The 258,346-nt window shown below is 46.8% G+C and overlaps 2 protein-coding genes across 6 annotated transcripts; one reads left to right on the top strand and one right to left on the bottom strand.

Moving 5' to 3' along the window:
- Window positions 1-20,016: 20,016 nt before the first annotated feature.
- Window positions 20,017-158,636, top strand: MAPK4 (mitogen-activated protein kinase 4). 5 transcript variants are annotated; one of them, XM_084781038.1, is made up of 6 exons: window positions 20,017-20,248; window positions 112,847-114,229; window positions 147,432-147,576; window positions 151,033-151,194; window positions 153,286-153,487; window positions 156,086-158,636. In XM_084781038.1, exons 2-6 carry the CDS (start codon window positions 113,684-113,686, stop codon window positions 156,777-156,779), a joined length of 1,749 nt encoding a protein of 582 aa, XP_084637164.1. In that variant the 5' UTR covers window positions 20,017-20,248; window positions 112,847-113,683; the 3' UTR covers window positions 156,780-158,636. The 5 variants fall into 5 exon arrangements, with proteins under 5 accessions (XP_084637164.1, XP_084637162.1, XP_084637166.1 ...); XM_084781036.1 differs by lacking the exon at window positions 20,017-20,248 and adding an exon at window positions 20,414-20,542; XM_084781040.1 differs by lacking the exon at window positions 20,017-20,248 and adding an exon at window positions 20,655-20,801.
- A 37,248-nt stretch (window positions 158,637-195,884) lies between these two features.
- Window positions 195,885-211,517, bottom strand: MRO (maestro; the record flags this gene model as incomplete). Its single annotated transcript, XM_084780280.1, is given in 8 exon segments — window positions 195,885-196,337; window positions 196,603-196,710; window positions 197,324-197,479; window positions 200,626-200,808; window positions 202,135-202,281; window positions 204,358-204,457; window positions 211,035-211,220; window positions 211,222-211,517. Coding segments are annotated over 8 exon segments (1,230 nt in total). The 3' UTR covers window positions 195,885-196,283.
- Between the last annotated feature and the right edge of the window lie 46,829 nt (window positions 211,518-258,346).

The following is a 258,346-nucleotide window of genomic DNA, read 5'->3' on the forward strand; positions in this document are numbered from 1 at the left end:
CGCAGGCCAGATTCATAATAGTAGCCCAGCATCTGGGTCCCATTCACTCTTTCTCAGGAGCACACTAGACCCAGTATCCTCGGCTTTAGGAGCTCTGGCACCATGGTTTGTACCCAGAACACCTGGAAGAGCCACCTTCTCCAGCAGCCACCTCAGGTCCAACGCCCCCTCCCTCGGACATCTTCTCTGTGAAGTGCTAAACATTAAGGTGCTGAATGGAGCAGCCCTGAGCCCTGGACAAATCTTCCCTTCTTGGGGGAATCCTTGCTGCCTCCATCAACCTTAGAGTTTCATGCACTTTGAGAAGCCACTGCAACAACCAATATTTTCAGAGTGTCTAAACTGTGTCAAGAGAGAGTCCCTCTTAATGCTCCCATTTGCCCTTTCTTTTTCCTTTATATAAAAGCCACTTACTCTTTCTTTGGACCTAATTGCAGAAAATTTCAGGAACCAAGTAATGGATTTCCATTCTAAATATTGAACTGGAGGAGAGCCATTTGCTGAAATAATAGAATACCAGAATTCTTTGCTCGAAGATGTCTTCCATAGCTTTGTGTCAAGGAAAGAAAATGGGACCAAGGATCCATTTTTATAGGGTCTTCCCCATGAAGTAACAATAGGAACAACCACTGATGTCCCTTAGGAAACCAGAAAATGTTCCAGAATGACTCAAATAACCTAAGCTGAAATGTAACCGCCTGGAGGTGTGAGGGAGGAGGGAGAGTTGGTCCAGGACATGGGCTATGAGTGCGATGATGAAACACCTCTCCCCTCCTCGTCTGTGTCTGTAGTGCAGGTCTCCATGGTTGCCATAGACACAACACGAGCCATCACCTGGACACTACTGTTCCTAACTGTCCTATCCTGGTGCAACACATGTGCTCTGAGTAGGTGGGAGTTAATTGCTCACCCTTGTGTGCCTTATACATCCCCAGGAGAAGTAACTGCTGACATCTCCTCCTGTCAGTTGTGTAAAGCAGCATCAGTGACATGACACCTCGCGCTGTCTAAATTAAGTCCACATATTTTTATTTTGCCTTTGCACAGGGGGAAACCAGGGACAAGGAAAGAGAATAACCCAAATATACAAACAAAAGAAAACAATATACTTATGACTAGATATCAGATTTGCTTCCAATATTCTTTGTTGCTTATTTCTGTGTAGACTGAAGTTTTGGAAATTAAAAAGACTTGCCTTTTTTTCCTTCAATTTTATGAACCTCCAGTGCCCACTCCAAAGCTATTGTTGTTTTCCTGTTATTTGTTTGTTTGTGGGTTTTTTTTGAGACAGGGCTTCTTTGTTTAGCCTTGGCTCACCTAGAACTAGCTCTGTAGACCAGTCTGGCCTTGAACTCGTAGAGATCTGCCTGCCTCTGCCTCTCGAGTGCAGGGATTAATGCCATGTACCACCACCTCTGACAAAGAATTGGGGTTTTGTTGGTGGCATTTTTGATTTTTTTGGTTTATTTTTGTTTTGAGATAGGGTTTCTTTGTGTAGCCCTGAAACTGGGGTTTTGTTTCTCTAATTCAGAATTTCACTCTCTTGCTGGCCAGGAACTCACCCTGTATCCCAGCCTGACCTCAAACTCATGACAGTCCTCTGGCCTCAGCCTCCTGAGTGCTGGGACACAGATGCATCCCAGCATGCCTGGCTTCTGTCGCCATTATTCTATTTCTTTTTCTTCATAACAAATGTCATTTAAAAATATCATAATCATAAGAGTAATAAAGGCTAATTTTAAAACAAAGAAAAATGCAAGATTTAGGAGACTCCCTTACATATTTTACATTTCTTTCTTAACTTTCCCTTCACATATAAATAATATATATTATATGTCACAAATTTATAATCATATTTTATAGCCTGTTTGTGTTTACTTGACCTCATTATAAATATTACTCCTTGTCACTAAGAAATTCAAGTGCCATGTATCTTGGCAGGAGCAAGATTCCATCATGAAGATTTTTCCATAACTTATTCAACAATATTGTCATTGTTTGATATTTTTATTGCTGCCACCATTGTTGAATTATGGATAAGGTGGCAGTTATCATATACAGACCTAACTTTTTGTCAGTATCTCTAATTATTTCTGCTCAGTAGATTCCCTGGGTGTCTAATACCTGGGAGCAGAATCTGAGCAACATGCTAACACACTGGACTGCATGAGCAACATGCTAACACACTGGACTGCATGAGCAACATGCTAACACACTGGACGGCATGAGCAACATGCTAACACACTGGACTGCATAAGCAACATGCTAACACACTGGACTGCGTGAGCAACGTGCTAACACACTGGATAGCATGAGCAACATGCTAACACACTGGACTGCATAAGCAACATGCTAACACACTGGATGGCATGAGCAACATGCTAACACACTGGATAGCATGAGCAACATGCTAACACACTGGACTGCATGAGAAACATGCTAACACACTGGATGGCATGAGCAACATGCTAACACACTGGACTGCGTGAGCAACATGCTAACACACTGGACTGCGTGAGCAACATGCTAACACACTGGACTGCGTGAGCAACATGCTAACACACTGGACTGCGTGAGCAACATGCTAACACACTGGATGGCATGAGCAACATGCTAATACAATGGACTGCATGGCACGTGTTTTCTCAAGACTTCTTGAAAGAACAGTTGATGTTGGAGGATTCTCTGCTCTTCTGTCCCATACAATCTACCTTTTGCCCCCTTGGCCTCTCTAAAACAGCTCTTATGCTGGACAATAGTTAGAACTGGAGAGCATCTTAGCTGACTAAGTGAGACTCAGAAGGACTTGCCTCCTGTAGAATTTAGGGGTTAAAGGAGAAGAATGCAGAAGGGAGCTAATAGGGAAAAGAGAGGGGCTGGGGGGGGGGAGAGAGGGTAATAGGATATACATGAGCAAAGCAGATGATGTACATGCATGAAGATGTCACACTGAAACCCATTATTTTACTCTTTAGCATATACCAATAAAGAGAAAAATAAAACAAAATGGCTCTCAAATAAACCTCTTAGTTGAAAAATGGCATGGAATTTTTCTAATCTCATCGTACTTAACTCCTTCAAGTTAAAAATCAAAGAAATTATTATTGTGTCTGTGCATTTGATGTGCATGTGTGTGAGTGAATTTAGGTGTGTGTATATATGTATGTGTGCATGTGTGAGTGTGCGTAAGTATATGTGTATGTGAGTTGTGTGTAAGTGTATGTGTGTCTGTGAGTGTGTGTATTGGAGTGTGTATAGTGTGTTTATGTATGTGTGTGTGACTGTGTGTGGGTGTATGTGTGTGTGTGTATGTGAGTAGGTGGAGGTGTGGGTGTGGGTGTACACACCACAGTGCACATGTAGAGGTCAGAGGGAGTCTGTGGTTCTTTCTTTCCCTTGTGGATTCTGGGGATCAACTCGGGTCACCTGGCTTTCACCTGCTAAGCCATCTTGCTGGGTTATACTTGACTCCTTGATAACATTTTCTCTCTTCCTCAAAACTTTAATTCCTGGACTTTTGCATTTTTGTCTTTCATATCTCACTTCCTGGACCTTGGCCACATCTTTCTAGACACAGGGATGATGTGGGCTGCCAGTGACAGGAAACCCTCCTAGCAGAGATGAATGAATCAGGATGGCTTTTTCTTATATTTGAGAAGATGACACACAGCTACTGGAATTGGCTTAGCGGCTCACTGAAGCAAGACCAGTATCTCTGAGATTCTCATGTCCCTATTTATTCTGGTCCAAGGTCACAATGTAGCTGGTGTGGCCCAGGCATCATAGCTACATCCGAGAAAGGATACAGCAGCTTTCTCCTCTTTGTATCCGTTTTCTGTAGGAGAGGAGTTCTCTGGCAGAATCCTTACTGTTTCACTAGATGGAGGTGAGTGACACATCTGCCTTTACGTCAATAATGCTTCATCCTCTAGAGGCCTGGAAGATGTGAACCTCCTCAGATCAAGAGATTCAACCTTCTACCAGAGGAGTCAGTGTTACATTAGTGGGGAGAAAGAGTATTGGAGGGAGAACAGCTCTGCCCTGATTGCAACTTGTGACTATAGATTCGTTCCTTTGCCCTCTTCCCCTTTGCCCTGCTCCCTGAAAAGAGGACTCACAAACGTAGGTTCCATCCTGCCACACTGTGATGACAGTTCAAAGCCTGAATCTCCAGCCTTGGTCTTGCTATTGTTGTCTTAACCTTACCTGGAAAGATGCTATGTGAAATAGCCTTACCCAGAAAGATGCCGTGTAAGACAGAGCCCTTGATGTCTGCTTCCTGGTCAGCACCAAGCATCTCTGACACTCCTTGGGGGGCACTGAGGAACACAGTGAGTGGATCTTGGTGTCTTGGCTTTGGGTGCCCCAAGGCAATCCCAGGCAAAGTTCTGCCTGTTCCTACTTTCTCAGGGAGGTCAGTGCCAGGAAGCCGGAGCTGGCAGAAAGGGACCAGGGCCCAGGAGGAAGGAAAGCAAGGAAGCAAGCACATTAAGGGTCCTGCCTCTACTTGGCATCATCTTCATTGCTATTTCAATCTCTCTTCTTACTAGACCTTTCTCTGAGTGGCCACGGAAGCATTTTGCTTCTCAGGATAGCCCATTCTTGGGAGAACATGGTGGAAAAAAAATATGTCTGAGGGCCCCCGGAACTCAAAATTTCACTGAGTGTGCCTCCAATGCCTGTGTGTCACACTTCAGGGGAGCAGGTAGTTAAAGATGATGAAGTGCTATTGAGACATCTGAGGTGGCTAGCCAGAACCAGGCAAGGCCACAGGAACTGAGGGAGGCACAAGATGTTGCCTGATGAAGCAGGAGATCACTACATTGTACAAAAAAGGAAAGCTGACGCCACAGCGAACTTCCCCACCTCATGTTGTAGAGGCAGTTAGCAGCAGAGTGCCATCCTAGACTGAACCCAGTGCTCCGCTCACACTCAGCTGTCACTGCCTGCAGACTCTGCCTATCTTCTACCTCAGGACCCAAGAAACCACCCTCAAACCCTCATCCCTCGTCAGTGGAATTTCCTAAGTGGCTTTCGAAGGAACTCTGTCACAGAATTCTGGAACATTCTCACTGGATGATGAAAAAGTCAAAGAGAGAGACTGTGATGCATCTGTTGGCCAGTTTCTCCCGCACCTGAAGGCAGCTCTCTGGAAGGAGCCATACCTGCCAAGAACTGAAGAAGGCTGGTTTCAGTTTCACCAGGAGCTCTTTTCATTTAATAAGACGAGAAGATGTTGCTAAACCAGCACGGATGGAGCAAAGCCTTCAGGGGTGCTTTTTAGCTGCGTATGTTCTTTTTCAACACTGCAAATTGCCTCGCAGCTCTTCTGTGATCGACAGTAAAACCAGCCACGGCTCTAATAATCACAAGCAGATTTCCTCCTAGAAACGCATACACTAGCCCTATTGTCACTGTACACAGAGTTACCTTGCTTAGATTCTTCCTAAAACAAACAAACAAACAAACAAAAAACCGTTTCCTGATCCCGGCTTCTCCGTGGACATGGCACGTGAGGGGCATATACTTCCTTGGTGAATGTGAGCAACCAACAAGCAGGCGGCCAGACAAAAGGCACACCAGAGTACTGTGCACAAACAAGCCATGGCGGGGCCGGCGTGCACACTCACACTCCCGTATCCCGATCTTTGCTTTCCTACAAGGATAGCAAACACACTTCCTGTCCTGAAAGAGCCGGCATGGGAACTCCAGTTTGTGAGGATACTCTCCTCAAAGACACAGCTCTTCCTGAAAGGTTTTAGGTTGTTCTGCTCATGAGTTGAGGGAAACATGTGTTCTGATATTTGACAGTTGGCTGATTCACCCTCATGAAATAACCAGAATTCACTATGTTTTCACTGGAGGCCTGTATGTGTCTCTGTGTGTTTATTTAATATTAAAAACACATTTGTATTTCATCTACTCAGCTACAGTTTCTTTTTTCCCGTGAAAATTTCTTATTCAAGCTGGATTAATCCTAAGAAATGCCATCACTAGTAAATTCCTCATGCCTAGATGGAGGCCGGCTTGGCTGTGTGCTGGGATCAGGGAAACTTGAGTTCATTCCCGACTTTACAGTCATTTTAAAAATGACTGTCTCTACCAAGCCAGAATCAATTTCCTTTTAATTTCTCAAGCACAACTTATTTCAGCACACTTAGGAAAAAAAAATCTTAAACGCCTCTCAAGGCTTTTTTTTTTTTAATGCATGTAAACAACAACAACAACAACAAAACACATGGGCGGACAGCCACAGCCACACATTTCTCGTGTGGCTGTGAGAACATGCTGTTGAGATGGTGATCCCATAACACATTATTGAGCATTTACAGAGATGTTAAGAAATGTTTATCAAATCCATATCGATGTTTTAAAAGTCTGAGACTAATGAAAATGCTGACTTCCGGGTGGAGAGAGGAAGAGCTGGAAGATGACAAACACAGAGCTCGCTCGTCAGGCATTGGCAGTGAGTGACTGGATCCCAGGAGAAGTTGTAAGGAGCTCGTCAGGCATTGGCACTGAGCGACCAGATCCCAGCACTAAAGGTGCAGTAGCCCAAACTCAAGCCCAGTCCGCAGGACACAGGAAGACCCCGCCTCAGAAAAAGAAAAAACAATCAGTCAACCAAGCAATCATTACAAAATACACAGCCTTTGCCTAGTTGGTTGTAACCACCAGGGTATAAATAACAAACCATCAGTCTGAACAACTGATTCATAGGGAGGGGTACTAGAGTGTTTCTGTACCTCTGGACACTGTGGGCAACAGTGGCTTTAGGATAGTGTTTGTTTCGGCATCTATAACAGTAATGCATGCTTAATGGGGGGTTTTTGGAATCTAAGTATGAAGTAAGTGGACTACATGCCCTTATAGCTATAGGCTGTTCAGCAAACCATGGATGTTTTATAAGCATGAGCCTGCAGGCATACTTTTAAGATCTATTTTGGGCTCAGAAGATAAGAGCACTGACTGCTCTTCCAGGGGTCCTGAGTTCAAGGCCCAGCAACCATATAGTGGCTCACAATCATCTATAGTGTGATCTGATGCCCTCTTCTGGCCTACAGGTGTATATGCAGGCAGAGCACTGTATATATAATAATAAATAAATAAATCTTTAAAATCTATTTTTATTTGGTTTCTTATACCTCTTTCTCCCTTCTCCACCCCATCCCTTCCAATACCCCAACATCAGGTAGGAGAGAAAGAAGGGGACATAGTTTTCCTAGCCCCCACACAAAGCAGTTCTCAGCTGACAAAGATCACACGCTCTCTCATGAGGCAGTTATCAGTTGCAGACAAATTGGAGCAACCCGCATACCCCACACCTGGGATTAAAACAAAAACATGTTTACATACCATAAGGCGAAACTTTTATAACATGAACCTGTGGAGAAAAAAACAAATTAAGACCCTTTATTAGGGGAGAAACTCAAATACATTCTGATAACATGGAATTGTTTGTGCGAGAGGAACAGAATAGTTTAATAGGTCAAGAGAGGAATAAAACTGACCTCCTGGAGACAAGAGGTGAGGCAAGAGAGAAAAGCCAGATCTCAGGAAGTTTGAGTTTCTGCGCAGCTAAAATAGGGAGGTAGTAAATTCCTCAACACTTTGCGATTATGACCGTAATTAAGAAAATCGTGTAACATTGCCGCCGTGTGCGTGCATGCAAGCACTTGAGGCAGGCCTCCCATATATTGAATAGTAAAACATCATTCAGTGATGATCTTATTACAATGAGCTGTGATAGTTCTATTTTATTTCCTTATTTCAGGAATGTTATTTCTCTCACTGAGTTTGCAAGTGAATTATGATCTGGGGTTTGAAAAACAGGACTGGGCGAGGTTCAGACTAGGGCTATGTACTTAAGCGTTTTGGTGAGGTCCTACTGAAAGACAAAAACAACACTTGGGTGGCCCCTACTAGTTAAAAAAAAAACAAACTTTGGCAATCTCGCAGGTTCAGAGGTTTGCCTTTCCATAGGAGCCACGTGAGCGCCAAGGCTGGACCCAAAGTACTAGGTATTGCCACCTGGGGGAACGGACCTCCGGACCTCTGTGGTGCGAGGGAGCGTTTACTGCAACCTATCAACTATCAGGATCCACAGAGATGGGAAAGGACAAGATATGATGTCACCGAGTGACACTGCTGGCAAGGAATCCTGGAACATGCTACTTTGCTACTACAGGCCCCTGCTCTGTGTTATGGTTCGATTAACCACAGGTCCCCGTCCCCACCCAGAACCCCAGGCTCATGTGTGTGAATATTTAGTCCCCAGCTGGTGGCATTGTTTTGTTTGGGTAGAGCTGTCAGGTGTAAGGCGAAGGGGGCAAGTCAGAGGGTTAAGGCTACCCCAGAGCTGACTGAAGCTTCTGCTTCCTCGTCTGTTAAGACACGAGCGCGAAGCCTCCTGCTTTCTCTCTGCTATGGACTCAGCAGCTTCAGATGCAGGCCTTCCGCCGTGATGGCCTATACCGTTTCGAACCACAGCCGAAATAAATACTTCAAAATGGCTTGCATAAATACTTCCACGTGGGTTGCTGGGACAACTAGGCAAGTAAACTAACCCAGAGTAAACAGTGCCAGTCATCTGTGTAAAGACGAGATGAACCCCACAGGACTGTGAGCTCTGATAAAACAGTTCGTGAGAAGAGAGCCCATAATTTGAGCGAACAGGAAGAGGTACATGAGAGGGTTTGGAAGGAGGAAAAGGAAAGGGGGAAAGGACACAATTATATCATAACCTCAAAAATAAGAGAGTTTTTTAAAAACTAGGAAAACAAAACCAGAGGCACAACTGACAACATGCACCTGTCGTCCCCAGCTGCTCAGGAGCCTGAGGATGAGAACCACTCAGACCTCAGGAATTCGAGCCAGCCCGGGTAATATAGTGAGACCCTGTCCCCAAGTGAACGAACCCAGCGGCCCTAAAGTCTTAGCAGGTAACCATGCTCAATTTTCTTTGATAATTTTCAGAATGTGTATCTATACCGCTCTGTTTTCATTGATGATCTTGTAAACTTTCTCTCTTCTTGAATCAGTTTTTCACAGATTTTATTCTTTTCAAATAATCTACTTTTGGATTTACTCCTTTTGGTATTTCTACCCATAGTCTTTTATGAGTCCTAGTAGCACATACATTCATGTATTTAGGTTGTCTTTTTAATTTTGAAAACTGTTGCATTTATTAGCAATAGCTATAATACTACAAACTCTGTTAGTATAGTGACAACGTCTTCACTTGACTGAGTGTTTAAGGATTTGAGGCGAGCCATGCTCAGTGTGCAGGCAAAGAGATCCACTGTGTTTGTAGACAGTCCAGCAGCACTGAACAGGGCTGTCAGCCTAGAGCCAGGAACATGGTCCAGTGTTTCTGATCGGAAACCAACTCTTAATAGCCATCCACAAATACATTTCTGCCTTTAAAAAATGTGATCTTTCATAGATTTATATGAAATACTAAGTATCAAAGTTTCTAAAAGAATAAAATTAAGTTCAATTATCTGAAACTCCAGTGACTGATCCACCTGTAGGTGTATCGCCTTCACTGCTCTAAGCACACCCACATTCCAGACCACTGACTGCAGACAGGGACAGCAGTGACCTGTGCCGGATAGGCATCACAAGCTTGGAACAAGCCGGGACCCGCTGCCTTCCTTCTGTGTGTCTCAGGAAGATCGACAAGTTTTCAACGTCTTCAAAAATTATAACCAGGCATTGTTTTCATCACAAATTAGGAAACTGTGAGAAACTTGGGTACAATTAAGTTGTAGCTTTCTCTCTGTATGTTTCTTTTTGGTCTCATTCTTTTTCTTTTCTTTTCTTTTTTTTTTTTTTTTTTTTTTTTTTTTTAGCACAGGGTTTCTCTGTGTAGCCTTGGCTGTCCTGGACTCACTTGTAGACCAGGCTGGCCTTGAACTCACAGCAATCCACCTGCCTCTGCCTCCCAAGCACTAGGATTACAGGTGTGTGCTACCACGCCCGACAGTGTTACAAGGTCATTCTCTTGTTTTTGTTTTTTTTTTTTCCAGGTTCAGTGTTTGTGGCTGTTCATATTTTATGGTAGAAGTGGGCTTTTGGATTTAGAATTAACTGCATAGTTGGAGAGTACAGTGGGGGGGGGGCAGCTTTTACATCTCATTTCTGCCAACAGTTTGAAGTAAACACTATACATTAAATATACAATTTAATTTCTTCCTTTCTTATTCGCACCCATTTTGTTTCTTTCTCTCACCTTACTGATCTAAGTAAGACTTTGAACACTATAATGAGTGAGAACGCATGAAGTATATATCCTTGTCTCACTGCAAATTTTAGAGAAATGCTTTCAGTTTTTCCCCATTCAATATAACGTTGGCTATAGGTTTGTTACATATCACCTTTACCGTGTTCAGGCGTGATCCCTCTATTCTTAGTTTCTTCATGGCTTCTTATCATGAAGAATGTTAATGTACCAAGTGAGACGATCACACGATATGTGGCCTTACGTTTACTTATGTGCTGACTTACATTTATTGGTTGGCTTATCTTGAGCCAACCTTGCATTACTCGAATGAAACCCCCTTGGTCACCACGCACAATCTTCTTAATGTGTCCTTGAATTGGGTTTGCAAAACACATATTGAGAATTTTTGCTCTTATGCTCATGGGGAGGCTGGCCTACAGTTTCCTTTCTTTTTTCTGTCCTTGTCTGGCTATAGTACTGGGGAGCTGCTGACTTCATGGCTGCACTGCTTCCTTTTCTATTTTGTGGGATGGTTTCAGAGGCAGCTTTTATTTATAGGTTTTATAAAAGTTTCCAGTGAATCCTTCTGGATCTGGATTTTTTTTTAAATTGGTACTTTAATCTCATTGATTGCTTTGGATATGTTGAAGCTGCCAATACTGTCTTGGTTTGATTTCATTAAGTCATATGTATCTAGAAATTTATCTATTTCTTCTAGTTTTTTCCCCCCAGGCTTTTTGGAATATACGTTTTCAGCATATTACCTATTTATTCTCTGGGTTCAATTGGAATCTATAGTAACTTCTTTTTGATTGCTCATATAGTAAATTTGGATCTTTCCTTTTTTTATTTAGTTAGTTTTACTAGAATTAACAATCTTATTAATTTTTTTAAAGAACCAACTGTTTATTTGATTGATTTTATGCATTGTTCTATTAGTCTCCGTTTCGTTAATTACTTCCCTGACATTCATTATTTCTTGACATCTGCTTCTTCTGAGTTTGGACTGTTCTTGTTTTTCTCAGGCTTTGATTATTTATTTCAGGTCTTTCTTTTTAAGTAAGTACTCATTGCTATAAAGTTTCCTTTTAAATCTACCACATTAGCTATCAGAATAGCCAAGCCAGCTTGGTTTTGGTTTTCATTCACTTTCAGTTTGTTTTCCATCCTTTGGTGTTCAGTCTGTAGATGTCTTTACTAACAAGATATATTTATTTCTTGGAGACAGCAGAGAGTTGGATGTAGGTGTGTTGTTAGTTTATTTTTAAAAATTCAGTTAGCTAAGCCTGTTGTTTTTTTTTTTTTAATTGGTGCAATGAGGTCATTTAGCTTTAAGGTTGTAATTGAAAGACAGTTACTAATTTCTACCATTTTGTTGGTTGTTCATCTGGTTGATTGGGTTATTGTTTGTTCTTTACTCACTCCTTATCGCCATTAGGGGGTTTCAGGCTGATTGTGCTAGGGCAGTGGTTCTCAACCTATCGGCTGCCACTTTCACCAGGGTCATATATCAGATATCCTGCCTATCAGATATTTACATTGCAAATTCATAACAGTATCAAAACTACAGTTACAAAGTAGCAGTAAAATAATTTTATGGTTGGGAGGGGGGGTCATCACAAAATGGGGAAGTGTATTAAAGGGTCACAGTGCTAGAAAAGTTGGTGGTGGTGGCACATGCATTTAATCCCAGCACTTGGGAGGCAGAGGCAGGCAGATTGCTGTGAGTTCGAGGCCAGCCTGGTCTACAAAAGTCCAGGACAGTCAAGACTACATAAAGAAACCCTGTCTCGAAAAACCAAAAAAAAAAAAAAAAAACCCAAAAAAGAAAAAAGAAAAAGAAAAGTTGGGAACCATGTGCTAGGGGGTTGGATTCCCCTCTACTCCTCCTTCCTTGTTCAGCCATTGCTTGTAGGCTTTGATCTTTTTCAAACCTACCTTATTTGGGGCTCTTTAATGCCTCTCTCTCCCTTCCAGCCCACCTACTCTAGATAGGAGAGAGAGAAGGTTAGTAGGGGCAGGAGATGTAGACCTTTTTAAGACTCAGTTCCTTGGGCCTATTCCACTCTTCATGGTCAGGATTCCAGAAGACCCACTAAACAGCAAAATTCAGCAAAAGTGACCAAAGCCACAGCAGCTGGAACCTGAAACCTCGAAGTGTTCCCTGGAACTTTTCTCTAGGGGTGTATCAAAGGAAAGCGATGAACAGCCAAGCAACGGAAAAGCGATTGATCTTTGTTACTTGGACTATTAATACTCTCACAGAGTCTGTATAGCATGTCTTGCAACTGGCAAAGACCACGCCCTCCTCCCTTCCCCCCACGAGGCAGTTCCTTTCTACAGGACAAACTTCAGGCGCCCTCTCACAAGTCTGTTTTCCTCGCCACACTTGAGGTGGAAACAGAACCCTGTTTCTGTCCACTGCAATTGCTCTGATGAAAGTCTTCCCTATACTCTCATGAGTGGGACTGTCCTCTTCCTCCTCTGTGTATGGAATGTTCCTTTGAATATCTACTAGCTCAGTAGTTTGACCTGCTTCAGTTTGTTTTTGTTCTGAAGTGTCTTTATTTCTCCAGCAACATTAAAAGATAGTTTTGCTGGATGTAGCAGTCTTGGCTGGCAGTTACTGTCAAGGCCTGAGATATGTCACTCCGCACTTTCTGGCTTTAAGGGGGTCTAATGAGAGTTCTGATAGTATTCTGATATCTACCTTTGTAGATGATTCAGTGTGTTCTCTTAAAACATTTTGGTTTTTGAGACAGCATAGTGCTATGTATCCCTGGATGGCTTGGGGCTCGATCTGTAGAGTCCAAGTTCATGGCTGGCCTTGGATTCCCAGAGATCTGGAAGCCTCTTCCTCCCAAGTGCTAGGATTAAAGGCGTACTCTACTCCACCTGGCTCCTCTCTTAAAACTTTTAATATTAGTTTTTTGCTTTAATAATATATTTATATGTTTTTTAATATATTATTTGTTTTTTGTTGTTTGGGGGGATTATTTTTGTTGTTGTTGTTTGTTTTGTTTTGTTTTTTCAAGACGTGGATTCTCTGTGTAGCCCTGGCTGTCTTGGACTTGCTTTGTAGACCAGGATGGTCTCAAACTCATAGAGATCCATCTGCCTCTGCCTCCTGAGTGCTGGGATTAAAGGCATGCATCACCACTGCCCAGCTGGTTTTGTTTTTTTGAGACAGAGCTTCTCTGTGTAGCCCTGTCTGTCCTGGAACTCACTCTATAGACCAGGCTGGCCTTGAACTCCACTGCCTGGCTGCTTTATATGTATCTTTTTACAACTTTGCATCTTATGTAACAGAGAGGTTCTTCTCTGGTCATGCCTATTTGGGAGTGGCTTGGGGTTCTAAATATTTCTTGCTTTTGAACATCTGTCTCTAGGTTTATATTTTTAATGTGTATCTCAGCTCCTTTTTGTATCCCATGAGTCTTAGGTTTCCTCTCTTGGCTGCATCCCAGAGGTCCTGATTGTTAAGATCATGTTCACTTATGTGCCCCTCATCCTCCGCCATTGGTACCTGAAGTGCAACATTCCATCAAGCTTTCCTTCTGTCTCTGATATTCTTTCTCCTACTTTGACAAGTCCATTAGTGATGCTGTCTTGTGGTTTTATTTGATTCATTGATGTTTTCATTTCTAACATCTCTTCATTTTTATAAAGTCTCAATGTCCTTGCAGAATTTTTCTTTCATGTTGCTGACTTTCTCATTCACTTTCACTGACTTTTCTTCTGTGTGTCTGACTTTTCTATGCAGTTCTGGATTGAACTCATTAACTGGTTCTATCCTTTCTCACATCATTGATCACCTTTTACCATTAAAAAAAATGTTAAATGTTTTTAAAGATTGCCTTTTTAATTTATAAAAATTATTACAGACTGTATTAGATGCCATCTTAGTTACTTTTTTATTGCTGTGACAAAGCACCATGACCAAGGGAATTTAGGAGAAAGAGTTTAATTTGGCTTACTGTCTCAGAGGGTTACAGTCTATGGTGGCAGAACGAAGGTGTGGCAGCAGAAACAGCTGAGAACTCACGACTTGACTGAAAGTAGAGGCAGAGGGAAAACTGGGAATGACAGGAGTCTTTGGAAACCCAAGGCCCCACCTCCAGTGACACACCTCTTCCCACAAGACCACACCTCCTACTCCTTCCACAAGCTGTGAGCCTATGGGGGTGATGCGATTCCAAACCACCACAGGTACCACTAGGACATCCATCGGCTCCCTTGTTTTCCTTTGACCTCATCCCCTTCCCTTGTGGCCTCTTCCTCCAGAATCTTTTCCTCTTTCATCTCCCATGTGTCCTTTTGCCATGCACACTCTTCCTCATCACTTAAAATGACTTCCTCTTGATCTTCCAGTTATTTTTGTATCTGTGGGTTATGTTACCTTGCATCTTGGGGAGTTGCCTTGCCTTTTCACATTTCTTCCATTTTATGAGACCTGCACATCAGTTGCATCAAATATTTCTTCTGGTTTGTTTGTGGTGGTGGTGGGGTTCCTGTTGGCAACCTGTTCTTGAAAGCTGAACTTCTGCTACCATTCCATGAAGGGAAAGCAAATTGCTATGTTAACATTAACACAAAACCATATATTACGTAGAGATGTTCAGAAAAAAATTAATTACAGCCCACTAATGTATTACCACTTACTAGACAACTGGAAATTGTAAAACTACTGTAGAAAATATACTATGAAGTTCACAATTAATTAGGGTGTAAAAATAGTAAATAGTGAAAGAAAGAAGGGAAATAAAAAGAATAGAAAAGAATGTTAGGAAAGATGAGAAGAAGGCCAGAAAAAAGACTGGGGCCAGGAGGACAATAAAGACTCCCCATTGATGAAAGAGTACAAACAATCATAAAAATACAAATTAGAATAATATAAATAAAAATATAAGATTGCTTTTAAAAATTAAGGTAAATAGTAGCCCTAAATGTTTAGAAAACATGGCAATAAAACAAAATAAAAATTATTGCCCCCAAATGGAAAGAAAATGTATAAGCAAATTAATGGAGAATAACAATTGAAAATATAAAAAACTTAAAATCAAGAGAAAAAAGTAGAAATCCTGCTAAATGTAGAGTAATAATGTAGAGTTTAAATGTTTTTAAACCTGGGGAGCTGGAGATGAGGTAACCTACCCTGTGACCTCAGGCCAACAACTATCAAACTAGAAAACATCCATTGCCCTCACCAAGGGCGGGGCCATTTCTCCTTATCCGTTTGTCAATCTGAGCCAGCCTCCTGCCACCAGCACTCTGGCCCATTAGGTCTGGCTCTCTTGCCCAGTTGCCTTTATGGGCCTTCCCTCAATAATGGCTACAGCACAGACTTTCTGGTTTGTGGATGCTCCCTGACCTCAGGCCCCAGGAATCTCAGTTTTAAACAAAAGATAGTCTGTCCAGATGGTGCCTGCTTCTGCCATACTAGGCACACAGCACAGCAGAATGTGCTTTCTCTCCATCTCTGATCTGCCCACCAGACAACTACCGTCTCAGCAAAGCCCACAACTGTCCCTGAGGCTTCCTAAGGGCTGTGGGTTTGTCCTGAGGGTGAGACAGACCATTTCTATCCGGCTTACCTTTTGGAAGCATTTTCCATCTCTCTTCTTCCGTGAGATGCCTGTGCTCAGCTTCCTGCTCTGTTTTGCATCTCTGTTTGCGCTCTCCTCTGATAAAGTTCTTGGTGAGTCTCTGAAGCTCCTCTTCCTTGATTTCTCTCTTTGAGATAAAGTTTCTTTTTTGGAACTTCCTCTTTCTTTGGCTAGCACAGAGGCAGCCTATAGTTTTCTGTCTTACCCAGAAGTGCTTAAGTTGTTGTAAGACAGAGAGTCTCACTATGTATCCCAGGCTAACCTCAGACTCCTAATCCTCCTATCTCAGGCTCCCAAGTGTTGGGATTACAGCAATATGTGACCATGGCTCATGCTCTGGCAGGACTTTTTTTTTTTATGCTATATGTATATATTGTGTGTATGTGTGTTCATGTGTGTACATGCTAGTGTATGTACATGAAGGCCAACTTGCAGCAATTGATTTTCTCCTTCTATTATGTGCATTCTAGGGACTAAATTCAGGCCATCAGGCTTGGCCTCAGGTCCCTTTACGCATTGAATCATCCAACTGTTTCTCTCGTGGCATTTACAAACAAAAACAAAACTAGGGTCTCACATTTTAGTTGCATCATTATAGCATATACAAGACCTGTATCTATGTCTTTTTAGTATTCATAGCTATTAATTATTTTTTTCATGTCCTACTGCTTAATTTAGTCTCTAAAAACAATGTTAATAGTAGCGACAACATCTTTTTCCTATTCTTGAGTTTCCTGGAAATGATTTTAGCACTTTTTATTTTGTATGCTGTCTCCTGGGTTAAGTAGCTGGTATTTACTGGTCCCTGAAAAGCCGGTAAGAATGAATCAAACCAGAAGGATGCTGAGAGAAAACAAAGATATTTTTAAGAAGAAAGAGACTGTGAACTACACTTAAAGCTTGAGAAGGGCGTATTAGCTTTAAAAACAGAGGCCATTGGCTCTCCCTTACCCAGATAACAGGAGTGGATTAAAAAGAGAATGGAGGAGAAGTGGAATCCGTAAGAGGAAGAAAACTTTGTTTTTGCCAGATTTTATTGTGAAGGACTGATGAGAGATGAGGAAAGTCAAAGGGTATTTTTTGTTTTGCTTTGGATTTGGTACTTATTTATTTTTGTTTTTAGACAGGGTCTTGTGCAGCCTCTCTTGGCCTCCAACTGTAGCCAATGGCCATGAACTTTTGACCTTCCTGTCTGTACCTCTCTGCTTCTGATATTGTGGTGTCATAGGCCTGTGATAGATACCACGCTTAGCTCTAGATTTACTTTTGAAAGGTCAGTGACATTAAACCATTACAATTCTTCATTACACTTATTTATTGGGGATAGAGAGGCGTGTGCGAAGGTCAGACGACAACTTCCTGGGGTTGCTTCTCTCCTACTGTGTAGGTTGTGGGGACCAAATGCGATGCCTCTACCTGCTGAGCCACCCTGCTGGGCCCTGCACCCATTTTGAACGTTGCTGTGTAATCCTGTAGTGAGGGAGACAGAGGAGTTTCTGTAGAAAGACGTTCTTGAGTGAATGAGATGAGATTGTGTCCACGTGTGGTATTTGATGCAGATGTGGCAGGGGTAGTTGTTGGCGAATTAACAAATTATTGGAGATTGAATCCAGGGATGCCTCTACCCTAAGCTTGCTCTCTACCCCCAATTCACAACCCGAGCCCAAAGCAAGGACAGTTTGTTTATAGTAATAGGAGGAGGCAGAGTAAAGCAGATGGACATTTGTAAATGGGCCACTGTGGCCATTCTCTCTTGCTTTGTGTGAACATTTTCTAGGTAATTCTGATGAACGTGAAGGCTTCAAACCATCCGGTCCACTGTTAGAACCATAAAACCCAAAGAGCCTGCTGCCTCCTGTCCCCAGGTGTGCACCTGCGTCTTGGATTTCATTCCCGCCATAGAACAAAGGCATGTCTAGAACAGCCTGAAATGGCAGCGGAGCGGGCATGGCCTCTGATTTATAGACCTGAGGCCTGACTGAGGCTGTAAGGATCCCTCAGGTTGGCCTCATTTTGCCATGGATGAGCTTGAACAGTGTGTGTGTGTGTGTGTGTGTGTGTGTGTGTGTGTGTGTGTGTCTGCTTCATAAGTGGCATTGACTTCAGATACAGCAGGGCTAAAAACAGAGAGGAGAGACAGATTAAAAGTGGGTAGAAGAGAAGGGGGAAAGAACAGGAAGAAACAGGAAGAGGGGCAGGAGAAAAGAGAGAGGGAGGGAGAGAGAAATAGGGAAGGAGGGAAGGAAAGGTGTGGGGCGTGCTTTGCAAAGGGCAGAGGCTTGCTTTTCATGCTCTTGCTGAGGGCTCCACCACCTACAAGCAAGGTTTAATAGGTTTCTCAACCCTGATCAGTCAGCATCCCTGGGATAGAGGCCACATGCAAAGGCGCTGTCCCTCAGGGATGCTGACCTCTCCCTGGAGCAGAGGGCATAGAGTAGAGGCAACTGTTATGTAGTCTGGAGGCTTGGGTTTCCTCACCACCTAAGCCTGAGTCAAGAGTTAATGTGTGGAGATAAATCTGGCAGGTAGGGTGTTTTCCTGTTCCCATATCCTCCAGGGCTTACAGAGAGGTTGGCATCCCAGCCAGCCACTGAGGTAGTCTGCGTGTTCAGACATAGGCAGTGGGACACAGGACAGAATGACCGGGTGAACTCCCTGACTCACTGGTCCTGAGTTACTCTTGGTGATTAACACCTGCCTTCTCCAGTTAATTCTTCAAGCGTCTTCCCTCGGGAATCCTAAGAGCGATGGCATCCACAAGAGAAAGACTCCCACATAACAGACCTGATGGAAGGGGGCTAGGCAGACACCCCAGTTCTCATCTGGTCCTCTGGCATGGTGCAGCAGTGCTCTCTGATATTCAAATGCCTATTCAGAGTCTCTCATCCCACAGTTTGGAGGAGGGCCATTTGCTGTGCATGAGCCATTCACTCACGCTTGTCACATGGAGAAAATTACATTACCCCAGTTGCCAAATGGAAGAGATAAACTGCTCACATGGATAACCACATGGCTGCCAAGAGCAGTTTCCAGACCCCAGACTCTGAGCTAAAACACAGAGGGGAGACTCAGAGACTCCCTGTTGTCCTGGGTCATGGCCCTCATCTGATGCTGGTGGATTTACTTTGTGGAATATTTGCCCTTCTAGCTCCTTTGCATAAAACGAGCATCTTGAGGCTTCTTTTTCTTCCATCCCAGAAGAGATGTAAAAAGGATGTATCAACACAGAAACACTTCGTATTTATGCATACTCGCTGAATTGATAATACTTATTTGTAATGAAAATTAAGTAAGCAGAATATTAAAATGTTCTCTAGGGAAGGCACACTGAAATGCCTGACTACATATGGACGCCATCCTCATCCTCACCTTCTCTGCTAGGTTAATGCAAATCAGATAACTCCTTCTCTAACCTAACTACATAGTTAGTCCCAAACCTCTTGGCTACCTACATACATATGATTAATGACAATTATATCTGCACAGTAATTACAGCTACCATCTGTGTCCTTTATAGGAGTACCACTGAGCTAAGCACTTGCAACAGCTTCCAGTGCAATCCCAGTTTCTAAGTTTTATGGTTTTTACCCACTATACCCTTAGCGAAGTTATACAACCCAAACATCATTTCAACTGTTACCGAGAACCCCAAACTGTACCGCTCTCCAGCCCAGGATGAGACAGAAATAAACATGCAGCAGTGAAGTGTACAAGTGCAGCCCCCTCCCTGAGTGCTTTGGTTGGGAGGAGGGAGGGCTCACGGGGATCCAAAGCCACTGGTGACCTCATTATAAAATATTTAGTTCATCACACTCCCCTCCCCTCTGCTTAGGAAAGCAGCTTTCCATTTTAAAGGGAGGCGAGCATTCAGTGAGGAATCTACCTGCTGAAAGATACCTCAAATACCAGTCACCACCAAAGTTTGGAGTCTGAGGCTTCTCAGGTTTTTCTCTGGCTACCAAAGTCTTGCTTCCCCTCCGTCAGTTTTACTTGGACCAGGACGGATGCACAGTCTAAGGAACCAGCTGCATACCCAACGCCCGCTAGTGACCTGAAATCCCACATGTCCCCTCGACCCTGGGTCGGGGGGGGGGGGGCGGGTGGCTACAGCCCACGAGGGTTTCCTCCAGCCTGGAGTGGTCCAGTTTTAGCCAGCTCTTTCTCCCCGCCCTCAGCCTCAACGGTTAGAGAGGGCTGATCCCGAGAAAAGACTAAGCTCCGGCTAGGGCTCAGGGAGAGCTTCACTTTCCTCCATCCCTTACTCCGGGACAGGCCATTGAGGGGACCCCCCAACCCTTGCAGGAGTGAGGACCAGCTGCTGGAGAGACAGGAACCCTGAGGAGCAGGTGCCGGGCAGGAAGGCCAGGCTACCCAGGGACCGGCTCTACGCAGGAGGTGCAGAAGCCAGGCTGCTCAGGTGAAGCTGCCTCTTGGTCTGGGTCTCGGCTAGGCGGCCCAGGGTGCTGTTGCCCGGGTCCCCGCTGTCTTCGCTGTTCCCTCGCCGCAGCAGGTGGGGGCCCGCGGGCCATGGCAGGGGCGGGGCTGGGGGCGGAGCCGCAGTGAGGGCAGTACGGGTGGGGGCCCGGCCCGAGCCCAAGCTGGACTGTCGGGGAGCCGGCAGGAGCTCGCCCGCGCCTGGGCTGGAGCAACCCGGCCGAGAGCGCCGGCGCCGTGGCCGCAGACAAAGGGCCGCCGCGCTCCATCTGTCTCGGTGAGTGGTTCCCTGCTCGCCAGCTTTCTTCTCCGCTGCCACCGCCTCCCGGAGTTCCGTCAGCTCCTGAGAGCTGGGAACAGCAGGGACCGGGACTTCCCAGCTCACTCTGCACCCTAGCCTCACCTGACCCGTGATTTCCCGCCCCCTAGGGCCAAGCAGACACCCAACTCGCGACTTTCCAAGCGCCGGCCACCGTCTCCGGCGGGACCCACCCCGGCCGCCCTCCGTGACCTCTTCCTCAGCGCACCGCGCGCGGGTGCTGTGCCTGGGTCGCCAGTTTGGGTGGGAAGGTTGCGGCTGGGCTCCCCGGGTGGTTGTGTGCTAGGGAAGAGGACCCAGGGGCTGGCCGCCAAGAGGGGACCCCACCCCTTGGGGACAGCGCGCGTTCCGGGTGGTGGAGGGGCTGTTCGTGAGTTGTGATTCAGATTTGAGGATCTGGTTTAGTTCCCTGTTAGTCTCTTCTCCCCAGTTTATTTGTCTGTTCAGGGGTTAGCCTCGCATTTTGCCCCGGCCGCACCCGAAAGAGGCGCCCCCTCTGCGGGCCAGTGGCCCCGGGAGGGAGAGGACCTGGCTGCTTCCCCTGGCTGGGCTGCACTGAGCCCGCAACTGCTGGGGAGGGCAGGCAGTGCGGGCAGCGAATGGGGGCTGACATCACCGCTCAGTCCCGGCCGGCTCCTTCTGCCTCGGGCCGGCTTGATCTCCATCAGAAAAGGATCGGAAGCCCGGCGGGCTTTTGCTTTTGTTCTCCTTGCTACTCTCGATGCCTTGTGAAACCAGGCTGGGTGGTTGCCCAAAGAGAAGGTTGTGGTGAGAGTTGCAGGCGCTGCCCTGAAGTGACAATCATTGGAACACACGGTTTACAGCCCCTTGATTCGGATAGCTCATCAATACCTGGAGCGGAGGTGGGTATAGCCTCCCAAAAGAGCGCGATTCCTGCCTCTTGCCTCGGCCACTCTGTCACGCGCCTCGCCTGCACTCTCGAAAGCGCTACCTCGAGACGTGCATTTCCATTCATGGGTCTGTGCCTCGGTTTTGATTAATGTCATCTCTGCCAGGTTCTCCAAGAACGAGTGTTGGCTGCTGTTCGAGTTTTGTAGCCCTTTACTGGAGGCCTACTGTGTGCTAGGTAGCTGTTTTAAGAATAGCTTACTTTCATAGATGCTTGTTGATCACCTACTATGTGCAAAAGGAAATGTGCCCTGATGTTTTCAGTTTGACAGGTACTTGTTGAGTATTCTGCGATGTTTGATGAAGCTGTGCTATGACCTTGTTATTATAATCATTATTTAGGGGGAGCCTAATATGTAAAGGGCACTTTTTTGTTTTTGTTTTTGGCTGAATGGGTGCCCAGTGTAAGTATGGGGTTGTGACGTGGGGCGGGGTGGCAGTATAGATAGGGACAAGGGGAGAGTATAATAGGTCTTCAACTTCTGCAGAAAACTGCATTTTAACTTTATAGATTGTGGTGTGATGTGAAAAGCGCTTGTCTCTACATACCGGGCAACTTATGATTGAATGCTTGAGAGTTGGTCTGCCTGGGACAAGGCAGAATAAGGACGAGAAGGAACTTTGCCAATTGTAACAGAATGAAACAAAGTTTTATGTGACAAAACCCTAGTGCTAAAAAGGGGGAATCTATGATGAAGGCAGAAAGGCATACAGGTGGATTGCCAACTCAAGAACGAAGGAGCCTGTAAGTCGTGAGGAGGGAAGAAAGATGGGGCCAGCTACATTTAATTCAGCCAAGGATAGCTCACTCTGGTACCAAGGCCATTGAGAGGACCTGTTAAGAGATTTGAAGAATTGCTTCTGGTTTTTTATTCAGACTGGCCAGAAATTAGAGATTCTTAGTATAATGGCAGATATTTAAACCTTCTTACAACCAGGGAAATATAATGTAAGATACAGCCCTTGTACTGCAGGATCTGACAGAGTTCATGAGACATGCTTGTAAATGGCAGTTTGGGTAGCAAAAAACGGAAATCCAGCAACAGGCTTAAAAAAACAAAAACAAAATAAAGAACCATAGAATGGTGGCTTTTCTTCTATCAGAAATGGTGACTTTCCCTTTGCTCTGTACGTTTATTTCTCTGCCTTGACTTCCAGCAATTTCTGGTAACTACTAAAGTCCAGCTTCTTGATACGATGAACTTTTTCTTCTTAAACTTATTTCTGATTTCCATTTTACATTCTTTTAAAACCACATGGTATTATTTTTGTTAGGAGCTGGAACGCCCCCTCCCCTTTCTGATATTTTTCTGGAAGCCAGACATGTTAGAAAGTCTTCACAGAACATAGCTCCAAATGAATGTGCACATGGCTTGTGTCCACTAACCAGGAAAGAGAAAGAAAAGCAAAGGAGAGCAGCAGCAGCAGCAGGGATTTCTAGAGTAGACATAAGGTGGGCATTGCAAGAGGAAGTAGGATTCCAGCTGAGGGAAATGGCAGTTAGCAGAAGTGTCAGGAAAACAGGCCAGCTTTTAGAGCCCTTGGAAGGGACTAGATCTTCACCTGAAGGGCTTTCCTCTCATTCACCAGAAAAGTGCTGCACGAGACACCTCAGACTGTCACCTCAGGTGTCAGTTTGAAGTTCCAGGAGATCTTGTAGTTCCCCCTGAGCTGGCCAGCTCCGTAGCCTCTCTCCCCTTTATTTCAAGCATTCCTGAAGTGTTTTCACCTGAGCTGAGCTTGCCTGTAATCTTCCTCTGGGCCAGGAATGTGACTTCTTTTTCTCCCTGGATCTGTCCTTGTTTGCATGTTACTGCAGACAGACTTTGAAGCAGGTAACATGCACTCAAGCGTCAGCTGCTGCCCGTTGCTTCACCCTGTCCCTCTCTCTTTAGGTCCTCTTGTCCTCGCCACAATTTTCAGCTGCTCTAGCACAGGCCTTGCAGTGTATGAAAACTGGTCTCAGGGGAAAGCAATCTGTCACCCCATCAGTTTGCCCTGAATGTGATGTAGGTCACTGTTCTGTCTTCAAGGGTCTTTGTTCTTCTAAGCTTCATTAGGGAATAAAAAGCCGCCTCTGTGGTGCTGGGGCACCAGGGGTTGCTGGGCAGGCAAGGTGCCTTTCCTGGCACTCCTGAAATGATAACACTTAGTCCAGGGTCCTTGCAGCTCCGTGATCCATACACATCTGGAGGCTTCAACCTTGGTTGTTTTTGCCCAGGGTTCCACTATGTAGCCTACGCTCACTGACCTTGAACTTCAGAATTTCTTTTCTGAGTTTCCTGGGGGTTGGGATTACAAATTTCTCCACCATGCCCAGCTCCGACCGTTGCCTTAAAGCAGAGGTTCTCAACCTGTGGGTTGAGGCTCCTTTGGGGACAATTACATACCAGCTAGCCCATATATCAGATATTTACTGGATTCGTAACAATAGCAAAATTATAGTTATGATATAGCAATGAAATAATTTTGTGGTTGGGGGTAACCACAACATGAGGAGCTATGTTAAAGGGTCGCAGCGTTAGGAAGGCTGAGAACCACTGTTTTACTGCTTTTTTATCATGGGGTGGTAGCTGGTGTGAGCCACCTGTCAACTTGGCCATCACATGCCCTCCACCAGGGTGTATGGATTTGTTATTTTGCAGCGGGAATCTGCTTCTCTCTCCAGGCATGCCTATTACCCCAAGACAGATTCCTAACCACAGCCCTTGGCCTTTGTGATTCCTTGTTATAGGGTTAGGGGCAGACTTCCTTGCCAATATTCCTTGCCCAGTCTTTGGTTATGTTGGTGGATTTCTACCCATTGGATGCTGGTAACCCCGTATGGCCACCCTTTCCAAATGGTGACAACCCGAAGCATCTCCTGATATTCAACAAATGTCCCTGGGAGGAAAGTTCCTCTTGTCTGAGGACTGGCTATTATGTATCATGTCGTCAAGTAAACTATCTGGGAAAGGCTTTTATTTAATGTCACTTGATTCTTTTCAGTGAAGATGACTTAGTAAATGTATGATCAACTTTGTAGGACATCCCATGCAAATAATTTCAGATCAGAATTAACATTCTCTGCCAGTGCACATACTCAAAATTCGGTCATCATATGTGTTAACGCTCATTTTTTGAGGCAGTTGTTCCCCTCTTAGAGTCTTCCCTCAGTATAGAGATAACTCATCTACCACAAGTGTGGGTAGCAGAGCCATTTTCGGCAGCAGGTATCCCCCACAGGGGCACCGGGAACCTGCTGCTGGGGCAGTAGCTGATGGTCAACAGCCAGGCAGGAAGGTGGTGATGGAGAGTTGAGTTCTGCAGCGATTTGCTTATGTAATTTGTAATTTGGAGATGTCCTATTTGAGAAAAAGGTAAAATGACCAGGCCTTGGATGTGTCCTCTGACAATCAAGTAGGGGGGCTGTGAATTTCAGCTTCAGTTTGCTTCCTGGTGAAACCGCCTCTGGGCGGTGTTTAAGAAACAGTGGGAGACTGCATAAGTAGGGTCCTAAAAACACTTATTTGTGCAAGACCTGTTGGTTAGAGGAACTTCTTAGAAACGTAGAGGAGCTTCACAGGGTGTTGTTGCCTTACATCACAGAGAGATGATCAAAGAGTCCTGAGTGATCCGTACTTCTCACATCTGCCCTAAAACCAAGACTGTGGCCCTTGTCTGGCATCTGCCTGTCAGCATCAGTATCAGCAGCTGGCTGGATGCATGGGAAGAGGGCAAGGTTGGTTCACGGTCAGCTGAGTCTGAGCTGCTGGGAAGGAAGTTACTTCTGCGCCTCTGAGCAGTGTCCAACTTGCTCCTTCTGAAAGTGAATGAAGCATGCCTTTGGGCCACGGGATGAATGGTCACTGAACAGTTTCAGTGAGAGTTCATTGATTCAGATTTCTCTTTTGGAATTCCCAAGGGTACAGCGAGACTTTTTCATGCATTAAAACAGACCAAGTGGGAAATATTTGTCCTCTTATTTTTTGGACGGGTTGAGGTGGGCTGGTACACACCAGTCTAAGCACTTGAAAGCTAAATAATAAAACTTGAAAAACCATATTTTAGGTTTTTAGTTAATTCGTCAGTAAGTTAGTTAATCTTTTGCCTTAGTTTAGAGCATTCTAATTTCATGATATCAATATCCCTGGCTCTGTGGGAGGTTAGCCAGTCAATGTATCAATGTCTAGATTAACAAAAAAATAGAAAGACTATACAGGAAGATTTATTATTATAAAGGGCCCTTTAAAAATACTATTCTTTTTACCTTTAAACTGACAATTTATATGAACACACATTTATTTATTTACATATTTAGGTTTTTTGAGACAGGGTTTCTCTGTGTAGCCTTGGCTGTCATAGAATTCACTCTGTAGACCAGGCTGGCCTCAAACTCAGAGTGCTACCTGCCTCTGCCTCCCAAGTTCTGGGATTAAAGGCATGTGCTACCACGTTTGGCTATATGAACTTTTTAAAGAGTTGAGATTTATTGAGTTTTTAAAAAAAAAAAAAAACACACCCACAGAAAATAGAACTGAAGAAGATTTAAAGGTCCCCTGATCAGCTGTCCTTGCCCATCATATAAATGGGGAAACCAAGGTAGTGAGTCGTTAGCTGGCTTGCCAGGGTTATAGAGAGGTCCCTGAGAGCTAGGGCTGGCAGCCAGGAGTTTACCCTGTCTTTCTGACGCTGAGTGCTGCTGGGATACACCCATGTCTTCATGGTTGCCAGAGCTTGTTGGTGGAAAAGGCAGGAGGCAGGAGAAGGTTTAATTACTTGCCTCATTTCCAGGGCATGGCATTCTGAGAAAGCAACTCATAGATTCGAACTAATTACACTGGTGCCAGTGGTGTGTGTACACATGCCTAGTTCTGAAAACAACCATGGGAAAACTACAACAGCTGGATTGAGGGGTTGGAATTATAGAGCTTATTTTAGCTTACTTTAAGATAGCCTTACAGTGAGTAATGAGAATGATCCTATTTATGTTTCTATTTAGGAAAGTAATACATATTCATGTAAGTATCAAGAATAAACAAATCTACCTGTGTGTCTCTTTGACCCCACTCATAGTTTGCTTTTTTATTTTTTAGTGGTTTCCTTGGCTCATTTTAAAATATAATTGAGACCACGTTATATGTTTAAATTTAATTTTAATCCCCTTTCAGTTTATACTAGAACAAATGATATCTATGATTCAAACCCTTGGTAAATATAATTTTTTTCTTTTTTCTTTTTTTTGGTAAATATAATTTCTAATGGATAGGTAGCTCAGTGTTTGCAACATTTATGCCAACACTTTTCTATTAGTAGATGTTAAATTTCCCTCCATGTTTTCCCATGGAGTCACTGTGCCTATGCTCTTTCGATGACTTGGGTTATTGCTTTTTGTTTGTTTTCTGTGACATATTCCCAGACATAGAAGTTACTTAGCCAAGGGTGTGAGCACCTTGTAGTAAATGCCTTTATGAAAGTGGCCTGCTACAACAGCCAAGGAAAAAATAGGCAGTAAAAACCTTGAACCCCTACCCGGACTAGCCGATGGACATTCTCCACTGTTGAGTGGAGAAGGAGATCTAACTTTCACACAAACTCTGGTGCCCCATATTTGAACATGTCCCTTGGACGGAGATGCCTGGTGGCACTCAGAGGAAAGATAAGAGGTCACCAAGGAGAGACTTGATACCGTATGAGCATATTCAGGGGGAGGAGGTCCCCCTCAGACACAGACTTAGGGGAGGGGAGGGGAGTAGGGGGGAAGCGGGAGGAAGGGAGGAATGGGAGGATACATGGGATGGGCTAACAACTGAGATGTAATATGTATAAATTAATAAAAATGTATAAAAAAAAAAAAAAAAAAGAAAGAAAGTGGCCTGCTAGCTTTTACTCTTGTTGGTAGCGTGCTGTCAGTGATGGAATTTCCTCACACCATTGAGAGTGCACAGCTATCAATGTTTCTGTATTTGATTGATGATATTAATGAATTTAATTTTGTTGATTATGTTTGCATTTTTAGTTACCAAATAGCTAAACATTTTTCCCCTACAGGATTGTTTCCTGTTTGTATTTTCTTTTGATGAGTTACTTTCCTATATGGGTTTTGTGATTAAACAACAATTACCCCCATGTATAAGGCCATTTCTCTAAAGAAGAAAACAGTATACCTCCGAATTTTATGAAAAATTGTATCCAATCTTAATGGTCCATGATGCCGGAATCTCAAGTGTCATGTTTAGTCACAGAAGTGGAACTGCTTATAAATTAGTGAAGCAAGCTTAAGAGGGAGATGCACTTTGTGAAGACCAGCATTCAAAGCTTAAGGAGAGCTTGGTGAGGGTGGATGTACAAAGCTCGTAGGGCCTTGGGTGCGGGGGAGGGGGCTTTGTAAAGACAGTGAACCTTTGATGGCCTTCACAGGTGTTAATTCTTCATCCCTACAATAGCCATTGAGTGGAAAGTAGCTGACAGAAAGATAAATGCCCACACTCACACACACTTTCAGTCAAGGTCCTTTACCTACCACTGTGCCACTGCGGGTGTGTGGCCTGCCTTGGTTGTTAGGCTGGGGACTCTTAGCAACTTTCTCCAAACTTGATTGCTTATTTGTGGGAGAATTTTTGTTGTACAAGGTCAATCCTATATTTACTATGCCTTCTCTCATATTGCCTCCTGTGTTTTCTACCTTCATCCCCACTTTCCATTTAAAAAAAGAAATCCTTCAGGCTCCATTCTGAGTAGTTCTGTCTTCCAAGTCCCAGAGTGTTTCTTCAGCTGTGTCTAATCTAGATTGAATCCGTCTCTCGGTTTCCAATTTTAGTCTTAATCACTGATTTTTTTTTCATAGAATTCTAGTTCTTTTTTAACATTATTGTCTTACTTTATGTTGTTTCCACTTCTCTTGTAACTTTTGTTTTGTTTTGTTTTGTTTTGTTTTTGAGACAAAGTCTTGCTGTAAGCCCAGGCCGACGTCCAACTTATCACTGATCTTCCCACGTCTACCTTCCAAGTGCAAGGATTTCGGCTACGCATCACTACACCTGGCTCCTTGGCTGAGTCCAGCTTTTGTATCTGTGCGCTAGGCATAGATACTTTGCATTCTATGGCTGGGAATTTTCCCTTTGCAGTGCAGTGTTCTTCCTGTTTACTGCATGTTCTAGTTTCCTTGTTGGTCCATGTTTATGTTATCATGTTTCCTTGTTTGCTTGGTTATCTTTGTGTGCTGAATGTTACTTTGAAAAGATATTTGTGTAGCTGAATGTAGTGCCACCAGCATGTGATCTCAGCATGTGATCTGAGGCAGGAAGATTATAAATTTGAGGTCAGCCTGGGCTACTTAGTAAGACCTTGACTTAAAAAAAAAAGTATATGTAAATACTATATTTTATACCTTCAAATATAAATATATCTACATTTTAATATCTGAAATCAAGATTTTTTTTTACAGTTAACAGACTGTTAGATTGGCAGCATTTTTAAATTTTTCTCTGATACATTAAATAATAATGCATCATATAATTATCGATATTTAGCATTTTATGACACAATTTGAAGCTTTGGCTGCGGTTGCTAAAGATGACAAGTGTTCTAAAAGGGATTTTAATTGGTTTGTGAGGCTTTCCTTTGGGGTTGTGGAAATGCTGTCTGTTAGGAAGCTTGAGACTCTCTTAGTCACCCAGAAGACGTGAAGCTATACTAGTTTCTTTTTTGCTTTTACTTATTCCCATTATTTTGCTCTTTGGACCCCTCCTTTGATAATGCAGAGGCCCTGGCCTCTTGATCCCATGAGGGCTGTCAATGTGCTACTCAGTTTTGGCTTCCTCTTTGTAATTGGCAAGTGCCCTGCCACCCTTGCCAGAACGGTCCTGATGCTAGGCACATATGCCTCAGTTTTCTTCTTCCCTACAGTCTTACACTTGCAACCCTCCCTGTTTTCTTAGCTCTCTGCAGCTTCCAGGAAGTTTTGTTTTGTTTCCTATTTCTGTGTTTGTTTGAAAACTTAGTGTTAATTAATTGTGGTTTGTGTCTGTGTGCGCCCATGTGGGTGTGGTCAGAGGACAACTTGCCAGAGTCAGTTCTTTCCTTCTGAGAAGTAGGCTCTGGGGATCGAACTTAGGTTTGTTCGGCTTGGCGGCAAGCACCATTGCCAATGGGCTATCTTGCTGGTCTCTTGTACTCTGATGCTCACTGGGAAAGTTAGTTCACTATCACCAGCAGGAGGTAGGACCAAGTCTGATTCAGACTAGAGACGGACCACAAGGCAGCACCAATCCCCCGGCTCTTTTTGTCTGAGTCTAATTAGAGACCATTTCTTTACCAAATGCCATCCCAGTGGCTGCTGGAAATGCTGAGGTTGGGGTGAGTAAATTTTCGCTAATTGGACACATGTAAATACAGCTCTATTACCTTGTGTGGATAAAAGGAATTGCCCAGACCTCCTGTAATACAGTGACCCGGCCGAGAGAGAAGACACAAGAGTGTGAAGCCCACCAGGGATCCTCCTTCTCGTACATATTGCCAGGACCCAGGAAGTGCTGTCCCAGCGCTAACGCCAAGCAGTAAAAAAGTAGACTGTACATTAGCTGTACAGTAGCCTTTTCATTCAGCATGCTGCCCAGTTTTCTCTATGGAAAATAGAACCTCTCACCTGTGGCCAATGCTTCCCTTACGAAGACTGAACAGTCATATCCAGGCCCAAGACTCAGGATAGACTTTTCAATGAGTCTTGGTCCTAGTTTTTTAAAAAATTACATTTATAACAATTAGTGAAAAAAGAGCTATGGATCTGAAGGGAGGGGAATACGGGGAGGATTTGGAGGGAGGAAAGGGAAGGGAGAAATGTTTCAATTACAACATCAACAAAAATTCTTGGGTTTAAAAAAACAAAAAACAAAAACAACCTCCCCAAGCTAATAAAGGATTGACTTAAAAATCGCATCTATTTACTCGTTGTGTGTGTGTGTGTGTGTGTGTGTGTGTGTGTGTGTGTGTATGCGTGGACATGCTAGTACATGTGGCAGGCTCAGGGGCTAGCTTGTTAGAGTTGCTTCTTTCACCAGGAATCCTTCCACCCTGGGGTGGAGCTCGGGTCCCCAGGCTTGGTGGTTAGCCTTATTCAGTGAGCCATCTTGATGGCCTGATTCTACCTTCCTTCCTTCCTTCCTTCCTTCCTTCCTTTCTTTTTCGTTTCTTCTTTTTTCTTTTTTCAAGACAGAGTTTCTATGTGTAGCGCTGGCTGTCCTGAACTTGCTTGGTAGACCAGGCTGCCCTTGAACTCACAGAGATCTGCCTGTTTCTGCCTCCCTGAGTGCTGGGATTACAGGTGTGCGCTACTGAGCCTGGCTTCTTTTCTCTTTTCTTTTGGCTTCTTTTTTAAACCTCTGGTTTCTTAAAGGAAGCTTTAGGATGCTTTCCTGGTTTTCAGAAGCCATTCACTCAATTTTGATGTGAAGATCAGCAGCCAGATGCAGTTCCTCCATCCTCTCCCAACCATATCCCATATTTTTCAGACCATAAGATGCACCCCCCACCCCCCCCACCCCCACCCCACCATGGGATTAGAGTACGTCTTATGGTCTAATTGCTGTTTTTACTGTTTTTCTTGTTTTACTGCTCTAAAAACTGGGTGCATCTTATGGTCAGATGCGTTTTATAGTCTGAAAATTACGGTAGGCATTTCTGCAGTATCGTTTATGAAACCAGAGCAGTTCATGTTGAGAATAATGTATTGGTTGGGCAAAGGGGCAAAGAAGTGCTGGAAAGTTCTGTCAGCCACCTCTCCAGAGCCTCTGTTGGTTCTTTAGAGGGAGCAAGGAGGCTCTAATTTTTCTTTTGAGTCCCTTCCCTCTGGAACCTAAACTTGATGTATTCAGTTTTGGGGTTTTGTTTTGTTGTTTTGTTTTTTCTATTCTCCCCAGGAACTTCAAAGCTCCAGCTACTTCAGTTGTAGCCATGAGGTAAATGAAAGGCTGTGAGCATCAGAGTCAGCCCAGTAGGAGAGCCCTCTCTAGGGTGCATTTTATGTACTGGCTGGTCTTATGTCAGCTTGACACACAAACAAGTTATCTGAAAAGAGGAAGCCTCAATTGAGAAAATGTTCCCATAAGCTCCAGTTGTAAGGCATTTTCCTAATTAGTGGGAGGACCCAGCCCATTGTGGGTGGTGCCAGCCCCGGGCTGGTGGTCCTGGGTTCTATAAGAAAGCAGGCTGAGCAAGCTATGGGGAGCAAGCCAGTAAGCAGCATCCTCCGTGATCTCTGCATCAGCTCCTGCCTCCAGGTTCCTGCCCTGCTTGAGTTCCTGTCCTGACTTCCTCCAATGATGGACAGCAACATGGAAGTGTGAGCCGAATAAACCCTTTCCTCCCTAGCTTGCTTTTTGGTCATGGTGCTTTGTTACAGCAATAGAAACCCTGACTAAGACAGTGTGTCACCATCAATTTTTTGAAACCACTCCACACCATGGCTTATTTGGCATATTCCATGGTAATTGATTCAGTTGATATTTTATTTTATTTTATTCTTTTAAAAAAAGATTTATTTATTTATTATTGTGTATACAGTGTTCTGCTTGGATGTACACATACATACCAGAAGAGGGCACCAGATCACATTATAGATGGTTGTGAGCCACCATGTGGTTGCTGGGAATTGAACTCAGGACCTTTGGAAGAGCAGGCAGTGCTCTTAACCTCTGAGCTATCTCTCCAGCCCAATCAGCTGATATTTTAATTTTATAATATTTCACACTAGGAAAGAATACATTTAATGGTCTGTCGTCTTTCTAGAAACAGAAATCTACCAATTAATTAGGCTTTAACAACTGCCCATAGAACAGATCTGTCACTCGTTCTGCTGTATGTCTAGTCTGTGACTAATCCCATTGGAAGAAATAATAATCACGTAATTAACTGTGAAGACTCACATTTTCTGTTCTCTGGGAAAATGAATCTTTCTGTGATTATTTTTGGAGGCAGAATTACTAGGAACTCCTACCAGCTATGAGAATTTATGAACCATGTCCTAGAGTTTTGTATAGATATATAAAATCATATATGTATATATGGTATGAAAGCAGGAAGCCTGGCATCTAGGGGAGATATGGAGAAAGAAAGTAGGGAAGTGTGGGGATTATGCCCAACACACAGTATATGCTTGCAGAAAGATGTCCCTACTGTGTATAATGAATAAATATAATGAAGAAAGCTGAAAAAAGTACAATATATTTGAAGAATTCATGAACCATCAGCCCTCAGCCTGAAATGAATAGAATGATTTCTCTTTTTTTTCAGCATGATTTACTTTAAGCACAAGCTCCAAGCTCCAGCTTCTTTTATTTATCAGTAACCTGGGCCTCTGAACTGTTTGTTTGTTTATTTTTGTTTGTTTTAAAAGAAGGTAAGGTTATCTGAGATTCATTGGTGTGACTGCATTTTTTTATCTTTTCCCATACTCCACTTATTGGGAATTTTTTTCCCAAGCCACTTTGAGACTATCTTGTTTGCTAATAAGAAGTAATGTGCTACAGTTTCAATAGGTGTATGTGGAAGGCCCAGGGAGCTCCGACAGCACAAGCTTAGTGGACTTCTGTGCTTGCCAGAGACCAGGGCCTTGGTTCCAGGGGAGTGCTGGGCTTTTCCTGAGTGCCCAGCACTTTCTAGAGGACCCACAGCTATTACAGTGCTCTCAACAGAATGGAAGGGACGGCTCTTTAGAACCTGAGATGATCTTATTTGTTAGGAAGCTGAAGAAGATGATTGCAGCGAGTCATTTAGAGAGAAGAGTTGAGAAATATAGCCACTGTGGCCCACTTTGAGCCTCTAGATCGGAGGAAGGAGAATGAAAAATTTCAAAGGAATTATTACATATTTCAGTACCTGCAGCCAAGGATTTGGAAGGCTTTGATGGCCTATTTTTTTTTTCTGCTGTGCAATAAAGTTTGTGAAATATGCACCATTCAAATGGCAAATCGGAAGACAGAGTGGGGCCGCAGAGTGAGGCAGGAGCTTTTAACACTGCAGATGAAAGTAGCTGTGGGCATGTTGTGTCCTGACTGTATTGCTGTTTTTCCTCTATTTCCCCCTGCACCGCCCCCCACCTTTAATTTTGATCTGAAGATTGAAGGCAAAAGAAACATAAAAGACTTAGGACTTTGTTAATTTTGTCGGTCTCTTGATGGAAGCAGACACGTGCCCGATTCAAACTGGAAACACTAATTTATTTTAGTGCTTTTAGTAAAGAGCTCAGAGTACTCTTTCAAAAGCCCTGAAACCTGCTTTGCTTATGAGCAGCCTCTGAACGCGAACTTCAGACATCTCTGTGGGACAGCAGTCTGTAACATGACCCTTGGGCTTCTCTGCCCAGTTTATTCACAAGCTGGTATCTGACCCCAGACCCCACACTCAGAGTCTGTCACCCTTGAAGTGTGTTTGCACCTGTCTCACCTACGTTCAGAGCTTTGCCCCACACCTCTGTCCAGGCGTTGCTTCCTCGCTGATGACTAACCTTCTTGTTTTTCCCTCCACCTTTCCAGGTGATGAGAAATAATAGTAGCCTTATTATTTAATTATCACCCCTAGAAGTAATGTCAGATTTCAGTAATCTAAAGCTACATCGCCTTACGCTTAGATTATTTGAAAGAAGATATTTCCTCTCTAGTAATGGATATGTAGAAAAAAAAAATTGTTGTAGACTCAAGGGCAAGTCCAGGAACCTGTACTTATGCAGAATAGATATGCAGGGGTTTTTTTGGGGGGAGGGGTAGGTGACATTGTTGTGATGAAGTAAGACTGAGTTGAGGGAAAGAACTTTTTTTGTTTTTTATTTTATACTTTTTTATATTTTATTTACTCATTTATTTTTGGCAGTGCTGAAGATAAAACCCTGTCGAGGTAATGTGACTAGATAAGTCATCTACTGCTGAGTTATATCCCGTTTTCATACTATTTAATTTTTAAATTTATCAGTATGTTTATTCAATGGGAAAGTAATGGAAAAACTTAAAATGTTGAAGAAAAGAAAAACTACAGGAATATAAGCTCCCATCCTAAGTTCCGTCTCTAGACCTCCTCATTGGAAACCGAGGTTTTTATAAATTAGTTCAAAATCTACAGGAACACGTGCTTAGCGCGAGGCATGTATACCCACCGTGTGTAATTTGGTGTCATTTCTGTGATGGGGCATTTTACAACACCTGACTGTCTTCTTGGAGCCTCCAAGAGTCACCATCCTGTGTGCTGGGCCAGCTTTATCATGATTCCTCCTTCCCAGATGTAAGAAGATGGGTGGCTTGTCTTAGATGTCACTGTCACTGCCTGGGAGTCCAGGCCAGGACCAGAGTCCAGGTTTGCTTTTTGGTTCAATGTCCTTTTGTCCCCTATAGAAGCAACTTTATTCAGGACATATTTAAAACAAAACAAAAAAACAAACAACGCTCCATGCTGCCTCTCTGGTTTCTTGCTGTTGTGTCCAAGTCTTTCTGCATTGAACCCTGGTTGGAAGTTACAGTTGTCCTCACTAATGTGTCATCAGCTTAGGTCCTGGCTCTTCCTTCGTAGGCTTACAATGCCTGGTGAATTATATGCACAAGTTACTAATTGTGTCTTTGTTTCGTGGAATTGGAACTCAAGGTACTCCTTCCAGAGTTACAAATGGAGTTGTTTCTACAAGGCTAATGTCACTGAGCACAAGAACATGCAAGCACATGATCTGTGAGCTGGAAGGAGGCTTTTTGAGGGAGTCGGCTTGCTTGTTTCATAAATTAGTAACTGAAGATCGTGAAGTTGGTCCAAGACTCCACCAGGGAGTAGAGGTGCTGTGGTATGCAGGCAGAATCCGGGTCTCTTGACCTCCAGCCCAGGAGGCGTCCTCTCCTGCTCTAAGAGCCATGGAGGACAATAGTCATGGTCCTCAGGGTTCAGAAAAATCAATGCTGGCAAGAAACGGGTCACAGTAAATGAAAACTCCAACTGGGAAGAGGAAATCTCAAAAAGGAGAGGCTGGTTTTTTTCAAGGATTTTTTTGTTGTTGCTTTGAGAGCCTCAATCCGTAGCCCAGACTGGCTTGGAACTCATTATGTAGACCAGGTTGGCCTTGATTGAACTCACAGTGATACCCCTGCCTCAGTCTCCCAAGGTCTCACCCATGCACCTGGCTCCAATATTTTTATATGTCATATATTTTAATCATATTCACCCTTCCTCATTGCCCTGCCCTATCCAATCCTATTCCATCTGGACCCCTTCTTCTGTTTACCAAGTTTCTATTTATTTTTTAATGTCTCCCCCTCCCCTTTTTATAACCAAGTGAGTTTAATTAAGGTTGCTTGTATACACATGGGTGAGGGTTTGTTTGTTTGTTTGTTCTTTAAACTGGATGGTGGGCAACCCAACAGTGGCTACACCCCTTAGGAAAACTTACTCCCTTCCTTCAGCAGGTGTTAACTGCCAGTAGCTCCTCAGGACAGACAGGACCCATAAACACCACCACTTCCATGCTGAAATGCTGACAGGCTGGATCTTACACAGGTAACCACAGCTGCTGTGAGGTCAAGAATACAACCATGTCATGTCCACGAGCCTGTGCCTCACAGCAACCCAGGCTGTTACATTCTGTCTCTCCCTTCTTTGAAGTGTCTACTGAGCTCTGGGGAGGGGTGTGATAAAGATATCCTCTTTAGATCTGAGCAGTCAGTAGCCAGTCCCAGCACCTTGACTAGTTATGAGTCTCTTTATTAGCTACTGCCTGCTGCTGGAAGAAGAAGAAGAAGAAGAAGAAGAAGAAGAAGAAGAAGAAGAAGAAGAAGAAGAAGAAGAAGAAGAAGAAGAAGGAGAAGGAGAAAAAGAAGAAGAAGAAGGAGAAAAAGAAGAAGAAGGAGAAAAAGAAAAAGAAGAAGAAGAAGAAGGAGAAGAAGAAAAAGAAGAAGAAGGAGAAGAAGAAAAAGAAGAAGAAGGAGAAGAAGAAAAAGAAGAAGGAGAAGGAGAAGAAGGAGAAGAAGGAGAAGAAGGAGAAGGAGAAGACACTTTTCTGATTAAGGTGGAGAGCACCACAAATCTGTCTGTATAAACATTTATATATAGGAGGCAGTTTGACAACATATCCATTTAGCAAAACAACAGTAGTGGGTGCTCTCCCCTTGCCCCCAGTGTCTTTGACTTCCCCAGCCACAAGTTTCATGCCAGTTACAGTACTGGGCATGAATTCCCTTCTGTGGATTGTCAGTTAAGAAATCACTGGTTGCTGCCAGAACAGCCATGCCACTACTGCACCAGTGGGCACCTCTTCTCTGGCAGGTGAGTATTGTAGCTCACAGGGTCCATCGATGGTAGGACTAGATCTGACACTATGAAAGCTAGCTAGCAAGAAAGAGGTTTCCAAATCAAGTCGAGTCAAGTCGAACTTGATTTATTTGTGTTCTGGGTCCCCCTCCAGTGGTTTAGGTGGTCTGGGATCTGGTCTGGGCATCAGGATGTCCTCACGGTTCCTTGGGTGATTCTTCCATACAGGCAAGACTGCAGCCCTGCAGAGCAGGCTTGCCTCGTGTGTAGGAGGCACTCAAAAGTGACACGACATAACATGAAACCAAGAAGGATTTATATGAAATATCCGTGATGAGAAGTTGTACATTCATTCCTGCCTCTTTGGCTATTTCCACGGGCCTGGTTGTGTTAAACTGTGGTATAGACCAGGTATAAAACCTAATAAATTCAGCTTGTAGACATAGCCTTCATAGACATAGCCGTTCACTGAAATTTAACCCAAATGGTCAGGCAAGATCTTCCTAGTCACCATCCCGTTGTCTCTGCTGTGGTGGGTGTGTCACATCTGTCTATTACACTCCCCGTGTATCTAATACCATTCTTCAGAGACATGTGGCCAGAGACTGGCATCTGTGAGGAAGAAGCATGTTAGCCTTGAGTGAACTCTGTCCAGGACAGCAAGTGTCTGCCTAGAGCCTTCCCACTTCTCAGAGCTCAGAGATCCCTGGGGCTCCAGCACCTGTGTTACCTAGTTTCCTTTGCTCCCTGGTGTTTAGTTCAGAGGGAAGGGAAGGAGTCTATGCAAATCTGACCCCTGCAGGGACAAGCAGAATGTGTTCTGCAGCAGTAGGGGCCCAGCTAGCTCCGAACAGAGGCCTCTTGCAAAGTGTGATGTCAACTCTTCTCCTGGTTTCTAAAGGCCAGAGGCAGCAACTCTCTAACCCAAGTGTACTATCTAGTCCTATGTCAACTTGACACAAGCTAGAGTCAACACAGAGGAAGGAGTCTCAATTGAGACAATGCATCCATTCGATCCAGCTGTAAGGCATTTTCTTAACTGGTGACTGATGGGCGAAGGCCCAGTCCATTGTGGGTGGTGCCATACCTGAGCTGGTATTCTATAACAAAGCAGGCTGAGCAAGCCATGGAGAAGAAGCCAGTAAACAGCATCCCTCCATGGCCTCTCCATCAGCTCGTGTCGCCAGGTTCCTGCCCTGTTGGAGTTCCTGTCCTGACTTCCTTTGGTGATGAACCACAGTGTGGAAGCGTAAGCCAAATAAACCCTTTCCTCCCCAACTTGCTTTTTAGTTATGGTGTTTCCTTGCAGCAATAGAAACCCTGACTAAGACATGGAGCCTGCATCAGCATCATCTGGAGGGTTTATTAAATTGCAGTGCTGGGGGATCCCCAGAGCTTCTGATTCAACAGGTATGGGTGGGACCACACCGTATGCACCCCTAATGCCTTCCCAGGAGATGCCCATGCACTGTTCAGGGTCTGCCCCTGCTATAGGGGGTTGGAAGGAAGTGTTGGCACTGGTCTGGTTTGGGGAGTGGTCAAAAGATGGCAAGACAAGGAATTTGGAAATAACATCTCAGCCAAGAAAATTGGTCATTGATTGTTTTGCCTTTTTTTTTTTTTTTTTTTTTTTTGTACTGCCTGCTAGCTGTTGTACAAGCCATGCTGTCATCCTGCTATTGTCTGAAGCAGCTTGTTTGGCGGGGCATGTGTGTGGATGACTGGGAGGAAAAATCTGCATCAGCAGAGGTGGTTAGCAGAAGCCCGACCTCATGAGGAGGAGCTTGGGCCGATCTGATGTCGAGGGGGGTTGTTTTATGTCGAAGCCGGCGAGGAAATGCAAAACTGGCCAGAAAGAGCATGCACCTGTCAGATACGCTGGAAACAGCCACAGGAATCCCCGGGAGAGTGATGAGGCCGCTGGGGGACGTGGCCTTTACATCATCTCGTCCTTGCATCACCTTCTGCCTCTGTGTAGTATTTCAGAATTTCCAAGATGGCCACCGATTGGCTCCTCTTATACAGACACTGGTGTCTAGGGAACGTGAAGGGATTCTGTTAAGGAAGCTTTGGAGCAGTTGAGTGACAAAAATGCAGCTGTGCGAGGAGGGGTATTTAGGAGGAACTAGGCTATCTTACCTCCTCAGCCTAACTGAGGTGTTAGACAGGACCCTCTTAACCCATCATGTGTTGGTAGAGAACGCTGAGTTTCCCCGGCTTAGCACTACCTAGGGTCACGTTCCCCCGTTCTCTGATCGTGAGACCCACGGAAAGCCCTAAGTCCCTCACTGGTGGCCACATTTTCTTACCTCCCAGCACATCCCTTTTTTAGTTTTGATTTTAGCCAGGGCATCTCCCCCCACCACCACCCCCCACGGCCCTCCAGGACTTGTATAGTACCACAACAACGGGTGCAGTGCAGGGGAAGTAAAGTCCAAGTTGCAACATCACAGTTGCAAACCACATGTGCGCAAAGGAACCTGAGACGTGGGCTGCACCGAGCTAAGAGCTGATGGAGACAGGTGCACAGGAGCTGGGCTGCAGGCGAGTTCTCATGTGTCCCATCCCAGAAGAAAGCAGCAGCGATGGATTTCACTGTGGTGCTCCTAGCTTCGGTCTGCTAATGAAAATTTGATTTGTGGTTTCCTCCCAGGCCTCTTCATCACACAGTAATTGATACATCTCTAACAAGTGGCTCTCGAGAAAAATCAATTCTGACAGGTGTCATCAGCACCTGGATTGTTTAACAAGGATCTGTCAGGCGCCACCTCCTTTGTGGCACCCTTTGCTCCCTCCCTCACACCATGGAGTGCCCCGAGGCTGAGTGGGTGGTCCTGTGGAAGTTCTAGGAGGGCATTGTGGTGGCAGGAGTCAAGTGGCATAGGCTGCCAGCGTCAGCAACAGCCATCAAGATTTTTAAGTCACCATCGTCGTTAAGGCAGCTTTCCTGCTTCAGGTCTACAAAGTTGCTGTGGTTTGCAGGAGAGCAGGGACTTGTCCCAGGCTGGGAAGGCTGGAAGAGTGGAAGGTAACGGCCATGACACCTGGGGAAGAGACTATGCCATGGGTAAGGCCCTGATGTTTTGATAATGACCCCCTGGGAACATGTTGCTAAAACTATTTGGTCAAGTGCCTTAGGAAGAAGACAGACTTCATTCCTCTTTGGCTGGCAAAGGCTGAGTGCCTCTTGATTCCATTTGTTGCTTGGCTCCACGTGAAGGTCAGCGTCCAGTGTGCTGTCACAGGAATCTGTCTTGGGCCATTTGGTTCTCTCTCCTTCACTGCTTCGCACTGTTTACTGTCAGCCCAGCTCTGTGAGACAGCGCTAGACTGCCCGCTGCCCTCTTCTTCTTCTTCAGTAATGTCCATTGCAGAAACCTTGTCTTCTTGGGTGCTTTGAAGGAGGCTCTGGTGCAACCTCCTTCAAGCTCCTCCCCTGCTTCCCACAATAGCAGTCCGGTACCTGGATATCTAGATATCTCTCAGCTGGAAGACGATTCGCTATCTGAATGCGGCAGCTTTCTCATCCTCACCCAGTGCTGCTCCAACTCCAATTCACCCAGGGGGACTGAATGAAGCAATTGCCTCACGTCACTCTGTGAGCAGCCCTGGAGCTGTAGTTTCCATGCCCAGGCCTTCTCAAATCCCAGAATGCACAAATATTTTTACTTTTAAAATGAGGATTATATGTCAGATGGCTGTTGTGGTGTAACAAGTGACCTTATCCCTTAAATGCCTCAAACAGCTAGTGCTTGTTTCCTTATAGCGCCTGTTGATTAGGAATCTGACAGCAGCCTGGGTGGGTGATTCTGGCCAGGGTCTCTCATGGGGGTGTGGCTATGTGTTGGCTGTGGCAGCAGACTTCTGAAGGCTGTCTTGGGCTTCCAAGGTCACCCAAATGGGTGTTGGAGGGGGGGCCCTCTGTGTACGGCTCTCTCCATAGGGCCTTGCTCGGGCAAGGGAGAGCAAATGAGAAGTCGTGGTGTCTTTCATGGCTCACGATGGATGTTGCCGCCCCTTCTTTTTATTCTTCAGAACTGAGTCTGAGTCTACTTACATTCAAGGGGGATGGGAGTTTGTGGAACCTTCCGAAGGAAGTGCTGGGGCTGGGGAGGTGGCTCAGCACTTGCCACCAAACCCAACCCTGTGAGCTTAATCCCCAGGGTTCACGTGGTGAATGGAGAAATTAAACTCCTGCGTGTTGTCTTCTGGCAACTACATGTCCACCATGGCAGTACACACACACACACACACACACACACACACACACACACACACACACACACCACACACACACCACACACACACACACACACACACACATATACACACATATACACACACGCATGTACGCACTCGTACACACACAGATATAAAAAACCTTTAATGTATTTTAAAAAATTTTAACTATTCATTTTTACTTTGTGTGCATGTGTGTTTGATTGCATGTATGTATGTGTACCATGTGTGTGCCTGGTGCCTGCAGAGGCCAGAAGAAAGTATCAGATTTCCTGGGACAGGAGTTGTAGACAGTCATGAGCTGCCGTGTGGGCCCTCTTCAAGCAGTGACAGATGCTCTCATAAAGTGTGGCCGCCCCTAGGTCTGCCCAAATGAGCCAACAGAATAGGTGAGTCTATGCTGGACTAAGGGCTCCCTTCTCATGCGGGGGGCCCCCACAGGCTGCTCGAGGAATCCCCTTGTGCCTGTGGGTTAGAGGTAGGAGAGGGCCAGGACCCACGATTGCATAACAGGGTCAGTCTGGCGACAGTTGCCGACTAGAGAGTTTCATATTGTCTCGGAGTTCCGGCCTGTAGGAGTGTCCCATGCTATTCCATGCTTTCGCAGATGTCACGGGTCAATGGCACCCTTTGCGTGCACCGTGTAACCACCGCCGTCCTTTTGAGGGCATTGTCTGTGGACTGCATTCCTACTCCCTGTGGAATTAGGAAGAATGAGCAGCTTAAAGAGGAGTCGGTTTAAACGTTTGAGTGGTTTATGATCTGTTCTTTCTGTTGGGCCGCAGGTTTCCTTACCTGCAAAATGAAGGGGATGGATGTGTTTAGTGAGCTTCTAGCCTTTGGGGATCACCTGGGAAACATACGAAGAAAACACCCACCCACCCCAGTAATTGTAATCCATCCAGGGAATGGTGTGGGTGGGTACCCTGCCTCCCCAGGTTGAATCCTAGGCTGGCATGTCATGTGACCATGGGGTAGTGATCATGATGATGCTATATGTTTTGATGCGTGGTGGCTCCAGGCTGTGAGCTCTTTGGTTGTAGAAGATGTTCTATGCCTGACCTTACTGAGAAGCCCTAATCTTTCTGCTGTGGTCATCACAGTGACTAAAAAGATGCTGGGCTATCTTGTAAGCAATGGCTTCCCTGCTTCCAAAACAGCTCAGCCTGTAACTCTCTCAAGAGATGAATTCCTATACTGGACAGTGAATAACCCAGGCTGGTAGTTCTTAGCATGTGCTGCCACACATAGGAGTTGTTGTTGTTGTTGTTGTTGTTGTTGTTGTTGTTATTAATGTGCATTTCCCCTTCTTCCTGCAATGAGTCTGAACCTATAATCTGACCCCTGTAGTAGGTCCTGATGCAGAGAGAGTTTGAGAAGCCTGGACAAGTGGACTTCTCAAGTTTCTACCTACCCCAAGCTTTCTCTGCGTAGTGGTGAATTTGGGAACATAAATGTCTGTCTTATAAACCTCATGGTGTATTGAGGAAGGCATGGCTTCATGCTCATCCCACTGTTTCCAATTTCTGCCTCAGGACTGATGCTGGGAGCTCAGCTGAGAGAGATTCCAGGAGAAACACTAACCAGCTTGTCGCTTCTAAGCTTCTTGAACTGCTTACTCCTCTACAGCACTGCTTGCTTTGGCCCAGGGAATCTGTCCAAACTCTTGTGCCTTTCTTCATTTTTAAATAATAGCATGCACCTGCAGTATTGCTCTAGGGACATGACAGAGAGATTGAAGTATTTCCCACCCAGTTCATGTGCCTCCGGGAGCTTCAGGATATGAAGCTAGTTTAGGAAACACGTCTCTGTCACATGGCTCATAATTTTTGTTTGTTTGTTTTTCAGTTTTTTTTTTTTTTGAATCAGGGTTTCTCTGAGTAGCCCTGGCTGTCCTGGACTCACTTTGTGGACCAGGCTGGCCTTGAGCTCACCTGCCTCTGCCTCCCAAGTGCTGGGATTAAAGGCGTGCGCCACCACACCCAGCTCACATGGCTCACGATTAAAAAACAAAGCAAAACAAAAACAAGACCCACTCTTTTTTATAACCTGGGCAATGCAGAGCTCTTGATCTGGAGGGGGTAAAAACTTGAGTGTTAGATCTAGGTACAGGCTATTGACTACCTGCGATGAGTGTGCCCAACTTTTGCTGTTCATCTTGTGCCCTTGCGGTGTGCATGGCAAACCCAGATGGCAACAAGCCTTAGTGGAGGAGTCCTCTGTGTTCCCTCTGCTTCCAATCCCAGGAGCCCTTGCTTGCGCTAGGCAGTGGGAGGCATCGACTCATATTTATCTTTGATGTTCACTGATGTGCGATTAATCTAAGCACTAACATGGACAGCAAAAGGATAGGATGGTAATGACGGGTGTGGAGCTTAAAGACTGACCTGCCCGTGAGATACTAAAGAGTAGACGTAAAGCACAAGCACGGGCCACGCGAGCTACAAACATCAATCGCTTCATCCCATACTCTTCCCTCCCTGTGGTACCCACAGCCTTGTACCATGGAAAAGGATGCTCCTCTCTCTCTCTCCTATAAAAAGTCTGTCTTGCTTTCCATTTCCAGTCTTGTGTTTGAGTGGTCAGAGAGAGGGATAGGGGATGAGGGAGGAAGAAGAATAAGAAGAGGAGGAGAGGAGGCGATACTACGTTTCTAACTCCTAATTATGCATTATATCCACCCAGTGTGCTTAGATTCCTGGTCACATAGGAGCCATTAGAAAATAACTCGGATGCTTGGCACCAGCCCCAAAGGTTCTGATCTGCCTGGCCAGGGATGTATTTCACAGGTCCAGCTAGGCCACTATTTTAAAAAGCTCCCTGTTGCTTTTGGTTGCAGTTCGGGCTGTGGGCGACTGGCTTTGAGTTTGCATCAGTTCTGTTCCCCTCGCCTTTGGTACTGTGGCCCCTATTTCCTGCATGCAGATTGCTCTAAAACTGACCCTCAGGGAAATGCTCTACCTTCCAGGAAGTACTCTGCTGGGATGAGGAGGGAGTCTAGCCCCTTCTCGTGCTGTTTCTCGTCCTCTCTGCGTGATAACAGGGTGAGTTGTGTGTTGGTACACCTGCTCCGTGCTCCCGGGCAAGTCAAATGCTGCCTGGAAGTTGCCCACGGTGTGCAGAAATCTAACACTCCTCTCGCCTGCGTTCCCCTTCTCAGACGCTACCCTGGGAACCGTTTGGCAGCCGTGTCCATTTACGCACAGGCTATGGCTTCTCAACAAGGGGCCCAGTGAATGAGTGGGACCATCTCAGAAGTCACCGGTACCATGAATGGAAAACATAGGTGAGGGCCCCTGCCCTGCAGCGACAGGAAACCCATATCCATCCATTCATAAAGAGCTTGCAAAGTCATCTATAGTGTTCATGTTCCAAGAGCTTCCTGAGTCAAAGGCCTGGCTTTAAAAAAAAAAAAAAAAGGTTAGAACCCATTTTCTGAGCCACGTTCTGATCAATATTGGTTTGTCTAAGCTGCCAGGTTGGATTTGATCAGCTTAGCTTAAGGACCATCTACAGGAATTATGAATTTCCGTATTTGAGGCAAGTCCTCTCTAGTTAGCAGCCCTGTAAGAAATATAAGAGGCAGGATTACTAGAAAATTTAAACAGAAGTCATGTGCCCTTCTGTCTGAGGAGAGGGGAAAGTGCCTGAAAATTTTTGGTGTGGAGGAGGGTGAGAGCCGTTTCTATGCCTCATGCACCTGGCTGTGAGTTTCTTCTGGGTGGATAAGTTATTTGAACTTCAGGGGCCTTCTCTGCGAAGCTGGGGCAATAATTGTACACCTGTCCTGCGGATGAAGTGGGATGGCTCGCGTAAGGCACGAGTTGAACATGGTGAGCTTGTTGGTGGGCCTCAGGTTTTGGATACTTTCATTTCCTTCCTCCTTACGTTATCTATGTAAAAGAGGAAAGGGAAGTTTCCTCAAAAAACGTTCGCTCTCCAGGCAAGGACCTCCATCTATTCCCAAGGACACAAAACTCACTTTGTAGTTAGTCTTTACTTAGGATTTCGGGGATTCCGATTTGCATACCACTGCCATCTGGTGGCAATACCCTCAAATTGCAGGGTGTTTCCGAGGACACATCTTTTTAAAAATTTCTGTATGGCAAAAAAATGAAATGACAGCTGGTAGAAGTAGAGCATTATCTTTTTCAAAGTGCGCTTATATCTTCTGTCACATCCGCCACAGTGAGAAGCCTGTAGATAGAGTAAGTGCAAATGAGAAAGAGTCAGAAGAGATCGCTGTGGTGTGAACGTGCCCTAAAAAAATCCTGTGTTTTCCTTCGTAATGGAAGTCGTTGAGGGCTCCGCCTTCAGCAATGTGATCCAAGCCCTTATAAAGGAGTCCTGAAGGGGCTAAGAAGACGGGTGTCACAACGTCCCAGCCTCCAGAACTAGAGGCCTACATTTGTTCGGGATCCGTTTAGTTCTCAGCGCTGGGGTCAGACCCAGGCCCTTGAGCATGCGCAGCATGCGCAGCAGGCGCTCTGCCGCCTGTGAGGTCTATGCTGCAGCCCTTGCGGGATAGAGCACCACATCAGTGCGCTCTTGCTGTCTTTCCATCACTGTACAGCTATGTAAGAGGGAAACTTAAGGGTGGAGAGGAAAGGTTTATTTTGGTCCATCAGTCTCCCTAAGAGATCTTTCTATAGTGAAGTTATTTGACTTATAGTCTGCTCTTTCCTGCAGTTTCTATTTCAATTTTCTAGTGTTCTTTTCTTCTTCAGTTTTGGGCATTCAGTTGTGATCAACTGATAATGTTGTTTTGGTTCCAATGGCAGGACAGTCGGCACATCAAGGTGGAAGTAAACAGATCAAGACTGCTCCTCTCAATGGCCCGGTGCCAAGGAGAAAGGAAAGGGCAGGGGTTGGGCTCCTGCTGTCTTCTTTGAGCTTAGACATCCCAGCAGGCCCCACTTCTTATGGGGTGTCATACTGGAAACCCGGCCTTTGACTCGTGGACCTATGCAGGGCATCTGAGAGCTAAGTACTAGCAAGTGCCTTGTCCGCAATTTGGAAGGGAGAGGCAGAGCTGGAGTGTGGGCTGCCAGGTGTCTCCCATCAGGTGAAACTCAGACACAGGGGGGTAGAAGGTTATCAATGAGGCAGGAGGTGGGGTGGGGGGAGCACATAGCCTACGTAGCTTCCCAGAGCTATAGCCAGGAGATTCCAACCATGTAACGCGCAGAAGGGATTGGAATTCTCTGTCTAGATAGCCCATTCACATCAGCCTTCCTAAGTGAAATGTAGATTGCTGTATCAGTTATTTACTCCCGCGTGTCTTAAAATAACAAGGATTTATTATTTCTCGTACTTTTGTGGTTTGGGCTACGTGTGGCTGGGTGGTTCTTCTCCCTGTGCTATCACATGAGGTTACACGTGGCTGCTCTTTGCCCCTGGCTGGTCTGGATAGTGTCTTGCTCTCGTCACAGCACGCAGGCTCATTTTCGTGACCATTCTATGTCTATCTTGAGTTTTTTCACAGCAAAGTGGTCTCCAGGTGGCCGGGCACTCTACACAGAGGCTGGTTTCTGGGGGAGAAAGCAGAAGTCATTCATTCTCTTAAGATACCCTGCCTTCCGAGGCTCATAATAAGCATCATTTTTACTGCCCTGGTTTATAGGGAGGGCAAATAAACCCCTCCTCTTGGTGGGAGGGGCAGCATACTCACACAATGACCAGAGGCCTCCATGACAGCCCCGTTAGAAGTCTGCCTACTATAGTCACAGCCCTGTGCCGCCTGCTCATTAAGACAAACATGCTCACTATGTTCGCTAGCATGTGCTGTCTACAGACACAGAGCAGATTAAATCCACCAAGTATGCACGATGCATTAAGACAGCAGGAACGGCAGGCTCAATTCAAGGCTAAAATAGTGTAAGAATGCCCCTGGAACGCAGCTCTGGCTGTTGATAGTCTACTTGGGTCTGTTTAGGGACTGCTCTTGGCTTCAGAAATTGTGGTTTTTAAGATTAAAGCTTTCTTACTTACTTAATCCAAAATCAGTTCTCTCTGTTTATTTGATTTTGTTTTTGTTTTTTTGAGACAGGGTTTCTCTGTGTAGCCTTGGTGTCCTGGAACTCGCTCTGTAGACCAGGCTGGCCTTGACCTTATAAAGATCCACCTGTCTCTGCTTCCCAAGTACTGAGATTAAAGGCATGTGCTGCCACTGCCCGGCTCCAAACTCAGTTCAAATAGGTATTTGTGGGTAGAAAAAAAATTGGAAAAATGACACACAAAAAATAGCCTGTCAGATGAAAAAACAAAGCCCACAAAAACATCAACTCTAAATGCACAACAAAGATGTGTGTAGAGGGCTGAGAAGATGTCTCACTTGATAAAGTGCTTGCTTAGCAAGCAATCCCCAGGACCCATGGGCACACATTTACAATTTCAGAGCTGGGAGGAGAGACAGACAGACCCCTGGGCCTCACAATCCAGCCAGAGCAGCCTAGTGGGTGAGTTCCATGCCAGCGAGAGACCTAGGGTTAAGAACAAGCAAACACAGAACACCAAAAAGGTGGACACACACACACACACACACACACACACACACACACACACACACACACGTGTGTTCAGAGACTTTGGTCATACATACTTCCCCCATTGCCGAGGCTCCCTCATGGATCTCCCACTCAGTTTCCATCCATCCTTTCAACCACAGTCTTACTCCATGAGAAAGCTTTGTTAGCTCCTGTTTGCCTGGAGAGGACTGTGTGGATGAGTTCAGATTGCAATTAGTGGAGAATTCACAGCTGGAGCCTCTTGTTCTGTGTGGCTGTCTGCTTACCTGAAGAATCACGTCGCCAGTGTATTTATAGAGCAGCCTGTTCTTTCAAAAAAACAAAAAAACAAAACTTCCAGATGTATTACTATTCTTTTCTCACCACACCTGACTCAGATGCATTATTTCATTTAATTTTCATCATGGAATTTAATGTTCCATACAATAGGGTTCAGGAAGATTGCTCTCATGCAGACAGCTGAACTTCAGGGAGGCTAAGAACTTGATCAGGGAGCAGAAAGGCCAGAACTTGGTCCTCTCTCACTGTGCTGTCCTCTTCCAAACTTACTTCATTTCATTTCACTTAGCAAGTTTCGTCGGTCCCAATGGTGAGGGTGAAGTGTGCAACTGCAGTGAGGAAAAAGCAATTCTTGGGGTGAGACTCATACTTAGCTCAGTTGCATGAGGTTGAGATGCAAAGGTAATTTTAACTTGTTTCCATTAGTGGCATAAAACCTTGCTGTTTGTTGCCAGTTGAGGGAGCATAATGAGATATGTCCTTACCCAATCTTGACAGGGACGTCTCCCTTGGGGGAGGATTTAAACCCTTGAAGGGTAGACCTGCCTCAGTTACTTTTCTATTACTGTGATGAAACATAGTTACCAAGGCAACTTGTAGAAGAAAGAGTTTGCTTGGGCTTACAGTTTCAGAGGGTGAGTCCATGACCATCATGGCAGGGAGCATGGCAGCAGGCAGCCATGGTATTGGAACTGTAACAACCCTTACATCTGATCCACAGGCACAAAGCAGAGAAAAAAAGCTAACTGGGAATGGCGTCGGCTTTTGAAGCCTCAAAGCCCACCCCCCCCACACACACACCTCCTCCAACCAGGCCACACCTCCTAATCCTTCCCAAACAGTTCCACCAACTGGAGACCAAGTATCCAAACATATGAACCTATGGGGGCCATTCTCTTTCAAACCACAGTCACTTAGGAGAAGAATCAGGACAGCACTTCGTCAGTGGCAGAAGCACTTCCACTTCCACATCAGAGCTGGGCAAGAATAGATGGTTCTAGGCCCCGTTCATTAGTAGCCTTGTGGACCTGTGAGTCCAGCACAGAACATCTCACATGAGTTAATGAGGAAACTGTCTCAAGAGCAACTAATGGGCCTTCCTGCTGGGATGAAATTAGAACTAAAAGGTAAACACAGATACACAGAGTAGAATAACAATGTTATAGCATACGCGAAAAGCTGAGCGTGGATTAATGATTCTTTTACCAACAGAGCTCATCAAGGCTCTGCTGTGAACTGTGCAGAGATTGCGGGACAATGTGTTCTGCTTGCCGGGGACTCATTCATGGCCCTTTGGATTCAAGTTACAGGACTGTCCAGAGCACAGCACTTAGCATATTATTGGCAGTCAGGGTAGGCAAGTGCCAGCACTTGACAAGCCACTAATGGTGCTGGGCAATAGCTGCACAGTGTGCATTTTGTGCCTGGGTGAGCCTGTGCTTCTGGACACTAGAGGTTGAAATCAAAGCTCTTTCTTGATTAAACTTCTCCTCTAAAATGTGATAATGCTTATTCAAATTCATATTAGTACAGTTGTGGGCCTGACTTCTGAGAGCCTTGCTTTTGAAGGCTGGGGGGAGGGCAGAGGAGACCATTATAATATTGCCCACTGTTTTGGTGGCAGCAAGCTATTCTTTTGTGCATGATTATTTCTTCTCACAGCAAACCTATTTATTTAGTGGAGAGTATTCTAGGAACTGAAGACATTGTCAGACTTAGCAATGAGACTAGAATCCCACAACAGATAAAGAATAGCATTGAGACTGGGACCTATGTCCCCTGCCTTTTTATTTTATACTTTTCCCTTACCCCTCCCTGTGTAAACCCTTCCAGCAGCAGTGTTTCACAGTCACCATGCTGACTTAAGAGGCCTCTTTTAGCATCTAATAAAATTTGAGCCCCAGTAACATTGCTGAGGATGTAGCCTGTGGCAGAGCAGAGCTGGGTTACTTTGGGACATTCCATGTTGTTGGTTTATTTGTCCTGCGTAGCCAGGGGGCAGCTGCATGGATCAGACCTCGTGTTTGTTTAGTGTATTTCTGGTTTACAAAGCATTGTGTGCACAGTTGTCTGCCAGCGGCATTTGTTTGATATGGCTGAAGATGAAGCACAGGTGGACGTTACCACCACCCGTTCACCCTTTTTCCCCCCTCTTTCAGAGGAAGAAAGAGCTTCAGGAAGATGAAGCTAACTATTCTGGTCACACACTGGTAGCGGAGGCACATGGTTCAAGGCTAGTGCTTATGATCTGTGGTCCTCCGTGGGCTCCTCACTCCTGACCACAAGGGGCTTTTCACCCAAGTGAAAGGATGGCAGGGCCAGCAGGGCTTATAATAAGCAACTCTTAGTCCTCTGTAAACGGACAAGTGTGGGCTCTGACTGCTGCAACTACTGCAAATACAGCCACCTTGTGTGTAGCGGGCACGATTTTAATGACCAGAAAGGACAAGAAGGCCTGAGAAGTTAATTGAGCAGCTCATTTTCAAGTGGGGCAAAGATATAGAAGGCAGTTAAGAGGAGTGGAGAATGGAGAATCCAGGAATATCCCATTCCATATCCAGAGGAGAGACAGAAGCAGCGAGTTTTGAAGGATTGCCGCCTCTGCCTGCCATGACTGTGAAGAGAGCTTGGAGGCACTCTAGATGTCCACGGATAGAGGAGATAAAATAAATAAATAAATAAAGCCCAGAGCAGGGTTCAAGGCTATGCCGGCTGACTTGTTGGGGACTTGTGTTTGCTTCCTACATGGCAATAAGTACTTGAGGGATATAACAGTTGAGACAAACAGAAACGGATGGTGTGGCGAGCCAGAGAAGAAAAACCAGTGTGCGGATGAGGGCGAGAGTACCCACTGTCTTTGAGGCAGGGTGAGGGCATTCCCACTCTCGTGTTCTTTGATCGCTCTCAGTAAGAGAATCCGAGATGCTGGCCCTCAGAACAGGAGACGGAGCTAACGCCTGTCATTAGCCAACTGCTCAGAAGCACTCTTGGGGCCTTTTTCTGTCAGGCTGTGTGACTGAAGGCGTACTAGGTTTCTTCCACCGTTACAGCCTTTCATGTCTGCGCAGTGCTGTCGGGGGTGTATTAATAGAATACAGTGAGGGTGTCAGTGGAAAGAAGGAAGAAGGCCACGGCATCTCTTATATGTTGCTCACAGATTTCAAGGGCCGTGACTTAGAATTATTGTGCCTGAGAACTGGAGGCAAGAGGGTGATGTAGTGACATGGAGCCCAGCAGTTCAGCCAGCTCTCTTTCCTGCCACTTTCTCAAAAGGTGCTACTTCAGACATGTTACGACGGTTGCAGAGCAAAACTTAGAAGATTTGCATACCGCTTTTAAACTTTTGACCCACTTAGAGCCCCTGCTATGTACCTGACACTGGTGTGAGCCCTTTCTAACTACCACATCCATCCAGTGTGCCGTATAGGATGAAAAGGAGATATGGGGAGGTTATGGGACTTGCCTAAGGTCAGACAGCTAGAGGTGACACGTGGGGTTAGAACTCAGGTGACCTCTTCCCACAGACTGTGTGTACACTCAACCACCAGCTTTGTGGTGAGACTTTTTTCTTCCCTCTCATTTTACACTGTCAGTATTAGCCTCTTGGGATTTTTCTGCTCCAGAATCCTTCATGGCATGATACCTCAAATGTTTTCAACAAGCCGTTGCTTCTTCCCTTTGTCACCATGCAGGCTGGCGATCCTTAATTCTCCCCGCTATCTCTCTTCTGGCATGGATGCCACCCCGGCTGGCTCCATGCCAGCTTCAACGCCTTGGTGAAAAACAGAGATTTACGTTCAGCATCTTCTGATGAAAAAATAGCTTCTGTGCTCATTACTTGTATACATGCGACCGGATCCTGCTTGGTCTTTCTGAACCTCCATTTGTGGTGCGAAGCTAGTTCTGACCTCCCTGGGTCATTGTAAAGATAAGCGAAGGGTCAGGCTGCGCTTGAGCGCCACCAAAGGTTGGCACTTGCTGCCATTTGTATAAACAGAGCCAGCTTCATACATTTCGTCCCCAATGGATTAAGACACCCATTGAACCTTTTTCAGCCCTGGCAGGCTAATTTGAAGAAACTGACTGAGAGAGAGAGAGAGAGAGAGAGAGAGAGAGAGAGAGAGAGAGAGAGAGAGAGAGAGGCTCTAAGATTTCTCTGAAAATGCAAAGGATCTTTTTTAAAAAGAATTGCAAAACACTATGGGGAGAGAAAAAAAAAAGAACAAAATCAGAGTGCCCACGCAATCTACATCAAGATTTACCAGAGATCTACAGAAATACAGATAGTGTGATGCCAGTACCAAGACACAAATAGATCGATGAGATAGTGTGGGGAGTCTAGAAATAGCCCCTCACATATCTAATTGATTTTCAATGAAGATGTGAAGTCAGTTTAGTAGGAAGGGAATTTTTATCAGAATGTGGTGGGGGAAATAGATGTATATCTGTAAATAAAACAAACCTCGATTCCTGCCTTACTCTGAGTATCAAAGGCAACTTGACAAGCATCACTGATGTGGCATAAAAGCTAAACCAAAAACTTCCCTTAGATAGTAATGCTATCTTTAAGATTCTGAATTAGTAAGAAACTGAGGGCATAAAGCACCAGCAAGAGAAAGAGTGATAAGCGGGGATTTGTCAACACCCGATATATCCACTCATGAGAGATGCTACAAAGAAAATAAATAGAAGAAAAAGAAAAAGAAAATAAGTAGGGGGCCTAGAAAGATGGCTTAGCAGTTAGGAGCATTCTGAGTGGCTTCATGTCACTCTTGCTATTTACTGAAGGCATGGCTGATTGTGGCTGAGTGTCTTTCCTTAGCTGTGAATTGCTTCAAAGAAGCACTCCTTCGGGGAGACACCTCTTGTTTATTCAGGAGGCCCGTGTGCAGCTCTGGAAGGAACGAATGGAACTTGCCTAAACAGAAGTAGCATTTCAGAAAGGAAAACAACATCTCCCCATCAAATAGGACTGACTGCCCGGCACCTTTCTAGACCTTACTACGTGTTCTTCAGCTTACCTCTCATACCTCCTTGAGCTTGGGTGTGTCTGTCACCCCCAGGAGGCTGACCTTGAGGTCCAGTGAGGTTAATGACTTGTTCAGGGTTGTATTGCCAGTCGGGGTGGAGCTGGATTCAAATCCAGGTAGATTTGGTACTGGAATATATGTCTTAATGCTATGCTGCACTATACAATGCCTGGCTTGTGCTTATCTTCTGCCCGGCTCTTTGGTTTAATTGACCAGGGATCTGGCCTGTCTCTGATTAACCCTCTCATTTTGCCAAGCTCGATCCTAGCTCATCTTCCCAGGGAGCATCACGGCCAAGGTTCTTTATACATTTCTTACTGGGACCCTAGTTCATGAAGGTGTACAGGTGAGCTCTCCCAAGCTCTGTTCCGCCCCCCCCCCCCCATTCTGGGTCCAGCCCTCACAATTCTTCCCATAGACCCAAGACCAGAGAGCTCAAAGGACACCCATGAGCCACCAGGCATGTGTTGCTCTTCTAAAAGTCTACAATGCAAGTGTCGTAGTTAGCCTGGGAGACACTGCTCAGCAGCAGTTTGTGCCTGAAACATCACCTGGATAGCACTAGGAGATGCACTGCAAGCCTGTTTAGATCCTTTGTCTAACCCAGTGGTTCTCGCCTTCCTAATGCTGCGACTCTTTAAAGCAGCTACTTTACATTCCCCCCCCCCACCCCCCCCCACCCCGCACGCCTTTCTCTTTCTCAGGCTGACACTGAATGCTAGTGTGTCCCGCTTTCACTGAAGCTCCCCCCGACCCCTGCCTCGCTGCTCCCCCCCCCCCCCCGCCCCCCATTTCAGGATCCAGTCTGGTGTTCAGCATCTCTCACTGGGCTCGGGATCATTGCAATTGTGACAGCTTCTTTTCCCTTGGTTTCTAGGGAAACTGAGAGGTCCTAACTCTTGGCCAGATGGCCTCAGTTCTTGCAATTAGACTGTGATTAGTGGGGTTGTGAGACCTCCAGCCAGGTGGCTTCTTGTCGTGTCATACATCAGGAGGACATGATATCCACGGGACTGGTAATGTTGACCCCGATCCCTTGATCAGTCCTATGCCACCCCCAACTCTCCATCACTGACTAGTCTTACTGTTCCGTGTGTCCCTAAGCCCAGCACACCCCAAACTTCCTAGTGCTGAGACTAGTGTTGAGGTGAATCTGTTTTGAACAGAATTAATAATCACCCTGTCCACGACGAAGACGATTCAGCCTCACGTGGTACTCCTGCTTTGTTCTCTGACACTATTAGCTAATTAATCCTGAGTGGAAATTATACAGCATCCTGCTAATTCTCACTTCACTGATCTGTAAGGAGAACGGTTTTCAAAAGAGCCTGTCGGTCGGTCTTTACCTGCCTCCTAAACTGAGATTTGTAGAGCTAAACATGGCAATATATGCTTACCCTACTGAGTCCGTGTCTCTGATTGTGTTTCTAATGCACTTATCTACAGAACCCCAGCACGAGTGACTTCACCCAGACAAATTCTTACCTTGTGTTTTCAGCTTGCCTGTGGAGCGCTATCCTAAGTCATTTAAAGAGATGTTTGTGAAAGTAGCCTTGGATTTTAATCCCTTTATTGTATTAAAGCCTCTGACTGGAGCACTCTCCTCTAAGGGGTGCAAAGCCGATTATGGTATATAATTAAGTAATATCTGTATTTTCAAAACATGGAGTCTCCTCAGGGGTTGGCCTCCAGTAGAACAGAGTTGGTTTAGGGTGAGAGTACCCTGAGTTCTGAAGGAGAAGACACTGTGCTTGCTATAGTTTGTGTATTATTTCTATTTCCCAGCTATGGGTTGAGATTTGCTGTGTCCCATGGAGGTTAACATACTGCGCTTACAGCGGCCATTTCTGGTTGTCTGTGCAATGGAATCTCAGCTTACTCAGCTGCCTTTCCCCCTCCCCAGCCAGGCATCTTAGGGGAGACTGGTCCCACCCCAACACGAGCCCAGTGAGTTATGAACGTCAGCCCATGACGACTGGAAGAAGGCACACATGACCTCAAAGAGGCTGCGCGAGCCTAGCTTGGGGCTTGTGGGAAGGCCTTCATCCTAAGAAGACGCTATGAAGACAAAGCGGTTCCTCTGCCCGGGATACCGTCACGCCTGCTTGTATGGTTCTGTGCGTGCACGGGCATGCTAATTTATTAACCTACAGGCTAGATTTCATCCAAGTCCTGCTCGAACTTATCTCCTTCTTCTCATCTAAGCCGTAACCGTGGAGCATCACAGAACACCCTGGCAGGCTGATGTGGCTGGCAAGAGTCAGCCCGGCCCTCGTGCCTGGCTCTGTTCGCGTGGGTCGGATGGGACTGAATGTCAGTGCCTCCTCAGGGCTCAGCCTTCTCCACTTCAGCTTCCCGTTCCCTGCTGCGTCCTCTGTTCCACAGAGTCAAAGCTGCACCAGCGACCCAGAGCCAGCGAGGCACAGCGCTAAGAACCAGCCATCTCTCCTCTATTCCTCCTGCCACCCCATAACGGGGACGCTGTGCTAGGTGGCTTTGGGCCACTTTCTTGTCTGTATTCTACCTTCCTCCTACTTCTCCTCTTTAGAGACCTCTCACCCATATATTCTTGTGGTTCCTGTAGGAACCAGGCCTGTTCCCAAACGATTACACTGTCGGTCACTTCTATGGCAGACCCATCTGGTCAGTCGTGACTTCTCTCTGCCTCAGTCTGCACTTGCAGCGTGATTATAATAGATTCTTTTGGTGGCAGGTTGTGGGGAAACTAGTATGTCTATGCCAAGTGCAGAACACTGCCTGCCGTCCTTTAATGCCAGTGACTAGTAAATGTTCATCCATTTTCTCTTCCTGCTACAGCCTTCTATTATCTGTGACCAATGTCACAGACCTTGTATTGATGTTCCCTTCTACTCTGTAGGATCCTTCCACCAAGAGCTTATTTTAGTTCAGTGTCATGGGCTTTCTAACTAGATTAATTTGCCTCCTGAGTCCTCAGCTTAGTGCACTGGTTACTTTTTTTTTTTTTAAACAGCAGTGACAACATAGCTGACAGAAGCAACTGTAGAAGAGGGAAGATATATCTCGGCTCACTGTTTCAGGGGGTTCATCCATCTTGACTGGGAAACCACCATGGAACAGCTTAGTCCATTGCAGTGGGAGCAGGAGGCTGAAGCATCAGCCCCATCTCATTCTGGAAGGCTGAGAAGCAGAGGGGAAAATTCTGGAGCACCTGGCTTCTCTCCTTTTCTTCCATCCAACCCCCAGCTCGTGGGAAGCTGTCTCCTCTGTTCAGACTGGGCCTTCCTCCTCCAGCTAATCCTCTCAGCTAGACCCCAAGTGTGCTCCAGTGTCCTAGGTGATGCCTGATCCAGCCAAATCGACAAAAGATTAATCGTTAGCCTTGAGAAGGGCCAATTAGAAGGGATTTGAGGCCGACCTGCCCAGCAGTAAGGAGTAGACTGCCAGCAATGAAGAAAATCATGAAAGCAGTAAAAGTCAGGTAGAAGAACTCAGGAATTCTGGGATCATCCCATTAGAGACAAAATTTCCCCATACCTTGATGACTCAAATAATGCCATTGTCTCCACACCCAGATGGCAGTTGATGTTTTTAAGGGTGGCCCTGAGCTGAGCTGGTGATGAGAGGATTTCTAGCTTGCTTTGTTTAATGAGGCAAGGAAGCATGTGGCCTGCCTTAGAATTCCCAACAAAGCAGTGAATGTTAACATCTTGATGCTGGAAGTAATTAATCACAGTCCTGTTGTTGTTAAAGCAATTTATTTAACATACCCGCTGTTCCCAGATCCAACTGGATAAATGAGGCATTGCCACACATGGTTGGGACTATTAATTGTAAGACACGCACAAATCTATGAGCTCAAACCTTACTCTATTAGACTTAACTGCTTCTGAGCTTTCTCTTGCTAAGTCCCCGGGAGTCCCTGACAAGTGAGGACACACAGAAACTGTTGGATGACAGATCTGAAGCAGAGACCTACACTGATTGCTAAAGCAGCCCTGCGAGACGCTCAATTTTAAACTTCTTTTTCTCTTGCCCCAGAAGCTGTATCCGTGATTGTTTTGCTAAGTTTGGAGTAGACATATTTTTCTACAGGGGGTTGGGGGGAGTGGGGGGGAGGCCTGTGGAATATTTTGCTTTGGGCTGGACAGACCATCGCGGGTGATTACCTTGGCTGGTCAGGAGTGGATTGACCTTGAAGATACTGACCTGGGACAGAAGCCCCGCCCTGCCGCTGCCTGGCAGTGATTTCCTCTTCATCCTCCCTTGAGGTCATCTATGTACTGATTCATAGGTTGGATAAGAGGTAAGGGATCTGAAGGTCTGTAAAGCAAATGCTAAGCAAGGGAACAGGTCCTTAAGTTACCAGCCATCTCTCTGTTATGGATAGGGAGAGAGGGGCAGGAGGATGCTGACCTTAAATGGACATGACCGCTGTAACATTCCACTTTCTGACTCCTCGCTCTGGACTACACACTGTGTGCACAGACAGACTTACTCAGATGCCATCAGCTCCATCCACAAAGTGGGGAGGAAACTGAGGCTCAGAGATGATGGATGCCTAAACAGAGAGGGAGCTGAGATGGAGTTAGCCTTGGTCTTCATGTGGAAAGCCATGAGAGGGGTCCCAGGAGTATGTGGCCCTGCTCTGAAGAAAAAAAAAATGCCAAGGACTCTGCCATGGAGCAGGTCACCTGCTGTGGCCTTGGCTATACTGCTTTCCTGGAGGCGGCCCTTCGCCCTAGGAGCTAGAGTAAAGCTGGCAGAAGGTTTCTCCATTGCACCTGATCATGTGGCCAGTGGGTTCTGAGTGAGAGCTGCTTCTCCTCCCTGAGCGCTTGGCCTTTGGTCTCTTTGGGAACAGCTTAGGCTTTTGTTGATCTCATTAGGATTGGAGCTTGTTTCTCCTAGGCCATAGCAGCCGAAGACAGAACAAAGAGAGAGTGTAAGCGTCTATCCTAACAGGGCCTGAACTCTAGGAGGCCTCTGTCCTTTGTGTCCCTCTTTCCTAGAACTAAAGGAGCCAGGGTCTATGACCTCAGCCATCTATCCTAACTCCTTCTGGGTTTTCCTGTACTTACACAAGTAGCAGTTAGAGGGGAAGGTAACAGACAGGGGCCACGAGCTCCAAGGAGAAAAAGTTGGCAAACTTTCTTGAAGGACTCGGCGGCAAGAACTCGGCATGGCTCTGGAAGGCCAGGAACAGGCACAGAGGCATACGGGCCATGCATAGCCATGTTCACCATGGTTCTGCCGGCAGAGTCTACGCAGTCTTTCCCTGGCCACTGGGCCCAAGCACGTGAAGGGAGGTGACGCATGGGGGCAGAATCTGAGAGTCTGATTTGCTGTCCCTGCTGTGATCCTGGAGGCTCATGTGATCCTGGACAGCCACCCCAGCCTGTCACCCTAAGTGACCATATGAACCAAGTCCCTGCCAATGCCTGCTGTACATGTTGTGTGCAAAGAACACTGCCTGGCATGTTTGGCCATGGAGGCTCTGGGATTGTTTCTCCCTGTAGCACCATCCCTCCCTGATGAACATGGCTCAGGCACGCATGTGTGTGTGTGTGTGTTTGTTTTTTGAGACAGGGTTTCTCTGTGTAGCCTGGGCCATCCTGGACTTGCTATGTAGACAAGGCTGGCCTCAAACTCACAAAGATCCACCTGCCTCTGCCTCCCCGAGTGCTGGGATTAAGGGTGTGCGCCACCACGCCCAGCTAAACATGGTTGTCACCATGGTGTCATCATCCTTTGTGTTTGGGCTCTCCAAGGTTGATAAGCTTCTTCAGCTCTGCTGGGAGGGCTCTACCAACATGCTTTCCCTCCAGCAAGGGTAGGATAAGCTTGTAGCTTGGATAGTAAATGTAATCTGATCCTTGCGTTCAGAGGTAGAACGCCTTGATAGCTGATTGGATCGTGAGGCTCTGGCCTCGCAGGTAAGTTAGTCCACTGATGAACTCATTGATCGACCAACAGTGGTGTAGAAGACCACCGTTAGGGTGTGGGCCCTGGCCTGTAGAAGCGGGTCACTGGCAGAAAGCCTTTGGATGCTTAGCTCTTTCCCTGACCCCTTCTCCATCCTCTGCTTCCTGGCTTCCACGAGGTGGGCAGCTTCCTCCGCCATGTGCCCCAGCCACCATGACATTTTTTGCCTCACTTCAGGCTCAAAGCAATGGCGTCAACCAACCTTGGACTAAACTCATGAGCAAAAAATTAGTTGTTCTTCTCAAGCACTGCTGCAGAGATGCAAAGCTGACACACTGCATAGCCGTATCTCTGATTTTTTTTTAAAAAATAACATTTTCAATAGGCAAAAGATCTTACAAAGGGTCAAGGTGCTGAACTGAGCAAGACTCCGTTTTCTGATGCTCCTAACTCTTACCTTCTGCGTATCCTGCCTTGGGTCTGGGCCTGTGAGTTGGCCTTTCCTTTCTCTGTTTGTTTGCTTGGTTTTTGAGGTAGGGTCTTGTGTAGTCGAGGCTGGTCTTAAACTTGTTATGTAGCTGCAAATGACCATAAACTCCTGATGTTCCCACCTCTACCTTCCATGTACGCAAAACCCAGGCACGCACCGCCCAGCCATCTTGCTTGGGTTGGTTTTCCATTCATCTCTTGAACCCTTTCGCTGTTTGGTTGCTGTTGTTGATTGTATGCGCCATTTTGATACTTGTAGAAGGAATCTCTTGTGTGTTGTATGGATGCAACAGCTGTCAAAAACAAAACAAAACAAAACAACAACAACAAAAAAACCTATGGCCTATGGCCGAGGCAAGAAATAGGAGGTTCATCCAGCAGGCAGAAAGGATTCTGGGAAACAGCCAGGTGCAGGAGATGTGAGGAGAACGGCAAAATGTGAGAACAGGCACATGGTACCTGAGCCCAGGTAACCAGTCATGTGTCAGAATGTGAATTAGCATAAATGGGCTATTTTAAGCTGTGAGCTAGTCAGAGAAGAGCCTATCTGTATGGCCTAGGTATTTGTAAAATATTTGAGTTATTATTCCGGGAGCTTGGAGAAGGGAGGAATCCCCCCCATCCAGTATCTCGTGGAGTGAGAATGAAGGGTCTTGACTGTGAAACAGTGCTGCTCTTAGCAGTGGGACAGCGGATGGAACTGCCAGAAGGATGTGCAGTTCCATGTGGCATCATGTTGGAACTGCCAGGCCCTTGCAATGCTCTGAGTCGCACACCTGTGTGTCCCTGGCAGTCATCTCCAAGACTTGCTATCGTCCCAGCTCAGCCATGTTCTTGTCTTTCTTTCTTTGAAATCAGGAAACATAATCCTTTCTGGAACTGTCTTGAGGAAACTATATTATTTTCTTTCTGGCCTGGAGAGTCGCTGGCTAAGCTGTGGCAGGCCTCTTCCATGGGGATGCAGGTGATTTAGCAATCTCAGGCTGCATCAGCCTAATCCTGTTGGGCTTATTGTTAGTAATAACAATATGTGCAATAAAACAGCACACAATGCGTTCTTATAATTCCTCAAGACACTGCCCAGCGTGCTATTCTATATTCCTTATTTAAAGTCCCATTTAATTACTTTCTGGTGAAGTATCAAGGAATTTTTTTTCTTTCAATAAAATAATATTTTCCCCTAATCAAAAAGGAGAATTACATAAGTGATTATATTTCCCCTTTGCTATGCTTGCTGGGAAACAAGATTTATTTGGTATTTGAAAATAATAACCATCGGCACTCAGGATCACAGTGGGTTACCTTGGCTCTCTCTCCTCCCCTCCCCTTCACCTCATGGGTTCAGATTTTTTTTTTCATTTTTACTTCAAGATTTAAATTGTACAACATTATATTGAGACTATCAGAAGTCCTCCTTGGAAGTTGACTCTAAGTATAGCTAGACTTGTCCCCAAGGCAGCGAGTCCATGAGTGGCATGGGGTGAACATTTGGAGTTCTGCTTCCCTCAGTCTGGCTGGAAGTTCTTGAACACCCTCTGAGAGTGTGAGCCACCGGTGTTTGGAGTGCTTTGAAAATACAGACCCACTTCCTTTCCACAGAGGCCATTTGATGTAGTCTCCCCTAAACTCACCCTCCGCACACATGTCCCAGAGACCTCAGAAGGCGACTTCCCGGCTCATTAATTTAAACAGATTATAACAACAGCATGTACCTAGTACTGAACATTTTATCTTAGGTGCCACACTAGCATTTTGTGTGTTTTATCATGTTTAGTCTTCTCCCCTCCAAGATGTCTTATAGTAAGGGGAAAACTGAGTCTCAGGTAGGTAAAGTTCATATAGGTAAACTCCTACAATGAGTAAGAGGTAGAGACAAGGGTCCAGCAGATGGCAGTGGCTGAGAACTGCCCTCTGTGCTGTGCAGCATTGCTTCTTGCCAATGATGGTGATGCTCAGGACAGTGATGTCAGGTACCGTTTGAAGCGCCTAGTGTGTGTTCATGCAGTTCAGCACCCTGAGGTTGCCAAGGGTAACATAGCTCCCCTGGTTTACACATTTGAAGGGACCCCTATTACAAAGGCAAATTATTAAGAGAGAAGCAAATATTTATTAACGTGTATACTTCCTATGCATGTGAGAGACAGGCAGGTGTACATGAGCACTTCTCAAAGAGGTACCTACGCAGTCTGGCTTACTCAGCATCTTCGGCAAAAGCCAGGAGACTTTTAGGAGAGTGACAATCCAAAGGAAAGAGCTGTGAGACTCTGGGCAAAGGCAGGTGACTGACAGGTGGATCCTAGCTAGGAAAGCTTGTTCGTGTGGATTCTCAGGGTGTGTCACCTTCAAGATGAGAAGGGTCCAAAGTTGTCTTTGGTGATTAACCTTTGAACTCTCTAGTACAAGTAGTGTGTGTGTGTGTGTGTGTGCATGCGTGCATTTGTGTATGCACTTTGTACATCTATGTCCTGCTTCTAGGTGAGTTCAGGAGGACAGAGAACTCTCCTGCATCTGATTCTTTTCATTTACAGCTTCTTTATTCTTCTTGGTTTGGGAAGGTATATTTTTGTCTCCCACATAAGTTGTGTTTCCAACTATATTTTACAAATGGGGAAACTGAGGCAAAGAGTGATTTCTTTTTTTAAGTGACTTGTCCTGGATCACATAGCTGGTAAGTGGTGAAGTCAGGGTATGTCTTTAAACACCACTAGGGTCACTGTGTTCTTTTTCATCATGTAGATGTGTTGTGTATAGTGAACAGAAAATTGAGATTTGGGATCATGAAGGCTGGATTCTGGTTGAGATCAGCCTCAGCAGTTGAGAGGAATTAGTCAGGCTACTCGTCTTCTGTACCATTCAAGAACGTGGCTAGAAAAACATGGTTAGAGCTGGGCATGGTGGCACACGCTTATAATCCCAGCACTCAGGGAGGCAGACGCAGGAAGATCTCTGTGAGTTCAAGGCCAGCATGGTCTACAAAGCAAGTCTAGGACAGGACAGCCAAGGCTACACAGAGAAACCCTATCTCAAAAAACAAAACAAAACAAAAACAAAAAAGAAAGAAAGAAAAGCATGGTTAGAAGAATGTCATCACACTGTTTTGTTTTGTTTTTTTAACTGAGAGTTTTAGAATAGATATTTATTTGTTTTTCGAGACAGAGTTTCTCTGTGTAGCCTTGGCTATTCTGGACTCACTTTGTAGACCAGGCTTGCCTTGAACTCACAGCCATCCGCCTGCCTCTGCCTCCCGAGTGCTGGGATTAAAGGCCTGTGCCACCACACCCAGCGAGTATTTATTTGATACGCAGGCGTGCAAGACCTGAAATGTGAGAGAGGACCTGGCAGTGACACAGAGGCACACATGCAGGAAGAGCCACCACCATCTAAAACGGAAGGAACAACAGGACAAAGTGTGGGAAAGGGGGCCTTGTCAGAGATATGGTCACTGGTTGGTTGAGAAGGGCCACTCAGACAGATTCAGTCATTAGGGGTGGCTCTGTCCAGAGGCTGACACCAGGAAAGGAGCTCAAAGAAGCTGATTCTGGGGATGAGGGGTGGGGAAATGGCGATCCAGAACCAAGTCCAGAGCCACGGTGGAGAGCATTAGAGGGGCCACGCTGTCAGAAGAGCCCGCCTCCTACCTTGCAGTCTCTCATGGTGTCCTCTGGCAGAACCAACAAGGAACCAGTTGTCTGCTGAGCTGTGGTTTGTGGTGGCAGATTTCTAGTGGAGCATCCACAGACAGAGAATGGAAGGGACGGCTCAGAGCTGAGAGTCAAATGCAGCCTCTTTCTACTGCCGTTTCTTTCTCTGTAAAGGGATGACGTTAGACACACGGTGGGCTGCGTGGTACTCTGTGCCCCTTTCCTGGGCTTGAGTCACAAACACTCTCAACGCCAGCCACCCACCCTCCTCCTCCTCCTCCTCCTGTTTGGTAGGGAGCATTTTGAGGGATAGCTGCCTCTTCCCCAAGCTCATTTAGTGCTGGGGATAACTCGTGGTGAATTATACTCATTATGGGCTTGAATTATATCATGATCTAATTTGGATAACATATATGTCATTGGATGTCCCATGACCACAGATGGGCAGCCAGCCCCAGTTCCAGGGCTATAAGGAAACAGCATATGATGAGGGATGGCCTGGCTATGAACCAACTAACACTGTTATACAGGTGAGATGAACCCAACAGGCAGGGAACAGTGGCCTGTGTGAGGAACTGCCTCAGACTGGAGAGGGCCAGGTGGAGGTGTGTTCAGGTCACTTCAGAGGGAGGTTGCTTTGTAGTAGTCTCCAATGCGCAGATGTGGAGACACAGATTCTCCCCCTGGGAGCAGGCCTGCGTACATCTTTACCAAATAAGGGAGTCGCACAGATCTTTTACTGGCAGGATGCCACTTAGTTCCTTATCCAGGCCTGGGCCAAAGTGACCTTGCACAAGTTACCTCAGAGAGAGCTGCTGTGCTCTCTCTCTCCTCTCTCTCTCTCTCTCTGGCTGCTGCAACATTGTCCCCTGGATTCTAGGAAGCTCCGGGGAGTCATTTAATGACACAGCACTGATCTCAAAAGTCTATAGAGAAAGATAAAATGGCCCAGAGGAAATGGTAGCATTGCCCTGGAGGGCACCTGCCCACGTCATCAAGACAGGGGGACATGAGGTCAAACAGCTGGGAAGATTCTGATGCTAGATTCCTTGAAGATGGTCACACTGTCAACATCCCTTGCCATGATAAGAATACTGGTTTCTATCACAGAAAGGGCTCAGAGCCATCAAGCACTCTCCCTTCATCCTAAATTGAAGACTCAGTTATGTAAATCTATAACATAAGTCCATGGTTCGTGAGTGCGCAGCTTGATGGCCTTTGTGACTGTAAATACTACATGCCACATTAGTCTGTAGGGTCTGTCCTAGTGTAGAAAACGCCATGACCCTTGCTAAGTTCTCTTTCCCTTCCCGTTCTGACTATGGATTTTGTAGTTATTATTATGCATGCTGGGATTCTGCTAATGGACGGCGGTTGGATAAATGACATTATCCCAAAAGATTATTGTCTGGACTTCATTTCAGAGCAACCGCTAATTACGTTGTTCAGTATAATTTATATTTAACTGATAATAAGGACCAAAAGAGTTAAAATTTAAATGTGTGTCATATTTGAATATATTGTGATAGAAATAAAAAAAATTGTAGAAAAAAACATTTTAAATGAATGTTTCAAATATTTTTCTAAAATGTTCCAAACATGTTAAATTAAAAGTAAAAAAAAAACTATAATTAAAACATCACATTTTAAATTAAAATTCTTTAAATAAAGCTAAAATTACTTAATTAATTGAATGCACCATTGGTTCCTAAACCTTTTAATTTAAATTTTGTTTGAGAATTTCATACACACTTTCTGTCTTTATACGGTTTCTTCCCTTCTTTGTCTCCCCCACCCAACTCCTCTGTCTATTAAACCTTTTATAAAAATAAAAGTGTTTAGAATTTTAGAGTCCATCTGATTGCCATTGCTGAGAATCAGTTTCGCAGTCCCTCATCACCTCAGATGTCTGAGACACGTAGAGAGCTCACAGTTTTGCGGGTTGTGATTGTGTAGTGATGCGAACAGCTGAACAGTTGCCCACTTCTGTTGCAATTCTGTGAATCCAGCATGATGTCATTGGTGTTGGTGGAACTGAGAGTCACAGGAGGGACAGAAGGCAGAAGATAAGCATGCCACCTTTCTGGGAAGCCGGATTCTTTATTCTGACGGGATCTGTTGCCATGATGCTATCTAAGAGGAAGGACCCGATAGCCAGTCCCCAGCAGCAGCCTGCGCCTTGCCCTTGCCCACAGAAACTGTGCCTGTTCTTAATGTTAATAATCTTTCACGCTGGACACGGTGGCCTTTTATGTTGAGCAAGAGACACAGAGACATGTTTGCCTGGGGCCTTGAACCAGGTTGGTCACCCATGGACATTCAGGTTACTACTGTGTGTGCTTTGTCAGGCTTGGCATCGTCTCTGAGTGACAGGGGTGCTCGTGTGTGTGTGTGTGTGTGTGTGTGTGTGTGTGTGTGTGTGTGTGTGTGTGTGTGTGTGTGTGTTGAGTGTGGTCCTCTGAACACATATATCCTCATCCATCTAAGTTAGGAGGGGGCGGTGTCCAGGGCTTAGTTGCTTGCACAGTATTGTGGTGTTCTCCTTTAAAGATAAGCAAGAATGCCCTGCCCCCACCACCACACACATACTGATAAATGAGTAAATGTTTTTAAAGAACAGAAAAAGGGGTTTGGGATGGTCTTGAAGGCACTCACTGCAAAAAAAGAGAGTCTGAGATGCCAGGGCCGTGTGATGCCTGGCTGAGGCAGCATAGTGTGGAGTCACATGGCCTGGATTTCAGTCTTTTATCTGTCACCAACCTTGGGTGGCACTTCAGGCTCAGGCACTTGGGCTTTGTCTCTAAAATGTTCTATCATCATCTGCCTTATACTGTTCCTCCTTACTCACCTCTCGGATTAAGGCTCAAGTGAGGCGATACATGATTTTATATCTAGGAGGGCTTAACGTCCCAGGAAGGACGTGTTTAATGGACGGCGCTGGTTCCCGTGGCCTCATCACCCCTCCATCCTGGAGCCTCAACTTTCAGGCCTTCTAACGTGAATAACCACCAGTGGGTTTTCCTCTGTGTGCTGGGATGTTTGAAGGTTTCCTCATGAGCCGTGCAAGGGTTAGGCCAGATGGGAGGTTCTGTCATTTCAAAGGCATTGCTGAAAGAGTTTGTTTTTAATCGCAAAGAGAATTCTTAGGTTTTTATGTGTGTGTTTAAGTTAAGAAGGAAAGTGACTGTATCCCCATGCTGCGCTCACCAGGAAGGTGCAGACTTGAAGCGCTTGGGATAGTTAAAGAGGACACGGGAAAACCTATAGCCCTGCGTTTTGCTGAGCATGACTTTCTATGGATAAACGTTGGCTTTAGGCCTTTCCTTGTTTATTCCAGTTTGTTAAACCTTTGACAGGCTCCAGCCTAGTGTACTGCTGTTCCTCACAGGAAAGTCACACCGCTGTCCTTTACGGAGTCCACAGAGCTGTAGGGCCAACCCTTATGAGCCTGGAGCCAGGAAGGCTTTTGAAGCCTAAGTGGCTGCTCTCACAGGCCAATCCCATGTTGGCAGGAGGAGGAGGAGGAGGAGGAGGAGGAGGAAGGTGACAGTCTTCTGGCCTCCCATCCATCTTATGACCTAAAAGACATTCCTGTTATGTCTTTGCTCTGGCTTGTTAGCCACCCTCATCTTATTTCTGTTCCTCTCTCTGCCTGGTCTCCTTTACAGATTCTTAAAGCCTTAGGCCCACATCAAACTTCTCCCCCTCCCGGTCTCCTCCCTCCGAGCCATCCTGGAGAGTCATCTCCTCTCCGTCTCAAACACATCCCATACCAGGAAGCCCTGTTGGCCCCTCCTTTGGAGGGGAGCTCCAACTTTTTTTTTTGAAAACTTTCATCTTTTGCACCTAAACTTCCTTTTTTTTTATGAGAGCATTGTACAGGTATGCGTACACCACACAGCCTTCTTCTCCCCTCTACAGCAAGCCCCCAGTAGTTGGATCTCTCTCCCATAGGCCACTCAGCAAATGGTGACAGCTGACCTATCTCTGCCTCCATGCATGCTTACTTTGTTGGATGTTTCCTTTATTTTTGGTGTCTCCTGGTGACTCTCACCTGCCTGGGCATTGGGGACTGCAGGGGAGGCAGGGAGAACCATCAGGCCGTAAGGCTTAGCTTTGGGATGGCATGGTTAAAAATAACCCGCAACAGAGATCTAGCATGACCCGTGGATAACGCTTGCTTAGGGAGCCAGGACAGAACTGCTAGTGGTCGCATTATCCTAATGTGTTGTAGCCCTGATCTTTTCTCCATCGACCATTCCTGTAGTGCTGACAAAACTAGTGACATGCATTTTCATTTGTTTCTATTAAAATTTTCTTAACTTTGAAGATGTTCGTGTTTGTAAATGATGGCTATGCTGTGCTGAGGTAATGTCTGGACCCACTTCTGTCTTTGGAAGAGTGAACTGCATGAGCAAGCAGTGGCTCCTTTGGTAAGAACAGATCCTCTGGACAGGCTGGCCTAGGTATTTGACGGGACACGTTGAGGCCGCCTTAAACCCAAAGGGAATATGCAAAGACTGTCCTGAAGAATACTTTTTGCTGGCCACTATGGTACATACTCAACTCCTCCAAAATTCGGTCACCTGGCCTGGGTACTCATCCTATAGCGTGTCTCTCTATGACCCAAGCTTATGAAGGTCATCATGTCACTTACACAGGAAAGTGAATGGAAACGGAGGAACGGCAAACGTCTCATTTTAATTAGACCACCTCCCTTGTAAAACAAAAGCGCAACTTGAATGATCTCTTGTGAAGACTCAAAATTCTGTAAACCTGAATTAACATGGCCCAGCCAAAGACTCCTAGTACACAGGGCCCAATGTTATGTATTAGCTATTCTGCAATTATGAGACCCTTTATGATGGGAAAAAAATGATCAGCCATGGTTTGTTTTGCTATGAGTCACTATGATGTTTACCCAGCACTCAGAATTCAGTTTAAAAATCCTTGAATCCTTGACTTATCCAGCAAGATGAGCAGATCTCAGCAATCACTGCTGCCACCTGCCCTTTTCTCCCCGTCTGTCAGTCAGTAACCCTTCCTGTCCCAAGGTGGCAAGCACACACACTCTCTTCAGAAGCCGCCTCACGCTAGATCTCTGTTGTGGGTTATTTTTAACCATGTCATCCCTTTAGCAAAGCTGAGCCTCGTTGCCTGGTGACTCTCCTTGTCCCCCTACAGTCTACTCCGTAGCCTCAAGAGGGGAGTAAGCATAATCTCAGGCTGGCCTGTTGGCATGAGCAGGGATACTGGGCTATGTTGTGAGCCAGACATGACAACAAAATAGGATGTTAGCCTCCCGAGGAAATGCAGTCCGTGCGACTTCGTTATTTGTGTTGGCAGCAGTAGGCATGCGCTTCACTGTGGTGAGGCCCAGTCACTTGCTTATTAATATTTATTTGTTCCAGAGATTATTTACTTCTCCTCAGGAATGCAGGGGTTCCAGCCAGCTTTTCTTCTCTGGCATGGCTGCCCCATGGAAGACATACATGACCCCTTCTCCATGAATGATCATCAAGTTGGATGTGTTATAGCAGAAAAATAAAATGGGACCCAAGAGGACATGTGGATTTCTGTGTAAGGCAGCAGCAGAGCCAGGGCTAGAACTTGGGCCTTTGGCTCCAAACCCTGTTCTTTCCAGCAGAAGGACCCGGCAGACTTCGGAGGCATTTTATTATCTGAGGAACTTGTTTCCTAAGAGGTAGATCCTTAGGCCTCTGCATTAGAAATTCGGATGCAAATCCGTGTGGCTGCAGTGTGTGGCCGTGGTCCAGCCTGAGCTTACTTCAGGTCGTGGTCCAGCCTGAGCTGACTTGGCCTCGCTGATGTTTACCTGCCTTTCACTAGGGGAGGGAAGTGGTGCTGTGTAACTACTTATGAGGGATGTCACATGCTTTATTTGTTTACAAAATTATACCACATGAGCTAGACATAGTGACAAATACCTGTAACGATACCACATGGAGGTAGAGGCAGGAAAATCAGGACTTCCGGGCCAGCCTGAGCTACATAGAAAGTTCAAGGCCAGTGTAGGGCACAGAAGACCCAGTCGCATAACAATAAAAACACATGAAACCCCATTACAAAAACATTAAAATGACCTTAAAGAAAGAAAAAACAGCCAAGCTACTTTTCAACTTTCACTTCTTGCTTTGGGAAATTATCCATGTATTTAGGTAGGTGTCATAGAATAATTACTTATTCTCATTCATTTGAGCCAAGACGTCTCCTTACTACCTGACTTGCTCAGAAATAGGATCCTTGAAAATGGTTGAAGAAGAGAAGTAAGTACCCTTTCGTTTTATGAAGCATCTATTGCATCAGCAAGCACTGTACTTGGCGCCGCTCAGACTTTACATCTCATCAGCGTTGTCATCTCCATCTCCCAGATGAGGCGACTGAGGCTTGGAAAGGCTACATAACATCTACAAACTAGAAAGCTAGCATTCCCAGCTGGGGTGGGATGACCTACGGTGAGATGGATACCTTTAGATCATCAGACACTGTTTCCCCCAAAGACTTATTGGGCTTTTACTACGTTTTCAATAGGTCTCAAGAACAGAGCCCTTGGAGTAGTGGACCCAAGGATACAGTTATTTAGTTAATCTAGGAAACAATTATGTGCATAACAAGCCTGCCCTCCAGGAGCCACCAAGACTTTGGGTATGTTCTAGCTTAGTCTCTGTTGCTGTGGTAAGCACTGACTGCCTTAGGGGTTTTATTGCTTCAAAGAGACACCGTGACTGACCACGGCAACTCTTATAAAGGAAAGCGTTTAATTGGGGGCTGGCTTACAGTTTCAGAGGTTTATCCGTTATTATCATGGCGGGGAGCATAGTGGCATGCAGGCAGACATGGTGCTGGAGAAGGAGCTGAGAGTTCTACATCTGGGTTGGCAGGCAGCAGAAAGAGAGGGAGAGAGACACTGGGCCTGGCTTGAGCTTATGCATCCTCAAAGCCCACCCCCCAGTGACACACTTCCTCCAAGAGGCAACACCTACTCCAACAAAGCCACACTTCCTGATAGTGTCACTCCCTAGTGATAAGCATTCAAATCTATGAGCCTATGAGGCTCATTCTTACTTAAGCCACCATACTGACCAAAACCAACTTGGGGAGAAAGGGATTTATTTGGCTTATAAGTTACAATCCATTGTTGAGGGAAACCAAGTCAGGAACTTAAGACAGGAATCTGGAGGCAAGAACTGAACCCCATAGGTCGTGCGGGGCTGCCACCCACTGACTTGCTCATTGTACTGGCTGGTTTTGCATCGACTTGACACACGTTAGAGTCATCAGAGAGGAAACAGTCTTGATTGAGGGAATGCCTCCATGAGCATTTTTCTCAATTAGTGAATAAAGGGAGAGTGCCCAGCCCACTGTGAATGGTGCCACCCTTGGGCTGGTGGTCTGGGGTCCAAAAAGAGTCAAGTCAGTAAGCAGTACCCCTCCATGGCCTCTGCGTCAACTCCCGTTTGCAGGCTCTCATTGGAGATGTCTCATTGTAGCAACAAAAGCCTAACTAAGACACTCACTCTAGCTTATGCTCAGCTAGCTTCTTTCCTCCTCCTTCTCCTCCTCTTCCTCCTTCTCCTCCTTCTCCTCCTCCTTTTCCTCCTCCTCCTCCTCCTTCTCCTCCTCCCCCCCTTCTTTTTAATGTTTACAGTGTTCTGCCGCATATATGTCTGCAGGCCAGAAAAGGGCACCCGATCTCATTATAGATGGTTATGAACCATCATGTGGTTGCTGGGAATTGAACTCAGGACCTTTGGAAGGACGGCCAGTGCTCTTAACCTCTGAGCCGTCTCTCCAGCCCTCAGCCAGCTTTCTTATCCAACCCAAGATTACCTGCCCAGGTGGACTAGGCCTTCCTATATTAATTAGCAGTTAAGACAATGCTTTGCAGATATGTCATGCGCCAATCTGATGGTGAAAATTCCTTATTTGAGATTCCCTCTTCCCTGGCATGTGTTAGGTTGACAATAAAGCTAACCAGAATGGGTGTTTACTGTATTTTTGTCAGAGGTGGGGGGAAGCTCACAGGGTGAGAGAAGTCCCCGGGAGACTCCAGCTCAGATAGGGACTGTGACCCTGACCCGGGATGTGTCCCAGCTGGGACTCAGGGTTTAAAGCATAAGGGTCCTGGGACCACGCAGTCTCACACTCTGTCCAGCAGTGCAGAGTGTCTACAGACTAAGGTGCGTCCCAGCTGGCCTTGTCCCTAATTGTCTTCATCCCTGTCTTCACTAAGGGCAGCATTTCCATCACCAGGTCCACTTCTGTCCACACAGCCGTGTGCCTGACACCTACACCTGAGCCACCATCGTCACCACCCGAGACACCTTAGCGGCCTCCTGACTGCTATTTGTTTTCACTCTTGCCTCCCTCAAGGCCATTCATCAGCTTTCAAGTATTATTCAAAGGGAATTTATAAACCTGCAAATCAGGTCACTGACCTCCTGCTTGGGCCAATGCCTGGCTCCCTAGGGTGCTTGGAATGGAGTTAGAACTTTTCCTGGTGACACACACGGCCCTACTTGGCCTGTCTGTCCCATCTTGTCCCTTGTGCAGGCTCCATCTCCGCCATCCTATTTCCTGAGTATTCCAAACACTGTCCTGCCTCAGGGCCTTTGCTCTTGCTGGTTTTCTTAGCTTTCCCGCCCTCATGTTAATGAACGGATAATTCTTACCTTTCAGGTTTTAGTCAAGTTGCATCTTTTCAAGTAAGCCTAAAGTAATCTCTTGGCCAAGGTAAGGTGACACATCACCCACCTCTGTCTTGTTACCTTCATGGCCCTCAGTGCAGCCTGGCTTATCTCCAGTCACTTAGCAAGTTCCACCAAAGCAGGGAGCTATTTATTCCCTGCCTCACTGCTCTGGTTCACAGTGATAAGGGCCGCGTAGGCACATACAGCTTTTTGTCATTATAATGAAATGCTGGAGACAGAAGGTTTATAAGAGTAAGTGGCGTGGCACACAGAACCTGGTGAGGCCTCTACTCTCCACACTGGACCAAACTGCCAGTGCCTCGAGCACGAGGTACAAACTCAAACGCTGTCCAGTCCACAGCTGCATGGACTCGGCTTTGGGTTAATGGATGAATACATGAGCACTGGCTTCTAGGACTGCTTGTATAAATGGGAGCTGAGTACAAAGGCACCTGTGAAATTAAGACTTCCTGGAGATTTATATGGTAAATTACACCTTGCAGGTAGTTTAAGCTTCTAGGAGAGTGTGCTATTTAAAGAAAATCAATACCTGAGAAAGTTGGAGCATCCTCCATGCCAACACTGGAATTCTCACATGATGGAGCCAGCTCCGTGATCACAGATTTTTTTTTTTAATTTTGCAGAATAGCATGTACTGAAGGGTCCTGGTTTTTTTTTGTAAAAAAAAAAAAAAAAGAAAAAACTGTTATTGTGTGTGTAGAAGCTTTACGATTATTCTGCATTTTTTTAAAAATAATTAAATTTTAAATTAATATTTTTAAGTCTTTGGCGTATATGGAGGTGGGGAAAAGATGTTAGGCATCTTCCACTCTCATTGGTCATCTCATTCATCTAGTCCTTGTCTTGTACTGAGCCAGATGCTCGCTATTTCAGCACAGCTGACCAGCCACCGAGCTCTCAGGATCCACCCTTAGGCCCAGTGCCAGGGATACAAATATTCATAGCTATGGCCACCTTTCCACATGGGCACTGAGGATTCGAACTCAGTTCCTCATGCTTGCTGAGCCACTACTCTTGCCCACTAAGCCATCTTCCTGGCCCTATTTTATTATCTGAAAGCAAAGTCTTACTTAGTTTCTGAAAAAGGTTTTAAAATATTGTTTTAGATTAAAAAAAAAAACTATGTTTATGGGTGCTTTGCTTGCATGTATGTCTGTGTGCCATGTGTGTGCCTAGTGTTTTCAGAGCCCAGAGAGAGTGTTGGGTCCCACAGAACTGGAATTAGAGATAGTTGTGAGCTGCCATGTCAGTGCTTGGTATTCAACCAGGGTCATCTGGAAGAACAGCCAGTGCTTTTAACCACAAAGCACCAATTTTCTCTCCAGCCCCTATTTTCTGAAAATTTTAATGACAAATTTGTAATCTAAGACCAGCAGCAACTGGGGTAGGGAAGATAGATAATGCTTAGTTAACTTAGTAAAGTGGCTGCTCTGCAAGTGTAAGGGCCTGAGTTCAAATCTCCAGCGCCCACGTGAAGCCAGGGGTGGCCGCCCTCTGTAGCCCCAGGGTAGAAACCTGGGGCTCATTGGCTATCCACCCAGCCCAGTTGATAAGCTCCAGGGTTTCAAAAGATAAGATGGAGAGCAATAGAAAACAGCTACCATCAACCTCTGGTCTCCAGATGTGTGCACGGAAACACAGGCACAGGCCCACACATTTGTGCAACCACACAAGCATGTATATACACCACACACACAAAACAAACAAAAACCAATTATGACAGCTCTTTTAAAAAAGGAAAAAAAAAAGATAGGAAAAGACAAACCCAGGGGCAAATCCTTTTGTGCGATTTAGGGACGATCATCAGTTTTGTCTTTGTCTAAATCCAGATGTGTACTCCAAGGCCTGTGGCTGGTATAGATGCACTGGGAGTTAGGAGGTTGGTGGGGGCAGCGCTGCATGTGTAAGTTCGTGCTTTGGGGGCTGAGCTCATCCAGGAATGCAGGTGCCTTTGCTGGAGGGCCTGCCAGGCTGCCACCTGGGAGCTGTGGCTGCCTTGAGTCTTCGGAGAACTTGTGTTCAGAAAAGGACCCTTGACAGCACCCAGTGGCTTGCTCTGAGTCAGCTGTCAGCTTCCTCACACCCAGAGCGCAGCTAGAGAAGAAGCTGTTTCCTCTCTCAGCCCGGGGCACTGAGTTTCATGCTAACTCACTCTCCTGGGTACCCAAAGGTTGAAAAACAAGTAGAGATGAACTCATATCTTGGCTGATGTGTGTGTGTGCCCCAGCAGGCCGGTATGGAGAGACTCCAGGAGGCCAGCATGGAGAGACTGGAACCCTGGAGCTGCCTGGGGATTCGGTTCCTCTGTGTTTTTCCTAAGCCAGCTCAGCACAGGAGAGGAGAGGAGGCAAGTCACAAGGTCTTTCACAGAAAATGCCACAACAGGAGAAGCTGGTCTCCATAACGCCCAGAGACCGAGTTCAGTGACCAGAATCCCAGGGTGCGAATGGTCAGCAGGTGCTGAGCGTGAACCACAACAGGCCTTGCCCCATCTTTGCTTCTCACTTATGTTCGTTCCATCCTCCTCAGACCCTGGCCCTCAGCATCATTCTCCAAGCGCTCCTTCCACTTCCCCTCCTTACAGACTCACGGGAACCAAGAGCAAGCAAGACCCAGGAGGTCCTTAGAGCACGTGAAGGCCGAGGCACAGACCACCGCAGAGGCAGGGAGCAGAGCCGCAGCCTGACCATCATGGAGCTTCCCGTTGAAACCGAGAGGACAGAGATGCTCTTGTGAGCAAGGCCATGATGCAGAGATGCATCAGGCAGAAATGCAAGTGGACAGGACCCACCCAAGCCCCTGGAAGGAGAGCTTGCAAGTGAGGGGCCGTCAGCTTGGGCTTCATTAGTGCCCGGTGTATTATAAGACAGTATTCAGAAGAGAAAAAGACCCTCAGTGTTTGTGTGTGTGTGTGTATGGGTGTGTGTGTGTATACTCATGTGTACATGTACATGCATTTGTATATTGAAATCTGCCGTAAAGATTCAGCTTACGTGATTATGGTGGTTAGTGTGTTTAAAGCCCGCACACGGAGCCAAGAGCTACAGACCCAGAAAGTGCTGCTAGCCGGGAAGAGCTTGAGCTGATTCTGCAGCTGAAGTCTGAGGGTGTCCAGCAGAGTCTCTCCTGATTACTGGAAAGTCATTCTGTAGTTCAACAGGTCTTTCAGCTGACTAGATGAGGCCCACCGTATTATAGAATATGGGAGGCAGTCTGCTTTATTCTTTTTTTTTTTTTCATTTTTTTTTTTTTTTTTTTTTTTTTTTTTTGGTTTTTCGAGACAGGGTTTCTCTGTGTAGCCTTGGCCATCCTGGACTGACTTTGTAGACCAGGCTGGCCTCGAACTCACAGCGATCCGCCTGCCTCTGCCTCCCGAGTGCTGGGATTAAAGGCGTGCGCCACCACGCCCGGCTTCATTTTTATTTTTTAAATAATCTATTCATATTACATCCTGATTGTTATCCCCCTCACTCGTATCTTCTCTTCCCCCGCCCCTTTCATCCTATTCCCCTCCCCTAGGCCTGTGACAGAAGGGGACCTCCTCCTCCACCATGTGATCACAGCCTATCAGGTCTCATCCGGATATCCTGCTTCCCCTTCCTCTGAGTGCCACCAGGCCTCCCCACCAAGTGGAAGTAGTCAAATAAAGGGCACCAGAGTTCGTCCCCACTCACCACGCAACTGTGGAGAATGTGCTGTCCATTGGCTAGATCTGAACAAGGGTTCTAGGTTTACCGCATTCCCTGTCCTTGGTTGGTACAGCAGTTTGTACAGGACTCCATGGGTCCAGGCCCGCCAGCCCTGATGGTCTTTTTGTATGGTTTCTGGACCCTCTGGGTCCTTCTGTCTCCCCCTTCTCCCATACCACTCTCGCCTGGCATCCCAATAGCGGGTCCCAGCATCTGTCCCAACCCCCTGCTGAGTGAAGATTCTCCAAAGACATCCATGGTGGGCTAGTGTCCAGTCATAAGTGAGTATATACCATGTGTGTCTTTCTGGGTCTGGATTAACTCACTCAAGATGATTATTTCTAGTTCTACCCGTGTGCCTGCAAATTTCAAGATTTCCTTGTTTTTAATAGCTGAGTAGTATTCGGTAGCTTTATTCTTAAACCACCAATTTCCTTGTTCAAAATTACACCCATAGAAGCATCCAGACTAACCAAGCCATTCGACACATAAGATGCTCTCACACTGCACACAGCCACCTCTGGGTGCAGAAGGAAGGGCTGAGTGTGATGAAACAAATAAGTAGAAGAAAGTTCATGCTTCCGAGAAGAATGGTGCACTGGATGGATGGAGGTGCCCTCCTGGCACCTGGTGTACTTGTGTTGGGCCACGGGATGGAGTGGGGAGTCTCATTGAGGCTACAGGAACCTACTTTTCCTTCATTGTGTCCTTGCCCTTCCCTTTCCTCCGTTCTATCTTTAAGCTTATCCCTTAAGGGGAGGCAGGCACCCATCATGGCTCCGGCTTCACCCTAAGTCTGCAGACTAAACCACCCCACCACTGTGCATCCAGACCCCCACGGGTTCTGAAGGCTGGACCTGTGGGCTCTTTGCTAACATGGCACAAGGACGTTCATCTTGTAGGTGTAAGTTACCAAGAGGAGCCTGCTGCACAGGAAAACCAGCTTCCTGGCCAGCCACAGGCTCCCATCAATCTGCAAGACAAATGCTTGTTTTCATTGGACTCCTAACTAAAGGAGCTGCAGTTACCCTTGCAGCTCTGTGTCCTTCCCTGCCCCCTCCTCCTCCTCCTCCTCCTCCTCCTCCACAGGGCCTCTGTTCCAGCTCCTGCCCTTTCCTCAGCTGCCTTCTGTGAGACTCCTTTCTGAAGGCAAGGTCGAAAAAGAAGCTAACCAACTATCCGAGGAAGTTTCAGTGACCAGCAGTGGCCTAGTGACACCACAGACACTTTCTGACTGCTCACTGATTTCGGAGTTGGTCTCGGCTCTGGAAGTCTCAGCCACTTCTCCCACTTCGTGCCAGCACACAACACAGCACATTTGAAAGCAGAGCCTAACTCTGCCACGGGGTTATCCCCAAGCCAAGCTGTCTGGTTGCAGTGGTCCTGTACCTGCGATTAACATCTTACAGCATTCAGTATCGGTAACAAGTATGGGCACATCCCCATCCCACGTTAGATGCAGAGAGGCCTGGGACTCGGTATTAACTCATAATCGGCGCCAGGATGTGCAACAGCCCTCATGCATGGGCTGTCCTGCGTGGGGGTGGACACAATTGCCGTGTTGCCCTAGGTCTTCCGTGTGGATGTTATTTACAGGTCACAGTGGAGAGCCAGTCACTTAGGGTCCGCTCCTAATTTATACAGGCTGTAGGGGAGAATCTCTGGGGAACGGATAAGTCTGCCAGCCACACAGCCTTTCCCCTGCTGCCTTCAGTCTGGCATGAGCCCACAGGACCTGGAGGGTGTATAGAAGTTGGTGTTAGACTAGGAGTAACTGGGGATCTTGCCTTAAGGCAGAGGAAGCAGAGATTTAGACACCAGGGAACAAGCACCCACCAGCACCCGTCCCCGTCTGTTCCCTGTGTGACTTCTGGTGTACTCTCTGAGGTGAGATTCCCAGACAGTAGGTGCTGGAGCAGAAGGAGGCTTGGTTCCCGTTGTAGCTCTCCCCCAGATGCCCAGTTGCAGCTAGCTCAGCTAATTGGCAAGAAAGGGAAAGGGGAAAAAAAAATAGTACAAATCTGTGAATTAATAAAACAGTCTTCAAGCAACCGCCAAACTGTGTACAAACCATGAAGTAATTAGAAGTGTGAGGAATTTCACCACGCTGTCTGCTTCCAGGCTCGGCATCTGATCGCTTTAGGAGGCCAAGGGCTGACGGGCCATGGGGAGTAGAAATTCTTTCCTTTGCATTTTGATCTCACCTCCCTGGGAGCCTGGGTTCTCTTGAAATCTTTGCAGGGTCCTGGCAGTTCCCAAGGAGCTGCTAAACTCAAACATGATGGTCTGCAGGCTTGTGAGCTCAGGCAACAGGCGGTCCTATAATCTTACAGTAAGGAAGGCTGGGCGATTTCACAAAGTGCTTCGGCAACTTGTGGTCTTCTTTAGTTTTATTCTCAGCAAAAAAAAAAATTTTTTTTGAAAATGCTTGTCCCAGGAAGAAACTGAAGTTCAGAGAGGGAGATGCCATAACCCAGCTCCAGGGTGTAGTCAGTAGCAGGGCTCGAACCAAGGTCTCCTGCCAACCTCTTCCTGTGCCCATGCCCTTCCTTTGCACCTGGCTGTACATCTCAACAGCCCCAGACAGTTTTCTATCACCGTTTTCCTGCCTAACAACCAATTTCAGATCTGTTTGGCCATGATGTCAAATGTAGATAAGTAGTTCAAACACAGTTGTTTGTTTAATAAGCTGAGGCTCGGGTACCTCCAGTTATTTGTTGATTTTTCCATCTCATTTTATATCCCGATTGGTCTGGAAAGAAGAGATGTGGGAAACAGTATGGACTCGGAGATATAATCCTATCATCTACCTGGAGGGGGGGATGGGAACACTGGGAGCTTAGAGTTTCATTGTTTGCGCTTTCTCAAGGGCTCAGTACTCAAGTTCGCTGACACACTAGAGGCCTGAAGTGCAGCATACCGAGGGCTGGAGATGCGAAGAGCTGAGCCCAGAGAGAATCACGTAACGAGCTTGACGTGTGTGTCTAATTCCCAGCCGGCAGCGAAAAGCTCCTGGGAGGATGGAGTTTACACAGTGTGCAGGCAGTCTGCGCAAACAACAGTGAGATTAAGTGACACACGTTGGCTGGCTCTATAGCCAGACCAGAAATGTCCGTGTTCATCCAGGATGGAAAGTTTTTAACAAAGTAGTTTCTGCTTGCACAGACTTGCCCTCCATCCTCGAGTCTAGCCAATGGGAAAGCAGCCCACACCGTAGAGGGAAACTGGGGAATCAGAGCAACTCGCTTTCTGTTCACTGGGGCACAGTTGCTCAGAAGTCATTGGAAATTTCAAAACAACGGCAGGGGTGCATCACATGGTGTGTGGTCTTTACTGAGTGACACGGGTGACGTCCTCTGAACCTAGCCCAGATTGGAGCATGGGGGAAAGGCAGGGTATGGTTTGTGGGCCAAATGGTCCTGAATGAACCACGAGCTGCCCAGCTGGATGCAGACAGCGGAGACCTTTGACTCAGTTACAGGGAGGTTTGTGTGTCAAGGAGATCAGAGCTTCCTCTGGCCTTCACTCCAGCAGCAGTCTCAATTCTTGTGTTCCCCCAAAGAGGAGAATTTATATGAGAGACAGCAGTGGAGTAACTAGCCAGAAGTTTGATTAGAGCAAGCAAGAAAACAAGAACACACTTTTTAGTAAAAGAGCAGACTGAGTCAAGCAGCAATGGCCCTGATCCTGACAGACATGGGGCTCGTATTTCTCTTCTGTTTTCCCCTCCCATGTTTTCTTCGGCTTGGGCATTTCCAGGAAAGGAGAGTGCTTTTCTCAGAAGCCCATTTTACCCAGAATGCAGTGTTATAAGTAGGGGTGTAAGCTAATGCATAGGAACTTAAGTACCGCTAAAGTTGAAAACTCACTAGGGGAAAAGGTGACAATGCTTTGTGGGTGTTGCTTTGGCTGGTCCATCTTCAGAGAGCACCACCATCTTTATGTCCTACTTTGGGGGTCCAAGGCTGGTCATCTATAACAACAGTTGCCACCTAGTGTTCTTTATGTCTTGTCTTGAGGGGCCCATTGGCCAGTCCTTTGTAGACCTAACCTAGACTACCTGCCGAAGAAATTGCGTGTACAGAGCCTGTCTCAAAGTGAAAGCTAAAAGTATTACAGGCAGCAGTCCTAGCTGAGGCTTCAGCAGCCAGTCACTCAATCATTTTAGTGAAGTAAGGATACACACAGGCAGGGAGCAGCCCCCAGTGTGCCACAGGCAACCGTTCAGACTTCTCTGGTTTGCTGGAAGATGGAGTAGGGCAAGCTCACTCCTCAGGGCCTTCAGCCTGCCTTGATCCTGGATTGCTGGGTTTTCTGTGGATACTGAGTTATGGTGGAATAAAGCTGCTTCCTGCTGCTGCCCCTGCTGCTGCCGCTGCTGCTGCCGCTGCTGCTGCTGCTGCTATTCCTCCTCCTCTGTCTCTTCTTCTTCTTCTCCTCCTCCTCTTTCTTCTCCTCCTCCTCGTCCTCCTCCTTCTTCTATACCAACCTCTCCTACTCATCTTGGTGGTTCAGGGGCAGCAGAATGTGGGTGCGACCTCCAGCTCCCCTGCCCACAGCTGCTTGTCTGCTGTGCCCTCTCTTCACTCCATTACCCAGTGCCACCTGTTTCCTGCTCCTCTGAGGTCTCTGCATTGGTCGTTCCTATCTGGCAGCCTCACCATCTGCCTTTGTGGCCTCCACGCCATTCTGTGTCCTCTCCTTTGTCCCTTCTGGACCAGCATTTGCAGAGGCTGCATGGTTCCCGGCTCCACGCCTGCCAGTTCACCTGCCACTGAGTTTGATTTGTGTGTGTGCGTGCCTCAGTCTGTCCACAGTTACTTACAGGCAGGTCCAGAGTAGAGAGTCCCTTTTGCTGGCCTGACATGCATGTTCCTCAGCTGAAGGCAGACAAGCTGACACTCACCCTCACCTTGACTCTCACTGGAAACAAATGTCCTCGTGGTCTATTTAATGCTGTCTTTTGTGCTATTTTGTGTTGATTTTATAGTTTGAAACGGCCCTGAAACACAGTGCTGACATGAAGAGTCTACTGTTTCTAAATGCAGGAAGGCCACCATGCGCCTTGACGAGAACGATGTGGTGTCACATACTTCAAGGAAATTCCCCAAACTCCAAAAGGCAATCCATATATCTAGAAATGAGTTCAAGCTGGACTATAGGACTTCCGACAGGTAGATAAACGCCAGCATTTCTGGGGATCTTGTGAAACCAGTTCCATCTGCCAAACGGAGTCATTTACCCTAACCTCTGGCAGAAGGGACAAATGGCTACCTGTGGTTGCAGAAGCCATGCTGGCTTCCAGGCTGCAGTATCACACGGACTGTGACACTTCCTGTTCTGATAGCCCCACTCTGTTCTTCTCCTCTCCTGCTTCCCTGGCCCTGGTCACACTCAGTCCACTTCTTTCTCTCTGCTCTTCTCTCACATCTACAATAAGAACCTTAACCATATCCTGTTGGCAGTTTCTTCTACTGCCCCCCCCATCATGTACACACACATACCTTCAACCCGACAAGACACTGTGATGTTGTCATTGAGAAGCAGTGTGGGTACAGTCAGAAAAAGGAAGGGGAGGCTTATGAAAGTGTTCTTGGCTTTGGTGGGATCAACAGTGTGCCTCCGGGGAGAACAGTGGGTAAGCATTCCCTAATGCACTCCTCACTGTGGCTTTATAGAACACGTTGCCACAGCTAACCAGGGCCACTTGTATAAATGATTAGAAATAACATAGTTAAGTGTTTACCAAGTGCTGCACACAGACAAACCCTTCTGGTGCCCTAGGCTTCTCACTGGCTTCTGGGCTTCCCCTGTGATACTGATTTGGGGGGGGGGGGCGTGCTTGTGTGTTTTATTTGCAGAATGTGCACCCAGACTCTGTCTCCTGATACCCCTTGAATTATTATTATTTAACTCCCCAGCTGGACAGTAAGTCCCGTTTAAGCAGAGAACTGTTGACCTACACAGTGTCCTTTGTAGGGAGGTGAACAAGGAAGACATGCAGAACCCAAGTGTGGAGAAAGTGTTTGAATAAAATGTGCTTTCTCATGGATTCCTAGCCTGGTATGACATAGTACCATAGGGCTCTCATCAGTAAACACCTCTGCGTACCATAAGTTGGACAGTGATGCATTCGTGTGTGTGTGTGTGTGTGTGTGTGTGTGTGTGTGTGTGTGTGTGTATGTTAGTCTCTGCATCCTAGAAAGTCTTTACTACTGGGCTCACAGTCCATGGTGTCTTACCAAACCCTTTATGCTCCTAAGAAGAAAGAGCAAGATTCCAGCTGTCCTGCTGCAGAGCCCATGGTTCAAGATGTCCTAGATGGACTCAGCATCTCGTACTGGACATTCCTGGGAGGCAGTAGGCTGGCTGCATGGGACACTGGTAGGGAAGGGACACCTGGGCTTCTTTCTCTTCAGTTGGAAGAAGGCAACATTCTTCTTGCTACTGTTGCTGATTTCCAAATGATTAGACTAGGATTTTTTTGTGTTTGTTAGAATATGCATTCTAAGCTGAGCAATGGTGTTGCACTCCTTTAATCCTGGCACTCTGGAGGCAAAAGCAGGTGGGTCACTGAGTTCAAGACCAGCCTGGTCTATAAAGCTAGTTCTAGGACAGCCGGGGCTACATAGAGAAACCCTGTCTTGGGGGGAAATAAACCAAAAAACTGCATTCTGGGGCTCAATTAAAATGTCACCCTTGCCTGTCTAGGCACATTTCCCAATGTTGTTGTTCCCTGAGTCATTTCCACAGCTCCTTGCTTTTGAGACTTTTCTCAACCTTGACTCTTGTGTTCTTTTGTGTTCTGTCCTATTCTGTCTCCCGCTGTGGGTATCTGTGAGTTACAGCAAACATCTGTGGCCTTTAAGGACATTAAGGACAGACTTAGAGTCTCGTCTGGTGATCTTCTATATGCCACTGTGTCTAGTACAATTTCCAGTGTCTCATATACTTTTATGATTATTACTATGATGATGGTGGTGATGATGGAGTAATCTAATAAAGGCCCTAGCAAAGGCTACACGTCTACCTCTGGGCCCCTGGATAAAAAGGACATGGGTGTGCCAGTGTCACCCTGCGCTCCCAAATATCTCTACCATGCTTATGAAAGAGTTTGGTTTATAATATGAGAGGGAACAGAAGGGAACAGATCCTTCTAGAATCTAGAGGTTCCTTAGAGGCACTGGAAAATCCTTTTCCCTGGGACTCCCTGGGAGAAAGTACTATCGATCTGTCTTGACCTGTTGCTTAGGAACAGTGTCCTTCTGAGAGTGGACAGTCATTCGTGCCCAGGCATCCTGGCCTTAACTGAAATACCCTGGTCCTTGAACCGTATGGCAGAAGGTCTGGTTAGGTCCTAAGTCCAGCTTCAAAAGATACAGTGTCGGCTCGAGTGTCTTCTAGGAGGCAGTGACGTACTTGACAACACTGAGGGCTTGATTCTTGTCAGAGACCTCCTGCTCAGTAGCTTCCAAGTCTAGGCCACTTAGACAGGCAACTGTCTACTAATCTCATGGGAGCACTGTGGCTTTACAGCTCAGGCACCTTAAGTAGCTTCACACTGGGGATAAAATTAAATTCCTTAAATCTTTCCCTAAGTCTTTAAGGTTACGAACTCTGTCTGATCCTCTGCTATGGTCTTTCAGAATGATTAAGGTCAGGGATGTGGGTGTGTGTTGAAGCTTATCTCTGATCACCGTGGAGGAATGCGAGCCAAGAACTCTTTCAGACAGCCAACTTTGTCACCTAAGGCATAAAAGAAACAGTCAACCTTGTTTAGCGATCTGCCTTGTGTGGGGCTTGTTTATAAGTGGGTGAGGCATTAGGAATAACTCCAGGGAGCGAGCCAGGAAGCAAGGTAACAACACCAATAGGCGGGATGGTGAAGTTCCAGGCTCATTTTTTTTTTTTCCAGGTCATTGCTGTTCTTAGACAGATGTGCCATTTCTATGTTTTAGGTGCTCTATTTCTCTTTCCAATTATGGTGACAAATGCCAGCGCCTCCCTTACTGTCAGCTTGTGGCAGAGACAAGTGAGGTGTTTGGAATAGTGCTTGGCTTCGCTCCTGAGGAGGGTGGGGTACAAACACCCGGTAGAGTGAAGTGCCGTTTGCCTGGGGGGGAGGGCAGGTGTGTGTGTGTGTGTGTGTGTGTGTGTGTGTTATTTTCCACCTAGTTCTGTTTTGGGTTTTGCTCTTCAGGAAAACTGAGAGGTGTGTGCTCTCAGATTGGGTCAAGGACAGGTGAAGTTCATTCGAGGAGCCAGAAACCTAACTTGGTCCCTTGTGGTGACTTGGACAAGGGAGCTGAACACTGGACAGGGTAGTTGGACACAGGTAGGCTTAGACGTCTCTGAAATTCCTTACATTTTCTGTCAGTCCTTGACTAATGGCATGGGCCACACCATGCCTTCTATTTGACTGATATCTCTTATTGGCATACCAACCCTAGAGTAGGGGTCACCTGTTACCAATAGTTAATTCCCCCAGAGGCAGATGAGGTACTTCTATGTGTCTGGAAGGAATTCTCTGATTGAAGACAGCCAGGCTCCACTCCTAATTAGTGAGCCAGGGACCACCCAGGGACCATGAATTGCTAGGGATGAAAATGTATTGGTTTAATATCCAAATAACGCTATTCCCGTTATGCCCGTGTACTTCAGCGTTCCTGCTGTAAATTCTTAGGGCGGGAGACCGTGGTTCATTCTGCCACTTCCTTTCTGTGTGATGAGCCCAGGGTAGATTTTTCGTGTTCAGGAACCCTCCGTAGTTCTCAGCCTCCATTGTTAGAATCCCCTGGGGAGCTTTTCTCTCTTAGGATGCCCTCTCAGCTCTCCAGGCCAATTAGATGAGCCTCTGGGGGGCTGGGACCCAGATTCCCCAGGTGACCCCAAAGAGCAGCCCTACTAAGCACGGGCTGTGTGAGGGCTGGAAACCTGACTTATTAATCTCTGGTTCTCTAGAGCTCTATGCAGTGTGTGGCACAAGAGGGCTCTCGGTAGCTGTGAGCCCTTCCTGTCAGCATTGCCTCACAGGTGTAAACAGGAAGACCAGCGCAGAGCCTGCACCTTCCCAGTTCCTCAGCTGGCTATTTGCAACCCTATCCTTCTAGGAATATGAGTCAGATACAGGACTTCTCCTTGTTCTCGACCTACTCCACCCATCTGCGACACTCAAGTCCTTCACTATGCCCGGGGATTTATCTTTTTCCATACTGAATACCTCTCACGTCTATCAGAGCTCTTTTTTCCATACCCATCAGTACCATCCAAGGCCAGACGCCATCTTCAGTCCCCGAGACCAACTCCTGAACGAGACCAGCAGTGAATACTCCCAGAGCAACCGAGCCATTCTCCATTCTGTGGTCAAGACCATCTCTCGAAATTCAAATGTGATCCAATGCTCAAAATACACCCGTGAGTTTTGTTGCTCTTAAGGAACCTTTTCCCTGATCCAAAGGATTGTGTGGGCTGCTGTGTTCTAGTATACCAGGTGCCTTGGTCTGGTCCATGAAGTCCTGGGGTGCACTGTACAGTGACCCTGAGGTTGGGCCCATGGACCCTTGTGACCTATAAGGCCCAATGGTCCTGCTACAATGGCCTCGTGGACTGATCTACTTTCTCAACCTTCATCCGCCTTATCCCATCTTTGCCCACCATTACCTTTCTTATAGTACTGAATTCTGTCTCCCTCCCTCCCAGGAGGCTTTGTACGCCCATTTCTCCCACCTAGAACATTGTTTCCATCTTTCTATCCCTCCTTGCCTAATTAATTGCTAGTAACCTTTCATTTCCCATCTCGGGGGACCTCTAAGTTGGTGTAGCCCTCCCAGACTCCAGCCAAAAACCGTGCTCCCATCTCTGTGAGTCGGCAGCTCTCCTCCCATTGGTGGTGTTGCAGGCAGGCCCTATTGCCCACCTCACTGGAGTCCACATAAGCAGAGGCTATGGCTGACTTCCCTCATGCTCACCCTAGTGCAAGACAGAGAGATCGGGGCCACCAAGAAAGTGCACCGTGGCCATCTGGACGATCCCATTGTTCTCGCCGTACTGCTCCAAACTGTACTGGTCCAGCTGCTGTGTGACAAGGTAGTCCCTCCTCTCTCTCTTCCTCTCCTTCCTGAGACCCGTGTGGCTCCCAGCAGCACAGTTACGTAAAACAGCCCACATGGCTTGTCTGCTTAGCTCTATTTTTAGCAGCCTCCCAAAGATCTATTAATAGCTACTGCCACCAGTTACTTTTCTCTGGGAATCTTTTAATGTTTCTTTATCTCCTAAAACTTTCCCAACGTCGAGTTAGGGTTTTAAAGTAAGCCCTCTGTCCTCCCACTTTGGCCTACTCAGGTGTTTTGTTTAACTTTCTCAACATAGTTTTTGTTTGGTTTAATTTTTATTTATTTTCTTGTATAGGTGCATGGTATGTATGTGCACATGTGTGCGCATGGTGTGTGCCCATGCATTGCATGTACATGCATGGTGTGTGAAAGTACATGCTATTGTGCACATCTAAATGTTAGAGAACAGTCCTGTGAATTCGGTTCTTTCCTTCCACTTTTCTGTGGGTGCCAGGAATTGAACTCAGGTCTCCAGGCTTGCAGGGCAAGCGCCTTGAGCTATCTAACTTCTGCAGTTTTTGTCTTCCCGTTTTCTAATTTCACATCACAGTCTCATGTCACTCAGGTGCTCCACTCACATATTTGTGATTGTGGTCCCCACGATCTTGGGCCGGGGTGTGAAAGGCATCGGGGTGAGTGTCCTGGCTCCTGCAGTGGCTGCTAGGTTATTTCTACTGCACCCTTCTCTACGCTCAAACCCACTGGAAATAAAACGCTGCTTCTCATCTCAACACTTAGTCTTTGAACCTTCCCCAAACAGCAGAAAGAAATTGGACTAGACCTCAATTGTTTGGTTTTGTGACTTTCTAAGACTCTTTTTTTTGGGGGGGGGGTGTCTTTGAGCCTCACTTTACTGATCATATGTTAAAAAAATGCTTGGACTAGATTGAGAATTGCTCAGTAATGATATTAGGAACAATAATGGCAATTACCATATTAGCTGACATTTATTAAACACATCACATGGCCAAGCACTAAGTATCTCATGTATATTTTATCAGTTCATTTTAAAATTATTTATTCCCCTCCTTAGGCAAACAAAGCAGAGGTTTATGGCCTGTTTTATAGATCTTGGAACTCAGGCACAATGAGATTAAACTACAGATCTGGGAAGTTACAGAGACAGGATTTGAAGCCAGCAATACTGGCTCTAAGCCATCACTCATATATATATAATATATATATGTATAATATATATTATATATATATATATGATTCTCTATCTCTTGATCCACTCAGTGCTATGTTTTCTATTTTTCTTTAACACACACACACACACAGCCAAACCAAAGCAATAAAAAGAATAAAAAAAGAAGTGTGCACATACACACACACACAAAATACAAAAATTGGAATCATAATAAACAAGCAAGTGACCAACAAGACAAAAATGCCAAAACAAAGCAGAAATGAGACAGAGAGTCTACAAAAACATCACTGAGTTGCTTTGTGTTGGTCGACTGCTCCTGGGAATAGGGCCCGGGTATAGTGTGGTTAGTATACCCAGTAAGACTCTATTGGAGAAGGCTGGGTTTTCTCTTGCCAGTAAGTAGCACTTGAAGATGGCTTCTTGGTTAGTGAGAACCTGTTTCCATTTCCCCATCTTAGTGCTGGGACCCCATCAGGCTTGAACCTGTGCAGGCCTTGTGCATACAGTCTCTGTGAGTCCACATGTGCATCAGTCCAGTTGTGTCTTGAAGACACTGTTTCCCTGGAAGTAGTCATCTCTCTACTCTGGCTCTTACTATCTTTCCACCTGATTCTTTTTTTTTTTTTTAAGATTTATTTATTTATTTATTTATTTATTTATTTATTTATTATGTATACAGTGCTCTGCCTGCATGTACATGTGCAGCCAGAGGAGGGCATCAGATCACATTATACATGGTTGTGGGCCACCATGTGGTTGCTGGGAATTGAACTCAAGACCTCTGGAAAAGCAGTCAGTGCTCTTAACCGCTGAGCCATCTCTCCAGCCCCTGCTCCTGATTCTTGAGGAGGAGAGCAGTGATGAAGACATCCCATTTCAGACCGAGTACTCCAAAGTCTCACTCTACGCATTGTCCAGTTGTGAGTCTCTTTGTTAATTGCCATGTACCGCAACAGACTTTTCAGATGATGGCTGAGCAAGCACTGATCTATAGATTTATCAGTATGTCATTACAAGTCATTTTGTTGCTATGTTCCTTTAGCAGGATAACAGTAGTGGGTTTTCCACTAGGGTCCACGACCTACCTAGTCTCAAGACTTAACCCTGGCCACTTTTAGCAATGTCAGGTAAAGGTTCTGTTTTATGGAGTGAACCTTAAACCCAATCCAAAAGTGATTGGTTAACCCCATAACATTTGTGTCACTATTGTACAAATTATCTTACACAGTTGTAGGTGGTAGAGCTGATACCTGGATGATATTTATCCTTTGGTAACATGCAAAGTACTTTCCAGTACCATGCATGCATGCTAGTTGGTAGGGGTGAAGTCTTTAGTTAGGCCACCAGCTCAACAACTCCTAGTTCTATAACATATGTAAGTGTTGTTGTCAGCAATAGGACCTTACCGTCAGTATGTTGAGAGCAACCCATAGCCTTGGCGATAGCCTCTGATATTTGGGAGTTTCCAGAGGGCCCCATTGGCCAACGATTCAACAAAATGTAACCCATTCCTGGCACTGGAGGTTTTAGTTGATGGCATAATATGTCTGGTTGGGGCACTGTCTCCCCTATTATTTTCATGGCTCCATTTAGATTCCTTTCATGAATGTTCAGATTTTAGAAAGCTTCTACGGTAGTAGGTTTCCATGATTTGTTTTTCAAATGCCTGTTAGTATTAGTTGCCTCACATTCCTCCTCTACCAGTCTCTTCCATCCTCTTCCCTTTTTAATCCTCCTATTCTGTTTCCCCACTGTCTGTCCACAATGTGCTCTATTTCCTCTTCTGTGGGAGATTCCCTCTCCTGCCCATCCCCTCATGAGATACCTAGCCTTTGTGGTTATTCAGCTTATAGAACACATATTGAAGGCTTAAAAGATAGCGTGCACATATAAGAGAAAAAATACAGTATTTTTTAGTTCTAGGTTACCTCACTCAGCATGATTTTTTTTTCTAGCTGAATCTTGAGGTAGATTGACTCCCAGCTCCCTGAGGAACCACCACACTAGTTTTCATATGGCTATACAAGTTTGCATGACCACCAGCAATGAATAAGTGTTCCCCTTTCTCTGCATCCTCGCCAGCATGTGCTGTCATTTGTTTTACTGATCTTGGCCATTCTGACTGGTATAAGATGAAATCTCAAAGTTAATTTGCATTTCCCTGATGGCTAAGGATATTGATCATTTCTTTAAATGTTTCTCGGTCATTTGTTGTTTCATCTTTTGAGAATTCTCAGCTGAGTTCTGTATTCCACTTTTTAATTGTGTAACTTGTTTTCTTGATGTTCAGGTTTTTTAGTTCTTTATATATTCTGGATACTAATCCTCTATCAGATGTAGAATTGGTTGATTTCTTTCCACTCTGTAGGCATCATTTCAGAATGATGATGTTCTTTGCTATACAAAAGCTTTTCAGTTTCACTAGGTCACAATTATTAATTGTTGTTTTTAGTACATATGCTGTTGATGTCTTGTTCAGAAAGTCTATTTTGTGTCAATGTGTTCAAGGCTATTCCCACTTCCCTTCTATGAGGTTCAGGGTACCTGATCTTAAGTTGATGTCCTTGATCCATTTGGAGTTGAGTTTTGTGAAAGGTGATTATTAATATGAATTTATATCTTCATTTTTCTACATGTAGATATCTAGTTTGACCAGTACCATTTTCGAAGATGCACTCTTTCCTCCAGTGTGTATTTTTTGACTCATTGTCAAAACCCAGGTGCCCATAGGTGTGTGGACTTACATCTGGGTCTTTAATTTGAGTCTATTTATCAGCATGTCTGCTTTTTGCCAATACCATAGTGTGTCTATCCTTATAGCTTTGTAATACATCTAGAAATTGGGGGTGATGCTACCTCTGGCAGTTTTTTATTAATCAGTGTTGTTTTATCTATTCTGAATTTTGTGTGTTTCCATATGAGGTTGAAATTACCTTTTCAATTTCTGTAAATAATTGTGTTAGGATTTTGGTTGGGAATGCATAGAGTCATAGATTGCTGTTGGTAGGATGATCATTTTCAGTTTATTAATCCTACCAACCCATGAGCGTAGATGATCTTTCCATCTTCTGATATCTTCTTCAATTTCTTTCATTAAAATCTTAGAATATTTATTATCCAAGTCTTTCACTCGTTTGCTTAGAGTTAACGTAAGATGTGTGTGTGTGCATGTGTGTATGTGTATGCATGTGTGTGTGCTTGCATGTGTTGAGGGTATTGTGAAAAGTATTTTCCCCTGATTTCTTTCTTAGTCTGTTTGTCACTTTTTGTGAATGTTAATTTTGTATTCTGTTACTTCACTGAAAATATCTGTTGAAAAAATTTATGTCTTGAGGGATTTCTTTTCTGCTCCTATATATTGGGAGTGCTATATGCTTCTTTTGCCTAGTCATGGATTTGGTCTTATCATAGTGTCCCATATCTCCTGAATATTTTGTTCCTGGACTGTTTCAGTTAAGATGTTACCATGTCTTCAACACCTGAGGTTCTCTCTTCCATGCCTTATAATCTATTGGTGAAGCTTACCTCTAAGGTTCGTCTTTGATACTCTAAATACTGTATTTCCAGCTTTATTTTAGTTTGGGTTTTCTTTAGTGGTTTTATGTCTTTGTTAAGTTCTACTTTCATGTCTTTGATGGTTTTCATTAGTCCGTGAAACTCTGTTTTCACAGATTTCATTTAGGGATTTATTCATATCTTCTTTAAGGTCCTTGAACATATTCATAGTTGCTATTTCAGAATCTTGTCTTTTGCTTTTGCTATCTTGCATTCCTCAGGGCCTACAGCAATACACTGGCTGGCTTCCCAAGGAGGCACAGCATCTTGAGTGTTCACGTTTGTGCTTTCGTGTTGAGATCTAGGCATCTGGAGCTGGGGTGCTGGAGGTGTTTCTTGGTGTTGCTACCTAGTCTTATCTATGTTGAGCGAGTGTTCCATTCTTTGGTTTCTGTTACCTTCTCCTGGTACTAGGGTATGGTAGCTCTGGGGCCCCTAATACTGAGTGCTTCTTTGGGTCAGTGGGTGACAGAAAGGAATGGAGTTGAGCTAGGAGAAAAGGTTGATAAGGGCCCCCGGAAAGTGGTAGGATGCCTGGGGTCTGTACCAATATGCAGAGTCCCCTAGGGATGGAGGTGGAGTAGGAGGGTGGGCTCCCACAAACAGGCTGAAGAGACCACGATAGAGGACAGGAAGGAGTCGCAGTGGTCCCCGGATGCTGTAGAGAGAGTGCTGACACACAGGGATGGAGATGTGCTAGAAGAGCCAAACCCTCGCTCTTAAGTGGAGGACAGAGAGCCAGCTCTGCTAGTTAACTGTGTGGCCTGCCGGGCTGCTCCTATGTGCCCGTTTCCTACATCCCACATCAAAATGAAGAGCCTGCTATGACCACTATAGCAAAATGTCATAGCCTGGGCAACCGAGGACAAATATATTTATTTCCTCACAGGTCTGAGCCAGCAATGGTAGTTGTTTCCACAGCCCTGAGCTTGACTTACATATAGCTGTCTTTCTGGGTCCCCCATGGCCATCCCTTTACTCTGCTGCTTGTCAGTGATAGTATCTCCTCTTGAAGGACACTTAGCCTGCTGGATTAGGATCTGCCCTAACGACCCCACTTTGTCTTCATTACTTCTTTAGCTCTCTTGGCTCCAAATGTAGTCACAGTAAGGTTCTGGGGGCTTTAGGCTGAGACTTGGGAGACATGGTTAGGTCCTGATAAAGGGTTTTTATACAGTTTTAGGAGCATCTTGTGTCCCCTCCCTCTGCCAGCTCTAACTTTATACCTATCCTTCTTATATTCTTGGGCAGTGGGGGGCGGGCATGCAGGCCCTGCTGGCAACACGTGAGTGACATAGGGTGGAATCTGTCTGCTTGGCAGCTATTTCTAGAGTGGGGGGAAAAAAAAGGCCTTCCTTATTTTAGGTCGCTCATGGCATGGTTTACAGTCCTCAAGTTAACATTGGATGCCTTGAAGTCTTAGAAAAATATTATGATACGTTGCAGCCCTTCAGACTTGCATGGCATATTTACCTAAGGATGTTAGCTTGGTTTTCCAAAGTGGATTTGCCCTCCCAATAGGACTCTTCCCCCTTACAGCTGGCTAACGGAGACATCAGCACTTTTTGTAACAAATAGCAACAAACCGGTGCCTCAGGGAAGCCGAGTGCTGCTACATGCCTACCCCATAGGTTTCTGGGTTCACTGCCAGGCTTTGCTTTCCTTTCTGGGAGGCCATCCCACAGTCACAGCGTGTTAGAAGTGAACCATGCAGAAGGAGCCAGAAGACTGGGAGAAGGGAGCACCGCTGACTTAGGATTCTTTAATGAACTACCTGGAGAGCTGTGACTGTGACAAGACACTGGGGGGGGGGCGGGTAGGGGGAGGAGGGGAGCCTTTCAGAGAAAGCCAGGGCTGGAAGGAAGAGCAGAGCAGCAGCAAGCAGTGCGCTGGCTGTGTAGAGTACAGGCAGCAGCCATTGCCTGGGTGCCTGCACACACCCAGCACCACACACAGTCCCTGACACATGACCTTAACCTTTACACCACCCCGGAAGTCAGCTTCCACTTTCTCCCAAACCGAAGCTGAGGCTCTGAGATGCGGAACAGCCTGCCCAGGTACAACAGCAGGAGACCCTCTGTCCATCTGTAGACCTCACAGGGGAGGAAGGTGCCCAGGGCACAATCTGGGAGTGCTGTGAAGTAACCAGATAGACCAGAGAGGGAACAGCTGCCTCCTCCTCCTTCCAGAAGGAGTGCCCGGGTGCCCAGACCTGAAATGACCCTCGCAGCTTCAGAAACCTGAGGAATGAAGAAGGCAGCTCAGCCCGGCCTGTGGGTAAAAGTGAGCAGCCTTGAGGAAAGGGAAGTAATTCCCCCAGGGCTGATGCCAAGCTTCATGACTGCCAATGGGAGTGAACCAGAGAAACAGAAACCTTTAAACCTGAGCCAGACAAACTGAATTCCTAGACAGGAATCTGTCATCTCCCTTTCCCGCACACAGTCTGTACTCTGAGGAGACTCTGCTCCGTGGCTGTCCCTTGAGTGGCTTTGTGAGCACAGTGTTTTGTCAAGGGAAGAATGAGGGAAAATGAGAAACGCTGAACTCTGAATGTTCAACTAGCTTTGATTTAGTATGGTTTTGAGGCAGGCTCTCACTGTGTAGCCCAGGCTAGCTTCCGACCCAAAATGCACTGGGATATACCACTGTATACAGCATTTCCTAAATTTCTTATTTGACAGTACACACACACACACACACACACACACACACACACACACACACACACACACATGAACACGCACACAGTCACCCTGAAGGGGGTTTAGTGAGAAGTCCTGTCACGACACCTAAAATCACAAACCACACTCCACTCACACCTGAAGGCCTGAAGACATCTTGTGCCAAACGTTACCAGCATGGCCCCTTTCTCTCTCTCTCTCCTTTCCCTTTTCTCTTTTGTTCGTCTTTTCTTCTCTCTCCCTTTTTCACTCTCCCCTATCGCTCCCCCCTGCACACACTCTCACGCCCCGTCTCCCTCTTGATTTTACTCTCCAGATCTGAAATCTGAACACACCAAGTAGGCTGGCATCTCACGGGGAGGTGGCAGTTCTAATCTCTTGTCACTAATCTCCAGTGGGATCTGGACTGGTCTTTCTTGGGCCCATCTTCCATCTGTGAAGAGAGTCCTAAAGATCTGTAGTTTGCATCCGCTGTTCAAAAATGCCTTGTTCCACAGATTAGAGTTGAACTTTAAGAATTATATCACTTCTTTTAAAAGTGATTTCTCAAACAGCACTCATATGATCTCAATTTTTAATTGGATCCTTTGATGTGCTTATTTGATTTTTAGCTATCCTCAGCATTAATGCTGCCATCTCTTTTAGCTTAAAAATAACTTGAGATTCTCAATGTGAATTTTTTTAAATTGCTATGACACTTGTCATAACCTAATCTTTATGGATAAGGATTTTCTCAGTAATGTATAAAAATAATCTAGATCATTATTACATAAGAATGAAGTTCATTGTTTTTGTTGATTGACTTTATAATTAAATGGTTAAAGGTGAGTTTATGCTAGTTACATAGTCCAGGATCTGTTGCACTGTAAGTGTTTATTTCCAATAAGATTTTGTTATTTTAAATTGTTCAGCTGTGACATCTGAGGACCCTCCAGACACAACACAATGTCAAAATTCATTTACTATATGCAAAACAAAATATGTTTGGCTCTGCAATTGTATCAGTACGTACTGAAGACCATTAGTGGTTTTAGTAAAAGGCAAGGGACTTATAATTATAATAACCAAATAGTAACCAGTGTAGAAGAAGTGCAAGGAGAATCCTAATTAGTGAATTTGCTAATTGTTTTCTTCACTGTATGGCTGCTGTTGCCTGTCAGCAGAAACATATTATTGAATATTTGGGAAGAGAAAATTTACATGAAGACTGAGACGCAACCTACATACTAAGCACCAACACTGAGGAATTCTACCCCAGGGAATTTTAAGAAATAGGGCTTGGGTGACTGCTCAATTGATCGTTCTAAATTAAACTACAAAGTACTGGCTTTAAATCTGGCTTAGGAAAAACTTGGCTGGTATATGGGTTCTGCTGGCTTCCTGTGTCTTCTTTTATAAAATGTCTGCACCGATATACTAAGTGAAATAAAATACCAGTTGCCTAAAGCCAAGGCTTACCAAGGCAGACAGCAAGTTTCTTCAGGGGCAGCTTCACCCCCAAATATAAATCTGGGGCAGCACCCTAGACAGGCGTGCCTATTGTTTAATTACCTTTGTTTACAAGGAGTTCAACGACTGGCCTGTGGTCTGGCCGAGCTGGGAACATGGTAGTTGGGCTCAGACTCAACAGTGGTTCAAGCCTGGATGGCCCCTGTGGTTAATACCAGGCAGGAGACTATGGGGGTCATTGGTAACCGGCTTCAAGCTTGACCCTTCACAGTAAGACAAAAGGCCTGCACTACCCTCGGTAGCTGTCTTTGCATTCTTGAGACAAGAAAGGAGAGAGAGAGAGAGAGAGAGAGAGAGAGAGAGAGAGAGAGAGAGAGAGTGAGTGTCTGCGTATTTGCGTGCATGTGTATGTATTTCTGGGATGGAACCCAGGGCCTTAGACATACTAAGCCAAAGCTCCACCCACTGAGCCACACCCCCAGCTCGACTTTTTTTTTTTTTTTTTTTTTTTTGCAAATTCAGAGGTAGATTTATTTTTAAATCTTCATGGAGAAAACAAAGTGAACAGAAACACAGAATACAGATTGTATTGTTAGTTTTTCTTTACAATTTATTCATTTGATCTACAACTTTTATCAAGTTACTTACTCCTTTTTTAAAAAAGTTTCTTAATTTGAAGTAAATAGTTTATTTAGTGAGGTGTTTGTAAGTCATTTTTCTGCATTTATGGATACAAAACTATTTATCTAGATTATCTAAATACCCACAGCCCCTAAATCCATATTGGGAAGTTCTCAAGTTCTACAATGTTTAACAGCTAAAATCAGAATCACAGAAGAAATCTACAATTTCCTACTTGATAGTGTCTAATGTTGTGACTGTTAGCTGAAGTAGTTTTGTAATAAACTTAATTTTAATATTCAAATGCTTTAGACAGTACCTGGGATATAACAAGTATAGCTAAAACATTGTGTTTTTTATCCATCAGAAGTTCCATATCTACAAATCAAACAGGAATATTACATGTTTATCCTCATACTTAAAAATACTTCAGAATAGTGCTACTGCAAGACTCAGCTCTACCACACCTGGGCATATACCTGAAAGATCCCAGCTCGACTTTTATGTTATTTATGTCTTGGGAGAAGGGAAGTCTTAACCCACTGTCTCATCATCCATCCTTCCTTCTTTAAGCCCCCTCAGTCAGCAGTTTTTAAAGTCTGTCCCTGGAGCATTGGTATTGGCTTCACCTAGGAGCTTGAGAATGCAGATTCTCAGGTCTCACCCCACGTCCACTGTGCCAGGAGGCCCAGCAGGCTCAGCCAGCTGTGCGTTGACCGCTTGGAAGCCCAGGGCTCCCAGAAATGGCTCACGTGTGCAGAGCGGGCATCCAAGGACCATATTTGGGTCCTTGCTCAAGTCACAGCAACTGCCCTGGGAGGCAGTTTGCGCTCAGGTGCTTAGCTTGTTTAGTTTGGGTTCCTAACCTTCTCTCCTCGCTTACGAGACTTGCTGTGGACAGTCTTGCAGAATGATGGCCGCTGGCCTGAACGCAGACACGCAGTCAGAGTCCTCCTCCCGCTGTCAGGATTTCTGCCTCCTCAGCACTGGAGTTACATGTGTGTGTCACTATGCCCAGATTTCCACAAAGAAGATCAAACCTAGCTCCTCAGGCTTGCCTAGCAAGCATTTTATCTCCCTAGCCACTGGTCTTTCTTTCTTTCTTTCTTTCTTTCTTTTTTTTTTTTTTCTTGTTTTGTTTTGGGTTGTTGTTGTTTTTTTTGTTTTTGTTTTTGTTTTTGTTTTTGTTTTTTGACACAGGGTTTCTCTGTGTAGCTTTGATTGCCTTGGACTCACTTTGTAGACCAAGCTGGCCTCGAACTCACAGAGGTATGCCTCCCTGAGTGCTGAGATTAGTGGTGCCCAGCCTAATTTATTCTTTTTTGTTTGTTTGTTTGTTTGTTTGTTTTTGAGACAGGGTTTCTCTGTGTAGCCTTGGCTGTCCTAGAGTTGCTTTGTAGACCAGGCTGGCCTCGAACTCACAGTGATCCGCCTGCCTCTGCCTCCCGAGTGCTGGGATTAAAGTCATGCGCCACCACGCCTGGCCTGAATTTATTCTTCAAGTCACATCTCTAAATATCCTCCAATCTCTTATCGCTCACCACAACTCTGACCAACTCCTTCCGCCTTCCACCTGGGGTGTAGAGAGATGATGGTGGGAGCGTGAGGAGGAAGGAGATGCCTGCTTTTCTCCTTAGAGAGGCCCGTGGTTGGGGAAGGAAAGGACGGTAATCCTGCTGTCTTAGCCCCTCTATCTTATTGGGCTCAGCCTGGGCCGCTGTGTGTCAGGGGCCTGACAACATCACCCACCCCTGCAGATGTCCTGTTTCGACTGGCCACACTGCACTTTGGCCCGAGTCCCTGAACTTTCCCCTTCTGGAGAGTGGAAATCTCTCGCCCTGCGATCATTTCCTCCCGGTCACCTCCACAGCTGAGAGTTAATATTGATTAGACCCCTGTTTCTGTGTAGAGGGGAGACCAGTGCCCAACCAGCCATAGCAGGTACCAGCCAGACCAGGCCCAGCTGTGCTGCATCTCAACCTTTGGAGCCACTGCTCAGAAACCCTGACTCCAAGACTGGGAATTTCTGCACACTGAAGGGGAGACTTTGCTTAGATAACTTTCTGTGTGGTGCAAAGAGGGAATAAGAAGGCAGAACACGAAAGTGTCAGTAATGCTGCCCCCCTGCCCCATGATGGGTTGCCTTGGTGACAGCCTCCTCTGGAAACAACACCTGGGTATGTTGGGGGAGGCAGGAGAGCTGCTGATGGTTGGTCATGTAGGAGGAAGAAAGGAAATATAGGAAAGGAAATATATATATATTTTGTTTTATTTATATATTTATATAAATATTTATACATATAGAATATATTATTTCATTTTAATTTTGGTGTGTTTTGAGACAGGGTTTCTTTGTGTAGTCCTGGCTTTCCTGGAACTCACTCTGAAGATCAGGCTAAAGGCATGCATCACCACTGCTTTTTATTTTTTATGTGCATTGACATTTTGTTTGCGTGTGTTTGTGTGTGTGTGTGTGTGTGCGCGCGCGCGTGTGCGTGTGTGTGAAGGTGTCAGATACCCTGGAACTGGAGTTACAGACCATTATGACCTGCCAGGTGGGTGCTGGGAATTGAACCAGGATCCTCTGGAAGAGCAGCCAGTGTTCTTAACCTCTGAGCCATCTCTCCAGCCTCTAGGATATAATCTTTTAAGTTGCCTGAAATGCCATCTCCAAATAGCCCAAGTGATGCTCAACATTTCGTTACCAGGATGTAGATGTCCATAGTTAGAACCTCAGTGGAAATTATAGATCCTCTGTGAGAAGGACCCTGGCATGTCAGTGTAGACAGTTGAACTCAAACCTTACCAAGCTTAGGACAAAGCGAATAGTAGGCATGTTTGACAAGGAGGAATGCGGGCGGGGGAGGGGAGCATGTCAGAGGAAGAAAAGAGCAGAAGACACCCTGGAACCAGGCATAGGCTCGCTTCCGCCATTCGCACCCTCTGCCATGCTTACTTCCTGTCCTTGTCTATAGCCTTTCTCAAGCAAATATGTGGTGAGGAATTGGGGGAGAGGGTGTGAACTCAGGGAGAGGATGGTATGGAAGGAAGAGATGAGAGGTCTGGAGGCTGGGAAAGAACAGGACAGCAGAGTGATGGAAGGTGGACACGGCTCAAGAGAAGCTGCAGGCAGGTAAGGGGTTAAAGCAATGTGATTTTAAAAAATTAATTAAATTAAATTTAAAATGGCCCTAGAAATTTTTCTCGCAGCACACTCTCCCTCCAGCCTGGGAGAGATGGTATTGCTGGACTGGAGGAGAGCTGGGAACATGAGTGTCTGTGACAGGTTGTGTGTGCTTATTATGCGCCATGTCTAGCCCCTCGCCTGTGGCTGTGGTAGCCGGTTATCTCTGTTTGAAATCTGATTGTTGTCTCAAGTTTCCCAAGCGGGAGGAGTGGGAGAAGGGCAGTCTCATGTCAAAGGCGTGGGCACTGACTGTTCACAAGTTGGATGTGTAACTTAGAACATAGCTTGACTGGTGGGACAGCACCTAGAGGCAGGGGGCATTAAACTCACTAACATATTCTTCAGACCATAAGACTCACCCCCCGGCCCCCCCCCCAAAGTGTGGGGGGATTAGGGTGCACCTTATGGTCCAATTGCTGTTTTTACTGTTTTTCTTGTTATACTGCTTTAAAAACTGGGTGCGTCTTATGGTCAGGTGCATCTTATAGTCCGAAAAATACGGTAGCTGAGTGGTTAGGGTCTAGTAGTTAAATGCCTGCAGACTTCTCTGCCCCTTTCCAGCTGTGTGGACTTGGGCCTCAGTTTCTCTATTCGTAAGATGAAACCATAGAGGGTAGGCTTGTGCAAGGACTGTCTGGGGTCCTTCAACAGCCTCGCTCCCAGAGTTTCCTGAGGCATCAGACCTCCCCCTTTGCAAAAGACAGAGGAGGTTGCTACCTCTTGTCCAGGCTCCTTTAAAGCAGAATCAAACAGTCGGTCTTCTCACCCCAGGCTGACCATCTCCCTGCCTTCATGGATTCACCTCTGGCTGTCAAGATCCACCCCACCATGTCTCTCCACCCCTCCAGCACCAGACTGACTTCTCGAGATCATAATGCTGACATCCCGGCCCGAGTGCGCCCCACCTCACAGCCCAGATTCACTCTTCAAGTCTCGGCTTAAATGTCACTTCTTCAGGGAGCCTGCCATTGTTCCCCCCAAAGTAATTGGTCCTCCTGTAACTCCCACTCTCAGCACCGTGTGGTTCCCGATCAGACGTGCATCACAGTTGAGCCCCCGCCAATCCTTCGGTCACATCGGCCTCTCCACCTCTGAACTGTGAGTTTCACGGGGCTAGAGGCTGTGCCTGCTTTATTGGCATCTGAATCCCCACTGCCTGGGACACAGGGCTGCTAAATAAATATTGTATGAAAATATTAAATATTAAATAAGCGCTACGGGCGAGTGCTTTGGACAGTGGAAAGTTGCTTTGCAAATGAGTTTTCATTTGACTTTTATTGCTATCTGTGGGCTTACCGAACAATAAAAGAGCGGTCTAGAGCAACTGAGACCTCCAGAGGAGCTGAGCAGAGCAACTTGTGAGGAGGGCTTACTCAAAACGGTTCGTGAACCACACAGACCATGTAGTTCCTTGTGCCATGGCTGCACCTGAGGAAGGAAGGTAGAGAAGTCAGTTGTCTTCAGTCTGGGTAACAAGCTGAACCTACAGCCCGAGTTTGCCAGTGTGTGATCTGCTAGCCGGAGAAGAAAAGAGGCAGAGGGAACTGGCCAGGGTGGCTCTGCAATCAAGGTGTGATTTACTTGAGTACTCTTAGCTGTGCTGTTTGACAGGCAGAGGGAACTGGCCAGGGTGGCTCTGCACTCTAGGTGTGGTTTGCTTGAGTACTCTTAGCTGTGCTGTTTGACAGGTAGAGGGAACTGGCCAGGGTGGCTCTGCACTCTAGGTGTGGTTTGCTTGAGTACTCTTAGCTGTGCTGTTTGACAGGCAGAGGGAACTGGCCAGGGTGGCTCTGCAATCAAGGTGTGATTTACTGAGTACTCTTAGCTGTGCTGTTTGACATCCTGCTTGCAGGTGATGCCCAAGAGAGCATACAGTTACCTGGACTCTTGCTGACCATCTCCTCTGATCACAACACTCGTGTTCTGTGCTCTGGGCCCATGGTCCTGCACAACCTGCCGCTCACACACTCTCACCCTCACTCCACACTCCCCTTCTGTCCCACTCGACCCCACAGGTGGCCATTCTTCTGCCTCAGCGCCTAGGCACTGTCCTGTTGTGATCTCTAAGTCCATCCCATTGCTGCTCAACCGTCAGCTGCTCTCTCACACTGCCACCTTTGGCTTCCGGCTCTTGTCCTGTGTACTGACCATAGCTCCCCTGTCCAATGACACACTCTAAGTGATGCACCTACAACACCGCTGCTCTGACCCCTTCCTGCAGGGGTTTTCCGTCCTTGGGTCCTAGCCCCAATCCTACCGTGCATTTGCATGTAGTCATCACCATCACCGGTTAAAGTACCAAGAGCTATACACAGCTGGGGACATCAGGGTAGAGTGTAGCTGGCCACAACACTTGTCACGGAACCCTCATTCCAATGGAAGAAAACCCAGCTGAGAGATAGAAGCCTGTGGCTGTCACGTGTGTGTGTGTGTGTGTGTGTGTGTGTGTGTGTGTGTGTGTGTTGTGAACAAGAAGGAGGACTTAGCTCTCAAGGTGTCATTTCCCCTGAGAAGGTGACAGTAGCTCCAAGCAGAGTCATACATATGTGAATGGTCTTTCATGGTTTAGGAATGTGGGGACCAGGGACGATCACTCCAACCCATGGGGCCATACCAGGCTGTTCACAGAGAAGTTGAAGTTTAGGGGAACACAGATGAAGGTCCAATGGGGGTGCTGTGAGGGGAGCTCGGGCTTGAACCTCTACAGTGGAGAGGTACACAGGGCAGTCGCAAAGTGAGAAGAACCGACGCTGTTTAGAAATAAGGCAGAAAGAAAGAGGGGTGCAAAGGGCAGCGGGAGACAGCAGAGAGCCATGGGGCTTGCTCTAAACCTGTTCCTTGAAGGATCCCACTGATTCTGGTGCTTCCAGTACAAGGAAGCAGAACAGAATGTTCTCCACTCTGTTGCTGCCATGGCGACAAGATGCAGACCCAACACAGAGATAGGCTTGCCCTGTGGCTCCCGGGATCAAAGCCCTGTGAGGGACCACAGAGCCCAGGCCTTGTGCAGAGGTCAAGAGAGGTAGAATTCTAAACTGAAAGAGGCTCCAGGCCAGTGGCTCTCAACCTGTAGGACACAACCCCTTTGGCAAACTTCTGTCTTCAAAAATATCTGCATTACGATCATAACGGTAGCAAAATGACAGTTACGAAGTACCAATGAAAATAATTTTATGGTTGAGGGACACCACAACATGAGGAACTGTGTTAAAGGGTCACAGCATTAGGAAGGTTGAAAACCACTGCCCAAGGTGCAGAGACCAAGGCAGTCCTGCCTTTGCTCCCAGGCACTTTTACTACCCACTCAAAGAAAACGGGGGGGGGGGGGGGGGAGACATTTGGCCCCTAGAGCCAGGGGGATGTGAGCCTCTGTGTCTGCGCACATCTGTAATCCAAGTTTTCAATTTCCCCTTCAGAACTAGAAACAATTTGCATCACTGGCAAAAAAGAAAAATATTTTCTTAACGGTAAAATAAACCCTGGTTCTAAAAGCAGCCTTCTTTCAACCCGGAAGTCTCGCTTGGGTCTCTGTCGCCTCCTCATTCCCCAGTGGGCAGCACTGTACTCAGCTTGCTCAAGGTGGAACATGGCCAGCTCTGGAGAGGTGACTTCTCACACTTCCTTGGCTGTGCACCACCACCCCACCCTGCATGTTCTGGGGGCAGCTCTGGCCACGATGCCGAAGCCCACTGCTGTGCCTTCTCCTTTAGGCCTCAAGTCGCCTGCTCCCATGGATGGCACTGATGAGGGCAGCTTGGAAGTAGAGTCTGTACACAGGGTGGGGTGACTATGACCTTTCCCAGGCCACCCTCTGCCCTGCCTTATGCACCTATCCATCTTCATGTGTGGAGCCTTCATGTGACAGCCTGGCTCGGGTTGGTTGTCAAGGCTCAATTAACTCCCAAAGTTATTTACCTGGAAAAGGTAGATAGGAAGAGATTAAAAGAATGTTCTACTGTGTCACCTTCCTGCCCACTGCTGGCCAGACTTTCCTCTGCACTAGCTGGGGCAGCAGTCTGATCCTGGGTACCAGTCCCATCCTGTGGTCCCAGCTAACCCCCTCTATCATGTGGGGGCAGCCCAGACCCTGATCCAGGAGAACTGTTCAAACTAAGGACACATGGATCCTGCTGCTGTTGCTGCTAGCTATGTCAAGGTTCCAGCATCTTCCACAATGAGCACTTTATCAATGTGCAGCAGAAACTCCTGGGAGGCGAGGATGGTGGCATGCACCAGTGCTAGCAGCAGTTGAGTGACCCAGGAAGGGGGTCCTGAGTGTGGAAGTGAGTCCTCCATAGTCTCTCCTCTCAATCCCAGACCGTCCTCCCTGATCTCTGTTCTCTCGCCCCGTGCTGTTCCTCTTTAACACTAGGCCCACACACTGGTTTGTGTCCCCAGCACTCTGAGGGAGTGGATTCCTGTGGATGTATGTAGCATAAGACTCTATACTCGGAGCTAGAGAAATGGCATGGAGGTTAAGAGCACTGACTGTTCTTCCAGAGGGTTCAGGTTCAATTCCCAGCACCCATATGGCAGCTCACAACTGTCTATAACTTCAAGATCTGACAGTCTCACACAGACATACATGCAAGAAAAACACCAATGCACATAAAAGAAGTAAATTTAAAAAAAAAAAAAAGACTATCGTCTATACTCCTGAGTAATTCACTGTCTTGGTTATACCTGAGGGGAGGAGAAAAGTCTTTTCCTACCAGGCTGCTCACCTCAGACTAAATGATGTTGAGCTGGGTTTAACCATCAAACCCTGGCCCAGCCCTAGGTGCCAGATGCAAGTTATGGCCATCTGAAGGTAAGGGGTCCCTGGATGGGGCTGCTGTCCAGACAGGTAGCTGTGCAGAGTCCCTGCCACTCTGGTGACCTGGTGTGCTATGGCTGTTTCCTCAGAATTGGAGCATTCTCTCCTGGAGGTTGGAGCGAGGCTCCTAAGACTTGGAAGCCCTCAAAGTTTCGGGGCACCTTTTCCAGGATTACATAAATAGCAAACAACTGCTCAGCCATGGAGAACAGAGTGCAAGCCGGGTAGGGCTCTCTAGGGATGCAGCTTTGGTGTGCCCTCACTCAGGCTAGGCTGGTCTTTTTTGGTGATGCACCTGTCTTTGTGTCACCAACTGTCCTCTGGTTCACCATCCAGACTTGGGTGGACTTGTATCTTTGGTCTTCCATCTGTGAGTAGATAGATGTTCAAGTGTTCATGTCTCCTCAGAGAAAACACACACAACACCTGGGGAGAGTCTGTTCTTTTCTCTGAGCCTCAGTTTCCCCACCCAGCTGTGAGAGAGGCCTCCGTTTCTACTGTTAATTAGTAGGGATCCCCTGCACTTATGTGCACCTTTCTCCAAGTGAAACCAAAGTGAGCTGGAAAAAAACAAACAAAAAACTGCCTGCTGGTGGGAAAGTCACATGAACACTTTTCTTCAGCTCTTTCTCCTAGGAAGCAAGTGTGGTCACCAGGCCATCTGCTCTGTTTCTGGCTCTTGAATCCTTTCCTTCATCTGTGTTCTCTTGTTTTCTCCCTCTGGGGGCTCCTATCTGATGGATCCTGACCATGAAGACCAAGAGGCTTGGGTGTGTGCAACGCCTTTCAAGGATCACACCTCCCCCAAGAGACCCATGACGAGCACAGGTGCACGTCTTCTGACCAGCTTTGTCTGGCACATGGTTTTGACTCTCTCATTTAAAAAATCTTTCCTATGGAGGAGATGCTCACAGAGCATGGCAGGAGAGTGGGTGTTGGGTGTGTGGTGGCATGGTGCAGTGCGTGGGAACACAGCCAGTGTGGGCAGGCTCACCGGTAGACTACTTCCTATATGCCCCACCCCAGGCATATAGGGTGCAGGGAACATAACTTGAACGTCCCTTCAGCTTCCCTCCACCCCCTTCCCGAAAGAGGCTAAACGAAGGGAAGGCTCGGTAGATTAAGGGCTGCTATTTACCTTTGGCCTTATGAAAGCCTTATTGGAGGGGTGGTTGTTATGATGTGACCAAGTCATGAGAAAGGGTAGCGCTGACCATGGAGCCTGGGGTGGGTAACCGTGGGAGGTCTGATCTTTGCTGCTCCTGACTGGTCTGTTTTTCATGGGGAAGTATGTTCACTGATGGCCTTTATGAGATGAGATGAGACCTTTGCTGTGGAGGGATCACGGGTAGCACAGTACTAGAACCCAGGCCTCCTGGCTCCCAGCCCCCACATTTACTCACCTGTGACATCCCTGAATGGCCTAGGAACTGCTGCTTCCTTGTTCAAGCTGTCACAATGCCACCGCTTTGGTCGCTTGTGGATGGGCAGATGCAATTGCTGGGGAAAGGAACCCTTCCCTCTGTTCTAGGAATAGTTCCCTTGGCCTCTGAGTCCACCCCTGTAAATGATTAGGCTCAGGGCAAGAGCAGAGGCAGCCTTGTGCATGCATTAGCTGGGTAGTAAGTGTGACTCACTGGGCAGTGAGTGTGACTGGTGGGGAGTCAGAAGTCTATGACACTTAAAGGGACCCAGTCCAGCACGTGAATCCGGTAAGGCCTGGGACATTCTCGTGTGTGCTTGCATCCCCCGTGGGAAGGAAGGATGCTCGAATTAACCATGAGGCATGATGCTTCCCTGAATGTGCATTTATCCTGCTCGAATATTTTCATTACTGAGATAGTTCATTAGAGACTGAGCACCAGGAACAGGAGGAGTGACAGAGGAGCTGCTGCCCTCCCATAGTCGGCACCGAGCACCAGAGATGAAAGCTGAAACAGACAGAGGATGATGGGGACACAGCGAGGGACTGGCTAGAGACACCCACCTGGGAAGGCCTCGTGGAGGAGAGGCTGTTAAAGCGCAGAGTTAAGGAGTGCACGAGGAGAGCCAGGTGAAGCAGAAGGGAAAGCTTCCTAGCAACAGGGATGGCATGGATGTGGACGGGGATAAGGCAGAGAGAAAAGGATGTGATCAGTGGGCTGACGTGCATCTTAGGGGGCAGAGGGGATGGCTCTGTGGGTAAGAGCACCTGTTGTTCTTGCAGAGGACCCAGGCTCAGTTCCCAGTACCCACGTGGTAATTCATGGCCATTTGTAATTTCAGTTCCAGGGCCTCCCGTGCTGCCTTTTGACTTCTGAGAGCACTGGGCACATATGTGGCGCACATACATAAACATAGGCAAAACGCCCATATACATAAACTAAAATCTAAAAGATTTTTTGGGGGTTTTGTTTTTGTATTGTTTTTGTTTTTGTTTTTAAGAAAAGCAGCTTGTATGGCTGGGAAGTGGAGTCCCAAGGCTAGAGACAAGCTTAGAAAGGGTGTCAGTTCCCAAGTGACTCAGCCAAGGAGGACAGATCCTCCTCCAAGGATCTAGGAAACAAGAAAAGGGAGCCAGCACTCAAAGGTGACAAAGGTGGAGGCGGACGGTCTGGCAGAAGGCCCACACTGACAGAACATGCTGGCTTTTACTGAGACCCAGGCTCTGCTATTTTGTATTACGACCTTAGAAAGTCAATTTTTTCCCTCTTCAATTTGACAAGAAGTGGTAGGTGACACCTCCATAGAGCCCACTCTTTGCCAGGCAGGTGCTGTGCTGTGACGTCTCCTTAGTGGGACAGTGGTGCCACCACCTCTGTTCATGTGAAAACATCAAGCCAAGCGTTGTGGAAGGTATGTGGTCATCCTAGTACCTGACAGGCCATTAGTAAGTGCTAGGTGAGCTAAACTGGGGTGTCTGGGAACAAAACAGATGTGGTCCCAGGAATAAAGAAGGGGTGTATCACAGTGATGGGAGCACACAGTCAGGGGAACACAGTCAGGGGAGCACACAGTCAGGGGAACACATAGTCAGGGGAACACAGTCAGGGGAACACACAGGGGAGCACACAGTCAGGGGAACACATAGTCAGGGGAACACAGTCAGAGGAACACATAGTCAAGGGAGCACACAGTCAGGCGAGCACACAGTCAGCAGAACACACTGCCAGGGGAGCACACAGTCACGGGAACACAGTCAGAGCACACAGCCAGGGGAGCATATAGTCAGGGTAGCACACAGTCAGGGGAGCACACAGTCAGGGGAGCACACAGTCAGGGTCATAGTTGTACATAGCTCTGTCTGAGCTCCAGCTCCAGCAAAGGGCAGAAGTGTTGCCAGAGGGGTGCTGTTTGAGAAAGATTCTGGTTTTCCTGGCCCATCAGAAAAGTAAGGATTGACGGTTAATGTCTGCCACCGGCACGCACCAGAGTGAAAGGAGCACACGGATAGATGTGTTTGCCTTTTCTGATCAAAACCAAGGTGAAGCTCATGACAGTGGTTACACAGCCCTTGTGCATCCTTGTCCTAGGCTCTGGGTGAGCAGGACAGGATCTGATTGAAGGTCCCGGAGTTTGGTAGGAAAGGCCAAGTGCAAAGTCTGGGCCTTCCCACGATTGTGTGCTGCGTATAGGCTCAGAGAGAGGAAGCTCCCAACTCAGGAAAGGCAGTAGGGTCCTCAGGCAGTTAAAGAGTCAGGTTCTACCTTCCGAAACTGAACACCTGGATGCTTGGGTTTCCCTCCAGAATCCAGCCCAACCAAGCCGGCCATAAACAGACCTCACCTGCTAGCTGCCAAAGTGATCGGTGTGCTGTTGTTAGACTTGGAAAGAAGCCGCCATCTTCAGCTGGGCATGGCAGCATGTAACTGTAATCCCAGCAGTCTAGAGGCCAAAGCCTGAAGGTTATGAGTTCAAGGACAGCTTGGGCCATATAACAAGACCCCATGCCATCCCTCCTCCCCTGTCCACAAAGAAAGAAACCCCCAGTTTCTACTCCTCTTGACTTCCTTCCTTTGTAGAGAGGAGACAGGAAGTTTTGCCTTTAAACTACAGAAGTTAAATGTGGGAGTCATCCAAAGTCAGAGTTAAATCATTGCTATGTAACCCGCCTCCCTGACATATCCTGAAAGCCATATTTCTAGTCTCAGGGTGGGCAGCTGGCTCTGTTTCCATGGAGACCAGCACCCACACTTCGTATAAGGGAACTCAGATTGTCCCTTTCTCTAGCTTCCCCCAGGTTGGGACTGGACCTTCCATGAAACAACCAGCACTTCTGTCCCCACTCTTTCATTGTGTTGACAGTCCTGGGAGGTCTTTGTTCTCCTGGATGGTTATGCGATGTTCTAAAAAAAAGAAGTAAAGCAGGGCTTGGTATCTCACGCTGTTAGTCTTAGCACTCGAGACTAAGGTAGGTAGGTCTCTGTGAGTTCAAAGCCAGCCTGGTCTACATAGTGAGTTCCAGGACAGCCAGAGCTACATAGTGAGACCCTGTCTTCAAAAAACCCAACATCATCATCATCATCATCATCATCAACAACAACAACAACAACAACAAAAATAAGTCTGTAGGCTCCGGTTTGCTCTTTTATGGAAGTGACCCTACCACAGGTCTGATGTCCCTAATGCAAAATAGTCTATTAAAACTCTCTGTGACTTTATTCTTAACTCCTACTTGGAGAGAGAAGGACACCAGGGCTCTTCATCTCCTTTCTTAGTATCCCCATGAGCATGTTCTTAAGGAAACTTGATAAGGGAACAGCAGTCAATGACAGATAGCTTGGCTGTGTCCCAGGGACACTAAGTGTCTGCCATTAGAGTGAATTCATAAGGTTGGCCATCTCTCTTGACAAAGCTGGAGTTGGGTACCCATAGATGTGGCTCAGCCACTCACAACTGTTAGAAAGCTCCACTGCTCCTCTGCCACATCTCACACGCTGGGTTTGGTCCTCCTGCTTTTCTGCACATCATCTCAGATGGCTGCCCACTACATCAACATCAATTCCTCTACACCTGTGTCCTCACACAGGAGGTAGGGTTTCTTGCTCCTTGGGGAGGAAGGTTTTCCCCAGATCCCCACTCCAGAAAGCCTTTTTAAAGAGCTTATTGTTCAGGAGTTGGTGCTGTGATCGCCCTGGGTCCATTTTTTTCTACAGATTACAGCTGTTTAGACTCAGGGTTGTCAGTGGCTTTGGGCTTAAGTATAGTTGCCCTCTAGGATTTTAGGAACCGTGTGAGGCCTGTGACTAGGGAGTACCATTCTCACGTGGTGTGTTGGGCCAGCAGAGATCAACCTCAGTGGCAGGGCTGGTAAGACAGCTCGGTGGATAAAGGGACTTGCTGGACAGATCTGACAACCTGAGTTCAATCTCCAGATTCCACATAAAGGTGGAAGGGGAGAAGTGAGTCCCCTTTCTGAGTCCCCTGTCTGGCCTGCACATGTGCACCATGGCGCAATTGTGCCAGCAGTCACATGACATCATGCACACGTATACACAGTAATAATGATTGCCCCACAAAACAAGCAGGGAGCTGCTGATCCTGAGTAGGACCCATGTAGATCACATGGCAGAGACTTTAACCCAGCTAGTCTCCACGTGACTGTAGCCTTGTCAAAAAGCATGACTGACACCCCATGGGAGACACTGAGTCAGGCACCCACTGGCCTCTTCAGTGCTAACCTGTCTCTGTTGAAACTTCCCAGTAGACCAGCAACTCAGTGGGGCTGACTTGATGTCATGGTCAGTGTTTAGAGACACTGCAGAGTATTGTCGGCATGGAGTAGAGAGTGAGCCCTACTGACAGTGACCTGAACTCAGATGCCCACCATTGTTCTGAGACTGAGAAGCCCTGGGAAGGGATAGCTTTCTCCATGGCTCAACAAGATGTACCTTCTACTCACATGCAGAAGGTGACAGTGGCCTGCGTAGGAGGAAGCTGGCCACTAAATAAATAAATAAATAAATAAATAAATAAATAAATAATATATATTGGCTCTTCATAGAAATGGCTTGCTGATCTTCACTCATGAATGTTTGAGTCAGTCAGGCCCAAGTGTGGCATACATGGTTTCACTTGAAATTGTGCAGCCTACAGACTGTTCAACTGAAACTTCAGCCCCATCTGAGAATTAACTACAGGTTTTGGGGAGTGTTCGGGAGAAGGAAGGAGGCCATAGTTGTGAAATATCTGTGTAGCACAGGAGACTGCTTCCTGCTGAAGTCAACAGCGTGAGGTTTGGGAGGCGCTGAGCAGGCAGAGAGGGGAGTCTAAATTTAGATTTTTCCAGAGCAAATTTGTAAACCAGAACCCCAGGAATCCCAGAAAGGGACAGGAGGCACATACCACCTCACCTCTGGCTTGCCTCCATCTGTTAAGAAGCTACACAGTGAGAGAATAACTCACCGGAGTTCTGAAAAGCTGTCCGAGAGAAACCGGTTGAAAGCTGGGGTTCCACTGTCGGAAAGGCCTAGGCTAGGGGTTTTTATTTCTGTGACAATCACGGTGTTTGCTGTGGGATTGTGAGAGCCTGCGCTGCCCTCAGGGGAGCTACGGGCTTTCGTCCTGCTGCCTGTCATCCGAGCACAGCTGAATAGGTTGACCTTTCTGTCTCACACTGTGAATGCCAAGTCCTTTGGCTTGAAATCTGGTTTGGATTCTGAACTGCCACTTCCTCATAGAGATGACCAGTTTTCATAGCTGAACCTACTCCACTGCCCAGGGACACATCTAAGTGTCATCTGCCCTTCTGGGGGTGACTAGCCCTGCTTGCTGGCATAGCGTGCTAGAAGTGAACTGAGACCAGTTAGAGGGGGTGCTTCATAGCCAGCTGCCTGTGGGAGAAGGCAGCAGGTTTTCAGTAGGTATTACAGAGGAGCTAGAGAGAGAGAAACTTAGAAAACGAAGCATTTTGGGGGAAGAGATGAGTGACAGGAAACTCAGGTGGGAACAGGATGCTTGGATGAAAGCCACCTGCATAGGGTGTTGAAATTCTGAGAGGTAGGGTTGGAGTGGCAGGTGGTGCTAAGAGGATTGAAGTTGAGGTGCAGGGATTTTTGTCTGCATGATTAGGGATCATGGTAAGAAGAGCCTACTGAGCATGTTGCACTCCCAAAACACCAGGGAGAAATGGCCCACCATCTGGGAAATGTGCTGAAAATAGGGACACGCCCATCAGACCAGAAGGGATCTGAAAGGTACAATCAAAGAATCCAGATCAGAGTTGACAGGGTCCATTTAGACACCCAGGAGGAAGATGGTGCTGTTGGAGTGGTGCCTTCCCAAGGTGACATGTTCCCTGCGTCCTCTAGCTAAGCACTGAGAAAGAGGCAGGCTGCCCAAGAAAGACTGTCCCTCCCACAGTGGGCAGGAAGAGGAAGGAATTTAAAAATAAATGAAGCCCTTCTTAATTATTCACAGATTATCTGCATTGCAGCCCCGATTGCCAACAACTCCTCCTTTGTGCCATTCCAATCCCTGTTCATGGCCCAGCAGGAGCTGGAAAGGGGAGGAGGCGTGGGCATCTCTCCTCACAGAGAGATGTATGCAATTAGCTCCCTCTGTAATACCACTGGGGTCCGAAGGAGGCTCACACACGGAACTACAGCGCTGGTGGAATCATCTGGCTTGGCTACTGGTGTCAAGATAGGACAAGGACTGTGTGTGAGTGTGTGTGTGTGTGTGTGTGTGTGTGTGTGTGTGTGTGTGTGTGTGTATGCATGAAGGTTGAGGTCCCCGAGTTAGATGTCCAGGACTCCACTGCACATAGACATGGCACTGTATGCATCTCAGCACCGTCCCTTAAGTGGCTCAGGCATCTGCATACCGAGTGATAAGTATTCCTTTAGCCAAGTGTCACTCTATGCTGACACCAGTAAGCTAGCGTTCGCAAAGCCTTCACCTGTGAAATGAGAACTTAGGCCAGAAGCAGCCTCACAGGGCATGCTCTTAGCATTTGGGGACACTGGGCTGGGGGCATGCGTCAGTCACTAATGGAGTTGCTCATTAGGATACTTAGAAACCTGGCCCTACCCCCATAAAGGCTAATAGTGACTCATAGTCACATGAGCCCAGGAGGACAGTACTGTCTGTAGTTAAGGACAATGGGACTTGGTCACTCAGACTATTCTCCAGTCTGACGTTATGTTAATTCTGTGATTGTTTTGCCTCTGGACCCAATAAAAGCTTCAGAGGGAGCTGCTGTAAATCTGACAGGCTGTCAGAAGAGCCAGCCCGTCTCATTCAGGAGTGAGGAACTGCTGGACAGCAGCTCTAACAGGCTGGCATCTGTAGAGCTAAGCACTTACTGTGCTCCGGAACCTTGGCAAGTTTCCTTGTTCAGAAGTCTGCAGAGGTGGCACACGCCTATAATCCCAGCACTTGGGGAGGCAGAGGCAGGCGGATCTCCATGAGTTTGAGACCAGCCTGGTCTACAAAGCAAGTCCAGGACAGCCAAGGCTACACAGAGAAACCCTGTCTGGGGGTGGTGGGGAGGGGCTGGTTGGAGAAAGAAATCCTCAAGAGGCCAAGACAGAGGGCAGTGACTCAACTCAGGAGATGGCTTATTCAGCAACCTGCTTGCCATACAAGTGTGTGAACCTAAGTTCAGCTCCCCAGAACCCACATTTATGTAACATTTATGTATTTATGGGCCTGTAACCCCAAAGCTGGGGGAACAGGGGCAGGGGGCTCCCAGGGGCTTGCTGCCTTGTCTGAGAGAATATGGTGGAGAAGCTATTGAAGAAGGCTCCTGGGAGTGCCCTGTGGCTTGCACAAGCACAGACGTGTGCCCGCATGCACAGCCCTCAGTTGGGATCTGATTATTCACTCTTTTCATCATCTATGCCATACACACACAGACACATACACACATACACACACACACAGACACGTACACACATACACACACACACAGACACGTACACACATACACACACACACACACACACACACACACACACACACACACACACTTAATTTCAGAGCACTCCGCTCACGGTTGTTTTGTGTCATTTATTATTTGGAGAGTCATACAGAGTTCGGATGGGAACGTGCACTTACGTGGGGCTCTGCACTGCGGTGAGAGTTAAGATAGATGAGGCAGGGATTAAGAATTAAGAAGCCTGGACAGATTTCCCTCCATGCTGAATACAAAGTTCTATCCCTGAGCAACCATGAACTTTGTACCCTTGGGAAACGTGCCACACTCTTGAAGTGGCCGTGTTGCCATAGTTCAGGGTTCTGAATTGAGCAGGCTAGGATATGTAGGGCTTTCCCCCTTACCACCTAATATTGTATACCTGCAATTTGAGCTATCCGCCATCAGAGGGGATCGGCCAAATACAGATGTGGCCAACTTCTTTGAGCAGTTAGATCTCCAGTGTCTCTGACATAAAAAGAATAGGGCTCGCCACACCAGCCCTGGTATAGCACTGGCCTTTGGGCAGGCAGCCCCTTTTCTGTGAGTGGCAGGAGAGTTTTCTTATATTTCCGCCATCTATATGGAAAGCAAAGAATACAGGTGCTATTAAATCAAAGTCAGAGGCAAGTTTTCTCTTAAAAGTATTCAAAGGCATTTGCAAAATCAGGAAGGGACTCTCAGGGGAAAACAAGACAATTGAGCCCTCATTTTCATCTATAACTAGCTCCTTTTGACTCACCCTTCCTAGCTAGTGCTGATGCCTATGTGTCTGGAAAGCATAACAGATTAATTTTGCAAAGGTCAAAAGGAATGACTCCCACCCCCCAGTCTGCACATGTTAGCCCTAGGGGAGCAGGCACTGACATAAAAGCACACCGTCTGATGGGCTTATCAAATCAAGCAGTCTTTCTCCTCTGCCAGGGCACTGCTGCACACAGCATGAGGGTGGCTGAGCAGTGCAAAGCTGGAATCCCCTGAGCAAGCAGCGTTTCAGCTGGCTGGACAGATCAAATAACACTTGGGCTAGTTAACAAAAGACGCAAGTGGGAAGGTGTTGGAAGCCAGAGCGTGGAAATTTACCCAACGTTGTTTCTTTGACAGGAAAGGGGACTGTCTGAAAGATGCTACATTCCTGTGGCCGTACCATATCCAGCGGAGCAGTCTCAGTCGAGGTGGCGTGGATAAGTGGGTGAAAGAGGATGCGCCCCCATTGGAAGCCTCTGGAGGGTCCTCATCTGGCAGCTGAGTTCTTTTTGGACTTGGGACAGCAGGTGCAACTGCAGAGCTCATGAGGGAGCGTGGCTTTTTCCAGCTCTTTCCTCGCCAGTCTGGTTGGGGTTTTGGAACCTAAATAAAAACTTGTATGGAAGATAAACTGACAGAAATGAGAAGAAGCCCCTAGAAGCTTCTAGAATCCATTAACTGCATCCCTCTTAGTGCTCAGAGCACAGAGGGAGGCTGTGATCCGATTAAGCTTTGGACCCACTTAAGTAAAGCAACACAGCTCAGCAAGCAGCTCCTGCATTTGAGCCAGACAGAACGATTCAGAAGTGGAAGTGTTACTGCATATTTTACTCTGAAATCTGAGGAGATAGAAGATAATGATACTGGCTTTTCCTTCTAATAATGCCAGATCTGGAAGAGGCATGAACCATTTTAAGCATCTAGGAGGGTTCCTGAAGCACAGGAACTGGCAGCAAACCCACCCAGTGCAGGTAAGAACCGTTGCAGCATCCAACTGAACGGGTCTGTGAGCAAGGACTTGCAGCCCTTCCTGTCCCCTTGACAGCTGGGAGCAGTGACTTCACCAGGACCAAAAGCATCCCTTAGCGGTGAGCTTTGACAGAATGAGGTGTGCCGAGGAAGCCACCAGCTGGAACTTGGCCTTTCCCGACTGCCCCTGCATTCCACAGCCGGCCCCAGACCATTGAGTCAACAATGGCTGAGAAAGGCGACTGCATTGCCAGTGTCTACGGTTATGACCTTGGTGGGCGCTTCATTGACTTCCAACCCCTAGGCTTTGGGGTCAACGGGCTGGTGCTGTCGGCTGTGGACAGCAGGGCTTGCCGTAAGGTAGCCGTGAAGAAGATCGCTCTGAGTGATGCCCGGAGCATGAAGCATGCACTTCGAGAGATCAAAATTATCCGGCGCCTGGACCATGACAACATTGTCAAGGTGTATGAGGTACTAGGACCCAAGGGTAATGATCTGCAGGGCGAGCTCTTCAAGTTCAGCGTGGCCTACATCGTCCAAGAGTACATGGAGACTGACCTGGCTCGCCTGCTGGAGCAGGGCACACTGACCGAGGAGCACGCCAAGCTGTTCATGTACCAGCTGCTCCGTGGGCTCAAGTACATCCACTCCGCCAACGTGTTGCATAGGGACCTGAAGCCAGCCAACATTTTCATCAGCACAGAGGACCTTGTGCTCAAGATTGGGGATTTTGGCTTGGCAAGAGTCGTGGACCAGCATTACTCACACAAGGTATGTTTACCTGGAAAGGCTGCTGCGTGTGACCCTAGCAGTAGGATCCTCAAGGATGCACACAGTGTTCCCAGGGTGTAATCAGGAGACTGGTCACTGTGTTGAGGGGGGGGGCAGGAAGGTACAAGAAAGATCCATGGCCTAAAAAGTTGTTGGGGGTTGGGATGGGGGTTCTGGTTCTTAGCCATGGCTCTGCCACATGGCTGTGGGCTATACAAGTGAAAGGTCAGTCTAGGCATTGTCTAAACTTGCTTTGAGCTCTGTGTAGTGGGTGGACATTGTGATTGCATCCCCTGATCCTAGACATCTGATCACCATCTTGTCCCATTATTCTGTCCTCAGGAGACCCCGGGAGGGTTCCCACGCTAAGAGCACTGTGCCCTGGTTTGCCTCACCTACCCCTCTTCTCACGAGGGCTGGCCCATTCTGGATTCCTTTCAATCAGTCAGGGAAGAGTGAGCAGTGGGGACAAGAGGCTGCTCTAGTAAACTAATGCTCACTATAGGTCAGCTAGTGACTCTGCCCTCTCGGGTCCTATGATGCCCTTCTCCTCGGCATGCTAGGGAAAGCCGTGCTTGAGGATGGTTCTGGTAAGATTCCCCATGGCATCACGGAGTCACTCCAACTGCACAGATAGAAATGCATGTCGCCACGATTTCGTTTTTCAAGACCCAGGCCTCCTCACTCCTGGCATGCTGTGTCTTCAGGAAGGTCTCTGGCCTTCTGTCCCTTCTCCTGCCAGACATGCTGCCACTGGAGGGTGCCTGAGAGCCTCCGTGTGAGCAGGTTAGCAGGTACCTGCAACAGAGTCGGTATCCCAGCAAAATCTTCATAGCTTGATTCTGTTGTTGTTGTTGTTGTTGTTGTTGTTGTTGTTGTTGTTGTTAGAATAGAATATGATGTAGTAAGCAGGTACGCCATGAAATGTTAACAGCCAAGGGTAAGCGTGGGCCATGGAATATGAGGGTGGCCCTGACCTTGAACATGGTTCGGCTCTCCCTCTAGGACCCTCCCTGTTCCTCTCCTATGTGTAGCGGGGAGGCATCACATGCAGGGGAGCCACAACTCCCTGTCCACCCTCACTAGGTGGGACTTTTCCCCCTCCCTGCCCCAATCTCTAACCCTACACCGGCCTCACTGCCTCTGGCTTTTGGTGCCACAAATTACTTTGCCTCCTTAACCATGTGCTTGCCCTCCGTACCCACTCCTGAAGCCAAGCCATCTGTCAGCATTGACAGCCGAGTCTGTAGGCAAGAAGCCCATGGTAAAGAAAATAAAGTAAAACAAAACAAGCTATCCCCTTCTCTGTCTTCCTGGTACTATAGGTTATTTGTTCTCCTTCCTTTTCCCAAAGAGCTATGATGTCAAGTCATTGAACCAATGCTTTTAGCCCCAATTGGATCTTTTTTTTTTTTCCAAAAAGATCCAGAAAGTCTACAACATTTCTATTGCATATATGTCTGTGTAAGGATGCTGGGTCCACTGCAACTCGAGTTACAGACAGATCTGAGCTGCTGTGTGGGTGCTGGGAATTGAACCCAGGTCCTCTGGAAGAGCTTAAATTTTCACTACAGCTAGTGTAATGCTCCTAATCGCTGAGCCATTTCTCCAGCCCCCACTAACACTTTCTCTTTTAAAAATTTTTATTTTTATTTGACATGTATGAGTGTTTGCCTGCATGTATATGTGTGCACCATGTGTGTGCCTGGTGCCTGAGGACTCCGGGAGAAGCCATTGAAACCCCTGGAACTGGAGTTAGCAGTGGCTGTGAGCTACTGTGTGGGTGCTGGAAATCTAACCCAGGTCCTCTAAAAAAAGCAGCAGGTGCTCCTAACCAAAGAGTCGTTTCTCCAGCTCCCATAATCCTCTTAACTACCAGCAGTATTGGGAGCCACCATCAGATGAGGTACCCTGGTGAAGTGTCACAGAGAAAGAGCTTAGCGATGTGTGTAGCCTACACTACTGTCAGGAAGATGGCTTTGTGCTGAAGACTGGCCATTCTAGCGGTTTAGTTTTGTTTGAAGCAAGGTCCAACTCTGTAGCCCAGGGTGGCCTGAAACTCAGCCAGTCCTCGCGTTTTGCCCTCTGTAGTGTGGGGATTACAGGCATGCGCCATCGATCCCAACTGCTGAGCCAAGTCCTGCAACGTGGCACAATATGAACAACCCCACAGTGTGATGGGTTGAGAAGATGGAGTCCCTTTTGACGGCACTAACTTGGACAAGGATCACCCACACCTGGAGCCTCAGTTTCCCCTCCGTTGACAGAGCTGTGTCCCACCTGCCTCTCTAGCTGGTGATAAGAATAAAAATTAACCATGAATCTAGAATTCCTTGCCAAGTGGTAAAAATCTACATTGCCCAAGCGTAGGGTGTAGGCTGGGTCTGGAGGAGGCCCAGGCTCACATGACTGCTCGCTGTCTACTCCCTGTTCCTGCCACTTCACTGAGTGGGACTTTCAAAGACGGTGTTCTCACAAAGGGGAGAGAGAGAGTGCACGCGCAAGCACTCTATATGAGGTTAAAAACAGTAGCAAAGCCAGTTACTTACCTGCTTGTGTGTTCACATCAACCCTGCATTTGTCAGTCACCACCCACTGCAACCTTTTGTCCCTATCCACTTTCCGTTGTTCTTAGCTCGCTGCCCTCCTCTCCCTCCAGAGATGATGAAAGGCTTCACACTTGGTGCATTTATTTATCCAATGTGCATTTAAATCAGTTCTCACTTAATCCCCATAATGCCAGAGGCACTTAGGGCAAAGGGGCCATTTGACAACCCAAAAGAAGTGGCTTTATGAAAAAAGCACAGGGCTCCCAGGGCTGGCTGGCGGGAGCATCCTGAGGAACTGGGCCTCTCACAGTCTGAGTGAGAATTCTCCTTTGTGACGTATGCTGGATTCTGCGTGGGGACTGCCTGAGCCTTCTTCTGTCTCTTCCAACACCAACCACTCTCACTTTGCCTTCTGGGTGTTTGTGTGGACTGAGTCTTCCCCCATTGAGTAACCCAATTAAGACAACCCTACAGGTCAACCCAACGTAGACACTCCTTCATTAAGAATTCTCTTCTCAGGTGATTCTAGGTTGGGTTAAAATGACAATTAAAACTAAGTGTCACAACTAGTGACTTTCTGCCGGCCAGGCCCCACCTCCTAAAAAGGTTACACAGACTCTCAGTAAGCCCCCGAATATGACTTTTGGGGGACACTTCCGGTTCAAACCATGGCAGTCATTGTTCAGCTGACAGTGTGATTGATAGTTTCTAGTCCTTCCAAAGGTCCTTCCTGGAGTGTGGGGTCTTTACACAGGCTCACGGCCATCTTGCCCATCCCTGTCATTGCACAGGTGTAAGTGTAAAAGGGGAGGAGCCCTGCTCAAGGTTATATAACAAGCCCTACTCATGGGTGTAACTGTGTCAGCTGCTTTTTATGAGCCCCCCCCCACTTCTCAGCTGTAAGCCCCCCTTTCCTGCCACTTTCGTTTTTGTTTGGGGCCTCTCAGTAAGCAGCTGAATTTGGCCTGGAACTCATGATGTATCCCAGGATCCTCCTGGCTTAGCCTCCTAAGTGCTATATTACAGGTAGGCACCCCCATGTGAATGCAACCCAGCTGCCAGTCTGCTTCTCTCCTAGGAGTCCCAAGAGTGAGCTGAAAGTAAGGGTGCCAGCGTGCTTTCAGACACACCAGGGACTAAATCACTAACAGAGCCACTTGCCCAAGTAGATGTCGTGATGTGGCAGGCACCACTTTGCCCGTGATAAAGCATTGACCCACTCTTGTCACCTTGGCCCTGGATGAGTCATGAGGCTTTTCCTGAGTGTGTACTCACGTCCTCCACCTGATTATTAGTTCCTTGTTATTTGTGTCAAGAAGTGCCTGAATAATCAGAGAAAATTTTGCTTGAATTTATCATATTAGGAGATGAAGGATCTCCAAAGGGGAAAGGTGTTTTAAGATTTCAGTGAGCCCTGTATAAACTCTAAGAAATGTTCCTATCTCCTTGGAGAAAAGGCCAGGCTCAGGCCACTCAACTCAACCTCATTGTCTGAGAGAATATGCCCCTCCATGAAGGGCCACCCAGTGCCTTCCAACCTGCCAAAGAGCCCTCACAGCGGTTTTTGGAAGACAGCCTGGAGGCTGAGCTTCCATGAGGTACAGGTGGAAAGTGCCCAGGTGAGAAAGGAAGAATAGACCAATGCGACCTTGGGCACCAAAAGTCTTACTTTTGTTTAATTTTTATTTTATTTTTGTATCATTTATTATTTAATCACTTTAAAGCCTGATCGCAGCCCCACTCCTCCAAGTCCCACCCTCATAGCCCCTCCCCCTGTTTCCCCCTCTCCTTCTCAGAAAAGGGGAGGTTCCCATTGGGGTACCAACCCACCCTGGCACCTCAAGTGGCTGCAGGACTAAGCGCATCCTCTCCCACTGAGGCCAGACAAGGCAGCCCAGCTAGGCTGCAAAAGCATCAGAAACAACCCCTACTCCCATTGTTAGGAGAAAAGGATTCAAAGGCAGGCAACAGAGTCAGAGACAGTCCCTACTCCCATTGTTAGGGGACTAGATCTCTTAAGCAAGCCTAAGTTGGTGCTTCTCACCCCAAATCCCCAACTGTGTCCTGGCCCATTATCTTCTTACCGAGTCCTTGAGCGGAATGCTCTCACATCACCACCCTATCTCCTTACAGCTAACTAGCTTGGTGAGGTCCCCAAATTCAGCTACAAACCGGCAGCATCCAACATACCTGAGGGGCTGCCGCTTGGCTCTTGTCTCAGACCTCCTGAGTCAGAAGCTCCAGCCATCTGCGTGTCCACGCCCCCAGGAGCCCCGTGCTCCTGACCCTCCAAGAGCCACTGATCTAAAGCAATGAGGTGCCTTGCCTGTGGATGGAAGCCGGTGCTTGAGATGTGCCCCCTAATGCTCAGCCCTGCGGTTCTCACACAGCCCTGGAAGACCATGTGGGTGAACTTAAAGCATGTGCCTTAACTGGGAGCTGTTGCTCATAGTGGGGCTGTGAGGCACAGCAGGGCTTTGGGGAGCCTCCATCGGGTTACCTCGGAAACCTTCTATTCCCCACGGAACAGTTTGGCCGAAAGCCCCACAAACTAGGAACAAAAGGAGTACTGTTTGTTTATGCTGGGTTTTTTTTTTTTAACACTTAGGGGATGTGAAAGTGATTTGGAGAAACCTGGACTTTACTTTCTGGTGTAAACCACTTCACTAAGACATTAATTAAAAAACAAGACACTGCTTTCACAGTTGGATAGGAGTGAGTGTTTGACGGCTCAGCAGATTGCTGTGGCTTGTTTAAGGCCATGGTTCATTTGAGGCCCCAAAGGAGTCCAAGAGGATAAGCACAGATTGCAACCAGGGAAAGCCCACCTGGGACAACCCAGAAAGCTGATGCTGCCTTCGCAGTGTTGGTCGGTGTCACTTTGCCTCCTCTCCTGTCTATCCTACCTGCCTCTGATGGCTTCTGCCCGAGAAGCCACCAAAAAGTGTCCTCCTCCCAGCATTAACCCTTGGAACTGAACTAGAGGAAGGCATTCGTTTCTGTGGCTTCGAGAGTCTTTGCAGTTAGGGGAGCCCCCTGTGGCGCTTCAGTGCTTGCCTATACACTGGATGGTCTCTAGCGACAGGAAGTAAAGCCCACAGTGTAGAGGATGGAGAAAGAGCTGCCCACGACCCCAAGATAGGGCTAGGCTCCGTCATACTAGTATCATGCGGGACCCAGACACGCACAGAGGCCATGGGGAAAATGGGCTTATAGAAGGACCCCTTGGCGAGGGACCTGCCAGCAGGGAAGGGTCACTTCATTCTTAAGCTGTTGAACATGTTATTCCAAATCAGTGGAGCTGAGAAGATGTATTTAAGAGACTCGGAAATCCCTGTTTTAAAGAGGAAAACCATGACCTGGGGGATTAGAACAGAGCCTGTGCTGAAGAATCAAGTATCTGAACACTCTGGCACACTTGGAAAGCTCATTTTCTTGGCTTCCAGAGCTCTGTGCTCCTTTCTCACACACTGTAGATGGTCTGGAAGCATGTCCCTCAGCCTCATGGTCTCCTTTTTCTCCTCACTACACCCAGACCCTCCTGAGAAGGAACCCCACTGAGCTCCAGGGGTAAGTTAGTTACCCAAGCCTGAGTCCTGAGGTGAGGTCCTGAAGACACCATGTTTGCCAGCAGTTCACCTCGGGCAGCCACAGAGAAGAGCTGAACAAAGGAGGGAGGGGCTTGGGGTACCAGCTGTTTACCAACCAGTCTGCTGTGTCGTAATGCTAAAATGGCTCGCAGCATCCACACATTGCTGCTGCTTCCTCAGATCCAAGTTCAGCGTCTTGAGTGTGCCTGGAGGTGGACTCTCCCCCTGGGGAGCAAACCGCTGATTGAATGGCTCAGAGGGATCCATGGCTCCCTCCTCTGGCCTCCCTCCTGTGAACGCCCACCTGGTGTTTACCCCTTTATCTGAGCTGCCCACTGCTATGGCAAGCACCAAAGGCTGAGTCCAGGAACACACAGCCTGCAGGGGTGCTGAGAAGCATTCCACCGAGTACAGGCTGGCAGGCAGCAAATTCTTTTTTATTACTGGAATTAAGATTATTTATTTTATTCTCATTTTAAAAGTTTATGTTCCCTGGATTCAAGATTCACAAGGTTGGGAAGTTGTTGTTTGTTTGTTTGTTTGTTTGTTTGTTTGTTTTCCCAGTCTTTAAGGATGCCTTCTCTTTACATCACTATTGTTTCCGAAAAGATGAGACAGTGGTTTTCCTTCTTGTCATTAGTCCCCTGTATGTAATGTGTCTTTTTTTTTCCCCTCTGGCTACTCTCAAGAGTCTCTCTTGCTGTCTAACTTTCAGTGGCTGACACATAGTCCCTTTGTCCCACCTTTGCTGTGCTGGACTGTCGAGGACAGTGGTATAGAAACCAAAGGGTCTGAGGGTGAGAACCATTTCGCTATGAATTTTCCAACTTTTATGGCTCCTTTCTAAATCAGGATCGTGCGGATCTGAGCTCGAGACCAGCACTTATCACTAGCTGAGGTGGATGTAGTCACCCACCTCACCTAGGGTTGCAGCATCACAGATTGTCATCTTGCCCCAGAAGATGCCAGAAGCAATGACACCTCCGGTCCCACACACTGATCCTTCGCTCCCACATAAACTGTCGTTCACCCCTGCAGATTCTGCTCAAATGTCCCCAGTCATCTAGTTCTCCAGGAGAGTTAGTCACTGCCTCCTCTTGCCCAGAGCGCTCACCCACACTGTTGAGTAGCCTGTGTGCATGCCTCTCCGCAGATCAACCCAGTGGGCCTTGGAATTAAGTACACATTTCATTTGTGTCTGTTTTCCTGGCACTTAACACAGTCTCTGACCCATAAAATGCACTCAGTAAATGCTGGTTGACTAATGAACACACCACACCTCTGCTTTCTATTAACCAGGGGGTGGTCCTCGAGTGGCTCAGGATGAAGCATAAACTATCCTCAGGACAGCTTTCTAATATTTAACATCCCCTATCCTGTCCCTTCCACAGCCCTGCAGGCTGGAGCACCTTTGTCTACACAGTGGTTTTCAGGCTTTGTTACTCAGTACTTTCTGGTATTAAGTTACTCACCTCTCAAAATAATGTGATACATGCCACCATTTGGCAGATGGGGACACTGAGGCACAACAGTCACCCAGGTAATCTATGGCAGAGTTGGACTTCTAAACCCAGCAGAGACTGGCTGTAGAGGACACACAGTCAGTCCCTGCCCCACTGCAGAGGGCACACAGTCAGTCCCTGCCCCTCTGCAGAGGACACACAGTCAGTCCCTGCCCCACTGCAGAGGACACACAGTCAGTCCCTGCCCCTCTGCAGAGGACACACAGTCAGTCCCTGCCCCACTGTAGAGGACACACAGTCAGTCCCTGCCCCACTGCAGATGACACACAGTCAGTCCTGCCCCCACTGCAGAGAACACATAGTCAGTCCCTGCCCCTCTGCAGAGGACACACAGTCAGTCCTGGCCCCACTGCAGAGGTCACGTATTCAGCTGACTGCACTGCAGAGCCCACCCTCCTAGCTACCCTCTCATTGGCCTCCTCTTCCTGTCAGAGCCTTTCTTAAAGTCCATTTGCAGAGTGGATCCTGTGTGATCTTGTCAGCACAGAGGCAGTGAGTGTGGCATCTCTGCTCTGTAACTGACAGACCGCTCCTGCTCCTGCTTCCACAGTCCTTTGCCAGTGTGTCACCATAAGGGCTCATATTGAGCTGTTAGCCAATTAATTTGTGTTAGTTCCGTGTTCTCTATTCTAAATTGTATGTGGTTGAGGTTTTGTTTCTTGTTGCTGTTTGGTTTGGGGTTTTGTTTTTAAGCTGGAGCATAAGATGTTTGTTCCGGAGAGTTTATCTTCTTGGCTCAGAGAAATATTCCAACAGAAAGAGATCTTTTTGGATCTTTGTGCTATCGTACAGTCTTGCCCTTTAGAGCTTCATAATATATTTAAACCTGCCTTCTAGGACTTCACCTATATCATGAATTAAAATCTACATAAAGAGATTAAGCCAACGGCCCAGCTTCATGGCCACTGGCCACCTCTGACCTCTAAGCTGCCCAGCCAGTTACCCATCCACATAATTATATAGTCGTTAACCTACATTTTAAAAATCATCCAAAAGGTGTTATAGGAGATAGAGCTAAATGGCATATTGAGACTCAAGGGCACTTTTCTCTCATTCCACATCAGCACCATTTAACCTCATCCTGAAGTGAAATAAAGCTGCATGGCCCATCTGTGACAACTCCTGATACATGGAGCCCAGGCAGTGGCAGACGTTACTACTTTAAGAAAATCCGATATGTGAAAATCTAAACGTTGCAAAATCATACTTACCCAAAAATGATGTACTGAACAACTGCTTTCAATGTTGTTTTAAAGAGTTTAGAGTAACAGAGAACAGGTCTATATAATAAAGAGCTTAAAAGGCAACGCAGTAGCCAGCAAGATGGCTCAGTGGGTAAAAGCACCTGCCACACGTTGGATCCCTGACGCCCAGGTAAAAGTAGAAGGAGAGAACCCATTCCACAAAGTTGTCTTCTGACCGCCACACATGGGGACCTCATGTGCCCACACCAATAATTTTAAAGAGCAATACACAGAACTGTAGAGGGGATATGATGATAGCAGCTGAAAAAAAATGAGGAAAAACATACACATTAAAAATAGACTACAGGAGCTGGAGAGGTGGGTCAGCGGTTGAGAACACTGGCTATTCTTCCAGAGGACCCGGGATTGGTTCCTGTTACCATGCTGGGCAACCAGCCTCTCCCTACCCTCTGCCACTTGCATACACATGACGTACACTCAGACACAAACCAAAAATTTTAAATATTTAAAAAAAATAGACTACAAGTAGAAACTCCAACATGTTGATGACAGAAAATTGATAGCTTTTTTTTTTTCCGTTTTCATTAGCTTTTACAATTCCCCAAATCATAGGATGTGGATATGCACAGTTTCAGGAGAGTGAGCTTTTCTAGTGAGAGTTCAAGAAATTTGACACAAGAGGAAGTTCACCAAAATGGTGTTTATTATTAAAGGAATGTTTAATCTGAATCCTTCAGCTACCAAGAGAGAATAGCTACATCCCCCTGCCTCTAGCCCAGGACTCTGGGAAAACTGAGCCTCAACCATCTCCTACACAGAGCTGTTCACTGAGTGGTGTGTGTCAGCCTCACCTCCCTGCCCACTGAGGGCAGCAGCCCTGCTTTGGCCTCTGAGGAAACAGGATGCACTGCCCCCACCCCCAACCCCCACCCCAATCCCCTGCCAGTAAACAGGTATTAACTGGTACCTCATGTCCCTGAGCAAGCTTCTCAGCCTCCCTGTGGCTGACACCATCTCCTGAAAGTAACAGAGTCCACTTGCTGGGATGAAGGGGACCAAATGCTGTGTGATGCTCAGCCTAACGGGGTATCTAGAAAGTACTCAATAAATACTAGCTGCTCTTTATCCCTGATTCTTTTTTGGGCTGAGGGACTTTCGAGATAGGGTTTCTCTGTCCTGAACTTGCTTTGTAGACCAGGCTGGCCTCGAACTCACAGCGATCCACCTGCCTCTGCCTCCCAAGTGATGGGATTAAAGATGTGCGCCACCACACTCAACACTAACCATGATTCTTATTTGGGGCCTTAGATACCAGACTTTTTTTTTTTTTTAACCACTAATGACAAGTTGGGGCATGTGTGATGCCCCTGTTTATCTTCTAAGGTACAAAGGCATGAGGAAGAGGAGAGGGATGGAAAACCCTTTGAGTGAACGTATTACAGTGTGTTGATGAGGAAGTACTGAGTTTGTGGATTCGAGTGTGCAAGGAGTACCTCAAAAGGAGGCTTTAAACATTAACACCTTTGCGCTTTGGCTAAAAGCTGGCTCTAATTTGAAGGCTACACGTAGGGTGATAGCCCAAATCCTTAATAATGGCTAGGCTTTGGCCCAGCTGATGAGAACAGACACCAGCACTGACCAATCAGAGTGGGTAATGGCTGCAGCCCCCATCACGCAGCCTTCTCTACTTCTGTCTCCCTACATGAAGCTTACTGGGACCCAGGCCTCAGAGGCAGGGACCCAGCACTTCCTACTTCAACACATAGCTGGGTGGCAGAAGGGCCACCTGCTGGCGTCTTCCTCTCAGTAAGACTATGACTTGTGTTTGTCTTTATGCTATTTGTAAGACACGCTATACAATCCCCCCCCCCACTGAAGGGGCATAATCAAATGGCTTTTAGACTCAGTCATTTGTGCATCCACTGCCAGAGTTTATTTGAGAACATTTTATTGTCCCCCCAAAATAACAGTGGTCCCCCCTGCAGTTGCTACCTCTTTCCCCAAGCTCCCATCACCACCTACTCTAAGCAGCCACCGTCTACTTCTGTATCCATAGATTTGACCTTGCTTTGGATATTTCATGTAGACGTGTAACTAAGATCTTTTATCCTTTGAGTCTGGCTTCTCGCATTCAGCATAGTGTTCTCCAGATTTATTCAGTGGTAGAGGCAGACATGAGACTTTTATTTTGCTTTCCTGTCTAATAATAATCTATATCCTAGCTGTCTCGTAGCCCATCCATTGATGGATGCCTGGGTTCCTCTGTTGGAGCTATTATGAGTAATACGGCCATGGACACTCATGGACAAGTTCTTCTACAGATATGTTTTATGGTGTGGCATGACTAAGTCATGTGTTTCTGTCTGAGGAACTGTAGTATCAGACGCCATTTAACCCATGGGCAGGGCACGAGGGTTTGTTCCCTCCGTGATGTCACACTTCCCTTCTCCCTAGTCCTCCAGCAGGGTGAGGAGGATTTCACTGCAGTTTTGACTAGATCTCATGATGGCTTCTGGTGCTGAGCGTGCCTTAGTGTGCATCCTTTCATGCGCATATCCGCCTTCTCCGTGTCTTCCTGGTACCTTGAGCTCTTTGCCTACTTTAATTGGATTATGTTATTATTAATACTATTATTACTTTTGAACTTGAAGAGTCTTTATGTATTCTAAATGTAAGACTCTCACCAGATGATTTCTAGTATCTCCTTGATCCAAGCTTTGGCCCGTGGCTTTACTTTCCTGATAGTGTCCTTAAGAGTCCAAGTTTTAACACTTGAGGTCTTGCTCTGTGGGAAAGCACCCTGGCCCAGCCTGCTGGGTGCCCTAAGATTTACCCTCAGCATCGCAAGAAGAAAAAAAAAAGAGAAAAGAAAAGAGGTTTTCATTTATGTTTATTTTACTTGCTTTCTTTTGTTACTTTGGTTTGTGGCATCTTAACCAGGAAACCATTGCCAGGCCCATGTGGTTCCCACTCTCAGACTATGTTTTAGGGAAGTTGTCTAGGTTAAAGTTGGCTAAAGCCACATCTTAGGTGTGTCTCTGGACAGGAATCCTCGGCTCCAAGCTCTGTATGGCACACTGCTGTCTCTGTGACAGATATCTGAAGCCTCGAGTGAGCCCTGCCAGAGACCGAGCAGGACTCTAACAAGAGAGTGGCATCCACAAAACAGCAAAATGCTGGTCAACTGGGACTCTTGACTAACTCTTGGTTCCCAGATACATGGCTGTCACAGCCAGGTGAAAACTCTGAACTAAGCCTTGTATCAGAGAGACCTTGAGAAAAGGAAAGGGGGGGGGGGAGAGAAAAGAAAAGGGGGTGGAGAGGAATGCCAATATGGCAGCCATCTTGTACAGCTCCTGACCCTCCAAAATGTGAGTTGCCTGAGGTAATGGCAGAGTCTGGGCTTGGCTTTGTGGAGAAAGGCGATGGACAACAACATTAACACAGGTCTCCTCAGGAAGTCTATTGGGCTTCTAACTTCAAATTGGTTTCTAGTCTGAACATTCGTAGCCCAAGCTGCCAAATATAATTTAAGGCTCCCTGTTCCTACCTGTGGGTTAGCACCATAATAAACTAAACTTCAGAAAGCCCTGCAAAGTGGAGGGAGCCATTCAGTCATAGAAAATTAAATTCTGTTCCCTGGGTGTTATGTTCCAAGGCCGGAAATTGAATGAGGACGTTTGAGAGATATTTCTAGCGACGGGGGTCGAGACAAAGCCTTTCTGCTTAACCCCCGTGTGGCCGGAGCGCCGTGCCACTCCCTAAACAACCACTGAAGCTTTGCCCACCATGTGTTCTTTGCAGCATTATGCTTTTGAACAGTAGCTGTTCTCAGGTGTGGCTTCTGGTTTAAACAGATTAGATCTATACTGCCTTGTCATTGAGCACATTGCTAAGGGTGGGGTGTTTGCTCCAGACCCACTGCTGCCTTCCACCTGTGTCCTCTAAGCTCCTGTAGTTGAAGGTCTGCGAGGTCACCCTCCATCCAGCTTGGGCCCTCTTGGCTCATCTGTTCTGTAAAATGAGACTTTCCTAAAGTCTCTGTGTGGCGGTTGCATGTATGGGATACTCAGGACCCTTGGAGAGCTGGAGAAGACGAGGGCAGATTCTGGGCTGTGGGACTAAGGAGCGAGGCCCAATGAAGGTCAGGTCCTACTCATGCCCAGGTAGCACAGAGACAAAGACGGAGACAGCTTTCCCGAAGCACGCACGGTCCAGATGGGGCATGTGCCATGCACACATTTAGCCCAAAGGATTTCTCTGAGCAATCGCAATGGGTTCCCATCACCCTCACATGAGGGTTTTGAACAAGCCCTGGCTCGTATGCTTCCTCCAGGTGTGCACAGCCAGGACTAGTTTTAGATAAATTTGTGAAGTCAGAGTCTTCTGTGTAATCTCCCAATAGCTCCACTTTAGTGCCTGCATTCATGCCTTGCTCTTCTCTCTCTCATCTCCTGCTCCCTTCCCCCACACACATACCTACTCCCAAAACCTTCATTAGACTTAAAAAGTGGCTAGCATCAGCCATTTACTCTTCCTTGCATCAGAAGTTTTACTTTTGATGTAAAAAGGAAAGTTGCAGGCAGCCCTCGGCTTTGGGTGTGGGGGTTGTCATTTTTTCAAGAAACCTTTTTGTTCTTGCTGTAGGAGTGACAGCCTTTGTCTTTCTATAACCCAGATCATGAGCATCTCACCTGGAGCATCGCCACAGGGTGGTGCATGCCCCTAGTGGCCCCGTCTGCTCCACTGCAGGGACTTGCCCCTTGGCTGGGTGGTGTTGTATGAGGTCTACAGGACAGGCCACTGAACCCAAAGGAGAGGTTTCCTTGGGTTTTGCTGCAGAGAATCCTGGGCTTCTCTGTGCTGAAGGAGCAGAGAGGGTACACGCCCCAGTTCCGTTCCTTAGGAACTCTGCAGTTGGGCAAGCTGCGGACCTTCTCCAGACCTGTCTTTTTTAGCCTACCAAAGACGAACAGCATCAGCCACACAGGACTGCAGTACAGCGGCGTGCTCTGCACCGGGCCTGCAGAGGGACAGTGGACTGCAGTGGACAGAACACTAGAGCTCTTCAAAGCTCTCGCTTTTGATGGGAAAGAGCCGGGGACGCATGGCAGGAATATCTGAAGGAGGAAAGTAAGCTAGAAGCTGGGATTCAGGGACCTGGAACAAAGACACCCGCTTCTACCTGCTCCAGCTTTGATGGGGAGCAGGGCTGGGGGCTCCTGTGGGGTTCCCCAGGAGAGGAACTCTGGGTCCAGACAGCTAGAGTCCACGTTTTAAATTCCTAAGTAGAGTCAGGAGCTCCAGGCAACGAAAGATTAAAATGCTCTCCACAGGCTGACAAGAGAGAGGTGGCTTGCTGTCAAGCCTGGTAGCAGGTCCCCAAAGTAGAATGAGAAAGAGAAATAATTCCAAATGTTGTCCTGTGACCTTCATCTGCATCTCATGATCTCATGGCTTCCTCTTCTCTTCTCCTCTCCCTCTCCTCCTTCTTCCTCGCTCTCTCTCTCTCTCTCTCTCTCTCTCTCTCTCTCTCTCTCTCTCTCTGTCTCTCTCTCTCACACACACACACACACACACACACACACACACACAAATAAATGTTTCTTTTTTTTTTTTAATGCCCTAAGCAGAACACATACAATCTACAAACAAAGGAACACAGCACGGAGCCAATGTGCCCTACTTATCACACACACACACACACACACACACACACACACACACACAAATATGTTTCTTTTTTTTTAATGCCCTGAGCAAAACACACAATCTACAAACAAAGGAACACAGCACAGAGCCAATGTGCCCTACTTATCACACACACACACACACACACACACACACCTACCTTTTTCACACTTTATTATCTACTTGTCAAATCTAGCAATGGGGACCACAGACAAGCTCTGAGCAGAGAGAAGTGGCAGCTGATAGTCTGGCAGGTGTGGAGACGGAGAACAGAGAAGCCCAGGAAGCATCGCCAGGCCCGGCTCCAGGCTTTTGAGCAGAGATCCTGAGAGCTGAGCTGAGACCTAGATTGTAGCCAAATCTTGCCCCTCCAGAAGGTAGTAAGTTATACTCAGTGTGTTTAACGAAGCCAGCTGGGTTTGTGCTGTGAAATGCAGCCGGCTTTGGCCATAGCACCCAGGCTATGCAAGCTTCCCTCACCCTTCATTTCCTTTCATTCCAGTGACAATCCAGTAGTGCAGGAAGGGCCCATGTTAATAGACCCATTTTACAGATCAGAAAAACTGAGGCCTCGAGTGGCTGAGACTTTCCTAGACTTACAGAAAAAGAGTGGTGATCCAGGACGTCTGTCTTGAAGGACAAAGCTCTTCCTTCCAGACAGTTCCAAACCGGTCCTTGGCATGCTGGCTCTGCACGGGGGCCAGAAGGGGCGTGGCAGGGACGAGGCCTCCTGCCTCTAAGCCGAATGTGTCTAGTGTGTAAGCTTCTATTTCTTCACCATCCACCTCATGTGCTACGCACCCAGGGCCCCTGACACCCTGGGTGACCCTCTCTCATGAGTCAAACTTGTCCCTACCTCTCAGTTCATAAGCCCCTCCCCCAGGGGGTTCTGGGCCCTCAGTGTGCCACCAAGAGTGCTCTGACGCTCCTCTGGGTGGCATTCTCCTAACAGCCAGCTTTTGTCCCGCATCTTCTCCGTTCGACACAGCGGCACGTTAAGCTCTTCATGGAAGGCCTAGATCTCAAGCTCACCAACTGTGGGCAATTGATGCTCACTTCCTGACTGACAGGTACCATTCTGTATCCAATGGGGGCCTCCTGCACGGCCAGAACGTTACTCCAAATACAGTCATCCTGCTGCCCCTAGGCGTGCCATCCCCGTGGGCTCAATCACTGCAGATCAAAACCTCTCCAAAAAAATATCGGTCTCTGTACCTTATTCCCATCATTATCTGCCCCCCCAAATCATACACTGTAACGGCAATGTAAACGGTACCCACATTGCAGTGGGTATTACAAGTTATCTAAAGATGACTTACAGCTTACGGACGTGTCAGAATAGGACATGGGCAAATAAACTTATGCCATTTTATAGAAGAGACCGAGAATCTGCACATTTGAGTGTCTGTAGGGGTCCTGCAATCAAACGCCACCATAAATACTGAGGGACAAATAGAATATATTCTTTTGGGGGGATTTGTTTCTTTGTTCTGAGACAAGGTCCCTATTATGTAGCTCTGGCTGTCCTAGGACTTGCTATGTAGACTAGGCTAGCCTCGAACTCCCAGAGACCTGCCTACCTCTGCCTCCTGAGTGGCTGAGATTAAAGACGGATATGGCTATGCCAGGCAGAATATACTCTTGATGTGGAAATATCAGGCCACAAGGAGTGTCACTTGGATAAGGGGCCCTTGGATGACACCATATAGGTGGCCCCTAATTCACCCAGGAAGATCCGGCCCTGCCAATTGCTGCCATGCTTCTGCCCTGCTGGCTCCTTATCCTTGCTTCACCCTCATCAGGAAACAAAGAAGGCAGAGTGGCATCCAGATGCTCACCTTGTCACACGTCACCGCTGTCCCCACAGGCAGTTGCTTCACGTGCAAAGCTGAGGTGTGCAATGTGGAAACAATGGCACCTCTTCCTGATCACTCTATAAACAACCACGGTTCTCCTTCTTCCTATAGCTCCTTCCGGTCCAGAGCGGATGAGCTCCAATAAGACAGAGTCCAGGCGCACATGCTCACACAAAGTGGGCGCACATGCCAAAAAGCCGAGCGCTGTGGCCCACTCTATTGTCTTAGCACTGAAGAGGCAGAGACAGAATTGCTGGGCCATGCTGGCCAGAGAGCCCGGCCGAATCCATTCAGTGACAGGCCTTGTCATTAAGGAGGGAAGGGAGGGAGGGAGGGTTGAGGTGGGAAGAAAAGAGTGGAGAATAATTAAAAGGACGCTCTGCTGACCCGTGGCACACATGTACACCCACACAATACACACTCACTCACCATCAAATTAGTCATAGCAGACAATGTGGAAGGAAAAACCTTTTTATTGGTCTTCAGTGGACTTATTCTATGGTTTGGGATGGATTTACTCGAATCGCACCTGAGCCAGTTACCATCCCAACCTCAACCCTCAGGGCTCCTAGAGGCCTCCGTGTGCCCCACGGATGGACTCACTGAGCTGAGGGCTGAGAATAGCGTGCCACCAACCTGCCCTACCTTTGAATCCCAGCTCAGGTCACAAGGCTTGCTTGGAAAACCATAAGTGGAAACTGAAGCAGAGCCTGCAAATTTTCAAGGACAACTCAGGGTAGCCCTAGCCCCGAACAGAACCCAGGGAATCTCCTGACCCACAAGCAAGGACTCAGCTGATGTGTGTGTGTGTGTGTGTGTGTGTGTGTGTGTGTGTGTGTGCCATCTTGGCACAGCCTGGCATCAGGTGCAGACACAGGCCTTGCTGAACAGAGCATGTCTACCTGGACAGTAAGTAGAATGTGTTTGACGAGGGTAAATATATACAGGGACAGGAGGCGACAGCAGCAACCATTCATGAGGGCTGTGGGCTTAGAGACCTAGAAAGATGCTGCTGCAATGGCACCCTTGCTGGAGCATGGTGGATAGGCATGGCTCCCGTGCCCCAAACAGAAAAAGTAGTGGGGCTTGAAGGCAGCATGGCAGTAGGATGGCTCAGAATCTTGCTTCAGGCTGGCTGGGAAGTTGTTATACATGCTGATTTTCTGACATGACATCCAATGGGTTCAAAACTGTGGGGTGGTCCAGCTCCTCTGTTTTCAGGTGGCTAAAGGATTGAGAATTGCTGAGGTGAGCATAACTGTTCAGAACAGGACCTGGATTTATTGGCTGCCATCACTTTATCTTTGCCAGGCTTCACTTTGTCCATCTGTAAAATTGCAGTGGGACTATTTGAGCTGCCAGGATAACAGATGAGTGACATAGCATGCGACTGTCTCTGCCCAGAGTCCATATTGGGCCCTGCTCCAGTGGTCCTAGCAAGCAAAGAAAAGTGAAGCTGTGGTCTTCCATAGATGGTCTCATCACTAAATAAAACTTCAACCTACAGGCAAATTAAAGCCTTAAAAAGTAAAGATGTTGTGGGGTTTCATAAATGAGCCAGTATTATTATTTTTCCAGGGATAGTTTTAAAAAAAATAGTGTTCAGATTCCTGATTCGCACATTCATCTGTATAAAAATGACAGGCTGAAAGGTAAAGCAGAACTCACTCCAGTGACCTTCAGTGTCCAGAGGGTTTCAGTCAGGAAAGGAGGTCTGGGAGACATGCCCTCCTCATTTCTGCCTAAACACTATCTAACTCCATTCTGCTCTGACTCCGCCCAGGACCTGCATCATTAGTATAAATTCAGATGTGCTCCCAGGAGCCTACCATGAATAACAGGCGCTCACCACTTGCCAAAGGTAGAGGTTTTCTCCCCAGAACTGGGACTAAAGACCAGCCATATTCTTAACTATGCAGCCAGCAGCTGCAGGTAGATAATGACAAAAATCCACAGTCCCTTTACAAAGTGTCTGGACCGCTACACTGGAATACGACCCAGCTGTGAAAAGGAATATGCTACAGCCCTCATCAGCTGTGGCATAAATTACGGTCGGGGCTGCCATACTCACTGGCAGTGCTGTGTGGTTAACCATGAAGCAGAGACCATCAGTCTTCTGTAGAACCTTTGCGACAGAACCTTTGACCTTCTGTGGCCCTCTCCTCTTAGCTCCACCTCCTCCCCCAAATGACCAGCACTGCTGCAGGCCTTTCGCTCCCCTCTGGATCCCTTTGTGGAGCCAAATCCTTGCAGATGCATTGCCCAAGTAGAGGGTGAAATCCCTGCCTGTTCTTAGGGGCTGTGGTGGCAGAGGGTGGGGGGGGGGGGCAAAATGTGATTTTTCTCAATGTTCCTCTGAAAGTAATGTCAGGGTTTAGGCTCTTACTAAAGGAATCTGGAGCAGGGGGCAAGGAGGAGGAGGAACAAACCAGAGAGAATATTGTAGTGACCGAAATCTCTTCAGCTTTCTAGTGTGAGAGGGAGTCCCCTTTCAAAATCATGATAGCTTCTCCGAAGTTGTCCCCACCTGACACCTGCCCCGTCATAGTCTCTCTTCTGAGGAAACCTTCCATGGTGGCCAAATCTCTAGATGAATTGTCTCTACATGCAAGCCCATGGACCTTGCTGTGGCTGACTTCAGAGAAGGTTCTAGAATATCTCTGCATCCTTCCATAGGTTAGAAATTGTAACAAAAGCTTCCCTATTTTCTTTGGTCACTCCTCTTCTCTTGCCATTTTACTCACCCTGGAGTTCATGAAAGTTAACCATAAGGCCACCGACCTGCATAATCACTGTTCATATTGGGAGGAGCTCCGGTAGCCAGGCATTTGTTGGAATGTAAGGCAAAGCAGAGCTAGGGACCCATTACGTGGATCTCAGTTACCTCCTTCCACAGTTACTATCAACACTTAATCAATCAAGCTATCCCACAAGCTCTGTGACACACTGTGTATCAACTCCCTGAGGTCATTACACAAAGAGACAAGGCCAGCCCAGTGACTCAGAGCATGGGACTACAATTAGAAAGTAGCCAACATGCTGACAAGTGGGCGTCATCAGTCACCATAGATCACACACCAACTAAAAATGCCCCCCAAATCATACAATTCATACATGTACAAATATGTAACACACTACAATAGCTAATTTTGAACATGAGAAATGCCCCAAATAACCAAGCTGAAGTATCACCCATACTGGAGGATGAGACCATATAATCTTCTTAATTATCTTCCAAACACTGAGTTATCTTTAAATTCTCTCTGTGGAAAATCATATTACAAAATTCTCATAGAAAAGATAATTAAAAATTATGCAGTGCACATTTGCTACCTGTGGTTTGCCAAGCGGCTAATTAGTGGAAATGTGATTTTTATGAATTCTGTGATGTTTGCAGTATCTGCCAACTTTTTTGTAATTTGTTGCCATTACTTTTTTGATTCAAAATAAACATTCACTTTCATACCTAATTTTATGTTCATAATTTGGTAATTTTAAAAGATTTCCAAGCCTGATTCCACCCTGGCCCTCTCTCTTTCTCCAGAGACTGGTCCCTCAGCTCTCCTTCTTCTTCTTCTTCTTCTTCTTCTTCTTCTTCTTCTTCTTCTTCTTCTTCTTCTTCTTCTTCAGTGTTGACTGTTCCCTGGATTAACAGTGGGCTTTGAAGTTGAACTAATGTGCTCTCTGCCTAGACTGGGAGTGTAAGCTCTCTGAAGACACAGCCTTGACTCAGAACACCACACACAGGCCTCACCACAGGAAACCGGAAGTGCTTAGCAGAACACTGGAAAGTGCAATCATAATTTCCCAGATGGGTGGCCCAGGCAAGCCTCCCAGCTTGTTCACACAACATATGAGTCTGAAGCTACCCCCAGGAAGACCGTGGCTCTGCCAAGAGCCTGTGCTTTCTGATCAAGAAAATTCCAGCACATGGTCTGTTTACCAAAGTCAAGGCCAGACAAGGTTCCCAAGCCAAAAGTTGAGCTTGGGCCCTGACAGAAGCCCCTGAAGAGGGACTAGAGTTAATACTAGACCTTTCTGTGACCCATCTCAGCATCCCTGCAAGCCTTCCCTTCTTCCCTGTCTGGGGATGGAGGGCTGGACTCTGCTCCCTTAGTCACCTGCACTTCCCCCTTTGCCTACCCTCCTGTAACAACCCTTCTCGAATCTCTGTGGTGTATGTGAGTAGCTAACACTTCTAATGGCTTTATGACATCAGCTTCCAGCCTCTCCTGCGTGCTCACCCAGGCACACCAAGCAAGTGCTTAGCCCCTGCATGCAGCAGTTGTAAGGATAAGTCAAGGAGGCAGTGGGAGTCTTAGAGGTGGGTTCCTCGGGTTGTCAACTAGTGGGAGACAGTCAGGGTGGCTTCTGCAAGGACAGAGGCATTCATAGGACCATAACCCACATTCCCCACTGTCTGTCCTGAAAGCCTTATAAATGTATTGATGGTTGCTCACCTATCCCAAGGGTGTTTGGTCACATGCCTTTATCTTCTCTGGTGCCTGTATCTGTTACAGTTTGATTACTAAATCACACACACACACACACACACACACACACACACACACACACACATACTGAGTTCACACACTGCAAGCTTGGCTCCTGGTTTGTGGCTCTGGGTGCTGGAGTCTAACTGGGAGGAAGACGGTCACTAAAGACAAGCCCGTGAAGGGTCCCTGGCCTCTTTCTGGTCTGTCTGCTTCCTGGCTGCCACAAGTTCCCACCGCCATCATGACCACTTACCTTCAGGCTCAAAGCAACAGATGTAGGCGAACTGGAGCTGGAACCTCTGAAACCGTGATCCCAAATAAAAACCTTCTTACAGCAGGACAGCCAGCTAACCAAGTCCAGGATGGGAAGGCTCCGTCTGCCATGCTTGGCACACAGCCGCTTCCTGCTGACAGCTCATGGGTCCTATTCAGGCTCTTCCCTGCAGCAGAGACTCTTTCTCCCTTGAACCTCACCCTCTCACCCTCGCCATGCAAGCTCATGACGTAGGGAGTGCTATCCTTGGCACAGCAGGTAGCACAGCCCAGAAGTGCACCTTTTCTCTTTTAGGGACCTTCACTCAGGTGAAGCTAAACCCTTGGCTTCGTTGGAGAAAATAATTTTAAGATAAGCCAGTATGAAGCAGAGTCGGGACTTATTAAAAGGCATCTTTAATCTGGATCTGCAGCGCAGGGGTTAATATCGAGGAGCTGAGAAAGAGAGACACACCAGGGAACTTGGATGTAGGCTTCACAGAGTCAAGCTTAAGTGGCTGTATATAAGATTTTGTGAGCTTTTGGGGCTTGGTGGCTTTAATGGTTGCTAAGAGAGCCCCCCTTCCTCTCTCTCCCTCTCTCTCAACCCTGTTTTCAAAGATTGAAATTATAAGGTGCTCCCAGAAGTGTTGTGAGTGTGATTATGATCCTCTAAGATTAAATCAGAAGTCACTGGGATTACACAGGTGCCTCTGGGCAGGTCCTAGTGCTATAAATGTGGCTTCTAGTGAGGAGCAGAAATTGCAGGTTTACAGCCGGAAAGAGAGAAAGGCCTTCAGCAAATGTTGTTCTTTGTGTTGTTTTTTATTCTCTGCTGGTGAGACTTCCATCAGACTCCACGGTGAGAGAGGCCCCTTTCCATTCTCGCGCTTACGCAATTTTCCCCATCCTGTTAGCCTGCTTCAGGGACTTCTGACAACTTCAGGCAGCTCTCAGGGGTTCATGGCAGGCCTCTCTCACAGTCTTTGTAGAATTAAGCTCCCAGGGGTCCCTAGGATTTGCCCTACCCTCCAGACAGGAGGTGACAGGAGCAAGCCATAGACATGTCTCCCCACACCGGGTGCACCAGCTCCATCAGTTACCTCAGTGGGAGACACCCTCAAATCTCAGACATGTTCATGAAGGATGAGGTCCAGGGAAATTCAGTTTGTTCTTTCTGAGTTCATAGCCAAACTGATGCAGTGGAATTACCTCGTGAGGGTCTGGGCTGGGGTGTGGTAGGCAAGCTAGGGAGCAGCCATAGAAGAGCAGACAAGGAGGCTGGGCTGGGGGTAGCATGTTTGTTGTTGTTGATGATGATGATGGTGAAAGTGATGATGATGAGGGGTGTCTGTGTCTGTGTGTGTGTGTGTGTGTGTGTGTGTGTGTGTGTGTGTGTGTGTGTGTAGACACTGAGACATTCCTCTATTGCACTCAACCTTATTTTTTTTAGATAGAGTCTCTCACTGAACCTGGCGCTCACTGCTTGGCTACACTGGCTGTCCAGCAAGCTCTGGGAATCCTTCTGTTTTTGCCCTGAGCCCAGCACTACGGTTACAGACAATGAGGGACTTGTAATGTCGCTACTGTGACTTTGACCCATGGCCTCTGCTGCCTCTTCAGCAGAGCAAGTGCAGGGAGAGCTGAGAGTGGTACCCAGCATGACATCAGCACCTGCCAGACTGTCATCACCACTACTCTGAATGCTCTGAGTGCTTTAGGATTAATGTTTTCTGACTTCCTGCGTTGGGGGGTGGGGTGGTGTCTAGTAAAGTCCAGGGTTTGACAGCAGGGTTGTCTGGAGACAACAGCAGCAGCCTAGCAGACTCACCTAGCACACTGTAGTACCACAGTCCAGTGAAATGGGAACCCACACCAACACTCTACAGAGCCTAGATTTCAAGGTCTGGACTTGAACAGAGACTGCCTTAATCCTAGTTTTTTTACTTCTGAATAGCTAGCTCCCTTTTAGCCGTGATCAGTTCCTGACATTTCCTTTGGTCTGGCCATGTCAGTAAGCAAGAATTTCACATTGGACATAGATGTCATTCCTTTAGCTCACCATGTATTCCATTCATTCAAGGAAGGATAAGTAAACAGCCACTGTGCGGGGTGCACTGGAGAAGCAGAGATAGAACAGGTGATGTCTAGCTTCAGGGCTTTCTGCTGTAGAACTGACAGTGGAGGAGACTGTGGAACTGAGCGGCGGGACACCAAGGTCTATCAGCCACATCACCTAAGGAATCTATAGTAATTTCCACAGATATAAGTGGGGAAAAAAATGACGATTGAAAGAGGATAGGTGGATGGACATAGATGACAGATGGTGATATGGATATAGCCTAAACTAACCTCAAACATATCATCCTCCTGCCTCCGCTGCCTGAATGCTGGAGATCCTCAGGAAATGAGCTCTGTCTGTTGCTGCTGTCAAACGCTTTGTGCATGGCAAGTGCTCAGTTGGGGTCCCTTCCCTTCTCTCCTAAGAAGTTCCCGGAGCTCAGTCACTGCCTATGGATGGGGGGCCTGAGAGGAAGATTTGTAGGTGGGAGGGGGAAGCAAGCTTGCTGCCTCCTTAGGGTTAGGAGAAGACAGAGAGGGGCGACTTGCTGCTCAGGGGTCAGTTTATCTGATGTTCTCCCAGGTGGCTGTGCGATTCCTGTGATGAAGCGGTCTCTTGTCAGGTGCACTCTTGTGAAAGCTGTTGTCCTGGACCACTCACTCCATCTCCTTACCCTGTTTTGTTTTGTTTTCTTTTCTTTTTCCCCATACTCATCTCCAAGGGCATCCCATACATTTGTCTGCTCAGTTGTCTTCCCTACTAAAATGCACGCTCCTGTTAACAGAGACTCTGTGTTGTTCCCCGCTGGCATCATGTCTCCACTCTGCAAATTATTGCTGAGTTTGACCTTGGCCATATCTTTCAGCTCCCTAGACTCCCTTGGGTCATTTTGATAATTAAATGCACCAACGAGAAGTGACGCTAGGCGCCATGCCCGGCCAGCCTAAAGTTCTCAATCAATCCTATCGGTTGATAAATTAGTTTCTAGTTATCTTCCCAGGATCAGCTGTGTGCAGAGAGCCTCCGTAGCTGCTTGGGGACTCGTTTCACCCTGAGTGGAGCTAGAAATAGAAAACTGTACTAATTAGGGCTATGAACTTGTGGCTTCCCTTCCCAAAGCCAGTGAACTCAAAATCTCTAAGAAAGACCTCGCTTCTCAAATACAACTGCGTGTCGGAGTCCTCGGGGGATTCTTAACAATTATTGATGCCTGGGTCTCACCCCAGAGATTCTGATGTCATTAATGTAGCAGGTGGCTTGAACGTTAGGTTTTTTTTGTTTTTGTTTGTTTAACTCCACAGCTGCTTCTAACCTATATCGGGCTTAGAGCCACTGTGCCACAGATTTCCCCTTCAAAGTCAGTAAGACAAATGTCTATTTATGGTCTAGCAGTTACTGCACCTTCTTAAAAAGAGAAATTTTCTGGAAGACTAGCTCACTTAAAAATTCCATCACTGTGGTCCAGCAGGCCTCCTCTCTTCAGAGATGGCCAAGGTTGAGTTGCAGGCTAGCCTGGACTACATTGCAAGATGTGCCTTGAAAAAGAAAAAGGAAAGGAAGGGAAGGGCACAGGAGGTGTTGACTAAGGTTAAGTCACAGGATGCTAACAGAAAACCTGGGAGGCTCCAGCAGCACAAGCAACTGGGGAAACTGAGGCTAGAAAATCCAAACCAAACTTTTGTTGCTCCCCACTTCTGCTCATGTGTCTACATATCCCAGCCATCGGCCCCTCAGGGTGGCAAGATTAGAGTTGGCTGTTCTAATATATCTCTGAGCAAACAAAACATTTGGTCCTGTCTTTGAACTGTAATAGATGTCAGGGTTCTTGATCTGGACGTTAGGAGGAAAAGGCCCAGAACTGTTATCTGTGTCAGTAAACTCTAGTTGAATTGGAAAACAACCCCATTTTAGTAAAGTGCTTTGAGAAAGCAGCCGGCTCTGTGCTTCTGGTGTCAAGCCATCTAAGAGCAAGGAGAAGTACAGTATACTAAATGAATCAAGCCAGGCACAAAGGGACAAAGCCTGCGTGGCTCCACTTGATAGAAGGACCCTCACAGAGTCGAGCCCTGGCATGGGAAGGGGGAAAGTGGTCACTGGGGGTGGAGGAAAGTAAACAGGGAAATTATCATTTAATGCAGACAGAGTTTCGGTTGAAAAGAACCCTAGAGATGGGCGGTCGTGGTCTGACAACTTTGTATTTTAATGTCACCGAACTGCACACCTAAAAATGGTTGTGATGGTGAATTCAATGGTATGCATCAGCTACCACAATTTAAAATGTTAGTCTACCTCCCAGGCCTGCTGACCCATATGTACAATGGCAGCATGTGTGCTGACACACGTGTGTGATCTCAGCACTTGGGAGGTTCAGACAAGACCTTGTCTCCAAAGTAAGTTGGGGAAGGCGGGAGAGCGGGTTGGTGGGTGGGGGGATGGCCTGATTGCTAGGAGCGGATGAGAAAAAGCCTCGTTCTCAACTATGACTGCACGTTGGAGTCCATTGGGGACTCTTAACAATCACTGATGTCTAAGTCCCCCCCCCAAGTCTCCCATGTCACTGATATGACAGGTAGCTTGAAGAGCAAGATTTTTTTTCTTTTAAGTCTATGTAGGCTTCTAACCTGTAGTAGGTTTGAGAGCCACAGTAAAGAGGACCTGATTTCAGAGCCCAGCACCCTGGAGAAAGCCTGGTGTAGCCACGTGTGTGTTTGTAACCCAGGAACTTTTGGAGGGTAGAGAGACTGCCACATTTTAGCAAGGCTCCAGGGTCCTAGACATGACTGGGGCAGTGAGGAAATGAAGTAACGGCAGACATATGGACACAGAGAAGTGGCTGAGGTCACATGGACTGGGCAGCACCCTGGAAGCTCAGCATAGAGTGGAACAGGGAGTGGGGTTATTGCACACGCTGAACAAGGAGGGGGGTTAGTATATACAGAAATAACAGGACAGGGTTGAAGCTATACAGCTGGGCCAAGGAGACAGGTTTAGCTACCCATGGTAGGAGTGTTCTCTATAGGGGAGCAACCTTCAGGCCATAAACATCTGCAGGGGAAGGAAGCTGTGCTGGCGTTTTCTGCACACACTGTCAACATTCATACATGGACCAAAAGAAGACCCTGCCATCCCTCTGAGCCTCACCCTGGAGCACGGTGGCAGGATTTGCCATTCTCCCATGGGACCGAGGCTAGGGTCCTTGACATGGCCATGCCTATCTCAACAACACATCCTCCACTCCTCATGGGGCCTGAAAAGAGGATCTCAGAGGCTAGGCAGCCACTAGCCTAGCTCCTAAGTTCAATAAGAGATCCTGTCTTGAGAGACAAAGGATGCTAGCAAAGGATACTCTGCTTCCAGCTCTCTGCTTTATAGTGGCTGCCATGTAACAAACCACCACTCCGTGTTCCCAGGAGCTCAGACCAGCCCGCTCTAGCTGCGTGCCTTCCCTGTCGTGACTGTGCCACCCTAAACTGTGAGCCAAGAGAAATCTTTCTTCCAGTCACAGTAATAAGAAAAGTAACAATACGGTGACAAATGAAGCCTAGGGGACTTATAGTCTTTGTGATTTTAGTTAGGATTAAAATAATGGATTTTGTTATGGCATTATTAAAATATTTATTTTAAGTGTGTGTGTGTGTGTGGTGTGTGTGTGTGTGTGTGTGTGTGTGTGTGTGTGTGTGTGTGTGTGTGTGTGTATGGGGCAGGGGTATGCACATGTCTGAAGGCTGTTGCCCAGAGTCTAGATGACAGTGTCAGGTCCCCTGCGGTTGAAGTTAGTGTTAATTGTTAAATGCAAGAGCAGTGCACGCTTGCAACCACTGCACTGTCACTCCAGGTCCTTAATTATGACATTTTTGTTCATGAATATCATCGCACCTTATCATACTTGCCGCCACTGCCTCCCCCGTTGCTCTCCCCTCCTACCTCACTTCCAATGGCTGTTTTTATGCTACATGTGAGCGTGTTTATCTGTAATATACTTAATCTAGGTTCCACATTTGAGGAAAAACATGCAACATTTTGTTATTTTTTCCTTATAGGTCTTCTTCTCTTTCACAGACTCCATGTGCTTTCATGTCATACAGGTATAGATATTTAAATCCGGATTCCACGTATGAGAGAAACAGTATTTGTCTTTCCGTGACTCCTTTATTTTTACATGATGGTCTTTAAACCATCCATTTTTCTGAAAAGTTACATGATTTTATTCGTGTGTGTGTGTCTGTGTTTCTGTGTGTGTCTGTGTCTCTGTGTGTGCACGCACATGTGAAAGCCAGAGGACAACCCCTATTGTTCCTGAGGCACCACCCACTTTGCCCGTAGTGTTTACTTTTCTTTGCTTCTTAGACAGGGTCTTTTCCTGGCCTGGAGTTCCCCGTGTAGCCTAGGTTGCCTGGCCAGAGAGCCCGAGGGCTGCACCTGTCTCCAGCCTCGCAGTGCTGGAAACACGACAGTGCGGCACCACCTCCTCATGTTTGCGTGCCAAGCACTTCACCATGGGAGCCATCTCTCCAGCCCTAATTTTATTCTCCTTTATGGCTGAGTATATCACATTTTCTTTCTTAGTTTGGCTGCTGACAGGCATCTAGACTGGTTCCATCTAGGCTGGCATCTTGGCTATCGTGAGCAGTGCAGCAATAGACACGACGCGCAGGTGTCTCTTTGGTATGCCGACTCAGAGTTGCTCAGATATTTACTGGGGACTGCATGTGTGCTGAGTCTTCTTTAAAAGGTTTCTAATATGCCTCGACGTATGTTAGCACAGCTCTGAGTTACATCCGCAGAAGGAGACTATGGCGGAAGGGCCATATATTTCTGCTTCAGCAGGACCTCTAGAAGCATCTGCTCTTCTAAGTGATCTTTTGATGAGTGCCTACAACAAAGCACTGACCTGTGAAGTACGTCAGCCCACTGCTGGGTTAAGGAGTCTCCCCAGACTGTATGCAAGGCCAGTCACTGCTTCCTAGACAGGCCCGGGTGGGTATTAGAAACCGACAAGAGTCGGTAATCTGCTACTAATATTTAGGTGTTGGCTTATCTAAATGAAGCATCTGTGTCAGCCCCTCCAGCGCTAAGGGGACATTTCAGAAGAAGGGGCGGAAAGCCTGTAAGAGCCAGCGGGCGGGGAGGAGTGCTCTGAAGTGCTGTCTTCTGCCTGTGACGTGGCCCATGGCACTTGCCAATTAGGATCTGCACAAGGCAGGGCCTGTCAGCCTCTGATACACCTAGGGAAGCGGGGCTCATGTTTCCAGTTAATACCTGCTGAGAGAGGAGGGAGACGTTTTCTTCAGTCGTGTGGCCATCAGTAAATTATTCACGCCCTAATCAATAAGCACTTACTCATGCAAGCAACCCTAATGAAACTCAGTGCATCATAAAAAGTGATAAAAGAAGGCATTTAAAAAGTAGGAAGGAGTGTTCCTCTTTCTCCACATCCTCGCCAGCATGTGGTGTCACTTGAATTATTGATCTTAGCCATTCTGATGGTTGTAAGATGGAATCTCAGAGTCGTTTTTATTTGCATTTCCCTGATGACTAAAGACATTGAGCGTTTCTTTAAGTGTTTCTCAGCCATTCAGTATTCCTCTGTTGAGAATTCACTGTTTAGTTCTGAACCCCAGTTCTCATTTGGGTTATTTGGTTTGGTGGTGTTTAATTTCTTGAGTTCTTTATATATTTTGGATATTAGACCTTTGTCAGATGTAGGGTTGGTGAAGATCTTTTCCCAGTCTGTAGGCTGTTGCTTTGTTCTGTTGAAAGTGTCTCCTGCCTTCATCTGATGGGAATGCAAACTTGTACAATCACTTTGGAAATCTATCTGGCGCTTTCTCAGGAAACTGGGAATAGGGCTTCCTCAAGACCCAGCTATTCCACTCCTTGGAATATACCCAGAAAATGCTCCACCACACAACAAGGACATATGTTCAATCATGTTCATAGAAGCCTTATTCATAATAGTCAGAACATGGAAACAGCCTGAATGTCCCTCAGTTGAAGAATGGATAAAGAAACTGTGGTACATTTACACTATGAAATACTGCTCAGTTATTAAAAACAGGGAAATCTCAAAATTTGTGAACAAATGGATGGAACTAGAAATTATCATACTGGGTGAGTTAACCCAGAAGCAGGAAGACTCACATGGTATATACTCACTTATAATTGGGCACTAGCCCAAAAGGCATGTCCCATGAAAGTCTTCACTTACCAGGAGATTGGGACAGATGTGAGGACATCTCACTGGGACTCTAGGTAAGACAAATATAGGAGATGGGGAAATAGAAGGACCCAGAGGGTCCTAGAAACCTACAAGAAGAACATCATGACGGGTGGATCAGGGCCCAGGAGTGTTTGTTCAAACTATTGCACTAACCAAAGACAATACAAGTAGTTAACAGCGAACCCTACTCTGATCTAGCTAATGGACAAGACATTCTCCACAGTTATGTGGAGAGCGGGGACTGACTCTGACATGAACTCTGGTGCCCCATATTTGACCACCTCCTCTAGGTGGGGAGGCCTGATGGCACTCAAAGAAAGAATAAGCAGGTTACCAAGATGAGACTTGATAGCCTATGACCATATAGAGGGGGAGGAGGTCCCCCTCGGTCATAGACCTAGGGGAGGGGAATAGGGTAAAAGCAGGAGGGAGGAAGGATCGCAAGGATACAAGTGATAGGATAACATTTATGAATAAATTAATAAAATAAAATATAAAAAATTTTTAAAGTAGGAAGGAGCCAGGCAGTAGTGGCGCACACCTTTAATCCCAGCACTTGGGAGGCAGAGGCAGGCAGATAGCTGTGAGTTCGAGGCCAGCCTGGTCTACAAAGCAAGTCCAGGATAGTCAGAGAACCCCTGTCCCGAAAAACCAAAAAAAAAAAAAAAAAAAAAGAGGGAAGGAGACTTGGGAAGAGGAAGAAGTAAGAGGGGATGAGAGAGGAATATGAGCAAAGTACAATATATACACGTATGAAGTTGTCTACAGATTTTTAAAAGAAATACATTTCAGGGAAGCAGGGGTGGGGAGAGGGGTCTAGGTGCTCACTGTGGGAGTGACTAAAGTTTTATTCATGAGGAAGGTAGTCCTGCTCACACCTGTAAGGGATTATGGTCACTCTGTCATAAAGGGCCTGTTAGGCTAGGGCAGGAAAGGCATGCAGAGCAAGCCGACTTGGAGCCCAACTGCCCAGTGTAGCTTGCTGGCGCAGTGACAGCCCATCGAGCTAGAGCAATATGGATCCAGGCTATTCTGAGTCCCCACACAGGCAGCAGGGAGGGCCGCCCCCTGCTCCCTGTGGGAACACTCAGAGCTTTAATTACACCTTCTGTCTAGATCGACCGGGGCCGCAATTACACTCTGCACAGGGCAGCTGCGGCTAGATCACTCCCCAAACACTTTGAAGCTGTTGAAAGCAAAACCTTCTCTGGTTCTACGCGCTCAAAAAGGACAGCAAATGGCCTGGTGGGAACAGCTGCAGAAGCACATGCTCTGTCCAGCGACCGTCTCTGGGCTCCCACGGTGCCTCCAGAGTCCTCCTTGGCCACCGAAGGATGATGGGTCAACAGCAGATAAGACAGTCCATAGGAGCCTCACCAGCCCTGCTGCACACTGAGAGGCGGGCAGGGGGACCTGCTCGAGTCTTGGGTTCTTGTGTACTCAGAGCAGTGATTCTTCTCAGTCCCAGCCTGTGACCCCTGCCTGAAGGTCGTGCCCTCCCACTGCGCAGTAGGCATCAACCTGTCACCCACCCCTTCAGCCAGCCTTTCAGTGCACACGTGCCGCCCAGAAAGACAACTGTTGGGCAGGCTTCGCACAGATGGAGCCGCAGGTGGGAGGACCTCCCTCTCACTGGTGTATGATGAGCCTTGCTGAGTAATCAAGTCACATGCCTCGATATTTTCAGGATTTCTTTTTCTAGAAAGTACTGAATGTCACCCACCCATCAACAAGGACCCCTCTTTTGGAATCAAGTCATCAATATGGAGTCATGGGTCCCACCCCCCACCACCACCACCACCCCCGCCCCACCCCCACCCCAGACTTCCACCAGTCAGCTCTCTAATGTTTATCCAGGAAGGATTCCCCAACCCCAGTGCTTCCTTATAGAACCCAGGATCACCAGCTGGGTGAATCCACAAGGGGCTGGGCCCTCCCCCATCAATCACTGATTAAGAAAATGCCCTACAGGCTTGCCTGCAGCCCAGTCTTCTGAAGGCATTTTTTTCAGTTGAGGTTCCTGTCTTTCAAATGCTAGTCAAACTGACATCAAACAAGCCAGCATAACGCCCTCAAAGGCACTTTAATCTGGATGCTGTCTAGCTGGAGATAGCATCAGATCCCACAGGGAGGGCTAAGTGCCACCAAAGTGTCCCCACTTTGATGCCAGCACCAAGTCCTAGAACTTCTGACCAGCAAGCTGTCAATCTGGGTTCCCATGACCCCTCTTTGAGCTGGCTGACTTGATAGAGTGGTTCACAGGACTCCGACGCATCTGCAGGTTGAATTTTAAAGAACACAGATGAGGACGGGCAAAAGGGTGGGATATGGTGAAGGAGGCACAGTACTTGTAAGCCTTCTCTGGGCACACTACCTTCAAGGAAACCCCCACCTCCACGACCCGTCCTTGTGTAGAAAGGCAACCAGACCAAGGGGGCGGGGGAAGTAGGACAGATGCTCACAGACTGCATGAGGCACCCGGGTTCTTCCTGATCCCTCTGCAGTCTGCTTATTTCCAATTTGTGGAGTAGGAACCCTCAAAAATAAGGGATGCCTTTATAGCCAGTTATGGACAGGGATAGATCTGAGAGTGTCTTCATGGTCAACTCCAAGAGGGTAAGGTGCAGGGAAATTAGAGCTGTTGTTAGCTACCCTGGGTGTGAAGGATTCCAGGTGCTATGGCCTGACTTGGGAAGTAGGATATGTCAGCATACGACAGTGTCACAGGCATCTTCCTCAATCCAGCCTTTCCCCCACCTGCCCTGGGCCTGCTCTTTGGTCTTTGCTGGATCAGTGTAGACAGTTCAGACTAACACATCAGAAGCTCCCGGTAGTTCCTATGGGCTTCCTCATTTTTCATTTGCTTTGACTTAAGTCTATGATATTCTTCATTTTAGAACAAAGAAAGTTTCAGTGCAAAACTGGGAACAACAGAAAATAGCAAGACCAACCCCAGAATTTCCCATGGGCCCCCTGGTCTTAACTTTTACCTACAAATGGGTCTGTGATTTTCCTTCAGTGATGAACTATTCTGGGAAATCCACACAGACAATCTGGTTTCGTCGTCAGGCCCAGTTTCTGAGTTACGCAGAGGACAAGTTCTGTGTTGCCTGAATACATTGCCCTGTCTGTGCATAAAAGATCACCGCCATGTGCAGTTAGCACCAAGTCCATCCCAGAATATGTAGTATGGCACAGTGACCCAAGTATCTATCCTTTAAGACTCTGTAGAATCCCCAGGAGTCCCTGGACCTACAGAAGCCCTGGCTGCCCTGTGGCTCTGGCTACTTTGGTGGGTGCATCATGTGCTTGTATCTGTTAAAATACAGCAAGGACCTGCCTAGCACCTGGGTTCGAGCATCGTTAATTCTCATCGTCTGTATAAATGCTACTGGCTCAGTTTCAAATCCATGGCTACTCCCCAGAGTCAGCCACCAGACAAATGCAATGCCAGTGTTTTATGATGACGGTTGATGTCATTATAGGAACTTGAGCGTGGCTCCTATTAACCAGTGTGGGCAGACACTGGGGTGTGGAAAACCATTCCTTCCCAAATGGTGATACTCTGGATCCCTCCCTGCCACAAAGACGAATCTTGGGGCCTCATAAGTTCCCCACACCTATGATCAAGAGAAGAGGAACAAGGAAAGAAGGGGTTCTGGAGGTGCTCCAATCCTCTCTGGGAGGGAGACCAAGAAGGAAGGGGGAGCAGTGTCTGCAGAGCTCTGCCTGGTAATAGAGGGCACTTTGTCTTTTAGGGTTATCTGTCAGAAGGGTTGGTGACAAAGTGGTACCGCTCTCCGAGACTGCTCCTGTCCCCGAACAACTACACAAAAGCCATCGACATGTGGGCCGCTGGCTGCATCCTGGCAGAGATGCTCACGGGGAAGATGCTCTTCGCTGGTAAGTTGCTAACCAAGGCCATGTGCTTCCTTCTCAGAATTGTTCAAACTGTACAAAACACTCATCAAGCACAAAACATGTTCATCTTTTGCCTAAATGGCTTTTGTTGTTGTTGTTGTTGTTGTTGTTGTTGTTGGGTTTTTGTTTTTTGTTTTGTTTGGGTTTTTTTTTTTTGCATTTTATGACACTTCTTGCATTTCATACAAAAATACTATAAAAGCTCAAATTAGCCTTAGAGCACAGGACTTTTGCAGTTAACTAGCCATTTTGCTATGGTCTGAAGCCACCACTACTTCAGGGTGTACTATTAAAAAGTGGAGTCAGTGGTCTGCGGGAATAATACTCCTGAGTTCCCAAAGCAGTCCCCTCACCTCTTCCGCCATGTAAGGATATGGCAGGAGTGCACCGTTCATAAGAAACAAGCCCTGCACTGGTCGTTGTATCTGCCAATGCCTCCATTGGGGGCTTCTCAGCCTCCAGAGCTTTAATGAACAAATGTTTGTGGTGTATAAGCCTAGGTCTAGGTCTAGGGTATTTTGTTATAGCAGTTCAAGTGAACTAAATCCCAGTTGTACGCCAACACCTCCAGATTACATGCTAAAAACACCTGCTCAGTATTTTCAGGCTCCTCCTCCTCCTCTCAGATGCTGTGTCCCATCCCCTGTCCTGTAGCCCTGCAGTAACCCATTGCTTCTTTAATCTACTTTCCTCACCTTGACACAAAATACAAAAGCCCTTCTCTGCTTGCTTGGGAAACTCCCACTGATGCCTTCTTTGTGTCTCACCCTCCCTCGTGGCTTTGCTAACGGCCCAGGCAGTCACCCATCCCCTTGGCTCTCCCAGGGTACCTCACCCTCACTCTTGCTCCTGCTCCTTGCCTGGAGGAGTGTTTGCATCCTCCACTTACATTTCTCCTCTTGTTTCTCCTCACCTCTGTAGCTCATCTCTGTCATTCCCTATCGCTGTGACAAAGTACCTGATGTAAACACCCTGAGGGCTTAACTTTGACTCCGTGTCAGAGGTGTCAGCTACTGTTCAGCTGGCTGCAATCATCCAGACCTCTGGCAAGGCAGAAATGTCATGTGGGAAGGCAGTGGGGGTGGGGGGGGGGGTGAGAAGCTGAAGAAAGAGAGGGGGAAGGAGGGAGGGAGGAAGAGAGAGAGAGAGACTGCATGCCCACAGTAAACTACTTCCTGCAAGTAGCACTCACCACCTCCTGCTTCCGTTGTGAATGCTTTGGTGCATTAGGCTATTGATGACCAGATGGCCTCCACATAGTGGCCATAGACGCTGTGTGCACCCACACCACAGGCCTGACTGTCCTTACCCCGTTTATCCTCATCCTGCTGTGCTGGCTAGAGCAACTGTCCCCTGCTCCTGCTCTGACTCTGGGCCCTGGGTTCAAATCGTCTACCTCCGTCTCCAGCCAGGTCAGCAGCTGCTTCTCACTCTCCTGTTTCCTCTGTCTGGGAGCCCTCCAACCTCCCCTAGTTCCCACGCATTTGCACAGTCGATGTTTGTCCTGCCTCGTGAGATTGTAAGATAGCCTTGGCACCACTGGCTATAGTGTCAGAGAAACAAGGCAGTGCACAGCTGACCTCCATGTGCTCAGGTAGATGGTGACACTCAGAGCTTTGTCACAAGGCAGCAGCTAGGAAGGTTGTCTCTGACCCCAAGGACACAACAGCAGGGAAGAAAGAGCTCACAACAGGAGTACCTTGCTCCCAGTTTTCAATGGTTCCTTAGTAAACTCAGAATGCTAATGTGCCTCTCTCAGGTGACATCTGTCGCCACTGGACAGCACATCCATGAGGACTCATGTCGTTGGCTTCTCTGGCAAATTCATGTTCCCCAGCTCCAGAAAGCAGCGGAAGCCGAGGTTTATCATACATTTGCCATGAGCTGGCACCCCTGGTGCGCCACCGGAATGGGCTCCTTTTTACCAGTCATTCCAAATGTCAGATGTCATCCTTCTTCTATAAGGAGCTGGAAGAGAGATGATGGGCAGCCAGCTCTACCTCCTGGGCTCACTGGCTCCAGGTTCCTGCCCTTTTGTCCACTGTATAAATTGTGAAATGCTACCAGCTGCCTCTGATAGGACACAGTTGCTCCCTAGCGGGAGGTAGGGACTAGGAGCTAGGAGGTGACTCCAGACTCGGGGCCATGTAGTCCTGGTCTTTTGTCACAGAGGGGAGGAGTCAGGGTCTACAGAGCAGTGACTTGCTCATCACTGACCTGGTCTCCTGGAATGATCCTAAAATGCTCATCCAGGGAGGACAGCCCACAAGAGGCTTCTAGAGACTCTATAGAGACAGGGAGAGGCCAGAAGTATCTCTTTAAGGGACTTCCCAAAGCTCTCAAAAACTTCAAAGCCCACCCCTAGTGACACACCTCCAACAAGGCCACACCTCCTAACCCTTCCAATCAGTTCCACCTCCTGGTGACTGGTGACTGGTGACTGGCCTATGGGCAGCCATTCTCAATCAAGCCACTACAGTACCAACACTTAGCTATTGAAGGATGCGTGAATAGATGAGTGGATGCTTCTTCTTCAGAGCTGGCAGGAGCCACCTTCCTCCCCGTGTCTACACAGGGTGTGTGCTCACAGGGGCCTTCCAAACCCGACTATTATTCCCTACTTTCTTGCTCCTGAGAGTTTTCTGAGTGGGGTCCTCCCTCCGTGGAAAGCGTACAGAGACGGCCCATCGTATCTTTATCATTGTTTCCTTCCCCAGCCTAGCAGAGAGCGTGCAAAGCCATAGCCTGGCTGCTCCCCTTAACTTAGCACCAGCTGACTCAGCCCACGTGAGAACCTGCTCCATGGGTGCTTGGTGCTGTCCGAATCGATGGATGAGCCTCTGGCAGAATTAGATGCAAGCCTGGATGAGTTACTGCCCTCACCACCGTGACAGGATACATGACAGAGACGCCTTAAGGAAGCAGAAGTTTGTGTCGGCTTATAGTGTCCCGACAGGGAAGGCTTGGTGGCTGTCCTGGTCGGTAGCAGCGACCCCTTATTGCACAGCTGGTTAGCGTCTCTGTGGTGGACAGGAAGCCGAGAGCTCAGGTCTGAAGGGGGGCTGTTGACCACAAGGCCTTCCTGCCTTGGCCTGTGTCAACCAGGTAAGCCCTAAATCACAAACATCTGCAAACAGTACTACTGATGGGACTCCAATGGTTCACATACATGAGCCCATGAGGGACATTTTGTTTTCAACCATAAGAAATCCCTGCCTTTTACATTTCACAAAGTCAAGCCCAGAGACAACAGGCACCCTGTACTGGCCACACACTAGTCAGCAGTTGAGTGAATATTAAGACCCGAGTCCCTTGGCTTTGAGCCTGATGCTGCACAGTGCCCCATGGTGTCCTCTAGCCAGCTGGATCTGTTCTGAAACAACCACATATGCAGCCGTCCAGGGAAACAGCTTACCCGTGTGGTGTTTGTCTCCCCAGGGGCTCACGAGCTGGAGCAGATGCAGCTTATCCTAGAGAGCATCCCTGTGGTCCGGGAGGAGGACAAGGAGGAGTTGCTCAGGGTTATGCCATCCTTCGTCAACAGCACGTGGGAGGTGAAGAGGCCGCTGCGCAAGCTGCTCCCTGATGTCAACAGTGAAGGTACCTGAGCCTGGGGGGTGGGGGGAGAGGGAGGCGGTGGCGCACCATCCTAAGAGGCTGGGTTCTGCCTCCATCTTGTGGAGCAGGGGCAAGGGTAGGCGGGCCTCCATCCAAGGAGCAGAACGCTGGCTAGGATTCAGACCTCAAGCACCTCTGGCAACAGGAGTTTTTCCTAGCTACAAGGCTCAAAAAGCTTCACGGTTTAGAACACTTAGGTGTTTAGATTTGGGGTTTAGGGGTTCACACCCAGAAGGGAGTATAAAAATATTTTACAGATCAAAAAAATACCTGAAATTCAAAAGAAGATTCGGGTGGCAAACACTCCGGATTAGGGACAGTCAACCTTTGCTTTCAGCATGTAGATTCCTGGCCACAAGGCAGCCCCTGAGGCAGTCACTAGTGGGCAGTGTGCTCCTCTTCTTGTCTGATCCCCTTATTATGTGCTCTCCCCTGGAGGCTTTGATGTAGCAGAGAGAACACTAGCATCCTCAGCCTCAGGGCTAGACTGATGCTCAATTCCCGGTTCCCACCGACTAGCAGGCTCTATGTTATTTGGGGTATCAACGCCTCTACCTCCCTTCCACCAACCCCTTAACCCTGGGTAAGAGAAAGAGTTAGTGGAGAGAGGGGGTGTAAACCACTTTATTTCTCCCAGCTGTTTAGGGTCAATGGCTCCTTTTGGGGGCCATACCAATCTCCGTCAACAGCAAACACAACAAGCAGTCTCCCCTGAGCTGTTGAGTTGAGATGTTTGTTTCTGTCTTTCTCCAAGTCGGCCATGCTGTCCGTCTCCCCGAACTACTACACACCACGCACTACAGGCCACATGCTGCACTTTCTCTCTTAGAGTGCCCCTATTTACCTCAGAGTCCTAGACCACACTCTGCATGAGACAATTATGAGTTGTGGACAAACTAAAGCCCAAACTAAAATCCCACACTTGGAATTCAAACAGAAACATGTTTACATAACGTAACTGAGTTTACAAAGAAACCAGAACTTCTATCACAGACTACCTAACTGTAAAATAGACCTGGTAACACCTCAGAGCATGTATCAGTCAGCTTTCCCCTGGACTGTGACAAAATACGTGAGAGCTAAAAAGGAGGAAGGGTTCATTCAGCTCACAGTCTCTGAGTTCCAGTCACTTGGCCCCTTGGTTTCTGGGTCTGTGGGAATCTGAACATCATGTCTGGGGCACATGAGAGAGCAAAGCTGCTTGTGTCATGAGCCAGGAACAAGAGGAGGGGGCAGGTATGCACACAAGGGCATGAGCAAGCCACCAATAGTACACATCCCTGAAGAATACACCCCCAGGGACCCACTGAGGATCCACTTCCTCTAATCTGACCTCACGGTCTCTTCTGATGGCTATGTTCACAGGTGAGGTCAGAGCCCTCCTGATCCAGACACTTTCAAATAGGCCTCTTTCTCTCTCTCTGAATATCACTGGTCTGGGGACCCAACCTTTTAACACCCATCTTTGGGGGACATTTCCAATCCAAACCACAATGGGGTGGTTGTAACAGTTAAGTAATGAGAGCTCAGCAAAGCCTGTGGTGTAAAAGAGTCATTCTGTAGGTTGCATGTGCTGTTTCCTCAGGGCTCTCACATAGAGGCGGGATACAACCTCAACCAGCAGTAAGAGAGATCCAAAGTCCCAATGGCTTGAGTCAGATGTATTTCTTATTGGAGAAAAAAAGAAGGGTCCTGTCACATAATAATCTGATGGCAAGTGGCCTGGACCAATATGGTAGATTTGCTCTACAAGGTCACTCAGGCAGTCGGACACCTCTTATAATGCTGCCAGCATAGTATGTGGCCCTCCTCCCCCAGAGAAAAGTGGGAAGACAGAAGCAGTGCTTAGCTCTAAGAATTCTGGACGGTGAATCTCTGTAAGTTCAAAGCCAGCCTGGTCTACAAAGTGAGTCCAGGACAGCCAGGTGTCTATCACACAGAGAAACCCTGTCTTGAAAAACCAAAAAATTAAAAATTAAAACTCTGGATCTGGATTTTGTTGCCTATCCTGTTCCTCTCTCAGTTTGACAGGAGAAGCACGTGACCTTTATGACTGGCTTTTGCTCCCTACAGCCATTGACTTTCTGGAGAAGATCCTGACCTTTAACCCCATGGACCGCTTAACAGCTGAGATGGGGCTGCAGCATCCCTACATGAGCCCTTATTCATGCCCTGAGGATGAGCCCACCTCACAACACCCCTTTCGCATTGAAGACGAGATTGACGATATCGTGCTGATGTCTGCCAGTCAGAGCCAGCTCTCCAACTGGGACAGGTGCGTGTCCCTGATTCTCTCAGTTTCCTTTGCCACCGGTCCTCCGTGACCTCTGTTTTTCAGATTGTATATTGCATTCGGTACTTTCCCCAGATTAGTTCCCCGCCTCTCCTGTCCCCAAACCTGCCCAGTGAGTAGCCAGTTAGGTGCTGCCCACATGGGTCAGGGACTTGCGCTCTGTAGAGCAATGACCCCAGCTTTCCTTGACACCTTAAGACCACTGACACAGGGCTCAGTGCCCACAGGGGTGAGTGTTAGTGAACGCCTGCCATAGTATCTCGTGAACAGTGGCTGGAATTTTTCTCCTAGAGTGTGCTAGGCAACCACTCTGCCACTGGACTGCATTTTCCATCAAGATTTTGCCCTTGGACGGCCAAATATGACACCGCAAAGAGATAAAAAGAGTACAGGATTCCCTGTCACAAAACATTTCTCCCTTTGCACATCATTCACGCCTCCTGTGAGTGCCCTTGAAGGAGGCTCCGTCATTATTATTGTCCATGAGGAAGCTACAGCTTAGAGAGGTTACGACATTGGCATCATTTTATATAGCAAACCAGTGTGGGGCCATCCCAAACTGTCCTGGTGTCCCACACTGCTAAGCTTCACTTGGTTTCAGGATCCTTGACTAGTGTCAGTATTGGAGAAAAGTAGCTTGTTTGTTTTTGGTTTTGTTTTTGTTTTTGTTTTCAAACCGTTGCTGCAGGAATAGTACTGATCTCATAGATCCTTTCCTGTCCTGGCTTCCTCAGGTCAGGCACTGGGGCACCACCATCTGCTAATGTCTGGAGGCAGCACCAGTTTAGAAAGAGCAGTGTGCCAGCAGGGCAGGGGTGCTTAGCTGCATCAGCTCCAAGGGGGCTAACTGGGAGCCCCACTACCAGGGGAATGTGGCAGCTTGTTACCTAAGTGACAGATAGACACACACACACAAAAAAAATGTTTTCAGTCATTTGACAGATGACAGGTTTCAAATTGAGGGGGTGCAAAGAGGGGGCAGGGCAGCATTATTTGGGGCAGGTTTGCTAGCTTCTTGTCGTCAGCAAATGGAGATTAATAGACTCTTCTGCCAGCCTCACGCTGGGGCTGCTCTAGGCTGTGGATCTTAAACGTGTGACCGCCCCCCCTCCCGTGCCACAGAATTCAAGGCACACAATGTTGGATTGACACCAAGGAAGACTGTGGCAGGGAACCTGCAGTCACCAAGCTGGACATTGCCGCTTCTGGGCTTCCCCATCACATATGCACAAAGGACCCGTGTGATAACATCCATGGCACTGCTGCAGTGACATTCCCCTTTGTGGCATGCTACTTTTATCATCTTTAAGGCCATGATGGTAAAAAAAAAAAAAAAACTAAGTCCCCTCCAGATTGCTGCAAAGGTAATAGATGATAGACAGCCAGCACTTGGGGCTTCCTGCCTCTTCTTCCTAGAAACCCCTGCAATTTCAAGAGCACTCTGGGAAAGGGCGATGCTGAACTCTGAGAGTCATGCCTTACCTTAATGGTGTCCCTAGAAGGTGAGCAGCTCGAGCCTTTTCCCTGCCTCACCAGCCAGAGGGAGAGTACCCCCATAGTCCATGGGCTGCGGCTGCCTAGTCCTGGCTTGGTCCAATTGTCCCGTGTGAGCTCTGGCTCAGCATGCAGCTGGCCAGGACCTGGCACCTTGTCTGTGCTCCCCATCCGAGCACCTGGCACAAGAAGGAGGCTCAAGCCAGAGCTGAGAGCCAGCCGCCTGCCTGCCCATCTGCCCTTCATTTGCTCTTAGTTATGCAATTTCACTCTCCTTGGCTACAGGGCAGTCAGCAGAGGGCAGAATTCCAACCATCTTTGCCCCCCCCCCCCTTGGTGGTGTCTGGGATCTTTCTTTGGGCCCCCCACCTGCTCTCCTTGCAGGCAAGGTGCTACAGGGCACCTGTCCAGATGCATCATGGCAGAGGCTGTCAGGCCTGGCTACATCTTAGAACCCCCTGCGAGCAGTCTCATAAACATGCCCAGGCAGAGCCATCTAGACCTACTGATCCAGAACATTGGTCGTGGGCTGGTACTTCTTTTTCATCCTCCGGCTGTGATTCAGATCTGAGCCAGGATTAGGAAGCACCTCGGTTTGCCAGTCCAAGTGGGGTCCAGGGATTATCAGCAGCTACAGGGAGTCTGCTAGGAATGCAGAATCCCAGGCCCTGGGCAGAGCTGCAGGGTCCCTTTTCAGCAGTTTAACAAGACCCCATGTTATCATAGGAGCCACGCAGGTGAACTTCTTAGAAAGTTCCATAAGGATGGCCGTTGTGTTCTTTTGTTCACAAGTCTATCGTGGAATGTCTGCACACAGTGAGTGTTCAAGAAAGATGTCGACCCTTAAAGATTATGAAGGCCAACTCAGGGATCAGCCTCCCCCCTCCTCTCCCCCCCTCCTCGCTTCCCCTCCTCCCAGCCCTTGAAGCTCTCTCTCCTGCACCATCACCCTCCCACCTGGAGGGGTAACAGTATCTGCACTTTAGGGACTAGAAAGTGGACTTGTGAATGCTGGGCAGGGATTAGGTGATTTGGCGCCGCATTCATCCTTGGTGTACCATTATGCTTCCATTCGCACCCTTGCAGGTATCCTGTGAGCCTGTCGTCAGATCTGGAGTGGCGGCCTGACCGGTGCCAGGATGCCAGCGAGGTGCAGCGCGACCCGCGCGCCGGCTCTGCACCGTTGGCCGAGGATGTTCAGGTAGACCCACGCAAGGACTCACAGAGCAGCTCTGAGCGCTTCCTGGAGCAGTCGCACTCGTCCATGGAGCGCGCCTTCGAGGCCGACTACGGGCGCTCCTGCGACTACAAGGTGGGGTCGCCATCCTACCTGGACAAGCTGCTGTGGCGCGACAAGCCCCACCACTACTCGGAACCCAAGCTCATCCTGGACCTGTCGCACTGGAAGCAGGCAGCCAGCACGCCCCCCACGGCTGCGGTAGCAGCAGACCCGGTGTCACGTGAGGATGAGCCAGCCAGCCTCTTCCTGGAGATTGCGCAGTGGGTCAAGAGCACGCAAAGTGGCCCTGAGCGCGCCAGTCCTCCCCCTGATGCCCCAGAGCCGCATCTCTCTGCCTCGCCCCGGGGACACCCGACACCTATCGATGGGGGTGCGAGTCCCCAGTTCGACTTAGACGTATTCATCTCGCGTGCTCTAAAGCTCTGCACCAAACCTGAGGACCTACCGGAAAACAAACTGGGTGACCTGAATGGTGCGTGCATCTCTGAGCACCCTGGCGACCTCGTGCAGACAGAGGCCTTCTCCAAAGAAAGGTGGTGAACACAGAAGGGGTGCGGGAGAACTCCCGGAGCAAGAGGACACCCACAAAGCTGGACTGTTGCCTTGCTCCCCTAGTACTTCTTCAACCCCTCTCTGCAGCATCGGGGTTCATAAGAACACACGAGGAGCCGGCGAGCGAGAAGAATGTCCATTTCTTAAGCTGCCTTAATAACTAGCCTTTAACCTCTGGGAGTGGGTCTGAACAGAGCCTGGCTGGGAGCTAGCACTTTCCCATCGTCGGGAAGGCCTGTGTTTTATAAGTGACAGTGTGCAGGACAGAAAGGGATCTTGGGCAGCAGTCGGGGCAGAAACAGCTTGCAGACGTAGTTTCCAAGCCACGGGACCCACCTAGTCTCAAATGGACATATGGGCCCAGAGAAGCCATGATGACTTAGGACCACAGGCCTAGCCAATGTCAAGGTAGTCTGAAGCCCTGGCTCCTGCCCACTGGACCAGTCAGTGTCTGACCACTGTGTAAGGTCTTCCTCCACTGGGGTCTCTATGGGTTTTTGGTCAGAATACTTGGTCCCGAGTGTTTCTCACTGCTCCTTACCCTCTGTCCCATCCATTCCTTTAATTTAGAGCAACGTTTCCTGTATTCTGAAACTGGAAACAGGACCCATTTCTTTCTCCTGTCACCTGACATATTTCGATGACTCCTCAAGTGTTTAAATGTGTCCACCTGCCGCCTCCCTGCATTCGCCCCCACTCAGCCTAGTCTGAAGTTGTAGCTTCAGAGCAGAGCAGTTTAGTCATCTCCTCGGCCTGCGTGTACAGCCGCCTCCTGCATGTCCTGTGCACTTTCCTGACCCAACATAGCACAGCCTCCGTGCCCCAGCGGATGTCACACATGGGTGAGTTGGAAGACAGCAATTCCAAGAATCCCTCTTGTCCAACCCTCAGCATCCCACCCACCCCACCCACATACACACAGCTCTCTCCAAGCCTGCGTAGGGACCAAGTGTTCTTGGCACAAACTGCTCATTTGCAGGAAAAGCAATAAGGTGTTTTCCATAGAAACAAATGAGTTAGGAAGGAAGCCTCCACAGAGGGCCCATCATCCTTCACTAACATTGCCCTTGGTCACGATCATCCATTTAGTCCTAGCCAAGAGTGAACCCTAAGGGAGTGGCCTGAGAGCTAGCAACCTTGTGGACAAGAACCCCAGGGAGACTAACTAGGTGTTTAAAAAAAAGGGGTGCCAACCTCAGGGGTCCTGAAGAGTCAGCGCTCAATGTGGAAAACCCAAGACAAAGGGATTCAAAGTAGCCATGCCCTCATAGCTTAGGTTGAGATGAACTCGGAGTCCAAAGCCCCCTACAGAAACATGGGGTCAGGGGATGGGAGAGAGGGAGGTGATGACACCAACAGACCCCAGTCTGTCCCAGAACACTCTGCCACTGGGATCTATCCCCCCCCTACCCCTGCCAACATCCCAAAGATACCCACAGGAAGTCTAGCTAGGCTGTTGAGAGATCTCCTTGGGCTATGCTCCATCCTCACTTAGCAGCACCTTAAATCTAGCTAACTATGATTTATATATTGAAACCTACAATGCGTTAGAAGCTTCTATTTTAAAACACTTAATCACGCTGACCAGTTTTTAAGTGGAAAATATGTAACTATAAAGTGCTTAGGTTTTAGTTTTATTTCTTTAAAAAAAAAAATGCAGTGCACACCACTCCTTATGTGCCATTTGTCCTCAGAAAGAAGCTTTACTTTTTAAGTAAAGGGACATGCTGCTGACTGACCAGGAGTTCACAGAGAATTGTTATAACTATTCATGTTCTTAAAAGAATCTGTTAAATATTATTCAACTTGATCTGGATAAGCCAAATAAACTTTTATTGGGACATACATTGATCATTACTTGGCATCTTACCGGACCCTATCTTTTTTTTTTTTTCTTTTTTTTTCTTTTTTTTTTTTTTTTTTTTTTTTTGGTTTTTCGAGACAGGGTCTCTCTGTGTTATCTTTGACTGTCCTGGATTCACATAGCTTTGACTGTGCTGGCCTCAAACTCACAGCAATCTGCCTGCCTCTGCCTCCCAAGTGCTGGAATTAAAGGCGTGCGCCACCATGCCTGCCTTAGAACCCTATCTTTTACCATAGTTGAGTCATGAGCACCTTGATGGCTTCTCCTTGCACCATGAAGGCCAGTGTTTGCAGGGGTGAAGATGGAGCTGCAGGGGGAGGTGTCTAGGAGTCTACACACGTGTGCTCAGAATTAGCTGCTGCAACCTGGTGCCTGTATTGTGGATTTCTGCCGTCTGGTGTCCACTCCAAACCTCTGGTCAGGGATGGTCCTTATCGTCATAGAAGGCTCTCAACACCATGAATTTACAGAGAACAAACTTGTCTCAAAAGCCACCTGAGCCACACCCCTCGGAGGTACCTGAGGTTGCTTCCGTCCGAAGCTGACTGCCCTGGAATCCTTGTCACTAGAATTATGAAGCCCGAGCCTCACCCATTTCTCAACAAATACCAAGTTTTAAAGTTCTGTTTCTGTTTGATGTCTCAGGAAGGCTTTTTGGTTAGAATACACTACTATTGAAACTGGCCTGCGCCAAGATGAGCAGGTTTATGAGCCGTTTATCTGATTCTTCCCAACCGTCTGTCAAGCATAGAGCAGTGCCCCCTTACCCACTGTTTCGGTTAATACAGTCGACGGCAGTCTAAAGATAGAAACCAGAAGAGTCCAGAAATAAGCAATTCATAAGCTTTGCATTTCACAGAGTTCTGTAGCACAACAGAGGCTCACAGTCCCACTGTGCCGCTACTGGGACCCAAACCTTCCTTGTCCGGTAGCTCCACTTCACCGGCCCTCCCGGTCATTTCTGTAGATATCTTAGTTTGTATATGGGACTGGGGTCTAATGCATCGTTTCGGGCAACCCCAAGGGGAGTCTTCCGGCCTAGGCGATGTGAGTGAAGACAGCCCACAGGACAGAAACCTTGTTCCAGTTTTCTTATTAGAGAAACTTCTATGTCCAATCTGAAGCCTGGGCTGGTAAAATGTTTTAGAATGTAACAGGAGTGTAAAACAGAGGGAGGTGAGCAGCCCAAATAGCACCAAAGAAGAACTAAGAGAAGGGAAAAAGAGCCCCCAAAAGGAAGATGTCACAATAACACCTAGCCACATGATGCTAAGATTAACACTTCCCAGAAAGGGCCCAGGGACTCTGTGACAGGAGCCAGAACACTCAGCCTACACACCAAAGGCTTTACTGAAACAGAACTACAGTCATGCATTCAGGTATCTTCTGAGTCTGTATTTGAATTTTTTCACACTTTGTTTATCTTGAGGTAGCTTTTTTTTTTTTTTGGTAAAAAAAAATATTCCATTTGGAGAATAACAGCATTAAAATATTTATCTTGGTCACTGTCACTGGGTTTTTTTTTTTTTTTTTTGGGCTTCCTTAAGTGCAGTTCCTTCGGCCTCAGCACAGCTGGAGTCTCTGGTCTGCCATGTCTTGGCAGCAGAGGAGAGAGGTTCCAATGGAGAGCACGTGGCCCACCAGCCCGAGGCATCCGATAGCTAACCCCGTACAGAAGTTTGCTGAGTACAAGATGCCACAGGGTCTCGGCAACCTTGTAAGTCAGTGATTCTCAACATACCGGTCACCAACCCTTTGCAGGTTTGAATGACCCTTCTGCAGGGGTCGCCTAAGGGCATTAAAAACAGATATTTACACCACAGTTCATGACAGCAAAATTACAGTTACCAAGTAGCAACAAAAATAACTATATGGCTGGGGGGGTCACCACAACGTGAGGAACTGTATTAAAGGGTCGCAGCAGTAGGAAGGGGTGAGAACCGCTGTTATAAACGAATGGCTGACCAGCCGCAAGCATTCCCTGATCGGTACACTACTTCCTTCCTGTCATGTTGGAGGCCACGCCCCTTTAGCTACATCCCACTTCACTTAACTCAGTATTTCCTAAACAAGTCGGCTAGTGAACCCTTTATGGCATCAATTTTATTACCTCCGAGTTTCTCCTGCATCCAACCCTCAGTTTTAGCTGGAATGATTAAACCAGGCAAATGGGAAGTCAGCTTGAATCCTGGGATTCTTTTGAGCCCGCAAGCTCCACGTGGAGAGGGGAAAGGGTCACGCAGCCCCTCGTAATTGTGGTCGTGTGTATGGAGCATTCTCTCCCCTCAACTCATGCCTGCCTTCCCATGAAACAAACACAGGCGTACACAGGAAAAGGGAATTGCCAGGTTGTCTCCTCCAACTCCTTCAGTTTGCAGAGGGGTAAATCGGAACCTAGAACCAGGTAAGCATTTGTCTGACGCCATGAGTTAGGAAGGGGCAGGGCTTGTCTAGGGTACCCTGGGTGGGATTATAATTGGAGCAGTAGATGGAACATAAAAATGAGGATCTGGGTCATGAAAGGCCTCCCCCCTCCCTCCCTCTCTCTCCCTCTCTCTCTCTCTCTCTCTCTCTCTCTCTCTCTGCCTCTAGCTGCCGGGAGCCTCAGGATGGCTGGTCTTAGAAATGATTAGCTGCTAGCTGCTTCTATAGATAATTCCTGCCCAACTCTGAGCCTGGGAGGGAGGAAGAAGAAGAAGAAGAAGAAGAAGAAGAAGAAGAAGAAGAAGAAGAAGAAGAAGAAGAAGAAGAAGAAAAAGAAGAAGAAGAAGAAGAAGAAGAAGAAGAAGAAGAAGAAGAAGAAGAAGAAGAAGAAGAAGAAGAAGAGAAACAGACACCAGGGTACTAACATAGATTGATTTCTTGCAGAAACAGCTGAGGTTAAGGCTCAAGTCCAGGAGTTGTGAGGAGGGTCTCAGGAAACACTGACAGGAAAATGGCAAGCAATAGAAAGGAGAATGATGCCAATGAAGGGTTCAAGTCCCCCCCCCCCACTGCATCTTGCAGAGGTGTGGGGAATCCTGGGAGGCAGAGTCCTAGCTCAATAGTGACATGACCACAGGCTACTTGCTGATAATCGCTCCCCTTAGGGCACTTCCTCCATAACTCTAACCTCCACTGCTTCTAAGCAGGTCCCACTGGCTGACAAATAGCCAAGGCAAGAGGACACATGTGCTGGCCAGTAGAAGCTAGCATAGCATGTTCAGAAAGATGAGTGCCAAACTCCTATGGTGTCAACAGTGGAATTCAGCATGAAGCAATTCCCAACATAAGCAGAGAACACCTAGTGTTGTCAGTGCACTCCCTGGCCTCGCTAGGAATTTCTCAAATGTCCTTTCCTTCCTACAATTATAAAAACTGAGCTCAGGACAGGCGGCTGCAACTGAACCTCAGAAGTAGAAGTAAAGAGCTGGGAGGATGCTTCAGGCCTGCTGGGTTAGCCTGAGGCCCAGCATCCAGCTGAAGGGTGGAGCATAGACTACATCTGTGATCCCTACACATTGGGGTGGGAAGCAGAGGCAAAGGGATCCCCAGAGATCATTGGCCAGACAACCTAGCTGAGTGGATGAGCTCCAATCAGTGAGAGATCCTCGCTTTAAAAATTAAGGTGGAGAGAGATCTAGGAAGATAACCAACATTGAACTTCAGCCTCCACTTACACACATGCTCGCATACAGGCACAGAATTCCATATGCACATAGCACTTACCCACAGCAGCACAAACAGACACCACATACACACAAAGAACTGGAGAGATGAAAGTGCTCCTCTGAGCTAGTCCAGGGTGTTCTTTTTCTTTCTTTTTTTTTTTTTCTTTTTCCTTTTTTTGTTTTGTTTTGTTTATCTTTGTTGTTGTTGAGACCAGAGCTTCCTAGGTAGCCCTGGTGACCTGGAACTTACAGAGCTATGCCTGCCTCTACATCTGAAGAGCTAAGGGATTTTTCTTGGCTGACCTCCTAGACCCACCAGGTCTATCAGCAGCAGCCTGCCTGTGGTCTCTTGAGATCAGTGACCCAAGCCACTGATGGGAAGTGTTGGTGTCAAACCAATGCAGTCCTATAAAAACTTAAAGTACTCAGAAAAGGGAGAACATGCATAGTTATTCTGAGCCATTGGTATGAGGTAGCGATGCAGAGATGGATCTGAATTCGCAGGAGAAGAGGCACGTGATGACAAATAAGAGAAAGCACCAACAAGCTTCCAGGTTTTGCCTCCCGAGGACAGTCACATTTGGATGAGCTTAATAGTGACAGCAACAATGTAGAGTGACTCAAGGTGACGGACTGCTTACCAGAACATCCCACTTGAGCCTTGGGACTCTAGAGCTTTATGGGGCATGACCAGTCACATGGCCAAGGGAACTGACCGTAGTTACTGGATCTCCAGATGCCTCCTCCTCAGGGATCAAACCTGATACTCAGGCCTCAGAGAAGCACAGAACCTCAATCAAGGGCCTAGATGTATACTCAGAGGGCTCAGATGCTATCTCTGGAGCCAGTCGAGGACCAGCCCTCCTAGATACTAGACTTTGTTAGGAATGTGCAGGTTTTGAGCAACGAAAGCCTGCTGAGTTGCCCTTTACTGCAAAGGGACATTGAATACAGTTGTGTCTCCTGCAATTCCAAAGTCATGTGGGATTTTTTGCCTTATATGGAAAATACAGCTAAGCAGAGGCAATATGTCATTAAATTATCTTGTGATAATTAAATTATAGGTTCCACGTGCCTATATACCTTTAACCATATAATGCCTTATTAAAATGGAATGATACAAAGCGTACATGCTGGGCAGAGCAATTCTGAGATCCCTTTGTGTTATTAACTCACGGTCTGTTTATAAAAGCTGGCCCTGTTGATGACTTGACAAGCTACCCCACGTTCATTCTGCTATTATGGCTGCTACCCCTGGGGCACGATGGCATGCTTCAGCTACCCGAGAGACGTCCTGTAGCAGAGCTGAAGGCTTCACTGTGCGAGGCTGCGAAGCTCTGTGTGTTGGACACATGGAGAAAAGTCAAGGTGAGAGAGGATCGTCAACAGCTGCTCATCTCTGATGATGTAGCCCAGGTATATCACAGCTGTGTCCCCCGCTCCCACCCTCAGATGGTTTCAAGGGATGTGTGTGCAGAGCCCGCACCCACAGCCCAGGTACTCTGGAAGTAGAAAGAAGGCAAAGGTCTGACTTCTCACCAACAGGCTCCCAAAGATGTGGCTGAAGCATTCAGTGATTCATTGGATGTGTCAGTTTGTCTGAGCCACAATGTTGTGGAAATTGCAGTGGTTTGTAGCATTTGTGAAGCTCTGCCCTGCTGTATTGGTCAGAATTCCTCAAAGAAAGAAACACAGTCAGTAATCAATAAGGGTGTGTGTGTGTGTGTGTGTGTGTGTGTGTGTGTGTGTGTGTGTGTGTGTGTGTGACATGTGCATGATGTGTGTGTCACATGTGTGTCACATGTACATGATATGTGTATGTGTATGTGCATTATATGTGTGTGTCACACATGCATGATATGTGTATGTGTATGTGCATGATGTGTGTGTGTGTGTGTGTGTCACACGTGCATGACATGTGTATGAGAGGCACGGAAGCAGAGGCTGGAGGCCAGAGGACAGCGTTGCAGAATGGATTCTTTCCTTCTCCCTTTATATGAGCTCTGAGGTTGGAATTCAGGTCACCCCGCCTGCCTGCCTGCACACAACATGTGCCTCTGCCTGCTGAGACGTTTCTAATTTATTTAATTTAAGGAATTATGGAGGCTAGCACAGCTTCCATCTCCAGGGCATGCTGCAGGCTAGAAAATGGAAAGCGCTGGCGGTGAAATTTATGTGGGGGCGCCCTCTGCTGGCTGGAGGACGTCATTATCGTGTTCTACATAAGCCTTGGTAAAGGATCCTGCCCATCCATCAACATTGCTGAAAGTAACCAACTTGACCTAAAGTCCACTTATCAAGATATGAACTCCATACAAAGATACTCTCACATCAACATTCAAACAACATCAGACGAAACATCTGAGGATCATTTTCCCAGGTAAAGACAAAAATCGGCCAGAGAGACACTAAGTCTTTGGAGTACTTACCCAGTCTAAAACTGTTCCCTGTTCCCTGGAAATATACTAAAGACCCTTATCCCCTGAAAAAGACGGGCCCTGCATTCGGGACTGTGCTGTGCTGACTGCCACTGTTCATCCCTGCCACACCTAACGTAGTAACCAGCTTAAGGTTCACTCCTGACCAAACTGATCAATTATGGTCTGTGTTTTGGGAATACAGTTTGAAGATGGGGGCGGGGTGGGGGTGTCAGTCTTTGTTATTACATGAACTGAAATGTGGACAGGGTTCTAGGGAATTTTTATACAACCTACATCTGGACAATAGAGCCAGGTGTGCCTCCCTGGGGAGGCAATGAACGCCAGGTGAGAGATGGACTCAGAACTTCCTCCTCTGCCCTGCCAGGGCCACGGAGTCCTCCATTGTAAGAGGCATGCCACACCTTCAGCCTAGCTCAGACAAATGGCCTTTCTCTTCAATTTTCTTGAACCTGTTGTCCTCCCTGGGAAAAGAAACCAGAGCCAGGAGGCAGCCATTACAAGTCACTTTCCATCAGCCTGTGGACAGAGGAGATTGTCCCTCAACAAATGTTCCCTGATAGAGGAAAGAAGAGCCTTTAACAATTAAGTCTCTTTAAATTAAAAACACTGCCACAGAGCCAGGCATGGCGACTCATGCCTTTAATGGTACCACACAGGAGGCAAAGACAGGTGGGTCTCTGTGAGTTCAAGTCCAGCCTGTTCTACATAGTGAGTTCCAGACAGCCAGAGCTACATAGAGAGACCTTGTCTCATAAAGTAATAAATAACAACAACAAAAATGATAACTCCCCACTACTCGGCAGCTCATTCACCACCTGCAAAGACTTTTAAATAAAATTAGGGGTGTTGAAGGTGAAAAAGATCCCCTCCCCCAAGGCTTGAAAAAGGCAAACTAACAGATGCAAGGCCCAGTAGGAAGGTGGTAGCTCCTAAGTAGTGACTTTATGTTCTCTTTTCTACAGCATGATGCTTGGCTTTGGGACTAGGGACATTCATTATTGTTGACTATCCAAAAGCCAATTTTGGTCCCCTTCTCTCTTGCCCCCCCCCCTCTGGAAGCTAAAAGTGACTTTCTCAGAAGCAATCTATAACATGTGACCCAGCTTAGCTAGATCTAAAAAGATGCTCCCCGAGATACTTCCCAGGACTCAAGTTAAAAGGGCCTTGCCAGAAGAAAACCTTTCACCATCTGCTTTCCTGGTTTAAACAGATATGCTATGTTGGACCTGCAGCAACCCTCTTGAGACCATGAGGCAAAGATCCAAAGGATAAAAACTAACAGACCAAAGCAATGAAGAGCAGCTAGGAAGAGCCCACGTCAATCATGACAGCACCAACGTTGCTGAGTCAGCCCTCAAAACACGCATACACACGTTTTTGTTAAGAAGGCAGTAAATATGCCAGTCTTCACCAGTTTCTTTCTCGAGCCTCTGAAGGCATCGCAGTGAGCTCAGGGCTAATGAAAGTTCCTGATTCCTTCATTGTCTTGCCCTGCACCCTCTTGCTATCTGAGCATCTGCATCTGGGTTACCTGTATAATTCCTTGTATTACACTAGGAAAAGTTTTGAAACACAATATATTAGATACTTTTCTGTTGCTACAAAAAAAAAAAGTTCCATGACCAGAAACAATTCACAGAAGAGAGTTCATTTTGGCTTTCGGTCCATCCACAGGTTGGGGGGTGAGTCCCTGATAATGGGGGAGCCATAGCAGCAGGTGGCTAAGGCAGGAAGCTGAGAGATCACATCAACCATGTGCTCATAGCAGAGTGGATAAGCTGAAAGTGGGGTGAGACTGTCACCTCAAAGCCCACTCCCCAGTGACATACTTCCTCCAGAAGTCTTATACCAAAGGTCTTATACCCTTTTGCCGCAGCACCCCCAGCTGCAGGCCTGTGGGAGTACATCGTGTGAAGGCGTGTCTCTGTGTGGTCAGTTGTGGGTTAGAGCTACTTCCGGCTGGTTATTTCTGTGGCCTGTCATTGGGTTTTCTAGTTTGTAAATGCTCCTTCTTCCTCGCCTGGCCAAGGCCGTGTAGAACGTATCAGAGATGGTCTCACTATTGATGGGCTGTAATAAAGATCTGATGGCAAATATCTGGGCAGGAAGTAGAGAACTTCTGAGAGACAGACAGGCAGACAGACAGACAGACAGGCAGACAGGCAGACATTGGGAGAAGAAGACAAACGCAAGAGACTCACCAGAGGACACAGAGGTGAACAACGGACCGTAGCCAAGCAGAGAGGTAGAGGCAGCCATGCAGTGGGATGTGATGCCAGGGTTTGTTGGGTTAACTTAGATGAGCTTGCTAGGAGACTGCCAAGCAAAAGATCTAAGCTTTAAAGACTCTGTGTTGTTATTGTACCATTGACAGGTCCAGGAGCGTCCTGCTACATAGACCAAGAATCCAAATATATGAGCTGATGGGCATCATTTCTCACTCAACCCACCACATGCAGAGAGTGCCGGAGCTCTTATAAATCCTGTTGGCAGCCATATACTACGTCTCACCTCCTTCTGCCACCAGCGACATTCTTCCAAACCGTGCTGTCTTTAAAACGGGGCCCTCTAGATACCCCGTTGCTCTAGGTTCTTTTCTGAGATATCTGCTTGAGACTTAGCTGGAGAGATGGTTCAGTGGTTAATGGCACTTGTTGTTTTTTCAGGTTCTGTTCCCAGAACCCACAATAGTGGCTCACACAACCATTCATAACTCCAGTTCCTGAAGATCTGGTGCTCTCTTCTGAACTCTGCAGGCACCAGGCACACATACATACATATATGCACACAAATGCTCATACACATAAAATAAATAAATTGTACCAAGAAGAGACTTGATACCCTATGAGCATATACAGGGGGAAGAGGTCCCCCTCAGTCACAGTCATAGGGGAAAGGAGTAAGGGGAAAATGGGAGGGAGGGAGGAGGAATGGGAGGATACAAGGGATGGGATAACAATTGAGATGTAATATTAATAAATTAATAAACTATATTTAATAAATAAATTGTTCTAAAAGAATTAAAACAAACAAAAAACCCACAACCTCAGCTTGGCCTCTAAGTCTTGATTCTTCACTGCAATGTCTGCTTGGTTCTGAACCAAATCATTTTCTGGAAGAGAAAAGACATCTACCATGGGGAAATTCTGCCTGTAGACTCTTGCCCTCCTGACTCCTCATCTCATTTCTCCTTAATAGGGGTTTCAGAGTAGCCTCGGTGAAGGAGAAGAAAGTAGGGACACCATGCAGGTCCACCCAGAAGGCTTGACACCACCCTGGTCCCTCTGCTCATACGCCATAAGCTCCATTTGGGGCATCATGGCTTAGAGCTAAATCTACGCTATGAACATACTAAGGCCTCTCTCTACCTGCCTGTCTTCTCTGCGCACCTTGTATATGCCTGATGCCCCCTGGAATTACAGTCCACATGGCTTCAAGCTACCGTGAAACCTGCACTCCCAGAAGAGAAGCAAGGGCTCTTAATCATTGAGCCATCTCTGACTCTTGCCTGTCTTCTCATCAACACCTGTCTAAGCTGCCATTTGGAAATAATGCTTTGTGGTGGAAGTTCCCAGCCTCCTTGGCCACACATGACTGTGACTCCTGAGCATGGGCAGAGCATCTAGTCTATATAAAGACATATCATTTAAGGGAGGAAACACCTTTTCCTCTACCTTCCTAGATTTTGTAGCTGGAGCCCTAGAAATTAAAGCCAGAAGGCAGACCAACAGGAGAAAAGCCAAGTTTATGAGCCTGTGAAGAAGCATTCAGCACCCAGGAGAAAAACTAACTGATGACCAAAACTGTTGCTCTCCTTCACTAATTGCTATTTTCCAATTGCCTGTAGCTCATAAGCATCATCATGCCAGAGGTGCCATATTCAGAGCCATTCTCCTGTAAGTGTAAGATACATTCCAAAGGGTTGGAATCTGAAATGCTACCCCAACACACACACACACACACACACACACACACACACACACACACACACAAACCTGGGCTTACATGTCTGACTACTAGATTCCCAAGAGGCAGCACTGCTATGTGAGGTTGTAAGACCTTTGGGAGGTGGCCCTTAGTTGGCGGAACTGAGTCATGGAGGAGCTGGGTTATTGGGGAATAGGTCTTGAATGTTCCAGGCCAGCTCTCTGCTTCCTGATCTACCACCACGATGCCAGGACAAATCACGCAACAAGCATCTGCAGCCACAGCTGGAGGTGCCCAGCATGGTCCCTTGCCCACCACAATGGATGGGTTGTATTCTCTGAGCCACAAGCCCAAGCAAACATTTTCTTCCTTAGCCTACTTCTGCCATGTCTTTGGTCACAGCAAGATGAAAGTAACACATCAGTTGTCTTAAACTGTTTGCAAACACCACTAATCACCAATCCAAATAAATAAATTAATAATAATAATAATAATAATAATAATAATGATGATGATGATGGTGTTTATTAGACAGATACAACAGTGTCTCTCAAAGTCAGAGGATAGGAAGAAATGGGAGGGTTTGTCCTTAAACCCCAGGAAAGCAGACACCCAAGGCTTATCTCCCCATGTCCCTGTGCAAAGGGGCCTATTGTCTCGCAGTCTGGCCCAGCTGCTTTGATTCCACCCCAAGCCCTGAACTGAGCACTGTCCTTCTACTCCACCTGAGTTTAATACAATCCACAACTGAAGTCCCTAGGACAGAGTACAGAATCAAGATGACCCGCTTACCACATTATGGGTGATTTATTTTATCTCCAGCGGTGCCAGACAGTGTGTTTTACATTGGCGTCTCATGGCTCTAAGCTGTGATTTATTTATTAGACTTGATAATGAGAGCTGTCTACTCTGAGCATGCAGAGGACATTTCAGCCTGTTTCTAAAAGCAGAAGGAGCTGCTGTCAAGTTCATTCTGATTTAATGCAGGGGAGGTGGAGGAGAGGCGAGCAGTGTTACACTCAAGCAATTGTCCCTTAGCTTGCAAAATAAGGTCAAGAGGAAGCCACAGTTATGAAGATCTCCACCTTGGCTATCTTCCATAGGGCTGTGCAAATAAAAATTCACTGTTTAAGGAACTGACAGACTTGCTCAGAGAGCCTAGGCTCTTGTGCAAGTGGCAGATGGCCCTCCAAATGCAGCAGTCGAAGCTCTGCAAAGATCTGCTATTCTGCCCCACCTCACCCCAAGTCCAGTCGGTCCTAGGGTTGCCAACTTCTATCCAGCATATCAATTCCACTGAGTTTGCATGCAATCAGGTCCCCTCAAAGGGACAACACACTTCACTAGAGTGAGATCTCTCCTCAGCTCAGAAGGAAGTGATGGCCTCCAGACCAGTCTTAGTGACAGGGTCAGCAACAGTGTGACAATTTGCAACAGCCTCTAAGAAACAGAGCTGATGAGCAGGCGGAAGGACCAATGATAGACCTCAGAAAAAGGAAGGCGCTGAACTGGACGGAGAATGAAGAGGTGGGTTTCCACAGAGGCTAGCCTTCTGGGGGAAAACTGTTTTGGTTTGGTTGCTATTGTTACTGTGTTGTTGTTTTATTTTGTTTGTTTGTTTGTTTCAGGACATAAAATCATACTTCTCTTCTGAAAAAGAATGAGCTGGTTTCGGGCCAGGAAGTCGAATCTAAGGACTGATGGAGATGAGCAGAGACTGTGCCTAACATCAGTTCCTCATCTGGACCACAACTCTTGGAGAATATTCATTTGGCAGAAATTGCCTTCCTGGGTTAGCCTGATCAAAAAAAAAAAAATCAGAAGCCCTTCTGTAAGTAATGAGACCTAGCTGAATGTGTGCCATTGATATGAACTCAGCCACGTCAAGGATGCCAATGCCTCAGACCCATCGGAGGGGCAAAGCCTCCCTCTAGTCCAAGAGTGAACATCAATGGAGAGAATGTCCACCAGGCTTCCTCCCGCTGGGATGCTTACTGCCTGAAGACTGAGATGCTCTTAGTTCTTTATCTATCTATACCATAAACTCCACCTCCTTGTTCAGCTGTGTACAATAACCAACCCCGTGTCTTGTTCAACTGTATATAGTGAACGCCCAGCGCTTCTGAAGTGCTGTGCGGCCTCCATGAGCGAGCCCAGTCCGCCCCATCCGAGCTTCTCTGTGTGTCCTTGACTTTGCCCTTTCTTCATTTCCTCACTGCTCCAGCAGGTTCGATCCTTGGAGCTGTTTGGCACCTTCACAGATCATTCCTCAGGGGGAAAGTCTAAGTCTAAAGGCTAGGTCTATTAGTTTCCAGGCCTAGAATCGTCCAGGATGATAGTGTGTCTTTGGTCCCTGTCTTGTTGTTGTGGTGGTGGTGGTTGGTTGGTTGGATGGTTGGTTAATTGGTTGGTTGGTTGGTTGGTTGGTTGGTTGGTTGGTTGATTTTGTTGAGAAGCTGCTAGGCTGAACATCATCAGCACCTTAGGGTCCTTCATAAGCAAAGCGAAGCCAAGGGTAAATAATAAGTGATACATGATCTTAAATCTTCAGAAATTGCCAAAAAAAAAAATCTGGCAGAAGAAAACTGTAGGCGACCAAGAAATGTCTGTCCTTGGCTCCCCTGCTCTTCCTATTTATTCCTATGCAAAGCCCATTGCTCTATCATCAAAGCTGAGTTCTCAAGGTGTCTTAGTTCACGAACTGTCTTTGGTACAAGCAAAGCCTGCTAAGTTTATCTGTGGCATTTCCTCTGATCACTATATTTTATCTTTCCTGCTATAGTTTGGCTTTTTTCTTGTGTCCCTTGGAGGCCCATGTGATAAAGGCTTGCTCTCTAGAACGACGCTACTAGGAGACAGGGGAGCCTTTAAAAGATGGGGCCTCATAGAGGGCTTTTAGGGCACGGGGAAATTAATCCTGTAAAGGAATCTCAGGACCCCACCTCCCTCCTCTTCCCTTACTACCTGTGAAGTGAGTAGCTTCCCCTAGCAAGTACGTGCTCTACCGTGCATCTCTGCCTTGCCACAGGCCCAAGAGGAATCCGGCCAACTAATCATGGACTGATAGCTGGGCAGTGGTGGCACACGCCTTTAATCCCAGCATTTGGGAGGCAGAGGCAGGCGGGTCTCTGTGAGTTCAAGGCCAGCCTGGTCTACAAAGTGAGTTCCAGCATAGCCAGAGCTCCACAGAGAAACCCTGTCTCAAAAACAAAAAAGCCATGGACTGACATCCTCATAACTGTGGTTAACTGTCTCAGACACTTGCTATGGTATCAGAAAGCTGACTGACATGTTGCCTGACTTCCAGCACTAGCCAATTCCTTCCCACAAAGGTTCCTGACGTTACCTAGGGGGCACCTTGCTGTGTCCCCAAAGAGGGCATCTTGGCCCTCCCCTCCTCTCTTATTTCAGCTCAGGCTCTGTAAAGTTGTGTGCTGTGGAGTCACAAGAACCTCATGTCTAAGCAGCAGCTGCTATGGCTGCATCAGACAAAGGGACTTAGTGATGAACCTTTTCCTATGGCTCCCAAGGGCACCCATAAATTAGCTAGCCATGTCACCCCTCCTCCTCCTTCCTACTGCTTCCAGGCTTTCTTCCCTTAGATAGAGGGTGAGGAAGGGACTCTCTCTGTCTCTTCAGGCAGATGGACTCCCAGCTGGATGCCCCCTACTGGGTATCCAAGCAAGTTCAGGCCTGCTCCCTCTCCGTCAGTATGCCTGCTGGGTAGTAGTTTGGCTCTTGGCTTTTCTAGAAAGAAAGTCTATTGACTTAAGAGAGGAAGGGGAGGCTTGCTAGGGCTGTGAAGCTGGAGTTCTGTGAACGGAGCCTGGCTGTGAAGGTGGTTACCCTGCAGCCCGCCAGCTGCTCTGCCTGCTCTGGCCACCTGCTCAAGGCAGGAATCCAGCCTCACGGCCAGAGCAGAGCCCAGCAGAGAACCGCTGTTAACACCTCTGGCTGCTTGCTGGGAAACGTCCAAGTAGCTTGGTGTAATTTCTGTTTTCTCTTCTCTCCTCACGCCTCCTCTGTGCTGGCCACAGGCCAAAATCAATCACCTCCATGACTTCCCACAGAGATTCATCTCACCTGCTCCTGCCTCGCCTAGGGGAGACTGTTCACTCCCACAGATCAGCAGGGCTACAGATCCGGCCATCAGTAGCCAAGGCCAGCAATCCGGGAATTGACTTTTGATTAGGAGTTTGGGAAGCTGGGCTAATATCTGGATCAAGCTCCAGGTCTCTACTCTTCGTTCGGCTGCATTTAGCTTCTGTCAAGTGGGTTTCAGTCAGTGGTACTCACAGGTGCCGACTAACCTCCAGGTGCAGCTTGCTTATCTAAAAAGTGGGTCTTTCCCTCCCGAGATAGGGTCAGGCTACTAAGAAGATAGTGCACTCTGAAGAGTTATCTGTACCTTTATGTGTGCTGTCTGAGGGTGGGGTGGAGTGGTGGTGGGGGGTGGGGGGCAGGAGGGAAGGCTGGGAAGGAACCCACAGCTCTCTGTCTTAAAGGGAATAAGAGAAAGCCATTTGGAGTGGCCGTGGCTTGAGAACACAGATTTACAGTTACCCAGAATTCCATGTTCCAACATGAAAGCAATTACAGTTTTACAGAACAAAGAGTGTTGTAAATAAAGGCAAGTGTAAACTACATGCGTGGGTGCGGCAAGATGGGGGAAGTTTTCCTAAGCCCCAGACACTACCTGATGACAGTCTTAGCTTCTGGGTTAGTGGAAGTTCAGCAGCCTACAGGTTAATAGACTCTAAAAGATTTCTATCTATTAATCACAAGGTGTTAGTTCTGACACAGGTGGGCAAGGCGTGGCTGTCCTGGAGGCTATAACTGGCCCAGGATAAGGCAACTAAGCCTCTTGGACCTGCAGTGTTGCAATCTCTCCACAGTTTTCAAAGTCTAGTGTCATCCAGCCTCTGCAGACACAGCTTCTTTCATGATCAGGCTCCAGGGTCATGCCGGGATTTTCATGGGAGTGAGTTTGTTTTGTGGGTAACAGAACTGCCCTGACTTGCTCCTGTGTGGACGTCAGCAGGCTGCCTAAGGCCAGGTCATTCTACCTCCTGAGATCCCCTCAGTATAGACGCACAGGGAAGACAAGAGAAGACAGCCCACAGACTCTCAGCCTTGTTTCAGGGCTGCCAAAGGCCCCAGAGTTATGTAGGAGAAGAATTGAGTAGGAGGGCAAGAGTTAGCCAGGCTTGGCCACACTTTGAGACACTGAGGCAACGTACCATCTGTGTCCGTTATCTCAGGTCTGGTCTGTGAGGTCCTACTGACTCCAGAAAAGTCAGTACTGTATGAGAGGCAATCCACTTCCCCACATGATGCTTCTCCTACTTAGGAACACAGTCCTGTCATGGGGTGACCCTTCCACAGGCCGAGTGTTCCTGGAATCCTGAGAACATCTCACTCCAATCCTGGTGGCGTCAGCCCTGGAGGGGAAGAATTTCCGGGTTTAGATGGACTCTTTCACCATCTCTGTGAGAGTGCACAGCAATCCAGCCCAAAGGCTTGGTGCTGGCAAAGGACCAGGTACAAAATGGAGGGAAGGAGGCTTTTGACTACCCACTGGGTGTGTGCAGGCCCAAGTGAAGAGATCACACCTTGGCAAAAGCAGCCTCTGGCTCCTCCTTGTACATTGGGTTTGGAAAGGCTGGGGTAACAATGTCACAGACAAAGAATCATACGGATGAGCACTGTAGACTGTGATAAACACACCTCTGGAAAGCACCCAAGAGATAAGCTAAATGCATCCATGTTGAGGACTAAGATTAATTTATATAGGGGAGAACCCTACAGAAACGTAGGAGTCCAAGGCAGGGCTCTGGTTGCCAATGGAAGGTCTGGCAGCTGTGACCACAGCCAAGGCTGCTGCTGCTGCTTCCACTCTGTGTAATGACATACAACAGGCAGAAAGAATTTAGCCAGTTAACACACACACACACACACACACACACACACACACACACACACACCCCACCCCTACCCCAGGAGAAGCAGACACACTGGGATGCCACACTACAGGTATCTACCTGAGCACCCAGGCCATGGCTTCACCTTCCCAGGATACCCCTGACTTTTCTGTGCCCCAACTCCACCCCCATGCGCCCAGCTTCTTGCTGCTGGGGAGTTTGGAAAGGGGGAGACACACACACAGCAGAGAGGATAAGGATTTGAAACAGCCGGAGAGGCGTAGACCCCTCCCAGAAGTTAGGGTGTGGGGAGGAACTGGGAGAAGGAGGGGGAGGGGAAATCATAATCAGGATGTATCATAGGAGGGGGCGGAGTCTATTTTCAATAACATAAGAAAATAGAAAATCGCCACTGGAGCACAAAGGGGTTGGGGAGCACTGTGGAAGGCCGGTGCTCAGGAACAGGCCAGGCAAGGAATGCCCTCTCCTTTTCTAGACGGCTATGATGACAGAAAGAGAGGGTCTGGGGCCAACCAACCTGCTGACACGGGGTGGGTCCCTGGCCAACACCTGAGACCTGGAGCTCGGGGAAGGAGAAGCAAGGGTCTGGGAGCTAGGCTGAGATTCAGGGCTAGTGTGAAGGAGTCCACAGTGAAGAAGCAGAAGAAAGGAGTGTGCATTTATTGTCCTGATGAGTGGGGCTTTGGGGAGGGGGAAGGGCAGGGTTGCTATGGTCCGAATGTTGTATGCTGAAATCCTGCCTCTCCAGGCACAGTACTGAAAGGTCTTAGAGATGGCAAAGGACACTCAGATGTAGATTGCTCCAGGAGGCCTAACGATTGGGCAGACAAACCAATGGCAGCACGGCAGGGACTCTGAAGAGAAGAAATCAGAGCCCACGGGGCAGGAAGAGGAGTATTTCCTTACACGGCTGTGAGGATGGCACTGGTTTCACAGAGCAAGCCCACAGGCAGGCTCTTTGATTCCCTTGCAAGAGGCAAAGGAAGGGGTACGGTGAAGCAGTATGTGTGGCCCCCAGTACCCTCTCTGATGTGAAATCACTTCCACGGGTGAGAGGTCCTGCCACTGGAAGTCAGTTAGGGCCTCACAGACAAGGTATCCGAGAGAAAGGGGAATGGTTGCTGTGTGGGTGTCAGCTGGAATCTAACAGGACATTCTTGCAAACATCAGGAGCTGGGACATTTGAGAAGTGACCACGCCGGGGTGGGGTGGGGGTGGGGGTGCTAGAGTCCTCATGAATGAAATTAAAGCCTTTTCAAGAAGTAGCCTGTAAGGACTCTGGCAAGGACACCAAGTAAGGACACCAAGACAGCATCACCTATGTGCCAGGAAATAGCCCTTGCCAAACACCAAATCTGCTTTGATCTTGCTTCACAATGGTGAGAAAGAGATTTTTTTTCCCTACAAACCACTCTGCCAATGGTATTTTGTATGTCAGTCCAGAAGACTATGACAAAAGTTGTGTGTGGGCAGGGGGAGGGGGTGTCTGTTAACCAGAAGACCACAGGTCCAAGAGACAGGAGTTGTAGGTTTTTCATCTCGTCTTTGCTTGCTGGCAACCATGGGATGATGGGGGTTAGGGTGTAGCTCAGTATTAGCGTATGTGCTTGGTACGTACAAGGCTCTGGGTACCACCTATAGTACCAACAAAAACAGAGATGGGGGAGGGAGATGCGCAAGTTGGAACTAGGTGCCCACAAGATACATCTGCATGGGTCATTGCTCTATCTATCACTTTCTTGAGCAGCTGGTCCCCCTGTTTTGCTCAAGGGACAAGCATCCACTTTTGCCTCCCATATGCTTGCTGTGTTTTTACAGCCCCAGCCTACAGAGCCAAACTTCCCTCCATAGCAGGGAAGAGAGGACACAAGCAAGAGTAGGCTGAGTTTGGAAATGAGAGATGCTCGCTTTTGAAGAGTCACGCTCCACTGAAATGGCCTGGATTTCACACTTAGGCCTCTTTAGTCCACAGGCAGTAAGAGCTGCGGACATCTGGAATCCAGGAGACAGCTGTCGACTCAGCAAGCGTTGGTCTAAAACTGTTCCCATCGCTCAGAGCTCAGGTCAGGCCACCCAATTCTTGTGCCTCCAGGAATTAAAAATTGCTTCAATTATTTCCACAGTGTGATAATTTGGAGCAAGAGGCTATTATACTCTGGAGCTGGGCCAAGGGCTAGGGATACTGAGGAGGGCCATGTTAGCCTTGGCCCAGAGAGGAGACTTTAGCTTGTGCAAATCAGGCATTTCTTTGTGACCTCCGCATCTGAGAAAAAGAGGAAAATTCCAGATAAAAAGCCCTCAGGGCAGAAGGCTCGGTGTCACTCTGTGATAGTAATGGTAGCCCAGAGGTGTGGAGAAGCTGTGTAAGTGTGTGGGAAAGCGCGCGGTGGCTTTCCTGTGGTTACACCGCTGACTTCCTCCTTCACAAACTCTTTCTGCCTCTCAGCTGGTCCAGCCTAAGAAGGCTCCAGTTGGCAGGTGAGACTCAAGCAGTGAAAAGAAGCCAAGCTTTCGCATACAGGGATGAGAGGGACTGGCTCCCTGAAACCAAGGACTTAGGGTGAGAGAAGAGCCCTACCTCCCCGTCCTCATTCTCAGCCTATGAATGTCCTTTTCTGGTAGGCAAAGCTGGGCAAAGCTCCCAACAGCTGCTTCTGGCTTGAGAGAGTTGAAATAAATTCTTTTCTCCCTCCTTCCTTCTCTCTCTCTCTCCCTCCCTCCCTCCCTCCCCTCTTTCACTCAATAGCTAGTTGCTGATCTTCTGCTATTATGCCATGAGAACACAGTGCTGAAGGAAGTGAGGAAGTCTTGCCTTCAGGAAGCTTGCAGTGCCTTACAGTGCACCCCAATTTTTTTCACCTAATACTATAAACTAGGTGAAAAGTCGCACCTAGAAGACGAATGGAGCATGTATCACACATTCTAACTAAGAAGGTCACTCTGGCTATTGAGGATCAGCCCGGATCTTTTGCTTGATGCAGCCTCCCAACTGACCAGTCCCGGGGATGAAAGGATCAAAAGTCTAGAAAAGGCCATCGGTCGCAGGGCACCTGCCAGTGCAGTCCAGTTACAGGGCTCAGAGCTGATCTCTACTTAGAGTTCGTAGGAATAAGATGACGAGGCACCAGAATCTGGAAGCACAAGACCTTAGAGGAACAAGAACTGTGCTGCTTTAAGCCATGACTGGAAGCAAAACAAAACCCGAGAAACAAGCAGGACCAGGACAGCACACGCGTACCACTCCTGCAAAGCAGAGCGTCGGCTCCGTATTCCAGTCTCTTGGGTGAGAGTAGATTTGCTACGGATTTGACCCACAGCTGCAGCACCCAGCTTTGAACAGGGGAGGCCCGAAAGTGACTCTCATCCTTAACGGTTTGCTTTTTGACCCAGCCTGCTTCTCAGAATTAAGTCAAAGGGCTTCTGGGAAGCGCTCGACAGTCATCCCATGTTCAGACCCAGAGTGCAAATGATTTGACACGCTGAAAGCTTTCAGCGAAGTCTTGTGGAAAAAAAAGAGAGCAGGCTCTCCTCTTCCTTTTTTTTTGCCGGGGAGGAAAAATCTGAGGCACATCCCGCACAAAGATGCCAAGCTAGACAGAGGATGCTCACAGCACCGAGCAACTCAACTGCTCTCCTTGTTTTATTGTTTGCTTCTGTTGCCTGCAACCCTGTATTACAATGAGCCACCTGCCCACCGACTGTGCCAGCTCTGCTTTCCGGGGAGAACGCAGATGTTCTAATATGCACAAGTTACTTGGCTAAGACAGATACTAATCCGTGCAAATCACCCCCAGATTTTTACGCCATAGTAGCGCTCTGGTTCTATGTGTTTCATAATCTAGTCTCCGTTCAAATCACTCCCAGATTTAAAGAGCCCGGAAGAGCTGCTATAACAAAGCTTGTAAACTGGGGGCGCTCGGGGCAGTTCCAACAACTGAAACATGTTCTCAAGCAGTTCCAGGAGTCAGAAGTCTGAGAGCAAGATGTTGAACCAGGCCTTCTCCCTGCGGGACCTTGAGTAGAATCCTTCCTGGTTCCCTGGCTTTTGGTGGTGAGTGGCAACGCTTAGCATTCTTGAGCCTGCCACTGTCACCTCAGTCTCCACCTTCAGCGTCACATGGCTGCCTCTCTCCATGTGTCTCCAGGTCATCATCTTTGCCTGCGTTTGTGTCCAAATGCACCCCCTCATAGAAGTCCGCTACTTATGGCAGGTTACATCCCAACCTGATGACCTCATCTTCACTTGGTTATCTGCAAATGTAGTGCTCCCTAGAGAGAAAGCTCGCACTGGGGAGAATGCCCACAGTAGAAAACGGGTTCATTCACATTGAAATTCTGAGTGAATTTCACTCAGATGAATTCACCAGCAATTCTAGTGAAAACTCAACCTACAATGACATCACTCATCTGGCTCAAATTAACTCCACCTTTATAAAAGGGCTGAGTGCGTTTTATCAACATCAAGGACTTAGATCCGTGGGATATTTCTCCTGGTGGCATACAGCAGTCAGCCAGGCTCAACTGGCTTAGCTCTCAAGCACAGTCTCACACAGTGATCTCAGTGATTAGGCTACCTGAACTGAAGTTCCCTATCACCTCATTCTTTTGTCTGTTTGTTTGTTTTGTTTTGTTTTTCGTTTTATGAGACAGGGTTTCTCTGTGTAGCCTTGGCTGTCCTGGACTCACTTTGTAGACTAGGGCTGGCCTCAAACTCACAGCGATCCATCTGCCTCTGCCTCCCGAGTGCTGAGATTACAAGCGTTTGCCACCAGGCCCAGCTATCACCTCACTCTTAAGTGGAACGATCTCATAGCCAATCCACAACCATGCTGGTAGTCATTTCATGGTGTTGACTAATTTTTTACTGTGCCACAGATTTTTATTAGTATGTATGTGTGCATGTTCTCTCTCTCTCTCTCTCTCTCTCTCTCTCTCTCTCTCTCTCTCTCTCTCTCTCGCTCTCTCTCTCAACACAGTTTTCATTTGTGTATTTTATGTATGAGTGCTCTGAGGACACCAGATTTCATTATAAATGGTTGTGAGCTGCCCTGCGGTTGCTGGGAATTGAACTCAAAACCTCTGGGAAAGCTGCCAGTGCTCTTAACCATTGAGCCAGCTCTCCAGCCTCCACCTATGTTTCTATTGGGCTGTGTGTTCTTGGCCAAGTAACTGAATGTCTCCTGCCTGCAATTTACTTATGTATAAAATAGGCTAATTGTCTTTATATGTTAACTAGGACTTTTCAACTGTGGACCAGTGAAAAGTAATGAACAATCAAAACCTTATTTTCTTACAGTAAGTCTAGAGACGGTACTTCAGGAACTGAAGCTTCAACGTCTGTGAAGTTGGACTCTTGTGGCAATTTTCTTTGGTGGCTGATGGCCTCTGAGGATCACCAGAAGTCTGTTTGTCTTTTGGAAAGCCTGGGTTAGGAGGAAGATAAAGTGGCTAGCTGGGTCTTTAAGTTCTCTTTTGGGGGGTGGGGAGGACTGAGCTCCTCTGGCAGGTGTACTTATGAGAACAGCTCAGGCGGTCAGGTGGTCAGTGGGTAGGCTACATTGTGCACTCCTGGTTGCTTTCCCGGCCTCCACTTATCCTCTGCTTCTGCCATCAGCACGCGCATCCTCTGAGCTGCAGGGGATTCTGGGCTAAGCTCATTCAAACTAGAGTTATCAGGACTTCGTTGGGAATTGCTGAAGTTGAGTATTTTGTTTGTTTTGGTTTTTGTTTTTGATTTTTGAGACAGGGTTTCTCTGTGTAGCCCTGGCTATCCTCGAACTCATTTTGTAGACCAGCCTGGCCTCAAACTCAGAGATCTGCCTCCCAAGTGCTGGGATTAAAGGCATGCCCCAGCACGCCTAGCTGAAGGTTGGGTCTTGAATAGCCACCAAAGCCCATATGCTCAAGTCTTACTTAGCATCTTGTAGCTCCTTTGGGAGGGAAGACCTCCAGGAAGGATGTCAGTCCTTGAAGAGGATATCACGACCCTAGCCTCTTCCCAGTAAATCTCCCTGGTTTCTGTTCATGCTGAGGTAAGCAGCTTTTGCCCCACACTCTCCCTCACTGAAGCTCCAAAGACAACCAATTGTGGCCTGAAACACCTGACATCATCAGCAAAAACGAAGCTGTTCTCTTGTAAGTTTGTTGTCCCGTGTATGTTGTCACAATAATAGAAAGCTGAATGGCACACAGTTTAAATTCTTCACTTTAAAGGGTGTGGTATAGAGATGTGGATATCCAAAGAGCGGCTGCCATCTTGCTCCCGTGCAAGCAGCCAGCCTGAGAGAGGAGCTGACATGTCAGGAGGAACACAATGGAGGAAATCAGATAAATAAAGCCCGCTCCCCATCAAGCCATGTCCCAAACCCTTCCACACTGGGTTTTCCTGTTATGTGAGCTCTCAAACTCCCAGAGATTTAATATTTTAATAGTCATTGTACCTTTTTATTTGTTTTTTGTTTGTTTGTTTGTTTTTGTTTTTGTTTTTGTTTTTTGGTCTTTTGAGACAGGGTTTCTCTGTGTAGCCTTGGCTGTCCTGGACTCACTCTGTAGACCAGGCTGGCCTCGAACTCACAGCGATCCACCTGCCTCTGCCTCCCGAGTGCTGAGATTAAAGGCATGCGCTACCACGCCCGGCGTACCTTTTTATTTGTAAAGGAAAACATCCCACCCTATCATAAGGGATGTGATCAGTATGACAGTTCTGGAAGAAAAGATCTGGTTACAGAAAACCAGTAAGACTACTAGGGCAATGTGGCTTTATGGAGGTCAGTCTGTGGCAGGCAGCAGAGGCAGCAGGCAAGGCCATGCAAGGTCCAAGAGGTCATCGATGAAAATAGATTAAAGTTGGATGCGATGGTGAATGTCAATTGGCAATTGACAGAATCCAGAATATTCTAGGAGGTGAGCCTTAGGTCTTCGTGGTGGGGGTTATCTTTATTACGTTAATTGGTGTAAGCCAACCCATCTTAATTGTGGGCAGAAATTCCCTGGACAGAGGATCCTGGACTGAATGAAACAGACTGTGGGTGCCACACTCCATCTGCTTCGTTGACTTCCCTGCCACAGTGCACACAGTGAACTGAGAGCCAGAATGAACCTCTCTCCCTAGAGTCGCTTTGGTCATGGTGTTTTGTCACAGCTACACGAGAAGACACTAAGATAGTGAGGTGTGCTATTCACGAGACGCAAGGCTGGATTCTACCTTCACCGGGAGCAAGGGCCAGGCACTAAAAAGTATATTCTCCATTTTCATTGTTGATGGTGGGTGAGACAATATGTCCACCATCTCTAAAAGACTCATTGCCTTACTTCACAATGATTCCTCTAAAGTCTTTATGATCCGAGGCACTGTCTTCCCTCGCATGGCTCTTCCCAGGTCCTCTCATTGCTCCTATCTGAGGTTGTCCACTTAGAGCAAAAGGGGCAACTTCTCAAGAGATTTGTAAAGAAATCTGCCTCATACCATCTTTAGAGGCTGAATGTGTTTGTGGCAATCAGGACCAGACCTGGGTTCTTTGTAGTGTCCATCATTTAGAGTGGCTTTCCACACTCAGAGACACGTCACCATGCTCACATATCCATCACATTCCCTGAGCGCACTTACATCCTGCTTTCAGGGGCTTCTTTGCTTGTCCCCTGGCCTGGTATACTCACTCTCCCCTACCTGTCTGTGCTGCTCACTTGCCTTTCCCCTCCTGGTGACATATGAGCAGAACTGAGCAAAAACGATATTTTAAATGAAATAGTGTGTCCCGGCCCAGAAACCAGCACCATCAGCCTCGCTGCCTTCTTTATCACTGCCTAAAACTCACTGTCTTTACAGTGAGTTCTGTACATTATCCATCCATCCTCATGAGAAGGGAGCAGAGAGACCAGGAGGCTATCTTTTCATTGTATCTTTAGTGCCCAAAACATGGCTGGATGTTCAAGAAATACATGTGCAGTCGGATTTACATTCAGAAACACTGAGGAAGGAAAATGTGCACCGTACATAACTGCTGCTTCTGTTCCTTTCTGTGTGTTTTCTTGTGTGATCCTGGGTTTGGCTAAGAATGGCTCTCTCTGGTTGTCTCAAATATGGAACAGGTTTAAAAGCTAGGAGATGGGTCGGGCGGTGGTGGCGCACACCTTTAATCCCAGCGCTCGAGAGGCAGAGGCAGGAGGATCGATGTGAGTTTGAAGCCAGCCTGGTCTACAAAGCAAATCCAGGCTAGTCAAGCTACACAGAGAAACCCTGTCTCAAAAAACAAAAAACAAAACAAAACAAAATTGGGAGATGGACTATACAGGAGGTGAGAGATTAGTTGGCCTGCAGTGGTGGTCTCACTGGGAAGAGACAGGGTAGAACGTGGCATTCTGTGAGTATTTAAGCACCCAAATCCCTGGAAAGATATGGCATTCACCAGGAGATAGGCCAGAGTGCAAGGGAGGTGACAGTATGGATGGAAAGGCGAGCTGAGGAGAAAGGCAAGCACAGATCAATGTGGACTGAAGCAGAACACGGTGAGTAACTAAAGCAAAGCTCCTGGGATAAATATGTCCGTGTGTTACGGAAAATGATTGATGGTGCCACTAAAAATGGTCAAGAAAGAACGCAAACAAGAGCCATGGGAAAATGGGCCACACTAGGGAGTGGATACCTATTAACCCTCCAGAGGAGCAGGGAACACAGAGAGAGGAGGGATTTATCAAGTTCTTAGGAGCACTTGACCAAAGAGGGAATAGGTAAGTGTGAGATGACAAGGAATTCATATCAAGGCACACCACTGCAGCCTATCATCACAGCAGGGCCAAAAGGATTATCCCCGGAACTGCGGAGGAGAGAGAGCACACGCAGAAGCCTACCACTGCAGAAGAGGTCAAACGTTACCATAAACATCCTGGCACGAGGCATCTCAGCAGCAACACTGGGCCTGAGCACACCAGAGACCTTCCACTCTGAATTCTGGGAGAAAACATTGAACTGTATCCCCAGGCATTACTGAGGGTGAGGTGCAATAAAGACATTTGGGACCTGGAGATGTAGTTCGGTAGCTTGCCTGTTGTACACGAGGTCCTACCTTGGACCATGGCACCTTGTAAACCTTGATCCCCAGAAACACAAAATTGAGTGTGATGGTGCATGCCTGCAGTGCCAGAACGCAGCCAGAACTGGAGACAGGAGGATCAGGAGTTCAGGATCATCCTCAGCTACATGGCAAACTTGAGGACAGCCTGGGCTACATGAGACCCTGTCTCCAAAATTAAAACAAAAGAAAAACCAAAAGGCAAGACATTTTCAGGACTTGTGCATTCTTCCTGGACCTGTTCATTTTCCCTCCTTTCTGGTGTCTTGTCAGTTTATAGCAGGATTTGCTCTGATTTTTAACAGCTTATTTCTTTTTTATCACTGGGTACTGCTCCACTGTATGGCTGTGCCACCGTTTCTTTATCTAGTCTATCTTTAGTGAGACAATTTTTAACTGTATAGGAAGCCACCCAACTCTCTTCCTAACAGCTGTGTCACTGGGATTCACTGCCAGTATCCCAGGCCATCAGAGTATAGGGGCAAAGTCAATCTAACAGGTAATGGCGGTACCCCACTGTTTTAACTTAATGATTCCATAATGACATGAGGTGGTGCTTGGAGCCTTGGATTTTCAAAAGTGTGATTGTGAAGAGTGGAGGTGTGAGTGATCAACACCAAGGTCAAAAAAAAAAAATACTGTCCAACGCAGGTGGCTGTGGTGGAGTAAGTGAAAAAGATAGCCCACGGAATGGTTAAAAAAAATATATATATATATATACACACACACACACACATATGCAATTCATCTGTGTGATAGGGGTCTAGTGCCACAATATATAAATAATTTTTCCAATTCAATAACAAAGACAACTTGATACCTTAAACTTAAGACTATAAAATAATTTGAGCAAATCCATCTCTAAAGAAGATATACAGATGACCAAGTAACTAAGAAACATGCTGAAAGATGCACTATAATCTCAGGGGCTCCATCTCAGTGGAGAGAGAGGGAAAAAAAACAAGAACCCTGGGCTTGTTTGTCCAGGTTCAGTGAGAGTGTGTCAGGAAATAAGATGGCAAGCGATAGACGATACACAGTGTTGACCTCTGGTGCACACACACTCACATACACACCCCACACACACTCTGTGTTTGAGTGAGTGAGTGTGGTGTGTGTGTGTGTGTGTGTGTGTGTGTGTGTGTGTGTGTGTGTGTGTGAAAGTGGTGACAGGGAATTAGCCAGACCAAGAAAACAGGGGTGATATTTCCCTTGGGGGCAGGGCAGGGCACCTCCACAGTCTGTTGCTCTGGAAAGAGTTGGGTGCACCTTGCGTAGTTAATAAGATCCCAACAAATATCTCTTTAAAAGCTGGAGTTGTGAATGAAAGATGCTTCCTGCTTTTGCTCCACCACGCCCACCCCCACCCCTACACCCACCCCACACGCACCGGCCCTGTGCCCTGCGAAAGAAAACTTGTCTAGCTGTGAGAATTCCAAGAGTGGCCTGGGAGTCCTATCTGCGCTTGGAAGAATGACTCTCCAAAGGTAGACGGCAGGGGTGCTGCTGCCCTCCCCTGGTCACTCACGGAACAGCTGTGGCTTTATCCCTCTGACCTAGGCCACAGCCCAATTCTACTTGCTAGCTGGATAAGCTCTGGTAGCCTTTCAGAGGCTGAGGTGCTCCAGCTGTGAGGGTTGGGGCTCTTTGCCCTCACTCGCGCTACCCTTTCTCACACCGGCATCCTCCGATGCAGCTGACTCCCAGGCCTGCATGACTCTGCAGACACTCTCCCTCCCTTTTCCCACAGTTTAAAGGTCAAGTTCACTGCTCATTTCCCAATAGCATAGTTATTGATCACTCCCTTCCACTCTATTTTCCGTCCACGTATATAAGTGCAATCACACATTGCTGGTCTTTTCACTTGCATTTTATTTCTCCCAGCATCACGCCTTCATCAATATCCTTTTTTTAAAAAATATGTTTTAAAGCATCTAGGGAACTTTTGGCTTCTGGTTTTGGGGTGGAGTCTCATGGCATAGCTTAGGCTGGCTTTAAACCGGCAGAGATCTTCCGGCTGGGCCTCCGGAGCTAACATTACAGGCGTGTGCCCACCACGCCCTGCCTACTCCTTTTGCTATTGGTTGGCTTTTCTGTGCTGTGGAGCAACCCAGAGTCTCCCACACGATGGGAAAGCGCTCTAGCCAGAGTCACTTGAGACGCCCTTTAAAAAGAGACACCTAAGACATACCCGGGGGGGGGGGGGGATTTGAGTTTGTGGACCTGTGTGGTGCATGTTGGGAACCTGAATTTTCAAGACCCTCCAGAGAGAGAGGCAAGGCTGACACCCACTACCTGCTTTCAATTCAGGCTGGGCATCGAACATGACTGGGGAGTTTTCACAGCCCAGACTCACAGGTTCCGACCCCCCACTTCTGATCGTCCATCCAGAATGTTCGAGAATAAGGCCTTTTCACCACCCTCTGAGTGGCTTCTAAGTAACCAAGCCAGACTGGGGCTGCCAACAAGCCCATGCGAAGCTTTCTCCTTGACAGGGTTCTGGCCGATGCGCTGTGTCAATACGCCCAGCTGTGGTGGCCCAGAGGGCTGTCTATACCCAGCAGAAAATGACAGAGTGGGATGTAAAGCTGTGACTTCAGGAGACAAAGCTCAGAGGAGACGTTCCTGATTTTCCATAGAGATAATCCATTTTTACGCTTAACTATGATCATCTGGATTCTAGAACGATCCTATTTCCAAACATGGTTATGGGAATAGACTTTTTCTTATAATCACACTGGTGAGCAGGGAGCAGGGAGAACTGTGGGACCCTGATAGACGCCATATTCTTGACTGTGCATGCCAAGTGGGCTCCGTACAGCGCATGCCTAGTGTGCTCCATACTGCGCATGCCTAGTGGGCTCCATACTGCGCATGCCTGGTGGGCTTCATAGAGTCGCTGAACGCTGAGAGAGGCTGTGAGTGAGTTTAGCAAGGACCTGAGCACTATCTGCTCCTTCTGCGCTTATTGATTCCAGAGGCACCTGCTGCCCCCCGAGGCCTGGAGGAAGAAAGTATGTGGGTTCTTAGTCGCTTCACTAATAGCCTTCCGTGCAAGCCTCCTCAACCCTCTTCCCTCCCTGTGCCATTCAGCCCCTACTTAACTTTCTGGTTGCAGCTTGCCACTCCTGAGGGCTGTCCCAGTTCAGTGCTGAAACCCATGACTTGGGGAAACATCCTTTTTTCTCTTTTCTCTTTTCATCCTGTTCAGTTCTGAGTCTAAGGGTATATGTGTGCTTCTATGTGGGGTGTGTGTGTGTGTGTGTGTGTGTGTGTGTGTGTGTGTGTGTGTGTGTGTGTTCACCTGCACGTGCACACATGGAGGCCCAGAGGTCAAGGTCAGATACCTTCTATTATTCTTTCTTCACTTTATTTATTTAAGATAAGGCTTCTCCTTGACCCTGGAACTAGGCATTTCCGCTAGACTGGTCGGCGAACCCTCAGGATCTGCCCGTCTCTGCACCAACCCCCAGGACTGGGGTTCCAGTACCTTTATGTGTGTCCTGGGTATCCTCACTGTGTAGTAAGCATGTGCTTCACTGAGTCATATCCTCAGCCCCTGTTTGAGTTTGTTTTGCTTTGTTCAGACAGAGTCTCATTAGGTAGCCCAGGCTCGCCTGGAGCTCACAGACCTCTTATTTCTGTCTCCCAGGGGCTGCTGGGATTGTAGGTGTGTACCAGCACACAGCCAGTCCTTTCCTCTTCCTTCTGTCCTCCCTCTTTTTCTTCTTGGTTTATGTATTAACCAGACATTCAAATGCACTGTGCATTTTATGGATATATTACCCACTCCTGTGCTGGAGGTTCAACCGAGGCCTTTACATTTGCTAAGCATGTACTCTACCACTGGGCTACACTCCCTGCCTAGGACATACACATTTCGACTAGGCGTATGTAAAGAACTGAATAGTGCCCTGTGTCTGGTAGCTACTATATAAGACAGCACCCACTAGAAGCCCGGCTGCAACACAAGTATCCCCCACAGTCACCGCTCACATGTCATGATCCAGCAACCCTGTGTCCTTGGAGGCCAAAGAGTATAAAACCCATTCAAAACAGGACAGAGAGCTGTTGGTTCTTGGTTCCAGCATTGCTAAAGCCACACTAAGAAGACCACGTTTGCATGTGGTTGTTTCCTCTGGACTCTGGCCAAGGGGTTCCCCACCTGAGGAGCTGTTTCTGCCTGGACTGTTGTTTAAAACATCAATCAGAGGGGCTGAAGAGAGTGCCCTCGGGGGACGAAGTCCTCTCCTGCATGCCCAGGAGTTCCTAAAGAAGAAAAGCAGAAGATAAGTAGCAGGGAATACAGAGAAACTAGTCGCTCGCTTGCCTCCGTCCCATCCTGCAGCTGCAGTACAGCCGCCCGGCCAAGCCAAAGTCTGCAGCAGCTGGAGAGAGATGCTGGCTCATGCCACTGAGGCTGTGTAAGCAGACTCCTTCGGTCAGCGTTTCCACACAGGGATCCTTTAAGGGGAGCAGCAGCTCTTGACAGAGAGAAGCTTCTCAGATTGACAGAAAGAATGCCAAGGGCTTGATGGGTCTCTGAGCCCCCAAATTCCCAAGATGTAATTATGGATCAGAGGAGGCCAAATGCCTAGTCTAAAAGTTAGTTATTAGGGGGAGGGTGGGGGAGGGAGGGGAACATGGCTCTTCTTAGGTGGGGGTTGAGGAAAAAAAAGGTTTATTGTAGATATGAGGGTGAGCATAGCCAGAGGCATCTAGAAGGGTCCACACTGAACCAGGCCAGGAAAGGAAAAGGGGTGAAAGGAAGAGAGGGGAGCCAGGAAGCAAGAGTCCAGGCACACAACTGGAGACCACAAGACCGGTGTAGTAAAAATGGCTGGCTTATATACAGGGAAGAGAAGCTGGGAGAAAGAGCCCAGCCCAACTCCAGGGCTGGAGAGTTCAAGATTTGGGGTCAGGTATGCCAACTAAGATGTCTCTATATGGTACGGGCCAAGCTGAGAAAGACTGACTGAGAGAAGCCGGTGGACGGCAGCCACTTTGATAAGTTAATAGGCTCATCAATTAGCTGTTTGTCCAGGGTCTTAGGACTACCAGTTACCAAGTTGCAAGCACCTCAAAAAGCAGAAGAGAGGAGGAAAAAAAGAGAAGAGGCTAGATCACATACACCCAGCCTTATGCATATACATGAATCTCTCTCTCTCTCTCTCTCTCTCTCTCTCTCTCTCTCTCTCTCTCTCTCTGTGTGTGTGTGTGTGTGTGTGTGTGTGTGTGCATGTATTAGAGAGAGCACATCAGTATGTGTACAGATGTGTAGCCATGTGGTGTGTGAATGGAAGGACCCACAGCAGATACTGGATGCCTTCCTCCATCACTCTCTCCCTTAGTTTTTGAGGCAGGGTCTCTCCCTGAGCCTGGAGCTCCCTGATTCAGACAGGCCAGCAACCCCAGGGACCCTCCGCTCTTCCCCTCCCAGCACTGGATTAGAGATGTGCACCAGCAAGCTTTTTACATGGGGACTAGGGACCCAATGTCATGCTCTCATGGCAAGAACTTGACTGCACCACTTCACCACGTGTCAGCAGGAATCAGCAGGAATTCCATCCTAGGCAAAGCTTCCCTTCCAGATGTCTCACACCCATGCATTGCTACAGGGCCTCACGTTTCTCATGCTCTGTGTAGATTCCTACCAGGAGAGCCAGTGGAGGGGGCAAGAGAGCAAACCAGAGAAGACACAGGACATTTCCATTTGTTTGTTGCTGTTTTATTTTATTTTTCTGTGGTATGGGATGTTGAACCTGGAGCCTAAGCATATACTAGGCAAACATACGATTACTGAGCAATATTCCTGGGGTACTGGTTGGTTATTTCAAATGTTTTGTGTGTGTGTGTGTGTGTGTGTGTGTGTGTGTGTGTGTGTGTGTGTGCGCCTGCCCATGGAAAATTTGGACTGCCACTTGCTAAAAGATTAGTATAAACTCCTTGAACATTGCAAGTGAAAGAAGCTCATCCCACATTCAGGCCCCGTGCACGCTGCCAAGCACTGGCCACAGCATGGACCACACACCCCCAGAGACAGTCAGAAACACAAGACACGAAGAGGATGCTCGCTAGAAACATGGTCCTTCCAGCTTTGTTCCTATTCTACTATCCAAGAATCAAAATAACATAGCCTGTTGGGAACAGTCTCACATAGATACTGGATACCCAGACATAGGTTTTTGATAAATGTGTCTAACTCAGAATTTAAAAAAAAAAAAAAAAAAGTCTTGTAAAATCCAAAAGGCTATGCCAGCCATTACTTTTTTTGGGTTAAATGTCTTTCAAGATGGAACAGCCCTACCTATGTATATCCCAGGGTTGATAATAGACTCTTCCACATATGTATACTCCAAGATCACAAGAGGAAGCAATGCATAAAAGCAATAGTTTAACTAAACAAGTGAAATCGTACAAGACATTGTTTGTTCCTATAAGATTTTATTTGGGAAATTGGATTTGTTCACTGGAGTTATAAGTGATCTCTCTGGCTTTTCATTAACCTTTCCCACTACTGCACTGCACATCCTTGAGAAATAGAAATAGAAAATCTTCGAGAAATAGAAAATAAACAGTTACTTACAAATCCTATTCACCAGTTATGGGCATTTGTTAGCCAGAAGAGCAACCTTATATTAAACAATCTGTCATTCCTAAGTTTACTGGTGTGTACTTGGAAGGCTTTATGTGTGTGTTGGGGATAGGGGTGAGACAAGGTTTCACATTGCATAGATTCAAAGATTCCTGAATTTATTCCTCCTAGGTTTATGAGAGGCTGTAAATAAAAAGCCTGTCTAGCATACTTTAATCCAAGCATACTAAAACTTTTCTTTCCCCTCATGGCATCTTATATCATTTTTTTGACTTGAACTTGACCCAGGGAAGAATGGCAAGCTTTGCACAATTTCCAGATGTTATTCTTCCTGTTTTGCTAACAGTTATACATTGTGCCTGTAACTAAACTATGGGAAGTAGATAGTTACTTGCAGCTCCTATGCACCAGTAACTGGTATTGGTAACAGTGTAACTGGTATCGGTAACATCGTAACTGGTATTAGTAACTTTGTATAAAACCAATCTGCCATTTGTGTGTACGTTTAAGGTTTTTTGTTTGGTTGGTTGGTTGGTTGCTTGGCTGGTTTAGTTTGGTTTTGGTTTTTTGAGACAGGGTCTCTCTATGTAGCCTTGGTTGCCCTAGACTCTCTTTGTAGACCAGGCTAGCCTCAAACTCATAGTGATCCACCTGCTTTTGCCTCCCAAGTGCTGGGATTAAAGGCGTGCGCCACCACTTGTAAGGGTGTGTGTGTGTGTGTGTGTGTGTGTGTGTGTGTGTGTGTGTGTGTGTTGGGAGTGGTGAGACAGGGTTTCACTGTGTAGCCCTGGCTGTCTGAAAACCCACTGCATAGACCAGGCTCACTTCTGTCCCCCAAGTGCTGGAATTAAAGTTGTATGCCACAACACCCGGCTTTGCATCTGTTAAATCTGTTGCTTTTCAATTGCGACCTACACGAAGGTTGCATTTCATGCTTTCCTTTTGGTTTCTTGGAGAAACAAACTGGTAATGAGTGGCTACCAAGGAATGAACATGGTATATACAGACTTCCTCACTGGGCTTCAGTCTTCTGTGGGGCTTTTCACCCATGCTTCAGAGGAAAAAAAAAAACTGCAGCGATTGCTCAGCAACAGAAGGCGGGGTATTAATTATTGATAAGAGATTGCCCAAATATACGATACAGAATTATTAATAGAGCTTTTGGGAATACGAGATTAAAGTGAACAGAGCGCTGGAACATACAATGGTACCTCTTGGAGGACTCTGTGAGAATAAACAATTTGTTATTCTCACTCGGTTATGATTATGACGTTTGTTAGAACTTTAAAAGCTGAGGTGAGGAAAACTGCCTGTCACACGAGCATGAGGACCTGACTTTAACCTTCAGAACACAAGCACAATAACTGGCACAGCCGTGCGTGCTTGTAAACCCAGTGCTGGGAAAGACAGGTTGACGATCCCTGAGGCTCACCTGCCAGCCAGCCTGGCCTTCTCAGGAGGCTCCTGGTCAGTGAGAATCCATCGTAACAAGGTGGATGGCTTCTGAGGAGTCACAACTATAGGCTCTCCTCTGGCCTCCTCCATACACCCACACACACATGTGCAACTACATACATGTGAACACACGTAGAAAACACACACACACACACACACACACACACACACATTGTAAAACCTACCAGCTAGCAGATGTGTATACATGGTCAAAGTGTCAACATTTTCAATTCAACAAATTCAGGTCGTCTTTGCAAAGTGCCCACGGCAGGCCAGTTCCAAGCTATGTTCTCGGAGAACGGGTGAGAAGACGGTATAACACCGCTTCAGGGCCACAGGACCACAAAGCACAAGTCGGCCTTTTCTGGGGAAAGGAAGAGATAATGCCTGGATAACTGATTGAGAGTTAGAAGCCAAAAAAAAAAATTACAATTTTGGAGTTCCTCACACTTGCACTTAGTGCTGCTGAATGAAATCTCTGAAATCGGCTGCTCGAGGAGCTGGGTTATTGTCTATCTTTAACAGAGCTGCAAACCGAGATGGGTGCATTGACTTCCCCAGAATCATGTTGGCAAGTGGCAGAGCCAGCCCCCGAGCCCCAGCAGATCCGCTCTGTCTCTGAAGAATGATGGATGGAAATGGGAGCTAGACACCAAAGCACTCCACACAGGGGGTTAGGAAAAGCAAAGCAAGGTCGTAGGTCGGCACATACTGCAGACAAAAGGTCAAATGTTTGCCTTGGGGATTTGTGCTTAATTTGGCAAATGGTGACAGCCTTTGCATGTCAGACCATCTCTCCACAGAGAACTGAGATGTATTGGGTCTATCTAGAGCCCAAATATTGGAGGCCTTTTTTGTTGTTCCTCTGACAGAGTCTCCTGTAGACAAGACCAGCCTCAAGAAGCTCTATAACCAAGAATGGCCTCTAAGTTGTGGCCTTCCTGCCTCTATTCCCCAAGTAGTGAGGTTACAAGCATGTGCTATGGCCTCAGGCTTTAAAATCCAAAGTTTTTCTAAGAACATTTGTCACTTCAGTTGGCCTTCAGGTTGGCACTCAAGTTAATAGGCATTGTTGTTGACTCAAGCAGCAGGGAAAGGCGGACCTGCTGTGGACTCCCTTTGTAAACTTTGTAAACCCTCAAGGCAGGAAAGTGGCCAGGCCCCTGTCCCAGACCTCTCTAACTGTCACGATAGTGTTTCCAGCCTCTGTAATGGTCACAAAGGTCATCTACAGCCTCTCAATAAGACCCTTTCCAGATTATACTAATTTTAGGTGAAAATTCTAAACAAAACCCCACCAATCCCTGAGCTTTCCACAGAAACTCACCAATCCCCGTGCAGAAAAGCTCACAAAGCTTGTCACAATATAAACCGAGATGGCAGAGTGGAAGAGTGCACCCAAGGGTTGGCTATGAGGAGGGGAGTTCAGTGGGCATACTAACAATGGGCTACCACAGAAACACACCATCAAATATTAACTGAGGGTCAACACCCACATCGCTTTCCTACTGCAGAGCGTGCACCCCAGAGACCTTCCCCTAGATCCACCACATCTGAATTCAAAATTCAGCTGTTTCTCGTGCTACATGCTGATAATTAAACACCTCTGCACCTGTAGCTGTCTAGTTTTAGGAAGCCGGTATCTGCGGAAGGAAAGAACTCATGACTCTGACCCATGGCACCTGCTGTTCAGTGTAAGTCATAGAGCGCCTACTGTCACCAGCTACGGGACTGAAAGGAGGATGTCCCGCTGGTCCTTGGCACCTGCTATCACTTCTGCCACCTCCGCCTGCATTCTTTCTCTCCCAGGAGACTCCTCAATATCCTCATCTCTACATATCTTGGCAACAGAATCTGCCCGTTCTCAGAATGGCTCTTCAGATCCCTCAGTGTTTTAATAACCTCTTGTTGATTTTTCCAGTTCCCAAACTGAACACCGTGGACTGTGTCCAGTGAGGGTTTCAGAAAAGTGGTGACAGAGGCCTGGGGAGCAAGCTGGTTGGTAGGAAGGCAAGACTTAGAAATTCGTTCTTGGGGAAAAAATTTGTTCTGAGATGGAGACTTAATATGCTTACCCAAACTAGTCTTGAACTCATGCCTTTGAGTGATCTTCCCACTTCAGTTCTCCCCAAATAGCTAGGGCTAGAAGAATGCTCAGTACTGTACATAGATGCAACCTTTTATGAGTAACGAGACCCTCCAGATAGTGAGTATGGCTCACCAAAACAGCAAGCAGCGCAGTAGTCAAGGAATTGTTAATAAAAGTACATACTGAGGGCTGGAGAAATGGCTCAGAGGTTAAAAGCACTGTCTGTTCTTCCAAAGGTCCTGAGTTCAATTCTCAGCAACCACATGGTGTCTTACAACAATCCATAATGAGATCTAGCACTCTCTTCTGGCCTGCAGGCAGAATACTGTATGAATAGTGAATAAATACATATTTTCATTAAAAAAAAAAAGCACATACTTAGTTCAAGTAATTAAATGTCACTTTGGAATGGGTGTATACTGAGCTTTAGAAATGACCCCTAAATGTACAGTCCTGGTGTGTGCAGAGGGGAGTAAAAGTTATCCGGGTTGAGTGCTGGTGTCCATGGTTACCATTATCACATTTCGACCACCCATCAATTCCATGGAGAATTATTGAGCCTCAGTTCCAGAAATCAGATTGCATGGATCTAAGCTCTAGTTCTATTGTTTATCTTGGCCAGGTTACTTGATTTCCTCGGTTTTCTCATCCATGAAATGAAAACTATAATAGCACCTAATCCGGGCCAACAAGATGGCTCAGAACAAAATGGTGCTTGCTGCCAGGTTTGACTACCCCAGTTTGATCCCTGAAACTCATGTGGTGGAAATAGAGAATTTACTGCCTCGGGTTGTCATCTGACCTACACACACATACACACACACACACAGACACACACACACACACACACACCCCACAACAAATGTTCACTCCCAATAAATAAATAATAGCACTTATTGCATACAGTTGTTGCATTAATGATATCTTCAAAAATTATTAGTGCCTATCTTAGTTACCATTCTACTGCTCTGAAGAGACACCAAGACCACCACAGCTCTTATAAAAGGAAGCTTTTAGCTGGGGCCTCGCTTACAGTTTCGGAGGGTCAGTCCATGATCATCATGGCGGGAAGTAGACAGGCACAGAGCTAGAGCGGTAGCTGAGAGCTTTACCTCTTGATCCACAGGCGGTAGGCAGAGATGGGGGAAGAGATGGGGGTAGGGGAGAGAAAGAGAGAGAGCCTGGGCCTTGCATGGGCTTTTGAAATCTCAAACTCCATCTCTAGTGATACCCTGTCCTCCAACAAAGACACACGTTCTAATCCTTCCTGAACAGTTCCACTAACTGGGGACCAAGCACTCAAATGTATGAGCCTATGGGGCCATTTTTGTTCAAACCACCACAGTACCCAATAAGTTGTAAGCACTCTCAGTAAATATTACTACTGTTTTTCTTCTGTAAGTTATCATCATCCTCTGGGTTTTCAGCAATATTTCTTCTCATCGTTGTTCTTTTTAAAGATGATCTCAAGACAATGACATTTTAAGATTGTGAGAAGTTAAAGACGCTTTGCAAGCCAGCTTCTTAGTATCTTGACAAGAAAAGGTGTCAGCAGCAAATAGCAAACCATCAAAAACAAATACATTTTAAAAATGCTTAAAGTAACACTTATTCCCCCAAGCCTCAGAAGTTACATTTTAGAAATGCTTGCTTCCTGACAGAGAAGAACTGAGAAAGGTGCTTCGGGACATCATATGTGTTAAATGTTTTGAAGGAAGTGTGCATCTATTGTGCTGAGCAGATGGCCCCGTCAGAACAAGTAGGTACAAGGGCCTGAATTTGGCTCTCAAAACCATATTTAAAAAAAAAAAAGCCAGATTCACTGGAATAGTTTTAACCCCAGTGCTGGAGAAGAGACCTCAGATCTTCGGGGCTCACCAGCCAGCCAGCCCAGCTAATCAACAAGCCGAACTCAGTGTAAAGACCCTGTTTCAATGGCAAGGCAGACACTGCCTGCAGAATAGTATCTGAGATTGTCCTCTGACCTCCACAATCTTAGGCACATATGTGCATGCATGTGCACACACATACAAAAGTTTAAAAGTATATACCGCTCAACAAATTTGTTTTTAAAGATTTATTTATTTATTATGTATACAGTATTCTGCCTGCATGTGTGCCAGCAAGCCAGAAGAGGGCACCAGAACTCATTGTGGGTGGTTGCGAGGCACCATGTGGTTGCTGGGAATTGAACTCATGACCTTTGGAAGAACAGCCAGCGCTCTTAACCTCTGCGCCATCTCTCCATCCCTCTCAACAAATTTGTATAGGGAGGAAATGAGACTGTGAAAGTGACGTAGAATTCTACTTCCAGGGTGCTTTTCTGCTCTCGGTTGCTCTCCGACATCCTCTTTTGTTAAAGTCACATGAGAGTCAAAGAGGTTTCCAGTGAAACAGAACAGAGGAAACAGGATGCCAAGGCAGGGCGCTAACACGGGCCGTTTTCTCTGCTGCTCTGGACTTACAAGATTTTATTGGCATAGCAGAACAGGAGGATCTCTGGGTGATAGTAGCTCTGCAATTAGAAATTAGAAAAGGTTCCTGTGAGGGAGGCTGCCACGCAGGACCCTGGGAGAAGAGGCCGGAATGGGGGCAGCGGAGGCCTGAACCGAGCCAGCGATAACTATGTATCATCTCCCGAGTAGCTTCTTTGCATTTGCAGCGCAGGATGGATCCATTGCAATTGGAACGCTGGCCTGAGTTACAAACTTCCTGCTACACTGGGTCACTTCCAGGGGGAAGGGCCTGCAGCTGCGGGACTCCCGCTCTGGCTCACTCACCAGCTGCCAGGAAAGCCTGCGGTTCCTCTGGTCTTCTTCGCTTTGGAAACTTTGCTCCTTCCAGGCTTTCAGATATGGGACACAGGCTCGAATGGTTGTCTTGCAAGCCTAAGGAAAATAACATTGACATCCAATGGCCTAGACTATTGGAGAATTCTAGAATCCCAGGCAGGGCAGGTGATCCCAGCGAACTGCAGCCAATCTATGGGCAGGGCCACCGAGGCTGGGAAAGTAATCTTCAGGTCTTTTGTGAATGAATCTTAAGGAGTCCAGCTCGTGAAGTGGACATGACTCAGTGTGCGGGCTCTTGAAGAGGACACGGCTATTCCACGTGCACAGCCCCTCTCACAATTACACCCCATCCAAGACCTCTCTCCCTCCCCCCAACCCCCAGCCCCCGCTCCTCTCCAAAAGTGACTTTGGGGAGTTCTTTACACCCAGTGTTTTTGAAGCACTCACCCAGCCCCATGATCCTTTGGGGACCTAGCCTCACCTATCTATCTAGCGTTGGCAGGTCTAGTGGGGGCATCTAGTGGGGCAGAGGCAGGTCAAGTGGGGAAGATCGCACACTGAAGGCCCCTTTGCCCAAGCTTTATATTTTACAGTTATATTCTACCTGGCAGAAACTCCGGGGCCTGACTTCTCCACTTTGCGGTGCTGCCACCACCCCCTCTAAGGACAGCAGAGACCTCACAAAGTGAGTGAAGAGTAGCAGTCTCATCTTGGCAACCTGAGGGCTTTTGTCCTGTAAATGGGTCAGGAGGGAATCTTGTGTCTGGTTAACCTGGTGGGTGAAAAACTTCTTCCACTTCCGCCCAGCAAACGCAGCCAATTGCCCAAAGAGAACAAAGGCCGAGTACCGCACACTGTCATTCTCCTGTGGGTTCCGTCAACAAAAACAAAAACAAACAAAAAAACACAGCCAGGTTTCCATCATCCACAAGTCACAACTGTCATTCTGAGGTGCATGTTAAAGAGTGAACATCATCCCACGGCCCTGTGTCTCTTTACTCATAAATGGACAGCCACCACTGGCATTAGACACCTTGGCTTTTCTTCCCCTCTGTCTAGGTGCTGCATCCATGTCATCGTCTAAAGATTTCCTGCTTTCATTTCTCAATTCTCTCTCTCCTTTCCTTTCTCTTTCGCTTTCCCCCTCTTTCTTTTTTTTTTATTTTTTATTTTTTATTAATTTATTCAGATAACATCTCAATTGTTATCCCATCACCTGTATCCTCCCATTCCTCCCTCCCTCCCTCCTGGTTTTACCCTATTCCCCTCCCCTAGGTATGTGACCGAGGGGGACCTCCTCACCCTCTATATGGTCATAGGCTATCAAGTCTCATCTTGGTAGCCTGCTTATTCTTTCTTTGAGTGCCACCTGGCCTCCCCACCAAGGGGAAGTGGTCAAATATGGGACACCAGAGCTCATGTCAGAGTCAGTCCCCGCTCTCCACACAACTGTGGAGAATGTGCTGTCCATTGGCTAGATCAGAGTAGGGGTTTGATGTTTACTACTTGTATTGTCCTTGGTTAGTCTTTCCCCCCTCTTTCTCTCTCTCCTTCTTTCCCTCTTGCCCTCTTCCTCCCTCCCATCAGTTTAGCCATTTCTCCTCTCCCTACTGTCTGAATTTCTCCTACCTATCAAGGAGATAAAGATTCTGTTTTTCCCCCTACCAAAACCCCACACAGCTCTCTCTGCTTCTACTCTCACCCGTTAGCTCTTCCTTGGGAACCCTCTTCTCTTCCACATAAACTGTTTGTGCCACATATCTGCCCTTTCAGGAAAGGAAGGTCATACCAAGAGATAGGCAGCTAATGAAGGCACCCAGTCTCCTGACCTTAGTACACAGATTTTTTTTTATAACAGCACTTTATGGTCTTGTCCAGGCTCCAGGGAAACCAGAAAGAACAGGACTGGTGGTGGGCCTCTCCAAAGGAAAAGAAGCATCTAGAACTGGGTCACAAAGACTCATCCAGAATGAGATAGCACCAACTATGTTGTGAAATATTCAAAATATATAAAGTGTAAGTGACTCAGATAAACTGCCTGGAGGTGGTACTCTGTGCATTGCTCTGTCAAGCGTGTGTGCATGCTTACATCCATGGAACTAAAAGTTAGTGAGGACTTGCTTCAACCCAGGGGAATACATAATCCGGGTCCCTCAAGATTATGAGCATCATGTAGTGGGGGCACAGATCCCGACAAACATGGCATCAAGCTGGCTATGTGTAAAGTGTAACTCTCACATAATTCTGCCCTCAGGCAGTGTGTGTGTGGAGGGATTTCCGTTTCTACATTGCCAAGGATTGCACTCAAAATAAATAAATAAGGCAAACTGGGTTTAAAAACTAGTAGCATGTCTATAATCCCAGTACTAAGGAAGGCAGAGGCAGGCAGATCTCTGTGCCAGCCTGATCTACAAAGCAAGCCAAGGACAGCCAAAGCTAAATAGAGAAATTCTGTCTTGAAATACCTCCTTCCCCCAAAAAAGTAGTGGAATAAAAATTAACTGAAGTTTATTCAGGTGGCACCAGAGGGACATAAGGATATGTCCTCAAGATTTGGGCTGACATCCTAGGGTGATGATGTCATTTTCCTACACTGTCCCCAGACAAGATAGGTTTGCATTCAACAGCAAACATCTAGGCAGGGGTGGTGTAGCCTGCCTGTGTTCTCAGCACTTGGGACCTGAGGCTGCCAGAGGATTACCATGAGTTCAAGGTCAGCCTGGCCTACATATCAGTTTCCAGGCCAGCATGGGCCACCTCCAGTGAAATATTAACATTTGTCCCTGTGGAGGAAGGCGGGACACTGACAAGTGTGCCAATAGCTCTGATGTAAGTTCTGAGCTCTGTAAACTCAATGTCTCTTCTTCTCTTGTGGAGGTTCAGGTGACTCCAGGGGGAATTGGGGTGGGGGGAGAGACAGGTGAAAGGGACTCTGGGCCTGAGATATGTCTGACAGAGAGAGAGACAGAGAATAACAGTGGCAGGCTGATTGTCAGCTTGCAAGTCAGTAATGGAGGACTAGTTAATTTAAAACTAAATATTGCACTTCTCAGTTAGCCCATTTTGTCTGTGGCTGACAGACCAGGGTCCAAAGTCAGACTGATGCTTTGAGCACGCAAACTGGCTCCACAAACTGTGGGCAGGCCCTAATCTTTCTGTGCCTCAATTTTCTCTTTTTATACTGAAGATCATTGCAGAACCTACCGAAAAGGGTTGTTGTAAGGACTGCGTGCGTCTCCATGGCAACTGCCTGGCATTGTGAATGGCAGGCAGGAAGGACTCACTAAATGCTAACTTGTTATGTAGAAGAGAATCCTGAGTACAGGTCAGCCACATAATCTTCAGCAGCATCACCAGCAGCATCACTAGTGTATGTGTTCACTTCTCTACTGAAAGGAAAACTCCTCCTTGGGGAAGGGCGGGATACTAGATCCCTCTTATGTTCCCAGTCGCCCCATTCATAACTTCTCATAACCCCTCTCAATAAAATGTATTCACAAGTTAGTGCATAATAGACACCTTGTTTCCAAGAAACACGACACCCAGGATTCTCGTTTCTTTCTGCTTCTGATTTTTTTTTCTTTTTCTTTTTTCTTTTTTTCTTTTTTTTTTTTTTTTTTCTTTTTTTTGGTTTTTCAAGACAGGTTCTCTCTGTGTTAGCCTTGGCTGTCCTGGACTCACTTTGTAGACCAGGCTGGCCTCGAACTCACAGCGATCCGCCTGCCTCTGCTTCCCGAGTGCTGGGATTAAAGGCGTGCGCCACCATGCCTGGCCCTGCTTCTGATTTTTGAGACTGGGTCTCTTTATATGGTCCTGGATGCCCTAGAGCTCACCATGTAGACCAGGAAAACCTCAAAATCACAGAGAGCCGGTCTGCCTCTGCTCTGCCGGGGCTGAAGGCATGCGCCACTGCCGCCGCCGCCACCACCACCACAAGGCTCGAGGTTCCCATTTTTAATAATGCAGGACAACGCCTCAGCCCAAGACGCTCCGCTTACTTTTCTCACTTACATCATCCAATAGAGTCCTGGTCTGAAGGGTGATGTCTATGAAGAAGGAGCCCAGCCCTTGGCCCTGGAGCTTGCTCAGCATGATGGTCAGAGTCTTCAAACTCTCATGGATGACGTCAGAACTCACAGGATCATACAGACCGTGCACAAGGAGGCCGAGCATAACTTTCTTATACTTCCTCACCTGCCATCAAGGTTGGAAAAACATTAGAGTCACACACACACACAGGCACATGCAAACAAATGTACATACATGCATGCACACACATACACACACACACACACACACACACACACACACACACACACTATTCAAAGTTGAAAAGCAACTCCACCCCTAATCTTCCAGTAACCCAAGTTGGGTCTGCAAGGCCTGGCTTTTATAGCTTTCAAATGTTTGTGTCATTGTACTTTGCTCACACTCATCCCCCACTCCTCATGCTGCTCCCCTTCCTCCTAACAGCTAGTTCCCCTATGCCCATGCCTCTCATATGTCTAATATATAATAAAATGTATAGTGCACATGCTATGCACACAGACTTTCTTCTGAATGTGCCACCAACTCAGCCAGACACAAATGCCCCTAGCAATCCAGCCTTGGATTCCAGCTTGGTCTTAGAACAACAGAAAGGACAAATAGGAAGTAGGCCTCTGGGTGACAGAGCTGGGGAGGTCCTTCAAGAGCAGAGGGTGGACAAGAGCAAGAGTGTCCCAGGGACCTTCAGAACGCTAGGTGCCTTTATAATGGAGAGGACATAAAATGGGATCAGTGTGGACAGGGGCTAACGAAGGGACAGACACACACACACACACACACACACACACACACACACACACACACACACACAAGAATTATGAGAAAATCCTTTAAACTGTCTAGCTCTGTTTCCCAAGGCTGACAGAGCTGAGGCATGCCAGCCCCGCAACGACCTTGAGTCAGTCACACCCTTATATAATCTGATCTAAGTAAAAAGAACCAGGGGTTTGCTTCTAACCTGATGCGACAAAAGTAACCAAATGTCTCTCCTGGTTGCTAAGCTACATTACATAAGACTAGGTAGACCAGACAAGAGTGAGAGACACTTTGAAGAAATGGGTTATCATGTTTTCAGAGTGTGGATCCTAAGTACAGAGGAGAGGGGTGACCCCCCCACCCCCGCTCACACACCACACCACACCACACCCCACCCCACCCCACCCACCCCACCCACCCCACCCACCCCAGCAGACGGACAGCAAGGAAAGAGAAATCTCATTCCTACAATTGGAAGAGCCAGCTCAGCAAAAAGCCACTCTTGGAAAACAACCCTGAACATCTGGAAGGCACAGTCTGGCCAACAGCAGTTTGCAGTCTTGGGAGATGCTGAACACAGGCTCCTGAACACAGATGCTGCTGTTTGCTGCTAGGTCTCTGTGGCTTGTTACAGAGTTAGCAGTGCATGGAGTACCTGCCCCAGCTGTGGGCACTCCACACCCTAAGGAAGGCTATCCGAATTCCACCTCCCCCTACCTTCTCAGGGGCTTCCCAAGCCACGGTGCCCAGGCCTCTCATTGCCAGTTGGCGCTTTTTGGCATTCGGATCCCGGGCTCTTTCTGCCAAGATGAAAAGCACATTCTTCAAAGGCTCCCGCTTCTGTAACCTCAGTTTCCAGGAGACCTGGATGGTCAAAAGTGTGTTAATTCAGAGGCCGGGGAAATGGCTCAGGTGGTCACGAGCTTGCTCGCCAAGCATGGAGAGCTGAGCTCAGATCCTCAGCGCCCACACAAAGTGCTCAGTACAGCACTGGGAAGACAGCAAAAGAAAGAAAGAATTGTAATGATCACTGGCCAGACAGTGGAGCGCAACTGAGGAAGACACTCAACGTTGATGCCTGTCATGCTGTCATGCATTTACACACACACACACACACACACACACACACACACACACACACACATGAGTGAGAGAGACAGAGACAGAGAGGCAGAGAGACAGAGACTAAGAATTGAAGCAGGGTTTTGCATTAAACTAAATCCTTACCTTAACGCTAAGCTATTCCCCAGCCTTGAAGACACTGATGGAGAAAACTATGTAAGCCTGGTGTTGAGGTGGGTTGGGGAGTTCTAGAGAGAGACACACAGCAGTGAACTGTGTGACAGAGGCTAAGAGGACACAGGTCCCTCTTACAGTGTAAAACATCCTGAAATTCCTCCCACCTGAAGAGTTCCCTTGAGCCTCTTCCTCTTCCAATGTCTCCTTACTCTTCTACTGCACTCTTGGCTAAATAAAATAGGGGCACGCTTGTACCCGGTCTTCTCTTAGATACTTTTGCTGTCAAATTTATGTTCCTTCATCTCCATCCAGCAATATGACAAATTCTGAAGGACTTTTCTCAGCAGCAATCACCTTCCTCGACCCCTCACTAGCATGTGACTCGATTGGCAGCATCTCAACAAATATCAATTACACATCTACAAGCATTTTGTGACAATTGAAGGTTTGGGTTGTGTAATAAAGTTTAATTGTTAAGAAACAGAACCAACAAAGGTCGTCCCAACTTTTGAATCCATGCATATGAGCAATTTAGAAGAAGGAGAAAAAGCAAAAAATAAATAAACAAATAAAAATAGAGGTAACACAGTGGGGGAAACACTGCACTCTTATGCAAAATCCTCCACTTCAAAAACTAAACTCAAAGTAATTGCAAGATAAGAGACAGATCAAGATTATGGGCCACCTCTCCATTGAGCAGATGAGCTCCAATGCCAAGAAGGCTCTGGTCAAGGCAACCGGCATTAGAGTCAGACCCCATAGGAGGAGAGACCCTGACAAGGGGGCCCGAACATGATGGCTCAGTGTGTAAAGCATTTGCAATGCAAGCATGAAGACCTGAGTTTGAAGCCCATGTAAAGACAGGCACAACGGCACTTGTCTGTAATCTCAGTTTCCTTATGGTAAGATGCGGGTGAGGGGAGAAACTCCTGAGAAAACAGAGAAGAGAACCCCTGGCTCTAAGGAGGCAGAAGGTGAGGACAGACATCAAAAGTTATCTTCTACCTCACATGTGCATCATGACGCAAGAGGACCTGCATTCACACTGAAATAAACAACACACACACACAAACACAGAGAGAGACAGACAGACAGACAGACAGACAGACAGACTGACAGAGACAGAGAGAGAGAGAGAGAGAGAGAGAGAGAGAGAGAGAGAGAGAGAGAGAGAACAGCTAGCCCCCATCCTTAGGAAGCAGGTACGGATACAAGGTCCAGACCCAGCTGTTTGCTTAGCACTGTGGATGAGGTGCTGTAACTTTCCAGCATCATTGCTATTTCCTTGTCACATGACACGTTCGAAGAGCAGCAAGACAGACAGGAGAGGAGCAGCTGCTTGAGGCTCCGGGGGGTGGGGGTGGGGGTGGGGTGGTCAGTCCTCAGGTCCCCATCCCTCCACCCTCTAGGCTCCCTGTGTCACAACCATTCCAGAAATAAAATTCAGGTTCTTGACCTCCCCACCCACAGAATCCTCAAGCATTAAGGCAAGTATTTATCAGAGGGAGGTTTTTTGTTTGTTTGTTTTTGTTTTCAGTTTTTGAGTTAGTAGCAAAGCAAATCTCATCTTCTCATAAGCATCCTCGGTCCTGTTGAAAGAACTGTCATCACATAGCTTCCAGCAGGAACCCAGTTCCAGCTGCAGGGTAAGCAGCCTCAAGTCTTACATTGGGACGGCTAGGAAGGGGCACTGGGTCTGACCTTGGAAAAGAAAGCTATCACCCGTGTCCTTTTCTTCCTGGGCTTGGAAGTGGAGGCCGGAAGGGGCTGGCTCTGGATTCTCTGCGTTTGTTCCATGAAACTACAAAGAAAGAAAAGCAACAGGGGGGAAAAAATATCACCACATGAGCCACAGCCGGTCATCTGAAGTGTCCATGACAACCAGCACCGCTCCTCTCTGTGGAATGCACCCTGTTGTGAAAGAACACAAAGAACAGTGGGAGCCCTCCACCTTGGTGAGGAGCTGGAGGCTCAAAACAAGGTCGGAAGGGAAACAAACGAGCAGCAGTTTGATGCTCCTGGGGGTCAGTCCTCAGGTCCCCCATCCCTCCACCCTCTAGGCTGCCTGTATCACAACCATTCAAGAAATAAAATTCAGGTTCTTGGCCCCCCACCCACAGAATCCTCAAGAGTTAAAAGTAAGAAGTGGTTTGAAAGTTTGTGTTTTTTAAAGATCTCCAAAAATATCAATGGCACTTTTGGGGGTGGGGGGGTGGGAGTGGGGAGGGAGTCAGGGTCTCATGTTGCCCATGGTGACCTTAAACCAGTTTTGGAGAGGAGAATAACGAACTTCCTATCTCCTTGTCTCTGCCTCCTGAGCGCTGGCATTACAGGTGTGGGCTAGCACCATGCCTAGTTGAACTGGTGGTGAGGCTGGAACCCAGGGTTTCACGCCTTCCCGGTATTATGGTCGGTTTTAGTGTTGACTTGAAATACCAGAAGAACTAAAATTGGATTTCGGGGTTACTGGGGCAAAGGTTAAGCAATAGGCCTACAGGAGATAATCTGGCCAGCTGCAAAGAAGAGCCCCACTAGAGATAACGTTGCCTAGTGACTGACCCGAAGGGTCCCACCAGAGATAGAGTTGCTAAGAGACCAAGTTTTATGGCCACATTCCTTCCTGCCCACCTGAGATAGGGTAAATAAGAAACTAGACACTTCCCCGGGCAAGGTAGTGAACAAAGAGAACAAAGAAAGCTAAGCCATGGGCAATCTTGGAACCTTTTTCCGTGGCCTGTCACCTTTGGATGTTAGGCCTCCTTATGTTACTCAACCAATAGGTGCTTGCCAGGCTGGAACTCCCCTGCTTTGGGGTTCTGGGAGGGATAGGAGCCTATAATTTTGCCCTCAGCTGAGAGATTGAGGCTCTTTCTGGATACCAGTGTGTTGGAGACCAGCAGAGCCCGGCTTGAGTCGAAAAAGTGAAGGTCCTCATGTGTATTGCATTGGTATCGAATCTTGGTGGTCTTTTTTGGGGGTCTCGCGATCTGGGTACAGCAGACTTGAGGTAAGTTAAGATGATCTGAGTAAGGAGCCTCCCCTGAGAAGTGTCCTGATTGCCCGTATTGACCTGGAAGGCCCACCCTGGTTGTAGGTGGCACCCTCTGGTAGCAATCCAGATCAAAAGGAATGTCAGAAGGAAGATCACCTTGCCTTTGGCTCCTCGGCCTTTCTGCTTCAGAATGAGTTGATTTGTGCCGTTGCTGCTGCCGCTCAGAAGGGTTCTCGCACTGACAGCACAGCCAGATTTCCAAGCTTCCCTCATGGCCTAGGAGCCACCCTGCCTTGCGGAGTGAGTGATTGCCTTTCGTTGCATGCCCACCCACCCCCACCCCCTCCACCACCCCCACCACCATGAGAGAAAGCTATTTATGGTTGAAGCATCCAGCCTCAAGGACCAAGTAATTACCAGGTTCTCAGCTAACTGTATAAGAGGACTTCACTTAGTTTCCTGCAACTCGGGCTCTGTGGCTGCAGGAGGGCAGATTCTCTTCCAGGGCACACTTAGAAGCACAGTGCTCCCTTAGTGGCAACTGACTTTGGAACATTCTGCAGCATTAGTAGGGGAAGAGGTCCACAGATGTGTGCAGTTGGTGCTCAGCCCTGCATGAACACCTGCAAAGGTTTTAAAACCTGGCTGCCTGCCCCAGGACTAGGTTGCCATCATCTTTGGAGGTGGCCTTGGCATGAACCTTTTTTTTTTTTTAATTAGCCACACAACCAAACAGCCAATCCCTTAAGTCACACAGTCAATAGCAAATCGCTGAGCTAGGGTGACCAGTGGCCAGGCACGTGCCTTGGTTTGCCTGGGGTTGAGGAGTTTCCTGAAGCCAAGGGGCCCAGAGAAAACTAGAACACATCCCTACCCAGCAGACTGTAGCCCTCTTAGACAGCCACTCAGGACCAGCTGATTTGATTGGGCATAGAGGTAGGTGAGGATTCGTCTTCACTGCTGTCTTTGTTGTCAAGCATGCTTTCTTGGTTAGAAGGCACTAGGAAGTCAGGAAAATGTGTCTTCTAGCTACAGGTAGGTGTCCAGTAGCGACAAAGAGAGAAGCCATTTCCTCCTGGGATATATTCTCAAATGGGTTTTCCAATCTCAGGTGGTCGGCCCTGGACACATATACATGAACAATGCTAAATGGACTGAGTAGGGGTGTGTGTGTGTGTGTGTGTGTGTGTGTGTGTGTGTGTGTGAATATATATGAATATATATGTAACAATAATTAAAGAAGACAGCATGAGTTTGGGAGAGAGAGTGGGGAACACAGGAGGGGTGAAGGGACAAAGGGTAGGCGTGATATAGATGCAGTGCTCATACATGAAGGTCTCAAAAAAAAATACCATTTAAATGAACAAGAACATCTCTTTCCTCCCTAGCCTCTGGGCCCCATTTCTCCTTTATCAACAGACCTCCCTACGATAAGGACTAAAATCAAACACCAGAAAAATGGAGATGAGACAATGGCTTAATCAGTAAAGTGTTTGCTGCACAAGATGAGGACCCGAGCTTGGCTCCGACACCCTTGGAAAAGGCAGGCGTACCAGAACACCCCTGTAACCCCAGGGTTGGGGAGGCAGAGAAGAGGATCCCTGGGCTGGCAAGATTCAGGGTCAGTTAAAACCTTTATCTCAAAAAATAAAGTGGAGAGGAATTAAGGAAGACCTTTATGTCAACTTCTAACTGTCTGACTGCCACACGCACGTGTACACACACACACACACACACACACACACACACACACACACACACACACACACACTTCAGTCTCCCTTTGAACCGGCCACCTAACTGAGAATCCTTTTGTTGAACTGAAATTCCCAGGAGGTACTGAGCTGCAGCTGGCCTAGGGGCCACACTTTAGAACCACCATCATAAAAGAGAAAGGTCCCAGCATTGGCCCTCTGTCCCCTCCAGAATAAAGGATTTATAAACTCATCCTGAGGCAAAAGCAGGCAAGAGACACAACAAAAGAAAATGTGCGGTTGCTACTGGGGTTTTCTTCAGGCCCTCCTACGTTTGAATAGAACCTGCTACTCCTTGGGTGGGATTCTCTGGATCAGAGTTGACAGGTACCAGCCACTTTAGTCTGATAGCCTGGGTCTCTGCTCGCCTGCTCACCAAGGAGGCAGTGAGCCGAATTGTAAAGCAGCTAGCGTCTGTGTTCCCTGGCAAAATAGATCTTGCCTGGAGCCACTCTCCCTCCTTTGGGCAGAAAAACAAGCCGTTCCTTGTTTCTTATGCTCAGCTTCTTTTGCAAGATTAACAGAGCTGCAAAGGGTGCTAGCCAGAGGAGGCAGCTTCCCCCAGCCTCAGACACCAAGCAGCAAGCAGGACTAGAATTCAAAGTCTTGGGATGTTTGCAAGCTGCGTGAAATGAAGGAAAGTTGAGCAGCTTCTTCTGGAAGATACAGTTCCCTCCCTGACTTGCCACTTGCTCTAGCCAACCCTCTCCAGGTTGTCTGCTACCCCTCACAAGACCAAGGCCGCCAACTCCTGTCAGCTGACAGGCTTTCCTGCCAGAGCTCCCCCGGACCTTGAACGAAAACTTGAAAGTGTCCCCCCCCCCCCCACTGTTCGGACAGCCTTCTATTTCAGCCATCCTAGGACTTGTCGCCTCCCGGTCCACTTCAGAACAGCTGGGCTCCCTGAGTGTCAGGGAGCAAGGGCCTCTGTGTCACATTTTTTTTGTACAAGACTCTTGGTATTGCTAAACACACACTGGTCTGTAGGAATCTCTGACTTCGCAATTAATCCCAAGATGGCCACACTCCATGTAGCTGAGGCCATACCTTGGGAAAGACCCCAGAAGCCACAGAAGGGCCATGTTTGAGAGAGGGGAAAAAAGTCAGTATTTGTAAAAAAAATGAAGAATTGCAGCGCGTGTGTGTGGAGCACACAGAAGTTCACAGGGGCTGTGGCTCGACCGTGGTTTAGCCCTTCCAGACTCACACTGCAGTGTAAAGCTGCCTATGAATCTCTAGAGCACCTTTAAGAGATGCTCAGCCTCTGCCCCCGCTGGTAGGTGAAAGGACCAATGGGTTAATGCTATCACAAAACAAACAAAACAAAACTGGAGTCAGTTGTAGAACCCAGCTTAGTTGGGCTGATCTCTCACCAGGGGGTTTTCTACAGCACTGTTAGGCCTCTGTCAACAAGAGGACCACCCACTGATGGTGGTCCTATAACTTCAGACCTGAACTGAGAGCCCAAGTCCCTCTATTACTTACCCAGTCTCTGGTGCATTGTTATTAGCGACAAAAACAAACTAAGATAAACTGTCAAGATAAAACTAAGAGCAGTGATAAAGCACGACCTTAGCACGCCTGGATTCTAGGATGCTTTTTTTTTTCTTCTTCCCAGTACTAGAGACCAAATGCAGGGTTTGCACACGCCCTCTACCACTGGCCTACAGCCCCAAGCCTCGGGTTCTTAAATGCAAGTCTCATGACATAGTTTAGGCTGGCCCTCAACTTGCTTTGTAGCACAAGCCAGCTTCAAACTTGATATTCCCCTGCCTTAGTCTCCTTGGTGCTACCGTGTCCAGCTAGAATGCCATTATTAAACTTTCCTTTTTTAAAAAAATGCAAAATAATGTCTGTAATCCTAGCACTCAGGAGGCAGGGGGCAGGAGGACAGCCTGGGCTACACAGTGAGCTCCAGGACTCCAAGGTGGACTCCGTGGAGAGATTCTGTCTCAAAGCAAAATGAAATAAAAACAAATGAAAAGAATGAGTGAGAGCAGGGCCTGGCAGTGCACAGTTGCACTCAAAGCTTTCAGGTAGCAAAAGCAGAAAGGCCACGAGTTCCAGAAAGGTCTAGACCTTAAAACAATACTTTGTCTCAAAAACAAAAACAAACAAACAAACAAAAATTAAAGGAAGAAAGGAAGCCAGCAAACTCAGGGTTAAATAGGTTGCACAGCCCTCTCTGGTACCAGCAGCCTCCTACAGGGCCTGCACATGCCCTCCATACGCAGCTCCCTTTCAGTAGCTGCGGCCATTACACCCCATCTGATCAAAACCAAAGCATCTTCTCCACCTGTGGCAACACAGGCTTCCTGGGAGGAACAAGGTAAAAGTGTTGGATACAGAGCACCGGCTCCTGGTCCCTTGGCTTTTTCTACCCGCAAGACCATCAGCACTCCATGGTTCTACCCGGTGGGAGCACGCTTCCCACGAGGCAGTTCCCAGCTGCACCTGCTACTGCAACCTGCAACCGGGAAGTTAATTAGTTTACTTAATTCTCTATTGCCGGGCAAGGGATCAAACATCTGGAAGCTCCTGAGTGTATGGAACAAGGACAGCAAGGCTAGATATTCTAGAATGACTTCACAACGGGGAGCGGCTTGAATATTGCTGCACAGTTAAGTACGCAGACAGAGTCTGAGGGAAGCCGTGATTATCTGGCGTGACTTCTTGAATTGAAATGAAGCCGCAGGTAACTTTGAATGGGCCTTGACTTCTTGCTAGAGTAAAACAAACCAAAAACCAAAATATGGTGTCGCGGCACACGCATGGTTTGCCTAAGAAAACAACTCTCAAAGCCAACTAGTGGATTAGCAATCAAAGAAAAGGCCGTGTCCTAAGTCGGAAGGAACCTTGTACCTCAGGGGCAGTATGGGAGGTGTTACTTCACGAATCTCTGCTTTAACTAAGGTCTTTATTAACTAAGTCCACCCCAGCAGCTCAACTACAAGCATTCTCATCATATTTCATTTAATTCTCACAGTTTCTTGACAGGCAGGTTTCATTATCTTCCTTTTAAAGAAAAACAAAACAAAACAAAAACCACCCAAAGACAAACAGCAATGGAACTCAAAATTCTGAACTCCCCACTCCTTTTAGTCTTAAAAATACTTACATACATACATACGTACGTACATATGTACATACATACATACAATTTTAACTTCTGAACTGCCCTTAAACTTGCAACCCTTCTGCCTCAGTCTCCCTCAGGAACTGGGGGTTATAGTTGTATACCACCGGAGCAGGCTCACAGTGGTACTTTTCATCCGGCCCTGAAAACTCTTAGACAACTAACTCTCTGTGAGCTGACCAAGTGTGTGGACACTTTAAAATTAGTCTGAGGCACCCATCCATAGTTTCCCTCAAGTCTTCCTATACTAAAACTCTCTGCTAAAATACAAGGATCTGTAACCCATCTATTGGCTGATTGATACAGTTTACTAATAGAAGAAAAAATGGCTTCCGGGTCAGTTGTTACCCTCTCCCATTTTCTAAAGGAAACACCACCAGAAGCAATATTCTTGGGATTCAGTTCCCTCCAACGCCAGTGGCTATAGCACATTCCAGGAAAGATGTGGGAACCAGGGCACCTGCACTTCTGCTCAGTCAGCAGTCAGTCAGCTTACCTGGCTCCTAGGGTAGCCGTCAGGTGAGGAGCTGGAGACTGGTCCGGGGGTTCCTTGGGAGACACGCTGTTCCAGCTCCTCGGGACTGGCCGCCAAATGTGATGACTCAACGAGATTTTCCCAGCCCTAGTTTCCTTACAAACAAAAAAAGAAAACAGAAGGTCCTCTGTGAACTTGGAGCCGGCAAACTAGAAAAGTGAGACCAACAGGAGTAAAAGGTCGGTGAGGCTGGGGAGGGGACTGCCCTCCAATGACACCTCCAAGGTTGTCGGTCACCTGGCTACCCAAGATGTTGCGCCCTTTGCGCCCCCACACAACCGAAGTGTCTCCTGCCTGCTGCTTGCTCTGCCTGCCCCTTACTAAGTCCTGTCCAGTCTCACCCACAATTTCTCCCGAAAGAATGACAATTCTGAGGACTTTCACCCTCGCTGAGACACGCGCTGCCCGGCGTAATATCCCTGTAAAACCAGTAGATGGCGCCATGCTTCCAGTCAAGACTTCCAGGGCTCAGGCCGTCTTTTCCGGACATAATCGTGTAAGAGCAGCATTTAATCTAAAAACTGGACGCTGTCCCTGCGCCAAACAGCCTCACTGTGAATGACTGTCGCACTAACAAGTGTTTTAGTTTTAACTGCTAACTCCGCTTCCTGCTCAACAAACGCCATATGTCCCGAAAGGAGACATTCAAGCACTCAACAACTTAAACCATGTTTTAGTTGAAAACAAAAACAAAAACTGAATAACGAGGCTTCTTCTGCAGCCTTCTGGAGCCTCCCGCCCCGCCCCCCCGCGTCGTTTCTCCTTCCCCGAACTCTGCCATCACGTGCATGAATCGATAAATACTTATTGACTGGCCCTGTGTAGGATAAGGAGGGCAACATGACCTAAAGGGGGCAGGGATAAGAGAGATGCCGTCTGTTTTCACATTTGAGAGCCTGTTATGCTATCAGGTGACATTCATGAATACTTTCTCGTGCCAAGCTTTAGAGTAAACATTGCGTTAATTATCCCATTTAATTTTGACACCAAACCAAGGAAACAACACCTCCTGTTAGCCTCATTTCCGTACAGTTTGTGGCAGATTGAGAGCTCCGATACAGGCATACTAATCCTACAGTTTGAGCTCCCAGCCAGGATGCTGCTATGCGAAGGACCAGTTTAGAAAATGAAGAGCTAGGTGGATAAAATATAAGCCACGTAAGTATATCAGAGGATGGGAAGAGAAATCGATGGTCCAAGAGTAAAAGAAAAACGAAGTTAAAACAAAACCCACTGTGCACAGGACATTGAGAATAAATACCACAATTGACCTTTTTTTTTTTTTTTTTTTGGTTTTTTGAGACAGGGTTTCTCTGTGTAGCCTTGGCTGTCCTGGACCCGCTTTGTAGACCAGGTTGGCCTCGAACTCACAGCGATCCGCCTGCCTCTGCCTCCCGATTAAAGGCGTGCGCCACCACGCCCGGCTCACAATTGACCTTTGAGATGCAATTTCAATAGGATGGGGACAGAAATAGCACAGGAGGATGAGAAGGGACTTATGGATGGGGGTGGGGTGGGGCTGTGTAGCTCTGGGGAGCAGAGCGGTGCCTCTACCTCCTTGCCTGGACCTAGGAGCAGACACAGGAACAAAGGCTTGACTGACTGACATGAGACCTCCTGTAATCCGATTTGCAAGTTCAGATCTTCCAAATTAGCTTTAATTTCTGCAAGGGTAGGGAAGGACTTTTAAGGGCACCATCTGGATGCTGAACATGTGATGCTATGGGTGACCCAAAGCTGGACATCAGCAGATCAGGGGACAGAGGAAACCGTTGATGAGAGAAGCCTGGGCTGCGTGCTCTAACCGCAGACTGCAGACCAGAAATGAAGCACGCACCCCTGCGCGGACACAGACACAAGAGGAGCAGTGTTGTCGACCGTGATTAGCCAGCCCTCTCCCACTGAGCCTCCAGCCCCAGCTGGTACCCTATTAATAATCCCTTCTTTCTAACATTACCCTGTATCCACATTTATAGACATCTGATAGAGTGTAACATCCTCTGGGTAGCCAAATGGGAAACCTAATCCACATTGCTTCTTTGTCTGCTTAAAGCCACATGCGGGAATCAGGGCTGAAACTAACAGTAGTCAACTGAAGCCCTGTAGACGCCAGCAGCAGCCTCACTCTGGCACCTGTGCACAGTGAACACAAGGGCATAGGTATGACTCACACTCCAGGGTGCTCTCAGGTACAATGTCCCAAGAGGACCCTAGCATCCCTTAGCCTTAGGATTCTGGGAATCAGAGGAGTCCTCTAAAAACTTGTCACATACCAATATGCAGGTAACAGTCTGTCCTAAAAAAAAAAAAAAAGTACATTATAATTATTTAATTTAATTACTTGATAGCTCTATTTTATTCTCTGTAGACATTTTCACTCTGTCGGAGATACACAGGTGCTGATACCACGAGAAAAGAGAGCCACGAAAAGTAATTATTTCTCCCGCATTACTGATGAAAAAGGCAAGTCAAATCAATAGACCGTTCACTTTCCATTTAGACCCGTGAAATCGGGAGACAAATGACCAGTCAAAATGGCTTCTCTTTAGTTTAGCATTGATCGGAGTACTTCCTGCCCATGTGTGCAATGTCCAACCAGAAACGTGTCTGAAAGGAAGGACTCAGGTTTCCTGCTTCTTATCTCATTACAGGAAATGTTAGGCCAAGCCTTGTCAAAGGTTTTTTTTTTTTTTACTCCTGAGAAGAGGAAAGGGGCGGGGTTGGGACTCAGCAGCAGAGCCTTCGCCTGGCTTTGCATTCCTGCACGCGCCATTCATCAAGTTTTAATCTGATCCTATGTCTAATACCAGGGCTTTCAACAGGTGAAGCTGATACTCACCTCCGCCCCTGAAAGTCCACCAGGAGAGGACAGCAGATGGAGTCAAGCATGTCCCTGTCAATCACAAGGGGAAGAACCACAGAAGTTGCTGATAAAGAGCCACAAGAGAGAAAGGGCGGTGGCTCACAACATCCGCTGTAAGGGAAGGCGACATGCACCTGGATGGACCAGAAAGGGCACCATAGAAAGAAAAGTAGGCCCAAGCTCGAGGCCCGCCAATGCCAGCCAGCCAAGTAACTAGCCCTGGCTAGCCTCCCCTCTCCTCAGCCCAGCTGAGTTGGTGTCAGGGCCACCTGCAGCAAGTAAATGCCATTGGGAGGGTCTTCCTGGAGTGCACTGTCACCTCCCACTGTCCTGTGTAAGGGTATTTTAGTTAGAAAGTGATGGTTGTATTGCTTCTAACATAGAGCTACCTGCAGGCCACAGAAAGATGTACTGACCTAGTCCTCAGCTTCAAATACACCATGGCACACTGATGCGGGAGTCTCTTATGGACTTGCTCTCCCGCAGATAGAGTTCTTCGAACTCCACAGGGAGCTGCTTTCTGCTGTTTCCTGTCCCACGGCTCCTCCTTCTGTTTTCCTGTCTTTATTGTTTGGCAGTCATTGTTAATAACTCCCAACCCTCCTACTGGCATCTTCTTTGACCCAGAAAAAAAAAACCCACAATGGCATAAGAACCAAGAAATCCAAACCTTTCCCTAAAGGACATGGGGAACTGCCAGGGGCACTGAAGTGTTCATGTCTAGCAATCCACCAAAAGCCTGAGAGTTGTTGTTTTGTGTTGTGTGTCACCCGTCGTCACAATACTCTAGACAGGAGCACTAGGCCAGAGCAGCAGGGCTGGCATAGAACTAGTGCTCCAGAAACCCAAAAAAGCAATGACGGTGACTGTAGATGTCCCCCACCTGCTCTGGCACAGGGTCTTGCTATGTAGCACAGAGTGGCCTGGAATTCATCATGCCTGGGTGTTGGGTCACTGAGTACATCCAGGTGAATGAAGGCCCCACTGTGTGCACTGTCCTTGCAGAGCTTGTTTGTGGCCAGAGTCCCCGCCCCCCCCCCCCCTTCTATGTGGCCTCTGCTGCCTCACTGAGATGATCGTAAGTGAAAAGCAACAGGCTGCTCCTGTGCTTGAAGAGGAGGTGGGAGGTGGCGTGGAAGAGGAGGACGTCCTGGAGGAAACACGAGGCCCAGAAATGAAGTCCGTGTATAAGAAATGTAGCTGACAGGCTTAAAAAGCAAGAATTGGGACTGTAGCTCAAGCGGTAGCGCGCTTACCTGACATGCTGAGGCTTAAATTTGACCCCCAGTACCAGCAGAGAGGGGAGAGGGATGGACAGAGGAAAGGAAAGGAGATGGGAGGGGGGGAGTCAGGGAAGGGGGAAAAGAGGGAGGGAGGGAGGGATGACTTCTGCCTTCTTCCTCCCACAGCATCTCCAGTATTCCTATTTCCCAGAAGTAGTTGTGAACTTACACAGTCATTTTTCAGTCCGTCTGCTTAAATCCGTACAGATCAGCATCCTGTGTTCCGCCACAAATTGAACAGAATGGGTGGAATCCAGAAACTGGTGCGGGAGGCCTTACCTGAGCTGTGCAGTGAGGAGCCCAGGGCATCCGTCTTTTCCCTCGGCGCTCCTCCTGATGAATAGCAATTTAGCTAACTCTGGGAACATTGCTATCTTTAAGAAAACCCATAGTCTACAGTGAGCGGCATTCCGTCCTTGAAGATGAAACACTGGGCCGATTAGAGAGGTGCACACACAATGGGGCCTTTTGTAGACCCTCCGCCCCCTGCTAATTGCTGGAGATACAATACACAGCTCTAAAAATTCTAAAGATTCCCGTGGTGTGGTTTTCTTGCTGCTTGAAGTGGCTGCAAGCTGCCGTGGCTTTCTGTGGATCCCCAGACAGTGCCAAGAGCAGAGGGCCAGCCACAGTCGTGCCCACCAGCCGTGGCTGTGCCCACCAGACACAGTCATGTCCATTAGCTTTAGCCCTGCCCACCAGCCGTGGTCATGCCCACCAGCGACAATTCTGTCCAGCAGCCACAGTCATGTCCTCATGCAGTTTCCCTTCTGCCTTAACATCCCAAAGTGTTCACACTAGGTGATCTTGACCTTCCAACCTTGGGGGTTGGGGTCACTCTCTGCCTGTGTGACAAGCAGGGAAGTAAAGACAGTTTAAGTAGTGCACTCCCCCCAAAAGCTCAAGGTTAGGTAATGGGGCAGGGATCTTAGGGTTCAGCGTTCTCTCCTGCCTTGGCCACAGCTAAGGGCAGAGTTGTTCTCACAGCCTCCCCACCTGGCTTTCTCTGCCACCATCCTTGTTTCTCTATTAAGTTTGTTTTGAACAGTGCTTAACACCATCCTTTTTGCTTTAAAAATTTAAATTTACACTTGTTTGTTTGTTTGCGGCATGTGTGGAGTCAGAATACTTGAAGTCAGTTTTCTCCTTCACTGGGGATCGAACTTAAGTTGTCATGCTTGGCAACAGATGAACCACTTTTACCCACTGAGGTGCTCTGTGTGTGTGTGTGTGTGTGTGTGTGTGTGTGTGTGTGTGTGTGTGTGTGTATGTGTGTATGTGTGTATGTGTGTATGTGTGTATGTGTGTATGTGTGTGTGTTTCAAGACAGGCTTTCTCTGTGTAGTCTTAGCTGTCCTGGACTCGCTTTGTAGACCAGGCTGGCCTAGAACTCACAGCGATCCACCTGCCTCTGCCTCCCGAGTGCTGGGATTAAAGGCATGCGCCACCACACCCAGTTTACTGAGGCACTCTTTACAAGTCTGCTTTTTGTTTTTTTTGGAGAGAGGCTCTCAAGTAGCCAAGGCTAGCCTCAAACTCAGTGTGTAGCAATTGGGAATGACCTCCTGACCTTCCCACCTCTCTCCCAAGTGCTAGGATTACAGGTGTGCACCAGCACATCTGGCTTTAAAATAGTTTTTTGTTCTTTTATCAGTCCTGGAGATTGAATCCATACTGGGCAAGCACTCTTCATCCAAGCCACATCCCCAGCCCTCACGTCCTCCTTCTTGACCCATCCCCCACCCCCAGGGCTGTCCTGTTCCTTTCCATTTCACATTTAATGAAGCTCCCCACAGGGGTTCCAGCATAGGCATCATGTGACAGGAGAGAAATGTCAGACGCCCTAGAGCTATAAGCCCATGTCCAGAGTGCATGACAGTAGACGCTGCTGCGGCTGGCCAGTCGCCCTCTTGCTGAGACAGTTGACTTGTCCTGAAGAGACAGGAAGATGCTGGGCCATGGTGGTGCACGCCTTTTATCCCAGCACCCAGGAAACAGAGGCAAGTTCCAGGACAGCCAGGGCTACACAGAGAGCGAGAGCGAGGAGAGGACGATGACACCAACAAGATCACACTGTTCTCTGTACCCCATAACAGATATCTCATAAGCACCCCATCTCTAATCCCATAATGTGCTTCCCTCCAACCACTAGTGTGTCACAGCACTGCAGCTCCACACTATTGGTTGTTTGAGATCTCTAGGGGCTGGGAGACACCGTCCAATAATGGGTGTTCAGGGCCAATGACAGGGATCCTAAGTGCCCTGGGACAAAGAATAGCACCCTTTGTTGGTTGATGGCACACATTCCTTCTAGGGATTTGGGGCCTTTGTTGTTGTTGTCATTGTGTGTTTGTTACTTCTGTCCTCTGTTTTATAAACACAGGTAAGTGACAGCTGATTATGAGCTCAAACCATTTAAGTTTTGGATTGCAGATGGGAGGCACGTTCATAGTTACAATACCCACTTCTGGCATTCCCCCCACCCCCGGAACCTGCACACACATGACATAGCATACATATAGACATGTGCATAAATAAAAAACAAAAAAATTTTTTTAAAGAAAGATACTGACTTGACCTTTTTCTCCTGAAAAGATAGTAAGGAACCCCTTGGGAGAGTAGTTGGCCGAGGAAGAAAACTGTTCAAATGTACACGCTCATGTATTATTGGCATTTTATTGTTAAAAGTAGTTGTTCCTTTCATGTTTTTGTTTTTGGGTTTTGGTTTTGGTTTTGGATTTTCGAGACAGGGTTTCTCTGTGTAGCCTTGGCTGTCCTAGACTTTGTAGGCCAGGCCTGCCTCTGCCTCCCGAGTGCTGGGATTAAAGGTGTGCGCCACCACGGCCAGCCTGTGATCCAGAAGTTTAAACCACTATTAGAGCAAAAAGAACTGTGAGTTCATTATTACAAATTCTATGCTACAAACGCACTCCTCCAAATGAATGTTTATTCAGAGCCCATACACATGAGTCATAAAGGGGGGGGGTAGAGAAAAGGACTTTCTTTGATGAGCAAACGTTACATCTAATTAAGCAATATAGCAACCCCAAATCTAACAACAGTGATATTTATATATATTTTAAAGAGAAAATATTTGTGTTATATGACACTTAATTTTTTTTTTTCTTTCAGGGATAGCGAGCTGGCTCAGTGGTTAAGAGTATATATTGTTCTTACAGAAGACCCAAGTTCAGGGCCCAGCACAGCTGCTGGTGGCTAACAGCGACCTGAGACTCCAGGTCGGTGCTAGAGGCTCTTCTTCTGCCCTCCACCAGCACTTGTACACACACAGACACAGACACACACACACACAGACACAAACATACACACATACACACACAGACACACACACATACACACAGAGACACAAACATACACACACACACAGAGACACAAACACACACACAAACACACACACACAGACACACAGACACACAGACACAAACACACACACAGACATACACACACACACACACACACACACACACACACACACACACACGCCTAAAAAAATAAGAAAGTAAATCTTTAAAATAATTTTCCTTTCCCGAATGCAGAACAGAACAGTTTTTTTACCTTGGGATATTGCATTTTGTAGCATGAATGTTTCATTATCAAGGCACCAGACCTTGACTTTGACTACAAAGTATAAGCAGCTTGCTGTAGGCTACACATATTCCATTCTTGTACACACCCCAAAAGAGGTTTTACTGACCTCTTTCCGGGCCAGGCTCTTCTCTCTGCACACCAGGGCAACAAATACTCCTTCTATCTGCAGAGTTCCTGTTGGTGGTATGCTTGTTTAGAATATTTTATTTCCTTATCGTCTTTGCCTGACCTCCCTGACTGTGTCATTAAACAAATATTGATGCATTCATTAAATTTTTATTGGTAATCATCTAGGTCCCTGGCTCTCAGCCCAGCACTAAACCCCAGGAAAATAATGATAAAAATAAGATTAAAGCCTATACGATTCCATCTTTAAAAGACTTGGACTTTTCTGTCCGGTGTTCACTCTGTTGTTTGTTCCGCACTCTCAAGGCCAGGACTACCATGAGGCAAAGGGACTCTGGGGAGGCATTTGCCCTCACGTTTCTGCATGGGATGTACCAGAGAGTGAACCTGAACTCCAAGCTCCCGCCTCAACATGGGCCTGATTGTGTACACAGTCCTTTCACTGACAGGCGGATTGTTTCATGTCACCTTACATAAATTCAAATTCAAAATGGCTGAGTGCCTTGAATAGAACCTTCTAGACTTTAAGTAGTAGAGGTGGGACCTAAACCCATGACACAGGCTCGTGGTTTCTTTAGTGATGGACAATTTATTTGTTAAAGTTCTCCAGAGAGACACAGGATCAAGAGGCGTCTGCAGTCAGCCTCAGTGTCTGTTATAAAAGGGGATAGTTGAGGAATCTCGACAGATGTCCAAGTCCCTTGTCTATGTGTAATGTAGTCATAACCTCCCGTATACCTGAAGTCGTCTCTGAATGGCTTATTATGTCCACTAAACTGTAGGTGTTTTATGAAATGTTGTTACATTGCATTAGGGAGTGATGTTCCGTACAGCACATTTTTTTCCTCAATAATTTTGATCCATAATTCATTGAAGACATACATGAAAAAACCTATCTATACGTAAATGAAGAGAAAGACATGTTGAGAGAGAAAGAGAGAGAGAGAGAGTGAGAGAGAGAGAAGAGAGAGAGAGAAAGATTTTAAGAAATTGGTTTGTATAGTTGAGGCTTGGCAAGCCCCGAGGCCCACAGGTTAACCCACAGGCTGGAGGCTCAGAACTGAGCTGTGGTCTGAAATCAGGGGGTATTGCAGGCAGATTTTCTTCTTGCACAGGGGAAGTGAGTCTTTGTTTCTTTGTTCTATTCAGATCCTCTGCTGACTGGACGAGACCATCTGCATTACGAAGGATAAAATGAGGCACTCGAAGTCCAACCATTTTGAACTCATCCTAAAGTACCTCCATGGAAACCTGCAGCCATGTAACGGCATGGTCTGGTGCTTTGCATTTCCCTCTGAGGCCTGCTTGCTGTCTTTTACAAAGAGACACTCACGTACCCCAAAATGATATTTGTAAGCTTTGCCTCCAAATTATCCCGGATTGGCTGAATAAATGTCTACGCACGTAGGCAGGGCAGAAGTGAGAGAGGCGTGGCCAAAGTCCATGGGCTTGGAGGAGATAAGGATCATGGGAAAGGAGGGAGATAGAGAGACTGGCGGAGGAGAAAGAAGAGCCACCATGGGACAGGTGAAGAACCACGTGGGCCGGGAGGAGAGAGTTCAGAGAGCGGCGTGGAGAGGAGCCGCCCAGATGGAAAGCACGTGCGAGCGTTTGTGGGGATATCGGACGGGAAACAGCCCAGGTAGGAAGGATTAAAGCAAATGGCATGGGATGTGGGGCTGGGAGGTAACAAGGTAGCTTAGGGGTTTACATCTGCCCAGCCCCACGTGAAGTAAGGCTTATTCTAAAATCTATCAGGTGCCTGTGTCTTTTATTGGTTTGGTAGCGGGTTAGAGAATAATACCGCCACAAAAATTAGGCTATTGATGGTAAACATTATTAGCCATTTTTTATTTTTCTACAACACAGCCAGATGATCAAACCAGCCGGATGGCTGGGGGCAATGGAGGTGGTAGAGATGCTTGCCGCCACCCCTTGTGACCTGAGTCTGATCCCTAGAACCCACATGGTAGATGCAGAGAACAAACTCCCTTAATTTGTCTTTTGACCTCAACACACGTCCCACCATCTCCCGCCCCAATCTTCACATACACATATATCAAATAAATTAATTAATAATAAATATCAAAAAAAATGTTGACTGGATCTCTAGGTATCCATCCTTGCCGAGCCCAATTGACACATAAAATTAATTATCACCTTAATCTGGCATAATATTCACATCATGCAATTTAAGGGCAACCAATTTTAATGGTTCAATGTTTGCTTTTTATTTTTTCTCTTTGTTTACTTTTCTTCCTCTGTTGTGACTTAAGCCACCTCCCCTCCCAAGCCTTCCTCAGATTCAGGTCAGTTATTATTTGAATATGAAATGTCCTCCGCAAGCTTGTGTGCTGGAGGCTCAGCCCTTACCACTATTTTGGGATGTTGTGGCAATTTTAGGAAGCAGGATTTAGCTGGAGGAAGAGGCCACCAGCAAATGGTCCTTAAAAGGTCTTCTGTGACACTACTCCTGGGGAGATTGGAACAACAGACCAAAGTAATGATATAACCACAGGCCAGCTTGGAGAGGGTTACTGGTTCTCTGCCTCTACCATGTTTCAGCAAGTTTACTGAAGTTATTATGTGCATAGACAACTTTAAAACATTATTACCACTTGACGCCTACCCCAGCATGGGTGGTGGTGACCCACAAACACTGGGACCCCGAAGCTCTCTGCTTACATTGTAGAAATCCCTCTCCAAATATCCTTAATGCCTGTGTGGAGGGAGGGACCTTAGGAATCTGTAAGTTTCAGGGACTTCCTAAAACATGTGACTTGTTTATTTCCTAAATCTTAAGGACCTTCCCTTTAGAACATCCTGAGATTCAGTGAGTCCCTTCTTAGTGAGCTTCCAACGGGGATGGAATGTTTCGGTTAGGAGGAAATCAGGACTATCAGATCCCTGGCCCCCGCTGCCTTCCTGGCTGCCATGACGGTGGAACCTCCTCTACTGTACATTCCTGCTGTCATGAAGCTCTCTGCTCTAGCACATGGGAAGAAGTAACTGTCGGGTCCCAGCCCGCGGGAAAAATCGAAGCAGGGTTCACCCGAAAAAGGGAGTGGGGATTGAAAGTAGGATACAGAGATGCGAGAAGTAACAAATCAAGTCAGGACATTTCTGATCAAGATTCACCTTATTGCTGACTAGCAGGATCATATATAGGTCAAAGTCAATAGGATCTATTCTTATCCCACTCACCCTAGCCCCCGGGCAAGAATGCAGTAGCCTAAATCGCTCCCTGTAGAACTTCCTAGTTCTCTGAGTAGTTCCTTGTAAGAACTTCCTAGATCCTCTGGGTGGTTCCAAGTTGAGACTTCTCTACTTCTTTCAAAGGTAAATAGTCCAAGGATAGCCTAGAACACAAGACTTCGTGAGGTAAAGGTCAGCAACTCGAAGGTCACAGCATACAGCCTAAGCACAGGATTTCTGACATGGCAGAATTTGGCATGGCTTCTTCCCACAAGTAACCATGAGCCGGAATAACTCTGTAGCTGAGAAAAATATACACCCTACCTCTTTTTGAGTTGTTCTCAATGGTCCTCCCTCCAGGGGCATTTAGTCACAATGACATGAAGCAGCCTAGCACAAGGACCTTCCACGACACCCACTAAAGCTTCTCCGCCCATTCTCCACCATCTCTTCCCTGTCCACCCAGTATGTTTCTTTTGCGGCCATCTTTCAGGTGGATAAAGCCGTGATCCCGTTTCTGGGAGGCCTCATCATGAATGAAACAAGTAAAGTCTAAGTTGGCATCCCAGCCTACCTGTGTTCTAGCCTGGGCTCTTAGCTGTCTCGTCAAACCATGTGCTGGATAGCCATATGTCAACCTGGCACAAGCTGAAGTCATCTGAAGGGAGGGAGCCTCGGTTGAGCAAATGCCTCTGTAAGATCGGTCCGTAGACAAGCCTGTAAGACATGTTCTTAATTAGCGATTGATGGGAGAGGGCCCAGCCCATTATGGGTGGTGCCATCCCTGGGCTGGTGGCCCTGGGTTCTATTAGAAAGCAGGCTGAACAAGCCATTGAAGGTTGGCAAGCCAGTAAGCAGCACCCCTCCATAGCCTCTGCACCAGGCCCTGCCTTCAGGTTCCTGCCTTTTTTTTTTTTTTCTTTTGAGTTCCTGTCCGGACTTTCTTTTTTTTTTTTTTTTTTTTTTTAAAGATTTATTTATTTATTATGTATACAATGTTTTGCCTGAATGTACACCTGCAAGCCAGAAGAGAGCACCAGATTTTATTATAGATAGTTATGAGCCACTATGTGGTTGCTGGGAATTGAACTCAGGCCCTTTGGAAGAGCAGGCAGTGTTCTTAACCTCTGAGCCATCTCTCCAGCCCCCTGTCCGGACTTTCTTAAATGATAACCAGTGATATCAAAGTATAAGCCAAATTTCTTCCCAAGTTGCTTTGGCCATGGTGTTTCATGACAGCAACAGAAACCTTCACTCAGGCAGCCCGGCCTACCAGTGTGCTAGCCTGGCCCCTTGGCTGTCTGGTCAGTCCACACTGTGACCTCCATCCTGCTTCTCACAGCTGCAGAAGCAATTTTTTTTTCCTCACAGGCCGCTCTTTTTCCTTTTCCAAAAACATCTGCCTTCCTGTCCATTTGCCATGGCCTTAGATTAGGCGAAATGTCTTGTGATCACCCCAGTTAGTTGGCTCTTCCTTCCAGGGCTTGCTCAGACCTCACCCTGAAAGGCTTCCCTTTGACCTACCTCTCTCCGTGTACTTCTTGCACCTGTGGAAGTGTTAACCTCAGCCAATTTGCACAGCAATTATTCTACAGGAAGCTGTCCCCCATTGTGTAGCCTTCCTTGGGCCCCATCTCAAGGCTCTGACGCCAGCTCAGTGTGTGATGCGTGGGGGTGACTTCTGGAAATGGGTCCCCGTTCGTGTCAATTTTTACGGTCTTCAACACGCTCTGGACACGCTGTTTCTCTTTAATAGAGCAGGCATTAATTTGGAGCATTTCCCGCCCTTTGAATTTAATCTTGCAGAAGCACAACAACAACTTTAATGTTTTGCTGGCTTAAGAAAATGTGTTTTCAGGCTGGAGAGATGGCTCAGTGGTTAAGAGCACCGCCTACTCTTCCAAAGGTCCAGAGTTCAATTCCCAGCAACCACATGGTGGCTCACAAGCATCTGTGATGTAACCTGATGCCCTCTGCTGGCTGGCAGGTGTACAAGCAGCAACACTGTATACATAATAATAAATAAATCTTTAAAAAAAAAAAAAGAAAGAAAGAAAATGTTTTCTCTTCTTTCCCAGCTGCTAGTTAAAGGTAAAAACAGCGTAAGTAAACAGACTTTTTTTGGAGGGCAGAAAGCAAGGATCCAAACATGCATGTGACAGCCGACTTTCTCCATAGCATGTAGATGGCAGGTCTCTAGGTGACCATCCACAGTTAGGGACCGGGATAACAGCAGTGCAGAACGGCTCCCAACAAAAGCTTTAAACTGGCCGCCCTCTTCCAGTTGGGCAACTCTGAACAAACAGGATCTTCTCTTTACTGAGAATGTGCATATGGCCCCATCTGACCCCAAAGCGTACCACACCTGTCATCAAGGTGAGAACCTCCTCTGTCATACATAGGACCTGGCACATAGGCCAGACCATCACCTAAGAGACAAAATCTCTTGGGGTGTCGTTGAAGGCTTAATGGCCAGAGGCTGCACTCTATCTTTGTGCATGGCATGGTTAGACACTAAGGTGTGAACATTGTCAGGTAGCCTCCCCATCTTGGGCATTTGTGAAGTTTACCCAGAATGAACAGAGTGGCCACCGCTTGTGAATTGGACCTGTCAGCGGAGCTGGGTAACCAATCGCTTCCTTCTCTTCCCTTGCAAGGACCTTCTGAATGAAATGTTCACCTTCGTACTGTAACTTGATTAATACAACCTGCATTGTGGCAATTTTGCTTACCTATATGAGATAAGAAAATCCCATGTATGTACTCAATGAAAAGCCTTTCTGTTTCCAGAAATGCCCTAGCTAGAGCCATTTATGATGTGGTTTTCCTTCTTTCTTTCTCCCTCCATATCTAGCCACCACCCCTCTCCTGCCTAAAATGTGTAATGAAATCACAGTGAGCAACATGTATTAAAGGTGCCTTCTACCCATCCGGGGAGACTTTTCACTGCTGTAACCAGATAGGCCAGGTTAACTGGTAACAGCATGGAACTTGGATATTTCTGCATAGATGCCAGAGAGATGCCTTGGAATGCAGCTATATTGGTCACAGGGCCAAGTTACAGGCAAATAGAGAGAAACACAGTGTTTGGTGGGTAAGCTTCTGGAAGGGTGTAAAGATCAATGCCCATTTTTTGCTTTTTGTGGGGTTGTTGTTGTTGTTTTTCAAGACAGGGTTTCTCTATGTAGCCCTGGCTGCCCTGTACTCACTTTGTAGACCAGGCTGGCCTTGAACTCACAGAGATCCTCCTGTGTCTGCATTTTGTAGCATGAATGTTTCATTATCAAGGCACCAGACCTTGACTTTGACTACAAAGTATAAGCAGCTTGCTGTAGGCTACACATATTCCATTCTTGTACACACCCCAAAAGAGGTTTTACTGACCTCTTTCTGGGCCAGGCTCTTCTCTCTGCACACCAGGGCAACAAATACTCCTTCTATCTGCAGAGTTCCTGTTGGTGGAATGCTTGTTTAGAATATTTTATTTCCTTTTAAAGATATCTTTTAAAGTCAACAAAACAAAAAATGAAGAATTGTCTGTTTTCAGGTTTTGAGTTTGGGACTTTCTAAGGTTTATGAATGGAGGGCTTTCCAACATCTATGCATGGGGCTTCCTAACATCTATGGATCTGAACAAAGCTATGAAAGAGAGCCTCAGCACCAGGACTCTGGCGCCACACTGTTCCTTTGAGTCAGCCTTAGAAGGAGGAAGAGTGTGCAGCTCTCAGTCCTTCCCTTGTCTTCAACATCACTGCTCACCCTCTGCACAGCTTCTCTCAGATACCTGCTCCTTTGAGATAACGCTTGTTGGGTCTGGTGTTGAGTAAACCATGGTTGGTCAGATGCTGTTTACTGAGTGTGTGTTTTGGGTATAATGTGGTCTGTATATTACAAGGATGCAAACAGATGAAAGAGGACACGGCTGCCCTTAAGAAATGCCTGGATAGGGCTGGTAAGAAGGTTTAGCAGGCAAAGGCACTTATCGCCAAGCCTGATGATCTAAGTTCAAGCCCCAAGACTACTCACCTGGTGAAAAAAAGAGAACTGACTCCCACCAGTTGTACCCTGATTGCCACATCTACATATGATCACACACACACACACACACACACACACACACGCACGCACGCACATGCACACACACACATATGCACACACACAGAATAAACAACATTTTTGAAAAAGAATGCATAGGTAGCTCACAAACCAAACTAGTGTCCGCAGTTGCATTCTCCATGCCACAGTTTCCAGCTGATCACGCTAGTTCTACCTGCTCAGCCCAGCCTCTTCTTGTCCTTGTCCATAAGAGATCAGCGCAGTGTTCCAGACAGCAAATATCATGCAGCTGGTGGTTCTAGGAAGTAGAAGATCTTGGAGATTTCCTGCAATGGTCTGAGTCATTGTTCCTCTTTCCCTGAATAAACCTGATCCAGTGAGACTCAATCCATTTGTATAATTTATAATTTCTAGATAAGAGTTCATTTGAAGCGTGACTTTTAAAAAAATATTTATTTTTATCCATATTTATTTTATTTTATTCATACCTGTGTGTGTCTGTAGATTGACCTTCTAGTACTATCCAGCCATTTATTACCCCACAGATCAGAAGCATTTGAAAAAAAATTGCATTTGCAATAAACAAAGAAGGTGCTGACTTTTTAATCATCCGTCCCTACAAGACACTGTGTGACAACTACTTATGCTCCGTTTAGTTTGTACAAGTTATCAGAAGTCACCTAGAGATGGTTTGGAGTACTAAAGAATGTGAAAATGCATTTCGCACCATAGACTTGAGGATCTGGGTGGCCAGCTGGTTTGAGTGAGGACGGCCCCCGTAGGCTCATATATTGGAATGCTTGGTCCCTAGGTGGTTTGAGGAAGGGTTAGGAGGTGTGGCTTTGTTGGAGAAAATGTGTCACTGGGGGTGGGCTTTAAGGCTTCAAAAGCCCATGTCTGTCTGTCTGTCTGTCTCTCTCTCTCTCTCTCTCTTTCTCTCTCTCTCTCTCTCTCCCTGCCTCCCTCCCTCCGTCCCTCCCTTGGGAATCAATGTCAGCTTCTTTTCCAGCATGATGCCTGCCTGCTACTGTGCTCCCCACCATGATGATCATGGACACGCTCTGAAACTGTAAGCCAGGCCCTACTTAAGTGTTTTCTTCTATAAGTTGCCTTGGTCATGGTGTCTTTTCACAGCAGTAGAACAGTAACTAAGACAAGAGTCCTTGGGGATCCTAGAACTGGTCCCTCACAGATACTGAGTGGCAGTGGCATTTTGCTAAATCCAGTATATTTCTGTTAGTTCTAGAACACTCTTTTGCCGGGACTGGGGATATCTGGTCACTGATGTATGTCTGTTGGCTGTTTCAAATTAGGAATGCCTTTAGCTGCAAATATCAAGGTATCCATCTCAATATCTAAAACAGAAGGAAATAAAATTCTTGGGTTTTGTTATAAAACATAGACTCGGAGACATGGCTTTTCAGAATGGATGCAAGTAAATGCCAAATGCTTTCAGGGTCTCAGCCTGCCCATCTTCCGTTCTCTGCTGTGATCCAGAGCTTGTTCCTACATGTCTAAGGCAGCCATCACATCATTAGACTTCATTCTGCATGCACGGCTGCATGAATGGGGGAGAACACTGGCCACATCTTTTCCCTTTGGTGACGTGATCAGCACCCTTGCTCCTATGCGTGTTGTACAGATCTGGTCATGTGCATGCTGCCACTCTAATTGCAAGTGAAGCAAAGATGTCAGAAGTCTGGGGGAAAGCCGATGGCTTCTCACCATTTCCTTAAGCTAGCAACGAGTCATCTATAGACCAAGGAACATTAACCACCTAGAAAAAAATGCAAATATTTTTTTTCCAAGAAAGGAGTGGAATTGGTGACAGAGCCTGACTGTACGCAACTAAAAGGGCCCTGCAGTACCTTAGACGTGGAACAGTGTTCACCGCACCTTGCCGGTCACCTCCTCCAACATTAACTCCAACCAAGACTCTTGAGCATTGCAGTGACTAGGGGTAACTTAAATTAATCTTCAGGAATTTCTTATTTGTTCTTATCCCTTTTTTTAAAAAGGGGGGCCTCCCCTTTTAGGAAGCTGGATTGGATTTTTTTTTATTCTTTCTTGAGCTTTCATTGAGTCCCAGCCCTACCTATGCTACAATGCCAAAATAAGAGTATGTAGACATGTACACATCTTCTGTACTATTAAAAAGTATCTTGTGTTGTGCTTTTATTTGGGCCCGATTCAAGTTATGGTCTCTTAGAAGCTCTAGCTCTGTTTCACCGTGTCTACTCTCTTTTGCAGCTCGGGTTTTTTTGTTGTTGTTGTTGTTGTTGTTTGTTTTGTTTTTGGTTTTTGTCAGTAAACTAATTTATGTGTTTTCCTCTTAATAACAAATAAGTGATGTGACAATGGGCTCTACCTCCATCCCTCCTTGCATATGTGAAAGCAGAACTCCCCACTACCTTCCCTGATGATCTTAAGGTTGTGGGAAGAGAGTCAGGAGGAAGAATGATTGGTTTCCTGGTTTCTGTCCAGGCTCTATAGGAGGTCGCTGCTTCTCTGCCTCTTTGTCACCTGGCTCCAGGCACTAGAAAGTGAAATTGTGATCTGCAGCTGATGGATGGACTCTCTCAAGTTTTACGTAAATGGAGATGAGATTAAAAACTCAATACTTCTTGTATCAATTAATATCCTCCAATCAACATCTGAGGCACACTAACAAGTTGTGAAATAAAGTGGGTCTTAAATGGCTGTGTGCGTGTGTGTGTGTGTGTGTGTGTGTGTGTGTGTCTGTCTGTCTGTCTGTCTGTCTATGTCTGTGTGTCTGGTGTGTGTATTCATTGTATAAAATATAACTATATGGGGCTGGAGAGATGGCTCAGTGGTTAAGAGCACTGACTGTGCTTCCAGAGGTCCTGAGTTCAATTCCCAGCAACCACATGGTGGCTCACAGCCATTTATAATGTGATCTGGTACATACTGTATACATAATAAATAAATCTTTACAAAAATATATAACTATATCATAGTGACACTCATGTGTTCATACCCTCTCCCTGTTACTTGTTCTTGCTCATTTGTCCCTTCAGCTGGTCCCTTCCTTTTTTCCAAATTGTCCCTCTTCTCCTTACACATCGCATACATGCATATATTTTAATTTATATCCCATTATAAACTATGTATTTAACTTATATTATCAGTGCCCCCACCCCTAGACTCATAACCAGCCGGGAAAGAATCCTAGTGAGGTAAAGAATAAAACTCAGGTCAGCATCACTTTAGCAGGCGCTGGGTCAAAACTTCCAGAGTCTGACCTCCCAGTTTATTTCTCTCATGCATTTAAGCACAGTTAAACTTTGAGAAGAGGTTTCCACATGACAATTATCACGGCAAACTTTCAGCATAGCTATACCAAAACTCCCTTACAAAATAGCAAAACACCTGAGACCTTTACAATAAGGCTGAGTTCTACTGACTGATAAGCAGAGCTCAGTCTAAGGGTTCAGTGAGGAAGAATTTATAATAACCTCTGTTGATGGAGGAAGCAAAGGTCATGGGACTTTTAAGGGTGCGTTTTATAAACTGAGAGACACAGGTCAGGATTTGGAGGGATTCAGGAAGACTGGCTCCATAGAATAGCAAAAAATAAAAAATAAAAAATAAAAAAAATCGGCAGGTTCTTAGACGGCATCCACTCTACCCTTCAAGTGACAAGGCATCAGTCATTTTTTTCTTTTTAGGAAAAAGACAAGCTGGGTGTGGTGTTGCGTGCTTTTAATCCCAGCAGAGGCAGATGGGTCTCTGTCAGTTTGAGGCCGACCTGGTCTACAAAGGGAGTCCAGGGCAGCCAAGGTGACACAGAGAAATCCTGTTTGGAAAAACAAAAAAACCAAAAGGAAACAATTCTGATTTCTCCAATATCTCTCTAAACCATACTTCCGACAACATATGAGAAATGTACTATTTCTGAATGTGTCTTATCTAACTTAATTTGATAATCTCCAGTTTCATACAGTTTCCTGAAAATGACATAATTTCATTCTTCATTGTGTCTGAATAAAACTCCATTATGGAGGTGGGAGAAATGGCTCAGCAGTGAAGAACGCTTGCTGCTCTTGAAGAGGATTTGAGTTTGGTTCCCAGCACCCAGGTCAGGCAGCTCACAGCTATATATGCCAGATTTTCTTCATCCATGAACTGTTGATGGACATCTAAATTGATTTTTAACTTAGGTGCTATGATAGTGCTTTAATAAACACAGATGTGCAAGGGCCTCTGCACTAAGATAACTTAGAACCTTTTTAATAGATCCCAGGAATTGCATAGCTACATCATATTGCTGTCCTATTACAGTGTTATGAGCGCCCTCCATATCGAGTCGCATAGTAATTGCACTAATTTGCATTCCTACCAACAGTGTCCTATGAATTCCTTTATCCCCTCTTGCCAACATTGGTTGTTGCTCGTTTTCTTAATGAACAGAAAAAAAACAAAACAAAACAAAACAAAAGAACAGAATAGAAGACACTGCGGTGGACATGAGGCAATGCCTCTGCAGACCCAGCTCCCCAGGAGGCTGAGAGGAACACATGAGAGCAGAGGTTCAAAGCCAGCCTTGTCTGGCCAGCAACTCTGTCTCTTACAAAAAAAAAACAAAAACTGAATGTACATTACCTAATAAGGTAAAAATTGTTTTGTGAAACCTTATTGCAAGTTTGTATATGCGCATAGCATTCTTAAAGCTTCAACATAAAATAGATTTCTTACAATCAAAAAAATTAAGAAGCTTATTAAAATATCACATGATAATCCATGAATGAACACTATGTGTCAATTAAAACTTAAAAAAAAAAAGCTGGGAGTGCTGGCGCACATCTTTAATCCCAGCACTCGGGGGAGGCAGAGGCAGGGGGATTGCTATGAGTTCGAGGACAGCCTGGTCTACAAAGTGAGTCCAGGACAGCCAGGCTGTTACACAGAGAAACCCTGTCTCGAAAAACAAAAACAAAACAAACAAACAAAAAACCAAAAAAAAAAAAAGAAAAGGAAAAAAAAAAGAAAGAAAAAAGAAAAGACCATGAAAAAGCTAAAAAATAAAAAATAAAAAAGATTAAGCCTCTGAACCAACTGTGAATTCCCACAAAGGCACTTGTTAGCTATCTGGCAAAATATTTGTTGGATGGACTTGATACTTGATTTGTTTGTGTGTTTGGAAATTTACCTAGTAAACACTAATACTGGCCCTTGCATCTCTTATTTGTTTATTATATGGAGGATACCCACTGGTTCTCCAAGGTTAATGGAGGCCACTAAAGGTTGTTTCAAAGGGATGAATCACCCTGTTTACCAGAACAGCTTCATAATCTTTAATTCATCTTCAACCCCACCTACTATACAGAATAGAGCCTGAGGGCCTGAGGTCTCTAAATGGGTGTGTTTAAAAAAAATCACAGGAAAGCACAAGGTTCCGTGGGTCATAAGCAAATAGTCTTCCACCTGCTGTCAGCTCCAGGAACTCCTCTCCTGATCCAGATCTTTCCGCACAGTCTGAGCATGTGGGCATGTGTCTTGTGTCCCTCAGAGATGACACTGGTCTTGATCCCCAGTTGTTGCTCTGGCCTTGAGTACTGAGCACTTTGTAACATCCTTCCAAAAAGCTGCACCATGGTACCTAGCTGCTTGCAGTTCCCTAAGGCACATTCTGTCCAGAGTTACCACAGTATTTCATTCAGTTTGCTTTTTTTTTTTTTTTTTTTTTAATATATATATAGGGTAACTGAAGCTGGTCTGGAACTCAACTCATGGCAATTCCTCTGTCTTAGCATCCCAAGAGCTCAGATGAAACAGGTGTGTGTCAGCATGTTCTAACATGACCACTGTTCTTAGTACTCAAGATATGCCCCCAAAGATCTTGTGCTGCACCCAGGAAATTGCAGCTTGCTGGGTCCAGGAGAGAGCCACAGCTCTTTTCACAATCTACTCTTCCATCTCTCCCACAGAGTTCTCTGCCTCTTCACCCAAAGGGGGTCATGTGTATCAGCTGAAGTCTGTCGTGATGATTAAACCTCATCTTTGACCTACTGGCACCTACCTACCGTGAGGCTTTGAAAATACATTGGGCCTGGGCGTGGTGTGCACGCCTTTAATCCCAGCACTCGGGAGGCAGAGGCAGGTGGATTGCTGTGAGTTTGAGGCCAGCCTGGTCTACAAAGAGAGTCCAGGACAGTCAAGGCTACACAGAAAAACCCTGTCTCGAAAAACCAAAGAGGAGGAGGAGGAGGAGGAGGAGGAGGAGGAGAAGAAGAAGAAGAAGAAGAAGAAGACACTGGGGATGAGGAGGGCAAATTTCTCGAAAAACCAAAAGAAGAAGAGGAAGAGGAGGAAGAGGACTGCAGCAGTGTTGAGCTTTCTGAACTCCCAGCAAACAGGCAAAGAGTTAGCACTCACACAGGAAGTGGTCAACACTCTCAAAATCATGTTTCCCCTTCCGTGGGCTTGATCTACCCTACTCTGCCATTTGCCGGGCCTTCTTTGCCTTTCTCCCTCATCAGACTCTTAGCCTTTGGCCTGCACTGCTTCTTCTCTACGCCTAGATTTTCCCAGAACCTGGCAGTCCTGGGGATGGTTACTAACAAGCATCTGTAATCTGCCCCACTCATGTAGCGATCATAGGGACTGAGTGCTCCAGGGAAGTGCAGCTGCTTCTACCCGCCCCTTCCTCCACAGCAGCCATGGCTCATCACTCTGGAGGCTGCAGGAGTGGTTCAGAGGAGAGTGGCCTCCAGGTATCTAAGGGCCCAGCAAGACCGAGGTGAGGCAACTTTGTAACTGATTTTTACTACTTTGTGGATTCTTCTTTTAGCCTTTATTTCTCATCCCACCCGCCTCCATTTTATTCTATCACTAGGTAGGAAAGAAGGAGAGAGGAGAGGAGAGGAGGAGAGAGAGAGAGAGAGAGAGAGAGAGAGAGAGAGAGAGAGAGGGAGAGAGAGATTCTTGAATCTAATTTCTTTCTTCTTCGCTTTGGCCTGTCTTTGCTACTTTGTGGATTCTTCTTTTTCCCACCCTTTAACACTCCCCCCCCCCCCATTTTTACTCCTATCAGTAAATAGGAAACAAAGAAGGATACATGGGGGAGGGAGAAATAGAGATCTCTGAATGTAATTATTTTCTTCTTGTTTCTTCTTTGAGCACTTCTACTAACAAACTGCAACCAACCGCCTGAATGACCAACAACCACCAACATCACTGCTCAGGGCTCTAGCATTTATACACCTTCTGAAAAAGTTCCCAGAATTCCAAATGTCACACAATTGCAGAAACTATCTGCAGCTGGCAAAGCCACGCCTCTGCTAGAGCTGGAGGCAAATTATAGTCAGTTGCTGTGGGCAGTTCAAAGCAGCTGGGATTAAAATGAAAACATGTTCTTATAATATTTCTGTGTGTTTAAAGGAAACCAAAGTTCCAGGATTGTCACTACACCAATAGCTTCAGCGGGATGGAGCACTAGAGCCCCGCAGGGAGATGGAGTTTACAAAGGTCTGTGTATTAGTTGCTCTTGGCTCCACATCCAAACATCCCATCATTATTGTTCATGCCTCAGAGCTCCCCTAAGCTTCTAGAACCTCAATGCAGACAACTCAGCGACAGTGCAAATCAGCAATATTCTAAAAGAGACAAAACCGCCCAAAGTCACTAAGGCAATAACAAGATCCCCTTTGGAAAATGAGAGAAATTCTTGGACATTGGTTGCAGTATAGACGACTGGTCACTTTCCAGAGTTCTCTCTCCAACGAAAACCTCCGTTCCATGGCAGGGATTTAGGCTGCTACCTGGCTTTAAGTACGTCAACAAAACAAATTTTTAAACTTTGTGGAAAGCTAGGAGGTGGTGGGCAGAGAAATGCCCCAGGGGTTAAGAACACTTACTGCTGGTGCTGAGGATCCAGGTTCAGGTCTCAGCTCTTACACTAGGCAGCACACAACTGCCTGTAACTCCAGTTCCAGATAATGTAACACCCTCTACTGGCCTCTATGAATACCTGCATGCAAGTGGTAAGCATAAACTCATGCTGACACCTGTAGATAGATAGATAGATAGATAGATAGATAGATAGATAGATAGATAATGTGTGTTGCTCTGTGGTCAGCTCTAGAGCCGATTCTCTGCCACTGGACAGTGTATAACTTAACTCTAGAAGCCTTAGGTGACCTTTCTCTTAAACAAGGACAACACCTCAGCCTACCTCACCAGGCTATGAGGAGTGAGTGCAAGCTACACGAAGCCCAAGTGGTTACCACACAGGAACTGCTCAGTGAACACAAACTATTGCTGTTATTGCTCTCAGTCTTGAGAATCATGGAAAGGGTAGGGGAAGTTAACTGAGACTGAGCCCAGCGATAAAGAATTCAGAATCCAAACATCAAAGTAAATACAAAGAGTATGTCATGTGATCACTTCTTTGCTTGGCTACTTGAGAGACCATTAAACAACAGAATATAAACACACCAAAACTAGGGGCTCCAGAGTCAGATGTGCTCAAATCTATTTTTTCTGTCACGTGGACAAGTTACATAAACTTGTAATCCGTTCGTGTCCAAACGAATGGCAAGGCTAGGGGTTAAAGAAGTGCCTGCTGCCATTCTTCTGGTCCAATGACACTGTGCACCAGCAATTCTTGCTCTAGTCTATGGAACCCTAATAATTGAAATGAGTCTGTGTTGTGTGTTTTGAAATATTTGACATCTGGTGTCACTCTTGGACATAACATGTGCTTGGCAAAAGCTTACAAGGAAACTGAATAATATAACCGAAGTTGAAAGAAAAATAACGGGAGGAAAGTGTTTCATGTTTTCCAAGCAGGCCTCAAGCATGCTTCATAGCAAAGGATAGCTTTGAACTTCTGATTCCCTCGCCTCTCCTTTTCCCCGTGCTGAGGTTACAGGTGTGTGACACCACACCCAGCTTATGTAGTACTGGTAGTCAGACTCTGAGCATATGCATGCTAGGCAGGTACTCTCCTGCCACCATGCCTGCATTCGCTGCCACGGCCCTCCTACATGACTGACTCTTGTCCCTCTGGAACTATAAGCCCAAATAAACTCTTCTATAAGTTGCTGCTGTTTGAATAAGAAAACCCCCATATGCTCATGTGTTTGAATGTTTGGTCCCGGTCCCCAGTTGGTGGAACTGTTTGGGAAGGATTAGGAGGCGTGGCCTGGTTGGAGGATGTGCATCACTGGCAAAGACTTTAAGGGTTCAAAAGCCCATGCCATTCCCAGCTACTCCCAGTTAGCATATTCTCTCTCTCTCTCTCTCTCTCTCTCTCTCTCTCTCTCTCTCTCTCTTCTCTCTCCCTTCCTTCCCTTCCCTACCCCCATTTCCTTCTCTCAGCTCCAGCTCCAGCTCCAGCTCCAGCATCGTGCCTGCCTGCCTGCTGCCATGCTCCCTTGTCATGGTTGTCATGGGCTAACGGCTGGAGCCATGAGCTACAAACTAAATTCTTTCATTTATAAGTCGCCTTGGTCAAGATATTTTAGAAAAGCAATAAGACAGTTGCCTTGGTCATGGCGCTTTATCACACCAACAGAAAAAAAAAATAATACAAGGTCCTTGATTGGTTTGGAGTTGAGTTTTGTACAAGATGAGAGGTAGGGGCCCAGTTTCACTCTTCTGCTTGCAGCTACCCAGTTCCTCCAGAACCATTTGCTGAAGATCCTATCTTTTTTCTAATTTGTGTTGTTGGCTTCTTTGTCAAAAATCAGGTGGCTGTAGGAGTGGGGGCTTATGTCCTGATTTCTGTTCTGTTATTCAGTGTTTCTCCTGTCATCCCAGAACTATGCTGCTAATATTACTGTAGCTCAATAGTATAACTTGAATCTGGAATGGTACATCTTAGCAGTTTTGTTATTGTTGTTGTTCAGGGTTATTCTTGTTATCCTGGGTCTTCTGTGTTTTTGTATAAAATTTAAGATTTTTTTTCAATTTCTATAAAGAACTGCATTGTAATTTTGATGAAAATTGTATTGAGTCTGTAATTTGGTTTTGGTAAGAAAGCCATTTTCACAATATTCATTTTGCCAGTCCATGAGTGTGAACAATCTTTCTTTCTCTCTTCTTGTATCTTCAGTTTCTTTCTCAATGTCTTTCATTTGGTTGGATTTATTTCAATGTTTTTTAATGGCTATTGTGAGTGGGACTGTCTCTTTTATTTCTTTCTTGGCTTGTCTGTGATTTGTACATAAGAAAGATACCTGTGTATAAGAAGGCCACCGATTTTGTGTGTTAATTTTGTACCCTGCTACTTTGCTGAACGTGTTTATCATCTGTAGGAACTTTCTGGTGAAGCTGTGAGGGACAAACAGGAAACAGTCAGGGACAAGGTCAGAAGGAAAGAGATAACATTCCCATGGGGCAGCCGTATTATGAAGAGAGATTACACCCCAGCCTTGCAGCTAGGAGGCAACCTCACTGCCTTTTGTTATCTCCCCAGGCCAAGGGCCATCCAGAGCAAGCAATGGGGAAAAAAACCGAGGAGAATAGAAAGGGCAGGGCAGGGAGCAGTCGGGGTGGGGTTGGGGAGGAATATAAAAAGACCAATCAGAGGCCACAAGCTCTGAGGACCCCGCGTAAGGGCATCTTCCGCTTGCTTCAATAAATGCTTGTTTTCATTTTCTCTGAATATTTACTTTGTGCTCTGTTCCTGGGTATCCAGGTCTGTGTTCACCCTTGGAAAAAAAACCCTAGCCATGGACCTTTAACACAAGATTCCCTGTCACAGGGTCTTTAGGGTCTTTTGTGAACAGAATCATATCATTTGCAAATTAAGGGGACTTTACTTCCTTCTTTCCCATTTTTATTCCTCTACACCCCCCCCCCACTTACCTTATGCCAATCTTGTTCAACTGTGAGTCCTGTAAGCTAGAAAATGACCACCCTGATGCCCACTGGTGCAACAGTGCCGTGATGTCATGGGAGTAACCAACCACTTTCTGATTGGATTTAAGCCTGCTTCACGAGTTGAAACCTGCTCCCGGCACCAATACTGGGGCCAAGAACCTGAGACTAAACGCCCTGTAGGCCCCACAGGGGAACACACTATGACCTTTTCCTGATAGTGACTTCCTGTCATATCCATAGGTAAGTGCATCTCTCAAACTTCCTCAGAGAAGCTTCTGTTCTGGTGGGTGGTCATTCACACAGAGACCCACAACTGGTCAAGGTGCAAAGAGTAAAAGTTCGCCAGAATGTTCAGAACTGTTTTCTAGTTTACAGAAGGACAGTTGCACATATGAACTCACTTGAGACAGCATGCAAAAGACCTGTACAAGCTCAAGCTAAGCAAAATCTGAATACGAGGGGAAAAAATGAACACAAAGTCTCACCCTTAGCTAAGGAGCTATTGGATGGATAGGTTCAGGGAGAGGGGGAGTCCATTTCCTTAAGGGTTCAGCCCCTGGTGAGTTGACTGTGCTCCATTGGAGGACCAGATATCCAAGAGGAGATGAGCAGCACCAACTATACTCAATGGATTTAAGAGGAGGAGGAGGAGAAGGAGAAGAAGAAGAAGAGGAGGAGGAGGAGGAGGAGGAGGAGGAGGAGAAGAAGGCACCAAGTTGGTAGAGAAAAGGATGGATCTAGGAGTAATTTTGGAAGGATGGGTAAAAGTGAACAAAATACCTTGTACAAAATTCTCAGAGAAACGGTAGCAATGATGATGATGATGATGGTGGTGATGATGATGATGGTGATGATGATGATAGATGGCTTGGTGGATAAATGCTTGCTATGCTAGCCTGATGACCTGAGTTCAATGCCAGGAACTCTGTTCTCAAAAGTTCTCCTCTTACTGTCACACATTCACCATATCAAGATTGAACTTGTAGTTGCTTGAACATGCATAAATGCACACACATACACTAATAATAATAATAATTACAACAATAATAATAACTAGTAATAATAAACAGAAGGGAACAGAAATGGGAGAGAAGAAAGGAGAGAGAGAGGAAGTACTTGATTTTAAGGAAATAGCTCACATTATTTTCGATAACCAAGTCAAAATCCAAGCCTCTTCTTGCTCAAGGCAGGTCAGTATTTATTCTACTCAGGCTTCAGCTGACGGGATGACATCCACTTACATGGGAACCTTCCTGACTCAAGTCCCACTGGCTAAATATGAATCTCATAAAGAAACATATTTGCAGACTCATCCCAAATAACGTCTGACCAAATATCTAGATGCCCTAAGACAGACAAGTTGATGCACAGCATGACCCAGGTTAAGCTGCTATAACAAGCTACCACACACAGAGGGTTAAACAACAGAACGTTATTGTTTTACATTTCAAGAGTGTAGACAGCCCAGGCACAGTGTCAGCAGGACTGGACTCTCCTGAGGCTCCTCCGCCTCAGCTCACAGGTGGCCACTTTCTCCCCATGTCTTTAAATGGTCTCCAATCTATGTGTCCAAGACTTCCCTTTTGATAAAGACGCCAGTCATATTTGATTAGAACCCACGCTGATGGCCTCATTGCAGTTCAGTTACCACCTTACAGACCTACCTCAAACTCAGCTACACTGCAAAGCACTAGAAGCTTGTAGCCATATGAGTTGTGGGGGAACACACTCCATATCACACAGTTGATCTAACCGTCACACAATTCATTTGCTTAAGTGTCCAGTACAACGGGATGGGAAGGTCCACAGCTTGCTTTACAATTAAAGCAACAGAGGCCCATAAATTAGTTCAAGGCTATCAACCTGGAGTGCAACCGAGAAAAATCACACAGCTTTCAGGCGGGCAAGCATAAAGAATAGTTTAGCCATCTCTGGCTTTCTTTGCTTCATGTTATGCACACGTGCTCTACTTCTTTTTGTTTGTTTGTTTGTTTTTGTTTTTGTTTTTGTTTTGTTTTTCAAGACAGGGTTTCTCTATGTAGCCTTGGCTGTCCTGGACTCACTTTGTAGACCAGGCTGGCCTCGAACTCACAGCGATCCGCCTGCCTCTGCCTCCCAAGTGCTGGGATTAAAGGCGTGCGCCACCACGCCCAGCTCTACTTCTTTTTGAAAGATTTCTTTATTTTATTTTATGTGCAAATGTGTATATCCACATTCATGCTCATGAACTCAGAGGCCCAAAGAGGGCATTGGAGTCTCTAAAACTGGAGTACAGGAAGTTGTGAGCTGTCTTAAGTGGCTGCTGGAAACCAATCTGGGTCTTCTGCAAGAGCAACAAGTATTCCTACGTGCTGAGCCAGCTTACCTCCATGTGTAAATAATGCTCTTGGCAGCCTAACTCCTTTACCTCTTTATATCATGAACACACACCACTCTCTAAACAATGGCTCTCATAACTTCAACCATCCCACCAGACCCCCACCTGCACTAGGCTTCATGTATACTCATCTCTGAACAATACTATGATTTTCCTTGCCCCCCAAGAGCCATCAGATTTATACAAATTCTATTCAAATATTTTCCCAATGTGCCTGGGTGCAAATGAGAACATTGATCCAGCTGGAACTGGAATAGTGAACAGGACTCATGTGCAGTAAGACAAAACTGCGTTCTCAAGTAAACTTTTAGGGATAATCCTTGATTTGCCATATTATGCCGATGTATAATTGGGTGTGCAAATAAGTAAAATCAGATGCATTATGGGGAGGGATGTGGGTAATAGGAAAAATGAATATATGACCTGACCTATAAATCAAAAATAGGGAACTGCCCTATGTGTTTCCTGGCCATAAACAACCACGACCAAAAACAAGTTGGGAGAAAAGGGTTTATTTGGCTTACATTTTCACATCATGGTCCATCATTGAAGGAAGTCAGGACAGGAACTCAAACAGGGCAGGAACCTGGAGATAGGAGCTGAAGTGGAGGTCATGAAGGGTGCTGCTTACTGGCTTGGTCCCCACTGCTTGCTCGGCCTGCTTTCTTATAGAATCCAAGAGCACCAACTCCACCAACTCAAGGATGGCACCACCCACAATGGACTGGGCTCTCTCCCATTGATCACTAATTAAGAAAAGGCCCTAAAGGCTTGCCTACAGCCTGGTCTTATGGAGGCATTTTCTTAATTAACGTTCCCTCCTTTCAGTTGACTTTATTTGTGTCAAGCAAACATAAAACTAGCCAGCACAATTGACACCTTGTCAACTTGACACACAGACAAATCATTGTTAACCCACAGCTTTCCATTTCTTGTTTAGCCACAAGATGACACATTACTATCAATATCACAATATTCAGCATTTTACAAACTTACAAAGTCCCCTGTCTTGAAAAACAAAAGACAAAGCAAACAAAAAAAAAGGCTCCACAGTCTCCACAAATTCAAATACTTTAAAAGTCAATCCTTCATTTCTTTTTAATTCAAAATCTCTTTTAAAATTCAGTCTCTGAACTGTGGGCTCCTGTAAAATCAAAAATAAATGCGTCCTTACTTCGAGAGGGAAGGACCGGGGCACAGTGACAATCAAAGCAAAGCAAAAAGAAACTCCAGCTGTGTAAGCAAAGCAATATCCAACATCGGACATTCACAGCCCTCTGTGCGCCTCCAAAGGGGCTGGGTCACGTCTCCAGCTCCCCTTCTACCACACACACACAGTTGTCTTCTTCCACCCCACATCTGCTGGTGGTTATCACGGTACCGGCATCTCCACAAAGCTTGGAGTCTTCTGCTGCAACCGCGGGGCACTTTCACCAATAGCCTCTCATAGGCTCTCTTCTTGGTGACAAGTCTCTACCTCTTTCTCTGACCCCTTCAATCCCAGATCTTCAACTGCTACTGAGGCTGCACCCTCACCAATGGCCCCTCCTGGCCTCTCAGGAGCATCCGTTGCTCTTTGACCCCTTCAGGCTGTCAAAACTAGTACCACCTGGGTGACTCTTACACTGGAACACAGCTTCTACATGCTAATTCTCAGGAAATGCTTCCTGGAAGATTTCGCCTCAATGATGCTGGTCTCGTTTTAGTCACCATTAATTTCTCAGCTCCAGCTGACCGGCATCAAGTATCCCAGCAAAGCAACGGTTTCGGTTTAGCAGTTCTGGTGTCTTGGTGATCGCAGCTGATTCTTCTGCCCAAGCTAACCAGAACCACAGAATCTTAATTCAAAATAACAAATGACCCAGATGGAACCTTTAAATGTCCCTCTGACACTTCATAAGCCAGGACTCCATGTTCTGCGCTGCCCTCCATAGTCTCATCTTCCAAGCTTGTCCAAAAGAGCTCAAGCATTGGACGCTCAATGGCTTTTCTTACATAACCAAACTGTGCCCTTGGAAACTGGCCCCTTCTTCCTTTAAACCACTTAAAATGAGATCTCAGACCCTAGCCTGGGTCCCTAGAGCAAGTCCTGTAGTTTCTGCTCCCTCTCTCTGCCTCTGTCTCTCTTTGTCTCTCTGTCTCTCTCTGTTTCTCTGTTTTTCTGTTTGTCTCTGTCTCTGTCTCTCTGTCTGTCTGTCTCTCTCTGTCTCTCTCTCTCTCTGTCTCTCTCTCTCTCTCTGTCTCTCTCTGTCTCTCTGTCTCTCTCTGTCTCTCTGTCTCTCTCTGTCTCTCTCTGTCTCTCTCTGTCTCTGTCTCTGTCTCTCTCTCTCTCTCTCTCTCTCTCTCTCTCTCTCTCTCTCTCTCTCTCTCTTTCTCTCCAGGGTATCACTATGTAATCCTGGCTATCCTGATGTTGCTATGTAGATATGACCAGGGTGGCCTTGAACTCAGAGATCTACCTGCCTCTGATTCTTTTTTTTTTTTTTTTGGTTTTTTTGAGACAAGGTCTCTCTGTGTAGCCTTGCCTGTCCTGGACTAATTTTGTAGACCAGGCTGGCCTCGAACTCACAGCGATCCGCCTGCCTCTGCCTCCCGAGTGCTGGGATTAAAGGCGTGCGCCACCACCGCCCGGCTTCTGCCTCTGATTCTTAAGACCACCACATCCAGCACTACTTTTGATTCCTTTATTAAGAGACAAAGACGCCTATTGTCCCAACCTGTGTCCTACAGGGAGGAACTAGAAGTTGCTTTCTTAGTTGTACTTCCTCTTGTTTTAAGTTTCAAAATAAGAATTTAATACCCTGGTGCGTAAGCAAAACTATGACGTGTGGCTTTTCCCACGGATCCTGCTATACCTCTCCTACTTCGCTTCTGGTTCATCAGCACTTTGCAGTCTTAACTCCAGGTGCCTATGTGTGCTCAGTAGTTCTCTCCCAAGATTTAGCTCACACCTTTAATCCCAGCACTTGAGAGGCGGAGGCAGGCAGGTCTCCGTGAGTTCGAGGCCAGCCTGGTCTACAAAGCGAGTCCAGGACAACCAAGGCTACATAGAGAAACACTGCCTGGAAAAACAAAAAATAAATAAATAAAAAAGATTTATCTCACAACTTAGATGTCAAGGGGGAAGAAAAAGCCAAAAGACTGTTCATAAAGGCTCCAGCATTATCTGCCTTTGGAAGAGACAAACTAAATATTTTTGATTAATTTTATTTAAAACCGCAATGTGAAAAGTCAAGATAAATTATGTAATGAGTTCAGTGGTTTGGAGATTTAAAAATAAAGAGCATAAGAAAGCACTTCCTTCCTAGCTCAGCCTTAGCTGGCCTCTTCCCTTTTGCTTACCTGGTAATGTGACTTCCTGCACAGCTTTCAAGCAACAGAACTGTGTGGTTTGAAAAGATGCTCACTGGGGACCCTTTCAGATGAAAGAAAGCAAAGAGTTATCCTTAGGTGATGGGCTTTCTCAAACACACAGAAAGTATGGTAAGAGTGAAAAAGTAACGAAGGACGAGTTTTCTCAGTTTGTGTGGCATAGTAGATGTTGGTAAAAGGGAAGCTGGTTGCTTTTAAGTAGGCTGATGGCTTTGGGTGTGACCTAGTTTTCTAGATCTTTTATGGGACTCAAACGTTAATAACAAGATATCCTTCATTGTGATAAACATGGCTGTGTGTAGTTGTCTCCTCCTTAACTATGTAAGAACCCTAACATTATAGGGTTGCAGAATTACATAATAAACTCAGACTAGCCTGTGGTTTGGAAGGTAAATATAGCTTGGTTACCAGAGTCAAACAGCTCCTGGTGAACCCTTTGTTTCTTAACTTGCTTTTGACAAAATATTTTTTCACAATGAGAAAGTAACTTTGACACCAAGGAAAACATTTCCCCAGGCCATCTTGTTTTTCAGCATAGAACCCCTTTGGCAGCATTCTCAGTTAGGTTCTCTCCTTTGAAGTTCACGTCCATTTTTACAAGTTTGAACACGAGATGGATGGAGGTCCTTGGAGCACCTTTACTATCGGCCTGGTTAAGGACACAAGGCTTCGCTTTAATAAAGCATTTATCTAACAATTGCAGCTACTCTCTCCCCACCACGCCTGCAATACCAACCTTGCCTATGTTCCCTTCCTTCTTTCTAAGCCAAATTGCAACTTAAAATTTTTTTCTGTTTTCCATTACAAAAAAAAAATTGACTAAAAGCAATAAGCAATAACTATGCCTCAGCTTATATGTTATGATGACTTAAAATTTTTCTCCACTAAAAAAACTTAGCCTTAAAAAAAAAAAAAAAAAAAAAAACTTAGCCCTTTTTTTTTACATCCCCACTACAGTTTCCCCTCCCCCCTCTTCTCCCAGCCCCTTTCTGCCCACCCAATCTACTCCTCTTCAGAAAAGGGCAGGCCTCTCATGGAAATCAACCAACCCTGGCATACAAGTTACAGTAAGACAAGGCACCTCCTCTCCTATTAAGTCCAGATAAGGCAACTGTACTAGGAAGAAAGGGTCCCAAAGGCAGGAAACAGAGTCAGAGACAGCCCCTGCTCCCACTGTTAGGAATCCCACAAGAAGACCAAGCTACACAACTGTAACATGTATAAAGGGCTAAATGAGGCCCATGCAAACTCCCTGCTTGGCACTTCAGTCTCTGAGCCCCTATGGATTAGTTGATTCTGTGGGATGTTCTTATGGTGTCCTTGACCCCTCTGGCCCCTACAATCCTTCCATCCCCTTCTTCCACAGGGTTCCCCAAGCTTTGCCTAAAGTTTCGCTGTGAGTCTCCGCATGTGTTTCCATCAGTTGCTGGATGAAGCCTCTCTGATGACAATTTGGCTAGGCACCAATCTATGAGGATAGCAGAATATCATTTCTTTGGCTTTTTCTTTTTCTTTTTCTTTGATTTGCCATTCGTGTTTGATTCTATCACAGGTCCCTGGGCTCTTCAGCTTCTGCTTCCTGGCTCTCTGGACAGTCAGAGTGGGTTCCCTCTCATGGTGTGGGTGTCAAGCTGGACATTGGTTGGCCACTCCCACAATTGCTGCACCACCTTTACCTCAGCACACCTTGTAGGCAGGAAAAATGGTAGGTTGAAGGCTTTGTGCCTGGCTTGGTGTCCCAATCCCTCTACCAGAAGTTATAGCAGTTTTATTCATAATAGCCAGAAACTGGAAATAACCTAGATGCCCCCCACCAACCAAAGAATAGATAAAGAAAACAGGGTACATTTACACAATGGAGTATTTATTACTCAGCTATTAAAAAAAAAATGGAATCATGAAATTTGCAGGCAAATGGATGGAACTAGAAAAGGTCATCCTCAGTGAGGTAACCCAGACCCAGAAAGACAAGCATGGTAGGTGCTCACTTATAAGTGGATGTCAGCCATAAAACAAAGGATAACAATGCTACAATGCACAGGGAGGACTCAAGTGGGGACATGTGACTCTCAACGGGAAGGGGAAATAAAATAGCTATTGTGCGTGGATGTGGAGTGGGGGGGGATTGGGATGGGCCTGAGTTGGGATGGGAACAGAAGAGATCAGGTGGGGGCATTGAGGGAGAGTACTGGGAGAGACAGCTGGAATGTGGGTGGGGTACATCTCTGGAGCAAGCTAGAAACCTAATGCAATGGTAACTCCCAGGGGATCTATAAGGGTGACTCTCGCTAAGACTCCTAACAGGAATGGATATAGACTCTAAACTGGCCATCTCCTGTAACCAGGCAAGGCTTCCGTTATCTTTTATTAATATATATATAAAATGTATTTATGTATTTTTATGTGGATGAGTGTTTTGCCTACATGCATGCATGTATATGCACTACATGTATGTCTGGTGCTGGTGGAGGCCAGGAGAAGGCATTGGATCACTTAAAACTGAAATTACAGATGGTTGTAAGCCACTGTGTGGGTGTTGGGAACTGAACCCAGGTCTTCGAGAAGAGCAACAAGTGCTCTTAACCACTGAGCCATCTCTCCAGCTCAGTCTTACCTCATAATACTGTCTCATTCAAATTTTCAAGATACAACAAGCAGTGGGCTGGAGAAATGGCTCAGAAGTTAAGAGCACTGGCTGCTCTTCTAGAGGTCCTGAGTTCAAATCCCAGCAACCACAGGGTGGCTTAGAACCATCTGTAAGTGAGATCTGGTGCCCTCTTCTGGTGTACAGGCAGGACATTGTTTATGTAGTAAATAAATAAATCTTAGGAAAAAAGCATCTACAAGCAACAAGCACCACTCCCACCTAGAATATGACACAAATGGCCTCTACCACAGTTCCTCATGGAGTCCTTACTGTACTCCCTGACTGGGGAGCTACAAGAGCTAGCAATACAGCAGCCCTTCCTTCTTGTCCCACCCTGCATTGCGGTAAGGTATTCTCACAGGATCTGTCAAAATAGTGGTACTTATGAAAACAGTGACTCTTCCTCAGCCCGCCGGCATCATGAGATGCCACCACAGGAGCTGTCCACAGTGGCAGCATCTCTCCAACCTTCCTGAGCAGCTCTGCAGCGATGGCACCTCAGCCACAGCATCCTGTGGCTGGGAAGGTCTTCCCACCTTAACCCATGGGTCTGATGTACAGGGACGGGGAAGGGGGTTAAAACAACAACAACAACAACAACAACAACAACAACAACAACAACAACAACATATCAGTTCCTGAGCAGGAAAATTTACCAATTCCTGAAGAGGAAAATTCGTTAATCCCTGAGCTCCCTAAACTCTGGACTTGAAATCCCCACTTTGGAAATCTCGGCCCCAAAAAGCTCCTCCCTTAAGAAATCCTATATAAGTCCTGCCCTTTGTTTAATTCACTGCTACCCTCTCCCAGGAGCATTGGCAGGCAACTCTGGATTTGTCCCTCCATACCTTGGACCCTCCCAATAAATCTCTTTTATGAAACTTGCTGCCTGGTGTGACTCTCTTATTGGAAGAAGCAAAGAAGTAATGAAGCGAAGAAGTAGAGCAGGGCTGAGGCTCCTGGGCTCCTCAGCTCAGCTGGGGATACCCTCCCCTGGGAGCTACGGAACCTCTGCTGAGGAGCTATGTGGTTCCTGGGCTCCTGTGCCTCAGGATGCCCTTCCATCCAAGCTGGAAGGCCAACACTCGTCCTTCTCTGGAACCTCATGAATACAGTCTTTCTAAGACTTCTCTTGACCAAAGATCCAAACTCTTCCACATTCCTCCCATAATGAGTTTCAAAGGCCTGTGACCCCTACAATCCAATTTATCACCATAGTGGTCCCAACAACTCAACCATAGTGGTCCCAACAACTCAGTATCAATTTTTATACCAGTTGCCTTTTCACTGTTGTGGTAAAATGCCTACCTAATAAAAAGACATTTAAGTAAGGAAGGGCTTGCTTTGGCCTACTGTTTGAAGGGATGAAGTCCGTCATCGTGGGGTAAGGAGTGGCAGTGGGAGCATGAGGTGACCAGTCACGCCGCGTCTGCAGTTGTAAAATGGCTAGCTGTTTTAGGTCAGTAACGAGTTCTCTTAACTCCTTGCCAGCTCTCCTCCCAGTTTCCAGCCCAGCCTCTTCGAATGTTTCTCCCAACCATTCCTCCCTCAGTTCTCGATCATTCTGCCTAAACAGCCCTTTCTCCCAGTGTTCCCAGTACTAGCAGCCCCAAACTCTAATGACTGTTCTAGCCTGCCTGTTCAGCTCAGCTTCTCCTGGCTTATGTGTCTCCTAACGATATCTCCTCCACCTGTGAGAAGGACTGTAAGCTTTGTCACGGGTGAAAGCCGTCTTGGCGGGCTTTGCCCTTGGACACACCACGGATACTCCCTGAGATTAACCTTGAGATAGACTGGGTGGAGCCATCCTGAGCCTGGAATTCAGGAAGCGGACCTGGGGACTCCACCTGGACTATTGTTTTTCTAATGGACCCTCAGTGGGAGAAGGAGACCGCCCCTTGCACGTGACAGACAGGCAGGCGGAGAGAAGACAGAGGAGCAACAGGGTCAGACCGAGTTTGTGCGTGCACGTGGCTCAGAAGGATGGTCAGCGAACAGGCCGGACCAGCACACAGGCCAGAGACACCTAGGGACCTGTCCCGTGGAACGGATACCGGAAGGTTCACTCTTTTTTCCCTTTAACCTTTTTTCCCTCTTGTGTAAACTAGTTGGGTTGTATAATAAAGTTTAATTGTTAAGACACAGAGCTAACATCCACCAACTGCCTTCTCTCCTCACTCTGCTAGCCCCAGCCCACCCCCAACCTCTTCCGACTTTTTTATATTCTATCCTGTTCTCAGAAATCCAAGAGGCAAACAACACTGAAGATCATAGGGTCAAGCAGTTCTAATAGCTGAGAATTCTTAAAGGGGCAGTTGACCTGTAACAGGGGATCCTTTAAAGGGCCAGGCGCAGAAGATTAAACTAGCAGAGCGCAGGGAGATTAAATGTTGGTGCCCAGGCACACTTTTTCATCTTTCGCCAGCCTATGGGATGGCGCTGCCCACATTCGTCCATCCTCAGTTAAACATCTGGAAACAGCTCCATAGGCAGCAGTGCGTCTCCTAGGTGATTCTCCACCCAACTGAATTGACCGTGAAGTTGAACCATCACACAAGTTTAAAACTGAAATAACAAACAAAAATCCAAAGTCTCTTCCATTTGGACAGCTCTAACTCACTGCCCATCTTCTATTTCCACTCTCCTGGTTTAGACCTCTTCACGCCTTTACTAGTCTAGAGCATGCCTCTATCTTCTCAATCGGTCACGTGACCCCTGATATCACCCCAGAATGCCTCAGAGTTATGACATCATCCTGTCACCATTGTCTTCTTATCCCCTTGGCAAATCTTTCAGTAATTATATTGCGTATAAAAACAATTCATCATTTAAAAAATACATTATTCAACACCACATCAGGCAATTCTGCCTTCTGAGTCTTAACCTGCTAGTGTTGTTTTATAATCTCTAACCACATCTTCTTTCTAATGGAATAAGCCCTAATAGTCCACATTTCAGAAACTTAGGTATGGGGCTGGAGAGGTGACTTGGCAGTAAAGAGCACATACTGCTCTTACAGAGGACCCGGTGTCGGTTCCCAGCATCCATGTCTCGTGGCCCACAACCACCTGGAACTGTAGCTCCAGGGAGGCCTCCAAAGCACCTGGACCCATGTGCATACATCCACATACTTTCAAAATGAAGGAGAGAAACCTGTTCTTTAGGATCCCAAGTGTGGGATCGGAACAGTCGCTTGAGAGAACAGGTGATGTTAATTGCTGCCAGCTGAAAAGATCCCGTGAACAGACTCTGGGAGGAGATATATAGATGAGCCCAGAACTGGAGGTGGAGCAGATTGGAGACTTGGGATAGATTTGGCTGTTCATCTCTGCCCTTCAAGTTGCTTCTAGAGAGAACCGCTCGAGGGAAGGCTTCAGAGCTCCGGCTCCTGCTGAGGCTCTGGGGGCTGGTTACCCCAGGTTCCAATGGAAGAAATCCTGTGTCTCCTGACTGGAGAATCGTTCCTCGGAACTGATATCCCTAAGGTTTTGTTATTGTGTCCATTAATCCTCATTTCCTACTGTTTTGGTTAATCGGGTTATAATTGACGTAGGATCGGCCACTAAGTTGTTAATAAAATATTTTGGTTAAGAAAATTGAGTCTAAAGGGGAAAATGGGAGGGAGGGAGGAATGGGAGGATACAAGGGAGAGGATAACCATTGAGATGTAATATGAATAAATTAATAAAAATTTTAAAAAAAGAAAATTGAGTCTACATCAAAAAATAAAAATAAGCTTTAAAGAAAAAATTAAGCCAAGTGGTGATGGCACATGCCTTTAATCCCAGCACTCGGGTGGCAGAGGCAGGCGGATCTCTGAGTTCATGTCTAGCCTGGTCTACAGAGTTCCAGGATGGTTGGAGCTACCTACATAGAGAACCCCTATGTCAAAAACAAAACAAAACAAAACTATTGGAGGCTGGTCTGGTGTTATGTATTTTGATGCTAGTTACTGCCTCCCAAGATCTAGTTGCTACTCTGGTGTACTCCAAGTACGGCTGTATCACCCTGCCTCCCTGATTGGCTGAATAAAAGGCCTATACCTGGGCAAGGCTGAAGGAAGGGGCGGGGCAAAGGTTTGAGGAAAGAAGAATCTTGGGAAGGAGAAGCAGAGCACACTGGAGGAGGAGGAAGGCGAATGGCATGGGATAGGAAAGAGCCATGTGGGCCCAGGGGAGGAGCTCTGAAGTTTCACATGGAAAGAACTGGCCCAGATGAACCACCTGAGCAAGTGTTTGGGGATTATGGATGGGAGGGAGTCAAATAGAAATTACTAGAAGCGGATGGCAGGGGATGGAGCCTGGGATATAAATGAAGATAGCTTAGGTGATATCTGCCTTGCCCCAGGTGAAAATAGGCTATTACAAAGCACGTCAGGTGCCTGTGTCTTAACCAACTGTAAAAGGGGGTTAGGGAATACTGCTGTAATAATTTCAAGCCTAGTGAGCCGGGCGTGGTGGCGCACGCCTTTAATCCCAGCACTCGGGAGGCAGAGGCAGGCGGATCGCTGTGAGTTCGAGGCCAGCCTGGTCTACAAAGCGAGTCCAGGACAGCCAAGGTTACACAGAGAAACCCTGTCTCGAAAAACCAAAAAAAAAAAATTTTTTTTCAAGCCTAATAATAAACATTATTTAGGCCATACCAGTAAATTACCAGCAACACAAAACAAAACAAAACAAAAAACCCAACTGACCAGTCAAGAACCCCACAGAACTCTATCCTTCAGGGCTGAGATTAAAAAGAACAGTTCTGTGTGGTTTTCTGTTGCAATCTGAATGTGGAATGGTCCCCTCGGGGTCATGTTCCGAGTCCATGTCCCCCACATGTTAGCACTGTTTGGGGGAAGGCTGTGGAACCTTTAGGTCGGTGCTATGACCTGACTGACAGAAGTCAGTCCCTGGGGCTGGACTATCAAAGGTCATAGCCTAGCCCTTTATTGAAGCCCACTCTGCTTCCTGCCCCATTTGTGAGCAGCTGCCACACTCCTTCAACATCACACACCAAACAACTCCTTGACCCCTACTCCCACCGCTCCACCCTCCTCACCCCACCCCTACCCCCCACACCCGCTATCATGAACTGTGGCTTCTGAAACCAAGATGCTTGCAAGTTGTTTGACCGCAGCAACTGATAGTTTCTTTTCTTTTCTCTTCCTGAAAGGCTTAGTCTTTTGTTTGTCGGGTACTTCTTGAACCTCCCCTAGAACACACAACACCTCTTGGATAGCAGTAACTGGCGCACACACCCTAGCTCTTCCAGTGGACTGGGCTGTCCCTTTTAGTGATTTGCACTTTCTCTTTACGTTGTGTTAACTCTTGCATCTAGTAGTGCTGAATTTGTTCAACATTTAAAAGCATAGTTAAATAGCTTCAACTTCAGACTTTTTAAATCTAGGTACATTTTTGTCAAGACATGGAGTTAATGATTTCTCCTGGTATCCCCTTTTAGTCCAGAGGTTACTTTACGTGCAGATGAGCTTTGCTTATCAATTCAAGTGAATTGTCTCCAAGATAACCGTGTAGGGGTTTCTCGGTGTGCGCTGTAAGAACCGAGTCTTTTGTCTTCCCTGGGAGTTAGGGGAGGAAAGGAAGTCAGAAGGTTAGGCAGTACAGGCAAGGACTCAGCAAACAAAGGCAAAGATTAGATTACAGCTTGGCAAGGCTGGGGGATGTTTGTGCTGGGCTCGCCCAATGCTGTTTTTCAGAGCACTTGGTGAGTCATCCATGCAGGCTGGCTAGCAAAGAAACGATGAAATCTGACCAGCAGCCCACACAGCTCGCAGACAGGTCATCTTTGTAGTAGACGGCTGTCCTGTAGGCCTGGTGGGTGAAAAGAGTCATGCCTCCTACATCCAATCTCTTTTTGGGGAGTCAGTCAGGCTGCCAGATCTGACCTTGGCCCAAGAGAGGGTAGGTGAGGAGAGAAAACAGGAGGCCTGGAAAGGGAGTGATGAGGAGGAGAAATAAAGTGCTGCTCTTTCATCCTAGTGCTGCTGTATTTGCCAAGATCTGACTCCCAACAGTAACATCCCTCCCCCGCCCCCCGTGTGTGTGTGTGTGTGTGTGTGTGTGTGTGTGTGTGTGTGTATCTTGATTTGCAATGACTTTTCATCCGTACCAGCCTCAAGGAGCCTTGTCTAGAGGTATAGTAGAGGTATAGATTCAGAACTGAAAGATGGGACAGAAAACCAGCCCTACTATTCTCTGTGTAAACACACTTCTTAGGCGTGTTCTCTGTTAGTAAGCTCTTGAAACAGCACATGTGCCAGCGCTGTCCAAACCTCTCTATCCACGGCAGATCCTGATGAACTTCAGGCCCCAGTCGCCTGCTAGGACTCTACCCACATGCTCCTGAAATTGAGCAGGCTACATCCGGACTTGACGTCTTTCTGCTCCTCTATTCTGGAAGCTGTTGGCATCGTCTAGGCCAGTTAGCCTGAGAGGCCTCTTCAAGTTCACTGACCCCCCTTGCCCTTCCAAATGCACTTCCGGGTCCCCTTTCTCTTCCATCACTGCACCGCCATCACACTTCCTGTTCATTCGGCTTCACCTGGCATAGGAGTTCTTGCTCCTCCTAAATGCTCTGTTGGCCTCTTCTTGCTTCTCTCAAACTCACTCAGCCACCCAAGTGATCCCCCCATAACCCGAGGCGCTGTACCACTCATCAGCTTGAAACCCTTGAGCGCTTCCTGTTGTCCCGTCCTTCCCTCCTCTCCAGCACCATTTCTTGCCTCTCCCCTCTCCCCTGTTCCAGAAGTTCTGAATGGCCTGGGATAAACTGTTTCTTATACTGTTTCATCAGAGTACAAAATCTTCCCTCTTCTAAGCCTCTTTGGTGCTATTCCATGCACCCTTTACACAGGTCACGTGCGCCCACCAAGTCATTCCAGCACTCAAAAGAGGGTTACAGAGCAGTGTCAACCACCCTGCAGACCCAGGGCTCTGAAATGACTAAGTTCTTTTTTTTTTTTAAATGACTAAGTTCTAAAATGAACCACTGGAATGTGGCCAGATCTCTGGGAGAAGTTCTGAATTCTTGCAAATGTACCAAAGGAAGCCACTGTCAACAGAGAGAAACTCTGAACTTTCCAGCCCAGGAGAGCACTGTGACATGAGGGCAAGTTTGCTTCAGAAAGTATTGGTGATTGCCAGCAGCAAATTTCAAATCAAAAAGTGGGGTCTGAGTATGGTGGCACCTACCTATTGTCCTAGCACTCAGGAGTCCAAGGCAAGGGAATCTTGAGCTTAGGGCCAGCCTGGGACCCATGGTGCAACCTGAAAACCAGCAAAAGTCCTGAGGGGAAATTACCTGTAGGAAGTTTCTTGAGTGGTCTTAATACATGTTGTTGATGTAACTATGTCAAAACTGGTTTTGCTGGGTTCTGACACCCCACATATCACAGGATCCACTATTTGCTGCTTAAAGAGAAGAAGTGTCAGGTAATCAACCCCAACTTATTAATTTTGGTGCCTTTAAGTTACTATGAATCTTAAGTACTTTACAGAAAAAAAGGCCCTGTGCTGCCCCCGAAAAATAGAATTTCAAAGCCCGGGAACAGTGTTATCTAAGAACATCAACACCTGCTGGGGCTACTGCAGGCTCGCATAGAGTATTGCCCACACTGCCAAGAACATTATTTGGATGATCAAGGCAAACATTCATTGTATTTTTTCCCCCTCAGGTGTCAGGCAAAGACTTTGCATCTCTTGTATTTGTTGCAAATTTTCTACAAGGAAATATGACCACTGCACATACCAAATGAACAAGAAAGATCATGTGGTTTAAGAATAATATATTCTTAGTGTGTCAAAGGAAAAAAAACATAAACATGTTTGTTTTGCCACAAGGAACTTTTAAAACATTTCCCAGGATGGCTTTGAACGTACTATATATCTGAAGATGGTCTTGAACTTTTGGTCCTACTGCCTCTTCCTCCTGAGAGCTAGAATTACAGATATGTACCACCATACCCAGTTTATACAGTGCTGCTGATAAAACCTAGGGCTGTTTGCATGCTAAACAAGCACTCTACCAATATCCCTTGAAGATATTATATGTACGTATACATACATACATACATACATACCATACATTGTGTGTGTATATATAAAACAAACATACATGCTATAGTATATATTAGTGTCTTTGACATTATTCAATATCCTGAAATAAGAATCTGTTCACTACAATGAGCATCCCGAGTATCTAGAACATAAGAGGCCCTTCATGCTTTTCAACTGCTAACATCCACAGAACCATCTAGGCATAAGATTACAGTCTGGGATGTGTTTTCCTAACACAGCCTCTGGACATGGCAGGATGATCTCAAGATGTGGTCAGCACACTGTATCTGCTGGTGCTACAGATTATGAGAGCCTAAAACCAAGCACCCCATTCATGCAAACCTCACTGCAAAGAAACAGACCTCCCAGAATTCTCTGGAAACTCAATATGGATTTTGTTGTTTTTTTTTTTTCAATATGGACTTTTGTTAAGGAAACATTCTGGGTGTTTGGATAAAAGGGAAATGCTCAGTTTCCATGGTGACTGACACAAAGGCCTTCTCTGGCATTTTCCTTGATTTTGGAGAAAGGCTGTGGGGCGTGCCATCCTGCCATAGCTGGAACACACACACTCCCGGCGCTTCTCTCTAAAGCAGGCTTTGCTATTTAGTCCAGATTCCTTCTGCCTCTTCCTCCTGAGTGCTGGGACTCCAGGCATGCTGTTACCCCATGTCCCACAAACACATTAGTTTAAACCCTGCCAATTGAGGAGTTTCACAGATAAGTCACATGACCAGGTATGTATCAGTGACCTGTCCTTTTAAGACTCTTTCCATTTCACAAGCAAACAGAGCAAAAGGAACAGAAAGCCCAGCGTAGCAGGCTAAGCTCTACAGACGGAACAGACCTTACAGCCTTTTCTGTTTGCTCGGTGGTCATCCTCATACCTGTTTCCGCCTTTGGCCTCCTACTGATTTGGGTCTTGGCACCTTTTTCCCTACCCTCATGTCCTGGAATCCTTGGTTCTTAGGAGCCCTTGTCTTCTTTCTGGACCCAGTGTTATTTGTATTTGTGGGCAAGACCGTTTGAGGGGTCTGGCAAGGCCAGGTGCATTGCATTCCAGTTAGCCATGAACAGGCCAAGAATGATCTCGCCATTCTATTGGAGGATGCAACAGAGGACAACAATGAGGAAACAGGTCCGGAAGTCAGTAGACCCACACAGGAGTACCAAAGGGCATTTACTCTACAAGAAACAATTCATTAATATGAGTTATCTTATGTAGATATCAGGATGTAGATGTATAGACTTTTATATATAGATATAAAAGTCATGTGTGTATAGGAGACACATTTCAGTAAGTCTACGCCTGTATAGCCATTGCCCAGACTGAGCTATAGTATATTTTTAGCTTCCACAAGTTTCTTTTGTGTCTCCTTTCAGTGAACACACACTAAAGGTAACACCACACCACTGTGTAACCCTGGCTGTCCTGGAACTTGCTCTGCAGACCTGGAACTCATAAAGATCTGCCTGCCTCTGCCTCCCAAGCGCTGGGATTAAAGGTGTATGCCACCACCACCTGGCAAGACTAAGTCTTACAACTCAAGGAGTCAGATCTTTTGCCCTCAGAAAAACAAGTAAATTGTCAAGACAGTTGTTTGTCATTCACAGCGAACTTGTTTTTAAGCATTATAATAAGCAATCTGGGGCCAGCAAGATAGTGCAATCCCAGCGGCTCACACAGTAGGATAGGAGAGAACTTCTACCTGTGCACACGCACACAACACTAAGCAGATAAGGAATTAAGATAAGCAGTTTTGTGTTATAAATTATCTATTTAATCCTAGTAAATAGAAAGAACTGCTCAAAGCCTTTCCTCAGTTTCTAGCACTGGGGCAAAGATAGCCTTTTTTTTTTTTTTTCTTAATTATACAAATGGACAAGGCCCTGGGGTTGCGGATTTGGAATTTTTGGATTTATAAAAAATATTATAATATATTGTACATGTTATGCAATACTCACAGTGGGATTTGGGGCTGTGCCTCAAAAATGTATCCATATTTCTTTAATTTTTTTTTTTACTGCCTGTATGGTGTGGGGGTGGGTGAGGGTGTGCCACAGTGCTCATGTGTATGTCAGGGAACAATCTGGGGGAATCTGTGCTCTCTTCCACCATGTGGGTCCCATGGTTGAACCCAGATCGTCAGCCTTGGCAGCAAGTGCTTTACCTACCGATGTATCTCATAGCCCAGCACTCACATTTCCAAAGAGAAATGCAGGAGTACTCATATTGTGTTGGGAAAACAAGGACTACAGAGAACCCGTGACACATTTGGATTAATTGGGGGCTGGCTTATACTTTCAGAGGTTTAGTTCATTATGATCATGGTGGGAAGCACGACAGCGCCCAGGCAGACGTGTTGTAGGGAAGGAGCTGAAAGCTCTACATCTTCATCTACCAGCAACAGAAGGAGACTGCCACACTGGGTGTAGATTGAGTATGTGACACCTCAAATCCCGCCCCCTCCCCCCAGTGAAGCACTTGCTACTATAAGCCCCCAATTAAATGTTTTCCATTATAAAAGTTGCCATGGTCATGGTATCTTTTCACAGCAATAGAAACCCTAACTGAGACAAATGTCTACTCCCTCCAGATAGACCTAAATAAGGACGCCACAAAACCCAACTTGGTAGCTGGGCGTGGTGGCGCATGCCTTTAATCCCAGCACTTGGGAGGCAGAGGCAGGTGGATTGCTGTGAGACGAGGCCAGCCTGGTCTACAAAGCGAGTCCAGGACAGCCAAGGCTACACAGAGAAACTCTGTCTTGGGAAAAAAAAAACCCCAACTTGGTGAACCAATGAGTTTTATTGGGGTTATGTGCAGTTGTAGAATGACTCAAATAACGCTGAGTCACCAATCCCACCTCAGCACGGATGACAGCTTTTGAAACCTGGAGTACATCACACAAGCCTAGTATGTTGGGAGTTTCTTTTCCAGGCAGCTTAGTTGAGCCAAGGTTCTTCTAGGCAGCTCGGTTTGTCTGAGAGTTTCCTAGGCAGATAGGGTTATCCAAGAGTTTCTCTTAGGTGTTTTTACTGCTTAATACACTTGGAAAGAGGGATCGAATGTAGCTAGTCTGCTTTAGGGATTTCCTGAGCCTTTTGGGTTGTTTACTTCCTGAGCTTAATGAGCCCTTCTGCATGTCAGAATGTTTTGCCTTCCTTTAGGACATCCTGTGTCTTGACAAAGCTTTTTCTAAGATGGAAGGTTGTATCTCAGAGGAAATTGCCACACAACAGTGAGTTCAAGGCCAGCCTGGGTAATCCAGTTAGATCCTGTCTTGAATAAAAAGTAAAAGGAAGGCTAGGACAATAATTCAGTGACAGAATGTTTGTCTAGTGTGCTTGAAGGCCTAGGATCAGTCTCCTGTATGATAAATAAAAAAATGCCTACATACATGTATTATTCCTAGAGATTCAGGGAAGTGGATATTATTCCCTTCACTTTTAAAATATGAACTAGTGTATTCCAGTTCTCTCCAGATTGAGTAACATTTTTCACCTTTTAGGTATTAACTAGTGAGGGCTAGAAAGAGGGCTCAGCAGATAAAGACACATAATACAAAACCTAATGACTTGAGTTCAGTTCCTCATCGTAGAGGGAAAGAACAGACTCCCGTGGGTTGTTCTCTGGCTTCCACATGCATGTGCCCACACCTTCCAAATTCAAAGAAATGGAAATATTAATAGAGTATCTTATTGTCTTGCCACAACTATTATAGAATCAAAACTAGTATCATTTGAAGATGAAATTGCTTGACTCTAGCGACACTGAATAGACTAGGAATTGGCTAAACAGGAAGCTCAAGAGTACAGAATTTCTTTTTTATTTTATTTTTTGAGTACAGAAGTGTATATATATGTCTCATGACCTGTCAGTTACAAAGCAATGACCACTTTACTATCTCAGGGATTATAGCCTTCAATGTATGTCTTGCCTACAGAAAAAAAAAAAAAAGAAATGAGGATTTTTCAGCATTAAGTCACCATTCCTCAGTGTGCATGTGTATGCAATAGGAGAGTTACCCCAGCTCTTTGTTTGAACTCTTGCAGATCCTCCCTTCATCCTTGATCACCATCTTACAGCAGTGATAGACGGTATGGAACCATAGGTGAGTTGACACACATTTTCAATACTGGTGTGTGTGTGTGTGTGTGTGTGTGTGTGTGTGTGTGTGTGTAGGGGGAGGGAAGGAGAGCAGCAGAGAGACTAGCTTGTCTATTAAACTATTTACTTTGCACTGGAAGGCATTTGCCAAACCTCTTGGAGAATTTGCAAGTCAGAGTACATGAGGCAAATGGGTGCCTGTCCTCTTGACATTAGCAGATACTGCACAGGATAAGGGCTCTGTTGACCTCAAGCAAACCAAACCCCATCATGATGGTTCTCTGCAACCTTTCAACCTGGGATAATCCTTACACTGGGCCAACTTTCAAGGCCAGCGCAACTTGGGAGCTGAAGAATTCATGACACTTGCACTTCTGCAGCTTCCACATCACTCAGCTCGCCACACCTTGAGTTTCTGGCAGGCAGGGTTATGCCAGGCCACACTTATTTATAGTTCCTCTTTACTGTGGCGGTGACTATAGCAGCTGTGCCTATCATTTGTCGTCCCAATGCGGTTTTCCTCGCGTGCCCCACCCTCCAATGTTCTGAGTGGTGTAACTGCCTGCCATGAGGGGAGCAATTCCGTTTTCTCTGCCTTCTCTTCAACTTCTATACATTCCCACCACCTTTCACTTTCTTATTCTCTTTGTTGCCTCTTATTTACCCTTTCATCTTTCTTTAAAAAAAAATACTATTTCTACCCCTTAAGAGTATATAGATTTC

This window comes from Acomys minous, assembly GCF_964271855.1.
Source record: "Acomys minous genome assembly, chromosome: 4".
NCBI lineage: Eukaryota > Metazoa > Chordata > Mammalia > Rodentia > Muridae > Acomys > Acomys minous.

What these genes read in the sequence shown, in the direction of transcription:
- MAPK4 (XM_084781038.1), top strand. Translation starts at nt 113,684, where the DNA reads ATGGCTGAGAAAGGCGACTGCATTGCCAGTGTCTACGGTTATGACCTT. An exon ending in CCCTGATGTCAACAGTGAAG is followed by an intron (nt 151,195 to 153,285) that starts GTACCTGAGCCT and finishes TGCTCCCTACAG; the next exon opens with CCATTGACTTTCTGGAGAAG. An exon ending in CAGCTCTCCAACTGGGACAG is followed by an intron (nt 153,488 to 156,085) that starts GTGCGTGTCCCT and finishes GCACCCTTGCAG; the next exon opens with GTATCCTGTGAGCCTGTCGT.